Source organism: Vigna unguiculata, chromosome 1 (assembly GCF_004118075.2).
Source record: "Vigna unguiculata cultivar IT97K-499-35 chromosome 1, ASM411807v1, whole genome shotgun sequence".
In the NCBI taxonomy this organism is placed as follows: Eukaryota; Viridiplantae; Streptophyta; class Magnoliopsida; order Fabales; family Fabaceae; genus Vigna; species Vigna unguiculata.
Window position 1 is genome coordinate 41,524,501 of NC_040279.1, and position 230,485 is coordinate 41,754,985.

The 230,485-nt window shown below is 32.6% G+C and overlaps 36 protein-coding genes and 1 non-coding gene across 44 annotated transcripts; 19 read left to right on the forward strand and 18 right to left on the reverse strand.

The window, feature by feature from the left end:
- Positions 1-3,234: 3,234 nt before the first annotated feature.
- On the reverse strand, positions 3,235-3,961 carry LOC114174108 (chaperone protein DnaJ). Its single transcript, XM_028058868.1, has one exon. It carries the CDS (start codon positions 3,763-3,765, stop codon positions 3,472-3,474), a length of 294 nt encoding a protein of 97 aa, XP_027914669.1. The 5' UTR covers positions 3,766-3,961; the 3' UTR covers positions 3,235-3,471.
- A 2,248-nt stretch (positions 3,962-6,209) lies between these two features.
- Positions 6,210-6,290, forward strand: TRNAL-AAG. The gene has a single exon. It is a non-coding gene; the product is annotated as a tRNA-Leu (tRNA).
- A 664-nt stretch (positions 6,291-6,954) lies between these two features.
- LOC114176762 (alpha-ketoglutarate-dependent dioxygenase alkB) lies at positions 6,955-9,706 on the reverse strand. Of its 2 annotated transcripts, none has more exons than XM_028061915.1 (7): positions 9,557-9,706; positions 9,315-9,466; positions 8,842-9,188; positions 8,098-8,236; positions 7,745-7,811; positions 7,539-7,660; positions 6,955-7,231 (listed from the first exon to the last, which is right to left on the reverse strand). In XM_028061915.1, exons 1-7 carry the CDS (start codon positions 9,664-9,666, stop codon positions 7,092-7,094), a joined length of 1,077 nt encoding a protein of 358 aa, XP_027917716.1. In that variant the 5' UTR covers positions 9,667-9,706; the 3' UTR covers positions 6,955-7,091. The 2 variants fall into 2 exon arrangements, with proteins under 2 accessions (XP_027917716.1, XP_027917725.1); XM_028061924.1 differs by having other exon boundaries at positions 6,990-7,280.
- Positions 9,707-9,849: 143 nt separating this feature from the next.
- On the forward strand, positions 9,850-13,953 carry LOC114176203. The gene is made up of 5 exons (XM_028061163.1): positions 9,850-10,112; positions 10,216-10,319; positions 10,468-10,581; positions 13,408-13,491; positions 13,665-13,953. Exons 1-5 carry the CDS (start codon positions 9,908-9,910, stop codon positions 13,719-13,721), a joined length of 564 nt encoding a protein of 187 aa, XP_027916964.1. The 5' UTR covers positions 9,850-9,907; the 3' UTR covers positions 13,722-13,953.
- An 841-nt stretch (positions 13,954-14,794) lies between these two features.
- LOC114178608 (probable methyltransferase At1g27930) lies at positions 14,795-16,461 on the reverse strand. The gene has a single exon (XM_028064619.1). It carries the CDS (start codon positions 16,043-16,045, stop codon positions 15,197-15,199), a length of 849 nt encoding a protein of 282 aa, XP_027920420.1. The 5' UTR covers positions 16,046-16,461; the 3' UTR covers positions 14,795-15,196.
- A 5,432-nt stretch (positions 16,462-21,893) lies between these two features.
- On the forward strand, positions 21,894-23,749 carry LOC114175056 (non-specific lipid transfer protein GPI-anchored 1-like). Its single transcript, XM_028059818.1, has 2 exons — positions 21,894-22,318; positions 23,337-23,749. Exons 1-2 carry the CDS (start codon positions 21,979-21,981, stop codon positions 23,546-23,548), a joined length of 552 nt encoding a protein of 183 aa, XP_027915619.1. The 5' UTR covers positions 21,894-21,978; the 3' UTR covers positions 23,549-23,749.
- Positions 23,750-24,745: 996 nt separating this feature from the next.
- Positions 24,746-29,148, forward strand: LOC114188681 (ranBP2-type zinc finger protein At1g67325). The gene is made up of 10 exons (XM_028077278.1): positions 24,746-24,939; positions 25,245-25,290; positions 25,549-25,664; positions 26,006-26,279; positions 26,499-26,569; positions 26,997-27,042; positions 27,133-27,242; positions 27,371-27,395; positions 27,501-27,652; positions 27,906-29,148. The coding sequence occupies exons 1-10, from the start codon at positions 24,931-24,933 to the stop codon at positions 27,906-27,908; spliced, it is 852 nt and encodes a 283-aa protein (XP_027933079.1). The 5' UTR covers positions 24,746-24,930; the 3' UTR covers positions 27,909-29,148.
- An 831-nt stretch (positions 29,149-29,979) lies between these two features.
- Positions 29,980-32,992, reverse strand: LOC114195749 (squamosa promoter-binding-like protein 12). Its single transcript, XM_028086250.1, has 5 exons — positions 32,687-32,992; positions 31,840-32,534; positions 31,545-31,681; positions 30,680-30,895; positions 29,980-30,589 (listed from the first exon to the last, which is right to left on the reverse strand). The coding sequence occupies exons 2-5, from the start codon at positions 32,484-32,486 to the stop codon at positions 30,222-30,224; spliced, it is 1,368 nt and encodes a 455-aa protein (XP_027942051.1). The 5' UTR covers positions 32,487-32,534; positions 32,687-32,992; the 3' UTR covers positions 29,980-30,221.
- A 6,839-nt stretch (positions 32,993-39,831) lies between these two features.
- Positions 39,832-44,145, forward strand: LOC114163435 (F-box only protein 6). Its single transcript, XM_028047749.1, has 2 exons — positions 39,832-40,225; positions 42,625-44,145. The coding sequence occupies exons 1-2, from the start codon at positions 40,098-40,100 to the stop codon at positions 43,868-43,870; spliced, it is 1,374 nt and encodes a 457-aa protein (XP_027903550.1). The 5' UTR covers positions 39,832-40,097; the 3' UTR covers positions 43,871-44,145.
- Positions 44,146-44,822: 677 nt separating this feature from the next.
- Positions 44,823-46,168, forward strand: LOC114163453 (nuclear transport factor 2B-like). The gene is made up of 2 exons (XM_028047767.1): positions 44,823-45,239; positions 45,853-46,168. Exons 1-2 carry the CDS (start codon positions 44,943-44,945, stop codon positions 45,925-45,927), a joined length of 372 nt encoding a protein of 123 aa, XP_027903568.1. The 5' UTR covers positions 44,823-44,942; the 3' UTR covers positions 45,928-46,168.
- Positions 46,169-46,797: 629 nt separating this feature from the next.
- LOC114163442 lies at positions 46,798-47,788 on the reverse strand. 2 transcript variants are annotated; one of them, XM_028047756.1, is made up of 3 exons: positions 47,537-47,788; positions 47,213-47,359; positions 46,798-47,143 (listed from the first exon to the last, which is right to left on the reverse strand). In XM_028047756.1, exons 1-3 carry the CDS (start codon positions 47,687-47,689, stop codon positions 46,943-46,945), a joined length of 501 nt encoding a protein of 166 aa, XP_027903557.1. In that variant the 5' UTR covers positions 47,690-47,788; the 3' UTR covers positions 46,798-46,942. The 2 variants fall into 2 exon arrangements, with proteins under 2 accessions (XP_027903557.1, XP_027903553.1); XM_028047752.1 differs by having other exon boundaries at positions 46,798-47,359; positions 47,537-47,786.
- A 543-nt stretch (positions 47,789-48,331) lies between these two features.
- On the reverse strand, positions 48,332-58,423 carry LOC114174897 (calmodulin-binding transcription activator 4-like). 2 transcript variants are annotated; one of them, XM_028059663.1, is made up of 13 exons: positions 58,123-58,423; positions 57,437-57,568; positions 57,197-57,312; positions 56,491-56,579; positions 56,181-56,226; positions 54,001-54,316; positions 52,297-52,448; positions 52,013-52,103; positions 51,697-51,932; positions 50,655-51,334; positions 49,341-49,947; positions 48,833-49,129; positions 48,332-48,713 (listed from the first exon to the last, which is right to left on the reverse strand). In XM_028059663.1, exons 1-13 carry the CDS (start codon positions 58,130-58,132, stop codon positions 48,603-48,605), a joined length of 2,883 nt encoding a protein of 960 aa, XP_027915464.1. In that variant the 5' UTR covers positions 58,133-58,423; the 3' UTR covers positions 48,332-48,602. The 2 variants fall into 2 exon arrangements, with proteins under 2 accessions (XP_027915464.1, XP_027915532.1); XM_028059731.1 differs by having other exon boundaries at positions 51,697-51,917; positions 58,123-58,421.
- Positions 58,424-62,671: 4,248 nt separating this feature from the next.
- Positions 62,672-63,232, forward strand: LOC114165001. Its single transcript, XM_028049656.1, has one exon. It carries the CDS (start codon positions 62,710-62,712, stop codon positions 62,917-62,919), a length of 210 nt encoding a protein of 69 aa, XP_027905457.1. The 5' UTR covers positions 62,672-62,709; the 3' UTR covers positions 62,920-63,232.
- A 1,167-nt stretch (positions 63,233-64,399) lies between these two features.
- LOC114164490 lies at positions 64,400-65,160 on the forward strand. The gene has a single exon (XM_028049191.1). The coding sequence runs from the start codon at positions 64,813-64,815 to the stop codon at positions 65,020-65,022; it is 210 nt and encodes a 69-aa protein (XP_027904992.1). The 5' UTR covers positions 64,400-64,812; the 3' UTR covers positions 65,023-65,160.
- A 146-nt stretch (positions 65,161-65,306) lies between these two features.
- On the reverse strand, positions 65,307-67,556 carry LOC114164481. Its single transcript, XM_028049178.1, has 2 exons — positions 66,845-67,556; positions 65,307-65,679 (listed from the first exon to the last, which is right to left on the reverse strand). Exons 1-2 carry the CDS (start codon positions 67,218-67,220, stop codon positions 65,672-65,674), a joined length of 384 nt encoding a protein of 127 aa, XP_027904979.1. The 5' UTR covers positions 67,221-67,556; the 3' UTR covers positions 65,307-65,671.
- Positions 67,557-68,692: 1,136 nt separating this feature from the next.
- On the reverse strand, positions 68,693-72,578 carry LOC114190485 (MADS-box transcription factor 1-like). Of its 2 annotated transcripts, none has more exons than XM_028079503.1 (8): positions 72,118-72,578; positions 70,560-70,638; positions 69,923-69,990; positions 69,730-69,829; positions 69,562-69,603; positions 69,433-69,474; positions 69,200-69,333; positions 68,693-68,986 (listed from the first exon to the last, which is right to left on the reverse strand). In XM_028079503.1, the coding sequence occupies exons 1-8, from the start codon at positions 72,300-72,302 to the stop codon at positions 68,911-68,913; spliced, it is 726 nt and encodes a 241-aa protein (XP_027935304.1). In that variant the 5' UTR covers positions 72,303-72,578; the 3' UTR covers positions 68,693-68,910. The 2 variants fall into 2 exon arrangements, with proteins under 2 accessions (XP_027935304.1, XP_027935230.1); XM_028079429.1 differs by having other exon boundaries at positions 70,554-70,638; positions 72,118-72,577.
- Positions 72,579-85,033: 12,455 nt separating this feature from the next.
- On the forward strand, positions 85,034-87,083 carry LOC114178679 (amino acid transporter AVT1H). The gene is made up of 3 exons (XM_028064728.1): positions 85,034-85,374; positions 85,761-86,368; positions 86,446-87,083. The coding sequence occupies exons 1-3, from the start codon at positions 85,095-85,097 to the stop codon at positions 86,983-86,985; spliced, it is 1,428 nt and encodes a 475-aa protein (XP_027920529.1). The 5' UTR covers positions 85,034-85,094; the 3' UTR covers positions 86,986-87,083.
- Positions 87,084-88,192: 1,109 nt separating this feature from the next.
- On the reverse strand, positions 88,193-91,028 carry LOC114195875 (15-cis-zeta-carotene isomerase, chloroplastic). The gene is made up of 4 exons (XM_028086340.1): positions 90,549-91,028; positions 89,207-89,353; positions 88,855-89,064; positions 88,193-88,658 (listed from the first exon to the last, which is right to left on the reverse strand). The coding sequence occupies exons 1-4, from the start codon at positions 90,966-90,968 to the stop codon at positions 88,323-88,325; spliced, it is 1,113 nt and encodes a 370-aa protein (XP_027942141.1). The 5' UTR covers positions 90,969-91,028; the 3' UTR covers positions 88,193-88,322.
- Positions 91,029-91,932: 904 nt separating this feature from the next.
- LOC114178821 (rho GDP-dissociation inhibitor 1-like) lies at positions 91,933-93,488 on the forward strand. The gene is made up of 5 exons (XM_028064935.1): positions 91,933-92,382; positions 92,491-92,557; positions 92,641-92,859; positions 92,948-93,072; positions 93,189-93,488. The coding sequence occupies exons 1-5, from the start codon at positions 92,128-92,130 to the stop codon at positions 93,267-93,269; spliced, it is 747 nt and encodes a 248-aa protein (XP_027920736.1). The 5' UTR covers positions 91,933-92,127; the 3' UTR covers positions 93,270-93,488.
- Positions 93,489-95,877: 2,389 nt separating this feature from the next.
- LOC114162687 (MACPF domain-containing protein At1g14780-like) lies at positions 95,878-100,659 on the reverse strand. Of its 2 annotated transcripts, XM_028046651.1 has the most exons (9): positions 100,532-100,659; positions 100,310-100,403; positions 99,998-100,165; positions 97,893-98,131; positions 97,619-97,823; positions 97,459-97,536; positions 97,177-97,360; positions 96,888-97,054; positions 95,878-96,782 (listed from the first exon to the last, which is right to left on the reverse strand). In XM_028046651.1, the coding sequence occupies exons 4-9, from the start codon at positions 98,129-98,131 to the stop codon at positions 96,081-96,083; spliced, it is 1,575 nt and encodes a 524-aa protein (XP_027902452.1). In that variant the 5' UTR covers positions 99,998-100,165; positions 100,310-100,403; positions 100,532-100,659; the 3' UTR covers positions 95,878-96,080. The 2 variants fall into 2 exon arrangements, with proteins under 2 accessions (XP_027902452.1, XP_027902447.1); XM_028046646.1 differs by having other exon boundaries at positions 99,998-100,403.
- Positions 100,660-107,430: 6,771 nt separating this feature from the next.
- LOC114191566 (oil body-associated protein 1A-like) lies at positions 107,431-108,483 on the forward strand. Its single transcript, XM_028080813.1, has 3 exons — positions 107,431-107,625; positions 107,702-108,105; positions 108,178-108,483. Exons 1-3 carry the CDS (start codon positions 107,492-107,494, stop codon positions 108,363-108,365), a joined length of 726 nt encoding a protein of 241 aa, XP_027936614.1. The 5' UTR covers positions 107,431-107,491; the 3' UTR covers positions 108,366-108,483.
- A 348-nt stretch (positions 108,484-108,831) lies between these two features.
- LOC114191557 (30S ribosomal protein S1) lies at positions 108,832-116,484 on the reverse strand. Its single transcript, XM_028080800.1, has 10 exons — positions 116,130-116,484; positions 115,700-115,859; positions 115,078-115,139; positions 114,537-114,696; positions 114,327-114,447; positions 111,690-111,771; positions 111,278-111,381; positions 110,858-110,936; positions 110,703-110,753; positions 108,832-109,127 (listed from the first exon to the last, which is right to left on the reverse strand). The coding sequence occupies exons 1-10, from the start codon at positions 116,400-116,402 to the stop codon at positions 109,044-109,046; spliced, it is 1,176 nt and encodes a 391-aa protein (XP_027936601.1). The 5' UTR covers positions 116,403-116,484; the 3' UTR covers positions 108,832-109,043.
- An 804-nt stretch (positions 116,485-117,288) lies between these two features.
- LOC114187076 (probable pre-mRNA-splicing factor ATP-dependent RNA helicase DEAH5) lies at positions 117,289-120,481 on the reverse strand. Its single transcript, XM_028075203.1, has one exon. It carries the CDS (start codon positions 120,366-120,368, stop codon positions 117,606-117,608), a length of 2,763 nt encoding a protein of 920 aa, XP_027931004.1. The 5' UTR covers positions 120,369-120,481; the 3' UTR covers positions 117,289-117,605.
- Positions 120,482-121,862: 1,381 nt separating this feature from the next.
- LOC114194529 (15-cis-phytoene desaturase, chloroplastic/chromoplastic) lies at positions 121,863-127,994 on the reverse strand. The gene is made up of 14 exons (XM_028084818.1): positions 127,757-127,994; positions 127,267-127,629; positions 126,748-126,836; positions 126,563-126,620; positions 126,170-126,325; positions 125,458-125,606; positions 124,576-124,695; positions 124,156-124,369; positions 123,951-124,053; positions 123,438-123,485; positions 123,090-123,135; positions 122,579-122,766; positions 122,263-122,425; positions 121,863-122,136 (listed from the first exon to the last, which is right to left on the reverse strand). Exons 2-14 carry the CDS (start codon positions 127,589-127,591, stop codon positions 122,077-122,079), a joined length of 1,719 nt encoding a protein of 572 aa, XP_027940619.1. The 5' UTR covers positions 127,592-127,629; positions 127,757-127,994; the 3' UTR covers positions 121,863-122,076.
- A 1,385-nt stretch (positions 127,995-129,379) lies between these two features.
- Positions 129,380-139,473, reverse strand: LOC114174991 (DNA topoisomerase 3-beta). Of its 3 annotated transcripts, XM_028059740.1 has the most exons (15): positions 139,276-139,473; positions 139,117-139,173; positions 138,593-138,696; positions 138,005-138,098; positions 136,670-136,769; positions 135,406-135,637; positions 134,306-134,468; positions 134,094-134,213; positions 133,772-133,851; positions 133,391-133,669; positions 132,676-132,844; positions 132,288-132,416; positions 132,006-132,218; positions 131,308-131,487; positions 129,380-130,291 (listed from the first exon to the last, which is right to left on the reverse strand). In XM_028059740.1, the coding sequence occupies exons 1-15, from the start codon at positions 139,303-139,305 to the stop codon at positions 129,650-129,652; spliced, it is 2,592 nt and encodes an 863-aa protein (XP_027915541.1). In that variant the 5' UTR covers positions 139,306-139,473; the 3' UTR covers positions 129,380-129,649. The 3 variants fall into 3 exon arrangements, with proteins under 3 accessions (XP_027915541.1, XP_027915549.1, XP_027915557.1); XM_028059748.1 differs by lacking the exon at positions 139,276-139,473 and having other exon boundaries at positions 138,005-138,093; XM_028059756.1 differs by lacking the exons at positions 135,406-135,637; positions 136,670-136,769; positions 138,005-138,098; ... (1 more) ...; positions 139,117-139,173; positions 139,276-139,473 and adding an exon at positions 134,829-135,374.
- A 2,153-nt stretch (positions 139,474-141,626) lies between these two features.
- LOC114174981 (kinesin-like protein KIN-12B) lies at positions 141,627-148,406 on the reverse strand. The gene is made up of 16 exons (XM_028059726.1): positions 147,975-148,406; positions 147,742-147,879; positions 147,469-147,552; positions 147,247-147,363; positions 147,097-147,156; positions 146,955-147,008; positions 146,776-146,868; positions 146,224-146,319; positions 145,831-145,976; positions 145,305-145,454; positions 145,083-145,212; positions 143,986-145,011; positions 143,802-143,900; positions 143,564-143,716; positions 142,561-143,478; positions 141,627-142,140 (listed from the first exon to the last, which is right to left on the reverse strand). The coding sequence occupies exons 1-16, from the start codon at positions 148,266-148,268 to the stop codon at positions 141,838-141,840; spliced, it is 3,861 nt and encodes a 1,286-aa protein (XP_027915527.1). The 5' UTR covers positions 148,269-148,406; the 3' UTR covers positions 141,627-141,837.
- Positions 148,407-160,159: 11,753 nt separating this feature from the next.
- Positions 160,160-160,992, reverse strand: LOC114179150 (cysteine proteinase inhibitor 4). The gene has a single exon (XM_028065388.1). The coding sequence runs from the start codon at positions 160,895-160,897 to the stop codon at positions 160,505-160,507; it is 393 nt and encodes a 130-aa protein (XP_027921189.1). The 5' UTR covers positions 160,898-160,992; the 3' UTR covers positions 160,160-160,504.
- Positions 160,993-163,031: 2,039 nt separating this feature from the next.
- Positions 163,032-164,979, forward strand: LOC114176362. The gene has a single exon (XM_028061394.1). The coding sequence runs from the start codon at positions 163,525-163,527 to the stop codon at positions 164,716-164,718; it is 1,194 nt and encodes a 397-aa protein (XP_027917195.1). The 5' UTR covers positions 163,032-163,524; the 3' UTR covers positions 164,719-164,979.
- A 1,860-nt stretch (positions 164,980-166,839) lies between these two features.
- Positions 166,840-172,908, forward strand: LOC114183057 (protein transport protein SEC23-like). The gene is made up of 12 exons (XM_028069906.1): positions 166,840-167,714; positions 167,799-167,972; positions 168,553-168,714; positions 169,306-169,448; positions 169,609-169,684; positions 169,824-169,996; positions 170,105-170,186; positions 170,544-170,621; positions 171,184-171,345; positions 171,429-171,692; positions 171,922-172,026; positions 172,207-172,908. The coding sequence occupies exons 1-12, from the start codon at positions 166,974-166,976 to the stop codon at positions 172,351-172,353; spliced, it is 2,307 nt and encodes a 768-aa protein (XP_027925707.1). The 5' UTR covers positions 166,840-166,973; the 3' UTR covers positions 172,354-172,908.
- A 1,684-nt stretch (positions 172,909-174,592) lies between these two features.
- LOC114191292 (protein PRD1) lies at positions 174,593-181,577 on the forward strand. The gene is made up of 9 exons (XM_028080465.1): positions 174,593-175,071; positions 175,578-175,690; positions 175,796-175,971; positions 176,546-176,854; positions 177,172-178,135; positions 178,230-178,942; positions 179,613-180,066; positions 180,217-180,883; positions 181,219-181,577. Exons 1-9 carry the CDS (start codon positions 174,622-174,624, stop codon positions 181,438-181,440), a joined length of 4,068 nt encoding a protein of 1,355 aa, XP_027936266.1. The 5' UTR covers positions 174,593-174,621; the 3' UTR covers positions 181,441-181,577.
- Positions 181,578-182,024: 447 nt separating this feature from the next.
- LOC114187107 (pentatricopeptide repeat-containing protein At4g14190, chloroplastic) lies at positions 182,025-184,324 on the reverse strand. The gene is made up of 2 exons (XM_028075276.1): positions 183,858-184,324; positions 182,025-183,377 (listed from the first exon to the last, which is right to left on the reverse strand). The coding sequence occupies exons 1-2, from the start codon at positions 184,242-184,244 to the stop codon at positions 182,220-182,222; spliced, it is 1,545 nt and encodes a 514-aa protein (XP_027931077.1). The 5' UTR covers positions 184,245-184,324; the 3' UTR covers positions 182,025-182,219.
- Positions 184,325-184,440: 116 nt separating this feature from the next.
- Positions 184,441-186,263, forward strand: LOC114187190. The gene has a single exon (XM_028075396.1). The coding sequence runs from the start codon at positions 184,976-184,978 to the stop codon at positions 186,104-186,106; it is 1,131 nt and encodes a 376-aa protein (XP_027931197.1). The 5' UTR covers positions 184,441-184,975; the 3' UTR covers positions 186,107-186,263.
- A 13,807-nt stretch (positions 186,264-200,070) lies between these two features.
- Positions 200,071-201,571, forward strand: LOC114165162 (xyloglucan endotransglucosylase/hydrolase 2). The gene is made up of 3 exons (XM_028049826.1): positions 200,071-200,419; positions 200,734-200,927; positions 201,036-201,571. The coding sequence occupies exons 1-3, from the start codon at positions 200,132-200,134 to the stop codon at positions 201,400-201,402; spliced, it is 849 nt and encodes a 282-aa protein (XP_027905627.1). The 5' UTR covers positions 200,071-200,131; the 3' UTR covers positions 201,403-201,571.
- Positions 201,572-202,557: 986 nt separating this feature from the next.
- On the forward strand, positions 202,558-204,489 carry LOC114163427 (UDP-glycosyltransferase 75C1-like). Its single transcript, XM_028047763.1, has 2 exons — positions 202,558-203,857; positions 203,949-204,489. The coding sequence occupies exons 1-2, from the start codon at positions 202,835-202,837 to the stop codon at positions 204,339-204,341; spliced, it is 1,416 nt and encodes a 471-aa protein (XP_027903564.1). The 5' UTR covers positions 202,558-202,834; the 3' UTR covers positions 204,342-204,489.
- A 5,494-nt stretch (positions 204,490-209,983) lies between these two features.
- LOC114182104 (receptor-like kinase TMK4) lies at positions 209,984-213,537 on the forward strand. Its single transcript, XM_028068864.1, has 2 exons — positions 209,984-212,419; positions 212,741-213,537. The coding sequence occupies exons 1-2, from the start codon at positions 210,145-210,147 to the stop codon at positions 213,250-213,252; spliced, it is 2,787 nt and encodes a 928-aa protein (XP_027924665.1). The 5' UTR covers positions 209,984-210,144; the 3' UTR covers positions 213,253-213,537.
- A 4,231-nt stretch (positions 213,538-217,768) lies between these two features.
- Positions 217,769-220,666, forward strand: LOC114162548 (receptor-like kinase TMK4). Its single transcript, XM_028046474.1, has 2 exons — positions 217,769-220,074; positions 220,146-220,666. Exons 1-2 carry the CDS (start codon positions 217,881-217,883, stop codon positions 220,556-220,558), a joined length of 2,607 nt encoding a protein of 868 aa, XP_027902275.1. The 5' UTR covers positions 217,769-217,880; the 3' UTR covers positions 220,559-220,666.
- A 1,170-nt stretch (positions 220,667-221,836) lies between these two features.
- Positions 221,837-228,009, reverse strand: LOC114195635 (bifunctional aspartokinase/homoserine dehydrogenase 2, chloroplastic-like). The gene is made up of 18 exons (XM_028086208.1): positions 227,761-228,009; positions 227,466-227,518; positions 226,982-227,356; positions 226,808-226,896; positions 226,419-226,722; positions 226,257-226,309; positions 225,961-226,175; positions 225,790-225,877; positions 225,586-225,699; positions 225,348-225,446; positions 224,756-224,950; positions 224,535-224,620; positions 224,066-224,291; positions 223,387-223,532; positions 223,147-223,282; positions 222,751-222,834; positions 222,571-222,663; positions 221,837-222,404 (listed from the first exon to the last, which is right to left on the reverse strand). Exons 1-18 carry the CDS (start codon positions 227,895-227,897, stop codon positions 222,159-222,161), a joined length of 2,739 nt encoding a protein of 912 aa, XP_027942009.1. The 5' UTR covers positions 227,898-228,009; the 3' UTR covers positions 221,837-222,158.
- Positions 228,010-230,485: the final 2,476 nt, after the last annotated feature.

The following is a 230,485-nucleotide window of genomic DNA, read 5'->3' on the forward strand; positions in this document are numbered from 1 at the left end:
TTTCAAGTTATAAGAAGCAATTCGGGTAATCCGAAAAATGAAGAATATAGGGATTTGAGGGTTGAATGGGACAGAAGAGAAAGAGGGTGTGGGCCTTGTGTTTTATCTTTATCCACTTTATAATGTTGAAAATGGAAGCTATGATTTTGCCTCAGACATGAAGATAAGAATGAGATTGTGGCACATCTTTACCACATTCCCTACCATTCCAATATCATTCTCATGCCAACTATTTTCTTAATTTCTTCATTAAGAACAATACTTACAAAAACAAATATTTCAGACACTGGCTTAGATTTAATTCTACTTTTTACTTCTTCCTTGTCTTTACGTAATTTATCAATAAAGATGGGCCTTTTCTGCAATTGTAGGGTCTACTTCGTTTTTTTAGGTACCAAATGAGTGGGCCATATTGGGCTCTGCGATTTGGATTCAATAAAAATAAAGATGTGAAAAAGGTGAATCATTAGGAATTTTAGGTAACATGAAAAATTCAAGGAAAAAACGTTTATTCTCCATTTTGAATATTTTACATTTTTTTTACTCACATCACAACCAAAACTTCTTTTTTAATCTACACAAAATCCCTCACCAACTTGGGCTAATTCTTCCTACACTCCCATAGTTCCCCCTACATCTCCATTAGGTGTGAAAAATATCAAAAGTATCCTCCATATATTAACTTATTAAAAAATACATTTCGTATTTTGCAATTTAATTTTTTTATTTTGTACTTTAAATTGTACAATCTAATTTTTTTTTTTTTGGATTTTAAACTATACATTGTGGAAAGTCTCCAAATTACAGATCCAAATTACATTGTGGAAAGGATAAATTTTGATTGTTGTACCATGGTTATTTTGTGGGCTTATAAGTAGTAAGGCCCAATACTGTGTTTGCAGTGCATGAAACAATGTAATGTGTGGGCAGGATTCAAAATCGACCGAATATAAAATTTGAATAAAAGAAAACCATAAAATGCGCTAATTTTAACATTTCCCGTTTATTTGAAGAATTTATCTTTCTTTGTTGAAAAATATTATGCCAAATAATTAGTTTATCTATTTAACTTATGAGAATTTAAATCTATTTGTTTCTTCTTATTGCCTTATCCTTGAATTTCTGTAAAGAAGCTTATTTAAACAAAAACTATTAAATTGGGGCTGTATTCAATTTCTTAAAAAAAAAAATGAACGGAATCAACTTAGTTATATATGTGCTGATCAGTACTTTTGTTCATTGGAATAAAATGAAAAAAACAGAGAACAAGTCCAACTTATACCTCAAACAGAGAAAGTCAACGAGTGGAACAATTACTTCTCTAACACAAAAAGAATAAAACTGTTATATTTATGCTTAACCACACTAAATTTTAAAAATGAACCAAACTGTTATATTGCTTGAATTTTCAATCGTTGAAGTTTCAATTGGATTACAACCTGTAAGATTGTGAAATAGACTAAAATAATAAAGAAACTACCAATAGTTGGTTATTTTGAATAATTTAAGTAATTAAAAATAAATTTAGAGTCCATTGTAAATTACAGATCTTGATTCAATGAATTGTTTTTTTTTTCTTCATAATTTCTGAAATGGTTTGTTATTCATTGCTCCACATATAATAATATACTCGTTGTGCATCTCCACCTATCCTTCTGGCGGCACCGTTTTGCTGCAAATTCAGTCTACATAGACTCCACAATAATCAAATACTCATCGTGCGAAAATGAATAATTTAAGGAAAAAGAATATAAGTCAAGAAAAATAAAGAACAATGTGAACACCTTCATTGTTTTTAAGTATTGCATTATGCAAAAGCAGGCATTAGTAATATCATTAACAGAAGTCAACTGGGGAGAATATGGAGAAGAATGGTCCTGAAGAGGAATTAAAACACACATCAAACGTGCACGATCGACATGGTGAACACTGTTCACACGTTTTAATAATAAATACACACGTTGGGTAAATTCTAGGTCAAAGTGACTCGTGCCAAATTCATACGATGAACACATATTTTTATGTGGGGTTAGAGGGAGTGAAATTTGTGGTGTTTTGAAACCTCTTTTTAAAATATTTAGCATGGTGGCTCAACTAAGAAGGGTGGTTCTGCAGTGAGATTTGAAGGTCTTACCGGTGTGCAGCAGTTGAAGATGACCAAGACCAATTGCTTTGACCACGTGATTCTGTATTGTTATGTCAGCCACCATCATTTAATTGGACCAAATCAAAGCATCAGCAGATATCTCAGTTTAGCATAATGATCATGTTTCAAAACTTCTTTTTTCCCTTCATTTTCAATTCTTCCGGAAGAATATAGTCCAAACAGGAAACAGTACATGCTGTGATAAGTGGCATTGATTAACTATTTGTGAAATAAGATAGCACTAAGATATAACATAACATAATCATAGATCTTTTTCCTTTGACTGTTCCACCACTTATGGAGTGAGATTTAGCACCCCACCAGAAAACAAAAACAAACATTAAACTCTTGACCTGATTAATTAGTTGCTCCGTCCAAGCTTGGAAGCCAGCTAATATAACAAAGACGCACTAAGCAACTAAACAATTCAAAAACCCAATGTGTCTTCCATCTAATGTAATGACAGAGAAAGTACCCTAGTCTCATCACCAGAAACAAGCACAATGGTCAACAGCAACATGAAATAAAAATCAGAAATTCTCATCATCTTCTAACATCTCACTGATGAGTTCTTGAACTAACTTTTCTCCTAAGAGTTAACGACTAATCAAAGTCATGCACAATTCTTGTGATCGAATCTAGAAATAAAAAAAAAAATGGTGGTTTGGCATTGTTTAATTTAAAATCTACGACACAAAATGAATGGCAAACCCCTGAAACGGTCCAAGTTGATCGGGTCAAGCATAGTGATAGATAATTCCAAAGCCATTTTTGCGTCGAACGTATTCAAATTCACCCAATCAATTGTGCTCGTCAACAATCGTGAAGCAAACACTGCGAGTGACACCCAACAATTCAAATGCAATGATTCACGAAACCAGATTTTTTAAGTGAAAACAAAAACCCTAAAAGCTTATAAGGTTCTCAAAAGCCTTTACTTTAACCTGTAATAATAACAACAATAGTTCATCAGATCTCAAGATTCTTCGAAATTCATTCACATTACAAGCACGTGCTCAAATTCAACAAGATGGTGGAGAAGCAACATGATAATGAATACACAGCACAATTCTTGAATTCAGCAAGAGTTAGAGCAAAAACGAAGAGAAGAATCTGAGAATTACAGGGATACTAATAATCTGAGCTCTGTGTTGATTACAAGTGTCAACGTGCACTTTATATTACATGGTAGTTGTGAGCAAATAATAACAGTAATAGGTACACAACAATTGATTGAGATGAAATAAAATTGAAAAAGGTATACATATATATATAATATTATATTAAAATGTTATTATACTAACGCTAAAAGCAGAGGTGGGGGATTAAGAGGGGCGGCTGGGAGGGCGAATCGCGATTTTGGCCGGCAAGGGTCGACCGGTGCCGGAGCCGCCGCAACTGCTGCAGGCCATGCGACCCGACCCGGAACACGTGGAGCATCCGACGTCGCCGTCGGACCAACGCGAACAGAGGCATGTGACTCGACCGGTTCCGTTGCAGGTGGGGCAGCGAGTGAATGGGCCGGCCATGGGCTTCTGGTCCATGACCGACTTGACGATGACCGCTCCGGCGAGCACGCTCAGACCGGTGGCTAGTTGGCTGAGCACCACCGGACCCATGGGTTTTGGCGGAGAGATATGAAGAGAGAGAAATTGAAGAGAAAGATTTTGTGATGGGTGTGTGGAGTGAGGAATAAGGGGTGAAGAGAGAAAAAAAACGTAAATAAATAAAGAAAGTGGTTGTGGAATTGTACACGTTGACGACACTGGTTTTGGTGGCTGGAAGAAGCTTTGGTTTTTGGAGTGTAGTGAAGATGTTTTTCTCTTTCGTTTCGGTTTCTCTTCCCGAACCGCAACTCCCACACATGTTTTCAACTGTTTTTTCACAATAATACATAAATACCATTCTTAATTAATTACATTTTTCAGTTTATGTGTAATTTTAACCCCTGTTCAGGCTCTCTTTTTTTCGTTCATTACGTTGTTTTTTATTTTATTTTATCTCATTAATATTTTAACTTTAGTATTTTCAGTTTTTTTTTGTGGTTTATTAAGTTTTTTTTATTAGTATTTTAATTCTAGTATTGTAGAAGGTCAATACGGTTTACATTTTAGTATATAAATTATTAATTCGGGTTGATAGTGAAATTTAAATTGTAATTTAAAATGCCGGGCTAAAATGAAATTTCTGTTTGCTTTCGTTAATTCGATATATTTTATCTCTCTAGTTTAAATTACAATTTAAATTTAAATGATGTGAATAAGAGAAAAGAGGAGAAAGAAAGTGAGAAATAAAGTTTAAAATGTTGGCTAAAATGAAAATTATCTTCTTTGTTTTTCCTAATTTGAACAAATTTGTCTATCGAGTTTGAATCACAATTTAAATTTAAATGATGGGAAATAAAGGAAAGATAACGAGGAAAATAGAAAGTAAAAGTATTTAGTGACAAGAAAACCATGACATTAAAAAACAAAAATTTGATCTTGGTGTAACAAAAGAGTAATATTGAACTAAAAGTGAGAAAAATATTGGAGATAATTTATTGAGGCCAAATTTTTCGGAGTTTGAGAACCATCACCACCATCAGAGTGCACATCACTGTGAGTCTGTTGCTAATGTATGAATCTGGATAATTGAGTTTATACTCATTTATTTATCTGTGCATATGTATGTTGGTGTGCTTTACTTGTGAATATAATTGCTTTTGAACTTTAATGTTTAATCTTGTTTATATTATCTTATCCTTTTACTTGTTTTATGTATTTGTTTTGTGTTATCTCTTTTGCAATGAATACTTAATTGTGTGAGCAATAAGAAATACAGATAAAAATACTTCTATTATGATCAGTAGTGAGTCCACTGAATAAAATGACAAGATATATATACAGAATGTGTTTTGTTAAAGAGTCATAAAATTCTTAATTCTTCTTCAAATAATATACATATATATATATATATATATATAAATATTTACTTAGAGATGACTGTATAAATATTTATATATATATTTGTTTTTATTATTTACTTTGTATTATCAATATATAATATTGTGTTTAGTAATTTATGACTATTAAATAAATGTAACAATCATATTTTTATAGAATTACTGAAGATTTAAATTTTAGTATAATTGAAATAACTGGATAAAAACTCTTTTTAAATATAGCAAAATTAGTTGGCATGAGTGCGATCTATCATATACCGGTATTTTATTAAAAAGGTTCTAGAATATGCAAGTTTAATAATAATAAAAAAAGTTCTGTTTATAAACTGTTTATCTAGTATAAATTGTATGATAGTAATAATGGAGATTTTGTTATGAATACGTTAGAACATATTTATTTACTGAGTTAAATTATTGTAATTATTTGAAAATATCAATACCTTTAATTTTTAAGATTAAATCAATATTGTAAATTACGCTTTCAGTTGGTATTTGAATGAAGGAGGTCACTTGAAACCCTTGACTGAGATTTTTTCAACTAGGCATAATATTGAGATATTCAACAACACGGAAGAAGAAAAGAACAAAATAATGGATAAAATCTGGGACCATTTTCTTCGTGTCACAAAGGATAAATTATTAAATTCATGTTCAATTGTTTTATGCATTGCTTATCCAAAATTCTAATTAGCACAACACATATTCACCATGTGATAGAAGCTGACTCTTTTATTTATTTTTCTAATATTGTGACCAATGGTGGCTATTATTCTAGCTATTTATCACCAATTATTTTTCCAAAATATATAAAATATACAGTGATTTTTTAAGGCCATGGGTTTGATTTTAATTTCGGTATTCATTTGTTGTAAAAGGTAAAAACACTTTGCAGAAACTTATGATTTATCATGCATAAGTGGTAATTGGATTATTGGTGATATTTGGTAAACAAAATGTTTAAAATTTTAATAACAGTGATTTCACACTCCTGTTTTCCAATGCTAGTTAACATAAAAAGGGGAAGCCTCTAAGGAAAGTTGCTTCCATTAAAATTTACTTGACGGGACATAGAAACTAAAATACTTATATTATAACACAAATAAAATAATAAAACGAAAAGTTGAGATGGCCGAGTTGGTCTAAGGCGCCAGATTAAGGTTCTGGTCCGAAAGGGCGTGGGTTCAAATCCTACTCTCAACAAATTACGATTTTTTTATTATTCAAAATCAAAATTCTTTCTTTTTACACGTTTTTTTTTTTCTTTTCATTTTTTGGTTACGAATTACTATGTTTCCCTTTAGTTATTAAAGGGATTAATTAGTTATTGTACGCTCCCATTGTAGTATTCTTTAATTATGTTTACTTCAAAATTAATATTCCTAGCCATCTTTTGCGTTTGGTACATTTCAAATTCAATCCCAGCCTAATAGTTTCAATGATTAAAAATGGATTTAGGCATGCCAGACCTAACTCCAAGCAAACATGAGTATCCAGAACCAAAAAACGTGTATAGAAAACATAAAGTTTCTTAAGAAGCAATATAAAATATCTTTTACTTAAACGTGTACTTGCATGTTGAATTCTTTAAAATCACATTCAAAAGAAATTAATATACTTTTAAATAAAATTTCACATATTAATTTACGTTAAAAAAACTTATTGTAAATCCAATAAAGTAAAACAACTTCTGATAACTTCTGTGTTGAATAAAAAAAAATTATAATAGTCATCCTAAGATAGTAGGCTGAAGCATCAAGAATACCAAACACGTTAAAAAGTTAGTATTTATCATTTAAGTGTTACCTTAACACCCAAGTCCCTAGACTAAAAAATATGAGGAAATAAATAACTCAAGGGAAAGAACTTGAGCAAAGGATAAGACTCACTGGTCGTATAAAATTGAAACGAAGCAATAATCTCTTACATTATAACTAATAAATAATAATTTGTTTCATGAACTGATACAACAAATTTTCACTTTGAAAGAAAAGGAAAGACTACTCAAAAAACTTGTCTGATATTAATGTTGATTCTAGAAGTTTGGATGTATTTTAAGAAACAAAGATCATCTTCATGCGATAGCTGTGTCTCGAGATGCCCTATTTCAGCATTTTCTTCATCTGTGAAGATTCGAGGAACCCCTGCGACATTGATGAAACCAATTCCTAGTAGTTAGGAAAAATCTTGAAACTGCACAAGTCAGCATAATAACTTAATTATAAATTACACATGTTTATTGCCAGCGATAATCTTTATTCAAGAGAAACCAATCACTTAATTTCAAAATTTCGAATGATCATATGAACCACTTTGATTGAGTACGTGTTTTGTTTAACTTTAAATACACATTATGATGCACATTCAACATGGACGAGTCTCTCATAAACTCAATGTCAATTCAAACACACCCTTAATATTTCACCAACTAAGTTCATAGGAGATGGTTACCATGAAAGCATTCCCTTGCATCTCCAGCCATGAGAACCACATCGCCACTTCGAAGGAACATTGCCAGAGGAGTATCCTCTCTGGATTTTCCTCCCAAAAGAAATATAGCCTTGCAACCCAGACTAACCAAGGGGGACAGCAAACGAATTAGGATCCAAATACAAGTTAACAAAAAAACAGAACATCAAAAGAAAGTACAATAATACCTTAAACTAACTATAGGCTTGCTCCAATCTGCTTCCATGTCATCAAGGTGACCACCCAGCGTGTCCCCTGGAATAATTCCAAAAAAAAAATAAAAAATGAGAGGCTATATATAAAACAAATATGAAGCAGACAGTTCTAAAAAATTGTTAAAGATGTCTTTTTTTTTTCCTTCTCATGAACTGGAAAACATCTGGCTTATGCAAGAAAACGACGATTTCTCGCTGACCAATGGTGTGAAGGATATTTTTTGCTGGCAGTAGCCATAGTATCAGAGCAAACTAAAAGGTGTAGAAAAGGGCACGTGGAACTATTACACGTCTGAATTCATAATATATATGTCCTTGAAGCATACCTAAACCAAAGTAATTCACAATTGCAGCTTCAGGTCTGAATTCAACACCAGCAGGTAAAGCAGACTTGGCCAATTGTTTGGCAAGTTCACACAGTGGTTCAGGGATTTTGTTATGTGGGAGAGACATATCGTAATTCCGCTGCACACAAACGTAGTAATAAGTAAGTTCAATGAATATCAATAGGTATGCCTCTTCTAGGAAAGTGAAACTAAATTATAACTCAAAGATTTACTGGTGCACAAGTAGGCTATGCAACTATAATAACTTTAGCAAAAAAGGTTTAGTCTGAAATCTTTATAACAGGCTAGCAAAACTTAAGGTACATGTCAAACAACCTTATAATAACAATCTTTATAACAATTTTTATAAGCAACCTTATAAAAAAGGTTTAGTCTGAAATCTTTATAACAAGGTACACAGAAACTAATTGATTGAGACGAAACAAGTCCTCCAGTGATATTCAGGCACGGTGTGGAACATGTGGGCTAGTTCTTAAAGCAATTGTCCAATATCTCATTCACACAACTACAAAAATCGTTCATCTCAAGCTAAAAACAGATGTATGCAAAGCAGTAGATCATGTGTAAGCAATAACCAGCTGCAAGGTCTCCAAAGCAAGAAAAAAAAGTCTGATAACATACTTCGATAAGAACAAAATACACCCACAACTAAATTTTAATTATTTTGGAGAGAAGCAGTATTGATTCACTGAAAAATATTTAAAATGGTGAATCAAAACTTACTTTGGACCAATCAAACTGCAGGCCCAGGGTGCTCCATCGCAACTTCCGAAGCAACGCAGAAGCAGAAACGGATTTGCACTTTCGCAACGACGCTTCCTTTTGGGTAGCAAATTTCCATTCCTTACAATCTCCATTATCTATATCAGCACCAGTTTCTGATGAAGGAATTGGTGAGTTGTCTTCGACCAAAACTTTCCCTTCCTTAGCAGCACCAAAAACATCCTGAATTGGACCATAAATGGCATTGTGATTTGTTCTGTTAGGGGGCTGCGGAAAATCAGTCAAACTTTCCTTTATCAAACTACATTGTTTCTCTATGGTTAATGCCCCAGGAATAAAATAAAAGCCTGCAAATTAATCATCAGATAGTGTTGCTGAGTTCTTTAGTTACTCATAATACATGAACTAGCTAGCTACAAATGCACGGGTAAATCCGTTAAACGACGAATAATAATAAAAGAAAAAGAAAATACCTGGGCGATTTTGCAAAGAGAAAACCGGAGAGGTGAAGTTGTCGTGAAGAACGATAACACCGGGAGGAAGCGCACCGTTTCGAAGATAGCATTCTAGAATGGCTCTGAAGTCAAGAACCTCCGTTAAATCCACTGGTTTAGGTTGTTTTTTCCTGTTGAAAAGAAAAATGAATTGCAATTACAATTTGATGACATAAAACTGAAACAAACTACGATCAACGGAAAAAAAAAAAATTGAATACTTTTTGTTCTTGGAAGAGGCATTGTTGTCGTAGTAGAGCTTGTATTTCTTCTCTGCTCTTCTGAAAGCGGTTCGCTCAGAATCATCGCGGTTATTCTCGGACCCGTACATCGGAAGAGGGAAAACTCGTAAGAGGGGTAGGGTTTTTGATTTTTTTAACTCAAGAAAATAATTAAATTATTAAAAGGAAAAAGACAATAAGATCCTGGAATGAACACTTGTGGCAGGGGCATTAGTGAGAATTCACATTGGTCCTTATCGAAAAAAAATCTGTGTTTGCGAGGGTGATGGAGATGCTTATATGCACTACTACTACGAATTTATCGTATGTTACGGAAACTAGACAGAAAAAATGGCGTGCAGGAGCATGCTTCGTTCATCGATTATCGTGGAGCCGTTTCAATTCCAAAATCTTCATTTGAATTGTAACAGAGGCGTTAGGGCAGGTCCGTTTCGCCGGGGCAAAGGAGTAACCCTTCGTTGCTCTCACAGCGAGACGCCGTCGTTTCAGGACGATCAAGGTCCGCCTCAAGAGGCGGTGTTGAAGGCCATTTCCGGTAATTGATTCTCACCTGTGAACTTTTTAATTTAATGTATGCTTAATTTTAATTGAGAGATTGAAACTGAAAATGGTTAATTTATTTTGTTGCATTGCGACAGAGGTGTCTAAGGCGGAAGGGAGGGTTGGGCAAACTACCAATATGGTTATTGGAGGCACTGTGTCGGATGATTCTACCAATGAATGGCTCACTTTGGACCAGAAGGTACTATTTCATGAATTCGTTCATTCATAGTTCTCTTTGCTTAATGTTTGCTTTTAATTGTCTATTTTGTCTGCACGTTCTGGTACTTTTGATTTTTGTTATTCCCTTGGCATTGCAATACTTATGTGTTATAATGTGTGCTGCACAGGTGAATTCATACCCAACTGTTCGAGGATTCACTGCAATAGGAACGGGAGGTGAGGATTTTGTGCAAGCCATGGTTGTTGCCGTGGAATCCGTAATACAGCAGCCTATTCCTCAGGTGTGTATTCATGCCTCATACCTCATAACTATTGTAGAGCCTTTAATTGAAATTGGGAAATTCAACTTATTTATGTAAACCTGATGCATTGATTTATATAGTATGAACTGTGATCCAAATGACATTGTGTTAGATTTCTATACCTAAACTACCTTCCCCAGTGAACTTAGTTTGATTTCTTATTGTCGTGACCACTCCTTGGACCGTGACTGGCATATAAACTATGCTTTTCTTAACGTGACCAACCTTAGAATAATTCTATACCAAGACACAAATAGAAAGCAACCAAAGGGAGCTACTAAAATTTTGCCACTTATACGGCACAAATATAGCCCGTTCTAATTGTATTGGAAATTAGAACTGTAACATATACATATCTAATGTATATTTTTTCTTTTTACGATTTGTATGTTACTCTTATTACTTTATGGCTATTTTTGTGACTAGTTCTGCTTCAGGCCAACTTTGTTTGTCTAACATGGCTGTTTCTTGAACTTCATGTGATGATTGTTGATGATGAATGCCAGTTTTGTTTGTTAGGCTTGTAAAATGGCATTTCCAGTTGGGACTATACATTCTTGCCTTCTATTTCAATGTTGGATAAAAAAAAAACCTGCAAAATAAAAACGAGCTAATTGCAATGACTGTTACAAATTTTCATCGACACTATCTAATTCAGTATCACATTCCGTGCAAACAATCAGTATCTTCACATCCAACTTTGGAAGATCATTTCAGCTACAGCCTTTGTTTTTGCACAGGATTGCTGCCACGTTTATTCCAAGATCATATATGAATATATATAATTTATCTACAGAATAGTTCTTGGCCTGGGCTGTAAGCTTACAGAGCTGTCGCCAATAGTTATAACAATACCAAATTACTACCTATTGACCTTCGTAATAAATCATTTGTACATTTTAGTATTGAGGTAACAACCAAGAAGCTTGAGAATTGAGATACATCGAATGTAGAGATAAAAAATAAGCATTGAAAAGAATAAAGGGGCCTGCATTCTAAATGAGTGTGATCAGAGGGTTTCACACAGTGAAAAGACTCTCTTCTGGATGTTGCTCATTGGAAAGGAAAACACAATGAAAATAATTTTAAGCACGTGTTTTTGGAGTTTCTTTTATGAGGTGTATTACCGGTAAAACCTTTCAAGGATGTGTTCAGAGTTTCCGATGTAAGTTGTATTCTTCCTAAATCTTTCAAGCATGCTGCCAAGTTTTCCAATATGAGGTTTATTGCCCCAAAATTTATTGTGGGAGTTGCTCAAAGGAAAGGAGAATGTAGACTTTTAAGCATGTGCTCAACATACAAACACTCTATCAAACATTTAAAATATCTTTTTGAAGTTACTGAAGGGAAGGACAACACACACACACACACACACACACTTTGAAGCATGTGTTAGTAAATTGAGGAGGAGAAATATGAAGTAGATTTGCACCAATGGGTTGAGTTAACCACATAAGTGTACCTCACATCACATTCAATCTAAAACTCTGAGACATCAGGTTTGTAGGTATTCACTTGTATGTTGCTCAACTTATTCATTCTCACCCAATGTAAAACTAAATAAACAAGAATACTCACGTGTGTACCCAATATATGGAATTCATCCTATGTCTTCTCGGTTTCTCTCCTCTCAACATTGTACCAAAAACTTACCAACCTCCATGATTTGTTTTGTCACTAATCCTTTCAATAGCACCAAAAGATAGGGGCACAAACTAAATAGTCACCATTTGTGTAATAGTTCTGAAAAGTATCTCACTCCTCTTTCTTGCAGTGGAAGTGCCTACTCACACGATTTAAATCTAGATAGGGCACTAACTAAATAATCATCATCTATGTAATAGTATCGAAGAAAAGTATCTTGATCCTCCCGCTTACTTGTGTTAGTGGCCATTCTCACCCTCAAACTAAGTTTTGTTGATCTAAAGCATAAATCTAGACGTTAGCATCAGCCCATTGCTAGATGGATTTGCTTGTTATCTTTTGATGGATATATAATTTGCCCTTATTCACTCCTTAAATGAACAAATTTTACTAGCGGGGTATATATTTTGCCATCAGCTCTATTTGAATTTTCTTTTACTCAAGATGTTTGGGAATATAGAATAGGAAGACAAACGAGGAAATGCTTTTTTACCAGGTTTGTGCAAAATAACTACTATAGTAATGCAGTGCTCTTATGATCCTAAAAGGATTTAATAATTAAAATTGATAATTGTGCCCTGGTCAGTGACAGACAATTTGATTGCTCCTTAGTCTTATAGCAAGCCACTGACACTTTGAGCTTTGAGAAAAATAAAGTACTCCATCATAAGTAAAGACTTGCAAAATGGATTGTCTCCCGAGTTCATTGCAATTTAGAACATATTATTTCACCACATGTACGGTGCGTTCAGGTAAACGCGGCTTTATTTAACTTTTGTTCTATAACCTCTTATCAAATGGAAGTTTCTTCATGAGTTTGATTATGAATCTTATTGAAATAAATCTTAACAGGATGTGGTTTCTTAACCATCTATATGAACCTAAGTAAAATTTAAAATAAGTTAAAAAGAGCTAATAGGAGGGTCATACGCCACTTTCCCAAGCTCTAAATGTGATTTGTCCAAACGCTCTCACAATATATGGTTATTGATTTTTTTATGAAGTACTAATGTTTTACCTTACATGTGTGAAATTGCCTTCAAGGGATTGCTACAGGAAGATTTTGGAATATTTCATTTTTAACTCGATAATATAATACTTCTAGCTTTTTATTTGGTGGCTGATGTTCATATTTGAAGAACGTTAACTTTTCTGTTACAGGGACGTGTGAAGCAGAAGTTATCTGCAAGAGGCAAATATGTATCCGTAAATATTGGGCCTGTACAAGTTGTTTCTAGTGAACAGGTCTTTCTCTCTTGTTTACTTGTCTCTTTTCCTCTTGTTGAAGGAAACTTTTGTAGCCTTTTTTGCTAAAGATGAATTTATTCAAAAAAAAGAAGAAAACATGAAACCCCATTTGTCCTGCAAATGATTCTTGGTGAGTATATCTTAGTATGGAATTTTGTTGTATTTTTCAGGTCCAAGCTGTATATAATGCCATGAGAAGGGATGACAGAATGAAATATTTTTTGTAGTGTTAGATTTTGTATAGAATGCTGTGTTTCCTGGGGATGAATTTACACGTCTGCCTGAAGTGGTTGGGCGGATTTTGTTCTTTGATTAACCCATCATATCATTGCAATCATTATGCAAATTGGACCTCTGTTGTATCTTAGGAAGATGTAATGTAATTATTATGATTTATTACCCATAGTTATAATATTGTATACATTATATCATAGTAGATTGGTTCAGTTTAATTTCCTACGTTTTGATTTAGTGTACGACATAATTGGAAAAGGACAGTGAAACGTGCTATGAGATATCACTATGCTAAGATATAAACAATTGTTGAATTTCTGTTTTAGGTAATCTATCATTTCTGCTTTTGACACGAAATGAAAATCCATTGCAAACTGTAAATAAGAAGTGGATGGGAGCAACATCTGAGAGGCGTCTTATAACTTTCAATTAAAATGCTCTACCTTGCTCTTTTTCCACGATTGGCACCTTTAACCAGCAATTTTGTTTGCTTACTCTTTTTCTTCTTCCCATTTCTCTTTCAATTGCAACTTCTATTAGCATTACATCCTTTTCTTTTATTTACTTCCAATTATTGTTTCTTCAATGAGATACAAGCAAATGAATCGACAAAAGAATGTAAATGTTCTATGTCTGATTTTAAGTTTCTAGTTAGAATCTTCCAAAATTGAGTCTATTCACAAAAGAGTATTTCATGAGTTTTTAGTTTCTTTGATATTTTGTTACCAGATCTTTGATAGATAAGTTACATTTTCTTTTAATAGAATATCGAGCTAAGTACTGATACCTGTAACTTATAAACGATCAGTAATTCAATTATGAGACAGTTAAACTGCTCTAAAGAAGATTTCAGGTTTAAAAACCTAGTTGTGAATACCGAATCTTAATTGGATCGAGCCATGAGAGACTGAAACATGAATCATAATTGAATTCTATCTAGTGTGATGTCAAACAATAATAAAATCATTGATATATTTGATTCACTGAAATCTTTGATATTTTATTTTTCTAATAATCAATTTATTCCAAAAAATAAAAATGCATATCACTTTAAAACTTTGTCAAATATCACTTCTCATTCATAAATTCATAAAATACAAGAGATTCTCACATTAACTATAAAAGTCAACCAGAAGCTACAATTAATTAATACTAACAAGTTAAGTGCACGTAATATTTTCTCTTGAATAAGCCAAGCAAGCACGTTCCTTCACCATGCAATCACACGTTGCGCTGTCGGAAAAGTGGACATGAGAAAACAGTCCTATAAGCAGGTGAATCCTTTGGTCTGGATTTGGAATTACAAAAAGTAAAATTGGAAAGTAAAAGATAGTAACAATCAAAGAGAGAGTAAAATATAATGTAAGATCCGATACACAACACGATGCTGAATCATACTCTAACCAGAGAGAAAAGAAGAAGCAAAAAAGATGAAGATTTATGGGAATGGTTAGCAGTGAAGAAATTTCTAGCAGAAACGAGAAGCGAAAGTGTCGTTAGAAGGAGGCATCTTAAAGTGCCAAAGCCTTCCAGCACCATTCACCAAATTCTTCCGACACAGAAACTCTTCCGCGTAAAGCTTCTCCACCTTGCGATCCACGTCATGCAAGAACACGTGCGTCACACCGGGTTCCTTCCGGTTACGCGCCATTACAGCGGCGGAGAACACCGCCGACATCCGCCCCGGGGCCTCCGCGAAGTACCCCTTGGGCGCGTCGATCATGATCATGTCCCACTCCGTCTCGTAAACCTCGTCGGGGAGATTATCCAGCGCCAGCTTGCACGCTTTGTTGCCACGCAGGTACGCCGTCGTAGGATTGCACGTGGCTTCGGTGCGGTACGAGGTGAGCAGCGTATTGGCGTCGCGAAGCTGCGTACGGTAATGGACGGTATGAGCCCGCAGGCCTGGCGCGTCTTTCAAGATCGAGTGGACCCACTTCGGATCCTCCTCCAGGAACACCGTGGTGCCACCCGGGTTGAACGAGGCCCACATGAGGGAGTCGTGGCCCAGCCCGAAGACCAGGAAGTTGCATGGCCGGCCCAGTGACTTTATCACGTCAAGACTGACCTTGATCTCCGCCACCGATTGCTGCGGCACCACGCGCGAGGTCGCGTAGTGGAGAATGGCGCGCATCTGCATCGGTGCCGGGTCGTAACTGAATTCTTTTCGGGTTCGGATCCCGAGCGTGCCCGGACACAGGTAAGCAGTTTCCGAGGATCGGCCTGTGGTTGAGAGGAAAAGCCCGACGACAACGAGGCCCACCACGGCCAGGCCCACCAACCACCGTTTCCCCTGTAACGGATAACGGCTCTTCATTTTTGAACCCCTTTAATTTCTTCCCCTTTGGATTGCATGTATGTGATGATAGTATAATATGGTGTTGATTATGAGTGTGTGTGTTTTTGTTGTTGTTGTTGTGTTATGGAAGATGTAGCATGAAGGAGTGGAGATGCAGTGATTGGAAAGATGAAGTTTTGCTTTGTGTTTTAAGGAAAGGTGCTTTGATTTTGTCAAATGAGGAAAATTGGCAGCACAACCAATATAAGGTACCAATTGAAATTTAAAAGATTTTTTTTTTTTCATGATACGATTTCAACACATTTTGGGTTTAAAATTAGGACAAGAAGATACCAATTGTTACACTAGGAGTGTGGAATAACATTTGACACGTGGCACTTGGAATGTAATTAATACAAAACCCTATTTGGAATTCGGAAGCCTTATCCTTGTCCCAGTTTCATGTTTTTACATAATAGAAATAACGTTATTAGTTTTTCATGTTTTAGATGCATGTTTTTTAATTAATGAATAAAGTATATTAAGAATCAGATAAATTGTGTAGAACTGATAGTTAATAAATGTATATGATTCAAGTAGCAGTGTTGAATAATCTTATTTTGAGATACTGTGTTTTAGAAAGTTAGAGTAAGCATACATTATTACATGAAGGGCTTCTTTTAATATAGTTTCATATATTTTTATATGTGCTTCTCTTAACAATCAAGTAGTACAGAGAAGAGTTATCATTCATGCGTATTCACGCTTAACCAATTAATATCATTAGTTTCCAATTCCACTAACTTTTTTTATTTCAATATCATAAAATAATCACACTTCTATCGCAATTGTTCCGACGAAAAATTGAGTATCTTAAATTGAAGATAAAAGATACAAATAACTTTTTTTAACAAAAACATAAATAATATTAAATTCAAAATAGTTTCGTTATTATTTTCAACTTGTTCCCTTTTTCTAGTTCTACCTCTTTAACCTCATCTTCAAATTGTGGTCTTCGATCGTTATATATATGATCAGAGGTATAATTTTGAAATATTGGAATTAGTTGTTGCAAACACAACAAGTAGCCCTGCGAGTTCTTAAACTATTCTCATAGCATTTTCTGAAAACCTCTTGATCAATCTTCATGGTCTCCACCTTTCCTTCTGCAGTTGGAAATTTCATCTTGAAATTAACCATTGACAATCGCCCTTAACTTATTGAGAAGACCTTTCGAGCAACAAATTATACGAAGACAGAGCATTCACCACAATATACATAATAACAATAGCTTATGTTGCGTGTTCATCCGAAAGGGTCATTCTTAAGTCAACATACCTTCTAACCTCCACATGCTCTTCCGAAAACTCCATCAAAAGGTTGTAGCTGACCTCTTGGGATTTGAAGGCCCACAAATGTATCCCAACCACATGACATTTGTTGAACTTCCTTGGTCTATCAGAACACAATGAACATTTCTCTCCATCATAATCACTAAAAGGACTATGAGATCGTCCTCATGAGAAACAATCCAACATTGGTCCTCGTCCATGAAGACCACATTAGGTGTAGGTGTCATCCATTCCATTTTTCTTGCGGTTATAAAACTTTAAGCATTTTTTCTAGTCAACCTTCTTATTCCTCCACTGATGATGGTGTTAAAATCTCCTAGAATAGGAACCTCGTGATGATCATTTGTAGTCTTCCTAGGAGATCGATCTACATTTTCATTGACTTAATTGGTCTCCAAGTAATTTTGCAACATTCCCTTTTGTGCCAACCTCTCCAGCTGATTCATTAATGAATAACATTCCATTGTATCATGTTCGTGGGTTCAATGAAATTCACACTAGGACGTCGTATTTTTATCGGAAACCTTATGTGTCTAATGGAAAATGTAGGTGTTTGAATACTTCCTTATATTTCAAGACAATTGATCGGGGAACAGTAAAAAAAGGGCATTTAAGTCATTACCTTTTCTCTTCGTCACGCCTTTGAACAATATATGGGACATAACTCTAATCAACGTGTTTGCTCGGTAGGGTCATCTCTTCCCTTTAGCAGTTAGGTTCCTTGTTCTTATGATTTGATCCCAATCATCTTTCCTCATATCTCTTATGACGCATTATTCCTCAGTTTTTGTATGAATAGAAGTAGGATTACGTATCCCGACTAATGATATAACTAGCATTCGAATGAGGGACTCATTATAAGATTTTGCTCGTATATGAATAATATATTGCATAAAATAATTGAATTTTTTATTTTTATTCTTTTCATCTATACATGTATGCAATGATAACAATGATATTATGATTCTCATTTTTTTACTCTCATCCTTTAATTAACAATGATAACAATTGGCTTAGTGTGGACCATTAATTAATGTACCACTGTTTTTTTACTTTGAAGAAAATCAATGACCCACACTAAGTCTCGTCACGTAATAAAAAAGAGTAAAGGATGAGAGTCAAAAAATAAAAGTCATAGTATAATTTTTCTCATTTTTCTCATGTTCACACTGTTTTTCAATTTTCATTTAAATAATTTTTTAAAATTAAAGTAATTATTTTATTAATTTTATCTCTCTAAGTGACTTTTTTTTTTCAAATTTTATATATACTTTTCTTTGACCACTTTTTTAAAATTAATTATTTTTAATTATAAAATTACTTATAAAATAAATAAAATTATTTACAATTAAATTATAAAAAATATTTAAATTTAATTTTATAATAATAATAATAATAAATTTATTATCTTTTATTATTATAATAAACACATGTTTTTATTAATTTATAACAAAAAAATTAACAATAACAAAATTTACATTTCTTAAGAATATAAAACATGTTATATATATATATATATATATATATATATATATATTAAAGCAATAAGATATCGAACTAATTTTTAAATAAACATGTGATATTTGATTGAAAATATCTTTCCAACAATTTGATACCCAACGTAATAGTAATACCTAATGAATGTGTGACTTAACAACATAGGTGGCTAGTCTAAATGCCAATGAATAGAAAAAACAACTTTCAATAACTTATTTGAATTTTCTAATCAACAAAAAATACTTTTAGAAAGTGAAAAAATATAGAAAATGACAGAAATACTCTAATTAATAAAGTGAAAGAAAAAAAAATCTAAATTGCATGTTTTAATTTAATGCAAAATAAATACAATGAACACATATAAAGTAAATGTAAAACTTGTTTAGAAAAACATATAAATTGTTAATAAAAACTACAACTTATCATTCAAACTTACAGTTCTATAAATGAACTTAATGATATCATTTCCCCTCTTGGCTTGCCTTCCCAAAAAAAAAACTTATAGGTAAACACATTTATTAATTTTCGTTCACATATATTATATTGATATTTGAAAACCACTCTCATTGTCATGTTTAAATTAGTTTTCAATTATTGTTAATAAACAACAGATGATTAAACTAAATTCATCTTACCATATAAGTTTATTACAAAATAACATAACCACATCCGAGTACTTTTTTAAATATGAATAAATTATTTAAATTTTAAAATAATAAAATTAAAAAATATAAAATATATATAATTATAGATACAGATATTGATAAAATAAAATTTAATTATAAAAAAAAATATTATAACTAGTAACCATTGAAATAATGAAAGAGTAAATAATTCTTTTGTAATGAATAATTATTAAAATGATATAAGTAAAATACAGTTTTTTTATTATAATAATTATATAAATTTTAAAAATAATAATTAAGGGGATAAAATTGAAAACATAAAAGAGGACACCAAATAAGTATATAATTTTATATATAATTATAGATATACAATTATAAATTATAGATGCAAACTATATTTATAAATATGTCTATTTATTATTATTTTATGTATAAAATGCAAACTTAATTGAATTTCAAATTTTTTATACATTTGGACATTAATTTTTTTTAATTTATTAATTAATAAAAATAATTATATTCTTCAATTGTGTTTCAAACACTTAATTTTCCGATATTAGTCACAATTTAAATTATATAATAGGTTACTTATTACAAATCTAAAATATATTAAGTTTTAAACCTTTAATAGATTTTATTATTTTTAATTTTATTAATATTTTTTATTTATTTAGTACTCAAAATATTTAAATTTTTCAATGGAAGTTTTACAATTTATTTTATTCGTTTATTATCATTTTATTTGATCATCTCACTCACTTATTTTAACTAGTCAATAATTATAAAATTTTATAGTTAATATAAAATTATATTTTGTGTTGAATATAAAATGATAAATGACTCTTTATTGTTTGAATTGATCTCACTCACTTATTTTAACCAGTTAATAATTATAAAATTTTATAGTTAATATAAAATTATATTTGTGTTGAATATAGAATAATAAATAACTCTTTCTTATTTTAATTGAGAACATAATAACAACAAACTTTCATTATCACAACCTGGTAAGGATGTTGAAAGTCTCTTAATCATATAACTAATAACACAAAAAAAAAAAATAAAACATGAAGATTTTGTTATTTAATATGTTTCCAATTAAAAAAATAAATTATTATTTTTTAATATATTAGTACAAAAATTTGCATTTATTACTACTTAGAAATAGGTGAGTAACATGACAAAACAGAATAAGAGTCGCATTATCAATTAACATCAAATTAAAATGATTCCAATTTAATTAAAAAATATAAAAATTTTATTATTAAATAAATAAATAAAAATTAATAAAAACTCAATTAAGAACGTAATGATGTAAAAATTACGTACTTATAACCTAACTAAACATATTTATAATTATTGTAGTTAAAATTAAAATTTATTTCGTGTAATATCATAAATCTTACACGTGATTCACAATAGAATCATTAAAATCTTCAAAAAAGATCGCAAGATTGCGTGGATGATTGTTTTTTCTAGCTTATCTAAAATTCCATTCTTCATTCAAATAAATTTAAATAAAAAAATTAAATCTAATTAAAAATTAATATAATTAAAATTTAATTATATGTGTTGGAAAGGAAATCATCATCTAATTAAAATTTAATACAATTAAAGTTTACATTTTTTAAAACTACAACACTTATTTACTTTATAATAAACAAAAATTTTAATTAAAACAAAATTTAAACCTAATTAAAATTAAAATTTTCCTGTTGTTTTGTTTTTCTTAACTTTGGTAACAATCCAAATCCAATTTTTAGAAATGAGTTTCACTTTCCACCAATACCAATGGGTTGTGTGAACAGTCCAGAGAAGAAATACAATTCCAAATACAGATCCCACTCAAAACTTAAAAGGAAGAAGACGAAGTTCAACACCCAACAACCTTCGAACCATGTTGCATGGTTATGCCACGTGGAGAATTAAATTAGGAGGTGGAAACGAGAAGCAGTGGTTGAGGAACAACACTATTTATAGTATCTGTCTTCCCACAAACTCCTAAGTCATAATCCCAACCTGTGACCTCTTCTTAATTGCACTCCAACCACCACCAGCTTCCTTCATTTATTTATTATTTCCATACCATATTCATAACACTCCACATGTCTTAATATTTTTAACGGACTTAATTATCATATGAAAATAAGATATAATTAATAAAATGAAATTTAAATATCTATTTTCGAAATGTTTTTTTCCTTCACGCGTGTAAAATAGTAATTTGGGTGAAACGTGACACGAGACACTAAACAAATACTGCCGGTACCATGTTCGTAGTTAAATTGGAATAATGAATGGTAGTTGAATTGTGGCGTGTAAAAGAGATTAACGGCGTTAAGCTACCGTTCAATGTTACACTAGGGAGACTTAATTGGACACCACCACCACCTCACCTGTGTACATTAAATAGAGAGAAGACCAGCCATAGCACTTCGCTAAAACAACACAGACAGAGAAAACAGAGACAACATCGGAGACAGAGGTTTTCGTGACCATGAAGCGGCAGAGCAGAGTGTTTGCGGTGATGTTTGTGGTGGCGGTGGCATGGTGTGCGGTGGAAGGCGCCGATGAAATGGCGACCAAGTGCGGGAAGGTGATTCAGGATGTTATTCCGTGTATGGGTTTCGCTTCGGGGAAGGAAGCGAAACCGGCGGAGAAATGCTGCGACGCAACCTCGAGCATAAAGCAGAGCAACCCAGAGTGTTTGTGCTACATCATTCAACAGGTCCACAAGGGTAGTCCAGAGGTCAAACAAATGGGGATTCAAGAGGACAAGTTGCTTCAACTCCCTTCCCTCTGTAGCGTCAAGAACGCCAGCATCACCGACTGTCCCAGTAAGCACTTTCACTCTCTTCCAAAATCCTTTTTCACTCTCTCACGCCATTAAAAACTTCACCTTTCATCTGCATATGTGAAAGTTCGTGTTTTTTTTTTTTCCAAAATCCTAGGTTTAGGGGTGTCCTTCGCTGTTAAGGTTCTAACTAAACAATTGAAAGTCTCATGGATACTGGCTTATGTGTTACGTAAGATGCTTGTGTGTTTGTGTGTGAGAGTTACCTTATTGAGGGGAGGTTCTAACTTTAGGATCACAGATTCGTCGTTTAGGTGATTCTGAAGGATACCTTATATGAATCAAAATATTTTATTAGTTAGTGTGAGAACACCGTGAAGGTTAAGTTCTTACTTTGTTCTTATTTAATAGTAGCTTTTCTTATGTTTTATTTTGAACAGTGAAAACCCAGAACCTATGCTTTTCTTTCTTGCAAATCTTTTTCAACTACTATGTGAAACTTTTAGATTTTAATATATGTAAACATGCTTAGAAACTGTAATAAGAATGAGGCGACCCATCATCTAGATTGGTTAAGAGGGCATCACCATTACTTTCAACAAGATTGCGTATATTAACTACAATCTGATTCTTGTCGCTAATTAAATTGATATGTGACCAAAGAACAAACCCAAGAGCTCACAGTTTCAATTTTAACCATGTCTCCTTCATCATTTGGAAAAGTAACAGTCTATAATAAAAAACTCATAACTGTGGACACCATCGTAGGTGAAAAAATGAACTACTTTATAGGAGTATTTCTATCGCATACAAATTTATGCAAGTAAAACTACTATTCTTGTGTATGTTTTGATAAATACTAGCTAGCTGGTGCCTAGGGTTTTTTAAAGTGTTTGTTTGATGGGACAAAAATGGAAGATAGATGAACAGTTGTCGGTGTTTGATTGGTAATAAATTTGGTCACATGTCGTCAACCACTAATGCTGAATTTCTGTATAATCTATAGTTACTATATACTGATACTAATAATACTACATGGTATACGATTTTAATGTTGGCAGAGCTTCTGGGTCTAGCACCAAATTCCCCTGATGCTGCGATTTTCACGAACTCTTCGAAGGTAACTCCTGCAACATCGAACACACCAAGTACGACCCCACAAAGCCAAAACGCATCGCATGGAAGTATGGTTGTACCTAGTATTCCGATGCTGATAAGTTTGACCGTTGTTCTGGTTGCAATTTCACCGGTTTTTGTGAGCATTTATACATGATGATGGAGAACGTTGAACGTTGTGATGAATGAAGCGGGTGTAGTCAGTGAAAGTTGTCGTTTTGTTTGCTGTTTTTGGTTTCTGTAGGACTTTCAATTAATGAATTGGTTTGCCGTTTGCATATGTCGTTATGGGACCCCATGTAATGCTCCTCCTTTTTTTCTGCTTCTCACAGTTAATATTAATGGATTCTTGGTCGCAGTTCAGAGTCTTCAAATAAAGATAATGCTAAAAAAATACTACTACACCCAAAGTAGCAAAATAATTCAAAAATTTCCTTTTTTTTTAATTATGTACAAATAAAATATGTATGAATATCCCTAGTATGAACATTTAAGAAAAAAAAATATAATTTTCTGTCTATTACTGTCACTACTCTAGGAATTTCAACTGCCCATACATTTATCTATTTATTTCTATATTACAGGTTACAATATTTGAGAAAAAAAAGAATTCCGGCTCAACAATTTTTTAAGTGGACCTTCAACTAATTTTTAGTGGAAAAGCATAATTCAATGGAAATACATATTGCCAACATAGTAAAATTGGAACCATTAGATTTTTCGTTTCTTTCGCAAAGTAAATCCCTGTTATATATAATATTCGGTTGGTCAAACAGAGTGCAATGTTTTAACTTCTGAATTTTTATATTGTATTTCAGAAAATGCATAAATCCTTAAAATTACAAGTTTTAGGTAACTAGTGTTGATCAGGAACAATTACCCATTACAGAAGTTATATTCTGTGCACATGATTTCTACCTAACTTTAAATTCATACATAAGTGTTGTAGAGCAAAAACACAACTTTGGGATGAAAAATAGGATCTCGTGTTAACTGAAGTCGTGTGGCAGAAGAGCAACTTTCAAGTTTTTTTCGCATGGGCGCCACTTGAAGTTGTATGAACAGATAATGTCTTCCAATTTTTTTAAGAAAAAGGAAAGTCGTATGCGATGTGGAAAAATTTGTAAAAGCAAAATATGCGGTTGGAAATAAAAAAAGAAAAATAATATCTTATCACCCAAAGTACACCTACCTTACTATCCATTATAATGATATAATAATATTTATTAAAATTTTAAATTAAAAACATATACTAAATATTAAGTTATATATGTGATGGGTGATAACATATCACCACCCAATAAAAAGATTGGGTGGGAATAGCAGAACACTAGATATTGTGGTAGGATGGGCTTGTAAGCCCTTGGTTGGACCGTGTTTGGGCCTGAAAATATACTGTGCCAGTTTTTAAAAAGAAGTATATTAGATTAGTGTGATTTCGGGTTTGGTTTTTGCGTGTTTTTGTTTCCTCGAGTAGCTTCAACTATTTACCGCCCCGCCGGAGAAGGAGAAGAAGGATCTGTGTCGTGTTGTGTCGCCATGTCTCGGGTAATCAAACGCCGTCTCTCTCTTTCTCATTCCTTCACTTATGATAATTATCTCCGATTTCTTTCTCGTCTTCCTTAGCTACGGTTATTGAACCCTAACCCAATCGATCTCGGATCAATGTAGTCGATTTTTAGGGATTTCTCCATTGTTATCGATCTAATTTTGATTGCTCTCCTTTTTCCTCGTTGTTTTTGTCTTCGGGCGGATTTCTTTTTTTTTTCTTTAATTTGTTGTTACGGCACGGTTCTGTTTGCTTATGCATCGTCGCAGTGAATTCGAATCTTAGACTTTGTGTGGTTTCGCAGGTTGACAACAGAAATTCCTCAGCCGCCAAGCGTGCCAGGACTGATGGTGCGTCGTGCCTTTTCTGTTTTTCTTTTTAACTGTGATGTTTATGGATACTTCAACAGTGTTCCTTACACTGGAAGTTGAAATTATCGTGCGTGCGTATTATTTTACATTCTGCTATCAATTTATGCACCAGTAGCCGTTGTCGCAATGGCTAATTTCCACACCCTCCATTATGTTGTGCTGCTTTTTTATACTGCAATCTGATTGTGTGGTGATAAAACTGAGCTTGGGTGCATTTTGATTGGTTTTTGTTTGTAGGTAGCCGTAGGGAAGATGATTGGACTTGCCCCAGCTGTGGTAATGTCAATTTCTCTTTCAGGACAACTTGTAACATGCGTAATTGCACTCAACCAAGGCCAGCTGATCATAATTCGGTAAGATATTATATGTAACGTCACCGTGATATTTTTTGAAATGTATTTGAATCTCGCAAATGATTTAAGGTTAGTTTATTTTATGACAAATGTCATCGATAGCATTGTTGGTAGACTATTGGTTTTTTCTCTCTTTTTATGCTCTCGTTTTACTGGTATTTCTTATGGTCTTTTCTTTTGTATTCCTACTTTATTTAGTCTTTCGTTCCCAAATAAAGGAGAATGTGGAGGGTATAGTAATCAAATGTTCATGCATGCAGGCAAAGGACAGACATGTAGTTGTTTTTATTTTGTTTTCTTCTAGAGCTACTTTTTTAATCAAATTTTTTTATCTATCCCAGAAATCTGCTGCCAAGCCTCTACAAGCTCCACAGGGTTATTCATCTGCAGCTCCTTATTTAGGTTCTAATGCTCCATCTTCTATATATCTTAGTGTCCCACCATATGGGTCTTCTCTGTTCAATGGATCATCAGTTCCTCCCTATGATGTTCCATTTTCTGGAGGATCAGCATATCACTACAATTATGGTAGTCGCCTTTCTGCTGGAAGTCCTTATAGACCATTGCATTTATCTGGACCTGCACCCTACACCGGTGGGCCAGTGATGGGAAATGGTATGTTCTGTTTCTTGTTTTTTGTCATTGAAGGCGACGAAGTTTCTTCAATTGGATGGGCGTAATGAATAATCAATTGGAACTTCCTCATGTGTTGATAATGATTGAGTTAATGTTACATAAATCTTGCTTCTTTGATTCTGTTATGTTATTTCTCTCTCTCTTTTGCTTTTCTCCTTTTGGGTAATATTACCTTTTTGATTGGGTATTTTCTTGCAGGTGGGATCTATGGAATGCCCCAACTGTTGGATCGCTATGGCCTGGGTGTGCCTATTGGACCTGGGACAATGGTATGAGGCTGTAAGCTAAAAGATTAAAATCAATTCTATATAACTTCAAATGGCAGGAACAACGTTGTTTTATTACTGTCTGTCATCAACTGAATAATCTTATGTCAAGTTATGCATTTGTTTGTTCATTGTAAACAATATTAGTGAAAGCTAGATATTTGTTTTTTCTATTGTGTTACAATCCCAAGTCATTATGGTCTTAACGATCTGCATTTAGTTTTTCATGGTAACAGCTTAGGGATCATGCATACATGGTCAATCAATTGTATCTTACATTAAAACAAATTACTGTACGCTCATTGTTTTTCATCTTCAAAGCTGGATTTGATCCCTTGTCAGCTAATGAATGAAGCTATAATTTGTAAATTGTGTAATTTCATGGATTTTGTTGCAAAATTTGATGTAATATTCATTCTTTCCTGGGCAGGGTGCCAGACCTGGATTTTTTCATGATGATAAGTCTCAGAAAAAAGGTACGGGTTTGTTATTCATAGTCTTTGTCTATTTATGTTCAAATGGAAATTGATGTGGTATTATTGTTCCCATCCCCACTTCTCGAATAGATGCAACTCGTGACAATGACTGGACATGTCCAAAATGTGGCAATGTCAATTTCTCATTCAGAACTGTCTGCAACATGAGAAAGTGCAACACACCTAAACCCGGATCTCAGGTTTGCTGCCTTTGTTTCTGTTGTGGGCATATTTGTTGTGATTAACTTTTACATCCTGGAAAATTTGATGTTTAACATTTTTGTATAAATGATGATTAAAATTGTTGGATGTGATCGTTGGGCTGCAGGCCTCAAAGTCCGACAAAAATTCTAGTAAGTATCTTCTGTCATGACACATTTCTGTCATACTTGAATGATGTCATTATCTTATACAAGAGTAACATTTGTTAATTATGTTTCTTTGTGTTCGCCATTCAGAGCAAAAGATGCCTGAGGGAAGCTGGAAGTGTGAAAAATGTAACAACATAAACTATCCTTTCAGAACCAAGTGCAACAGACAGAATTGTGGTGCTGACAAGCCTGCTGAGTCTGATAAATCTCCTTCACCATCTGCTGATCAGAATGATCAGGTTTGTTGTCTAAAATGTTTTGATTTTGTTAACCTTCATTTGTTGTTGCAACAGTTGTTGGTTTTCCAAGAGCAGCTTTGTGACATGATGAGCATTTTCAAATTGCAATCTGTTGTGAAGTTTTCTTTTAAGTGGATTCTAAGGAAAAGCTTCAGTTTTGTTTCCTTTCATTTGAAACCTTTTTATTACACCTTTTCAGTTTCTTCCTATCTATCCGTTGCAATCTTTAATTTGCAATTATTTACTGTTCCAGTGAGTACTAGGACATGTTTGAGGGTTGAGAAGGTCCAGAGTTGTCATCAAGAATTGCTCAGTTTCGGTGTCTGACAGTCAGTCTTGTCGTCCTCTATGTTGCAGCAGTTGTCAAGTCACTCACCTTCTCAATATGTGTCAAGTTGTTGTATTAACTGAGATGGTATTTTGGTCTTTGTGGATTGTTATGATGCATGTGTCAGCCAACTTTCCTGGCACAAAGGTTATTGCAGTTTCCAGTTTTAAGTTTTTGGTTCATGAATGTCTGTGTTTAAGTATTACTCTAGATGCCTCAAGAATATGAAGATTCTGAGTTTTTAGATTTATTAGGTGGCATTTAGTTTTGGGTAGTAGATGAAAGTGTCTTCCTAACATACCACTTAGGATATGTGCATCAGTATTTGTTACAGAAGCCATTTTCTCTCATGCTATTGCTTGAGCTACATGGATGATTCATGTCGTGTCGTTGAATTAAAGTTGGCGGTAGATTATTTAGTTGTTTTTTTTAGTTTCATTTAGACAAGCTTTCCTAGCCCGATAATATTTTAGGGTTTTGGGTAATCTTTTATGTACCTTGAGTGCTAATCTTCGTGTTTCTGGTATCTCACTCTTACATTTTGTTTCGCTACTCTAATATTTGGTGGATGTCAAGTAGGTATCTGTTGTCCTTTATGAATCGTGTCAATTGGGCAATTTAGTAGTCCATCGGAATTATTCTCTGAAATCATAGTTCGCGAATTTGTGTAAAAGTTAGTATCTGAATTTATGACTAGCATCACGGTAGTCATTCTTTTAGCCCATAGCCAAGAAGGACTTGTTTGATAAAGGTTTTGTTAATATAGACTAGAATACATTAACAAAATTCAACGACCAGCTGATGATTTCAAGGATGGACTTAGATGTCTATAAATATTTAAGTATTCAGTGTAGTGCTGCTTCGTACGAATCGGACCATAAATCCATGCAGAGGATGGTTGGGAGAAGAGATGAAGTAACCTGATATTGTACTCCCAAGAAGCTTTCAATATGCTTTATTCTAGAAGCACGTCGGACTTTGACGAATGATTGGTAGGAAGTCTGCTAGTAGGGTGTTCTTCATTGCTGGGTCTCACTACGTTAGCTGCATTTTTGTATTTAAAAGTAACCTTGATTTGAGTTATTAGGATTAAATTTTACCCATAACTTAGAATGTCGTATAACTTTCGGCCTGCATGAGGCTCATTAAATCACAATCCATTTTACCTCCTTTTATCTAATTTAATTTTTGGTTCGTTCACATTTTTAGTTTGTTCAATTTGATTTTTATAAATAATAAAATGATCAATTAATCACTTTAATTTAAAAGTTGTAATGACTTCTTCAAGGTTTAATCAAGTTTTCGATTTTAATAATGCAATTGTATGGGTAATTCCTGTAAGTTTAGATCCTTTATAGTTTGTGCCATTTGGATGTAAAGTTGAGATTGAATCCTTGAAAGTTAAGGAATATGATTCAGATTAAATTGAACGAAATATCTAAATAATGGAAATTAACAGGTAATTAATTGTAATATTTTTATTCAATTTTAAACGATGATATTGAAGAAGCCTACACTATAAGTTGTTTTAAGAAATGCTGACGAGTTGCGTTAACAATGGAAATTGATATCAACTCGAAAAAAGAATCATACTGCACACCTTTGTAAGTAGAACGGATAAAACCTAAAAGAAATGAGATACTGTTATGTTATCTCCAGTAAGTTCAAGTTGGGGTGTTAAAAGTTTTCAATGGAATTTGCTAACGATATAAATGATTAAAAATGAATTGAGGGTTGCCATATTCCTTGTTCTGTCGATGGAAATTCGTAGAACTTCAAGTTTATTAACATGTGGTTGAAGCTTACAGACCTCGAAGCGTATTTTATTCCGACAGCTGCTCATAAATAGGTTCAGGTTTAATTGGTTTGAGACATTCTTATTTACATTCTACAGAAATACATGTATCTGAATTCATACTAGACTTAATTAAATGGATGCTCTTTCAATATGCAAATATCATTAGAATATGAAGATTCATGATTAGAAGTGGAAGTTAAATGAAAAAAAAAACATTTAAAGGTGATGGGCATGCACTGTAACGATAGTTCAAATTAGATGGGCGCAGTCTGGTACAATATGAAATGTATCGAGAGTTTTCAACAAAATTCAGAAAATGGAGTGAACGTGCACAACGAGCAATCAGTTCGTTTAATCTCCATTAAAAAATGGACGCAAAATAAGGAGAGAAAGCAGGCTGGGATGTTGAAGATGTAAGCATTTGAAGGAGAGCATTGCATTGATCATTCCAGATGGTTGCATGGAAAAGGCGAGTCATAGGGTGCACTCAACAGCTGAAAGTCTTGAAAGCGATTGTTGGCATCACAGTCTGAGAATGAGATACACATGCTCATGGTGGAAGGGGATGGTTGTTGTTGATGATCAGTGTGCCAATATTCTGAAGAGGAAGCAAGTGGTAAACGCTGTTGCTGGTGCGTCATCGAGTGTGTCATAGACTGATTAATGCCACTTGTTCGAGAGGAGCGTTCCAGGGATAAGAACTTAGTCTCATATGGACCCCATGAATTGCTTGACAGAAGAGAGAGAGCACGGTTAACATCTTGTGCACCATTCGGATCACACGAACTAATGGAATTGGGATCTTCTAAACCTGCAATAACAACAATTCTATCAACACTTAACAATAATAATCATCGTTTCACCCAACACTTCATATTAAGAGGTCAACAACAACAACAACCTGGAACAATAGTCTTAGCTGCTATACTTCTGGATGTTAGAAGGCCACTGTTATCATCAGAAAACATAGACACAATACTGGGTATCTTATCGAAGCCTTTTGCGGGCTTCGGAAGAAAATCTTTTGTCTGGGGGAGCTTGCTGCTGTGCATATCCTGCCAGACCATGTTTGTAGCACTTCTTGAAAATGCAAATGGGCTCATCATTTGCCTCCCATCTGCAAAGTATTCAAATGTAAATTGTGCTCTTGAGGTGACTGACACCACTCAATTATGAAAGGAACCAAACTAACGGGGTTTCTTGTTTACCTACCACATGCTTTGCTTCAATTAAGTGTGTGCCCTGTCTAGTTTCCTATCACTCGCCCACCGTACTGTGTTTATGCCTTTTACAAGTCATAGTTCATCATTTTTTTTACTATGGTTCTATTTATATTACTTTTTTATAAACACAAGAAAAAAAAAGATATTTAAAATGAATTCTCTTTATTTACAGCTCACAAGTTTCCAAGAGAAGTTGAAATAAACTCTAAGTACATAACAGAAACACTATAGGAAAACATGCAACTGTCGCTAGCTGGAATCAGTTGTGATCATACAAAAATGGGAATTTGTAAATCGCCGAAAAAGAAATTTCTGATAACATGGTTACGATAAAGGAAAAATGGGTCAGATTCTGCACACATTCACCAAATTTTGTTCCCCATATGTTCATATTTTTTACCACAAGTTTCATTCTCATAATTCTCCCAGAAACATTTCATGATATGTTCTACTATGCATCCATAATAATAAACTGCAAAACCAGACCAAAGAGCAAGGGAAAACCAGTGTATTTTCCAAGAGAAGGGAGTGTTTTTGTTATACCATAAGGCGACGAAGACAAAGCTGATGGATTTAACTGGACTGAGTCAGGCTGTGGTTTGCGACGCCTTGCATTATGATCTGAGAGACGTTTTCTGCAGCTTCTTTTTTTGTCATCAAACTCTGACAGAGCATGGAACCTTCAACAACATAATTCATGGGAAAAGCTTAAACCAATTTATCTGATATGACCGACAAAGACAGCCAAATCTTTATTTTAACTGATATGTGTCTGAAAAATGTTATTTTTACTCCATGTCATTTTCTTCAGAACAATCAGAATTTTACTGAGATTTACCTGCTACATTGCTGGCAAAACCGGCGCTCCAAACCAGCTACAAGCACCTTAGGGGATTTGGAATGAGCTTCACACACTCTGTGTTTGCGATGGTAATCTTTAGCAGAAGAAAGGTCAAGGCCACAACCTTCCACCTGGCAGCTTGGATGCTGCAAATTCTGACCACTGGTTTTATATTTCTTTCCTGAAGAAATTGGAACCTCAAAAGAGGGTTTCTTGGAATCACTTCCTGCGCATACATCCTCAAAGTACAACCTTTTTCCAAGCTTCAGAGTTAGCAGAGGTTCACCAGAGACCGGAGAAGGAACTGCTGATTGAGAAGTTTCAACTGGGCACAGTTCTTTCTTCCCAGTGGAATCATCCTGAGAACCTTCCAGAGTCAACACCGATGCCTTGCTATCCCCATTTGACAGTGAATTGTTGGAAGCTGATTTTGAGCTCCTTGGTGAAGAAGCATGTACTAGTTCAGACCCAGAACATGCACTCCCACCTGATGGATAAAACACCCCAACATTGATTTCTCGATCTGCTTCGTTGCTGCTACAATCAGTTGTTGGTAACCTCGGATTTTCTGTTGCTTTTGTATTGAAGAAGAATAAGTGCTCCCAGTCCCATTGTCCGAGAGATTTTGTATTCCACTCCATCATCACAAGTCCTTACAAATTCATATACAAATGCTCACTGTGATCTGCAAACTACAATTCAAATCAAAGGTAAGTGCTAACCGCTTTAGTTTCTTCAGAAGCAAAGAACAAGCATACAAGATCTTATGAAAGAAATTAAACTAGTACAAGAAAGAACAAAAACTAGAATAGTGTTTGGCAGAAGCAAAGGGCACAAAGAATACCTGAATAAATGTAGTGGACGCATGATCATATTAATAATACAATAATTGTGAACGGACCAATAATTCATAAAACCTAAGAACAGCTAATTCTTAAGGGTAGTAAACATAGAAATCATCAATCTTTCAAAGACAACATTAAAACTAAAATCACTTGTTCTAGCCCTATGTCGGATGGATTTCCAGCAAGACCAGATGCAGAAACAAACCAGAGATTTAAACAAGAATAGAAAATATCTTGGCAGCAAACAAAAAAGTACTTAGCAAATAGCAAGTTGTAATGGTAAGTAAGCAAGTATAACATTGAAAGTGTAAATCAGTTTAACCATACATTTTACCAAAGGCGAACTCCTAACCTGAGATGCTCCTGGGGGAATTATCTTATTCAGAATAACCAAAAGAAAGAAGCTAATTACACAAATCAAACAAATCCGTGGACTCCACAGTGTTCTGCAAATCCCGTCCATAACTTTACAGACAGATGAGTGGCTGTATTTTAGTGTTGCAAGACTTCTCAGACTGATATCAACCAGTCCCCACCATCAAAAATAAAAATAATAATAATAATAATAATAAAGGTGAGTTATTTATCTGTTTCCCTCTTTGAAATTTGTACTAACTTCCCACGCAGTCAATTTGTGGCACTGCATTATTTTTACCTCCAGAAATGTAACCTCCACAGTGAACATTGTGAAGGGCATTTGATGGTTTATTCATTCATGGCAATAACAAAAAACGGTAACAATCCCTATTGATGTGATATGCAAGGCAATGGATTGCACCTAGCGATGTGATGTGTTTAACCCTTTAACTCTTCCTACAAGTGTGTACTTACCACCAAAACTTCCCTTTCAACATGGGAAACCTTCAGATTCCAATAATTCACATTTATCACAGCAATGTCAGGAGTCGGTCATTGAATGAGACCCCACAACAGCAACAACCCAACAAATCATGACTTCTTGACTTATCAGAACATCCAACACTCTGGCCAACACATCACAGTTTAGGCCCTTGTTTTCGTTAACACAGAATTAAGGCCAACAACCTTGCCTCCAAATCATAAATGCAAGAACCTCCACTTTTAATCGTCCCCAAAAACATATGTTACCATGAACCAATCGATATAAACCCCATAAAAAGAATATATTTTTTTCCCTTAGCTCAAAATATCTGAGGAAAGTGGAGTAAAAAAGAATGTTATTCTGGATTTTCAATGTAATTGTTAACAGTATACATGATGGTTTTGATGCTGTAGTCTAAGCCCTTGTGGAGCCGATGTCAATTCATTAGGTTATATAGGAGGGGTCTCTTTTCTTGGGACTTAGCTAGTACATTAAAAAGCCTTGGTCCCCATTTCCCCTCAAAAAGCACAAGGTTTTTCTTCCTTTTCTTGTTTTTTGCATGAGCAATTTCATTAAGAAAAAAACACAGAGGCATCTATCTCAAGCTTTCAACAATCCCACTTTCCCAAGAAAATGATAAACCCACAAAAGTGTAAAGAGTAAGAGAGATGAAGAAACGGGAAACCCCCCAAAAAAAAGCATCTTTTTTTCATGGGCTAAGCCAAAAGTCCAGCCTCACATTGTGAAAGGTTTCAGAAAAAGGATGTTGCAATCTGACTCTACCACAAAAGGAAATCACAGTAAAAAGCAATAACAGCAGCACAACAGGAACAACAGTAGCAGTAGCAGCAGCAGCAGCACTCATAAACCTCACCCTAACATTAACACCACTAATTAATACCCATCACTAAAAAAAATTACCATAAAAAGAAAACCTCCATGTTGGTATCACTTTTGTTCCAAGTTCTCATCTTTAAACCACAAGAGTGGAAATGGGAAAAGCTGCAATACCCACTTGATCCGTGGTTCTTCCTCTACTCATAAGAAGATGAACCATAAATGGGCGTGGAATGAACAAGTTAGTGAACCACCAAAAGGGTTTCCTTACCTGTCAACACAGAGCTCGAGGTGTGTGTTTGTAAGCTAAATCAGGAAAAGCAGCAGATAACAAACTCAAAACCAGTGGTCTTTGTTTCCTTTTCTGACTCTTGTGCCGTTTTGCTTTTGCAAATCAAATTTAGGAGACTCGCCTAAACTAAACACAATAAGAGAGAATTTGGTGTGGTTAGTGAAATTGGTACAACAATAAAATAACCTCAAGAAAATGTGAGAAATTTGAAATTATCCAGCCTTTGGATTTTGATTTCAAACACACTCTAAGCATTCCATTAGTATTGATTACCGTTTATAGCGACATAAACACAAACAGCTGAACCTGAGCATAGCATGTACTCTTCTTCGTACAACACATCTCACAAAACACAACCAACAACCACAGTGTGTGTTCTTTTTGCACTGGACTAAACAATAATTTTTACTTTTATTATTACATTTATTATTTTATCTTTTACTGTATACAAAAACATTGGTATTATATATTCAAATGGTAGGATCATTTTCTGAAACAAATAGGTTAACTCGTTCTGCTCTATAGGGGACAGCTCAGACTCAGCATAAAAATGGACACATTTTTCATGAAAAAGAAAACCAATCAAACAAGTTGTCTGTATCTTCAATTTCTTAAAATTCACTGGAATTAACAAAAAAGTTATATTTCTTCTACCTTTTGGTCAAACAGAGTGCAATGTTTTTATTTCTTTCTTCTTCTGTTCCCTATTTGGCTTTGTGATATTTTAATGAAGGCTAAACTGAAAGAGAAGTAAGAATGAGACTATGTTGTTGAGCCCTATGTGCTGGTGCCTTGGTTGAAGAGAATTAGTATTATTAGTGTGAATTGGAATTGGAGTTACCTTGGTGCCACCACAAGTGGTCCATCACCATTCACTTTCACTGTACAAAAATATACTATTCAACAATGGACAAACCTCAACTTGTTATTTGGACACAAAATTTCTGGATAATGTGGCAAAATCATTCCTTTTCCAGTGATTTAGACTACTTAATTCCCTAATTATTGATATGATCATAAAATGTAAAGGAGGTTGTGATTATGTGCATTGGTTAGTTATGTTATTGATTACTATTCACTAAATTGATTGAAGGGATGGGGATTATTTGCAAATGATAAGGTTGTTATTAGTGGTGTATTTTTATTAATGTTTTGGAGGGGAAAATAATATATTTAAAGTAAGTATATTTTTAATGTTTAATATATATTTATACATAAAGTTATTAGAGTTTATTTAATAATTATAGTGTGGACTAATTTTTTCTTATTATATTGTCGTGGTTATGTACATGACTAAATAATATGAAAAAATTCCAACCTTTTTAATTACCAACAATCTAATCTTTTAATCTTTGACTTTGTTCTTGCAGAAAAAACTTTAAAAATTGTGAAATCATTTAAACATTTGTATTTGAAAGTATGTGCTCTTTTATTGTTAGAAAACATTTTACAACAAACTATATTACGTGAAATTTGATAATCAAAAGTATGAATTAACTGGATTTTGCATTTGATAGTTTATGTGTAATATATGTATACACACAAAAAAAAAAATTACCAAATGTATCGAATGCATTATTAATATAAAGCAAGAGGGTCACGTGACGTGAGCACGATTTGCCATGTCTCTAACTCTTGCGTTTCATTAATTGCATAATGTCATGCATTACAATAATAAAATAATAATAATAAATCTTTCTGGTATACATACATACCTTCACAACTCATATATATATATATATATATATATATATATATATTCTCATCAAGTTGAATTCTGCATGTATCTATGTTATCATTTTTAGGTAATATATGTTGTCACGAATTTTAATATCATACAAACTACGATGTTATTTTTTAATAACATTTATTCACTACCCTAAAGTAAATTATAGAATTAAGATAAGAGTGATATTCTTCTTGGTTTTAACAATTATCTAAAAATGATTTATTCAGATCCTCACATATGGTTATTGTTAAGATAACAAAAATAAACATATTTTTATTAAGTAAATCTGCTGATCTCAAAATATAATTTACTAGGAATTTTGTACAAAATTCGAAAAGCAGTTAAAGTTCTATCGACATGAGAAGTGAAAATTCAGATTACTGTTCAAACTTTTTAATATATATTTTCCATAAAAACTTAAATAATAGTAAAAATCAAGTAATTATATTTTATATTCTCAGAAAAATAGAAATAATAGAGATGAAGATGTTTTTAGCCAGAGTTTTCCTACATTTATTTACCATATTTTTATCTTGCATCCCTTGAATATGAATTTTTTTATTTTATCTATTAAAGATCGTGTTATTTGAAAGTTATTTTTGATTTTCGGATTACTGATTTAAAGTCATTTTTAAAAAATAAACCTTTTAACTGTATAATTTGAACTTTAAAATAAACTTCCAGTAGAAAAAAAAATAAAAAAAAATTATTCAAATTACACAATTAGAAAATAATTTTTGTTTTTCAAATTGTATAACTTTGTAAAATTCAAAATCATTTTTTGATTTTAAATTTCATAATATGAAAGTTTTTTTTTTATCTTAAATTATATAACTCAAAAAGTCATTTTTTTTTACCTTTGATTACATAATGCAAAAATCATTTTTAAATTTAAGGTTAATTAATAAAAAAAGACAAAACGAGATTCACAAGAATGCAGGAAAAAAAGTGTAGAGGTGCAAGTATATTTTTTAATGTGAATTTACACTTGGAGTATGGGCCATTCATCCCGATTAGTTTGGGCTCACTATTATGGGCTCACTTGGAGTACAATGGTAATGGGCTCACTATTTCCTCTGATCCAAATATTATGCTCCTATTTTTGTAATTAGGACTTGTAGTGCAGGCCTGTTTGGATTCAAAACATCATAATAAATAAGAAAATTAACCTTTAGCAAAATGAAATTTCTTCCTGCACCCCCCAATTTTCTTTCTGAACTTTTTCAAAATTTCCCCTTATCCTTTAATTCCTATATAAAAATGTTGGAAATTTGACAAATTTTGACCTGAATTTTTTAATGAAAGAAAAATTAGGGTTGTAAAATTTTAGATTTGAAGATAAATTAGTGTTGAAAAAAAAAAGAAGGTGAAATTGGTATATGTTTTGCACACGCACGGAGGGGAGGGGAAGAAGAAGAAGGATAAGATTAAAAAGAAAAGCAAAGCGAAAGACACACGTAAAAGAAGGGAATCCATGATGACGATAAGGATTAGAAAGAGAGAGTAATGATACTGCTACACTCTATTCGCACCAACCAACCATTAAAATTAACCAAACCTAAATCTCTTCCTTTCCCAAGGCAAAACCAAATCATTACTCACCGCAAAATATGCATCTTAGGTTTTCTCAAACCCAATTAATCATCATTCAAATTCAAACACTTTCTTCCCATTCTTTTTTTTCCTTCAATTGCAAATCATATTCCCAAATACCACTTTCCCCTTTTCTTCAACATTCATTCACTTTCCACCTTTCAGTTTGTTGGATATTCATGCACAATGCTTCAATTGCGGGTTATCTTCCACCTTCAAAAAAAAAATGCACCATTGTACAATGAATACACATTTTCTTTTAAATTCTTCAAAATTTCAATAACCCTATTACTTATAATTCTATCAATTCCTTATCGAGATTCATAATACATAAAGATGTTATGTGAGACATAATGATGTAGTAACTTTGAAATGACAGGTATACACCATCAGAGAGCACTCAAAACTGTGACCAGGAACCCACATTCTCATTCCTTGGTCATTATACTCTCTTTATAATCCAGATAATTATAAATAAGAAAATAATCCAAAAAAAAAAATCGAAGACTTAGATAACTGATCTCACAAAACTTGAACCAGAACAATTTATTTATTAAAGAAGAAAGTGAAAAACTTATTTAAAAAGGAAAAGAAAAGCGTGAGTATACATAATTACTACTTATTGCGTGACACTTATGACCATTGAATGGAAAATGGAATGATGTGCAATGTCGCTTTGGAGGGGTATTTTCGTCAACCCAAATAACTCATCATACAGAGAGAAAAAGACCGTGAGGACTATCCTGCGGCGTGCGTTGAAGAAGGGCCCACCAAACGCAATCTCGTCCGTTGATCTCCAAAGTGAAATTATGACGTTGCCGTGCTAAACACTAACCCATGGGGACACGGTGCTCGCTCGTGAGTCTTTTTTTTTTTTTTTTTCAGATTATTTTGTTTTTACAATAATTTTTCAGCTTATTTTTGTAAAGTCATAGTTTTAAACCATCCACGAAGCTAATTAATTCAATGCTAAGATTTTGGAATAGAGAATAATATCTTTAAAATTTGTTTGAATGTGAATTTTTCAGAAATTTGAGGGAAAGTGTGGAATGGAGGTTGAGAGATGCAAAAGAAATAAGGCACTACATTATCTAAATGGTGGATGACACATTCTTTATGCATGTTTGATGGATTGTCCCATGTAGGAAACACATGTTTAAAATCATGATCTATTTTGACTAGAAAATTCAATTTAAGTAAATTTATAAATTCATGTCTCCCAAATGCTATTAATTTCTGCATTATCATGTACTACTCCTACTCTGTTTAGAGAAACATGTCAAAGGTTGTTGTAAATGATTCAGTCCCATGTCTTGAGAAAAAAACTGGTTACAGATTAACATGTTAAAGTTGAGTGTTTGAGGAGATTAAGAAAAAGGTTAATTGGGTTTGTTGTTGTTATTTGAATCATTGACCAATCTGGATAAAAGTTGGTCGTGAGATTATGTTATGGTCCTGAAAGCAAGTACTAGCTAAAAGGTGGGTCTGGGGCCTAACAAAAAATTCACACAAATTGTTCCCACGAGAAGAGAAGTGTTTGGTGCAGCAATCGGTGCCTAACTTGGTTTTCAATAACTGCACCAGATCACACACCACGCCTCACCTCTGTAACAAGAAATTTCAATACTTAGTTTGTTGTTGAAAGCAAAGATTCAAAAGGGTTTTCTTAGACCTTATAAAATAAAATCAATGTTACATGTGTAAAGAAAAGATTTGATTTTTATAGACAAATACACATGGTTAATTTTAAATTAGTGGTTAATTTATTAATCAGAATAATATTTTTGTGGATAATCAAGAAAGGAACTTTGATTTCATGAAGATTTTTTCTTTCAATATCTTAGGTTTATTTAAATCATCATAAAATTAGTCTTGTTTGGCACTGTGACAGGAGGAGTTGTTATAAAAAAAAAAAGGAAAGAGAAAGAAAAGACGAGAGAAGATGATGATGTAGAAGCATAGGCATAATAATAACGCAGCATAAGAAACAGAGTGGAAAAAGGAAAAGAGTGGGTGAGAATAGGAATTAGGGAGGATAAGAGAGAGAAAGAGAAGAAAGTGTGTGTTTTGGGAGAAGGAGAAGAAGGAAGAGGAATCGGGCGAATCGTGTTTTGGGGCATGGAAGGGGTGGCCATGCTGAAGCAGCTAATTGGTCAGCTTCAGCAGCTATTGGACTCTTCCCATTCCCATTCTCTGATTCTTGAACCTTCACACCACACTCTCCTCTTCCAACAACAACACCCCAGGTCCCCCCTTTTTTCCCTCTCTTTAGATCTATTTCTTCATTCTTTCCCCAATTAGGTTTTAGGCCCTCTCCCCCCCCCCCTCTTTTTTTGGCCCAGCACCGTTTTTTTTTCTTCTTCATGTTTTATATAACTATTATATTTATGTTGATGTTGTTGTTGTTGATGTTGTTAATCTTTGAAGTGAATTAACCGGCTTGGTAGGTAGGTAAGTTAGGTCCTTTCTGCTCTGTAATGTGTGAGTGTCGGAATTAACCACTCTACTCCAATTTTTTTTTTTTTTTCTTCTCATTCCCATGCCTTCTCCAACACAATCGCATACCCTAAAAATGCACCAATTCCTATGCTCTGTAGCTTTTCTTCCTTGATCGTTTCTCTCTGTGTTTCTTTATTTTTTCTTTTTTTTTTGTTCTTGTTGCTGCTTAGTTCTTCTCTCGCATTGGATTTTAGCTCCGGCCTTCTCTTTGCTCACGCGCTTCTTCTGTGTTACTTTCTTTTTGTTTTTCTAAAACTCGTTTATTAAGTAAGTTCGATAGAATTTGATGTCCTTTGCAATTTCCCTTGTCTTCTTTTTTGTTGAAAATATCTTTTGTTCTTGGGGGTAGTTTCTGGGTTTGGAGCTGCATGAAAAGGAACAAAGGGTAAGAGCTGCATTTGGACGCCGATTACTTGTTTTAATGGTTCTCTCTTGCGCACACACTTATATGTAGTTAGTTCGAGAGATCTAGGAGACATGCAAGGAGGATGATACTTGTATACACCCTACTTATCTCGCCATTGATTTTTCTGTGTGATTCAGCAATAATTGACATGGAATAATTAAACTTTTGAATAAGCTAAAGGAGAGATTCTCTGTGAATTAGCTCATGCGTAAGTTATTCTTAGTTTGTGGGAGAAACTTATTTCTTTTTCTTTTGGGTATCTCAATAAGGTCTTAATGTACTGCATACCACACTTGGCTCTGTTAATCCTTGCAAAGATCACAGTCAGATTACTTGATTATTTGTTTTAACTATTGGATGTTTTATATTTGAACACCTATTGCTTCTGATGCCTTTCTTGACAGTCATTATGGGATAAACATCAATTTTTTGCTTTTTTTGTGTCATAGTATATCATCAAACAAAGGAGGGTTTTGTACCGCCAATTCTCACATCATCACATTCCTTGTGTGGACAAGTAGATATAATTGAATGGAATTTTCGGCTAACTTGTTACGAAAATTCGTCTGTTGGGTTCTAGTCCTTAAAAAAATTAAGAAAAGGATTAACAGAAAAAAGAAGAAGCAAAACTGTTGCTTAGATTTCCATTTAAAACATTTCTTTTTATTATAAACACACATAGTAGATGGACCAGTTTAGTTCCAATTTGTTGGTGTGACAAACTAAAGTCAAATACTTTACTAACTTTTGACCTGAGGATGCATATCACTCGAAAAAGGGATGTTGTAATGAAGAGATGACAATTGTTAGGATGATTACCTGTATTTTACAACTTTTCTATCAGTTTTACTAAACTCCTTTTGCAAATAGCACCTTGGAGGCATTGTGTTTAATAGATATTGATTTTATATAACGAAAATTAATATAGGATTCCTCAGAAGCACTGTCTGTTTACTCACCCAAACCCTAGATACTAGAGTAAAGATATCTGCTGCATTACACTTGTACACCACGTAATGATGAATTTGCATTTCTTTTATAGTTATGCATTTGAAAATGTCTGTTTTGGCACCTAGGGAACTTAGAATTTTGTTTTTAAGTGTAATGTGGCCAACCTCCTCTAATTGGATAAAACTATTGTTGTTGTTATTTAGGGCTTTGTTAGGACAAACTTCCCATCGAGCGCTTTTAGGGAAATAAAAAAAAGAAGCAAAATGAATAAAATTTCTTCCACAAATTTAAATCAATTTATGTATTCAGCTCCTGAAGAAGTCACAGATGAGAGAAGTTGTGAAAGTTGAAGTGCATAGGTTGATTTTAATTTTTAAGAGAAGTTTAATTCATTTTACTTTCATATTTTTTTCTCCTATAAAAATGCTTACGGAGAAGTTTGTTCAAGCAGGATTTAAGTGTAGTCCACTGTATCTACTGTGATGGTGTAAATTTATTATTGTTACCTAGACATTAAGATACCTATAGCTGTGCAGTTTTTCATGTGTGAACTGATACTTCTTTGAAATGCTCTTGATCCTTTAACTATACCGTTTCTTCGGTAGTTAAGTCTCATTTTTCTACCCGCTTATATAACTTTTCTAAGTGAGATTGTTACTCTGACAAATCACAAATTTCAATCATGTTTCCTCCTCCCCCTAATCTTATTTGTGTGTGCAATTGCATTTCAAATTTGACACTTCATGTCAGGAAGCATATGAAATATGAACTTGTTTGTATTTTTCACAGATGGACATCCTTTGATGTTGAAGATAGCTCTGTAGATGACTTTTGTGGCCTTGTAGTGACAGCAGGAAAGTCTGGCCGTTTCAGGATGTCAGAGCCTGTGAAGTCTCCACCTTCTAAGAAGTCTCGTAGAGATAGAAGCAGGGGCAAATCATCTGGACGATCCTGCTCAACTGAAGTTATGGATCAAGAAATTTGGAAAGATTTTCCGGAAGATTTATTTGAGGCTGTGATAGCACGACTCCCCATTGCTACATTTTTCCGCTTCCGCTCTGTCTGCCGGCAGTGGAATTCCATGCTTACTTCTCAAAGTTTTTCTCAGCATTGTACTCAAGTTACACAAGCAAATCCATGGTTTTACACCATTACCCATGAAAATGTGAACTCGGGAGCTATGTACGATCCTTCTTTGAAAAAATGGCACCACCCAACTATATCGACACCGCCCACAAAATTGATTGTTTTACCCGTGGCTTCTGCCGGTGGTTTAGTTTGCTTTCTTGACATTGGTCATCGTAACTTCTTTGTTTGCAACCCACTGACTCAATCCTTCAGGGAGTTGCCAGCTCGATCAGTTAAGGTCTGGTCTCGGGTTGCTGTAGGGATGACAATTAACGGAAACTCGGCTGGTTCAGGCTACAAGATCTTATGGGTTGGTTGTGATGGAGAATATGAAGTTTACGACTCAGTCAGAAATTCTTGGATTCGTCCTGGAAACATGCCTGCAGGTATGAAGCTGCCACTGTCGCTGAACTTTAGGTCTCAAGCTGTCTCTATCGATAGCATGCTTTACTTCATGCGATCAGACCCAGAAGGGATTGTTTCGTACGATATGGCAACTGGGGTTTGGAAACAATATATAATCCCAGCGCCGTTGCATCTGACTGATCACACTCTGGCCGAGTGTGATGGCCAGATCATGCTTGTGGGTTTGCTCACAAAGAATGCAGCTACTTGTGTATGCATATGGGAGCTGCAGAAAATGACACTCTTGTGGAAGGAGGTTGACAGAATGCCAAACATATGGTGCTTGGACTTTTATGGGAAGCACGTTAGAATGACTTGCCTGGGGAACAAAGGCTTGCTCATGTTGTCCCTGAGGTCGAAACAGATGAATAGATTGGTTACTTACAACATAGCAAGGAAAGAATGGCTGAAGGTTCCTGGGTGTGTGGTGCCGCGTGGGAGAAAACGACAGTGGATAGCTTGTGGTACTGCATTTCATCCATGCCTCACAGCGCTGGCATGATTTCGTTTGTATCTCTTAACAGCAATGGCCTGTCATTGCAATTTGCTGGCCTTTTTATGGTGTTGTACGTAATCCTAATGTTCATTGCTGGTTTAACAGAGTAGTTCAAAAATAATATGGGTTTGTGATTCATGTCTTTTCATACTCTCAGGCATGTGAACACTACTTTGGATGTGTTGGGAATGCCTCATCCTGGGGAACACCTTGCTAAAAGGTGATATAGAACTTAAGTTTCTTTTTGCTTTCAATAAGTGTATGGTTTTAATTTTTGGTTCTTTTTGTTTGTGTGCTATGGGGAGGAGTACCCATAATCTCCGACTAGGTTTTCATATTCACACTATCAATGCAATTACTAGCAATTTCGTTGCTAAATTCACAACTCTGCTAGGTTGTGAAGAACAGGTGAAACCAGATTCACACTCCTGGGTGTCACTCAGCCAAAAGGATGACCTACTATGAATCTCTGATGAAGCATGCTTCGACATTGCGAAACGTTCTTCTGGTGTCATTTGTTTACTCGATCATGAAACCTTGTTTTTGGAAAAAAAAAAAAAAATCCTTTCATGTTTGCATAATTTTGTGTATTTTAGTTTACACAGTGACTTTTCAATTAGTAGTCATAGACAGTCAAAGAACAGTTATTAAAAGCTATTTGACATTTCAGTCCGAAGAGCGTGTACTTTTTAACTAAAAAGAATAGAATGAACACAGGTTTTACTTAATATTTATATTATCATAATTCTTTTATTGATATATAACATCACAGAATGTACAACGTTAAATATTTAATAATGTTATATTTTAATTTATAAAGAAAAGAAAATGTCATTAAAAAAATGAAATTAGGACAATGATATAGGAATTTAAGTTTGGACTTGCGGGTCAGGAGTTGAACCCGGAAAGGAGTCCAGTCCAGTCCAGTGGAGTTAAATATTAAATACGAAAGAAAGAGTTTAGGATGGTATTATTGTGAGTGTTGTGTGTTAGTAGAAAAAATTAGGAAAGAGCGAGAGTGAGTGTGTGCGTGAGAGTGAAGCAGAAGAAGAAGAGAGAAGAACGAAGAGAGAAGGAAATGGATCCAGACGCATTGGCAAAGGCATTCGTGGAACATTACTATTCAACCTTCGATTCGAACCGCAACAATCTGGCGAATCTGTATCAGGAAGGTTCCATGCTTTCTTTCGAAGGCCAGAAGATCCAGGGCGCTCAGAACATCGTCGCCAAGCTCACTTCCCTTCCCTTCCACCAGTGCCAACACTCCATCACCACCGTCGATTGCCAGCCCTCCGGAGGTAACGGCGGCATGCTCGTCTTCGTCAGCGGCAACCTCCAGCTTGCCGGCGAACAGCATGCCCTCAAGTTCAGCCAGGTACGCAATGCTCCCCTCTCTTCTCTTACTTCTTCCACTAATCTATTTTTTAGGGTTTTCTAATCGATCTAATCTATTCTACTTTATTCCACAATCAACTAGGTTTTCATCGGATAATAAGTTTTTGTTTATATCTGTTTATTCATTGTCTATGCGTGATTGAAGTTCACTCGTTCTAGAAGCTTGGAGTATTGAGTCATATGACTCGATGTTCCTCAACACTTGATGATTGTAGGATGTTTTTGTTCACTCATCATGAATTGTTCCTTTTGAATTCCTCCGAGAAAAAAAATTATTTCAGGTGTGTCTGTCTCGTATAGTGAAACCCATGTGGAGTGGTGTCTATGTGGGCACATGTTTTCTGGTAATAGATGAAGGTGTTTGACATTATGTAAAGGAGGAAGAGAAGGATTTGAAATGATTACAATAATTATTGTTTGCTCAGATATAGAATGCGGTTATTTGCCATTTGCTGTAGAAGCATCGGTGTAACTTGACATCAAATCATCAATGATGTTATTTATTTTCTGCTTTGATTTGTCTGCTAATCGACTAATTACTGCGTTTATGTTATTAATTGATGACTAAACATGTTGATCTTTTTGTTATACAGATGTTCCATTTGATGCCTACACCGCAGGGAAGCTATTATGTGTTGAATGACATATTCCGGTTGAACTATGCATGAGATAACCCCAAGTATGTCGACGTGAAAGGCCATATTAGTTCTTGCCTACAGCTGTTTTGTTTCTGACATTTTCATTCGAGAATGAGTTATTTTTGGTTCGTGTTGAACGCATGATTGTGCTTCTCCTGTTTGGATTTTTTGGTTGTGATTGGACAAAACGCTTTCAAGGATAAATGGTTAAAATTGATGAAAATTGGAGGTTCTCAAATTTGATATATTTGCTTCGAACATTTCTTATAAAGTTTACCTCTAAAAGTCTGTTTGTGCATATGTCTTGTATTTTGTTATATGTTTGATTTTATCACCTAATTTAAATGTTTGTTTCCCTGCCATCGTGATGAGTTGTTTGCTATAGTTCAATTTTCATTCAAAGATGAATGAGGAGCCAATTCGTTTCGAACCATCGATCGAATCCTTCAACATTTTCCTTCACTACTACCTGACCTAAAAAAGAGGAGTAACGTAAATGTTGCAGGCGCAGGTGTTAGTGTTGTGTGTTAAATTTGGTGTCAGAAAGCATTGCTCAGTGGTTAATGTTTACCGTATTTGAGTAGACAGTGAAGACAAAACTCACGAGGAGTTTTGAAGCCATCGAGGTTTATCACGTTTTCAAAAATTTATGAATTTCGTAAGAGTCTTCTTTAACAAACTACTGCAGAAGCATTTTTAAAAGAAAATAAATAAAATTGAAATTAGTTTTTCATACTTAAAATTAGCGACTTAATTTATTTTTTAACTAATAATCAGCTAAGTGAGTTTGTCTCTCCCTATAGAAGGTCTTTTCTAGTATTGTGACCCCAGAGGTTCTTTCCCTGGCCCTTCCAACACAGAATAATAAACAACGCTAAGTAAAATAAAGATACAAACCCATTTTGACTTTGAAGGATTTTTTTTATTTTTTATTACCATGTGAAGAATCTGATCAAGATCTCGTCTAAATGTATGCATGGATATATTGTACTTGCAAATGGTACAAGAAGAGGGAATTTACATTAGAAGGGAATGAGAAGTTTGACTAGTTTCCGATATTATGAGACATATCTGGAATCACCATGGAGGGAAGGGATGATGAAGATTCAAGAAGTTCTTCTCTGTCATCAGCATCCTGGCCTTTCACGTCAGGGACTTTCACCATACCTTTGAGTATATTTCCGAAGGATCTAAAAGGGTGACTTAATCCATCTTTGAGTTGCAAAATAAGAGAGACTTCAGATACCTGCCAAACCACAGTGAGGACTATCATCACTGAAAGAAGGCAATGAGTTACAAAGTTCTGCTTCTTCACCTTCTTCAGCTCTTTCATTATCTCATCATTTTCACTTCCTCCACCCTCATCTTCTCCTTCTTTCGCCTCAATTACAGAACCCACCGTATCAGAAGATCTACTACCTTCATATTGCTCAGGTATCTCTTCTCCTTTCAAAATGTTCGACTGCCAAAAGATTCAGCATTTGAGTGTTACCAATCTCAATAATTTAAAATATTGAATACATACCATTAATATTAAGATAAAATTTCAAGCAAGATTGACAAACTATATGATTATCAATAAACACCATATCCAAGGATAAGATTTGAAACTAGTTTTGCATAGGCATGAGTTGCAAACCTGAGAAACAGAGAGAAGGTGGGAAAGAGCGTTTTGGTATTGAGCATCGTTGTTATGGTGAGATTCTTGGACTTTGTTGGTGTTGGTGTTGGTGTCGTGTATAAGCTTCTGAATTGCGTTGTCGATGAGCTGAAGCCTTCGATCTTGTTCCATGGTAACGGGAGACAAATAATTGTTGTGGGTTTGTGGGTTGTGAGTTATCTATCATCCACCGTCACTGCAAAGTGAATGTATTATTGAATTGAATGAAAAAGACAAGAGACGTGGCCTTATGGTTTTGTTTAACTTTTCATGCCAAACGTGTCTTGTCTACACTTAGCCTCACCACATAATAAGTGCGATTCTTCTGTTGTGTTGACTCTAGATTACACTACTTGGTTTAAAATTGTTCATTCTTAGTATTTGACGCTTTATGTATCTAAAAGTGGAACTAAAAGATTAGAGATTAAGTTTTATATAAATATAAATTTTACTCCATTTGATTTGATTTAATTTTTCTATTATTTCCTACAACATATTCTATTATGAATATGAAAACTGTAACGACAAATTATATATCTATTAGCTCTTCTTATGTAATGATTTAGGGAAGCATAGTTAAGTAAATTAGTGAAGTAAAAACATTTTTATTAGTATCTGCTACTAGTTACGTCTTGCATGCATTGAAAACTTTATTATTATCACCACTGGGTATCTATTTTTTTTTTTTTCATAATACATAAATCCGAAATGCGACTCGTGAAATTGATATACAATCCGAAATCCACGTCAAAAATGGAAAATTATACTAAATCATTTAAAATCAGAAATATAACACATTTGTTTATCTCGTTATGGTTTCTGTCTAGTTTTACTGATGAAAAGAAAAACAATAAATCATAAATTGAAACCCTTTACTACCCCAAATCAGTGAAGGCAACTTTGTACATGAAAAGAGTGCCCACCGCTTTTATCACACTATACAACCTATACTGTTTTACAAACTAAAACCTCAATCAAGCTTTTATACCTACACATCCAAGTACACAGAAAGCCAGAAATTTATCCCAAAGAGACATAAAACTTCCTAAGCACATAATTTTTGCCATAACAGATCCCAATCATCCTCTTCCATATTCAGAGGATCCTCTTCCGAAGTTGATGACGGTGCTTCATCACTTGTACTCTCACGTTTAGTCTGTAAAAGAATCAACAAGTCATGCATTGCACATAAAAAACATTGTTAAATGGTAGCTTAGCATGTTTAATTAAGTCCTAATAATTTTGAGAAGTGTTAGCATCCCACTAATTAATTACCTTGGCTTGACGATACAACGAAAGCAAGCGCCTGTATTGGTGGCGAGCATCGTCATGACGGACCATGGAAAGCACCCGCTTCAAAGCCGTCTCAATTGTTCCATTTACTTTCTCTTTTCGGAAGACGTTCAGAAAATCTTCATCATCACTTTCTCCTTCATTTGAATCCATTTCTTGGCGGACACTAGTTATACCAACGCGTTTTCTCCTCCATCGTAGCACAACCTTATTCAGGATTCCAACTGCCCATAATATTATCTTGTATTGCTTCCGAGCCTGGTAACCCCTCACAATGGCCTGCCCAAATAAATATAGAAAAGCCAAGGTTAATAGCAAGTTCTTGATGTATGCATGTACATGTCAGGTTACAGCTTTCATCCTCGCCAATTTATGAACAAATTTATTCACTTTATGAAGTATCTGTATTTCTACAGGGCCAATATCTACGTAAATGCAGAGTTCTTGGAATTAGAATGGTAAAACTGTAATAACAACTATTTACAGTTACCTGTATCTTAACTACTTTCTGGCGCAATGCTAAGAATTCTTTGCGACCTTTCCAACCTCGATATCTCTTCTGAATCGACAAGGCAGCTAAATTGTAATCACCCGAGCTCCGGGAATTAAGTTTTGACATGGCAGAAAGCACTGAAATGTTATCATCATTGCAACCTGCAGGATCAATACAGTATCCATCTAGACATGCCGCAGCAGCAGCAGCCATAGCTTCTTCTCTTTCTTTCCGTTTTCTAAAAGAATATGCACGAAAAGCATCTTGTATCCGTGCAGCTGCCTGAGATGCATTTCTGACAGCATCCAAGGAAGCTTTTAGTGAAACATCCTCCTCACCGGCCACAATATTTTCTTTAGAGACACTGCGGACAGTTAACTCGGCTTCGAGCTCAGAAGATCCTTCAGAAAGCTTACTCGCTGTCAAAGTCAGGGATGATAAGTGGCTCGTTAGCTGTACCTCAGAAAGATAACCTGCCAGTCCCTTATGGCCATGGGAGGCTGCAACAGATGCAGCAGTTTCACCGCTTGGATTTTGTGAACTTGGATCTGTCACCGCTCCAGCAGATGCACCAGAAGCTATAAGTGAAGCAACCATTTTTTCCCTATCATGGAATGAAATATTTGTGACACAATATCCAGAACACTTAGAATTGAACAGATAATTTACAAAAGCTTCTAAAATCAAGGGTTTAATATGATAATCGGTAAAAGGGTTTGCCCTATGATGGTTTGAATAGTGTAGAAGACCATTGGAGACCCAGGTTACCAGGTAAGATGAATTAATTATATGGAGGTCAGTCTGATCCATAGAGACAGGGAAAGAGAAAATAAAGCTCTAACAGATACCTTTTAAAAACACTGATCCAAAAGGACATTTCTGAAAAATCGGTTACTGGTCTAGCACAATTTGATAATTTAATTAATGTAGCTGATACTAGAAAGATAGTGTGGGAAAAGGCTTCTTTGTTGAAATAAAAAAAAAAATTAAACATTTTTGCTTTGATTAAGGCTTAGTATGCATGTTCAAGAATGATTGAAAAATCCTGTTACACGAGGTTATCACATCTTAAATGCAGTCATCAATTTCTAACGCGTCAGTTACAGGCTAGGTATTACACACAGGTTTTATTTCCCATGATCTCTTTCTTTGTATCTACATTCCCTTTTCCCAAGGATGAAGTACAGGTTTCTAAACAGATTTTATCAACTATATTTTATTTGAGGTTTTGAAAAAAAAAGTTGATAACACTACTGCATATTAATATAAACAAAACTGCATATTAATATCAACAAATCAGTTTTCTATTACCTCCCAAACTTTGCAGCCCAATGAAGGGCGGTCCATCCATTGATGTCACGGAAATTTATATTCACACCGCAACTGAGAATGGGGTTCAGGGCCCACTCAAAACCCAACCCAGAAACCATGTGTATAATTCCCTGCTCTTTCTTGGACAAAGAACAGTCTGTCCCTTCATCTCTTTCATGGGATCGGTTAGAGAGCCAGAGCTGCAGCTTATCCTTCAGCAGCTCTTCTAGAAGCCAGTTAACAGTATCAGATGATTTTCCAGTGCCAACTAGAAGAGTGTCAATCATATGGCTCCATGAATCATCACCATCTTTCTGTTCTGTTGAAAGGTTACTTCCAGATTCTGTGCTGTCATCCTTTTTAGATGAAGCAGAGTGGAGCATCTCCGCAAATCGAACAAGTAATAGCAGATCTTCCGGACTTCTACCATCTTCTGTTTCCAATGAATTACAGCGAGTGCAACTAGTAGTCCTATTTCGAAACTCAAACTCACTCACTTCACTGCAAGGCACCCTATTTCCGGAAGTAATGCACAACTTAACCTTTCCAAGAAGATTGGATGGAGCTTCACAACTGATTACGCCATCCTGAATAATCTCAGCAGGAACTTCAACATCATCAAACAAACAGGCCCAAGTAGAATCCGAGTGATGATAGAGAAACGATCCAATAATGATAACCTATACATATAACTTGAGAGTTTAGGATTCAAATGCAGACAACAACAATAGTATCTGTATCATATTATACGAAAAATAATAACAGTTCAACAGGAAAGATAGTAAAGACAAAGTATATGTCTCAAATGGTTAAGTATAGCTATCAAAATCTAAGAGTTTGTATGACAACTTCCTAATTATTAGATATATAATTACACGATGATACCAAAAATGCAGTGTATTGATTTAGAAGTCTTTAGGAATGTAGGTAAAGCTTAGTAAGCACCAAAAATCATAACGATCCATCATTCAATACATAACATTCACCAAGTCATATATCATCGCATGGGACATAATAAATATTGAAATTAAAAGACACGAACCTTTGTAGTTTCATTGGCATAGCAGTATTCTGGGGAGACTGCCCTAATTGTAAATTTCTGTTTCTGTTCAAAAGTCAAGCTTGAATCTACACCCAGGGGTTCTTGAATTTTTGTTTGGTCAAAAAAATTTTCACAGTAGTCAGAGGTAGTTACTGGATTTTCTACCCGAGAACATAGAGGAAATTTGACTCCAATGTCGCCTTGAGGAGGTGGAAAAACAGCTGGAGATAAGGGACCTCAAAGAGATGGAGGAAATTTCATTATATGAAAGAAAAAGGGAAATGACCAAGTAATTTTAGGTTGAAATGAGTCATACAGTTCTCAACATAATTACAGTTGGAGTTTGGCCACTGATTGTTTTCCATGTTGGCAATCATTTCCCTTCCTAAAGAAAATAATGACTCTTCCTGTTTTAAGAATAGAGATTTTATTTCTTTGTAAGTGGCAAACGAGAAATGAACGCAAATAAATATCATTTAAGTGACAGTTTCAAACGATACAATTGTTTCAAGAGATACAAAAATACATGTTATTTGGAAACTTCAGCAGACATCGATTATAAACTCTTAACATCGTGAAGTGTGTATTAGGAATACTTACATTTTCAAAAGCCTCATATCCATATTGATCTGGTAAATTGGTCACAGGTAAGGGCTTGCATGCTTCAAGCATCTCGGCCCAGTATATATCTTTTTCATTTCCATCAGGACAATCATTAGGGAAGTCATGATCACAGTATGTGTAACTGTTATCTGCAGAAAATACACTAAGTTCAGAAGATTTTGCTTTCCTCACTTTACAGTTTCTGTTTAATTATAATAAGGAGTACCAAAAAAAGAAAACTATATGGACTTTGTGAAATAAATTGAATCTGATCTAAAGCTGAATTTGAAAGTTTTGAAAAAGCACAATGTTTGAGTGGGGGAATAACTAATTAACAAAAATCTTTGTTGATTGTAATCAGACATGTATGTAGTGTCTCTTTTATGAGAGAAGACTAGATATATAGTTTATCCTTTAATTGTAGGTAACTTGATCTCAAGGAAAAGTAAAAAATACCATGTATTGAAACAGCATATCATATGTTATGACTGATACGACTTGCAAACTTTTATGGCTAAAGGGTTTGCTTGTGAGATAGGTCCTATGGAACTTGCTTGTGATAACCAATCAACTTTATACTTTTTCTCAAATTTGATCTTCATAAAAAGGACTAACAATTTGGAGAAACAAGATTGGTTTAGTGGGTTTAGAAGGGAGGGTGGGAGAGGTTATGGGTTCAACTTCCCCCATTAACAACAACTAAGAACTAACATTTGCCAATGAAAAAAAAAAAAACAAAAAGGACTAAATATATAGAGGTTGGTCGTCCTTTCATTACAGAGAATATCTTCTTTGACATCAACAAGACTAAATTTGTGTATTCTATTGAACAATTTGTAGACATATCTACTAAATCCTTGCAGGGTCCGGGGATAACTAACATTTGTGACAAGACATCTATGCTTATGCTTGAGGAGGGAGAGTTGATTGCAATCACATGTAGTTCATATTTTACATAAGATCAGATATGTAGTTTATCTTTGAGATAACGTCATTTTTTTTTTGTTTATACATGATGAGTACACGTGTTGTAACCCAACTTGGTGAATAATACAGATTCATAAAGGCTTGTACATATTTAGCAAATTTCAATAATCAATATCTTAAAATCAGAACACTTCTTTAATTTAATTTTTCAAGCACAAAAGAGGATAACAAGATTTACATAACATGCAATATATAGAGTTTATTTCGTTAAAGATTTGAAAAATGTTCAGCTTGGTTAACATAATATGAATATCCCTTTAATTCCTCCTAGAGTGATTTGAGATACAACAAACCTAATCGTGATGCCGTTGATTCAAACTTCTTTTATTTCTGGTTTCCTTATTCATAATAGTGGTCATACACTTTTTTAAGATTTTGAAACAACCAACATATAACAATTGAGGACTTTGGTTTCAGCCAATGAAAATATATGATAAAGAAGGGTAAGTTGGGCAACTTAAAAATAAGAATGTATGTTACATATTTAACCCAACAGTCACACGTTGAGACTGGAAGAAGCCACTGGAACATGTTGCACAGGTAGAAGACAAACATCTATTACTGGGCAAACCAAAACTCAATACAAGGTAAGAGCATAAAATAGGGATAATAACTCAAATCCTTCAGTTACTTCAAACATATATCGATTTTATCCACTTCCTCCAATAAAAGAAAAAACAGTAATTTTTAACGGCTCAAGTTTGTCTAAATTACCTTGTCTTCCATTATATCTAACAAAAAGATGCCCTTGATCATTTGGTCCAGACAAAGTAGACTTATCTTTATAAATCACCCTTTCATTGAAGCTGTCCTCATTTATATTCAGCTCTTCTTCCAATTGGCGCAAGGCTTGTGCTTCAGATGTAACTTCTAAAGACCCAGGACTAGGAAATTTTTGATTAGGTTCACATGAATCACCAAACATGGATGATGTCCCTGGGTTGTGATCTGTATACAAGCTTTGACTCTGACTAAAAACACGAGAGGAACTCGATGAAAATTGTGTGAAAGGTTCAGAATTGGATTTCCCCTGCAAAATGTGAGTGCAAACCTTAATGCCAAACTCAACCTTTTACTGATACAATTCCCAGGCGACGAACAAAATAAAAAAATAGAATAGATAATAGCAGATGTGAAAGGAAGTGTGAAACTGTTATCTCAAGAGTGAGATACAAGAGGAGAATTCCACTTGCAAGGAAAAAAATGGCTCTTTAAACTGAGGATATATCAGTTTCTGTTATGTTTCCACAGTGCCTCCCTTTCCATTACCGTTTCCCCTATTTGACTAACCTCCTAACTGCTTTTGTAACACCTTAAGTTGACCTTCTAGCCGTTTGTACAGTTTATTCCTCATGGAATACACCTTTGAAACCTTTTTTGATCCCAAAGATAGTGCTCTCTCATTGCTAACAGCATTACAATGAAACAATCTACTACTTCAAAATGCTGAACGTGACTAGATAATTGCAATTCAGAGAATCAACAAAAATGATGATTTAAATGAGATTTGAATATATCTCCATTTGAGGTCATACACAATCTGAAAATAAAGTACTTAGCTCCAGAAAGTAACAATACATTCAAAAAGGTGGATGTAAACAAACTTAAGCTAATTCATCACAATTTCAGCTCTCTGATGTACTTGTTTGGAGTTATAGATGAGCATAATTTGTTTTGGAAATACACATGTTTTGACGTGGACACCAAAGGCCAATGCCATGACGAAAAGGATCAAGACCGGGACTCAATTCAAAACTTAGGTGGATCCATGACTGGAGGAATGCTTAGAAAAGCCTAAGAGGCATTGCAGAATAAGGTGGTTCATCTATTGGAGGGCCAGCAAGGCTCAACACTTTGAAGAGACTTCACTAAAGCACTAGGGCAAATTAGTTTTGCTTGTGATATAGGGATTTTATTTTTCTTTTATGTACTTAAAAACAACACAAACCCTAAAACTAAATTTTTATTTAAATATTTTGGAATTCAGAAAATAAGATAGAAATGGCTTTTGACAAAGCAGTGAGAATATCTCTTTGCTAGGTTCTTCCATACAACTTGTTATCTTATTATGAATTCACTAATTTGTATGATCATCTTTAACTTATCAAACCTTGTTTTTGGCACGTTCCTTTTCCATTTCTACTTTGTTTTGTTTTCAATTCCCAATTTTCAATTGATTCCAATCCCTAACTGTTAATTTCCCAAATTTAGTTCAATTCTCATTGGAATCATATCATGTTTGTTTATTGTAGAGTTTTAAAACTGAAAAATGAGAGAGAGAGAGAGAGAGAGAATTAAACATATGGGAGAAATATAAACAACTCAAGGACTACCATGTAAATCATTTACAGAAAGTAAAGTATTAAAGCAATACAAAATGAAGTATTCATAAGATATACTACAAAGGGTTGAATTTCATAAGAAAAACAAATAAACTAAATTATTTAATTTAGGTTTCAAACCTGCACCGATAGGCCACCAGCCCACATCTTGACCAGGCCCAACGTGCCATCATCAAACCCTATTAGGCCAACGATTATGGATTGTAATGACTGAATTTATTTTTTCCTAAATGAGCTGCCCAATCTGTGTTATTAGGTGATTTAGGGGTATGCACCCAGGGTGTAGACAGGAATGAGAATGAATTGATGTTTCTTTGTCTATTTTCCCTCTCTGTTTTTTTGTCTCAGTAATGTATACCTAGCTAGCCGCCAGTCTCACTCTATCATGAACACCAAAAGGGAGGATGTGCTTAAAATAACATTTTAATTTTCATAAACAGGGTAGGAGTGTAGGACAATGAGATGTTTTGCACTAAAAGGATTCACACCTTTTCACACTCATAATAAGCCACAAGTACCATGTTTATCTGATATCATGTTCTGGATACTCACCTTACTTGTGTCTCTATAATGCACCAGAACAATATGCTCATATTCCCTGTCAAGAAACAATAGTATATGAGCAAATATGAACATGTACTGCTATAACATATTGGAATACAAATGGACCCATCTTAACAGTATTTACATCGCAATATACACTGAAGGTTAATTTATATCGCAATCAAGGTAATTTATTCGTGGTAATTAAGGTTGCTATTGTTATGAGCTTTGTGAGTACGTATTTGGATCTCAAAAGAAAAATCAAGTAGAAGTAGTCATAGTATGGTCTGCCTCAAACTAATAGTTAAAATTTACTCACAGCTCCAACATCCAATAGCTCCGTCTCTGAAAAGAACGGTTCTCTTCTCCATGTGCATAGTAGCAGTTTAGGATTTCTTCATTTCCAACCTAATCACGAAGATCAATCATTTGAGAATTTGAATACAAAGAATTCTATCACGAAAGAAATGTTGGCATGAAAACACCAGTATAGAAAAAATGATAGAATTATATTTAAAAGAGAAAAATGCTCAATATCAGAAAAACTGTTAAACATCAAATCGATTATATCTCAATGATATGACAGCTCATGTTCATAAAGATTAGGAGATAGATGATATATGAAATTTGCAATGAAGATCCTTTATTATTTTCAAATAATATTTTGTTCAACATGTGTGAGATATAATATTTCTTCCTCAACAATGTTAACAATTTATTATTCAATTTCCTCCAATAAATAAAAAGTTAAGTGATGAAGTATAGAAGAAGCTCTAATTACAATTGGTATGAAAAACTCAAGCTGTTGGTAAGATCGATACAATCATTATATAATTCATCTTCTATTCTTTTCTGTATAGTTCTTATCTAAGACTAAAAGGAAGGAGTTTGATCCAAATTGGAGCAATTTTATAAAACATAAAGCGTGCCAAAAGTGGGCAGATGGTAGTGGCTGACATGAGCTGCAGAAAGACAAATAAATGTCTCAGAATAGAAGGACAGCCTAGTACAAAATGTTCAAAGACCTTGAGCCGTTCATGTGCTTCTCCCACAGTTCTTCCGTCTCTTTTCTTCCTCCAGTTATGACCATCTTTGCGGAAGTAACGCGTGACTCTTCTATTAAACAGATACAGGGATCCGCCTGTTAAGAAAGCCAATTGGTAACATTTCCGATAGTCAGTAACACAATCAAATAACAAACAAGAGTCATAAAAAATGTCCTTCTTTTCTTTCACACATTTCAACGAACAGAAAACGGACGTTACCAGCTGGCTGATGAGGGGGCTGGTGGGTAAGCTCGCACATGTCGTGATTCCGTAAAATGTAAAGCACTTCGACAGGTTTGAGCCATCGCTTCTTAGCTTCTTGGAACAGATCATCGAGGTTGTACTCCAAACCTGCCATGATAATGTCACATTAGTCCACCAATTTAGAACTTATCTTTTTGTTCCCTCTTCCGGTGTCTCTACGTTTGCGGGTACATGGGAATCATGCAGAAATTTGGGGGCATTAATGGTGACCACAAAACTCTCTGATCGTAAACTAAGAAGTAAGAACTCATTATCCCCGTTTCTGTAACAGTATTATAGCAAAACAATTATTCCTCCATATGAGCCGGAAGGACAAAAATTGGGTCCATGAAGTAAAAGTTGTCATCTCAAGCGTACGCTATAGCGTACTGTACCAACCATAATTTTCCACCAAAAAAGGTGCAAAGCCAAAACTAGAAAAAAACTTAAACCGACAAGATAAAAAAATCAACCCAAGTCAAAAATTCTACACAAACAGGATACAATAAAAGCACGTGATGCGTTTTGCCATGAAGTTCAGTATCATCGTGAATCCAAACACACCATTGCTAAAATTCGATTAAGCAGCTCTAATCCATAGCAAAATTGAACAAGCAGAAGTAAGCAACGAGTAACGAAAAGCATGAAGAGAGAGGTTTTACCAGATGGCATAGTAATCAATCGCGCGAAGGAAAGAGGTTGAATTAGAATTGGCGAAATTGCATTTCCCACCACACGCTACGAAGTGATAAGCGACAAGTATAAGGGCATGTTTGGTTCAGCTTCTTCACAAGCACAAACACAGACCTAAGTAATGAACAAGTCGATGATATAGAATTAGAGTCCTCCAACACTCACTGGCCCTCTCACAGATAATATTGTGGTCGATGAAGGTTCGGTGACATTTCACTTTTAGCCAATTTTCCATCCCCAATTAATTTAGAGCATTAACAATCACCAATGACAACGTTCCTCTACTGTTAACTTTTTTGTTTTGTCGTTTTTATGTTATCTTTTGTTTAAGGAATTTGAAACAATTACCAATTCAAGGTAAACCAAGCTTGTAACAAAGAAGTATGTATGAACAAGAATATTTTAACCTATTTCATGTTTGAATTTGGAAGCTCGGAAAACAAGTAACATCAAATTTGATCGAGAAACGACGAAACAAGTAAATTGTAGATAAGAAATGCGTTGGTGTGGAAATTTCTTGGTTTGAAATGAACCAATTTCAGCAATAATAGTTAAGAATGAAGTTGAGATGTGAACAGGTGTAGATTTTGATGACTCGGGTGATATCGTGAACAACGTGAATCAGTGATAGCACAAGCACCTTTTGGAAGCACCTGCGACCTATCACTATCCACCACTTACTTTTTTTTTTGTATTTCACTTCTCCAAAATATCTCTGTTCCTCTCTGGTTTTATTAAAACAAATATTTTATAATTTTTATACAACTTTAATTTTTGTTTTTCTTATTTACTAATCCCCATTAAGTGTTACACATGCTTGTAAAACTTTAAAAAAATAGCAATCATAGAAGTTGTCTGGTAATATTTTTTCTAAAAGCTCTACTAAATTGATTTTTGAATTTTAGTTCATGAAAGTTGATTGAAATGTGGAATTTTATCTGTTCGAAACTTCGATATATTTTAGTTCCTAAATTTTAAAAATAAATAAATATAATTTTTTTAATTTAATTACGTAAATTTTTGTTGAGAGGTTGAATGCATTTCTCAATAAATATTGAACCGGAAATATATCAAACAGTGTAAAGAACTCCAATACTAACATGAAGAGCTTTCGACGCGTAAAAAATAATTAATGTAATTGGGTTAAAATAACTATATTCGTTCTTTAGGGACTAAAATATATTAAAATTTCAAACAAAAACAAATTTTAATTTTGAGTTAAAATTCGAGAACTAAAATCATAATTAACTCTCAATTTTATTATTATCAGACATAGTTATATTAGAAATCTTCTAGGTTGATCGCTTGATGTATATTTTCTTTGGTTTTGGAATTTTCCCCTTTTGTAAAAACTAATATTGGAGTTAATTACTCATTTTGTGGTGTTAAATTTTTCTGTTGGGATATTTTTCCCTTTCATTTTTTTTCTTTTTTCCAATTAAAGTAAGTTATATTTCAAATATGATAACTTTTGACTAATTATCATGTCTTTTTTCCTTTTTTAAGTTGCAAAGTGCAACCACTAAAATTACATCTCACTTTTCAAGCTTTATTCTTTTTCATTTGTGAATTTAGCATAATAAACACATTAAAAAAACTTTAAGATGGTTCAATAAACTTTTTTCTGTTTCATATTTCAAATTATATTATTTTTCAAATAGTCTTTCTTGAATATCTTCAATAACATTCACTTCTCAAACAGTTTGAAATTTCATGCCATTCCTTTGGAAAATGAGCATTTTAGTACTTTGAATATTTTTCTTATAAAATAAATTTTATATAATTACAGTTAAGTGATATAAATAATAAGACAAAGTAGGACATAAGAACATGGTGGTTGTAGAAGCATGTATATATATATATATATATATATATATATATATATATATATATATATATATATATATATATATATATATATATATATATATATATATATATATATATATATATATATATATATATATATATATATATATATATATATCATCGTCAATGATTTCCAAAAGGATGGGTAAGAAAAGCCAAAGAAGTGTTGGAAATTATTGAGATGTTGAAAGATACACACTTTGACGTACAATGTTATTCTGTGTCCTTTGTTGTGTTCTCTCACTCTCTTTATCTATTTGTCGGTATTTAGTGACATTGTTTCACAGAATCTTGCAATCCAAAATCAAAAACAATTTTGCAACTTCTTCATTCTCCCTTCAAATGTTTTCCTAATCAATTAAAAAGGTTGATTTTTTTAAATATTTATGGTGCTGTTCATTTCTTTTTCAATCAAATTTGGTTAACACACACAAATACTACATTAAATTAGGAATGACAAAAATACGTGTATTTGTAGATATATGCGAATAAAATTCGTGGCGGATAATTAATACCCGTGACTATCCGCCACGAATAGTTAGTACCCGCGGATAACAGGTAGTGGATATTTTAATACCCGCTTATAAACGGGTCGAGTGCGGGTATCATACTATCCATACCTGTACCCATTACCCGCAAAAAAATTAAAATTAAAATTTAATTTATATTTTATTAAGTTAAATTTAATTAAAATTGAAATTAGCAATATATTTTATTATGTAAAATTTAATTTAATTTATATTTTATTTGTATAATTTTATATTAAATAATTTATAAAATGTATATTTTTTAAATATTTGCGGGTATCGGATATCCACGGGTACTCGAGGGTTTTAAAAATATCCGCAAGTATTTTTTATGTGGATACCCAACGAGTAAACAGGCGGGTAGCGCGTAAATTTTTTTTGGCGGTCCGGATTGCATGTAGGCACTGTCCGTGCCCGACCCGACCCGTTGTCATCCCTGCATTAAATGCTTGTATAAGTTATTCATTTTTGTATAAAATACTACATTCCATAAATTATGTAACGTACTTTATTTTAATTGTTAAATACATTATTTTAGTAAATAAAATTTAATTTATCTATTACATGCGTAAAATAAAAGCATGTTGAGTATAAAACATTAAATAAATTGTTAACATATAACGAGTTTATTGCAAAATTTGAAGATTATCAATCTGATTACATTAAAATATGTTCTCATGTCCTACAATAATTTCAGATATTTGTTTATCTATAATTAAATTTCGAATAATTATTTTTAAAATTATAATTAATATTAAAAGCGAATTTATAAAATATAATTAAAAATTATTTATTTTCTTTCAAAATCTAAAAATTGAGTTTATTTCTAAGTGAACCTTCATTAATTCGTGTTTTTCAATTAGGATTACTACTTTGTTGCTGTTTTTATGTCTTTCAGCACCTTTGACACTCTTTTCTTCATCATATTTCTTTGACTTCTTCGTGTGTCTCTAAAGAGAAGTGTAAAAAATATTTGTTCTCGTAATTTCATTAGAAAGGCTCTGGAGTGATAATTTTTTTTTCTAAATTGTATAATATAAAAATTAATTTTTTTAATGCTGCATTTTAAATTACACAAGTAATAGATTTAAAATTTAGATATTGTATTATAGAATCACACAGTTCAAAATTATTTTTTTATAATATTATTCAATATTACGAATTATACAGTATAAAATGCATTTGTTAAATAACATTAAAGAAAAACAATTTTAGATTATATAATTTGAAACACAAAACACTGAAGAATAACAAACTTTTCATTCCATTCAATTTGAAGTATTCCCAACAAAATTGCATGAAAAAGATACTTTTACCATTTTTAGAAGTTACAGAGAAAAACCATGGAAGTAGAAAAAGAAAGAGCCCAATAAAAATGGATTGTGGGGTTGTTGGAGGTCCAGGAACAAGAAAAAGGCTATTTTGACGTCACTAAATTCTCATTAGCCCAATCTAATTTAATACCAACCTACTAATTTCATCAACTCAATATAACACTTAGCTAACTATTTTTTTTTCCTGGATAAATATCTTTCTTTCTATAAATACTTAATTAAAAAAGTCACTTTTTCAAATTGAGCATTCTATTTTGTAATATATAAATATATTTCTACAGTTTTAAAACATTCTGTTTTTCAAAAGAAAAATAATTTTAAAGTGATTTATTTAAATTTTTAATTATTAGAAGTGTTAATCTAAGTTTCATATTGTCTAAAAATAGAAAATAAAATATTATATAAAGATGAAAATTTATAAATTTATTATCTTAAAATTTTAGATTAAAAATGATATCAATATTTTATATAATCAGACTTGGATCTGATTCATACTGTATTTCTTTGGTCAGCTTCTCTCGATAAACTTAACAAGATATATATTATAAAATGTTGCAGAGAAGATTCTACGATGAACATAAGTAATTCCTTGCTTGAGCATGAAATAATCGGTGAAAGATGAAGCAGATAGTTACAATATCATCATCTGAAACAAGTTATCCTTAATCCAAATCTCATTCACAACCACCACGTGCATGCACAGTACTGGCACTCAAACCAAAGGAAACAACACACAAACATATATATATATATATATATATACACATATTTTCTGTCATGAAATTCATTGTGTGAACTGATATATATCAGAAGCTATATCAGAAGAATGTTGGACTGTGGAGCAGTGGTTGTGTCTGTGGTGCTGTACATTCTGCTAATGCCAGGGTTACTTTTTCAAGTACCTGGTCGTTCAAGATGCGTGGAGTTCGGAAATTTTCAAACCAGTGCTGCTTCCATACTCGTTCATTCTCTTCTCTACTTTGGTCTCATTTGTCTCTTCTTGTTCGCTGTTAAGGTCCACTTTTACATCGGCTAGTTACATCAACTTCTTCTTCTTCTTTGTTTTTTCATGCCTTTCTATCACTTCAACATTTACGTACGTGTGTGTCTGTGTCGTCTTTTTGCTGAGTTCCAACCTTAATTTCTACAAATGTTTCTAGTTTCTTTTGTTTCGATCATGTTTGGTTACTTTTTCAGAAAGCAATATTATTCACTCTCATCTCTGATACGTGTAACATCTCCACAGGATTTGAGAGTTAGTTAAATGTTATAATTTGATTAGTGAATTTGAGTCGATGCTTTGTTCAGCATGATTTTCTGTTAATATGGATTTGATTCTTTAATGTTCTATGAGAATGGAAGTAATTACTCTTACAGAGAATGTAAAAAGAATAAACATGTATCATTAGAGAAAAGTTATGAAAATATTGTTAATTTTTGTAAATTGTAATAACTACTTTAAAGATTGTATTTAAAATAATTATTCCAAGAAATACTGTTAAGAAACACTCCAATGCAATCTTTTACCTAAATGCAATTCTACTGGAAAATCGTTAATTTACGGCCACACTGTTTTATTTTGGCATTTTTAAATCCACAATTGATTTCTTTTTTTTATGAAAATTTGTCAACAAATTTGTGTCTGCGGTCAAATTTTATGAAATTTTTTAAAATTAAAAAATTATATCTATTTTTGTTGCGCACCTTTAAGTCATTTCAGTACAAAATTCTAATTTCGTTAATTTAATATGAATGATAATAATGATTTAAATAAGATAATTTATTAAAAGAAAAATTAAGATTAATATGCAATTAATAATCTGTTAGTATTATTATTATTATTTTTACTTTATAAATTTAAAATTTGAAATTAACCTTAAAGGTCTTTGCTTATATAACTTTAAAATTATCAGAAATTCTTTTAAAAATGATTTAATATTAACGGTACTTCTTTTTTCCTTCTTTTAGTAAACACGGTTAGACGGTGTATTAAATATTTATTTAATTATATTCACATATAATTGAAAATGATTTTTTTTTTCTGTAAATACTATATTTTTCTTTATTACTAAAAACAAAATATATCAAAATTTAATTTGTTTTATAATTTTGTTAAATTTATTTATTTTCTTCAACCAAACCCACTTCATTCTCTTAATTAGAGAATAGCTTAACGAGTACATCTTAAGTTTAATTGTTTATTTCAAAAACAACATAAAGATCAAGAATGAGATCTCTAATCTCATTTCCTATTTCAATCTTTTAATGTCAAACTTGAACATTATAAGCAAATAACACAAAATATGAATGTGAAATGGAAACATAAGGAAAACACAAGAAACGTCTCTGACATCACATGCACATTCATTCACAAAATTAATTACGTTTTCATTTGAGTAATACGTTTAGTTAAATACACAAATTTTATTCATACACGTCGTTTTCATTACGTCGTTTTTCAGATAATAAAATGTTTTACCAAATCCACTTTATTTTTTAATTTCTTAACCTGCACTAGCCAAATCACGAAAGTCATAATAATTTTTCCTTATAAAGCAAAAAAATTGAAGGGTAACGTGTTCATCTACTCAACACTGATCAATGAGGTTGTTTTGAACATGAACCACAAAAAATAATTGATTCCGTCTTATCTTGCTGCCAAGTCCCATTAATGAACCATAATCTGGATTTAGCATATGCCGCCACGTAATTAAACGCTTAATTACTTGCTTTAACTTTCATCAGTGACAGTGACGTGCTGCTAGGTGTCTCTCTTCAATTAATTCCTTGCTTCCATTGTCATTCACTTTGATCATGCTTCATCTTCAGTTTCCTATTTAATTTCCAGCACTTCCATTGTGGAATACACATTTTGGTGTGTGGTGAAGTAAGGTTGAAGCAAAGAATCAATTAGAAAAATTGATAGAAAATGAGTGATTGGGGTCCTGTGGTGATAGCAGTGGTGCTGTTTGTGTTGTTGAGTCCTGGTCTTCTGATTCAAATTCCTGGGAAGAGCAGAGTGGTGGAGTTTGGAAACATGCAAACCAGTGGAATTTCTATCTTGGTCCACACTATCATCTTCTTTGGTCTCATTACCATTTTTCTTATTGCCATTGGTGTGCATATCAACACTGGCTAAGCTCACTGCTTAATTGTTCTTTCTGTTTAAGGTCTGAATTTGTTATGTGGTGTTAATTGTTACTCATTTAACTGTGTTTTTCCCACCATTTCTCATGTCCTCATGGAATGTTAACTCTTCTTCTGTTATTCTGCTTGAGCATTAGTGTTTTTTTTTTCTTTCTAAAAAGTATATAGCAAGCACCTGAATCAAGAACTTTATCGTAGTTTTCGGATAATAATGGATAATGAATCAAGCAATTACGACATGTAAATCAATGATATCAGCTATATACAGCTTCAAGAGACATGAAACACAAGAACCATACGATTCAAAAGAAATTTTTTTGATCCAATGCAACCCCTGTTTCTCAGGAGTCAAATCATATTTCCATTCTCTTTCTGTTCTACTACTGAACAAATGGAAATTCAACAGCCTATGCTTGAGAAATTAGCAAGTTATGTGCCAAAATAAAACAAGGTAACAGTGATTCCATAATTCTTCAGAATTTACAAAGCTATTTCTTATGCACAGAGATATAAGCCACATCCATCAAATATCACGATTCCTGAAAAGGAGCAGCTTCGTAATCTTTAATAATGTATTGCTGAGGTAGCACAAAACCCTCCACCCTTCTCATTTTTCATTCTTCATTTGTCACTTCATGAAGCTACCACGCTGTATCCAACAATAAAAATTCATTAGTGAAGTGATTAGGCTCATCATGCAGATTAACAAAAAATTCAAAACAGTGGTCCAATATGATGGATCTAATTTAGTTAAAACAAGCCATTGTAGAAATTTGCAACAAAAACATGATAATCAAAACTACTACTCAAAAGAAGCATGTAGTAAAAAAGATGATCAAAGGCCATTGAAGCTACTCTGAACATCACAGCATACAGTGCAATCTTTTCGTAAGTTGAATAACAAATTAACAACGATTGGCCAATAAGAATATTGAAAAAGAAACTAGCTAGATGCAGTTAACTCTGTATATTCCAAGTAGAAATAATTTCAAAGATAACAGTTAGTGTTACATATCCTTTCCTTTTCGTGTTCATTACAGATCCCTGCCCAGAATTTTAAAGCTAATGAGAATAGCACAATTACTATGGTGGGGAAACCATGCACCAACCTAATGAAAACCGCATGATCAAACTTAATGATAGTATATTTTAATAAAGAATTTATGAAACATTAATTTTATCTGATAATTTAAAATTAATCATGCAAAAACTGTTTTTATCCAGTTTTATCCATGCCTAATCTCAAGTTCCTTCTCTGGACAGACCCAACTAACCAACCAAAAACCAAACCTTCAAAGATTCGTTCTCTGAACCAGACAAAAACAGGTCAAAAAGAGAACTTTGTTGTTGAACTTTCTTCAAAACACATCACTTTGCATCCTGATGATGACTATTTCTTCAAGGAAGTTTCAGACCATAAAGGGGAAAGTAAATTCCCCACGTATCCATCCCAATAAAGAAAAAATAAACCAAAATTCACAAATTCTGAAAATGATCAAACCCAAATGTACTGTTTACTCTGTTTTTCCGATTAAAATTGAAAAGTTTACTTCCAAAATACTATTGAAGATCAGTAAAATCTTAATGGAAACCAGAAACCTAACCGGAGAACAACTTAAACAATGCATCGTGATTTTGATCCCCAAACAACATTAATATTGAGATTTTAACTCTGTTTTCACTTTTTCATGAAAAATCTAAAAATTATACGCAATAGATCATAGTCCGAGTCATAAAATCTCTCACGTCACATGCCATCATTCATTCAACGGAAACAAAAATTAACATTTTTCATATAGTTTTCGTGATCTTACCGGGAAAGTCCTTACGCGGCGAGGGCGGCGCGGTGGCGTAACAGAGAATAGAGCGGCCGAAGACGGAGAGGCTGGAGACGATTCCGGCGACGTAGAAGAGCATCGCCAATCCCAGAACCCACGGCATCAACACGAACCCGATGAAGAACGTCACCGATCCACACAGCATGAGAGTCAGCGAGATTCCCAGCAGCAGCGACGCGAACCCGGCCGGCGATATCTGAGGCAGCGGCGATCGGCGAGACGGCACCGGCGGAACGCCGTGGGAGAAGGGCAACGGCGCAGGAGGCGATCGGATGAGGTTGAGAACGAGAGCGGAGAGGTCGTACAAGGCGCGAGATTGTTGGTCTTGGTGTCCTCCTCTTCTTCCTCTCATGATGGTGTCTTGTTTTTTGTTTTAGCTTATGTTTTTGTTGTTCCTGAAAATCCGCAGAAACAGAATAATAATAATAATATATATAAAGGACGCAATTGGATAACGTTGATGAAGTTTGGGTTGAGGAAAGAAATGGTTTTGGTTGTTGTGATCATAAGAAAGAAAAGATTATGTAATTACAATGAATGAAGAGAAAAGAGAAAAAGGGTTTGGATTGGTTGAAAAATAAAAAAAAGGGAAAAAAAGTGTTTTTGGGTGGGAATGCCAAGGAGGATAGAGAAGAGAGTAGTTTTATTGAAGAAACCTTCAAAAGTCACAATCTCATGTTTGTTCTTAATGAAAAGGTTTAATTACAATGTCTGCTTCATGCATGTTTATACACATAAATCCTACACTTCAACCCTATCCATAACCATATCCATATCCAACTGCAACAGACTCCTGTCTCTGTTTTTATACATAAAAAAGAGGAAAACAAACACAATAAATGGTACAAATATTACTTGGTTGAAAAAAATTCAGTATTCTTCCCTGCTTCATTATTTCACTGTTGTTTCTTCTTCAGTTTTTTAATTAAATTAGATACTCTTTTAAAATTATTATCTACCAACTAAATACGTTTATCGGAAGAAATATCTTAAAAATAACATTCCCAAAATGTTATTCCTATAAATACAATATTATTCTATCAAAAGCTATAAAACCGTATAAATATTTTTTCTTATGTCGGTACAGAATATATGTATTACTTATTGTCTTTAATTTCAATTTAAGAAATTAAAAAAAATATATTTTCCATATTATAGTTTTTTACCATTACGGTCTATTTTTAAAATACTAATATTTTATTGTCCAAAGAGAGACTCGTTCTTACGAAGAGTAAATAAAAAAGAAAAGAAAACATGTTGCAAGAGATTAAAGTTTAAAAATTTAATGAATAATATTTTATTACAATATAGTAAGCTTACTATTATTTACTTATATACGAAATTATTATTCTATAAATTTTGTTGCAGTCAAATTTGACGGATGAAAATTTCGACAATAAACATCAAATTAAAAATGAATATAAAAGTGTAATTTCGCGTATTTAAAGCAAAAAGAGAATTATTCTCATGGCAAGATTTCCGTGACGTAGTGGCTTATCTTGTTCGAATTTTAATTATATTTTCTGAAGAAAAAAAAAATGCTTGCGATGTCTAGGGTTGGTCCAGGCGTTAATTTCAATTTTTGTATTAAATAATCATTCATCTACCACAATAATTATCTTTATTGTTACCGAAAAGGTTTCATACTTAACTACATACTACACATTGTTATGTATAATTATATTGTTAACTTTTAAACAATTATTTTTAAAACTAAAAATATATTTTGTATAAATTCACCCCTTTTGTTTTGTTTTTAGAAATATAATTAAGTTTATTATAAGACATGAGAAGGTGAATTGTTTATAGTAGAAGTAATGAATGTGAATTGAAAGGGTGCAAACAATGGTTTTATTAATAATAAAGGGAAGAAAGGGTTATCCAAACAAGGAGGTAGCTAAATAGTTATGTGGTGTTTATGAAAGCTCACACACAAAATCACTGCTTATGTTGTTCCTACAAGGTAGAGTCCATTACATATACTATCACAGATTTCCAATTTTTCCTTTCAAATAAAATTTGATTTCACAGTTCAAACTCTTTCATGGTAACCATCCTCCCATGAAATTGTTCATGCTCTGGCCTCCAGTTATCACTGATACTGGATCAGGTCGATATCTGCGGTTAAACAAATTCAAATTATTATTAGAAATATGTATATATGTAGCTGCACCATTTCATCACTGCAACAGTGAGACAGTGAGACAGTGAGACACAACATTATATTTGTAGTTTCTAGTCTACATCAAATCCCAACAATACAATCTTTTTGTGTGCTAGTAACCACAAACAACTATGGCTATCAGAATTTAATGAAGAGGAAATTGATACCCCATTTGTAATGTTGGCTCACACTCCAATGGTTGAAAGAGAGCATCGCCTTGGTGCTGACCTGGATGACGGTCATACCCCATATCTTCACCACTGGGATTCAGTTGAAATTGATTTATTTGATACTCTTCCAACTGCGAAAAACAGCACAAGTCACTCAAAAACCTTCTGTGTAGTTCAGGACACTTTTATACATTCAAATTTATGAACTTGAGTGTTGAAATGTTTGTTACCCTTTGTCTGAGAGCTGTGTTTGCCTCACCTAGCAAGTGTTCCTTCACATGTGACATAACATTGAACTGGTTAGCAAGGGAAGAATGACAATTAAACATTGAAAAAAGAATTGAGAACTGTTCTCATACCTTGCGCTGACTATCAGAAAGCTGATCCAGCATGAATTGGGTCTGTAGAATGTCATGCAGTTACGAAAATAATACATATACGACGAAGATCATTCACTTACAATTTTAATTATGATATTCATATGCATCTTCTAAATCATTTTCAAAGTTGGAAGATTTAGTTAGTACCCTTGTTGATCTGATTTGCTTCAAAGACGAATCTAGCTGCCTTTCAAGTGATTCAAGCTCATTGCTGCTTAGAGGGCCAAGATCTTCTCCCATAAGGTTCCTAATGAGTGCAAGTTAGATATATGTTATTAACTTAATTCCTACTATTATACATATATATATGTAGCATGATACTACAATAGAGCATGTTTACCTTTGAAAACGTTGTAGAGCTTCATAGCGTGCTTTCAGCTTCAAATACTCTTGTTGACTGCTTAACTCCTATAGTAATGGAAGCAAAATCATAGCAGTTACCTAATTAAGGGAAGATATATACGAAGTCATACATAATGATTCATGAATCTATAGATCGGTTTGGGGGTACGTGGACAACTATGCCCTAATGGAGAAGGAAGTAAATGAAACCAATTAACCTGTTTGGAATAACGCGCACCACCATCATCATCAAAAACATGAAGGACCGATTCTTCCACACATGCTCAGAAAATTACTCAAAAAAATGCATACAAAAGTTCAATTACATCTTAGTGGTCATGATTATGTTGATGGAACTATACACTCACCTTTAACAGAACAAATTCGTGTAAAATATTAGCATAAGTGGAAAAAGTGTACCAATAGTGCATTTTTTAAACTGGTGTTTCCTGAAAACAACTGAAATGCAGATCAAATTCAGTTTTTCTTTCACATGATTGTTGCCTCTTCAAATGAAATTCTTTGGTAACTAGCTAGTGGATAAACCAAAACCACGACAACTTGGAAACATGGGAAGAATGTTTTATATGCAGAATTGCTGAATTAAATAGGGTGTATAGGATTATCACCAATACCAAGGCTTCCTTTGTTGACGCATTGGCCTCGGGCGCTCCATAGTTACATTTCTGATACCTCTCTAGTGTTTTCAGCATGCTGCACGTTCACATCAAATAGTTATTCAACATTCAGAAAATGATTATATTTCCACAACTACACAGAACATGTAGACACACTAAGTAGTACTTATGCATCACAAAAATGTGTATATAGCTCTTCTATTTGCATCTTCTTACATGGCATTTTCGATCTTCAAAGACCACTGTTGTTTTTGAGAGAAGAAAAAGAGGAAAAGGAAAAGCAGCTCTGGAAGAAGCAAATTTGTAATCTGGAAAGAAAATCTTGGTTTGTCTAACTAGCCATGCATAATATTGAAACAGGTATAACTGATTGAAAGTCATATCAAACAGTTTATGCTTATTATAATGGAGAAGGAGATAGGTCTGATTATCCACTATACCTGATGCCGTATGAGAATTAGTACCATTATAAAGCTTGATGAGTAAATAAATAAACAATATTAAAAAAAAACAGAATGCTTAGGCAAATAAAAAGAAGCTTCAAATGATACATGAGAAGGGAAGAAATGATGGAAACAAAGAAAAAATTGCAGAAATAAAATAAACCCTAGGTAGGCCCAAAGATGTAATTAGAGAGTGTCTGGCCTTGGTTAAAAGAAAATGAAAAAGTAGACATGATTTAGGTTTTTCGAGTGATTGTTAAAACACTGAAGGCAAAATTAGCATACACTAGCTAATATTTTATTATATAAATTATATAAATACTAAACAATACTTGACACAGAAAAAAGTAATTAATAATGTGCTTCTTTTCCGGAACACTTAATTGCATAGAAACATAAGCCTGAACAAAACCCGAAATTGCTTTCAGTAAAAGATTTTGAACCAGATCTACGAAGAACTTAAACAAATGAAGCAAAAAAATAAATTTGGGATCGCTGGGTTGAGAAGCGAAAGAGGGTAAGAAAGAGAAAGGTGGAGGCTTGAGGAAAACCAAAATTAAAGAAGAAGGAAGAGAGAAAAAAAAAAACACCAAAATTAATACAACAGTGATATCTCTTTGCGTTTCCAGTTGCAGATCTAACATCAACGAAGGCGCAGAAACACTGAAGATGCTAAAAACGCCGAGACATTCACAGAAACGGAAAAGCTCGAAACAGTGAAAGAAGAAAAAAAGCTTTTTGATATTGATGCTGTTTTGGTAAAAGTAGAATTGAGAAGGTGGGAAAGGGTAGCTGGTGTTCTTGAATCACTGAAAACAGCAAAAATCAAAGGAAGAGGGCTTGGAAATCTCGGAAGCAAAATTGATTTAAAAGCATGAGAAAAAATTGAAAGAAGAGAAAGGTGCAGAGAACAAGAAAAGCTAGGTCCTGCAGTTCCTTTTTCTGTGCTAGCACGTTTTATGCGGAAACATAGCACACACATATGTGTTATGAGACATAGGCACAAAGAGAGAGAGGTAGCAGTTTGCTTATGTTTACTTGTGTCCATTAATTCTAAGTTATTGTTAAGGGTTTTGGTGAACATATATATATAGATATAGATATAGAAGTACCTTGAAGTGCTGCAAAACTCGTACAACTTTCCTCTAGTGGAGAAGATGATGAGAGCAAGCTCGGCATCACAAAGAACGGAAAGCTCATAAGCTTTCTTCAAAAGCCCGTTCCTTCGTTTTGCAAAGGTCACTTGCCTGTTGATCTTGTTCTCAATTCTCTTCAACTCCACTCTTCCTCTTCCCATCTTTCTCTCTCTCTCTCTCTTTCACTCTCTCAACTTCTCTTTCTCACATCCACTCAACAAATTCTCAATATATAAATCTCTATCACATATATATATATATACTGAGAAATACGTGTATTATTGTATTGTTCAGCAAAAGCATGGTTATGAAGGGAAATGGGAACGGTAATGGATGCATGGTTATTGAAGAAAAAAAAAAAGTGTTTGTTGTTCTCTCTCTACCTGTCTTTTTCTCTTAGCTTAATTTGCTACATTCATCCCCTGTGGCCTGTGCTTTCATTGATGATAAGGAGCCATCCAAAGAAAGAAAAATGCTGAAATTCAGATTTATTGTGAGTATGGTAAGAGAGTAAATGCAGTTTTGTGGAACACGTAAAGTGGAGACTGCTGTGCCAGTTGATTCAAAAGTGGGATCGCATCGGACGGTGGTGAGAGAGTGTGGCAAAGCAGAAATGGGAGAAACCCTAAATAGGATCCGTGACCAGTGATCATGATTGGCCATTGCAACGAAGAGAAAGATGGGTATTGCATATCACAACAGTGCCACGTGTCGAACGATGAAGTGGGAAAGGGCTTGATTTTCTGCTGACTTTTTCGTGCTCAGGCAATCATGTGAACTAACCTTAAAGATCCTCAACCTCGTAGTTGTAGGGTAGTTCGTATGTTACATCATAAATTTACCCAACTACCCCTATTCCCCCATAGATCTACGCTTTTCTCGATTCAAATTAACGTCCTTCGTTTCATTAATCAACAAATTCAAACTGTAATTATATATCTTCTTATGGTTTCTACTATGTTTTTGAAGACTGAGGGATTTAATTAATATTTAATTAGTAATAAAAATAATTAAATAACGGAACTAAGAAGGTAATGGATTTTTTTTAGTCAAAAATTATTTCTAACAATTTTCAAGAAAACCCGTTGGATATTGTTAATTACTCTAAAAACGGTAGAGTATTATTATAAAAGGACAGTGTGCTAAGTTAAAAAGTAAAAAAGGAATCTTAGTAGAAAATCTCATTTTTTTAATTACTGCGTGTTAAATATGTTTAAGTCAAAGTTCTTTTAAAATGTGTGTGTTCTAAATATGTTTCCTTTTAACTGATATAAAAAATTGGGAATCTTTGATTCTAATTCATGATAATTCACAAACATTTATAATAATATAAATTGATAACTAAAAAAAATAAAAGATATTTTTGCGAAAGACATATAATAGGCATTATATATGTCTGATTAAAGTTCAAACCATCACAACATAAAAACTTTAATAGTATCGTATTTATTAAGGATTAAATACGTTGTTGGTCCTTAAACTTTGAATGAATCTCAAAATTAGTCTATTTTAAAATTTTAAATCAATTTAGTCTTTTATTTTTTGAATTATGTGGATTTAGTTCTTTTACTCAAATTTTGTTATATTTATTTAATGTTTCGTACGCATTTCAGGATTGTATTTAAGTTGTTTATACTGTTTGACACAATTTTGTTTTAATGTTAAGTTAAATACTATCATGAAACGCGTTTGAAATGTCAAAAAAATTTAACCAAATTTGATTAAAATGATTAAATTCACATATTTTGAAAGATGAATAACTAAATTAGTCCAAATTTTTGAAATGAAATAATTCCAAAATTTAATAAAAATTAAGGGACAAAAACATTATTATTAGTAAGCCTTTTTTTTTATTTAAGATAACTATTACTTGTGTTAAGTTTAGGTCAAAGTATTTGAAAGTGTGTCCGTGGTTATAAAGCTTTGAAATATGTTTTCGTTTTTTCTGATATAAAAAGTTGGGATTTATCTTATTCTAAATTTATGATAATTCACAAACCTAAACAAACATGTATAATAATATAAATTGATAATTAAAAAGTGAAAATAAAAGATATTCACAAACTTAAAAAAACATTTATAATAATATAAATTGATAACTAAAGAATGAAAATAAAAGATATATTGGCGGAAGACATTTGATGGGCATTAAATACGTATGATTAAATTTCAAACCATCACAAAATAAAAACTTCAACCGGTATCGTAATTATTTAACTGTAAGTTTTTTTTTTTTTTATTTGATGTGTTAAGTATGTTTAGGTTAAAGTTCTTTGAGAGTGTGTTCGTGGTTATAAAATTTTGAAATATGTTTCCTTTTTAATTGATATAAAAAATTGGGAATCCTCTATTTCTAAATTTATGATAATTCACAACTTAAACAAACATTTATAACAATGTAAATGATAACTAATAAAGGAAAAGTAAAGAATTTTTCGCGGAAGATATTTAATGGGCATGAAATATGTTTGATTAAAGTTCAAATCATCTCAAAATAAAAACTTCAAGAGGTAACATATTTATTTAAGATGGTAAGTCTTTTTGTTTATTTGTGATAATTATTACTATGTTTAGGTAAAAGTTCGTGGTTACAAAGCTTTTAAATATTTTTCCTTTTTACTGATATAAAAAATTAGTAATTCTCTGGTTCTAAATTTATGATAATTCACAAACTTAAACAAACATCTATAACAATATATAAAGAGAATTTCCTTTTTTGTGTCCATATTTTAAAATATCAATTTTACCCTTTAAAATATAATTATTTATTAAATTTTTAAAAATTGACTGTTATATTACAAATTTTTTATAAAATTGTCTATTTCTACTTAATCTTATTTTTTATCAACGGTTATTATCTTATCTTTTCTAATATATTTTACTTTATTTTTTGATAAATATAATTTTATTTTATATATTAACTTAATGTATTATAATATCATAACCTTTAAATGTAATTATACATATTTAAAAAATACCGTATACACAAGTACGATATTATCGTGCCTGTGTTTATGAATATAAATTGATAACTAAAAAAAGAAAAATAAAAGATATTTTTGTAGAAGACATTTAATGAACATTAAATATGTTTGATTAAAGTTCAAACCATCCCAAAATAAAAACTTCAGCAGATATCGTAATTATTTAACTCATTAGTAAGTCTTTTTGTTTATTTGAAATAACCATTATTGCGTGATAAGTATGTATAGGTCAAAATTCTTTGAGAATGTTTGTGTTTATAAAGCTTTGAATTATGTTTCATTTTTACTGATATAAAAAATTGGAAATCCTCTGATAATAAATTTACGATAATTCACAAAATTAAACTATCATTTATAATAATATAAATTGATAACTAAAAAAAGAAAAATAAAATATATTTTTGCGAAAGACATTTAATGAGCATTAAATATGTTTTAAATATGTTTGATTAAAGTTTAAACCATCCCAAAATAAAAACCTTAGCAGGTATCATATTTATTTAACTCAGTAAGTCTTTTAGTTTATTTGAGATAACCTCATATTTATTAGCTATTGTAAAAACTTGAGAAAAAGAAACTAGAAAATTATTTTGTTCTGAAATTTGTTGTTATGATTTAAAATTTAAAATCGTAGTGTGACAATAAGATAAAACAATGAGTGATTATTTATCGATAGCAGAGATAATGATATATTTTGGTGAATTTAGATTGTTTTGGGGTAATTTTATATTAGTTTTAGTAAATATTAGTGTTAGAGAATATCGATTAATGATTAACCATGGTCCAATCTGCTTGTATAGACTGGAAAACAAGCTTGATTGGAAAAGTTTTCAAATTAAAAATTTAATAACACAGTCACCATGTTACAAAACTAGTTTGGCACTGTGTTAGAATCATTTGAAAATGACAAAACAATGGCGTATTACGCAATTACCTTTTCGAGAATTTTTGTACAAAAATTTCTTAGTGAATAATCAACTCTTATTTCTGAAACCCAAGACAGAAGGTGTGAATAATCATCTTAACTTTCCATTGTTTTGATTGCTAATGACAAAACCTTAAATTCCACCATTTCCTGTCTTTGAAGGGAGGATAATTTATTAGAAGAAGTCTGAAAATGGTTATGGCGTTGTTTCACATTAGGTATCAACCAGACACCATGTTACCCTTGCAGTCAAAACATGTGGTTCTTGGATTATGGTTCTTGACACCTTGTTTTGCGGAAAAGTTTGGAAACCAGCATGATCCATGGTTCTAATACCTCATGACATGCCAAATTAGTCATTTGTGAGAAGGCTACAAGGGCCTGTGTGGTGTTTGTATAAATAAGGCAATTAAGATAATAACTCTATTTTTGTTAGAGAAAAGATAGGAACTCTAGAACAGATAACTTACCAAGGAAAGGAAAGAGAATGAAATAATAAAATTTAATATTGCACGAATTTGCACTTGAATGTACACAAATATCAAAATAAGAGTATATATGAACAAAATGTTATAATCGAGAACTATAACAGTCATTTAATAGTTTTTTAACACATCAACTAACAATTTTAATTTGAAGTAAGTAAAGTTTAGCCATTTTTGCTTTTGGACATTAATGATCACTCCTTTTAATCCTCTATCTTAGATGTGAGTGTGTGCTTCTTGGGTATCATCAACACATTGATGTAGAAGAATGGTAACTTTACAGTCATACTTCTTGTTTTCTCTATAAAGCATCTTCTTTGTGGCTTTCTCGCCTGATACTTGGAACTCATCTTCAACTATCTCTGCAACTTCTTGATACTTAAGAATTGCTTTCATTTGCACCCGCCATCTATTCCAATTCTTGCCATTGAGGGTGGGTAGATCAGTTGAGAACGCATTACCCACCAGGCTCATCAATCTTGTTGACTCTTGATACCAAATGTTGGAGAAAAGATAAAAACTCTAGAATAGACAATTTGACACGGAAAGATATTGAAATAACAAAACTTAATATTGCACGAATTTGCACTTGTATATACACCAATATCAAAATAAGGGTATATATGGACAAAATGTTATAACATAGAATTATAATAGTTACTTAATTTTTTAATACACCAACTAAGCCACTTTTGCTTTTGGACATTAATAATCATTCATCTTAATCTCTATCTTAAATGTGAGTGTGTGCTTCTTTACTACACATCGTTGTACAGGAAGAAGTGCATGATGAAGGCTATAACATATGAATATTTTTTGAAATGTAGAATAGTTTATAATGTAGAATCTTTTTTTTAAACAAATAAACACCAAAAAATTTATATCAATATTTTGAAATAAAATACTTTTTGAATAAAAATTGTTAATAATAATTATGAATATATTAGTTAATGAATATAATAGTAATTTATAATGCATTAATTGCTATAATTTATTGAAAGAAATAAATATTGAATAATTTAGATTTAAAATTTTTAAATAAATAAATTATGTTAGTATTTGATATGGAACATATAGATTATTTAAAAATAATTTAATTCATTGATTTAAATTCTCATTTAAGTACATTTCATCAAGAGCTTCTTTAAGATATTCTTTATCACCTGCATTTGTTTTACTTGACTCAAGAAGATTCTTCTCATGGTCCACAATTTCATAAAAAACACAACATGCATTGATTCTTCTACATTTAAGGTTCTTCTATTCAAAACTCTATAGGCTTTACTTGTCAATGAATATCTTAAGAAAATAGCTTCATCTGCTTTAGAGTCAAATTTACCCAAATTTTCTTTTTCTTTGTTTAAGACAAAACATTTGCATCCAAATATTTTTAAATGTAATATTGTTTTGAAAATGAAGGCAACAAATATGCACTACATTTATTAAACAATAGTAGAAAAGAAAAATTTAGAAGTTTATTCAATGCAATTGAAAAATGAAAGAAACAAAAAGGATATATAGGAGTAAAAAAATGTATAAAAATATTTAATAAAATTTAATAATATGAAAGAAGAACAAAAAAAATGAAATGTAGTCAAAAGTAGTAGTATTTTATATCAATATTTATTATGTACTATTTATAGTTATTAATAATTTTAATATGTTTGGCTTAGGTAAAATAAATAGATGTGAGGTGGGTACAATGAATGAAAGGTAATAATAAAAGATGTATAATTAAATAGAATAAAGATTACAATTCATTGAATACAATTAAAACTACAACATATACATTAGTGGTCGGAAGTGTATCCTCTAAAAATAACATTGTGGGTCCCATTCCGTAGTAACTCATATAGACTACTTTCGTCCAGTTAGGGTATATAAGAAAAAACTTATTCATGACATGTTTCAAATCAAAACAAATAATGATGTCGCATAAATGATAAAATAGTGGAAAAAAGTTCAAAGTATGAATTCGTCTATGACACGTCCAAACACTTGACAATACATTAAATTGTTCATCAAGACAAGATATACGTCCATCTCATATATATATATATATATATATATATATATATATATATATATATATATATATATATATATATGAAATAGGAAACATTTGATTCCTTAGTTATATACCTCAAATACGGATCATGGAATGTAGAATTTAAATATCCATTCTATTAGTTCTAGTCAAGTTAATTTTATTTTTAATTATGTCAATTAAGTGCTTGTAATCACTTTCATTAAAAATATATATTTTCTCTTTGATTATAGTTTATAAATTTCAATTCAAAAACACATATTTTTAGTTACAAAAAAATTAATTTATTCCAACTAATTATTTATTACGAAAATTTAAAAGCATAATTTTTAAGTTTATATTTGAAGTTAATAACTGCTATTTTATTTTACAATATAACTATACATTTTCCATTATTTATTTATGTCCAAACCAAAATACTTTATCTTACTTTTTATTGAAATATTCAATAAAAAAAATTGATTGATAGTATATAAAGTTTGCGGATTAACTATAATATTCGATAAACATAAAATAATATATTCATAATTATTATTAAAATTTATTCTTCAAAAGTTTTTTATTTCAAAGTATTGATATACATTTCTCGGTATTTATTTGTTTCCAAAAAATATTTCTACATTTTAAAATACTATAGTATAAATTTTTACAATATAAAAATAAAACTTCAAAATCAAATAATATTTTTCTCCTTTTATTCATCCCTTTAAAAAAAAAAAAAACCCAGTTCAGAAATGGACTTTTCGTTTTTTTTCTAAATGGAAGGACATTAAATATTAATTATTTAAAACTTCACACAATAAATCTTAACTACAAATCATCAATATCTACTTTATGAAATTTCAACAACAAAATAATAATCAAATTAATTTATTTGGCAATGTAATTATACATTTTTAATATTAATAAATTAACTTATTACAATTCTTATACATAATTCTTTTATTTCTTTATAAAAGAAATGAAAATTAAACAAATAAAAGAAAACTAACTTTTTACATTCTTTTCTCTATTTTAATAAAAAAACGAAATTAAAAAGAAAAAAAAAGTGAAAAACTAAATTAAAAAAAAAAAAATAGCATCTCGGAATTCGATTTCAGAAAACCGAATCCCGGAATGGTGTGAAAAATTCGTATGCTCCAGAGTCGAATTCTCAACTTGAAAAAAGAAAAGTGTGGTGTTCATGTAATTAAAAGCTACAGTGTTGTATCCGAGAAATATCAAAAGGAAACATCGGTAGTGAAAAAAAAAAAAAGAAGAAGAAAAAAAATGGAAAGTTTTGGGTGAATGCAGCATGGGCAAAGGTGCACATAGAGATGTGAGATGCTTTTCCATTTTAGGATGAACAACATCTGCATCAACAATTATAACACCTACTTCGCTTTCCTTTTTTCGCATTCCCATTTAAACATCTCACATCTCATTCCACACTCTAACATCAAGCACCTACGCTATGCTACTACACTCATCATCAATTATTAAATAATTAAATAATCAAATATTCAATGTGAGACAGTGATGCATGTGATTTCTTATTCCGTGAATCAACTCCACGTCACTCCCAAACCTTCTTATCTCCAATGTCTTTCTTATAACCAATCATTCTCATCCTTTCTCTCCAACTATGCAACAAAAACACACATTTCAGAATTTCCTAACTTCAATTTTTTTTTTTTTTAAATTTCTTCTAAACTTTTAATTTTATATATTCTTAGACGAATTACTTCTTCAAAACAAAAATCTTCTTCTTTTCATATATCGATATGGCTTTGATTTCGTAAAGCTTCTCCTTTCTTTGCAAATCCACCGTTTCAACTTTCCATATGTTGTTTTGTTTAATTTGCGTAGTCATATGTAGTGTGTCGGTGGGGTAGAGATCAAACCATCTTACAATGTTTTTTTTTTTTTTTTTCTTCTTGTGCTTTTTCATGGTATTGTTACAATATCTTGTTAGGTTTCTACCGAGTCTTTCTTCTCTTTTGTTCAATTCACACATCAACTATATAAATATTTGTGGATGATATTATAATAATAAAATGATACAATAAATTTAACAGACGATAGATTTTATTAAAATATATTTGAATGACTTTGATAATAAAATAAAATTGAGTAAGACTCAAATTTGGGTGTCCTTAATTACTTTCATGAATTAGTTGGGTGAATCATTTTGGAAATGGTCAATGCTTAAACATTCATGAAGAAAATAGCTAAATTGAAATTGTGAATAAATGAAAGAAAGAAGGAATGTCACTGACTTGTCTATTTAGGAGGCATGTGATGAACATATATAAATGAAAATGTTTGTCCACAAGCCCCCAAATGAAAAATATAGTATAATAATGTGTTGAGAATAGTTCAAATGTGAGTTAAAAGTTTCACATTGGATAAAAAATACAAAGTTATACATTATATAAGAATAAAGACCTATAATATTATTGTCTTAAGGTTTTAAAATTAAAATAATGTCAGATGCCTTATATACTATATAAGAATAAAGACTGTTGCCTTAAGATTTTACACGTATTATTTATTGATTATTTTATCTAATACGTATAAATACTAAAATTTTAGAATAAATTAATATTAATTTAGATGATGATATGCACATACATGACAATAACCAATAAAATATATTTTAGAAATATTTAGTAGTTAGATTTTTTATTTACATTATGAAGTACTTGTTTATAATATATTGGTTAAATATATTATGCTAGCTTTTTTTCTTACCAAACAAATTTATGATTTAACCCAAAATGCAAAATATTTGTTTTTAAAAAAATCGACTCAACGTAAATAATATTGGACATCGCGGAAATTACATCATTTATAAAAGTGACGAAAAATGCTCCGTTTTTAGCGTCTCACCAACATTATAATTAAAAATTATCACATTCTTTTTACTAAAAACCTCTTTAGTAAATAGTGAGTCATTAATTTATTACCTAAAATTATAATAATTGGATAAATTAATTTTAGAATTAAAAATAATCATTCAATCTGTAATGGAAATTATATATTGACAGTCAATTTAACTTTTGAAAATGTAACAAACGATCAAATTGTTGTCTGAAAAATAAATAAAAATGTATTCACACACGACTTCCAAGTTAACAACAATAAAAAAAATAAAAATATATTGTTTCAGTCTCATCTTTTGACTTCATCGTTTATATTTTTGATATGACTTCGTGAGTCATTAATTAATAAATCTTTATTGACTTTTATTTTGAAAGAATAATAAACCACACTGAATAACATAAAAAGTAAAATTTCATAGTATAAATTTTCATAAAAAGAATTAGAACAAAATGGAATCATTCATGTACCTATTCTGTCTTAAAAACAAATACAAAGAAGACGTTTTACTCCTATATGACTTCAATTTAAAAAGTAAAAATTAAATTCATAAAACTTTTATGGAATTCATAAGACTTTAAATTAATTAAACTCGTGATCGCTAAATTTGATTTTTTCACATCAAAGTCATGGCCACGATATTTTGGTATAATTTTAAATCTCAACTTGAAGTTGTGTTTGTGAATGGCAACTTTTTTTGTAACGAAATTATCCTCATGGATTCCAACCTATCCGTTATGATAAATATTTTTGAAAGTGCTCATTCTGATATTTTTGAAAAGAAATATTCACCAATTTGGTGACGTATAAGAAAAAAATCGTACAAATTGCTAATATAAAAGATCTGAGAGTATTTTCAACACAAAAATATCCTAAGACTTCATATTTATATATATATTTTCAAGTTTCTTAACTATTCTCAATGTGTAACTTTTAAGTAATATTTGAACTGTTGCTAAAATTAACGTGTTATATATGTTGGAAGATGCAGAAATGGGTATCTGTGACGTGAGATATTAGCAGCAGTGGTGCATTTTCCATTAACAAAATAAAATTCTTTCTCAACGGTTGTTCATGGAATATTTGCCCAACAAAAAAATAGTGGAAAGAATATGATATGATATATACGTCATTTGGAATAATTTGTGGTCTTGCCACCAACTTATGTTTAAATATTCCAGTTGAGATGCAGATCAACCTAACAATCTTTATATATCAATTCAAAAGTTTTTGTTTCAAATGCTCTCTCTCATTTCAACATGTTCTCATGGATGAGCACTCTCCATCGAGTAGTAGGAGCAGTGTTCATTCTATCGAATTAAAATAATGAAATATTGACAACTTTTTCTTATAATTTAATTAAATAATTTTAAAATATTAAAAAAATATAAAAAATATTTAAAATATATCATATTAGATTATAAAAAATTGTCAAAATTTAATTATTAAAAAATTATTTTCCATCAAATAATAAATAAAGAAAGAGAAACCGAATCAAAGTTTCTCCACGTAACCAACATGCATCTCTATGAAATTATAATATATCTTTTTTAAAATTTCTGCTTAGCCAGAAATTTGTTTTGAAGTCACTTATCATGAAAATAATATTTGATGGTGCTTTTTGTTTTCATATATCCCTGGAAAATTCGGAATTTATTCTTGAATAATAAGTCTCTTAAGGAATATATATAACATCCAGCACAATAGGGTGGTATAGGCACTAAAGGAGTTTATTCATTAATTTATTGTTTTGATAAGAAAGTTTGTGCTGATATTATAACTAAAAGCTATGTTTTAAAATTGATATATATTGTAATATGAAGTTTGTGTTGTGTATAGTGTTTGTGTGTCTGAAGAAGAGTAGGTTGAGTTGAGGATGTGATTCCTTCCAAATATTGCAATAGAATGATGGAATTTAATACCTTGTACCATCCAACCATCTTTATCCAAATTCTCCACCACCCTATAACACTTTTACTTTCCATCATATATCAAACTCTTTTTTATTACATGTAATGTCAATGTTTTTATTTTTCTCAAAAACTTTCCATTATCTTTTTCAAAAATATCAATATATGAACTTATAAAAGTAGAGATGTACTCGAAAGTTCGGTATGAAATTTATACGTCTTTTCTCTTATATATCTTCACTTGATTGAAAGGTAAATATATATATATATATATATATATATATATATATATATATATATATATATATATATAAAGACATTATGACATTTAAGTTAGTAAGTCATAAAATAAAATAAGTAGTGAATAATATTTAAAGGTCTAGAACTTCTTATATCTAATTAAGGTTTTTCATGTGGTATTAGTACAATAATTCTATTGATGTGTTTTGTTTTTTGGAAAAATACTTAAAATATGGAGGTATTGAATTTATAGATTTTTTTTATTATATGATATTTAATTTTATCATTTTATCTAATACAGAATTTAGACTTACACCTAGATTATTTTTATTGTTATGGTTGTTGGGTTATATTTTTTCACATATATATGGATTATGGTCATAGTCATTGAGAGATTGTGGTCAACATATATATGACATTAGTCTTATACATATAAGACATTTGACACCAGTATTACATCTAAACGTTAAGACAATAGTGTTATGGGTCTTTATTCTTATATAGTGTTTAATTTTGTCTTTTCTATCCAATGTGGAATTTTGACTCCCACTTGGACTATTCCCAACAATGGTTACATACCAATATTGTTATGGTTACGGTGTCTTTGTGCTAAAATGTTTTGTTATAACGGTTTAAGTCATTCACAAATGAACCAGTGGCTCTACTGATAGATTTTTTTCTGAGGAAGATTCACCGGTGAAAGATTACATATGTGACATGAACCTAAGAGATTTACACTACTTATAACCTAAAAACTACTTATTTAGGTTAACAATACCTAATATGGTGTTAATTCATAAGACCAATACGTGATAAAGGTAATATCGATTTATATGACTGATGTCAGTAGAGTTCATCCAACACACTAGTTTTCCATATTTGAGACTGAGCCGATATTATTTTGAAGGAAAATATCCATTTGTTAGGTCTTCTTACCTATTGCTGTATAATATCCAAAACATTCATTTTGATGTATTTGTAGTTTTCACAGAATTGAACACGATCCTTCTTGTTATATCAAATCATTCCTCTGTATTAGGCTACAGAGCATATATACAAAACGCACTGTTCCTTGAACATTGATGTGCCAAGACTTTAGTATATGAATCCAAATTAGCCAAAACAAGTTGGGTTTACATTGTTTTTTTTCTTTTTTCTTTTTAACCAAGCCAAAATATCCGATAAAATACAATCTAGACCGTTGTTTTGGGACCAAAATTTTGAGGAATCTCTGTTGAAATTTTATAATTTTTATAATTAAAACAAATGGCTGGCCAGTTACCACTATACACAGTAAATATATTATTCCTGGAACAAACTTTAAATTAAATTAGCGTTACGTTTTTCACTTTCATTCTCTGAGAATAAAATCCAACGTAGGCATCTCAACAATGGCTGATGCCATGCCATCTTAATGTAACTATAAATACAGTTCTGCATGGCATTTGGTTGCAGCAAGACAACTTAGAATTTTGATATATTCTAAGTTTTTGAATTAACATGTGGGGCAAGATGTTGAAATCCTTATGGAAAAGTTTTCAACATAAGTGTGTGGAGAGGCAAAAGAGTGAAGTTGATGAAAGTGTGTCAGTGCATGTGCATGGTGAAGACTTGGTCGTTTTGCCTGTGCAGTGTTGCAACTCTTGCATAGAAGAAACCAAACAATGCAATTGTGACCATATTCATGCCGCAGAAGACGCCAATCTCCACGCTCAGCGTCATGCTAACTCCAACAGTTCCTTTACTCATGCTGTCATCAACATGGTGGGGATGCTCGTAGGTAAAATTTTTCACACATCTATGATTGAGTTTTCAAGTTTTTAACAGACTTCATTTTCTTTAGCAAGTTTGTTTTGAAGGGTAACCATGATGCATGAAATTACTCTCTTGATTTACTTTTTTCCAACTTCACTAGGAGAATAATGCTTAGATCACCCAAACAAATATTCTCAAACACTTTTGGTAGTGCATCCAAGATTTGCATGCTGAAAATTGGACATAACAGAACAACCAACCAATCAAGAACAAGTTAATGTTTAATGACAAAATCACAATCAACACTGTAAACTTACCCATCAAGTAACTGTGTTGAATTCTTCGTAAAAGAACTCAATATTTGTGAGCAGAAAAGCAATAAGTCAGTGCAAAGTTTTGAATATCTTTCAGGTTTGGGGCAACTATCAACTCCATATGCTGTGGTAAGTGGAGGGTGGGTGTCTGCATTCTTGCTTGTAGGACTAGGTGTGATGTGTGCTTACAGTTCTCACATACTTGGAACATGCCTCAGAAAGAATCCAAAGTTAAGAAGCTTTATGGATATTGGGAAACATGCATTTGGATCAAAAGGAAGGTTGGTGGCTGCAACAATCATCTACATGGAAATCTTCATGTCCCTTGTTTCCTACACCATTTCATTACATGATAACTTGATCACAGTCTTTCTGGGGACAAATCTGAAGCACCACTTCCCCAGATTCTCTTCATCTCAGTTCCTAACTGCGGTGGCAGTCCTCATTGCCCTCCCTAGTTTATGGATCAGAGACCTCTCTTCCATATCTTTTCTTTCAACACTTGGTATTCTCATGTCTCTACTCATTTTTCTGTGTGTAGCAGCCACTGCAGTTTTAGGACATGTCTCAAACAATCATGCCATACCTGTCCTCCAACTCCATAACATTCCATCGGTATCTGGCCTTTATGTCTTCGGCTATGGAGGACACATTGTTTTCCCCGAATTATACACAGCCATGAAAGACCCTTCAAAGTTTACCAAGGTACCTAACCTACCCACATGAAAGTTTATATATTTATTTGCTTAAGCAGAACTGTAAGTTTTGTTTGAAAATTTCAGGTTTCTGTTGTGAGCTTCGCAGTGGTTACAGCAATTTACACGACACTGGGGTTCATGGGTGCGAGGATGTTTGGTAAGGATGTAAAGTCTCAAATAACTCTGAGCATGCCAGCAGAGAGCATTGTCACAAAGGTTGCTCTTTGGGCAACCGTGGTGGCACCAATGACCAAATACGCACTTGAATTCACACCTTTGGCAATTCAACTAGAACATGCACTTCCAAGTACCATGAGTGGGAGAACCAAGATGATTATTCGGGGTTGCGTTGGTTCATTTTCACTTTTGGTCATACTAACCCTTGCTCTGTCGGTTCCATATTTTGAACATGTACTAAGTCTCACCGGTTCCCTTGTTAGTGTTGCCGTTTGTTTGATTCTGCCATGTTCTTTCTACTTGAAGACATGTTGGGATCAGATATCAAACCCTGTCTTGCTCCTTAACCTCTTCCTCATCACATTTGGCTTTCTTCTTGCTCTCATGGGCACCATTTCCTCCTCAAAGTTGCTACTCAAAAGTTTTCAGTTGCATCACTCGAGTTAATTGGAGTGATTAGTATACATATATGTACTGATACATCAGTCTATGGTTGTGATTTCTTGCTTAATGAAAACAACTTCTTTGTCTGTTGCTATGGAAAATAACCTAATGATATTAATTGTGTGTTATAGTTAAAATTGCATAATAGTGGAACTACCTAATGAAAAAGGTATCCAAATTTAGGTCGACATAATTAATATATAAAAACTTTTGAAGATTATGAAAGTTACGCTCATAATACGAAAGGATTGTAAAAATTATAGGTAAAATGAATGTGTTTTAGTTATAACTTGAACTTAAGTTTTCTTTGATGTCTCAGTTTGTCTTTACCTTCTATTATAATAATCTCAAGAATCGAATTCATTGAACCATACTTATCACACTATTTTATCTTATTTGTAAAGCAAAATTCTCTCTACCAACCACCAAATGCTTTAAAGAAGTTAAATAAAAAATGTTAATAAATAAATAGAATATTAAAAACTTATAATAAATAAAAAAGTATGTGAAGTTTGGAAGAGTTCTGAAAAGAAGTGGATGTGATCCTGTGTTATTATGACATGCTTATAAAATGTCAGCGGATATTAATCTGTAATGATTGAAGTCATTCTAGTAACATGCTTCTCAACTTTTGTGCACTATGATATCAAATACTTTTAAAAATTAAAATTCACTATAGATAGAATATGATTTTAATGTGCTTTCCAAACAACAGAGTCAAAATAAAATAAAACAAAGGTTTTAATTTTGATTGGGTGTAAATGTTTTCTATTTCCAATTGGAATGGAATGAATGGAAACACGTTAAAGCAAAGTTGTCCTAGTTTAACGGCAGGTTTGAGTTTGTATTCTTAAAAATGCTTTTACACAAAAATAACATGAAATAAACTGAAGAAAATCTGCCAACTAACACGTTCGTTAAAACAATTATTAAAACACTGAGTGGTGGATGCGGCGTTATGATGTTCTGAGTCTCCTTCTCCCTTTGTTAAAAAAGCCAGTATGTGATTCTGCATAATATTTTATTGAGTACTAATTAATAATAATACTGAGTTCTCAGTCACACTTTTATTAATTCGGGATATTTTTCAATATGATTGATTGCACTTTGAGAACATTAAACATTTTTGGGGGGAAAATATTGAAGGAGCACTGTTAGCGAACATGTACATTTAGTTTTACAGGTGTTGTTTTGTTTTGGATGTGCAAGGTCATTATAAATTTTCAATGCGTTTCTCTTATATCCTTTTATTTTTCTTTCTTTCGATCTCTTCATCTGCGTCTATAGATAAACAGTATATTTTACATAAAAGGGACAGAATGTGTTGTGTTGGGTTGTGTCTACCAATGAAGGTTGAAACTAGCAGACTGCATAAGCGGGTGTGCAAAGTAAGCTCCTAAGGTAAGTGCAGTAATTGCCAAGTATGGCAGTCGAAGAAACTCCTTGTAGAAATCTTGAGGTAACTTTTGTCTGCCATCAAGAATTGCTGCAAAAGGGAAAACACTTGTTCGACTCTTGACTAGTTCAAAATCCTCCCCAAATTTTGTAGCCAGTCGTCTGTCTCCATTCCAGACACCAAACAGATGGTGAGCAATTAAGCCAAATGAAGCTGCAACAGCCACTGAATTTCCAATCCAAATCGTATGAGCAAGACACCAGATAACCTGCCCAACCATCTGAAAAGCAAATGAGGCAAGGGTTTACATTGTGCAACACAGAATTAAGAGAAGAGACGCATTACCAAAGAAAGAAGAAAGATTTGCATCACAAAAGGTTTATTTATTGGCTCAAATTATGAAGACCACAAAAAGCATGAACGTGACAGAATTTATCAGTGTCATACTACATCTAGTTACGGTATTAGAGGTATACCTGTGGATGCCTGGTTATTCTTATGATCCCAGTTTCCCATAGATGTAGTTTAGGCTTGTCAACAGCTGCAACCTCTAAAAGATTGAAAGTTGAAGGGTATAGGAAAAAGAAAGAAATGAAATTTGAAATCCACAGAAGTTGATGAAGCCCAGGAGCATCCTGGACCTGCCAGAGTTGAAGTCCATCATATCTGTGGTTAATAAAATACACCTGTATCATGACAGAAAACAAGCAAAGTAATTTAGTTTGAATCAACTTCAAGTTTTCTCTTGTTACAAAAATATGCTATAAATCTAAAGTAAATAAAAAGAGATGGACAACAGTTGCTAGGGGATACAGAGCAATAACTCACAATAGTACTGACAGCCAAGGGTAGCGATATCCCTGCAAAGAGTACACGGAAAGGTCTTTCTCCAATGAGTTTCTCGCCAGTGTTCCTGAAGCTAGCCAGGCCACTGTGGACACCAGCAAATATGAGAATTAGTATTAACAGTACCACCTGCAGAATACCATGAAAAGAGTTAGTAACCAACCAAGCACTGTTGCAGCCTTCAAATGTGTTATTTAAATGCAACAGATACTATTACATCTTTGAAGTGAGTTAATTGAATGATACAGACAACTAGACAACCCGTACAACTAAAAGAAAAACAAAGATCTGCATATGAATTGTGTTAAGAGGGTGCGTGGCTACAAAATAAGCACCTTCATAATGATCTCAAGCCATTATGTAAAAAACCAGATTTAGCTCTTTACGTTATACATGGTCATAGTTCCACGCACCTCTCAGTTCTGCAGGCTCCTAGAGAAAAGGTTGATGGTACTATGTTGTTTCCCTTTGGCCATGATTAGTCCAGTGATACTGTCAAGTTTGTACTGCAAACTATTTTCACATGTGGAATGTATAGATTATCGGGGAAGTTCATCCCCCTCCAACTGACACACTTTACTTTTACTTCTTTTTTCCCAGGCAAGTTTTCGTACTTTTCAACAAACACCTTTCCACTTTTTCTCAAGGATAAACAAAAATTACCAGTGGATGAAGAGTAAGAGCCAGACTGTATAAACTTAACAAACACTTGTAGGAGAACAAAATAAAATGAATTAAATTTCTGCCACAAGTTAAAATCAATATACCTAGACTTGGGAACAAGGTCAAAGAAGGAACTTCTGAAAAAACTTGAGGAGCACAACTTAATTATAAATTATAGGAAAGTTTGATTCATTTTCATCCTTGATTCATCTTAATTTCTTCTCCACAAAGTGCTTGTTAAGGAGTTTTATCCAAACTGGCTCAACGACAAGGGTAAATATCTTCCAAATTCAATCCAATTCCACGACAAGCTACTCATTTGAGGCATGTGTGCACTCCACTCTCAACAATTAAAAGAAAAAAAAAAAAATGGGACTTTGGACCTTGTTCAGACCCCTTTGAGAGCGGAAAGAACCGGTCTTATACATTAACATCACTTTTATAATTTGAAAATGAAAAGTCAACTCACCCTTCCTTTTCATTGATTCTAAACGCATCCATTCGCGCAAACATACCCAAATTTCAAAGAAAACAACAAATTATCCGTCTTTATTTCTAAACACACTAGCGACTAGTAAGTGAGCTACCTCCTTCGTAGGAACAGAACACAGAATACAAAATAGTGGAAATTGTTGGAAAAAAAAAATTGAAGGACTGTAACCTCATGAGAATCGGAAAGCGTTGAAACGGCGTCGATGAAAGCTTTGCCGTAGCCAGTTGAATTGTCAATCCATGCGACGTTGAGAACATAAAGAACCACTCCCAGAATGCCCGTGAAGTAAATCCACGAAGCTATTTTCTGTTCCCCCAATTCAAACACGGCGGAGTCCTCTCCAACGGGCTCTAACTCGGTCTCTTTCTCGCTCTCACTCTGTTTGATTGAAGTGCGGAGAACGAAGTGGCGACCATAAATCGGCGATTTTGAATGGGAACGAAGCAAATTGGAGAAGCATTGAGAGTTAAGGTTTAGGTTTGTTTTGGCGATTGAATTGGAAGAAGAGAGAGGAAAAAAAGATGGACGACGCTGGGCATAGTTGGAAAACAGAGAAACTGAGGTAGACACTACAACAGAGCTTGCCATGTTAGTTCCCTTCTTTCCCCTCTGTTGTCGGAACACCACTTTTATTTCACTCACAAAGATGAATACACACTCAATTTTAAGTATTTCGACTGTCAAATTAATTACTATTTAAGAAATGTGATATTAATGAATTATTTATGACTTAATTATGTTTTAAGGTTACGATGGACCATCTTTAACAAAAGTTCTAAAAATTGTGATATTAATGAATTATTTATGACTTAATTATTTAGAGATGAACTAATTATATTTTTTATTAAAATTTAAGAGATAAAAAAGATATCTAACTCGATTAAATTATTATAAAAATATGTTTTTCTTTAAATAAGGACTAATTGAGTAAAAAATTATATAAATTAAATTATTTTTTTCAAGAATTAAGTGAAAAAAGTATCTGAAAAACAATCTATTACATGAATTTTATGTGAGAGGTACTTCTATTGAAATTATAATAAAAAATAATTTTTTATTATTAAATTATGACAATTTTCTCTATAATTTTAAGGGTTATTTTTTGATTGGTTTCTATTTTTTTATCTCCATATACTAACATTACTTAAAAAATAATATTTCATGTTATAAGAGAAAATATTTTACACTTATAATTTATAGATTCGGATTGTGGTTGTAATTAAAGGTTGATGTTACACAGATGAGAACATGTAGGAAATTTAGGCTCAAATCCCTATGTGACCAAAATTTATAAAATTCCTCCCATCATAGCGACAGCAATGATTCTAGCAAGAGTATATAATTACAAGAACAACTTACCTCGGACAAAATAAATGTTGTCACGAAATGTAAATGATTGATTGATAAAAATGGATCAAGTTTCTATGAAACCTGATCTCCACCATCAGCGGTTTTTATCTCAACTGCTTTTGGTGACTACTATAACATTCCCGGACCCACATCGGCATGTGTCCCTTTAAATCATTCTGTCATTCATTCATTATATAAGTGTTAGGACCATGGTGATTCAGATACACTCACACACTCCATTTCAAATTCAGAATCCGTTACTCTCAATTCAATTACCCATTTCCAAGGGATACACAACCTCCTAGTTTAGCAACAAAAGTTCTAAAATTTGGCACTCCTTACCCAACACCAACCAACTCTCAAAAAGGGTTTCTTTTCGGTGTCTTCTACCTTGAAAATGTCTGCTGCTGTGTCTTCCACAACTTCTTCTCATTTTGTGGAAGAGCTCAAAAACAAACCAACCGACACCAACAACAACAAAAACAACGTTGGTGGCGAACCAGAGCAGCCTCCTTACAGTGACAGTGCCAACTCTGATGTTGCAGAAGAAACTGAGCCAGAGGAAGATGATGATGACTCCAAGTTGGAATCTGACAGAGAACTGGATATTGGTCCTCAAATCACCCTCAAGGAACAGCTTGAGAAAGATAAAGTGAGAGCGTCTTTTCTTTTTCCCTTTTGTTTTTGAATGTTTGTTTCTTCACACCCTTTGGTTTTGCAGCTGTCTTTTTGATGAAAGATTTTTCTTTTGTGTTCAAAGGATGACGAGAGTTTGAGAAAATGGAAGGAGCAGCTTCTGGGCAGTGTTGACATGTCTGTCGTTGGAGGTGGTGCTTCGTTTTTCTCTTTAACTCTTCAACTTCTCTCTCTCTCTTTCAAACTCTTACATTAATGTTTGGTTGGAATGCAGCAACTAAAGACCCTGATGTGAAGATTTTGAGCCTGACTATTACGAGCCCAGACAGGCCTGATCTCATCCTGCCAATTCCATTTACAAATGATCCTAAGAAAAGCCTCTTCATCCTTAAGGAAGGAAACAAATGCGCCATGAAATTCACCTTCTCTGTCTCCAACAACATCGTTTCTGGTCTCAAATACACAAATGTTATTTGGAAAACTGGCGTTAGAGGTCTGAGACAGTACTCCTACTGTTTATTTAACGTGATTTTCTTTTTTGATTGAATAATGTTGACAGTATTTTTCATTTCTTGTGACAGTGGCCAGCAGAAAAAAGATGTTGGGAACTTTTAGCCCCCAGAAGGAACCGTATACATATGCATTGGAAGAAGAAAGTACCCCTTGTGGCATGTTCGTCAGGGGAACCTATGCAGCAAGAACCAAGGTAACACATTCCACCAAATTTAGAAAGTTGATTTGTTCTTTTAACCTTTGAGTGGAATACTCTTGTGTACCAAATAGTATGTGTATGAACTCACTAACTAAATTTTCTTGGTTCAGTTTGTAGATGACGATCAAAAATGCTACTTGGATGTCAATTACTACTTCGAAATTCAGAAGAACTGGGCAAAAACTGAATGAGATTTGACCTTGAGCAACTTGGAAAATTATCTTTCCTTTTGGCCTTTTGTGTGTCTCTTTGGAACATATTGGAACTCAACTTGGTTTAGTTGTTAATCAAATCCAGTTAGCACGATTGTAAACGTGCGTGCCATATGCTTATGTTACTGCTTCCATCCTTTTCCTTTTTCTGATGCCAAGATGTCACAAATAAAATCACTCTTAATTTTTACTGTGGAACTTGCACTCACTGACTTAAGATTCCCACATAGAGTTAATTTATTGCAATGTCAACGAAGGTTCAAGAGATAAACAAAAGAAAAGAAAATTGAATTAGTATATCTTAATCTACATTGACTAAAGATAAAACTATTTCGCAATATAATAAGTTAGTACAAATTTCATCTTACAATTTGGTTTCATGTAATTGAGTTATGCTTAAAGTTCACTTCTTAACGATATCCTCGACTACTGAATTTGTTTTCTTATGCAAATGGCTTAAAGGTCCGTAAGTTCTTTTGGGGGCCAAAAGCTTTTCTCATCATATGAATGCCCACATACTTGCCTCAAGCATGCACTTTACTAACAAGAAAAATAAAGGAAAAAGCAGAACTACTAATGAAACTAAGATTGGGCCCCTAACCCGCCGATGATGATGGACCAAAATTTGAATGAGTGCACACTCTCCTTTATAACATTTTGTGAGTGATTGGAGATTGAACTAACTTTATAATCTCATACCAATTATGATTTACGTAATCAATAATTGCTTCTAGCATAGGCTTTGTTAACTTGTTACTGTTAGTTTGTTGTGTTGGCTGAATTGTTCTTTCAATTGTCATAAAATATCCTACTTCTTCTGTTTGTGTTGAATCAAATCGATGCCAACTCATTTTGAATCAGTACGTAATGATGGTGGTTACGAGTTAAAGAAATTCAGAATGCTATATTGCTAGCCATGATTGCACACATGGGGTGGGTCACCAGAAACCATTTCCTTGCAGTTTTACAACTCTAAGATTCCCTACTTCATTCTTATACATGTTCTCACTAAATTCCTCAGTACATTGCTTTGCCAGAAAAATTAATGTATCAAATTATTCATTAAGAATTAATAATGAATAAGTATGTTCAGGACCGAGTGTTGGATAGGATGTATCTGTATTATAATTACAAGAACATTCTATTCTGATGTTGAATACAGTTAAATGTATAATTTGACCATTATTAACCGAAGTGCAATACTAGCTATCTTATATTTTCTGACAAATCATGAACACTTTTAACTGTAACAAAAGAAAGTTGTAAAAGTATATACATACATTCAGAAGTAAGTAAAAAAGCATCTTCATTATATTTTTTGTTTCTTTGAAAAAGCAAGAATGAGAATAGCTTTTAACTAAATTTAAAATGCATACAATCTTATTATACCAACACTTTTAAAGAGCTTTTTCCAAAATGTAAAGATGCTACTCTGTAGTGTGCACTGTGCTATCATTACATGCATGCCCTGTAGTTGATGATGCCTTCAGCAGAAAAGAATTGTGTGGAACTGGAATGGTGTTAATTCACTGATAATCTTTTTGTGATTGTTGTGATAATGTGTTGTCGGGTATGGAATAATTTGAGCAAAGGTAAAGGACATTCTTTAACCTTACTTTCTTTCGAAGTAAAGTTGCTTAGTAATTACTGACATTAATCATTGCATGAATCACAAACACAAGCCATGCAGGAATGGCACTTGAATAATTTTCAACATTACTTAACTAACAAGTTAAAAGACTGGTTTTGGGTCCAAGTATATATGAAAAAGTACACATTAACTAACGAAATTGTAGAATTTTAAAGGAAACTTCGGTTAGATGACATAAACATCAAATAAAACACACAGACTTAAAATATTTCTAACTTTTCATATTGAGGAATGAAAAGTATTCAGTTACTGAAAACAAATGAACGTGTACGTTGTTCAAATTAATAATGATAACCATATATAAAATAGTCTTAAATAAATAAAAGTAAAATGTATACATCATGCAAAAGATTAATTGGTGTGTGAACTTACATGTAAACAAATTGAATTGAATTAAATTAAATAAATTTTATTTTCTATTTGAATTAAATGAATCACCAATAATCTATAAATTGAGTAGAATCGATGGTTGTATGGTTAGTAAAAAAAAGTTAGAGAATTGACTTTTCTTTGGGATAATCTGTAAGGAATTGTGATGAGTGGAGTTAATTGAATTTGACCGGCCTAAAAAAAAGCAGAAAAAGACATAAAACTGTGTGGTTTGGACTACATTTTTCTCAAATTTTCAACAGCACACTTCCCTATAAGCTTGTGATTGACAAAGTTGTTGTGTGTTTCCTCCACATCATCATTTATCTCCATTTTATTTCCTTAAAATAATGACTAAATAAGTGCCTGAATTTTCAAGAAGCGAAAATCGAATTTGAGTTTGACCACAAAACAAACCAAAGGTCATAGTAGTCAGGTCAATTATGGGTTCGTTCTAGTTGACCTAAACAAATTAAAATGAAAATTTTCTTCCGTGTATTCCTGCACATTAAATTTGGTTTTGTCCACCTAAAACTGTAAATTAAGACCCCAAACCAAGCCAAAGCATGTAGCCACAGTTTAATTTTGTATTGGCCAAAGTTAAACATCTCTCATTTTTGTATACTGCACTGTACAGAGTGATCAGAAAGCATATGCCTATGTACATGTGAGCTATATAAGTTCACAAAAAAATTAAGCAACAAATGAATCTACCAATGTTTCTCTACTCTCTATGCATCCATAAAAGAGAACTAACTTGGAATGAATAACTAGTAATCTAACAGTGCAAACTTGACCTGCAATCCAATCTTACCACCCTCATTGACAAGCTTAGCAGCTGTTACCAACCAATGTCCTGGAGCATGATGTGGCCCCCGCAGAACCTCGCTTGTATCCACGTATTTAAGCAGTTTTCCAGAACGAACAGGCACAGGTGGACCATTTGGATAAACACCAGAGTCAAGTGATGTTGGAGCCTGCTTCTGAGGAGAAGTAGTAGTGACACTTTGCTGTGTGAATGAAAATGTTGTGCTTAAATTTGTGAGGAAAGATGATTTTCTTGAAGCCTCAGGTGCACCACCCCAATCTGATTTCCTGATGCTGCAATTGGGTATGTGGGTATATCGGAGGCGCAAGTGAAGCACATTCTTTGGCCAATTCCCTTTGCTAATGAGCTGTGCACCGGTTACAATGTAAACACCACCACCACCACCTGATTCTTGCAACCAGTTAGGGTCATGTTTAACCACTGCAGTGCACACGTTTGCAAATCCCTTCCACCTTATTGGCTCCAGAAAGGTGTCACAGTATTCATTATCATCAGATCCTCGCCACAAAGATGCGCCTGAAGAGTGGATCATCATTGTCTTTGGGAGGCTTGAAAGATGGTGTACATGTATTGCAAGTCTATCACATTTTCTTCCTTCCAAGTACAGACGGAGGCCTACCACAGGCTTTTCTTCACTCACTACCTGATATTGTTTCGCATACAATAATAATACATACATAATTGATGTCAATTATAAGCACGAGTTTGGTCAAATAGGAGGAAGAAAGGGTTAGGCTAAGAGAAGTACCTGTGCAGAACTGACATGAAGCTTGGGAGACATGAAACCAAATTGCAGGGAAGGGGAAGTACTCTTTTTCCTTTGATGCCTCAGAGGTAGCTCATAAAACATTGGTGCCCATTGCCTTGGAATTTGAAACTCCAAAAAGCATTGTAAATCTTCGGGAGGGGGCTTATCTGTAAAGCACAAATGAATCATTAAATGTCGTGTTCCTTAAAGGTAAAAAAATCCTAGATGACTATGTGCATAAAAGTAGTACATTATAGAATTATTAGTGAATCTGAGAAGAAGAACGTACAGCGTAAGTACAAATTGATTGCATGACTAAGATAGCCACTTCCTGGAATTCCTGTGAGAAGTGAGGAAATAGGAACAAACTTGAAGAGGATAGCTTCAGGATTAGAAGCCACTGTCTGGAGCCAATTTGAGTGACCGTGCTTGAACACATCTCCTCCTCTTTTTGAACAGATGATAGTGAGGCCCTGTTCCAACATAAAATTAAGACATTAACAACTTACAAAATTTATCTCTTATTCAGTTTAAATTTCAAATGGCAAATATTTCTCTTTTTGTGACTTACATCCTTGCTTGAAGTTTCTGAAATGCTGGTGAACAGCGTTGTGTTTGATTGCATCACTTGATTGAAGACCTCAGGAACCTAACGAATAAGAGAGACTGCATCAACAGATAAGTAACAAATTTGTAAAAACTAAAGAAAATAAAGTGCTATGCATCATTACTTTTTGTTTGGCTTCTGCGGATGTGTTTGTCTGTTGTTGAGAAGGGCTTCTTAAATCTTGAAACAAAAAATCTCCTAGATTCTCTAAATGTCTTCTTAGATCACCAGGTGAAACCTTTGAAGAATGCTTTTGTTTGACACATATTACATCTTGACCTCCAACAGCCATACCTGTTATTATGTGTGTTCCATATGTTTGAATGAACCTGTCTTAACAAAATTGGTTAGCAACATTATCTTTCTATGGTGAATTGTTGTTGTGGCTTTGTGCTTACCTGGTTAATGAAGCTGGGTCCCACTGAGCTGGAACAGACTTTTTCACTTCCTCTTGCAGTATGAGGTGTGAAACAGTGAGGTGCAGATAGAACAGGGAAATGAAATAACCATCAAAAGCAAGATACTTGATGTTATGAGCATCATGATACCAATCACCACTCAGATCAAAAAGAGCATTGAAATAGCCAGAAGGAATTTTTCCCTGTATTGCCGATTTTTGATTTAGCAGCTCAGACATCTGCTAGTCAAAAAAGAGTCATGTAACAATGCTTAAATTGGTTATCTATAAAAATTGTAACAAATTGAATCAATTAATTCAAAGTGATATCTTACAAACTCAAGCAAGTTTTTTTCCTAATGTATGACAGTTGCGCCTATAAAGGAAAATAAAAGAATTTTAACTTCTAACATACTTTAGTCCTGTGTGGAACAAGTAAAAAGGAAGAAATAGTTTCATTGTTATTATTATAACTAAATAGGAGCCAAGGCATTCTCAAAATACCGGTCCTAAATATCATTCTTAGAAATATAGGTATAACTCAAACCGAACTACTATTTAAATGAGCTAAGTTTAATCTCTTACATGAATTTGTTCGGAATATTAATTTATAGTATATCAATATCTTTCTCAAAAAAATCCTAACGATAAGAGTCTACAAAAAAATTCCGTGATTTTGAGCTCCACCATACTATTGATTTTGCTGTACTAGAAGATAAAGTTATGAATGTCTTGTATTGTGTATGTGTATACATATCTCTGTATTTAATGTAGATTCAGGCCTTTTATTAATTACTTTACATTTTTCTTTTAAAATAATATTTTAATTGAGTTTAATTTATATACACGAGAGTGGTTTTTTGACAAGGACATCCAATTTGCAACTTGATTTATATCATTTATAAATATATAGAAATGAAATACCATAAACATTCTTTTATACATTCTATTTATTTGTATAACAATAACAATTATAATAATAACAATTATCATAATTTTTTTCTAATAATCTTAATTTTTATTTTGTTTGAATTGACTTTCCTACTCTAATTTTTCAATTATTGCATTTTCTAAATAACTAGCATCCTCTAACACATAACACAAATACTATTTCTTATTACTTAATGTTCATTATAACCCTTTTATTTTTATTTAATTTTTATAAGGTACAGAAAGATATCTCTTTTTACTAGAATAACTTGTTATTAAATATTATATATATATATATATATATATATATATATATATATATATATCAGTAGAATTTTGGAGACAAATTCTTTTTTCTGTTAGTGCCAAATGGGAAACAGATAATATATTGTAGTCACGGTAATGTTTAGTGGAGTTTTAAAAATGTTATCTTTGTTTACATCTTCAATAGATTAGAAATTAATGAACAAATTGACCAGTGGCTAGAATATTCTTGTAGACTACTCAACAATCCAGAAGATCCACGTTAAGGGGATGTTTTACCATTCAACCCATTCAACATATATATATATATATATATATATATATATATATATATATATATATATATAAATCAAGAGTATAGTATGCGTGTGTGAAAAAGTCACATGTGCATAGTCACTGGCACAGTTTCTGAGACATGGCACACATAGGAATTCAACCAGATAACTTTGGCAGAATTTCACAAATTGATTGAAATTCATGCAGTTACCAGAACATACCATTCAGGTAAAAGAAAAAAAAAAATCTCTGAATATGCGACAAAAAAAAATCAAATCTTGTAATTGTTTGCAGTTCCGAATTTGTAAGCAGAACATTCAAAAGCTTGTTTTATTATATGAAGAAGTAACGAGGGAGGGTGCATCAATCTCTGAATATGTTCATAGCATATTTTCATTAGGAAATCAGTGGCATAGATAACTAACATAAAGCCAATTTTCATTAATATTAACCTTTTCCACATCCCATGAACGATTTCTCCACTGAGCAATTTCATATTCTTATCTTATACAAGAGTTCTGAACCCCCCACAAATTAATCTGTAAATTTTTTCAAGAAATATATTTGAAAATGTGAACAAGAATTATGGAGAAAGAGAGAGAGAGAGAGAGAGAGAGAGAGAGGAAGGGAAGTAACCTGATTGAATTGAAGAACATCAGATTTGAAACGAAGACGATCCCCCTTGTCACAGCGAATATCCTGGGAAACATTGGGAATGGTAGCAGCAGTACCAGGAACAGTAATGTCCCTCTTGTTGTCTTCATCAACAACCACCAATCTTGCACTCCCTTTTCCCTTGGCAAACTTCAATCGGAAATCACTTGTGAAATCAATCCCTTTTCCCAGATACTCTATCGGATTCGGAAACACACTCTCCATGCCCATCAAACATGCATTCCCTAATTCTGAGGAAGATATCATATAATAATAGGAGTAAGGGATAAGTACCTAATAACCCTTAATTAATGGGTCGTCCTTCGCTACGTGACTGCTATATGGTAGTGGCGGTTTGACCTTGGACCACTCTGCTTTTTCTCCTTCTCTGCAACACATTGAAATAGCAACCAAACTCAATTAATAATTCAAAATTATCGCATCATAAATGTAAAATCCCTACTAATTCTATAAAAATACTAAAATTTATGCTTTAATCTAATCATATAACAATACCAGAGATTGGTGGTCAACGGAAGGAAGGTTCGAGGAAGGAGAGAGAGACTAAATTAGGTTTGAATTTGATCCAAAGAGAGCACACGCCACTACAGTTATCAGAAACAAACAACCCTTCTATTTTTGCATCAGACATAAAGTTGAATTATGGCATACTTAATTACTACTTTATTTTTTAATCATGGTCAAAGATTCATTCTCTTCTCAGGTCTCTCTACTCACAGATCGTGATACTGTATCATTACAATAACAAAGTGTGTTTTTTTATTTTTTTAATCAATGATACTGGATATGTGCAGAATTAATTCATAATATTAATTAATTAGATCTTCAGTTATAATTTTTAACATAGTTATTATCAAAATAATAATTTTTGTGTAAGTTAAAGACCGTTATTAATCATAATCTTTGATTGATATATAACAATATTCATAGCTCGTCTTTTTAAAATAAAAATAAATTGATTTAAAGTTCTTTACCATATAGTCACAGTCTAGTAAGTTTAATCAGAATTATAGTTTATTTTTAGAATCCTTTTAATTTTCTTAGACAATTATTTTGTTTTTTAAACCTCTTTATCATTCACTAGCGTAACACAAGCGCTATCGTGCATGTGTATATGCATTAATATTTATTAAAATAAAGTGAAATATATCAGAACAGATAAAAGAATAACTATTGATAAATAAAGAAGAAGAGAAGAAGCAGAGACATATGATTTTATAAAAAGTTTGTAAAAATAACGGTCAATTTTTAAAAATTTAATAAATTATTATATTTAAAGGGTAAAATCTGTATTTTGAAAAGTGGACACAAAAAAGAGAATCCCCTTTACATATTGTTATAAATTCTCATATGCAGCGGCAATGTTCTAACTCACATTATTAACAATGATTACTACATTTAAAACATCGTTCATTTTAGAATTTAGAATACTATCACAATTTTATTTTTAAAAAATAATTTATTAATTAATAAAAAATATATATTTAAAGTGTTCTTAACTGTACATGGTTATTGTTGTTAAAATATATTCAAAATATTATGTCTTTTAGTCGAAAAAGTAGAGATACTTCACCTCCTTTTAAAAAAGGAATAGTTTAATACAATTTGAATATTGTGTATAACACTTTCAAAGATTTAACATCAATTTTCAAACAAAATAAAATCATATCAACATATACCTTTGAACTCTAGTTTTATTAATAGTCTTTGAAAATCAAAACTGCAATTAAAAAGGTTTATTAAATGCATTGACTGAGTAAAAGCAGATAAAATTTAAGTATTAATCCGTATAATATAAAGTATATGTAAGCATTTTTTTAATTAAAATTAAAAAAAAAGTCCTTTAGTTTTAGTAATTAAAGAAACAATTAATTGCAAAGTGAGAACGGAATAAAAAAAGAAGGCAGAGTCAACTCTAATTGAGTCGTTGGTCTTCAGTCCTACGAGCCATGCTTTGAGATCTTCTCCCTTCTTCCATTATACGTCATATTCATCAATTTTACGATAACATTACATTATAATACAAATGATATATGAAGATTATGTAATAACTGTTCGGTTCAAATTCTGCTAAAATTTATTACAGAATATCACATGTACTTTTTTTACTGTGTCTAATTTTTTTCTTTTACATGGACATCTTATATTAAATTAAATAGAGATAACATATATTTATAATATACGAATAAATATAAATATCATCTTATAAATTGATTATGTGAATTAAATTAGAATTAAAGTTTATTTTTAAGTTAGGTTTGAAATCCACTTTTTAAAATGGTATCCGTTCAAAGTATATATTAATGAGATTTGTTGTTTCTTGAACTTATTAGTTATTATCAGATCCTTATCAAATTATTATGAATGTTTAGTATCATATTTAAGATTTATATGTCTTGAGGTGAGAGTGTGTGTTAAAAATTCTATATCAACTACAAATAAACAAATTTATGGTACATAAATGAATCGATTCTTGTTTTACAAGTTGGTTTTATACAATTAAGTTAAATTTAAAATTAACCTTGTAAGAATTCTCTATTCAATAATATTTATAATATTTATATTAATAGTTTGATTCTTAAATTGACATATTTTATTGATAGAAATTTCGATCCTTTAGAGTTATTCAATATTTTTTTAATGTTTGGAAAAATTACCATGTAATTTTTATTTTATTTTATAAACTATCGTTTAAGAGAAAATAATATTTCAAATATGTTTTCTTATTTAACAATAGAGACAGGTAGTCCCTATTTTCTTTTTAGATCAGTGACTTTAGTTAAACAATCCAAATTAAAACACTACATAATATTTACTATCATAAGATTTTTTTTTTTAAAAGATACTTATAATGGACTTCAACATATCATTTTGATCGGTGAAAAAGTAAATCACACATAATGGTCAAAGAAAACTGTTGACATTGATATGTTCACTATTAATATGTTAATTTAGAAATTTGAACTAAAATTATTAATTTTAAAATATTAAAAATTAAACAACAGGGCAGCATCAAGCAGTGAATGACGGAAAAGGAAAATGACACAAAAAAAATAAATAAGAAGACTTGATTTGTTTCTAGCTGGATGCAGAGTTGCTCATACAAAATACTTTTTGTGTTTTCATAGATAACGATCTTTGTAAAGAAAATTAGTAATTAATTAATCCTATTTGTGATGCTTAATTCATATCCATTCTTCTATGAGTGTGTTTCAGTGAGTATGAAAAAGAAATATGTGACACCTTCATTGTTATTCTATAAGAAAAATGATTTTTTGACTACTAAATTTTGAAAACTTTCTCTTATAATTTTAGGTGTCATCTTCTAAGTGATTTTTTATTTATTCTTTTTCTCATTTTTAATATTTCAAAACAACTTAAAAGATGACACTTCATGTTGTAAGAGAAAGTTATCAAAATTCAGTAGTCAAAATATCATTATAACAATACGAATCTATTGTCACAAAAAAAAAAATCTTATTAAAATATCTTGAGCTAATATTGACTAGACTGAAATTAGGTTAACTACTTTATTGGTAATTTCTTGTCTTCTTTATTGACTTAGCTCACATATAAACAAATAAAGGAAAGAATAGAAAATTAGAGAATGTAACTCAAGTAATTTATGTACTGTTTTTTTAATCCGTCATTTAAAATTATAAATACTATTAAAAATTAATTATTCTTCTTACGTGTATATATATTACATATATCTGTAATAATTTTTCTTTTTATTTTATGAGGATACACTTAAAAAATAACAATAAGTAGTATTATTTCTTTTACTAATAGCAGCTTCGTATTTAGTTTGGTGACATGGTGAGCAAAAACGAGTCATATACTCTTGAGCTTTGAATTTTGACTTATAAGTTGGATTTCGTACCCTTTAATAATACTTAATTTGACGATCAAAGTTTATTTATGAATAAGTTTGAACTTTTTTTCGTTGGAGTAGATAGATTTTCAAGTAAGAAAAGTTATTTTGAATAGTCTTTTGAAGTTGAAATTATAGTTTCAGGTGTTTGTTTAGTTATAAGGTTGTATATGTATAAATTTTGAATTAATATAACATTTTGGTTAAGGTTTTAATTGTCTCTTTAATTGGAATATAAACTCTACTTTGAAATAATCTGCAAGTGATTTAGTAGGATTAATTAATTTGATTATGATGATATAAATTTGAAAGTAATTAGTTGATGATGACTATTTTGAGCATTTCATAGTTCTAAGTGAGTATTTTAAATTGTAACAAAATGTAAAAGAATTGGAGTATCGAAGAATAACATGTTTTTTATAATTTTTTTTTATTTTCATTTTTTCTTTACTTATTTTTTTCCTTGTCTTTTTCTTTTGACTGCTCATTTTTTTATTCACTATTTCGTGTTGTTTTATAGTGTCTTGTGATTCGCTTATTTGGTCTTCAAAGACTTAACATGGAAACACGAAATTAAAGTAATTTTTTACTCATTATAAACAAAACAGAAATAAATTATATATATATATATATATATATATATATATATATATATATATATATATATATATATATATTGGTTGCGGGTTTAGTTCTTCCATAAGTATCACATCAAAATACTTAATTATTAAAATGTAACAATATAATTTAAGCAATAAAGAATTAAAAAAAATGTCAAATGAAAAAACAACCAAACTACTGTTTTAGTTTGAAGAAATATAAACACAACAAAATGGATAAACTTAGTTGAATTCAGGTTGAAAAGCTATGTGGCATTATCTCAGTGGCAAAGCACCATAGTTTTTTTTTTGTAAGTACAGTGGCACTCGGAAAAATATTACATCTAATTTATGCAATTGGAAATCAGGAAACTAAAATAAATTTTAGGTTAAAATACTCTCTTAGTCCTCGTTTTTGTCGCAAAATCTCAATTTGGTTCTCGTATTTTTATTAGTTTCAATTAGGTTTTCATTTCTGTAAATTAATATCAATTAGGTCTTTTCGTCAGTAGAGAACGAACTAACACTGTTAAGTAGGTGCCACGTGTCAGCTCCTCTTTTTTTGAATTTTTTGATTTTTTTTTAATTTTTTAATTTTTTTTTAAATTTGTTTAATTTCTTTTTTAAATTATTTATGTCACGTGTCAGGTTTGTAGTGTGCCACGTGTCAATCTAATATGGTGACACATGTCAAATTAGTGTATGAATCTCAATTTGGTTCTCATTTTTGTTAATTTGATTTGATTTTAGTTCCAAATTTTTTAAAAAAATTTTAATTTCATGTGCTCCAAATTTAGAACAAATTTAATTTTTTTATAAATATAATGATGATACTTTCATTACAAGTGATATTTCTATTAATAAATTTATATTTTAAATATTTGTATAATATTCAATATCAACAATATTTTAGAGTTGACTTAAAAATAACAATTTTATAAATTCAAATGTAAAATTTTAAAATAATTTTATAACAAATTAAAATAAATATATTTAAAATTTTAATATTAAATACAATTAATATTATTAAAATATTTAATAAAAATATCAATTTTAATAAAAATAATCATAACATTATATAAAAGTAAAATTTGGTTTAAATTTGGAGTGCGTGAAATTGAAAATTTTTAAAAAAATTTGGGACTCAAATCAAATCAAATTAACAAATATGAGGACCAAATTGAGATTCATACAATAATTTGACATGTGTCACCATATTAGATTGACACCTGGCACACTACACACGTGACACGTGGCATAAATATTTTTTTTTTAAATTAAAAATTTAAAAAAAATGTAAAAAAAATTTTAAAAAAATTCAAAAAAACGAGGAGCTGACACGTGGCACCTATTTCCGAGAAAAACCTAATTGATACTAATTTACAAAAATGATGACCAAATTGAAATTTTGCGATAAAAACGATGACTAACGAAGTATTTTAATCTAAATTTTACGATCATTATTTTGCGAGAGAGAAAAATTAAAATAAAAAACAATAAAGAATGATAAAGAAATAGCAATTTCAAAAGATAATTAATTTTAAATACATTTGGAATAATTCGTCATTTTGTTCGATTAAGAAATGTCAAGTAATAATTTTTTGTGCGTGATTTAATTATTCACGGGATCTTTTATAAATCATAATTTTCTGTAAATTCTTCGTACTATATCATTATTATGTTTGTTATACTTGAAATAAGTAAGATTTTAATAAATTTATGGATTAAATATCTTTTTTATGTTTTTAAATTTAGATAAAAAAATTAAAATATGCTAATATCTCTATTTTTAATGTATTTTAATTTTAAAATTAAATAGATATAATTTTTTTGTTTAATAACATTAATTTTGTTAGACATGGTTTTACATTTGAGTTTAAATATATTAAAATGTTATAAACAACTAAAACAATATTTTAAAACGTTTTTGAGATGTTAAAAATAATTAAACACAATTAAATTAAAAAATTATATTTATTTAATTTAAATTTAAAAATCAAACTATATTAAAATATTTTGAAAAAAAAATAATTTACGTCAAATTTAAAAATAAAGATGTATTTAACCATAAATTTATATTAGAACTTAATTTGTTTGGTACTATGATGCACCGATACTTTAACTTGAATCATGTATCCGTATCTGACACGTATTATGTCTGATACTTTAGGACACTTTATCGATACTTATCAATGGATTATATAATTTACAAAATCATAGTACATTACAAGTAAATCTTTGAATAGTGATCAATTTTAGTAACAAAAAATAATTAATCACTATATAGTGATTAAATTGACAACTAAAATAGTTCTAAAAAAATTATAATTGGTCTCTAAATTGATAATTAAAATAGTTTCAATTATAAATTGGTTTTTAAATTGGTCATAAAAATTAGCTGTCAAGTTTTGGCTATCAAAATAATTGGTCTCTAACATATTTATTGTTGGTTACTAAAATTGATCATTATTTAAGAATTTTTTTTAAATAATATTTTTATGATGACAATAATTTATATTTTTTATGTTAACAACTTTAATATATATGTTTTTAGTCTTGCTTCACATAAAAACAATTATATATTTATTATGTCTTTAAGAATTATTTTATATTTTTTATTTTATAAATATTATTATTTTAAAAATTTTTGATGTATCAGATTAGTTTCATATCAAATATCAAATACACTTATCGTATATGCGTTGGTAAGATAGTATAAAAGTCGAATAAGAAACGAACTTTAGTATAGAAGAGCCACGTGTGATGCCACTAAATTTGTGAAGGGTGCCACGTCAAGTTTGTGAACCACGCGTGAAGCTGCATGCTTCCAACGTTGTCACGGTGTTATTGTACCACTTCCTTCATCATCAATCTATCTATCTATCTATATATATATATATATATATATATATATATATATATATATATATATATATAACCATAACCATCTCAAACATTCAACTCATCAATCTCAGCCCAAAAATGTCGACCAACGACAACCACCCACAAGTTCTAGACGCCGAGCCAACTGAAACAGGAACCTACCTCCGTGACACTGCTACATCTGTTATCCAAAACTTCGACCCCATCAACAAAATCCACCAACATCTTTGCGCGTGAGCAAATCAATTTAATATACGTTTTCTTTTCTTTGATTAGTCTACCATGCATGACTGTTACAATGTAATGCAGGTTTCACTTTTACTCCGATGACATGACCCGACAAGTGGAGGCACACCACTTTTGCGCGCACAAGAACGAGGAGATGAGGCAGTGTCTCATCTACGACGGCCCCGAGAAGAAGGCGAGGCTTATAGGGCTTGAGTACATCATCTCTGAAAACCTATACTTAACACTGCCGGACGAGGAGAAGCGTCTCTGGCACTCTCACTTGTACGAGGTCAAGAGTGGTCTCCTCTACATGCCTAAGATTCCTGCTTCCATTCAGCGCCGAGACATGGAGACAGTCAGCAAGACTTACGGCAAAGTTTTCCATTTCTGGCAAGTTGACAAGGGTCACTCTCTCCCATTTGGGATACCTCAGCTCATGATGGCTTTCACTAGAGATGGCCAGATCTATGATCACCTAGTCAAAAGTATATATACATTTCCTTCATGTGTTTGTTGTTTACTTTGTAATTCTTGGTCTTCATGGCTTCTATTTGTAGGTTGTGCAGAGCGGATGGGGATAGACTATGATGAAGAAAGGAAAGGTAGGGAATATATGACAGGGCCAGAACATGGAATTCATCCATTGGCCAATGGAGGGGGTAAGGGACTTGAGACTCGCCTCAGGGAGGTCCACCTCAACGCCGATTCTGCTCCACCGTCAGCCACCAGGGTCTCTGTTGTCTGAACATCTTCTGCTTTACCTATATAGGGGACATCCTGTGTTTTCTGAACATCTTATGCTTAGATGTTTCGGAACTTTATATTATAAACATAATGTAATGTGTTTTAATGTCATATTATAATAAAAATGTTTTATCTTTATGTTTCCTCTGATGATTCTCTGTCGTCTATAACATGTATTCGATATGTTCTGATATTGATAATAGGTTTTTATCATAATGAGACATATTTGTCTCTGGGTGAGCCTTCAATTGTTCATATTTGTATATTCATAACGTTCTCTCTCCTTTACTCAGTCCACCAGCAGACTCTTGGAGAGATTGAAACATGAGTAAATATATAAGAAATCAACATTTCAACTCAACCTGTTTGTGATCTTTTTTTTAATATGTTATTCAAATTTTTCATTTTGATTCAATGGGAAACTTTCAACTTATATGCACTCTTTTTATTCCTATTTGAACTTATGATAAACAGAAATGTGTTCAAGCAAATTGTCGTCGAATGGAGTGTTTGTACAAGGACTATTTTATCAGTCAATTCTTGAACATTTTTCAAATACGTTGAGGAATGAGAGAATATATATCAGATTTATAAATACAATAACAGCGTGTCTTAAATTTGTGAGATGTAACTGTACAAAATAAGTGATTGTGTAAAGGAAGAGCTGAGTGAATAAGATTCAGGGGACACGCTCCAACACTCGTTGTAATGCCTTCTTGATACCTTCCTGATCGAGAGATGTAGTCAAGTGTATCTCCTGCACCTGCATCACATGAGAAAAGCATATGTCACATTTTGTATACATTATAAATATAGGTAATATATTCCAATTATGTCAGGAAAAATAAGTGAAGAAAGAGAAACAAAATATATTAGAATACTTTGAGCTAAATTTATTATAGGTTAACAACATTTCCTTAGAATGTTAACAATATTTACTTAAAAGCGTGAAAACAGATAATTAGGCTTAAATGATTGATTAAGTTTTAAATATCTCATTTTTAACTGAGTCTTTATTAAAAATATCTGTTGATTTTTCTGTTAATGGGACTGCCTAGTCATTATTTCTCTCTACTCTTTCAACTTGTTGGTCAACTCGTTTGAAGAGCAAAGAAGTGAGTTCATCAATAAGTTAGAGACAGGAAGACAAGAGTTGCAAAAAATCAAACAACAGAGTACTTACAGGAACTTAAAACAAATATTTTTAATAAAAAATATTATTCTATTTTTTTTGGTAAAATAGAATAATAGTTCCATTTTCTGCATTTCTTTTAAGAAAAATAAATTCATGAAAAAAATGGGATTATGGCATATGGTTGTTGCAACTTAGTTGTGAACACGAATCTTTGTTTTATTTTTGCATGTTAGATCAAACTCTTACCATCAAACTAAAAGATTGTAGTTAATAGTTAGGGTTTAAATCTTTCAGTTTAAAAGAGAATGGCAGTGCGAGCATGACCATTTGATTGTAAATTAACGCATCTGATATTTGCTATGGGACCATTGATATAACTTTCCACAGTTGTTCCACTGAAAATCAAATTCATGATCATCAAACTCATGATCATGACTCTAATGCTATGGGACCATTGATATAAGTTATAACCTTCCACAGTTGTTCCACTGAAAATCAAACTCACGATCATGACTCTAATGCTAGCCGTTACATCAAATTTTTACCACCAAACTAAAAATTATAAAAATTATAACTAATAGTCAAAATATAAATCTTTCTCGTAAATATTTCTACTTAAAAGTATAACAATTCAAACACCATAATTCAATTCGATTGTGACTTACTCACCTCATCACATGACAATTGATGCAACACTCAATGCTTGATTATAAGATCAATTAAAATCTTCCTAAATTGAACACTGGTTGTAAATTGATCAATAATAGTACCGTGAATTACTTCTCAGATTATCAATTGAGTCCCTCCAATATTATTAGAGAAGCTAATTCAATCATCTCGTACTAAAAGGCCAAAATTGTATTTTTCTTTGACATCTAAACACCTGTTTTGTAGCTTTGAGGTGCATTTCACTTGCATAATGCTCAACTAGAGACAAAAATTCTTACAAACTAAAATTGATTGGGTGACTTGCTCCTCAATTATAAGGTCAGAGAGACTATTATAGATTTATTTATTCATCAAACTAAAATAGAGATATAGTCACGTGCAATTCATAAAACAAATATTTAACATAAAGGTCCATATCATTAAGAAGCCTATTGCAAACTATGTGTTGCACATTCCTTTTACGCTGTTTCATTTTAAAAATTATGAGGTGGCAATTGAGATTGAAAGTGTCATGCATTAATGAAAGGAAAATACCTGTCTTCCAGCACGAGCAAGTAGAGTAAACCTTTGGTTCGTGGGAGGTGCCTAAGATTCAAAAATTGGAAGAAATGAAAATCATGACCAAAATAAACAATTAAATGAATTGGCACCTTCCATTATTTAAGAAAGAATTTTGAATGAAAACTCACATTAGAAAGCCACAGTTGCAAGTCTTGCGAGACCACTCGTTTTTCAAACCCTTGACGGCTGATTCTCACATCATATATACTGTGACAGAATGTCGTCACACCATAGAAAAGTCATAATGCATTCATTCTAATTCGTTTTTTGAAAAGTCATCTAATTGATACTTCCATTTAACTAAAAGCATTAACAAAATGAAGGGCACGAAATACACGATTTGGATACAAGGATGAATATCACAGTGTGCCAGTATTTTTCTAGTCAAAGTTGTACTTCACAGTGTGCCTGTATTTTCAAGAGCGTTTCTTTTTGTGGGACAAGACAAGGCATGGTATTGTTTCTAGATGAATTTCAATTACTGAGACTCTAACTCTGATTGCCAATATTTGAAGTAGTTAAAATTTTCAAATAGTTTGAAAACATACCCATCTTCCTGTTGTAGCTCTTCAAGGATTGTTTCAAGCCCTGGAAGAGGTTCAATACTATCATCCTCACCACCGTTTAGAGAATCAAGATCAGACGAACCATCCTGAAATATAGAAATTATTGATCAAAACATTTCCTTCCACCTGCATATGAATGTATATTTCATGATTATACATGTTAGATCTTATATTAAAACCAATTGTCTTCAAGCGAATGTTAGATTTCTCAACACCCCACTTCATTGTTGTTTGCCAAACCAGGCGAGCTTACAGTAATTATTCTAGAACTATAAACTCTGATATCGTGTCAAATATCTTAAAGCCAATTGGATTAAGCAAAGTTGCTCAACATATATATAGGCTGCATCCCAAGAATTAAGGAGACAAGGTGAGAGTTCCCTACACTACAAACCTGAGGTATTACTTTGTCCAGAGTTTCTAGAAGTGGATCTTCTTCTAGCTGTTTAATTGATAAGGTGATCCTTGATTTTACCCTGCAAGAAAGATAAGTCAAAAATGATTTCCATGATGAACACAGACGAAATGTATCAAAATAGAAAAATAACAATGTTTGATCTAAAATTCATTCATGTGGTTCACCAAGTATTTATAGTGTTAATTCATGACATGGTATACAAGCCTCTATAACTATGAGGTTCATAGTTAAATCCTTGTTGTACTCGTTGTTGTAGACAAAAGTTAATTTTAACACAAGGCAGTGTATTCTTTACATCTTTCATGCTTCAAGTCCTAAGAGCTCAATGCTAACGCATGAAGGGACATATTAGATATAAAACCACAAGTGCATTCATCCAATGGCTTAAATTGTTTACATAGTTTATTCACAACAAAGCAAATAGCTTCACTGTATTTAAATCCTATGATTTCGAAGCATGGATTTAGTCAACCAACAAGAATATCAATGAAATTTTGACACAATGGTTAATTTGGTTCCAAAATTTAAATAAATAAATACAAAGTTCTAAAGGTAGTTTTCTTCTTTTAAATTCATCATTTATTTTAAGTAAATTCGTGTACGTCATTATTAATACACAATTTAACAAGAGCAAAGTCTGGCATATCAAAGCCCAAGGTCTGGACTGTAACTACTACAAACACTATGCCTCGTACTCCCCAGGTTGCCATTGATGATCCAGAATGGAAACATGCTATGGAGCTTGAATACAACGCTCTCATCAAAAACAACACGTGGACCCTTGTTGATCCTCCCCCAGGAGTTCACATTATTAGTTGCAAGTGGATTTTTAAAAATAAATATAATTCAGATGGGTCTCTGCAACGACGAAAAGCCCGATTGGTAGCTCGTGGTTTCAATCAGATAGAAGGAATTGATTATTTCGATACGTTTAGTCCCGTGGTTAAACCTGTGACAATCAGGGTCGTTCTCTCGCTTGCCATATCTCATGCTTGGCCTGTTCATCAACTGGACGTAAACAACGCCTTCCTCAATGGTGAACTTAATGAAATTGTATATATGGATCAACCCTTTGGTTTTTCCTCCAATTCACATCAAGTTTGTCGCCTGCACAAAGCCATCTATGGGTTGAAACAGGCTCCTCGAGCCTGGTATCAAAAATTAAGCAACACTCTGGTGCAACTGGGTTTTAAACCCACTATATCTGACCCCTCTCTCTTCACTCTTACTAATTCCAAATTTGTTCTACATATATTAATTTACGTTGATGACATTCTCATTACAGGTTCCTCATCACAAGCTATTAAGAATCTCATCACTACTCTAAACAATTCATTCTCGCTCAAAGATCTGGGATGCCTTCACTACTTTCTTGGTATTGAGGCTCATTGGACACCTGATGGCTCATTACTTCTCAGTCAAACCAAATATATCCACCAACTTCTCCAAAAAGCCAACATGGTCAATGCAAATTCCCAACCTTCACCTATGGTCTCATCACCTAAACTCACCGCAGATGGCTCCACAGTTTTTCAAGATCCGACTCTCTTTCGGCAAGTTGTTGGTGCCCTCCAGTACTTGACGTTCACTCGCCCTGATATCACGTTTGCTGTTAATAAAGTCTCACAGTATATGCACAACCCTCAACTTCATCATTGGAAGGCTGTCAAGCGGATCCTTCGTTACGTTGCCGGCACTCACTCCCATGGTCTTCGTTTCACATCCTGCAAAAGCTTCTCTGTCCACGCTTTTGCTGATGCCGATTGGGGGTCAGACACTGATGACCACAAATCAACCACTGGGTTCTGTATATACTTAGGTTCTAATCTCATCACTTGGTCATCCAAGAAACAACACGTTGTCTCTCGCAGCAGCACAGAAGCTGAGTCACGAAGTATCGCCGCTGTCGCTACTGATGTTTCCTGGCTTTGTAACCTTCTTCGTGAACTCAATCTTCAACCAACCACTCCCACAATTTATTCTGACAACCTTGGTGTCGTTATGCTCACCGCCAACCCTGTTATGCACTCTAAAACCAAACACTTCGCTCTCGACGTCCACTATGTTCGCGATCTCATCCACAAACAACAGCGATGTATTTGTCATATACCTGCTCGTTATCAGGTCGCCGATGTTTTCACCAAAGCTCTATCCGGTTCCTCGTTTCTACCTTTTCGTGATAAACTTCGTGTGTCTGCTTTACAACCTCCACCCTAAGTTTAAGGAGGGCGTGTTAAGGATATATATATGTATGCATGGGCTTCTGTTATGCAGTCTGTTACGTCTGCACATTTCTGTTATCCATGTATTACTATATATAAACCTTTGTATCCTTCTCTTATGCAATAACATTCATTCTAACAGTTTCTCTTTCATGCTTTCTTCTTCCATCACTTTGCCTAAACCTTACAGTATGAAGAGACTATATGTCATTTTAATGGCAACATAAAAGAATTATAAATGTGAAAAATGAAAATTAATTTTAAGAGCTTATTTTTAGTTTACTAAAATTCAACAACTAACATAAAAATTGTCCTATAAACTTTCGAAGAACAAATTTAATAAGTCTGCTTAAAAATATCCTCTAAAAAGCATAACTATTGGGAATCTCACCCATCAATACCGACAACCTTGGCCCTCACTTGGTCACCTACTTTTAAGATATCTCTGACATCCTGAACTAGATCCCATGACACCTCTGAGATGTGTATTAGTCCAGTAAGGTGATAAAGACCTGCATCATTCTGTGATGTCACTAGTAACTTGTTCATGGTAAAGTGAAAAAAGAAAATTGTAAACATATGAGCTATGCACGGTAGTTACCGTCAGGGAACCGCAAATGAACAAAAGCACCATAATCCTCAACATAACCAACTTTTCCTTCAAAAATGTCCCCTACATTGATCTGTTTTGAAAATTTGGACCACGCACCTTCCTTTTCAGAGAATATCAATCTCTTGTTATCCTCATCCGCTAGAATTACCTAAAATTGGAAGAAACTGCAATTATAAATTTTAAACAGCCCATCATATAAACATAGCTAGTATGTTGAAAAAAATTGCTACTATAACCTAATTAAGGGTAGAGCAAAAGATTGTGATGCAAACTGATGCACGAAGCACTAAATAAATACTTCAATATGCAAACATCTAAGAATGTTATTTTTCAAGGTCCAAATAGTTCTTGAAAAGTTGAAATAGCTCAGTTCAGATGGCTGTTGTGCAGCAAATAAGTTGCAAGAGTTTTCTAGATTCAGGGGACAATAGTTTTTTTAGGCAGTAGCTTCAGGACTAAACATTGTATTACATTAGCAGAATAAAAAGTTGTAACATATAGTACTCATTATTTAAATTATAAAGTCTACCTTTGCCGATATGACGGAACCAACTAAGCCTCTTGCAATTTCTTGGATAGGTTTCTCTGGTTCTACACAAAAGAATCAATGCTACAATAAATCAGCAATTTCAACTCCACATGCTATTATCAATACGAAGCACCTAAAATATATCGAAACAGATGATTAAATGGCTTGCTTAGACAGGCAAACATGGCCAAACACTATACAACAAGCCATAGGAAACCACCAATTTTTTATCTGTATTATGGATTATGGGTACCAAAGGATGCTAAAAGGGAAGCCATGAACGTGAATGGCTCTAAGATATGATCATTAACTAGTGTTTGACAAACACGAAGATGCTGAAGGGAAAATGTAAGCAATTTTCAACACTATAACAAAACTTTTATGATATTACAGGAAACCTATTTTATTTACATAAACTGAAACTACAGTTTCTAAAGTGGCCATAAGATTGTTTCTTCAGTGGGAGGGGGAAGTTCTTCAGCATAAAAACAGAGAGAGGGAAAGCAAGATGAGAACGTTAACGACCAGCTTTTAACCCTTTAACTCGAACTAAGATTTAGGAAAAAGGGAAAGAAGAATAATGTAAGAAACATTGACGATGAACATATAGATGGATGGATACCTTTACAAGTATGCACTGGACTCAACTCGGGGAATGGGAGAAATCCCAGAATAGAATAAAACCGAACCCGCAGGCCTCCAGAATTATAGCCTTCAATCCTACCGTTATAAATGAGTCCACTATCTTTATATGCCTTTGCAGCCTTCCAATCTGATGATCTCTACTTCATTGCAGAAATCAAGTATCAGAACACAACATACAGTGATAGAAATTAGCATTAATCCAAAGCTTAACCATTTAAATAGAACATGCTGAGGCAATAATCGATTGGAGTTTATATTCCCTCTAAATAATAGCTTTTGGGTATAACAAGATTAAGAAAAGATGTTATGTTGCATTTATATCTATAATATGAAAGAAGTAATAAATTGGTTATATGATAAAACTAAAACTGAAAATTGCGCAAATGATATGAATAAGAATGACAGACCCGAGCAAGACGAGCGTCATCCTGTGGGTCTGGAGGAGTAGGGCGTTGAAGTAGTCCACTTTCAAGATTTTGGTCAATTTGGGTATTGCCAGAAGAAGAGATTAAGAGTTTATGAGTGTGGTAGTGATGGTGCTGCCATTGCCACGGTGTCTTCACAGTAAACTTGTGAGGGAAATTGAGGAAAGGAGAAAGGTGTGATTGAGATTGTGAAGCTGAGAGGAAGGAGATGGAAGTGTAGGAAGCGAACGTTGCAGTTGCAGAGAAAATGGGCATTATTGTTTGTTGTTTTTTTCTTTGACATAAACTCAAAGAAGTTCAGGTCTCACTGAACCTGAAAGAAAGAAGATTGAATTGGTAAATGGATGGATATAATATAAGGCACAGATAGATAGATTGGAACAACCAATGGATATGTTCCAAGTGTCGCTTCTTGCACCGCTAATCTCGTATGCTACCCCTCCTACCTCGTAAGTAGTAACTTGTGGTCGGAGGATAAACACGCAGAATTGTGTTTTCTTTTCTTTATGACTGCCATATTCTTTAAACATATTTTTTGTTATTAACTAAAATTTATGAAAAAACATAATATTTTATAAATCTTAACTAAGAGTGAAAGGGTATTAAAAAATATCTATTTCAGTATTTTCTTTCAATTAGTTTATACTATCTCATCTTTTATTAATTTATTTATTGATGGCTTAATTAATTTTTAAACTTTTATAAAAAAATATTTTAAATTAATTTACGACAACATTTCTAAGTTGACCAGAAATTAGAAAATATTAGGAAGAATCTCTTATAAAAATTTTAATTCTATTTATTGTGCAATCTTTACTTTTTACTTGAATGAAATCATACGATGTTATTTCTATTTTATCTTTTTTAATTCGAGTTAGCTGATTGCGAAATGATAGTACCAAAAACATTTATCCTATTTATTAAATTTTTCAGGCACTATCTTTATAGACATTATATACTTTCGGAAAAAAGCATGGCCTTGCTAATCGAGAAATAGATATATGTAACATTATTAAATTTTCAAAATATGCTTACTCATATAACGTTGAAGCTAAATATTTTTGTCTTCCTGGGATTTCCATGTCATGAGAAACCATGTAGACGAGATCTTTGCGAGGGAAGGCAAATTTTGTAAACCATCTGCAACAACACAGCCTGTGCCACTAGGATTCAGAACACAACTGTTATTATTTCAGTAACGATAACAACATTCTACAATCCATTTTTACTGAAGAAGCTGAAAGAAATTATCCACCTCAGAGGGAATTCAATCGAATTACATTTGGAATTTAGCATGGCATATATCGTATTTACAAGTCTCCATTTATATCATTCTGCCAGGAAAATTTCTAAGTTTAAAACTATATACAATTATATATTACAGTATTTTTATTTATCATCAATTATATATTACAGTATAAAAGACATTGCATCAAGAGGAAGCAGATAAATTACATCTCATGCACGGCGTTTACTCAAACGCCACTGTTCAGAGACACCATAAAGTGGTTGTATACGTTCCTGACGCTTTCGGTTGCTCATCTTTGTGGGATCTGCAGCTTTGAAAAATGTTGGAGCCAATTCAACTAACCATTTAGGGTCTATGGCAGTGACCTCACGCATATATTCCTTCGTTGTCATCACAAGCTCATGATAGATAACCCAGTCTGGCTGTCTGTGGAACAAAGCTGAGCTTGGATGGATATATACAGACTGGTTCTCAACCAGGGTTCTGTAACCTTCCTGAGGGTCCTTTCTAGCAGCACGGAAAAAGAATCCTGCAGTGATGGCCTTCGTCACTTTGGTGAAGTTATTTCCAGCACTCGCAACATCTAATTTGTACCTCTCCATGATAGTGAGAAGCTGTTTCCTGACATCCTGGACTCTTCTCAACGATCGAGATTGAACAAAGTTCTCAGAACACCACGGCCCTGAAAAGTTCTTAGCTTTCCAGGACTCATAAACAGCAAGTAGAGTAAGATGGTCTCCCTCTGGCTGGAAAAACTTTGCCCTCTTCTGATCTGCTTGGCCTTGCTTTTCCCTTGGCCTGTAAAAAATATTTCCGGTTTGGATCATGGCAATTATGGTCAAAATCTCATCACTGCACCCAAGATCCACACTGGCAAGTAGCATCTTGGACAACGGTGGATCCAAAGGAAATTCTGCCATCTTCCTCCCCAGTTTGGTTAACAGGCCCTCTTCATCCAATGCTCCGAGACTGTAAAGCTGCTCCATAGCAGAAACAAGCGCCTGAGGTGAAGGTGAATCCATAAAATCAAAGGACAATAGATCGGTTATCCCCATGGCTTTCATATTAAGAGTAGTTGTTGTAAGATTTATCCTTTGAATCTCCGGAACTGTAGTGGGAGGCATCTCATTCCTGTATGCACTCTCAGTATAGAGACGATAACACCTCCCAGGTCCGGTACGCCCTGCACGTCCTGCTCTTTGTTTGGCTGATGCTTGTGAAATTGGAGTTATCACCAAAGAGTCAAGACCTTGCTTCGGGTTATAAACATTCTGCTTGGCAAATCCAGGATCAATTACATAACATATCCCGTCAATAGTCAAAGAAGCCTCAGCAATGTTAGTGGCCACAACCACTTTCCTTTTCCCAGGTGGAGCAGGTTCAAATATCCTGTACTGCATTTCACTAGGAAGAGCACTATAAACCGGTAAAATGATGAGCTCTGGAACATTCTTACCTAATCCCTTCATTCTCTCAACAAGAGATTGGCAAGCAAAATCAATCTCTTCTTGACCAGTTAAGAAGAGAAGAATGTCTCCTTCAGGTTCTGTCAAGTGGATCTGCAGAACAGTGAGTAAAGATGCATCTAAGTAATCACTCTCAGGCTGTTTAGCATAAAGTATCTCCACAGGAAAAGTTCTACCAGGTATTGTAAAGATGTTACAGTTAAAGAAATACCCTGAAAACTTCTCGGCGTCCAGAGTAGCAGACGTGACGATCAATCTCAATTCAGGCCTACGCTTCAGGAGCAGCTTCAGCAGTCCAAAAAGAACATCAGTATAAACAGTTCTTTCATGGGCCTCATCAAGCATGATAACAGAATACCGTGACAGAGTCTCATCCATCAACATTTCCCTAAGAAGCATACCATCTGTCATGTACTTGATGAGAGTATCCGATCCAGTGCAATCCTCAAACCGAATGGCATAACCAACTTCCTCCCCCAATCGACAACCGAACTCTTCCGCAACCCGCTTTGCAACAGACACTGCAGCCGCTCTCCGTGGTTGAGTACATCCAATTTTCCCCTGTGTGGTGTATCCCGCTTCAGCAAGATACTGGGTAATCTGAGTAGTCTTCCCAGAACCAGTTTCTCCGATCACCACCAACACCTGATTATCATGCACAGCCTGAACCAATTCATTTTTCAATCTATAAATTGGCAAACTCTGCTTCTGCTCTGGAATAGAAAGCTTTGATTTTGGCCCAAAGGAAACGGTTTTTCCGCTGCTCCCCTTCCACTCCGGCATGTCCAATGCAGATAAACCAACACCCCTAAGCTCGTGAGCAAGGTGTCTTTCACCTTTGTCTGGCATAGGGTCTTCCCAAGCGCGATTGAGATCTTTTGGAATTGAATCAAACATTGAACTATGATGTTGTTCTCGCACTTCCCTTCGTTCTTTGGCAAGTGCAGACTGAAGCGCCGCGCTGCGGAGCAGAGAACCTTCTGGATTCTTGAAAATCTTGTGAGGAGACATGTCCATTGAGTGTTTGGTTTGCCCCTGCAAGAACGCGGGTGCATCATCATTCAACTCAATCTCAAAATCTTCATCATCATCATCTTCTTCTTGGCGTGGCAATCCATCTCCGTCTTCGTCCTTATCGGGAGAACTCAATTTTCCGGCGGCGGTGAACTGTTTTGCTTCCCCTTTTTCCGGAGAGGAGATTCTCTTGAGAGGTTTCAACGAAGAACTGCCACTGTCCTTTTCTTTGGCTTTGGACTCTGTCTTAGCGGGTTCAAGAACTGCGCGAACAAGGGTGAAAAACGTTCGGACAAGGTAATCAGGAAAATGGGCACCGTTGTCGTTGAGTACGGCGTTGAAGTGGTGAAGGTTGTCGGATGAACGAGCCAAGTGGATGATGAACTCGGCGAGGACCTTGTCGGCGGCGCCGGTGTGGGACTCCAACTCGGCGCAGACCTTAGAGAGGAGCGACAAGTATTGAAGCGTGCCGAATCCATCGTTCGCAGCCATCCTCAGAATTGAGATTGAGACGCGTAAGAGAAAGTGTGTGTGGTGTGAGATGAGAGCGTAGGCTCCAAGAAATTCACGATCGCAGAGGAACCGTTACCTCCACAATCTTGCGCTTTCTACACTATTTATACACAATTTGAATTGCAATAATTTAATTTTTTTTATGCTTCAGATTTCAAGAATACATATTCTTTTCTTTTAAAAATAATAAACAACACCTTTTAAAAAATAGAAATAGAACAACGCGTTTTTTATTAAATAAAAAACGCGTTTTTTAAGTAAAATGAGTTTTTTTTTTCTTTCTTGGACAACACGTTTTCATCTCATAATAAGCTAAATCTATGTTTGACTTGATCAACAAAAAAAGTTATATTATACTCTTAAACTCACTGCTCACCACAATTAAATTGTTAAAATGATGTTCAAATTAATTAGTCCCATATTTTTAACATTCAGATAGTTTGATAGATAAGTTACAGATACGGTAAGTACCAAGAATAAAAACATTTAGATAATTTGCTAGACAGCTTATATTTGATTAGATATACAGATATTAAAATGGGTTTCAACATGCGTATTTGAGTAAGGTTGGGTTGAGAAAATTTTCAATCTTTTCAAAAGTGGATTGAACTCAACCCGACTCACTTAACCCACCAACATATTTTTTTTTTAATAATTATTTACTACTCCTATTATATGTGTTCACAATTTCATTCTTTCAAATGCTAGAATGTTGGTCAATAATATTTGAATAGTTTGAATGTTTAATTAATTTGATTGTCAAGTTATATATGTTGATATTTTAATCTTTAATTATAATCTTTATAATAAATTATTCAAGCAATAGTCTTATAAACAATCTTTTCTAAACTAGTATGACAAAAATGTATAATTTTTTATTTATATTTTATTGAATAGCATGACAGTAAATGTGTAATACTAATCATGTTTTCTTAATTATATGGATACTTTCTTGGAAACAATTCATCATATATTAGTGGTGAGCATGATCAAGAGATTGGTTCTTGATTTTACTATGATTGTCATCTTATGGATTACTTAATTTTTTTTTTAAATATTGGAATACTAAAAAATAAATAAATAATTTTTTTTATGTGAATTGGTGAGACAACTCACTTAATCTACCAATCCGTGGTGGGTTGAACCGAATTATAAAATTTTTAGCTCACCATAAAATGAGCCGGATAGGATTCACTCATTTTAAACCCGTTTCGTGGTGTGAGCCAGATTGGCTCACTTTCACGTGTCTAATTAGATCTAATAATATCAAACTGTGATATAATGTGCTTGACAGTATACCTTTTATTATGATTACTTAAATTTAAAAGACGTAATATATTTTAATTTGTTATATAATATTTTATAAACATGTTTAGTATAATATTTTAAAGGCAAATCTTTTATGCATTATATATATAGTTATATTATTGCATTTATATAGTTTATATCAGTTTGCTTAGATATGTGGCCGTCTGGAAATAATTTGCTACTAAGTAAAAAATGTAAAGAAAAGAAAACTTGGATGTACAAGTTTGAATAATGACAAATTTCGTTCCAATACAATATTGACACATGCCATTTGTTCTTTGTAGATTATTCTTCCCTGGTTTCTTAGCTTGGACTGAAGTGATGCTACTCCTGTATTTATACCATAATTTATTTTCAATTCTTGTTTCTGTTGTTTCTATTAGACAACACTCGTTTCAGCCATTCTTTTCTGGCCTCGACCAGCAAGTACTTCACAATCCTGCAGAATTTGTTTAGCAACCCTCAGTGACACCAATGTGATGCATAACTCTAATCAAAGGAAAAACATTATTCAAAAACTTAAATGATAGATGTGATACACAGATATTTTTGTGATAGATTTTACCTGTACAATAGCTTGTGCACACAGCTTCCCTGAAAGAACAGCACCTTCCATTGAAGCTAAATATTTTTGTTTTGTGTAATCTCCAGCTAAGTAGAAACCTTCAATAGGAGATCTTTGTACCGGACGGCAAGGTTCACAATTTGGAACGGTTTTGTAAACCGACCTGAAACAATGTAACATGTTCCACTAGGATTCAGAACACATTGAATGTAATGGCTATAAATGTCTCTATTAGTTCAGTAACAACAAAAACGTTCCCAGTCCATGTTTACAAATGAAGAAAAAATAAATAATAAGGTTTGATCTTCAGTCAAACCTTGGTGTTTTAACAACATGGTACTTGAGAATCTTTGCTTTGCTTTGGTCGGCAGAAATTTCATCAGGAAAGAGTTTGGCAAGCTCAGACATCGTGGCTTCAATGATATCTTCATCACTACGTGAAATCCATTCTTCAGCTGGTGCAAAAACCAACTCTAACATAGACCGGTTTGGGTCATAATATTCCTGCATTACACCATGAAACAGAGTCACCCAACAACATTCCAACATCTAATGATAACCAGACCAACATGCAGAAGAAATTCAGCCTCAAACCTCAAAAAGTAATTACATAAATATCTGAAAACGGAAATAATTTGAGCTGCGAGGGTTTATTGTTCATCCGGAAAACACTATACTATCTCCAGTTCACAGCATAAGTGTCTTTACTTACATATTAATATTAATATACAAAAGGGCGTGCTAACCCAGACCCCATGCAGGATACATTTTGCATATGTTAGAGGAAATAACTCAGTTCAAATCAATGACATGAAAGAAGTGTTTACCTTGCAAGTTACAGACATGTCAGCATATACACTCAGAAGGGGACTTCTGCACGCAGAAAAGTACAAAATATACGAGATGTAAGGTGATGAAAATACTTTATTTATATTAAAGATACATTGTAAGAGTGTCAACATTTAGGGAGAAGATATCTTCTATACTATTTTCATGTTACGATATTCAGTTCGGCTTCTGATTATTATACCGAGACATATTAAACCGACCTAATTTCCCACTTTATTAAGCACAGAAGTTGGCTCGTAATATGCAGTTATGTATCAGCAAAACCGAGAGACATGAAATGAACAGCGTTTATAGACATTACTAGTATTTCAAAGTGTGAGGGAGACCTGCTAAAGAGAAGGTGATCATATGTGTTCTTCAGTTTTCTGTCAAACCTGCAGACAGGTTGCAATGCAGCATGTCACCACAACAGTGGAGCTTACGATATAAACATCACCACAAATACTACAAATTAATTTTGTCTTTGTTATCTAGAATTCTGAAAAAAAAATAACAAATTTAGGAAAATATATATTTAAAATGAAGTTTAAAAAGTATATTACTGAATAGAGACATTAGGTGAGACTTTCACCCACTTATATACTAATCACCTTACTATAGTACTAAAAACCAAGTAGACAACCATTCAATTGGAAGAATAATATTAATTATTTAATTATAAATTTCCAATTGTCATTGATTCAATTTAAGACAAATCACAAATTTGTATTCCAATCTTTTCAGTGAATTTTGAGTTTTAATATATTGACAGCAAAATGAAATAATGGTGGCTGTAATAGTTTGATTTAAAATTAAGATTTGCATGGACTTATTTTTCAACATCAAAAGTCATTACTTACCATATGTGAACATTTATGACGGGGACTCCAACTAATTTGTCCAATCTCTGGAAATATGGAATCCCTTTCCAGTTGTCAGGTAAAAGAAGCTTCAGAATATCCACTGTTTTCGAGAAAAAGAAATCCTCAAAAAATTGGGGATGGAGATTAAAAATACCAGAAAAAGAGTTGATTAATACAATGGGAAAATAAGAGAATAAAAAACCTGGAGTTGCAAACACGTAAGCATCCCCCTCGATCACCTTCCCATTACTTAGTAAGAAGCTCTTCACTGTTCCATCATCATTTAGCTCAATTTTTTTAATGCGTGAACTGAGATGAACTTCCCCACCCAATGACTGAATATGATCAACTACTGGCATACAAAGTCTTTCAGGGGGATTGCCATCCAAAAATGCCATCTTAGAACCATGTTTTTCCTATTGAAGATTTAATAATATAACAATTAGTTGAAAGAGAAAAAACTATATCATAAGTTCCACAAAAAATATTTGTGAAATGAAAGGCCATCTTAGACTTTATTACTAATCTGATTCTATTCAATTATTATAACAGGAAAAAAATGACCTTGCTCATCGCACAATAATGCTAGTAGAACAGTGTCTAGAATAGGAAATGATCACACCTGAAGGAATCGGTTTAAAGCAATCAATATACATTGCATTGAAAGTTCATCGGGATTGATGAAGTTTAGTGCCTTCGACATTGCTATGAACACCTCATCAGTTACTCGATCAGGAACACCCTATCAAAAGGTGAAAACATTTTGTTATACTCAAATTATTGCAAGACAGACCATGAGAAGGTTGCCCTCAGTACCGGTGAAATCAACCTATGGTGGTAGATGGAATCTATTTTAAAGCATTATCAAATAATACAATCTATTTATAACTATAGCTATAGATATCCTTTCTATGTTTCGTAGTAAAATAAATTACTACAACTGCCACCATTAAATTAAGAGGTATATAAAAAATAGACCAACTTTATGTAATACAAATCCTACCCTTGTCTCAATCACCTCACCAGCAGCATTTCTACTTTTGAGTTGGGAAATGACACCCACCTTAATCCTCATCTCTGACTCCAGCATAAGGATTGCAACAGATACACACTCATACAGAATTTCAATTATAAGCTCTAAGTATGAATCACTAATTGATTCATTCTAAGTGCTGTAATGAAAATATCTCAGTACATTATTTCATACTAATATAAATATCTTAGTTTGAGTTTCAAATCGATAACTATGTATAGCTTAAGACAGTAACATGAGATTCATCTGAGTTAACCAATCAAATTCTAATGATAAAAGGACCCATTATTGACGTCATCATTAAGTCACTTGAAAGTCTAGTCCTAAATCACCCCATTTCAGTGTAGTCAGAAGATGGTCAAGACTCCATCAACAGCAAACAAGACTTAACTCGCATTAGGTCATGACTTGGCATTTAGCAAAGTTACTTCAATCTATCAATCTACTGGTAAGCTTATACTACTGCTATACCTGTTTTATCATCCATTCTTTAACAGAAAGACCATCTTGAGCCTCAACATATGCCTGTCCACCAAGCATAGCTGGCAGAAGCCCAATTGCAAATTTGACTTTCTCTGGCCATGTCAGCATCTCGTTGTTCCTCAATATAGCCCAGATTCCTATTATCAGATTCATGACATGCAACTTATAAATACTGGTTAACACATTTAGCACGTAAGGTACAATGAAACAAAATACTGGTTAACATTTAACCATCAGTTGTTTATTTTTAGAACAGAAAATATGTTCATGTCCTGTAAACCAGACTGATGAAGAAAGAGATAGAAATAAGAGTATAAGAATATACAAACCAAGCTAAATTGCTAGTTCTCTGTTTGGCTTTGCAATTTTTAACTTACATAAAATGGAACCAAATTAACCCTTCTTGTTCCAATGATTATTGAATTCATTGACATATACTCAAAATCAAAATTTGACTAGTATATTGGGTTAAAGTCTCCAATGAAACTAAAAATCCGGGATTCTGGTTTTTGAAGCACTACCCATAGCAATAGACAGGACAGTTGCTAGACAGTATTACAAATTTGGTAGTAAACAACTGCAAATTCTGCATGATAGGCTTTTCAAAAGACAAAGACATTCAATGTACTTTTTATAGAGATATCCAACTTCAGTTAGGTATATATTAAAATGCACACCTATAATAAGTCTTACATCTTACCATTTAACGGGGATGGAAGGATTTCGGGAAAATCAAATCGACTAAACTCCCCGGGTTTACTTGGCATAGCAAAAATCATGGAATGCTCCTTCCATTGTAACCGATCATTAATGCCAAGTTCTCCAAATAAGTTCTGCACATTAGGGTAAGCCCCAACTGCAGGAAAGGGGAAAAGGTTATAAAGCAAAGATAACTACAAAACAAGGATTCTAATAATTAAAACGTGTTTATTGATCAAATAATATGATCATCCAACTTTTTACACTTCTTCGAATTCTCTTTTATCAAAGGGGAAAAAATTATAAATAAAATCATCATATTATTAACTTGAAAGCAGAAATATTAAAGAAAGAATTGAGGAAATGAATGCGTAGCAGAAATTGATGAACTTACAGAAGATGTGTAGACCTGTTTCATACCAGTCTCCATCCTCATCTTTCCATGCAGCAACCTTAGAAAATGAATAATAGTATAAACACAACAAATTTATTATCTAATTAAACAGCACGCTAAAATGATGAACAGAAGTCGTAAACAGTGACAATTTATTGACAAAGGGGGTTAATTAGCAAGAAAACCTTTCCACCTAGAACGTCTCTAGCTTCCAGCAATATAGGCTTATGCCCAGCATCAGCCAAATATTTTGCAGTCGATAAACCAGCCAATCCTGCACTAATTTGAAACATGCATCAGCCCACCAAAGACAGAGAGATCAAAGCTCAGGTCCAAGATTAGTTTACAAACAAGTTTATCTTTAAATATCAAACATGATATCCGGGTACCCCTTTAATTTGAAATTTCACGAAAAATTGAAGATGCTGTAATTCCATGACGTTTTTTACTTACAGAAACGGAGATGTGTGCGTATATCTATTTAATCACAAATGAAGGAATTCCTGATGCCTGTCCCAAGCAGGCTCCTAAGTTCTAACACATCAACATTAGAAGACAATGCATGAAATGAAAAGGGTATAACCGTCCTAATCTGAAAACACCTAGAACAACAAAAGCAAGAAAACCCACAAAATTTGGCAGCAAAAACACATTTTTCATGCATAAAACGAAACATACAAGCATAGGCATAGCTTGCTTATTACCTGCACCGGCAATAACGACCTTCAACGGTTGTAGTGGACGCGGAGAAGTACGAAAGGTGGAAGACAAGTAAGCAGCTTCGATGAAATTAACGGTGTTTTCAAGCTCCGGTCGTGGATAATCGGCGCAAACGACACGCAAAGGAGAGAAATGGTTCCTCTTAGAAGCACGAACTGAAGCGGGTCGCACACTAACGCCCATAGAGTCGCTACCACCAAACGACAACGCAATTCTGGCATCTGCATAACCCAGCTTGGGATTGGATATGTGTCTGGCGCCAAGCTGGCAATTCAAGTTGGCAGCAGATATATATCCAGAAGCAGCCATTGGAGCAAAGAACCCCAAATTGATGAACAAAACAACGCCTGAATTAAAAACATGCATGTTAATAATACTTATAGCGGAATTGAAGTGTATGAAACTGTACTATGAAAGTTGAGAAGGGGACAAAAATCAAAAAGTTGAAAAAGTGAAAGGAGAGAGATTGAGTACCAAAGGAAGCTTGCAGAAGAGAGAGAGAGAGAGAGAGAGAGAGAGTAGTGGAGAGAGCACAGGCGCAGCGCTTTGAAAGGGTGGGTGTTGTGTGGTGCGTTTTAAGAATGAATTTTGGTGTCGTGAGCTGAACCTGAATGGAAAGTGGGAAAAACTAGGACAAAATCCAGATCATAAATGACGATAATACCCGTTACGTCTCTTCTTATTTATGTCTTACTTTGGCCAACACAATACAAAAAATTCTGGTACATGTTCCTGGGTTAGATAAATCATAACGTGGGTGTTCGGTTCTGCAACCCGAGTTCAATAAAAAGATTCCTAGTCAACTTGATTCTTGTTTCATGCTTCGGAAAGTGTTAAAACCGTTTGGATTAGTTTCTTCCGTTTTTCAAATTTTCATATATTAAGTGTTTATAGTATAAAGAATGATGTAGGAATGAAAAAAAAGAAAAAATAAAATAATATATATATATATAAGTTCATTCATGTATAAATACTTAAAATAGTATTTATTAATACAAATATTTCTCATCAAAATGTATTTGACCGTTTTTTTTTATTTTTCACTTCTGCCCAATTGGATATGTTTTGAACAAAAAGAAAAGTAAAAAATATAATAAATATTGTATTAGTAGATGAGATGATGACGGAAACAAGGAGATACTATTATACTTTAAGAAGTGTTTAGGAAGGAGACAAAAAATAATAAATATGATAGGTAATATTAGTTACACTTAATTTTAAGTCTTAATTAGGATACTTCTGTTTCAAAATCAATAATTAAACATTCAAAATTAATTAATATCTCTTTTATGTACATTAAAATTAAGTTTAATTAAGTTTTAAGTACCTAATAAATGTAAGATTAAGTAAGTTTTAAGTATTTAATAAATGTAAATTTTCAACTGAGTTCATAATAAATTTTTATGGTTTATTAATTTTTTAAAAATTAAAAATTTTTCAATTGAGTATTTGATGTTAATTCTTCTGTTAATTAGGTGATTGTTAAAGAATTTTGGAACCTATTTCATAATAATGGCCTCGAAGTCTTGCCGTGATTATATCATTTGAACCTCAAAAACATTTGAAACTTCATCATGGTGTTCATGGTGGGAGAAAAAAGTTCCAATGAAAGTGTTATCCTTTGGAAATAGAAACATCAGATAGAAGCAATTCACAATAATAAAAGTAGTGTTTCGTGAATGCAGTTGGATTCAATAAGAAAAGGAGGTGGATAATAATTGGAATTTTTGTTATGATATTATAAAACTACTTTTGACAAAAACTAAATGTAACAAGATAATCACCACATTATCTGATTAACAAAAAAAATCTAACATGACTCCATTGAAAAGTTTTATATTTTTAGAACGCAATAGACAAAAAATTTATTGAATACTCAAGTTTTCAAAATTTATCAAACACTCAAAACTTAATTAAGTCTTAAAACTAAATATATATTATTAATTTGATTTTATTCTAATTACTCCGTTTGATAAAATAGTAGAGATAATATAAACTTATAATTTAACTATTAATAAAATTACATTTATACAAAATCCTAAAGATGTAAGAATAAATATAATCCACGACTAACCTAATATTTGTACACAGATATACTGGTTAGGGATTCCAGTCATTACATTTAATCATAAATTATCAAGATAAAAATACACGCATATCCCCAGACAAATGCATAGTTAATAGCGGGCATATTGTGTGCACTACCTCAAATTTTGTAACAAGCCTTCACTGAAAGTATTTGCCTACTACTATAAATATTTCAAGAACTCTACAAAAAAATACAAATCATTGCTTCAACAAAACCGTAACTGTAAAACACTAATAAACATTCTTGAAACAAAACTGTGTTGAACACCTGGGCATTACTTAAAAATCTCGGAAGCTCATTTTTGGATCCATCACTTTTCCACCCCCGCGTCCTCGGCCCCTTCCACCTTTTCTTGCTCCTCTACCTCTTCCTCTTGAGCTCATGTGCTTGAAACTTCTACCATGTTTCATTTCCACGAGGGAATGAAGCAACTCATCGCATAGAATGCAGCCTCGGTGTAAGGTTGCTCCGTCTTCCAGAGGAGTTGTTTTCTTGTTGAAGTCTACTTCTATGATTGAAGAGTCACATTCACCGCACCTCTCTTTAGTTGTGGAGATTCTGTGTGCGCCTTGTGCAAGAAAAACTAGGCAATTACACATATTACAACAAAGTTTCCATCTGGGAGCACTTATTGGGTCTAAGACAAGTGTTCCACTGCACTCTGGGCAAGCACATACACCCTGGGAAACCAGAGAATTTGGGCAAGTGGGATGAGGGCATAGGCTGCAGGGCATGCCAGATCCCTTGCCAATCTTGCCAGCATTACCAGTTTTAGCGGTATTGATGAGTGCTTCAATGCCTTCGAATGGGGGATTACTGTAGCAGTATGGACATAGTGGGAATGATTTAACATCTGGGCCAGGCGTGGAGCAAATTAAAAGTTCAAAATTGTCTAAAGGACAAGACAATTCTTTGTACAGCTGCAGAAAAAGTTGAAGAAATGTGAATGACTGGCAAAAAGACTAAATGAAACAGTAAATATCCAATGGGCAACACATACATTAGGAGAATAACAATTTTTTAATTAGTTAGTTTCTTGCAACTGCGTTCTGTTTTGCATTAAATTCTAGAACTGTATTCTGTATAGTTGTTTTTTTCTTTCAGCTAGTATCTTGTATAAGCTACTGACTCTGTATTTGTGAAATATATCAATCATTCTTGCAAAATATGATTACCACGGTTCCTTCTCAACTACTTTTAACTTCCCCAAGTATATTCACACTCAATCCGCTGGAGCAGTGTGTTTGACAAATATTACCCCAATCCCCTTCTTTGTTTTCTTTCTTATCTTTGTTCCACATCTCTGAGGGAGAGAAGCCCAAATAATAATAATGATTACAAGTTTAGACAAGTTAGGAAGGAACTGAATGGTGAAAAGGTACACTTAAAAGTCCTCTTGCTCGTGATCTAATAAACAGTGAAGCCACTGTGCATGATAGCATACATAATGTTCCGTAATAATCTTAAAAGGGTTGTTTATATAGTCATCCTCTAATTATATAGATATGGTAGTTGTTAAATCAATGTAACCAGTCCAAGTATGAAAGCTATAACACATTCTGAAAATGAAACGGAAACTCTCAATAGTTTTCTGACAGCAACGACATTTTATGCCTGCATATCAGAGGTCTGAAATTCATAGGATTTGTTATGATATTGTTTTGAAGGAAAAGGCATAAATGGTTGAAAGGAAGTCAGCCCCAATAACAAATTAGCTTAGGACAAGAAAATAGAAGGAAGAAAAGATAAATTGTAAACAGGGAAAGATAGGAAGACTTTACTCTTCCGAATAAGGATGGGGAGAAATGTTAAAAAGGCTACTTAATACAATCACACAAAATACTTTCGATAGAAACTAATTCACAATAATATTAATTTACCAAAAGTCAACAGTTTGTCAAGAGTCGATATTATTAGACAGGCTATATAATACTACCTTGATGGTTCCCTTCTGTGGGAGATAATAAACCTCCTCACATGTACCACAATACAATCGTGAAGGCTGAGTAGAAATGTACTTCATATATCTCAAGCATTTACCACATTTACTCAGAATACGCCCTGAATCAGTAAGCGTAGAAAACTGTGCTTCAAATAATGCATCCATATCTTCAATCTGAGCAAGATAGAAAGCAACAGAATTAGTAGAACAATGTAACCTACATCCATGTGCAACTTAGTAGAAATTGTCACGGGCACTCGTTATGGACAATATTTGAAAGGAAATAATATAGAAGACATGGAATATTTCTACTCACGGATACATATGGAATAAATCCAGTATGCATCAACTTACGGATGCATTCAAAGGAGAAGTCATATGTTATTAATAAAAGGTTTGACAAACAATGGTAAGCATAGATTGTAAAACCAAAGCAAAAGATGTAATGAACCCAAGGAAATACAGGATAAACTGTGAACAAATTACAAAGAAAAAAAAGAGTAAATTTTTACCCAAACAAGTTCAAAAGAACATGATCTTCAGGTTAAGGTTGGAGAAAGGAGAATCAAGCAGAAAACAAACTTAAATATAAACAAATAAAAATCTAATGTGTTGTGAGAATTGAAAAAACAACTGTATACAACCATATGATCACCAAGACAAAAAGAATCACTAAACCAAAATTAGCCCACCTTTTTGACAAAGTAACTAAACTTCTGCGTGAACTGTTGAATTACATGCTGTACCACATGTCGATGATCTACCTGACCCTTGGCAATAAGAGTAATTTGCTGCTCAATGAAGCTACGAATATCGGGCAGGCAGAGATCTGGATCTATAGTTTGATAACCTCTTACTAATGTAATGCCTAATGGGGTTGGGACAAGCTTTCTGCCTGCTTGTACCTGAAATTTGACTAGATGAATATCCACACAATGATGCTTCTATATAGGTTACATGTCTATATCAATTACCTGCACATAATTCCGCTCACATATGTTGTTAATATGTACGGGAATTGAAGCATCTGTTCCTATTCCATTCTTCTCCATCAGGGATATCAGCTCACTTTCAGTTAGGTAATCTGGAGCACTGGTACTCCCCTGTAGAACTTGTGGGGTTAGATATCCGTAACATATACAGAACTCTAATGCAAAATGACTTTCGACATTTTTCTTCTTCCCAGAAATGGATATATGATTCGACAATCTATTTGAATATAAAACTGAACAGTTCCTTTTGTGGCCTTACACCATCACCAAAAAAGACAAAACAAAAAAGACTAGAAATGGCTAGAAGTTTGGATTAAATCTAAAAGTACTGCCTACAGAATCTGAATGAGTCAGGAGGCACCACAGTTACCTCATAGAGCTCCAACTTTGATACTTCTATTTTCTGGCCTTTTACAAATGATGGAATATTTTTATCATTTAACGCCAACCAAGGCATTATAGAAGTAAATCCTTTGGTGACAACATGCTGCCCTGTACAATGAAAGGCCTCTCCGCCAATGGAAAACTCAACCTTTTTCCTGGAAGAATGACAATAATGTATGAAAAAAAAAATGTTTACCAAGTCCATTTTGCAAGGCCAGGTGAATGTTTGCAATGGTTTAGACAAAGATTAAGTTTAGAAGAAAGAAGCACACAAATTATGGCAATATATTCTGTAAAAATTATATTATTATGATTATGACAACAATATGGGGTAAGCCACATCCTGAATATTCTACCACGTACACTTTGATACAGTCGGAAAGAAGAAGTTGGAAGAGAGAAAATTCTAATAGGATGCATAGCCTATGTATTTATGAATTTATGAAGAGATATTACCCAGGTTTAGTACATTGTTATAGAATGTTTGACATTTGTACCCGTACTACCGTATTGCTAAAATTATCAAAATGTTTAATTATTCAAATAGACAACTAGGAGAGACCACAACAAACATAAATTAACAAAAATGCCTCCGATAAAACAATCCAAACAAAAGGCACAGGACAATTGTGAAAACATTTGAATGATGTCAAAACCATAAGGCGATGATCAAGAAATGTAGAAACAGTATAACTTTTTACCTTATATACTTGCAGTCCGGAGAAACTGTACCTATAAAGTGCTGACAAATATATTGGTACAGCTTCCAAGCATCATTGCCCAGCATATCTTCTGCTGCTGATCTCATTGGGGTAATGGGAGGATGGTCACCTACATCTGTTCCCAGACGAGGTTTTTGATAACCAGTGGTAAGTAGCCCGTGTACATAATTACCCCATGTTGGATTATTTGTTTGTGCGGAGAGGACACCACGAAAGTCAAACGAAGGAGGGTATGCTGTGCTTTCTGTGCGTGGATAGCTTGAGAAACATTGTGCAGAAACCAATCAAACATTAGTACATGCTACAAATTAAGACAATGTAACATTATTAATATAGAAGACCAGGAAATTGTGAGAAAACCTGATGAAACCTTGAGTATACAACCGTTCAGCTATTTGCATAGCCATCTGAGGTCCAAATCCTAGAGCACTTGAAGCAACCTGAAAAGAACATTGTATTCAAGTTATTTTGCATTAACTCAAGAAATAAACACTGAAATCAAAATGAAATATAGAAATAGTCTGATTTTTACAGCAGATTAGAGTACAAACATTAACAGAGTTCCATAGAATAAAGCATCATTACATAATAGTGGAATTTTGCATTTGATATATATAAAGAAAATTCAACTGAATCCATTATTTATAATTTAAAAGGTTATTTTCTCCATGTGATTCTTAACCTTTAGAAGGTTCACTGTGTTTAGACCAACAGGACGACTTTTGGTTTCCTGTTTTTCTGATATTTCAGTAACTTCCAAAAGTCCATCTTCAGAAACAAGCTTTTGAAACATCATAGCAACCTGAAATGGAATAAAAGTGTCTAAAGGATGTCCTTCATTTGTTGGTTTGAGACAAAGAAAGAACACAAATATAAAGGAATAGAATTGTTCACATTTATGTCAAACAATCTGCCACGATGCCATTCTAGCTGAATTTCATAGCCATTTTGAATTATGTAAGGGTGCAAACTCCAAAACTTTTCTGGCTTGAAAGTGTTTATTTGTAAATATCGCTGCACACAAAATCCTAAGGTTGGAGTCTGACAGGGTCCATAGCTGAAATAGGCAGCAATTACCGCAATCAATAACTTCATCAAAGTTTAAACAAATAATGTTAAGATGCAACTTGCAAGTAGACCTAGAGAAGATATTGCAGCTTGCATTACTAGGAGGCAGTGCATGTCAAGCCTTGGAACCTAAGCAGTCTCAGGTCCGGAATGCATAAAAGAACAAGAATAACAGCACAGAACAAAACAAAACACAGCAGACATAATGATAACATAGTCATTAATTTATTACAAAGGGATTATTGCCACTTGAATAAAAAATTGAAAAAGAATCAAACTAGTATATCACATCACATTACTAATAGTTCCAAAAGCTTCAGCTACAAGAAAATGAATTCATGATATATACCAAGCTGATCTTGAGATCAGCAGTATCATTGCAGGAAGAATAGGAAGTTGATCGGTCTCTTTCTTTTGGGATTTGCAGAAACAGAATGAGGCTTTAAGCATTGTGAACTTAAGACATTAGTAGCCTTGTGTGGTTTACTCAACTGTCTGACCTTTCTCCGGTAATAAACAAGCCAAAAACTAAGTAAACCCTCACTGCAATCAACATCAACCAGCTATTTTTTTATTTTTGACACAATTCTTGTGGCAAGGTTTAGTTCAACCACTATAATGCAAATCTCTATTCAGCTCTTGCTACTCTGGGATATGCACAAGTTACATATTCTGATTTCAAATAATTCTAAATAGCAAGATATGACTATAATTCTTCATCATCATCATCATCAACAACAACAACAGAGTCTTATCTCATTAGGTGAGGGAGATTCGCTGCATGGATTGCACAATATCATTTGATACAGTTAAAAATCAAAGCCAATCATTCTTTACAAATGAAATATAACAAATTAGAAATATGGCATAACAGAGCAAACACAATAAAAATAAATAAAAAATGAAATACAGAGCAGAAAACTAACGAGATAACCCTGGAATCCAGGTTCCCATATTTTCCCTGGAAATAACCCGTTTGAAATCGAGTGAACGCAACTCCAACTTTCAGATCTATCTCTTGCCTAGCATCTACAGCCATCGCCTCATCTTTATTTGGTCTGACAAGGTTGTCTAAGGCCTTCACAACATCTTTCTCAGTAACAGAAGAGAAGCGTGCACGGTAAGTGTCATTTGTTTTGAAACCAGTGCACTGTATAACTGCAACAACATTCAATATTTTATATGGTTCAAAATATGATTTGAAATTTTGGAGTTGATTAGTTCATTCCAAAAAATACTGAATGTGAAAGCATAATCTGCAAAAGACAAGATGCTCCATTATAAAACAAGGCAAGAAATGTTCACTGCAAATGGCAAAGGGAAATTTTGAAATGTAGGGAAGGCCAACCTCTGGCTTTGTAACCGATACACATAAAGCACCAAAAACAAAAATAGAAAACATCAAGTCTCCTTGATATAAATGATATGACCCATGGAAAGGAGGAGCAGTACAATAACAAGCAAGGTTGAAAGAAGAAAAAAACCCAATTGGATGATGGATTTTGTTACTGACCAGGATAAGCGTAAAAAATAGTGTCTTTTTCCTATGGTTTGTTATGCTTAACAAACTGTATTTAGCAAAGATTTTCCCTTCCAGAGCAGAATAATAATAACAAACTTCATATTGTCTTCTCTCTGTATGTTCTCTGCCCCCTCTAATTCCTGTTTCCCTGTTCCCTCTATTTTTCCTCTCTGTAGGTGTTTTTTTTTTATAACATATCAATGAACAACTTGAAATATTGCACAGAAGGACAATCTTAGCTGGCAATTTCTTCTTAGTACCTTAAGGAGAAAATAAAACAAAGAAAGGACAAAAAATTAGATGCAAATACTAAGCTGCCAGTATTAAACAAACCTAGAGAATAGTATTGACTAATAGTCTTTCTAAGGGACAGAGATTGGGCTGAAGAGTTATGTTCATCCTAAAACAAGGGTCTCTGGCAGGCAGCTTTATTTTACATTTTAATATTCAATTTATTATTTCTGCGTAAGCTACCTTAGACAACTACAAATCCATTTGTTCTAAGGGGCTAGGTTTTTTTTTTCAATAACCAAATAAAAACTCACATCAACTAACTTTGCATTGCAATAACATAGCATAGACTGGTTACAGTCATCAAAGTATCAAAAAATAAAGAAGAATAACAAGGGTAGTGACATATATGTTAAAATGAAAAATTATACAGTTACCCTCAAAACATATATTTTCTCCTTCACGATCACAATCTAACCATAATACCAAATAACGACATCCACGAGCTTCTTGACTTAAATGTCTACAAATATGCGCCTGAATAAAACAAACTGTGTTAGTAACTACAGGAAATCATCACAAATAAGTCAACTATAGATGACAAATTTCCATTTGGTATGACCCAATTTGTAATAAGTTTTGCAGGCATCAATGGAATTAACACTCTTCAAAATGTATAGAGTGCAATGAAGGCAAAAAAAACAGCTCAACTCATTTCAATACAATCAGGCCTTTACAACACCCTGTGAAAAGCATTTAAAACAGTATCAAGTCTCACACCACTGAAACAGAAACTGCTAGAATAAATATACAAGATAGCTTAAACGAAATTATAAAATGAATATTTATCACCCTTGATAAGAGTCATGATCAAGTGAAACTTTGAAATGATACCAGACCTTCTTTGATCAAGCAATCTACACCCAAGAGCTTGTTCTCATTTTCCTCATTGTTATAACTAAATTTAATTACAAAGTAAGAAATCACATTCAACACAACTGTGAAAAGTGCGTGCACTGCCCATTTTTGAAGGCCAGTATATTCACTTATAGGATACTTTGGAGTTAAAGCAACTCTTGGCTTCATGTTTTTCAAAGCTTCTACAACTTTGCTTCTAAAAGGAAGGTGTCTAAAAGTTTATGAACTGTGTTAACTTTTCTCCAGCAAGCTGAGGCACACAAAATGACCTTCCATACCTCTATCCCTTTCCAATGACTTATGAAAACCTATTAATGATACATGTTACAAATACGTAATTATTTGTGATAGAAATTTATATTTATTTGCCATTGGAAAAACAAAAAATCTCTTGTATGCCTACAACCTGTGGCACCTTTGTAGTATTCAAAACTTGAAGAACACAAAAACACATGAAAACTATAAAAAAATATAAGTTCCGGAACATTTCCCCCAAGTGAATTTCTAAGCACGTTTTGAAAACATTCGTAAAATCATCACCAACCTTTAGGAAATGTATATAGACAGATAGATCCCTCCAAAAATTTAATGTTATTGTCTGCTCTAATTACATACTAACTGTGAGCATACAAAGCATCATAAATTGGGTTTCAGTTTCAGTTAGGAAAACAAACACTAAGTAATCTATCTTGCTACCAATTACTCCAGATAATGTATAAATGATTTTATGAGAACACATAGAGGAGCCAGTGCAACAACAACTGAGTCTCTTCTACTGTGATTTGTGAAAAGGAAATAATACTGACAGAAAAGCAGGAAATAATACTGAAAAGGAAACATATGTAAAGGAATACCTTTGGGTTTGACTCATTCTTTATAACCTGAGCCTGAAAGAGATCTAACGGATCTGTGGCTGACCAATCTTGGTATTTAGCAGGAAAATCTACGCTAGATTATCAACAAAACATAGAAAACCCAGAGTGAATACTCAAAACACTCAGTATTTAAGACTTGTATATCGTGCAGTGAGACCAAATAGCATAGTTTGCATCATAGACTGTTCCAACCTTCAAAAAATTAGTAGAAAACAAGACACTTGCTACACTTTCAATGACAATGAGATTAAACCACAAACTAGATAGAGGTTCATGTCAAACAACTCCAGTGATTTTATCATATATTATGCACTGTCCTTTCCTTCCTTTAATCATATGGAAGTTGTGGAACAGCATCGTAATATAGAATTTCTTGCTTTGCATGCCACTCACCGAGTTTCTACAGTATTCATTAACTTTTAATCTAACACAACTTTCATTTCAAGGAGAGACATGACAAAGCCAGGGCAAATGCCTCATATAATATTTCAAAAGATATACAAAAAATTAAAAAATTAAAAAATTAAAATCTTCATAAGCGATCTCGAAAAAAGATAAGAAAAATACCTGAATACGTGCCCAATAACTGATGTTACTTTAAAATATGCAGGCGATCCAAGAAACTTTGCTTCAAATTCATGAACTTCCGTACTTCCCCTTCTCGTAAACATCTGCTTAAATAATGTGCTTCAAAATGTTTAATTTTTACGTACAGCTAATATTTATACTCAGTGCAAAAATTTTACACTGACAATCAGTCACATTCACATATCATCTCAAGTATGTGTGATTATTATAAAAGTTAACAAGTTTATCGTACTTGACAATATGTGATTAAATCAGAGTAAGAACTGTCACTGCGTTCTAATTGAATTATAAAAATAAGTAAACAAGTAAACCTATCATATATGGCAATATGTGATTGAATAAGAGAGTAAAAAACTACAGTGAATTCTAATTAAATAATAATAGTAATATGAGACTCGGTTGCATTTGCATTGAGGAAACATCTATATAGGTTTTGAATTGAGGAAACATTTATATAGGTTTTGAAGTAAGACAGTGTGTACGCGAGATGCAAAAACAAGTACCTGAGCGCGAGAGAGAACAGAAGCAATCGAGAGAGCGATGCTAGGCTTCTCTGCGACCTGAAAGGAAAATCACAAAACAAAAGGTCACAACAATAACAACAATAACAGCAAGAACACCACATGGAAACAATATCCATGAGAGGACTGAATTTATCTGACCATCAGAACTTTCGGAATGGGAGGCGCCATCGCTCTATTCAACTTCTCTCTGCTTCGGCTACGCGAAGAGAGAGTGAACAACAAAAAATAGTGTCGTGTTTTTCAAACGGGATTAGAAACCTGTGCCTGGCACGCTGTAAAATAATTTTAAATAATAGAATATTAATAAAACTAACTCAAAATAATTTCAAATATAAAATAATTTTAATTATACTGTATATTTTCAAAAATTTGATACAAATGTTACGATAAAATAAGTTAAAGGAAATACATAATACAGTACTATCTAAAATTTCAATATGAGAATATAGGTCTTTTACGTTTAGCGTATTATCTTTAGAACTTTTTACTTCATTTGTTAGGATCGTTTAAATTTCTTTCAAATAGATCTGAATATATTATTATAAATTTTTATTTTTATTATAGAACTTTTACATTTTAAGAAAATTGTAATTGCAATCAATTCTTCACAAACCCTAAACCCTAAATTTATTTACATATTCACATAGTTCTTATTATCATATTTTTCCTTTTTATATTATAAAACACCTTATTAAGTATTAAAAAACTTATATTAATTTGTAATTAGTCCTTAGTTTCATAGTTTATTTTTAGGACATACTTATTCCATCGGTATTTTATATAATTTTTTAAATGTTTATCATAATTGAATACAGATAGAGTAGATATTGAGATTAATCTTTCTTGTGTAGAAAATACACATAAGGATCGTATTTATAATAAAGAATATATGGACTAAGCCCGAAATACATATGAAGAATAATAACAATAAAAATAAAAAATAAGATATTAAAGATATCTTAACACTTCCCCTCAAGTTGGTGCATACAAATCGTATGTACTAAGCTTGTTACAAATATAACTAATTCTCATACCCCGTAAAGATTTAGTGAAAATATTTGCTAACTGATCACTTGAGTTAACAAACTCAGTCTTGATGTCTCCAGACATAATTTTTTCTCAACTAAAATAACAATCAATCTCAATGTGTTTAGTTCTCTCATGAAAGACAGAATTATAACTTATACGATGAGCAACTTGATTATCACATATAAATGTCATTTGATTAACGTCTCCAAACTGTAACTCTTTTAACTCTTTGAGCAACTGCTTAAGCCAAATAAGCTCACAAGTGGCTGAAGCCATGACTCTATATTCTGCTTCTGCACTAGATCTTGCTACAACATTTTGCTTCTTGCTTTTCCAAGAGATCAAGTTATCTCCAATAAAGACACAATATCCGGATGTAGACCTTCTATCTGAAGGAGATCCTGCCCAATCAGCATCTAAATAACAATCCTTTACCAGGAGATCCTTTAATATACTTCAGTATACGAATGACTGCATTCCAATGATCTTCGCGCACGGAGAATTAAGAAATTGGCTTACCACACTGACTGCGAAGAAAATGTCAGGATGAGTCACTATAAGATAATTCAATTCCCCAACTAATCTTCTATACTGTTCGGGATCTAACATAGGCTTCCCTTGATTTGGTAGAAGTTCAGTATTGGGATCTATAGGTGTGTCAACAGATTTTGAATTCATCAACCCAGTTTCTTCCAAAATATCCAGTGCATACTTTCGTTGAGAAATAACAATACCGTCTTTGTTGGACTGTGTCACCTCAATACCCAAGAAATATATGAGTTTTCTAATATCTTTGGTCTGAAAATGATCACAAAGATGTTGTTCTATAATTTTTATTTTTTATAAAAAAAATGTTTAATTCATTTTAAAACAGTATCTATAAAAATATATAAAGAGGATTCTCTCTTTTATATCCACATTTCAAAATCTCACTTTTACTCTTTAAAATATAATTATTTATTAAATTTTTGAATATTTAATGTTATTTTTAGAAGCTTTTTATAAAATCATCTATTTCTGTTTTTTTTTTCCTATTTATCAATCGTTATTCTCTTATATTTTATCATATAATTCACTTTATTTTTAATAAATATAATTTTATTTTATATATTAACTTAATAACATGCATATTTCAAAAATGTTTACACACATACAGACACGATAACACGTGTGTTTACACTAGTTTAAATAGTATGAATATATCAATTCCTATGTAAATGAAGATGAGAATAGAATAGTCAGACCAAAATTATGTATGGTGAAATCTTGTTTGAAAAATTAAAGAATTCCAAGTTAGTACAGACTATTAAAAGACATGCATACTACAAGGCAAAAAAAGGAAAATTATTTTATGTTTATTCAATTCTATTTTCCCTTTCCAACCTAAATTTAAGCTGAGACAAAAAGAAAATAGAAATATGTTAATGATAATAATTTCATAAATTGGGATTAAGAATAACAAAGAATGAAAATCTGCATCATCGACTTTGCAACCGACAATCGCTATCAGGTAAATGTTGTGCCAACTCAAAATAGTTTTGAGTAAGATATAAATGGGGAGAGAAACTCGTTTATGCTAACAAAAAGTAGGAACTAAAGAATACAACCATTTCTTTCAAATCATATATGAACAAATTAATACAAATGACACATTGTAATGTGATGATATATTTATATGTTACATCTATCGTAACCAGAGAACCATGATGGTTCTGCTAGTTTTGCAAGCTCGCCATACTCTGCATTATTATGAAATGGCTCAAACTGATCATTAAAACTGTTTGGTTCCTTTGAGTCGTCATAACTGGGCATGACGACATCGTCATCATAAGTTGGTCGTACCGATTCCTTCGGCAAACGTGCTTCTGCAAGGAGCTCATTAAGTGTGATGATCTCCTTCTCATGTTTCTTCTTCAACTTGTCAATTTGTTTGTAGGCCTTGGCGGCTTCCTGCTCTGCATCCATAGCCCGTTTCTGCAAATTATATGTTTAAAAAGTGAGGCTCAGTTAGTGAACCGAACTGATCCAGTGGTTTAAGAATTTCACCACTACTAGATAAAATATTGATTTTCAACTGCAGCAAGTAAAAGACTTCAATTTCAAAAGATAATCACAAGTTTCTGCAACTAAACATAATAAAAATGTTCTTATCCAATCCAAGTCTCACAACCATCGTTAGGAATAACGATCGTATTTCCGAGACATTGTCCGTTTTAGAACATAAATATTCATCACGGTTTTGTTCTTAAAAGATGTCTCATCAACAAATGGAGGAAAAGAAAAATATTTTAAACTGCGTTTGACATCAAATGTGAGACTTATTGAGTGTATCCGAATAAAAAGTCATCGAGTTGATAAAATCAAACATGGAGGTATATTTGACTTATTGCTAACCTGTGCAGCAGTGACAGTTTCTTCAGCCTCCTTAAGCCGCAAAAGCAGTTCACCAGCAGCTTGTACTGCTTCTGCAGTGTCCTTCAACTGGGACTGAAGCCCTTTATTTTCATCCCTCAAGATTCTTCGTTCTTTTTCTCTTTCCGCTTTTAAAGCTGAAATTTCAGCAGCAAGGGCATTTATGAACTTAGATTCTGCACCTCTTACTCCTGCTCTGGAAGCCGCTTTCTTGACATCCTCGATTCCATCTTGGATCTGTCTATGTCTTGCAAGCAAATGGATGTGTTTCTCTTCCAAATCTGCATATTGTTCTAAAAGTCTTGCATGCCCTTCTATAGCCATGTGCATGGCTTCCTGAAGCTCCTGAGTACACTGCCTCTCAGCATCTAATTCCCGCTTCCTCTTTTCAGATAGCAATCTGCAACTTTCAAGCTCACCTCTAAGTTCTTCAGAAAGACAAATCCACCTGCTTTCTGCCTCAGTCCATTTAATTCTTTCTTGTTCAAATTGTGCTTCAATATCATTATTGGATGATGCTAGAATTTCATTTGCTTCATTAGTATTCTTGGAGGATTCTAGACTTTCCTTTGCTTCAATATCGTTATTGGATGATGCTAGAACTTCATTTGTCTCCTCGCTCTCATCTGTCAACTCTGGAATGGCAGTGAGGGTTGCTGTCGTACTGGGATCAGAAGACAACGTCAATTGCAATAGCGGATATTGCTTCCTTGATGATGTGGATGAAGAGTCGATATAAAATTGAAGCTGGCTTCTCAAACTTTGTATCTCTTCCATCAGCACTTCTCTCTCCCCAAATTTATAGAAATTTTGATACTTTTCCAATTCATCTTGCACCTTTTTCAACTCTATCTTCATTTCCAAAACTTCTGGATGATTCTCGTACTTATCCTTTAACAACTGTTGATAGTAATCACACATTATGAGCATAAAACATAAGACCATATTGTTCATAGATGTGAACCACAAAAGAACATATTTCTACCTTGTGTTCATGGTTAAGAGCCACTAGTTCTTCTGCCATGAACTCTTCAGTGGGTAAAACACCATCCATGAGGCTCTCAAGACGAAGAATTTTATCTTCCCTTGTCTGTGCAATTATAGCATTGCACTCCCTCTCGTGCTTGTACTGTTCCACCTACAAGTACAAGGGAAGCATTCATTAATAACATCGTACACAAAACAACATGAGATGGTTGTAAATAAGAGAGAAAGAAATTTACCAGGCGATTAAGCTGCAATATCTCAGAAGTCTGCTTGGCACAAAACTCTTCAAGTGCCATTTCTCTCCTTATAGATTCTGCCAAAACCTTTTCTACTGCCTAAATAACAGAAGTAAAAGGAGTTATAACTGATATAATGAATTCAAGTTCTACAAAAGAAATGCAACTGAATTTTTACACCTACTTTGAGCACTTGTTTCTTTGGCCTATCAACAGACCCAGGGCATTCAAACGGTACTAACTGTAGGTTTGAGTTATTGTCACTCTCGTTGGCCTCAAGTTGTGCTCTGCTTTTACAATTACTACAGGTGAATGAAACAGAATTCTCTCCAACATTATCATCAAGAGAAGTCTGCAGGCCCACATCAACTTTGTCAACTGGAAAAATTAATCTAGATTCTCTTGGTCGTAAGGAAAACCTGTATGCTGACTGCCTCAAAGTTGAATTGCGTTGGTAACTATCAATAATTTCAAGACCATGGCGTATGCTTGCTGCTAAATTTTCTGTTTTACTAATGAAATTTGGAGCTGTCTGACTAGAACAGGCAGAATATGAGTTTTTCTTATTGCTAGTTCTAATTCCCAAATCTTTTTCAACATGAAGATCGCTTTCAGAAGGAGAGAACCCTGTTGATGTCCTCAGACTTTTTCTGCTGGTACTGATTCTAGGTGAAACACTAGGAGCTGGGGATTTAAGGTTTGGGGACAAATCACACTGAACTATGCTGAGGCTGGCAGGTGAGACACAATTCATTGCTGCACTAGGAGACTCACTGGGCAAATCTGGGGCTGAAAAACCGGTAAAACTTCCAACGTCAGATTCGCCCATTGGACAAGACAAACTGTTCTGTACCATTGCACATGATGGTTCTTCACTAAGACTTTTACTGCCAGGCCAACCAGGCATATTTTTCTCCTCACTAGGTTGAGCTAAAACCTGATCATCAGTGTTCATTCCATTGTCATTATCAGCTGCAGTATTACAATTACTCGGAATATTGGTATTGCAGGAAGCTTCGTCATGGTCCTCAACAACTTCTTCGTCAATTTCCATCTCCTCATCACCATCTTCATCAACACGGGATAATGGTTGTGGTCGATTGAGGCTGGATTGTAACAAATTCAAGCTTCGCCGGATCCAAGCTGCTGAATGACCTCCACTTGAGTCCATTGGGTTGTAGCCATTTTCTTTAATTCGATGGAGCTCATCCTGTCGATATCATACACTTCTAAGCTACTACAAAAGAAAAATGAAGAATGGAAAAACAGGTGACTATATACCCGAAGTTGCCGTATCACTTGTCGCAAGTGCTTCACATCTTCTTCCATAACTTCATTAACAACAGCCTTGTTCTTGATAGCTTTTGCACGTTGTGCAAATCTCAGTGTACTAAATGTTTCACTCCTACAACTGCAGGACCAAGCCATTTAAAAAATTTTGTAGTACAAAAGGATTTATAAGGTAAAACATTTCAAATGACCAATGCTTCACACACATACTACCTTTGCGCTGGTGAAATAGCACAAATCATTGCTAATTTTGCATTTCCTCCAAGAGACTCCTGCAACAGAAATGTCAGCCTCGAATCTCTATATGGTATATGCCGCTGCTTTCCCGTTTGAGAGACTTCCGCAAGAATATTTATCAAATTCCTGCAGTACAATTTAACCTCAGTAAAGTGCTAGCTTCTAATAAAGAAATCCATGATTCAAAAAACACTTACATCTCTGCCAAAATCTAGTTTTGCCATTTCTTTATTTTACGGGTCTAATTTACATAGTGTCCTAACATTAAGAAACTGTAACTTTCAGCACTTAACTGTCTTTGTTAACATTTATCCTAGCACCTGAATCTGGCACTTCAGGATACAATGATATTTGGCTTCGTTAAAGCCTCAACAAATCACATACAAGATTTTCTTCTTTCTCATGTTTCTGGCCTTGTATTCAAAGCTTTAATTCACCATTTGTAATTATCTTTAACACTTTTATTTGCTCTCAATATAATACACTCACAAGTAAACCATACCCAAGCTGTGAGAGTGATCTATTAATATTCCCAGCTTCTTTCAATCGCTCTCCTGCAGCACCGGTTGATTTTTGTCGTTCTGACCCAGCTAAATCAACAAGATTGATCCTACTTGATTTAAATCTGCTCACACCATCTGCTGCACTCTGCAAACATTAATTTACATTAAAATACTGAAATTTTTTGGCAAACAATTGTTGAGAAGAACAAAAATTCAGGATGAATAGATTTTTTAAGCTTTCAATTGCAACACCCTGGGTCTTCATATTAGCTTAATCAAACACTTTCAACTGTCTGCATTAACATAGGATCTATTCTTCTATCATATAACATCAGCAGTCCACTCATCATTACTAAAAGTGCACATTATGGACACATGAGATAGTGTATCACCTTGCATCGAGATTCAACTACACAAATTAAAACAGTGTGTGAGCGGGAACTCTCTGAATTTATACTGGTTGCACCGGTTCTCCTGTTTGATAATCCCTGCATTATGAAAGACAGATATCAGTAAAACACGTTATATGAAAGGGGATGTTGTGGTAATCTACAGCCATAAGATGTACATTGTATTAAATTTGTTTAATTGAAGCAAAACAATAATAAGCGTTTGAAGCATAGTTTCTACACAAATGTTCTTTAAGAGTCTTTACTCTTTCAGAAAACTTTACAAAAGTGAAACTAAAAGTTTATTATTTAATTTAAAATCATATCAATGCATGACATAAAATCTTTCCATTTTCTTCTGGCAACTTCACTGCTTTCCATTGAGCATCTCATGTTTTAAAGCATAAAAAAATAGCTGTTGTACACCACCAGGCTAAAACTAGTTACCGAGGTTAATGATATTGCCCCTTAAGACAATGCCCAAAACTGAGTCATAAAAGAAAGAGAACATATGGCTTAATACAACACCAGTGGTACGGTAAGTGTAACAAATACCTTTATTAAAAGCTGAGTTACATCCTTAACTGAAGACACAGGCTCCTCTGTAAGATTTTCAACATAGACACCAGATTTGACATCTTCTCGAATCTGGACAAAAAACAAAATATCAGTTCCAGCCCAAAATTGCTAAGCACGAGAAAAGCAATTAACACAAATGGTGTTTTAGAATTTACCTGTAGGTTTCTCTGACTAGGATCCAATAGATCCATGATTTGCTCATTGTATATCTGCAAAAACAAACTTTGTGTCAAATGGACTTACTGACAAGGTTAAACAGGTCTCCAACAGGGAAGAAGCAATTTAGAGTTAATCAACCTCAAGAAAAGAACAGTTGCACTGATAGTTGAGTTGCTTGTCAGAATGCTTAGCTTGCTCCTGTGCAAGAAATGAAACAGTTAGTAAACGTCACAAAAATGGTCCAAACACTTCAAATAATTTTAAAAGAAACCAAAATTGAATGCTTACTTCATTTATGCGTGCAAATAGTTGCTGAAAAACACGGGGTGCAAGTCCTTGCTGATCGTTTTCTTCCAACAAACAGTTAGCAGGACCCCACATCGTATAAGTCTTCCCACTCCCCGTCTAGCAAGTTCAAAAACACAACACCATCAGACTCAACAGCACAGGAGCAGCAACAACAGGGCAAAACTAAAAGTTAAATTAAAAGTCAACGGGAAGAAGAAAAACCTGTCCATAAGCAAAAACTGAACTATTGAAACCAGCCAAGCAATGCTCCACCAGTGGCACACCAACATGTTCGAAAATATCCAGCTGAAAAACAAGATCCCAAAGCGCATCAAACACCGAAATCAATAATTCTGAAGAAGATAAAGCCATGGTTTTAAATTACGGTTTCATCACAGTCCTTGTGGCCAAAAATCGCGTTAGGGAATATCTCTTTCAAACCAAGGATAAAAATAAAAGAATGGTACTGAGCATGACTAAAAATAGAAACCCTGCCTGAGTAGCCGCAGTGTCAGCAACGGAATCGAAGGTGAAGTTGTGGCCATTGATGGACAACGAGTCATTGGAAACCTTCTGAACAGTGGGATCCCCTTCGTCCTTGTCGGGACAGAGCGGCCTCATCCTCACGATAACCTGCAAAAAAGGCAAGAAGTGAGAAAGTGAAGTCAGATAGCAGATAGAAGACATTAGAAACTAAGAAGTCGAAAACAATAAGAGGCGAAACCAACCTTGACGCCGGAATCGGAGGATGCGGGGAGGGAATTGTCGGCTAGGGCATCGGCGGCCACGGCGAGCTTTCGCTTGAGAGGGTTGGATGAGGGAGGTCTCGGAGGCAAGGGGCTCTTGAACTTTCCGGGAGAAGGAACGGCGAGATTGGGATCGGAGGGAGGGTCATTCTCTTTGGAGTGTTTGTGCTTGCGAGAGGGGCGGGTTTTGGCGGAGCTAGGAGAGGGGGCTGGGGTGGCCGAAGAAGCGAGTTCTGCGTCCCTGAGAGGGTTTCTTGGGAGCATGAAGTGCTTCATTTTGGGGCAGAGGAGAAGAAGAACACAGAGAGCGAAGGAAATGGGGAAAGGTAAGAAGAAAGATGATGGGGTTTGGAAATAGCCGTTGGAGGGATTGGGATTTGAATTATTAGAGAGAAGAGTTGAGTTGACAGAGAAAGGAAGAACGAATAAAGAACGAGAGAGAAAGAGAATAGAGAGCGAAATTAACTTTTTGAATTTGTGTTGGATCTGGAGCGTCTCAGTGGATCCGGATACCGGGAAACACCAGGATCCGATCCAACGAACTCGAATCGGATCTGGACCCTTTATTATGTGTATCATTAAATTATTACTATATTACTAGATTATACTAGTACTTAACAAAGTTTTAAATTCAACAATATTAAATAAACTCACTAGCTACGGCATCTAAAAAACTAAACAATTGATATGATCATCACTTTAATATTAATGGAAGTGGATTTTACAAAATTCAATTATGCTCATAACAACAACATTGCTTCACTACTTTTAAGTTAAATTTTTATAATGTTAAAATTTTCATTACCAACTTAAATAACTCGACAATAACTAGAAAAAAATCTAGCTATAAATTAGTAATTAATAGTTTCAATTAAATGTTCATCTCAGTAATTTTTGGTGATTCACTAATCAAAGTTGCAAGTAAACCAAGTAATCATTGACTAACTGGGAAAGTAATAAATTTTTATCATTGAAGTACTTTCATAGTTTAAAGAAAAATACATTTATGCATAATTCTCTCCCTATACCAGCCTTGGTATAATTGATAGTGAAATCAACTATTTATATTTAGTCAAAGATAATATAAAAATAAATTTTTTATTTTAAAAATAATATTTAATATCTTTCTGGGTTTCATTATATGTAATAATTATTTAATGTTTTCACCATTTTTTAGTGATTATATTATTTATTAAAAGAAATCAATGCTATCACATTAAATTATTAATATTGCTAGAGGAGGATGAGTTGACACAATAATATAAACATTTTTTTATCTTATAAAAACATAAATGTATCGTTTTATTAGGTCTTCGTCATTTAAAAACGTTAATACTCATCTAAGTAATTACATTAACTCCTTTTAATAAATGTTGAAACCAATGGTCAAAATAATTAAAAAGAATATTACACAACCACTATAAATATTAAAACTAAAAAGAATTATTAAGCCTAAGAAATAATATTTCTAATTGAGCATAATTCTGAAGTGGTATAATGTCTCGAGAACACTACACATAAAAATACTTAATTAGGTACAATAATAACTATTTTAATACCTGATAATTTTTTAACAAATTTTGATTATTAAAATCGTTTATTAATTAAACATTTTTTTATAGTGAGTGATTTTAGTTTATAGTTATTTTAGGAAGGTTATGAAGTTTAAAAATAGTTAAGAACAATTTATAATGATTTATTTACTTACTACATGTATTTTGTTCTTGAATTTATCATGTGTTATACTTAAAAATATGGAATAAATACACATTTGGTACCCAAACTTTTTCGGAAAGTTCAATGTGGTAGTCGAACTTTAGGAATGTTTAATTTGGTACCCCAATTTTCTAAAGAGGTTAAATTTGGTCATCTCCATTAAGTTGGAGTTAACATCGTGTCCGTACAGGACACGTGTCAAGCAATGAATTTTATTTTTTTTCAAAAAATTAATTTTTTTTTTTCAAAAAATTAATTTTTTTTTTCAAAAAATTTAAAAAACTGCCACGTGTTAGTTTATCATCGTGGCACGTGGCAGCTTACAAGCATGACACGTGGCAATGTAATAGTTGTTTTCAATTTAGTACCCCAATTTAAATTTTTAGCTCAATTTAATACCCCAATTTTTTAAAATCATTCAATTTCGTCATCTTCCATTTGAGACCAAATTAGTAAATAAGCTTAATTACAACCTATATATACATGTTACAATAACTTTTTATAATATATATACATCAAATCATTTCACCTAAATACTTAAATTATTTTATTTTTTTCATTTTAACCTTTGTAATTTTTTATACATGAGATTTTTTACACTTGTGAAAAATAAAATAATTTAAATATTTAGGTGTAGTGATTTGATGTATAAATTCAAAACAATTATTTTAACATGTTTATATAAATTATAATTAAGCTTATTTACTAATTTGGTCTCAAATAGGAAATGACGAAATTGGATTATTTTAAAAAATTTGGGTACTAAATTGAACCAAAAATTTAAATTGGGGTACTAAATTGAAAACAACTATTACACTGCCACGTGTCATGCTTGTAAGCTGCCACGTGGCACGACGATAAACTGACACGTGGCAGTTTTTTAAATTTTTTGAAATTTTTTTTTTTTAATTTTTTGAAAAAAAATTAATTTTTTGAAAAAAAATTTAAAAAAAATAAAAATTTCATGGCTTGACACGTGTCCTGTACGGACACGGTGTTAACTCCAACTTAACGGAGAGGACCAAATTGAACCTCTCTAGAAAATTGGGGTACCAAATTGAACATTCCTAAAGTTCGGGTACTACATTGAACTTTCCGAAAAAGTTTGGGTACCAAATGTGTATTTATACCTAAAAATATTTTGTTATTGTTCTCACTTTGAGATCAATTATGAATACTTGATCTCATTATGTAATATTGTTATTGGCATGAAGCCATTTTAATTTAAATGTTTCATTTCTTATTTTTATTTCACCATTTTACTTTTAATGTTCATTTTAACTTTAACTTCATATGTTAATTTCTTCTTGTTAAATATTTATAAGAAATTATTATTATTTTTTAAATAGAACATTATTTGTCATGAACATTCATAAAAATTATTTATAAAATTATATATTTATATACAAACAATATATTATTTATATTATGTAATAAATCTCGATATATCATATATTATGTTTATAAATTTATTGTTATTGATTATGTGAAATGAAAGTTTATTTGGAGAAACTTAACTGTATTACTAACTTAAAAAAGAAATTTTTTATGCATAATATTTTAGGTTTTTTAACGTTCGATTTAGATAAGATTTAGAGAACACGTTATTGCAAAATACTACAAAATTTTATAAGTTACGATTATTTTTTATTAAACAACGTATTTCTGCACTGAAAATGATGTATTGGTTTCAAAATTCTTACTTGCACATAAAACATTTACTCTTTTTTTTTCAGTTGTTTATAAATTTATAAATAAAAAGGTGTCCGTTATATCGGAGAAATAAAAGTAATAAATTATTAATAATTAAATATTCATAACATTTTATATTTATCTATTTTCATTTTTATATCACAAAATAATACATGTGTACATAATATAAAATAATTAAACATAATATTAAAAAATCATATTATGTTGAATTTAAAAAATGAAAATTAAATTAAAAACACAAAACTTAAAAAGAAATGAATAAATATTAATTTGATGTAAATTGCATATAGAAATTTATCGTTAGTATTTATTGCTTTTCTTACAAAGAAAGATGATAATGATACTATATGTTGTTTTTTATAAACAAATATATATTAACGTTATTCATGAAGACGAATAACATTAATTATTTTTATACTTTTATCTTTTATTATATTAATTATTTTATATATTTTAATTAAATTAGTAGAGGATAAAATTAAATTAATTTATACGTAAAATTGAATAATAATTTATATATATATATATATATATATATATATATATATATATATATATATATATATTATAAAATTTGAAAATTACTATTATGATTTTACGATTTGCAACCTTTGACGAGGTTGATCATAATTTTGATTTTAACTATTTTGATTATAATAATTAGTAATTTTTTTTTTTAATTTTGTTCATTGGTTTATCATATTATTATTTATTAGGATAATGATTATTTGAGATATTTTTTACATTAAACTAGCGAACACACAGGCGATGTCGCGTCTGTGTATCCGCATTTTTTAATTTTTATAAAATTAATAATATTTATTTTTTAAAATATATATAATAAATTTTAAAATAGTTGTTAAATAAAATAACTGTTAAAAAAAGGTTTTTAGAATAACGATCAAAATAAAAAAGATTTAAAAAAATGATTAAAAATAAACTAATTATAAAATAAATAATTTTTAAAATATTAATTAAGGGTAAAATTGGAAAATGAAAAGTGGAAACAAAAAGAGGAATCACCTTTATATATTGTTATAGATTTTACATCTTGACGTGATTGTTATGCTGTGTTTAGATTCGTATGAATATTGTTCATGCAGATGGAAAGTAACTTAAAAAAAAACGTGTTTGGATATGTTTGTTTGTGCTGAGTTGAGAGTGTGGATTTGTAAATGAGTTGCAAAATTTGGCACTCTCTAAAATAAAGAGATGTGCAGGGAAAGTCAAATCATCATATTAAAATTACTTTATTGTCTATCTCTTTTAGCAATTTAATTTACTTATATTTAATTATATGGATATTGAAAACATTATATATATATATATATATATATATATATATATATATATATATATATATATATATATATATATATGTGTGTGCGTGTGTGTGTGCGTGTGTGTATGTGTGTGTAATTTTAATTTTAATTATTATAATAATTAGTATTATATAATAATAATAATATTATTATTATTATTTAAATAAATATATTTTGTAAATAAATTTAATTCTATAAAATAAAATATTTAAATAAATGTGGAGTTAAAATTAAATTGTTTATATTATAAATTATTTCAAGTTATAATTGAGACTAATAATAATGATCTTAAGTTATTAATTATAATATGAATAAATTATATTTTTGTAATATATTTTTATTTTTATTTGAATATCATTTCTTCTATTTACATCGAAGGGATAAGATCGTAAAATTTATTTTTTATAACAATATATAAAGAAGATTATCTCTTATCTCTTTTGTGTTCACATTTCAAATTTTCAATTTTAATCTTTAAAATATAATTATTTATTATTTTTTTAAAATTGATCGTTATTTTTACAAGTTTTTTATAAAATCGTCTATCTATGCTTCTTCTCTTTTATCAACTATATTTTCTGATGTATTCTATTTTATTATATATTAACTTATATCGTCATCTATTAATATAATATCATGCATCTATAATAATATGTAAAGAGATTCCCTCTTTTATGTTCACATTTTAAAATTCTAAGTGTACCCTTTAAAATATAATTATTTATTAAATTTTTTAAAATTGACCATTATTTTTTCAATTTTTTTATAAAATTGTTTATCTTTATTTGTTTTCTTTTTCCCTATTTATCAACAGTTAATCTCTCATCTTTTCTGATATATTTTACTTTATTTTTAATAAACATAGTTTTATTTTATATATTAACTTAATAACATACAATATCATCAGCTACTAATGTAATAGCACGCTAATATAATACCATGCATGTTTAAAAAATGCGTATATGCAGGCACTTGTGTTTATTATAAACTTTTATAAACTTTCCACTCGTATCTACTCAAATCACACAATCTTTCCTTTAGGCCATGTTCTTTTAAACAGATTTACTATTTGAAACAAATAGTAAGCGAGGATTTGAAGATTTGTTCACGTTTCTTTTAATTGATTTGTAGGTGATGGGAGGGGCAGAAATGCAAAATTGCTATTTTTTTTCCATATTTTCTCATGTAAAGAGATTAGCAAGTGAAAGTTACACTTTTACAAAAAAGATCATAATTTAAAAGATAAAAAATGTTTTCAAATTAAATATTAATTATGTCACAAAAAAATAAATAAAAAAAACTTTATTTTTTCACAATAATCATTAATATCTAAATATTTAATTTTTCTTTTAGTTATTGAAAATTGAAAATTGAAAATTAGTCCCTCAAATTAATATCTAAATATTTAATTTTGGTCCCTCAAATTTTAATGAAAATTGAAATTAGTCCCTCTTAAAAATTTAGTTATTTTAGCCAAATTTTGTTAAGTTTATTTGACATTTTAAACACGTTTTTCAGTAAACATGGAAGTGAGAATGAGTTAAACGATGTAATCAATTAAAATACTATCATAAAATGCGTTTAAAACGTTAAATAAATTAAAAAAAATCATTAAAAGGACTAAATACACGCATTTCCAAAGTTGTGGGACTAAATTAATCCAAAGTTTCAAAGATAGACTATTTACAATTACTGAAAGTTGAGGGACAAAAACATATTTAACTCTTAAAGTTATCACTGTGTAATACAATTTTTTTTCTTCTAAATCAAAGGATAACATGAATCATTTACTCCTCGAAGTCTTTCGAAAAAGTAAAGTCTAAATCTTCATACGAAGCTTTGGTTAATATGGAGAAGTTGCAGAACCAGATCATCATCTTTTGATTTGCAGTGAATGTTTAAATTTTCTTTTCCCTCCAACCTCCGCCAACGTAAGCATTTACAACAACAAAACGCTTTTCACAAACAGAAACATTGCAACTTCTCACACTATTTTTCTCCTAATGAATAATCTGTTATATATATATATATATATATATATAACAATATATAATGGAGATTTCTCTTTTGTATCCACTTTTCAAAATATCAATTTTACCTTTTAAATATAACAATTTATTAAAATTTTAAAAATTGACCATTACTTTTACTAATTTTTTATAAAATCAGATGTCTCTGCTTCTTTTATTCTTCTTTATTTATCAATAATTATTCTTTTATTTGTTCTGATATATTTCACTTTATTTTTAATAAATATAATTTTAATATATATATATACATATTAACTTAATAACATTATAATATTATCACCTACTAATATAATATCACGCATATTTAAAAAATACACAAAATATGTGTGTATACAAAAATTTCTTTTTAGTTTTGTATTTCACCTTGAGTCAAATGCGTCAAGCTCTTTAATTCAAACTTATCTATAAAAAATAATTTTAATTTTAATTTACAATTAATAATTTAACCAAAAATTTAATATATACTTAATTTCAATTAATAATATAATAAATTGTAATAATAATCTTAATTTAATTTAATAAAAAGTAGAAATTAAGATATTACTAATTTAAGCAAAAAATTAATAATTACTTAAGTAAGATTATGAACTAAGATATTTATAATTTAATAATCTTAGTTCAGTAATTATTTAAGCCCACACAACACACCACTGTCACCATTAATAATACTCTGGTGCGAAATAAAAATCTAACGATTCACTGCAAATCAAAAGATAATGATCATGTTCTCAAAAAACATCAAACCTTTCACTGCAGTTTTTTTATTCTTTTTTTTGGGAACACACAGTTCTTGTGTTCCTTCCAATGGGAAAATTCTCCTTTCCATATTATGATGTGTGTATAGAAAAGAAAGGGACTGGCTTACATGTGAATACTGCGTGTGGTATATTAGGGAAGATGCACCATGTAGAAATGAACATCAATGTTATCATTGCATAACAAATAAATTAAAAGTATTTTTCGAGACACGTTAAAATATTGTTTTTAAGGATTTATTCACGGTGTATACGCAAATTTTCAGATACAATAGGAATTTTTCAATTGATTTTTAAGGTACGAGAATATAAAATAATAAAAAAGAATTGAAGAAATAGAAAATAGAAAATAAGAGCTTGAAGAAGGTGTCTCAAGAAGAATCATAAGACACTTATTTATAAGTGGAAAAAGGGGTTGAGATAACAACACCGATCTTTATTATCTATAACAATATATAAAGGGATTCTCTTTTTTGTGTTTACTTTTCAAAATACCGATTTTACCCCTTTAAATATAATAATTTATTAAATTTTTAAAAATTAACCGTTACTTTTACAAATTTTTTATAAAATCAGATGTTTCTATTTCTTCTCTTCTTCTTGATTTATTAATGGTTAGTCTTTTATCTGTTCTGATATATTTCACTTTATTTTTAATAAATATAATTTTAATATATATATATATATATATTAACTTAATAACATTATAATATTATCACCTATTAATATAATATCACGCATATTTAAAAAATGTATGCACACAAGCGCGTTCGCGTCTGTGTTACGCTAGTAAAGGATAATGATATTTTAACCCACTTTTTTAATTCACTTTTAATTCATTACTTCAATTACCATTAGATCATATATTATAAATGCACAGATAAAAATGTTCCAAAAATGATGGTCCAATCAAAATTTTTGCCTCCAAGATCATACGGTTGCAATAGCAATTAAAACCTTAGTTTTTACAGTATTTGTATCATTCTATGACATCTACTTAATATTCATTGCTAATGAATTGTATTACCGAGAAACGCTTGTTTCTTGCATTTTCTCCTTTTAGATCTTTTTAAGAAAATAGTACTTTAGATATCACTTAAGTTGAAACTTTATTTAAAAAAAAATCACAGTAAAATTATTTCATGATTACTTTCAATATGATTATATGTGAATGTGATTGTTAATTGACCATTTTATAAAATACGTCAGAGATAGAGAGTCCCTTATCTTTTCTATAACAATTGCTTTTTCAAAAAATGTAAAATTTATTACAGGACTCATGGTTGAAAATATTTAATTAAGATCTTTTTATTTAAATTAATTTTTAAGAAATATTTTCATTTCTAAAAATATCTTTCAATTTTAAAAAATATTTATTATTATAAATTAGGAAATTAAGATTGGGGTATCATAATTATTTTATATTTTCTTACATTTTGGTTAATATATATATATATATAATAATAATAATAAAAATAATAAGTTTCTCTTGTAGTTATATCTATCATATCTCATATTTTCACATACCCTAAAAATTGTCAACATCCATAATATTTCATTTTGTTATTATATGATCTATGATATTTCATATTGTAATAAAACTTTTAAAATTTTGTAAGTTCGTATCAAATTCTCAGTATCAAACCACAAAAACTGCAAAATTGAGCGAATGTTTATTGTAGTACAATGATTATTTTGGTAAATATTATCTCCATTGATTCTTGTGTTTTTTTTTAGAATTAAGAAAAGTAATATTTTTTAACCTAAATACTTTATTTTTTATTTTTGTTTTCACATAAAAGTAAATATATATTTTAGAGGATCAGTTCTTTAAAAATATTTAAAAAGGTTGTTTTTTCTATAATAAAATTGAATGTAATAATATACTACGTCTATATTCATCAAATGCAATGTATTTAGTAGGTTCAATAAATGCAATTTACTTGTAATAAATGCATGACGTAATAACATCAAATTCGAAGTATAAGAGGGTTTGAACGTTATAAAATGACTTATTATTAATGAACAAAAGCGATGGATAAAATTAAAAATAATAATTAGTGTGATTAAGGTAGTTAATCGATATTATAATTATGATAACGAGAAATTTGTATAATCGTGAGATCGTAATAGTAAACTTCACTTATTATAATATATATATATATATATATATATATATATATATATAATTATTTAATTTTACTAAAAATAAAAATTAATTCAATTTTATCTTTTATATTTTAGACAAGAAATGAAAATAATTAAAATTAAATAACATATGAAAAATAAATGAAAAGAAATAATTTGTTAATCACATTAATATATATTTCTTTATACAAAAAATAATAAATATTAATATTATTATATTTCTTTCTAGGAGTAACCGTAAATATTAACGTTATAATTAATAAATACCATTATTAATTTTTTGGGTTTATACAAAAGTGAGATCGCAAATTGAAAAAATATAATCGTATTAAATTTTAATCGAGAAATGTTATGGTGTATTGTAACTAAATTTTAATTGTATTATTTTTTATTGAAAAATAAATTTTAATTATTTTAGTATTTAATTTAATCAGGTGAAAGATTACTGTGTGACTAACAACACTTCTAACTATGTAAAATTTTAATTATTCATAAAAAAATATGAATGTACAACAAAAATTTTAACATAAAAAAATGACAATGTACTTGATTTTACGATTTTATTCAATGATCTATTGTATTACAATTACGTGTGAAACCTGACTGATAAATACTATTTAAAATCGTAAGATATTATTATTTTGTAATTTAAATCGTGATTTTGACTACTTTAAATAATTAAAAAATATTTTCACTAATAAATGTCAAATACCATCGATAACAATTAAAAACAAATCATAAAACTTGTTATGAACTTGGCTTTAGTAAGTTAAAACTTGTGATTAACATGACTTTAGTAATAAAAAAATACTAAGATTTTTAAAACACTAAGAATTTTAATTGACTTAAGTAAGATATTTACTTTTAGCCGATCAAATACAATAATAATAATAATTTTTAGATTTAATTATATTTTGAGCTCTTAATTAATTTTAGAAATTTTTAATTAAATTCTTAACAAATCTTAGAAAATATTAGAAAATTAGTAATTAAATTCTTCTCGATCTTTTAAACATTTTCAATTGATTTTTGTAGTTTATGTTAACTTTATGATTTATTTTGATGCTCCTTAAATTTCCAAATATGTACTATACTGAATGTATTTAACAAAACATATTTTTACATTTAACTAAAAATGTAATTTTCAAATTAAAAAGTATATAAATTATAAAAAATAAAATATATAACTGTAAATTATGAAATAAAAATTCTAAATTTACACAATATCAAAATTAAAAGATTTACAATCGACAATTTTGTATTTTCATAGTTTTATAGTTTCATAATTTTATATAGTTTTATAGTTATATAATTTTATACTTTTTATTTTATAATTTCGTATTATGAAATTATATATATTTATAATTTTATTTTGTAATTTTATATTTTTTAAGTTTTTTATTTTATATGTTTTAATTTTATAATATTGTATTCCATAATTTTATATTTTCTGTAATTTGGTATTATTTTTTATTTTACAATTTATAATTTCATATATAATTATATATTTTTTATTTTGTATTATTTTATTTAAATTTTATAATTTTAATTAAATTTAAAAATATTTTTTATTAAATACAATAAATATTTTTTAAAAAAATTGTCACAATATCTTGTAAGAAGAATTATGTGACAATATTTAAGAACATGCAATAATTAAAAAATCTTAAAATTTAAAAAACTCAATAACCAACAAAAATTTATTAAAAATTTAAATAAAAGTTTTCAAATTTAAGACTCAAAATATGAATAAGTTTACTAATTTTTAAATATTTGTTTGGTAGAGAAAAGCACAAATACGCTAAAGTCAAGTCTGATGTTTTGAATTATAAATTTTCAGCTTCCTCAAATAACATGAAATACTAAAAATTTCTTAAATAACAATTATATTTCTTAATAATTTTAATCACACTTCTTTTAACAAATATATACATTGTTTGACACAATTTTAGGTGTCTCTTTATGACTCTCTTTCAAAAAGACACAGAGAAGATTTTTTTTTCTTTTATTGCATGAATTTATCTAAAAAATAATAACTATGTTTCTTAATAATTTTAATCACAGCTTTTCTTTACAAATATATATTGTTTGACATAACTTTAGGTGTCTGTTTATGACTTTCTATCGAAAAGAGATAGACACAATTTTTTTTCTTCTTTTATTGTATGAGTAAAATTTATCTAAAAATAATAATTGTATTTCTTAATAATTTTAATCACAGTTTTTCTTTACAAATATATACATTTATTCTAGGTGTCTGTGATCGAAAAGAGAATAGACACAATTTTTTTTATGAATATAAAATCTATCTTTACAAATATATACATAAAAGAGATAGACAGAACTTTTTGTATTTCTTAGTAATTTTAATTGACATAATTTTAGGTGTCTGTGCATAACTTTCTATCAAAAAGAGATAAACTTTCTATAGAAAAGAGATAGAAACGATTACAATTCTTTTTATTGCATGAATAACATCTATCTTAAATAAATAAATAAAACTTAAACTTGGTTCCAGTTAAATTCACTGCAGAAAATATCCAGAAGACTAATTTTAGGACACAAACTTACAATATATATAATTATATTAATACTCATGTTCTCTCTGGTACACATGGTATACATGTGTATATATAGATTTCAAATTGTAGTCCGAAATTCCCGTTCTCCCCACATCCACCATACAAAAAGTACATCTGTAGGAAAAAAATTATTACCAGAGAATGATAAACTCACTTGAAAATACAAAACACCGCCATGCCAAGAAATTAACCTCCATGCTTATTATTGTATAATTACGATTCTCTTCTCTCTCTCTATTATAATGTTCACTGGTTAGTGTTGACGGTGGATGCAGGTGCAAAGTGGAGGAGCTTCTTGGAACTAAGCCAGGGCTTCACCACTACGACCGAGGAGAACATTCTGTGAATCCCTCTATGAGTAGCCGAGATCTTCAAATAGTACTTCAACCCTGACACCACTTGTTGCTGCGCCTCCACCACTTCTGAAAAGGTTAACTTCTCTCTCTCGTTATCGCTGTCGTTCCCCCACAGCTTCAAACCGTTGTTGTACTCCTCCACCGAGAACCTCCCAAGCTCTTGCACTTCCCTGTTTCTCCTCACGTCGGGGATCTCCGTCTTCCCCCCAACCAATCGAGCACACGATGCAGAAGAGACAACCGAGAGCAAGATCACCAGGACCGTCAGAGTCATAGCCATCATCGATGTAATTAACCTTAATTGTTTTCTCTAACGTTTGTTGTTTGTTCAAGTTGGTCGAAGTAGAAAGTAGAATTCTGGGATGAAAGTGTGTAGAGTATGAGAGATGTATATATAGCGAGGTTGTGCATGTGTTTGGTTTGGACACGTAAGAGCAAAAAAAGAGAAAACCATTTCCAAAGGTTTTTGTGAGAGAATAATTGAGTTATCTATATCCCATTGGGTTCTGGTGCAAGGCATGGGACATGAGAGACAAAATATACATGTTGGTGATGCATGGCGTGGTCCTGCTCCATGCATAAGCGTAACATTCTGAATTTGGTGGTTTTCTCAGAGACTGACAGATAAGCCACCATGTTCTTGAGAGGCTGCCACGTTTGAGGATGCATGCATGGCAGCAGTGCTAGCTAGCTATGGTGTCACTGTGTCACTGTGATGATGCCTTTAAATTTCATTATTGCTTCAGTCGATTAGGATGGTGTCATTGAGTAATATCATACAATTTCTTTATTGTTTTATTTGATTAGAAAGAGGGTGAAGAGAGAAAAAAAGAAAAGAAAAAGTTAAAAATAATTATATTTTTCCATAAATATTCTTAGTCAAAAGCTTAATATTTTTCTTTTATTATTTGTTTTCGTGGTCTGCGGACTAAACCTGAATTTTGGAAATGTATAAATACATTCCAAAACAAGTTTTTGGAGCATATATAATATCTTTTAAAATGAGTTTTTTTTTGAAATATTCGTATATAAAATGTGTTTTGGAAACAGTATTCTGAAACATATGAAATACATTATGGAAATTTTTTTCGAAATGAGTTTTTTTTTTCACATTTTATTTCTTCTTCTCCTCCTGTAACAGTGTTTCTCTATTTTTTCTACTCCTACCGTAACAGTCTTTTTCTATTTTTCTTTTTCTACAATAAAAATGCCGGTAGTAACATCGACAATCATGATATGAATTTTGAAATTAGTTTATTTCAAAATTTTGTATTAATTTAGTTTTTTATTTTTTAAAATACATAAATTTAGTTATTTTAATCAAATTTGTTAAATTTATTTGATGTTTCATATGCATTTCAGGATTGTATGTGAGTTGTTTATACTGTTTGACACATCTTCGCTTTAATGTTAAGTCAATTACTATTATAAAAACGCGTTTGAAATGTCAAATAAACTTAACAAAATATGATTAAAATGACTAAATTTACATATTTTAAAAGATGAATAAATAAATTGGTTCAAAATTTCAAAATGCACTAATTCTAAAATTCACTGAAAGTTAAAGGATAAAAAACATATTTAACCCTTGTTATTATACGGTTCAGTTACTAATTATAGAGGTACAAAAAGCAATAACCAAAATCCATTTTGGTAGAAAATGATAAACCCATTATTTAATAACTTTTAACAAAATTTTGGAAATTAGAAAAATAAAATTAGTCTCTGGGTCTTTCTTCCTACACCTCCAAGCATTTTTTCTGCACCTCCAAAATTTCTTTAAATTCTCAAAATACCCTTTGACCATTTAAGGAAATTCACGGATATCACACCCCCAAAAATATTTTTGGATGTCGACTTTTGGAAGTCAAAATATATTACCGGAAGTCGACTTCTAAAAGTCAAAATATATCACCAAAAATCGATTTCCGAAAGTCAAAAATCATTATCGGAAGTCAACTTCCAGAAATAAAAAAACATCACCAGAAGTCAACTTCTGGAGGTAAAAAAATTAAGTCAATTTCAAATATTTTTAATTCTTTTTAAAATTTATATTTTATAACTTTTATTTTATTTTATTTTTTAAAGCACGTATTAAAAATTATAAAACATATAAATTTAAAAAAAAATTACTTTAAAATATAAAAAAAATAAGTTATAAAAATACTAAATAAAAAATTGAAAAATAAAATTAAAAAATAATTTAAATTAAAATAATAAATTGTTGGTGCATGTCCGCAACTTCTTTCCGTGACTTGGGCCTAACTTATGATGGAACATCTTAGTATGATATTGGGCTGGGCTAATACGTGTGTACGAACTGAAGCCTAGACACACCCGAATAACAATTGTTGGTGCATGTCCGCAACTTCTTTCCGCACCTCTTTATTACACCGATTCTTCTGGAAACAATTAAATGCATACATTTTCCAAAGCAACTCCGCGTGTTTAAGTATGCTGCACATTCTGTGTTCGTCTGTTTGGGTGCTATGGAATTGAGAATCTGAGAGTTAGGAGTGGAAACTCGGCGAATTCGGAGGTTTGTGCCTCAAAGGCTCCAAATTTTCTTCCTCCTCATCTTCCAACGTTTCAAACACGGTTTCCTTCTAGTAAATTTGCGCAAAACTTAAATTTGGGTAATGTCCATCACAGTTCACATTTGATTGAATTTGACGACTATTTCGCCGAGTAACTGTTTGATGAAATGCCCTAACCATGCATTCCTCACTGCACCCTCACCTTCGCTGCTCTCTCCCCTTTTGACCCCTTCCCTCCCCCACCCTCATTATTCTACTTCTCCTGCTCGACCGGTTGGGTGCTCCGATTCGCGGTTCTGAAAATGGTGTAAGAAAATGGTTTATCTACAATCTCCATTACTCTTTCTCGTTCAATGAAACTTGATTGGACTCGATGGTTACTTTTAAAAGCTATTTGATTTATAGAAGAGTAGATGGTCCTTTCAAAATCTCCAGATTTCGTAGCACTTGCTTTTTCTCACTAAAGGATACATGCTGGCATATATACGGTGGCTTGAGATATTATCATTCTGGTTCAGAATGGGGTAACAATCAGAGATTGAATCCAAACGACAAGCCAAATAGGGTGGGGCTTTTCTGGGACTTGGACAATAAACCACCCAATGCAATCCCACCTTTTGAAGTTGCCAATAAGCTGAGAATAGCTGCATCTTCCTTTGGGATTGTTCGTTACATGGTGGCTTATGCAAATAGCCACACTTTTAGTCATGTTCCTCAATCTGTACGGGAGAAAAGGAAAGAGAGGGAACTGTTCTATCGTTTAGAGAACAAGGGTGTGATCAAGCGAAATGAACCGTATCGTTGTCGGGTTTGTGGGAGAAAGTTTTATACTAATGACAAGCTTGTCAACCATTTCAAGCAACTGCATGAGCGTGAGCACGGGAAAAGGATGAACCAGATTGAGTCTGCCAGAGGGAACAGGAAGGTGAAGTTGGTGGCTAAGTATTCTATGAAAATGGAAAAGTATAAGAAGGCTGCAAGTGCTATTCTCACACCCAAAGTGGGGTATGGTTTGGCAGATGAGCTCAAACGGGCTGGGTTTTGGGTTCAAACTGTGTTGGATAAGCCGCAAGCTGCAGATCGAGCATTGCAAAGCCACATTGTGGATGTCATGGATCATAGGCGGGTTGAGTGTGTGGTTCTTGTGTCTGATGATTCTGATTTTGTTGATGTGATAAAGGAAGCAAGGCTGCGATGTCTGAAGACGGTTGTCGTTGGGGATATTGATGATGGTGTCTTGAAGAGGACTGCTGATACTGCCTTTTCCTGGGAGGAAATTCTGATGGGGAAGGCTAAAAAACAGGCTGTTTCGGTTGTGAAAAACTGGAAGGATCGTGATATTTTGAAGAGGTTAGAGTGGACATATAACCCAGATGCGGATAAAAATAAATTCGATATGGATGATATTATAGCGGAAACATCTGAAGATGATAATATTGAAGATACCTCTGATGAAGTTGATGATGTCTATAAGGATGACAGAGGTTCTTGGTGGGAATTAGATTCTGACAATGATGTCACAGAGGGACAGTTGGACAAATTATCCGATTTATCTGTTCATAAGTGAACACTTGACCTTCTACTTGACAGAGTTTGGTCATCGAATATGTGAAATAACACTATGTTGTAAGTTATGAATAGTTGTGGTAACTTTGAAAAGGAATGTAGTATCTACTTATTAGTTGTCTCGTTTTCTTGCTTCACAGTCTTTATCAGCTGGCATTGTTTGATTTGTTCTGCTTCCTTGTTATGGATGCCTAATTTGATATGTTTCTTTGGAAAAACAGCTATTTGCACTTAAAATCAGGAAAAAGGACTTTGTATTGTATGTAGTATTGAAATTTGTGGCCTGGTGCACCCATTTTTAAAGTATTAAATATGCGATATATTGTTTTTTCCTTTGTGTGTTCATCAATCACTTGTTAAGTTGTAATTGATTTCCTGTTGGCAAGCAGTTAGTAAGATAACTTCCATATAAATAACTACTTGTCTCAGCATTTATGAACCAAATGCACGAACCGGATTCAGCCTTATGGTAGTAATTACCTTGGAAGGACTTACAGTATTGTGGTCATTCTAGTTTGATTAGTTATTTTGACTTACAGCAAACCCCAATCAAGTCCTGTATTTCTGGGTAATCAGTTAAATCGAAAGAAAATTCTGTGGACAGCTGTGGAGGAAGAGCTGACAAGGGTCACTTTTCTTTTCGTCATCTGTTCTTCCAAGTAGTGTCACTTCATTCTTTGTAAGTAGGTAGGTGCATTATGTTTGAGTAAACATTTCTCAGACATATATTTAATTTTCTTCCATTTAAAACTATCCAACACTGTGTTCGAAAGTAAAAGAATGTGGATCCTTGGATGTGTTTCTTCTTTTTTCCACCTTGATGTCTAAGGTTTAACGGATCTTAAGGATATACCCACACACACGTTCACAACTGTTGTGATAATTGCTTGCTTCCTCTGTGAAGGAGGTAGTGCAGAAGTTTGGTTTCAGGAACACAATCATGAAGAAATGATAATGAGGATGCAATAATACTTTTGATTGTAAATACATTTGCATTTACATTTTGGATTGGTAACAAAGTTTTAGACTTTAGCTTCACATGGTTGTCATTATTGACTTTAGATCTCTTTAAATCTCTACATACGGCTGTTAACAAAGTCTAAACTTTTAATTTCTGAAAATTGTAATATTTTGATCACTAATCTTGATACTTGTTCAGTAATCTACTCTTCAATTATATTATGTTTTTATAATTTTTAATAATAATAAAATTTAAATTAAATTCTTTAAGAAATTGTTTTTTTTTGTCAATGTTTTTGAATTATCAATTTGAACATTTACTCTCACATACTAGTTTAAAAAATAATTAATACATTCATTATGTTAATTGCATACTTGGATGTAAGGAAAAGAAGTCGCAATGTGGAGGGGTATTGACAGTTACCTGCCCTCGATAAAAGTTACAAGTGAAAAAAAATAAAAAATAAAGTCATTCAATATGGCTGAGGACGTTTTTGAACTTTTATTGCCAAAACAGTCTCATTGTCACCTACCCAAACATATAATTGCATTTTACATTTTCTGAATATAAATATGTGATATTTCCAAAAGTTTTTTTTTTTTCTGTTTATATCAATTCTGGTATTTTTTGAAAAATGATATTCAGTGAGATAGTTTATAAACATTTTAGATCCAGATCCTAACTTATTAACTATTTAAAAATTAATATATTTACCAGCCTTGAAATAAATATGTTAAAAAAAAACACGTGACGTTAACTTAATTCATATAACGACAAAAGATAAAAAATTTCCGAAAAGGTAGTTTATGCATTTAATTTATATGTTACTAATGAAACCCATGTATAACATAAAAAGTATTATTACAAAAAGAATTTGTAAAAAATAATAGTAAAAATAAATCATTTTTATAATTTTATTGTAAGTAAGTTTTAATTATTATATATAAATAATTTAAAAGAACGATAACTATTTTTTTTATAGATATTTATATAGACATATGTTATGTAAAAACATGTAAATAAAAAGATAAAGATTGTCAAAGAAAGTATATTTATACATAAAAAGTAAAATTTAAACTGAAGAAACCCTGAAAGGTAAAAAATAAAAAATGGATGTGTTAAGTTTAATAAGAAGAAGAATAGAGTAATAAAGGAGTTGAATGGTGGCGGAATTGGGATTGTTATTGTAATTAGAATTGAAAATTGAAGGAGAGAGGAAGGGTGAGAGAGTTGTTGTTGTTGTTGTTTCCCAGGGAAATAGAATTGCCGGTGCCGCCGCGGGTGAGTGATCGAGGATGTCGGAGATGGCGAGCCCAGATCCCGAGGGAGTTGACGGAGTGCGCATGACGTGGAACGTGTGGCCCCGCACCAAGGTGGAATCGAGCAAGTGCGTCATCCCTCTGGCAGCCACCGTCGCCCTCATCCGCCCCCACCCTGACATCCCCCGCCTCCAGTACGCCCCTCTCCGCTGCAAGACCTGCTCCTCCGCCCTCAACCCCTTCGCGCGCGTCGACTTCACTGCCAAGATCTGGATCTGCCCCTTCTGCTACCAGCGCAACCACTTTCCCCCTCATTACCACGCCATCTCTGAAACCAACTTCCCCGGCGAACTCTACCCGCACTACACCACCGTCGAGTACATCCTCCCCCTCTCCAATTCCCTCAACCCATCCCCCGTTTTCCTCTTCCTCCTCGACACCTGTCTCATCGAAGAGGAGATCCAGTTCCTCAAATCAGCGCTTCGTCGCGCCATTGGCCTTCTTCCCGATAACGCACTCGTCGGATTCGTCTCCTTCGGCACGCAGGTCCAGGTTCATGAATTGGGCTTCTCAGACATGTCCAAGGTTTATGTATTCCGCGGCTCCAAGGAGATTCCCGCCGATCAGGTTCTCGATCAGCTAGGCCTCTCTACTGCCGGGAGAAGACCTCACAAGGCCCCCGTTGGTATCGCCGGACCCGGTGCCGGGGGATTACCCGGTTCCGGCATCACACGCTTCTTGCTGCCTGCTTCTGAGTGTGAATATACTCTCAATGCGGTATTTGTTTATGGATTTTACCGTCTCGTGGTTTCAATGCTGTAGATGGTTTACAGATTCGTTATTTGTGCCTTTTTATTGCAGCTGTTGGATGAATTACAGACGGATCAGTGGCCCGTTCCGCCTGGGCGCCGCCCTGCGCGCTGCACGGGGGTTGCTTTGAGTGTTGCTGCGGGTTTGCTGAGTGCTTGTACTCCTGGGACTGGCGCTAGAATCATAGCTTTGGTTGGGGGGCCGTGCACGGAAGGACCTGGGGCGGTAAATTGCTGTTCTGTTCTTTGTTGTGTAATTGGATGACATTTTCTCTGTTAGGGTAGTCAAATTTGAGTTGGTGTTGGGGAGGTATTCTGCTTTTATCAAATTTTATGTTAGGAGTATGTGACCGTAGGAAGGGTGCGGTTTTGCTGTGATGCTATGTGACTTGGCAGCGGTTAAGTGTCACGGGGGGGTGCTTGTCTTTGGGAGACACTGCTCTTAAAATTGGCTTATGGTGTGCAAAATTTTGATATTTGTGTTTTGTCACTTGCTAGAAGCAAAGTATATTGAAAGATGTTGAAAAATATAGTTATAGTTGTTTTAAAGGTGGTAAGGAATTAGGTATCCTGCTGTTACTGTTTATTAGGATATTCCTAAGATTTTATTTCTTCAGTCAAGTGTCATTGGGATTTTGGACAAAGACAAAATGGGGGCAATTCTTGTTTCTCTGTCTTAGTTTAGAGCTGAAAGGACTAAAGATTTTATGGGAAACTTTGAATACGCAGAAGGAACCTTGTTCATGCTATGCTTGCTTTTGTGTATATTGACTGGTGATTTAGATTTCTTTTTCTTTCCTATGCAGATTGTTTCAAAAGATCTGTCTGACCCAGTGCGCTCTCATAAAGATCTTGATAAAGATGCAGCACCATACTTCAAGAAAGCAGTCAAGTTTTATGAGGGTCTCGCTAAACAGCTGGTTAGCCAGGGTCACGTGTTAGACATTTTTGCATCAGCACTTGATCAGGTTTGTGCCAGCATACTAATATTCTCATACCTTAAGAATTCTTTCACTTGCAGTGCTGCTGATAGATTTCACAAAGTGAGACTTTGAAGAACGTAGTGAGTTTTGATAATCAAGTGCCTTTTTCCTTAATTTAATTTCATCAAATGCCTTACATCTTATTTTACATTGACGGACTAAGTAGATTCATGTGGTTATGTACAATTTTTTACAGGCTTATTTGATTACATATTCCTAATTAAATTCGTTTCCCTGTTACTGGCAACACTTGGCTACATTGGCTACATGACCTGTGAAGCTATATTTCAATGTGGTTAATTAATGTTTCACTTCCATTCATCTGGGTGATTGTATGATGGCATCATGGTTTTCATTTATTTTTCTGCTTAAGAGAAAATCTGGTTATATTTTTATTTTTATTTTATTTTGATTTTTGTGATTGACTTTATTATGGGTATGCAAGAAAGTTCTTGTTTATATTGTGCAGTGGGTATGCATGAAGTTGAGTTTGTAATTTTGTCAGAATGTTACATTGAAAAACAATTTGGATCTAATTCTATGCTGTGCTGAATTGTGAATGGTTTAAATAAAAAGGTTGGAGTTGCAGAAATTAAAGTTGCAGTTGAACGAACTGGTGGTCTTGTTGTCCTGGCTGAAAGTTTTGGTCATTCGGTCTTCAAGGACTCTTTTAAACGAGTTTTTGAAGATGGGGAACAATCTCTTGGTCTTTGTTTCAAGTGAGAATTCCTTTATTTTAAATGTTATACTGACATTTTTCTTTTTATGAATGTGTTTTCATTTTTCTCTTTAGATATTTTCCCTTGTCTCATTTTCTTCAGACACTTTTTCTTTATCAGTTATCAGATGTGCTCACTGCCAGCTTTATTTATGTTTCAGTGGAACCCTGGAGATAAATTGCTCTAAGGAAATCAAAATTCAGGGAGTGATCGGGCCTTGCACTTCCTTGGAAAAGGTTGGATATTCTTTTTGTTTGAAACTGTGTTGCTTCTTAACTCTGGAATTGGAGTTGGTAGTTGGTCAACCAAAGCAACAGAACTAAGACTGAATAAATGTGGTTTTTCTGAATTTTGATGGTTATAATCGTACTGCAGAAAGGTCCTTCTGTTGCTGATACTGTTATAGGTGAGGGAAACACAACAGCATGGAAGATGTGTGGCCTTGACAAGAGCACATGTTTGACTGTGATGTTTGATCTTTCATCAAGTGAGCGGACAAACACCCCAGGTGCTGTCAACCCACAATTGTACCTACAGTTTCTTACAAGGTTATGTCACATAACTTTTACTAATATGATCTCACCCGTGTACTATTTTTATTTAATTGCACTTATGCACTAGAAATTTGAGTATTAATGTTCATGTTCTTATTGCAGCTACCAGGACCCAAGTGGTCAATCAGTGCTTCGTGTCACGACAGTAACTAGAAGATGGGTAGATAGTACTGTTAGCTCCGAGGTAGTTTCAGCCTTTGTTTTTATATCTTTAGTGGATGCCTGCCTGTTGTCATTGTCAAAGTAACATTTGGAGCGCCTATAATTATCATGATATTAAGAAAGCTTTAAAGTTTTTCCCTTTGCTCTTGTTTCTTGCTGTCAATTGTCGAGTCCAACTCTCATGTCATATGCTGATACCTATCCAAATTTATTTACATTTATGGGTGTTCATTGTGTATATCTATGTAATAGACTGAATTGAATTAGTTTAGTTCCTACATATGCATTATTTTCCGTGTAGAACAGTTATTTATTAGCAATGAAATTGTTAGATTGATAAAGACATGGTTTTTAATTACTTCTATCATTTTCTCTTCAGGAATTGGTTCAAGGATTTGACCAAGAAACTGCAGCAGTTGTAATGGCTAGATTTGCTTCTCTAAAAATGGAGAGTGAGGTATGTCACAAGTTGTGTTATTACTCGTTTCTTTGGTATTCCTAAAAGAATCTAAGACCATAAATATTTTTTTGTGAAGCTTTAGTAAATTATATAATATCTTCATTCGAATTTGTGATTGCTGTTTTGATGAAAGGTGTAAGTGTATAAATAAATGTTTCATTCACAACTTGCTGCAAATAACCATTTTATCAAATTTCAAATCCTCGGTTGTTCGGCATGTAATGGTTGCTATTAGTAAATAACTTATCTTGTATTAGTAATTATTTATTAGTTCTGCATTAGAAACAATATTATGGTAATTCATGGAAAATAACTGATGAAAGTTATGTATTAAGATATATCTTATGATAGTTTAGGAAACTAGGTTGTAATTTGCAGTTTGTGGACAAAATATACTGTTTCTGGGACAGCAACTGTGTTGCTGTATTGAGTGTGGTTTTTCAAAATTAAATTTTATTAGTTTTTGAGTTGGTATTCTATCATTATCTGTGGCAAAATTTCTTTAGTTAAACTTCCTATAAATAAATCCCTTGCTAACCATTCATTTTTGTTTGATCAGGAAACATTTGATGCTACACGGTGGTTGGATCGGTTTCTCATTCGCCTCTGTTCTAAGTTTGGTGACTATCGCAAGGACGATCCATCATCATTTACATTAAACCCATCATTTTCACTTTTCCCTCAGTTTATGTTCAATCTGCGACGCTCACAGTTTGTACAGGTAGCTTTTGTTGTAATTTTCTTCCTCTCCTGCTTTTCAAACTTTATTTAACTTCTTGGGTGCTGATATGTGTGTGTTGGCAGGTCTTTAACAACAGTCCAGACGAGACTGCATATTTCCGCATGTTGTTAAACAGGGAAAATATTAGTAATGCTGCTGTTATGATTCAGCCATCACTGATAGCATATTCATTTAATTCACTCCCTGCACCAGCATTGTTAGATGTGGCTTCCATTGCTGCAGATCGGATTTTGTTGCTAGATTCATATTTTAGTGTGGTTATTTTTCATGGGATGACAATAGCTCAATGGCGCAACTTGGGATACCAGAACCAGCCAGAACACCAGGTTTGTACTTTTTCACATCCTGCCAAAGAAATCATTGTTTCCTGCAAATTATGATCTCAAATTGATCTTAAGATTTTATAATATATTTTTTTAGTGCTGACCAAAAAAATAATAATACATTTTTCTAGTTATGGTTTCTTCAGATATTTTTTAAAGTTATTTTATTCAGGGCCATTTTTCTAATTACTACTTTTTCTTCTTTTGCTGATAACTTTAATATATGGCACAGGCATTTGCACAACTATTACGTGCTCCACATGATGATTCCCAAATGATAATTAGAGAACGGTTCCCAGTTCCTAGATTGGTAGTGTGTGACCAACACGGTTCCCAGGTCAGTATAGTTTATCAAGACCAGTTTGAGTGTTATATGTCTTCATTAACTGTTACATTTACTTTTCCTCCCCTTCCACCACATAACATGTTAACAGATTTTTTGTTCGTTTCATTGATTCACCAAACTTAGATTTGTAGTCGTTTTGAAACTTACTGTGTTCTTATTGATGTTTAACAGGCTAGATTTTTATTAGCAAAACTGAATCCCTCAGCAACGTATAATAATGCACACGAGATGTCTGCTGGTTCAGATGTAATCTTTACTGATGATGTGAGCCTTCAAGTTTTCTTTGAGCATCTGCAAAGGTTGGCTGTCCAATCTTGAGGACTGATAATTGTAGAGATTGAGATTTTATGGGTTCTGTCTGGACTTTGGTTTGGGGAATTCACCAATCATTTGTGTGTCCTGCGTTGTGCTGTTGCATTCAATACTTTTCCTTTCTTTCCTTTGTTCTTAACAAGGAGAAGGTCGGAGCCTACATGAATTGAAGAATAAGGAAGACCTGAAACATGATTCTTTAAGGTTCTGGTCGATTTTTCTTTTGTGGAGAAAATAAAGGGTTGGAAAGTATGTTAAGTTGGGGTATTGTGCGGGAAGAAAAGATAGAAAATGGAGTTAGGAGACCATCTATGCGACAGCAGCTTAGCAAATGAGGGATATATTTTTGACTCAGTTTTTTCTGTTTGTTTTGACCCAGATCTGAATTTTTGGGTTCCTCAGCTGGATTAATTTATATAGTTCTTTTACTTTTATATGTTCCCCAGGTAGCAAAGTAACGAAAGTCATTTTTCTCATATTGAGTTTGATATCATTCTCTTGATACTGTTTTGTACTGTATATTGTGAAGTAAGCTTATAGGACCCATCTCGTTGAAATTGATACTTTGGGTGCCCTGCCCTCTGTTCTCTTACCTCCAATCCTGCATGAAGAGGGACATGCTTAAATATGTTTTTCTTTGTCTTCATATAAAGTTTCACAAAATTTTCTAGAGTAATTTAGATCTTATAAATTTTTTAAAATCTAAAAAAAGATGTTATAATAGCGAGTTGTGACATGAATGTCGTGTTAATGATTATACTTTGATGGTTTTGTACGTGACATTTACGATTTAGATGCATGTCTCAGAAATAGTAAGTAGCGGTAGAATTATTTTCTGAACTTTTAAAATTTATGAAGTCCAAAATTACTGCGAAAAGATTGGACGATTTAAATACAGAAAGTGAAAGCATTTTTTACTTGAAGCGATAACAGGAGTTCTCTAAAGAGACATTTCTCAAAGCTTTTGTACGTTCAAGAAAGTGATACGAAGAAAAATGAGAAAATAAAATAGATTAACTGTAGTGATTTGTAGGTATGTTTATTTCTGAATTGCAAAACTGGCCTAAATTGAAAATTAATTCAATCAAAAGCTACAATATTGTAACTTTTCTATTTGGGTTTTGTGCTGTTGTTTATGTTTACGTGACATTTATTATTTTAAACTTCCAATTTATTTTTATAAATAATTTGAAATAAGGAATTCAAAATATTTTATAACAATGTTATTTGAGTAGAAAGTTTAAAATAAATTTAAATTATCAAAAAAATATTAGATAAATTTAATTACTTAAACTGTAGAATTTTAAATTTTATGTGAGAACTTTATTTCTTTTATAATACTTTTCGTAATTGTGTATCTTTTATTCCTATTTTTGATTGCAACCTTATTAGTTTGTGATAGATATTATTATGTAAAATGATTTTTTTTAGAATATCTCATAGTATTAATATTAATTGTCTAAAGATTAGTCTAAATTATAGTTTGTCAATTATAATGACTACCTAAAATTAACATGAGTAAAATAAATAAAAATCAAGTATATTACGAATGGAATTACAAATATAAATTGAATAAATAATATCGAATTATTCTTCTCATTAAGACTTGTGACGATAACGTTATACTTAAGTAGAAATAGTATCGAATAGGTATAATATTATGTACATTTATTTTATTTTCTCTATTTATGATCTTCACGAGTAATAAAGTAACAAATTTTGCTCCAGTAAAAATAGGTGTATTTACTATTGTTATTTGCTTGAAAAAAACATTAATTGAAATATAAAACAACTAAATTCATAAGAAATAAATAAAAGATTATTAAAAATACAAATGAAGTAATAAAATCCAAACTCTGAACCTTACAGCAGCAAGCCTACGCAACATTTTGCAAAAGGACAATTTTTCCTGCATCGCCATAATTTTGGCCCTGCGTTTCATAGATATGAAAAATTTTGTTTCGATATTCGAAGCTAAAAATACTTTCAAATTAGAAAGCCATTTTTTTTTATAAATACTGAAATCATTCCGAATTGGACAAATAGAAAAGGGTAAAATGAAAATTTTCTCATTCGTAGGATGCGAGAACGAAATATGAAGGTGTAGAAAGAATTTACCTTTCAAAGTTGGGCCCTTCACAGGCCCAATTGTGGCACGCAGCTCAACAGAAAGAGCTTAACTAACTACCATTTCAATTTAAAAATCAGCTTGGCGCCAAACAAGCGAAAGCATTAGCAGCAGCGTTCTGGTGATTGGTGACTACAGAGAAGAGAATGTACTGGTGCAGCGATTCACGCAATGTGGACGTTGTTGACGCTGAAGACGAGGGATTTTCAGTTTCATGTTCTCAGGGCCATCGATCTTCGTTGAACCTCCGAACTCACGACGGCGCTTCCGTCTGCCTCGTCTGCTTCTCCAACCTCCTCTCCAATCCTCTCTCTCCAACCGTCCATGTCTCCTATGCTCTCTCCCAGCTCTCTCGATCCCTCTCACTGCCTCACTTCCTTCAACCGCTTCTCACATTCCATCCTCACTTTCTTCTTTCGCCTCTCGTCGCCGCCCTCTCCTCCTTCCACGACGAACCGATCGCTGCACAGCTCACGCATCTCATCCTCGCCCTCTCTGCGTCCGCCGATCCTTCCGTTTCCCGCGAATTCGTCTCTAGGGTTTCCGATCGCATCACTTCCGGTGCTTTCGGTTGGTCTTCCCCTCAGCTGCACTTGGTGATTTCCATTTCCCTTCCACATTATTACTTTCCCTTCCGCATGTTTACTAGGTCAACTTATCTGCTGAGATTCACATTGCTACATAACTTTGCACAATAGCACGTGGATCTGTACAGAGTCGAGATGTACCATAAAATTAAAATGTTACTATAAGATGAAGAGTTTAATTCTTTATACACTAGCACCATCATTATTTTTTACTGTCAATTAACTGTTTGAATAAATTTAGCTTTCTTCGTTGGCTAAAATTAATTTATCTAATCAACTATTTCATAAATTGAAGTGTTTAAGTTTATTTTAACTTTATTAAAAAAAATAATTCATTTTTAAAATGTATTTATACTTACAGACTAATTTATCCAAACATAACTTAAGAATCACCCTAGATATGATTACCTTTAAGGTTATCATTACAGAAGTTAATAATCTTAGTATGCATAATGTGCTAGTCTTTATATTCTAATTAAATTTTATGGATTGTTTCTACTGTTCTGAATGGACAGCTTCACTGCCTTGGGGCTCTTCTGAATTGTGAGAGGGGTGATGATCTCCATAAACACATAAAGGACATAGGTAACCTCATTTCTGTTCTTGTTACGGGCCTTCAGTTGCCGAGGTACTGTTCACACATATTATGTATTGGATGCTATATTGTGGACTTTCTGTACCATTGAATTTAAAATTTATTTCATGTGGTAAGTCCTTTGCTCGCTCGGTGCAGTGAGGAGATTCGAGGGGAGGTCCTCTTTGTCCTTTATAAACTATCTGTTCTTGAAAGTACATCAGCAGAGGGAGATGGAAGTGATATGTTGATTCCCTTTTGTCCACAGATGTTGTACCTGTTGGTCGATGTGCTCATGAAGACTCAAAATGACGATGTTCGCTTGAATTGTATTGGTCCGTTATCAAGTTTATTTTTGTTCCTTGAAAAGAAAACTTGAAACTTCGTTTTGGTTGTCTTGTTTGTTTTAGCTTTTGCCTTTCGTGAAGCTTATTTTGGACGGGTAGACTAGAGATTGACATTAGGACGTTATCTCAAAAGGATTTTGTTATTTTTCTCATGGATACTCAACTACAGAACTTCTCAGTAATAGATACAAACAAAGGTGATATAGAACCCTAGACTTTTTTATGGTACAATTACATGTTGACAATATGGAGACGAAAAACACTGACATGCATTGCATCACATCTGATGACCATTTGTATCATGAATTTCAATGGAAAGGTTGATTACCTGCTCGTATCTTTCTCTCCAAGAGTTTGCATCCTTATCCTACATCATTCGAATCACCAAAGTTGCTGGCGTAATGAACGAGTGGTTAATGTTGACAGTTCCAAGTCTGGTTAAAAGTCAGTATGGCCATAGTTCACAGTATAGATATCATTAACTCTTAGATTCTGTAGTTTACAACATAATTTTCATTCTTGTTTCTTTTATGAATGACAGTTTACATTTTTTTTTAAATAGCACTTTTGACTATGCTGGCTCGAAGAAATTTGCTCAGGGAAGAATGTGCATATGATACTTATAACATCTCTTCCAATGAAAGAGTTGACGCTAAAGAAACTGAAGATGGCACCAAGGGCACAACTCTAGTAAATCTGTTTGCTGAAGCCATCAAAGGCCCATTACTTTCGTCAGACAGTCAAGTTCAAATCGGCACTCTAGATTTACTCTTTCACTATTTGTCTTCAGTCAAAACTTCAGACTATCAGATTCGAGTCTTGGTGGAAGAAAATATTGCAGATTATTTATTTGAAATATTAAGATTGTCTGGTGAGAACCTAGTACTGAACTTGCCAAACAAGTCCTTGTCTCGCCTACATGAAAGCAATATTGATTTTGCTGTGTTGAATGCTGTCCATACTTTATAGCCTCGTTCATTGCCATATAAAACGAAACATTTGCCTTATTTTAGATTCATTTCTGATTGAATGGAATTCAAAGTTGGTTATCTGGTTCTAGTTGGTTTTATTAATCTAATTTAGTTTACCTCGACTTTTTCTATTATGTGCTTGTGAATGCGGAACTTAATTTTGACCTTACTGTTATACCTTGGTAGGTAGCTTACTTATTATTCTTTTAATGAACAGAGTACAAGGATCCAGCAGTCAAGATGTGCCTTCAGGTATTGGACCTTTTATCAACTGCTGAGGAAACTTTTAAACTAAGACTCGTTGTTGGAATTTCAACTCTTATCCCAGCATTACATTATGTGGCGGATATTCCTTTTCACCCTGTCCAGTGTGCCACACTGAAGCTCATTTATGAATGCATTTCGGAGTGCCCTGGATCTGTATCAATTTCTCAAATACAGGAACTGATTCTTGTTTTGATAAGAATGCTTGGGAAGCATTCTGATGGAGAAATGGGTATGATTCCCGAGACCTTTATAATGGTCTGCTCCGTCTTTGTGGCTCTTATAAGATATCCATCTTGTACTGGAGCTCTAGATCTGTCAAAATCAATCGGGGAAGCAACAAGACATGCCATTTTAGCTTGTCTCTCTGTCTCTGAAAGGAATGCCAACCAAATTTTGCAATGCTTGTACCTCCTTAAAGAGGCATATGCATACAGTCACGATGGAAACTCCAGTAACTCTAGTAAGCTGGAACTTCAAAGCAGTATTCTAGATACATGCAGTGCCTATTTACTGCCTTGGCTTGTAATGGGCATCAATGAAATGGAAGAGGACATTGCCCTGGGATTGCTGGAAACTTTTCATTCGATACTGCTTCTGCAGTCTAGTATTAATGCCACGGAATTTGCAGAGACTTTGATTTCAGTCGGTTGGTTCAGTTTTTCATATGAATGCCTGGGTTTGTTTACAGGAGATAGGATGAAAAATAGAATATATTTGTTGCTAAGTTCACTCATGGATTCTCTACTAGGGAATGATTCTGGACAACCAATTAGAGAGGCTATTCTACACCTGTCTCACGATCCTATCGATTTACTCTTTTTGCTTGGGCAAAGGAGTACTAACAGTTTGGATTTGCCTTCTTGTCAATCTGCTATTTTTCTGATTTTGTACACCAGTTCGTTATATGATGAAAGGTACTTACATTGCCAAAATTCGTACTCCTATTCCCCTGATTAGCAGGTCACCGACAACTATTTTCTCTAACAGTCTTCTGACTTTAATTACCAGACTTGCAGATGAGAAGTTGATTTTAGCTTCTCTTGAACAATATATTCTTCTCAATAGGAGTGATTTTCATCATCGGACCACCGATAATATGACCGTGACACGACTGGTGAATCTTTACAGTTTGTTAAGGGGTCTTGACAATACGAACTACCCAATTCACTACAGTCGAGAAGCGGAGGAGATAATATTCCAGCTCATAAACAACGGTGAATGGGACTTACTTTCAGCCAGAATTCACACAGTATCATTGAAGTGGTTGTTTCAGCAAGATAACATAATCAACTCATTAAGCCATCAGATTTTGAAATTCTGCAGAAGCTATAACATAGAAGAGACTGACATAATTATTGGAAACAATAATCAAAATGTAAATGTACAGACACTAGCAGAGTTAGTATCAACTGAAGATAACTACGGAGCTAGAATTTTTGTGTGCCTATTAGCACAGCTCTTGGAGGAAGAAAGCCATGAGTGTGACGTAGTATGTGTTCTTAATGTCGTGGCAACTATGGTTCATGCCTACCCAACTGCTTGTGAGCAATTATCTTTGCATGGAATAGCGACAACAATCAGGAGTTGGTTTTATTTGAATAATTCTTTGCCCACAACAACTTACATGTCCATCTTGATTTTGGTTTTTAACACTTTGAGTTCAGTGCATCCTCAAACACTGTCTGCTGATCAAAGTTGGGTTGCGGTAACCATGAAGGTGTGAGTAGCTGAATAAATTCAATCATTATCATGATTAGAAAATAGAAATTCCAATTTTAGGTCCTATATTCCTCTTAGAGTGACCTACTGACCTCTATTTTTTATCTGTTTAGAGCTATTTTTTGTTCTCATTTTCCTATTAGTTGTCTAGTGACCTCTGTTTTTTTATTTGGTTAGAGTAAAATTGTTGTCCTGTTAATTTACTTTAGCTTTCGACTTAGTCCCTGAATTTTCTAACGTTCCACCTTACTCCTGTTCAGAAGTGTTAGCAGTGTCGTTTGATTCAATTTTTGTTTAAAATATCATTGGAATCAAACATTAAATTTGTGTGATTTGATTTTAATGTAATACCAAATTCGAACCCATTCATACATAATATTTGTTTGTAATGATGACAGGGCACATTATTGAGTTTCGTTAACACGTTTGTCATTTAGCCCAATTTTCAAATTTGAATATGCCAGAGGACGTTAGTTACAAGATTTTAGGCTTTTAGCAGAGCCGTACTCTGTACGGTTATACATAACTGATGTGAGGAACGAGGAATACAATGTCCATGCATGAAAAATCATCTATAGTACATTATAATGGATAACAAGCCTCAAACAATTATTTGGAGATGTGTTACAATTATTATTACGAAATATTAGAAAAATATAGGTACATTCTAAGTACAAGGACCAAATGAAGTAGATTACAGCAGAGCCATTGTTACAGATGAGGTTGAAAAATACTGTGATCTGACATTACAAAAGTTTTATAACCCCCCAACTATCCCTAAACATTCTAGAAAACACAATGATTTAGTTAATGATTGTTCTCACACCACGTTACCACTTCTGCAGATGATGGAGTATTCAATTCCATCCGAAAAGGTTGATATCTTAAATGACGAAAGTCTCTTCGTTATTGGCATTCTTTCCTTTATTATGCATCTTTCCACCAAGAAAACACTTGAAGAGACTTCAAAGGCCATTCTATTTAATACTTCCATAATCTCTTTGGTCAACACGGTAATTTGTGCTGCTTCTTCGAAGGGACATGCTTTGGTAGACCACGACGAGGGAACAAGAACCGGAGAAACTTTAATATTTTTGCTTTTGCTTCATTACTTCGCCGTTAAAAGGTAAGGCGGTTGACATCAGTAATAGAAAGAAAAAAAATTTGTTACCTCTTTACTTTCTGGCCAATTGATTGTAGCATATTAACGTCAGAAAATTATATTTTACACCCCTTAATGGTCTTTTCCAAATATTTCCTAAATCTTCGATTCTAGCTTGCATGCTATCCTACCAGGGTTTGTGGATTGGCAAAGCTTCCTTGTTTCAATGAAACCATCGGAGCCACTCGCCTTCATTGGCATCCGTTGCCATGACTTGTGCAGACTCCTGCATTTTGGTTCTCCTGCAATCAAGATAGCTGCTTCTTATACTCTGTTGGAGTTATTTAACAGAATATCAGATCAAATAAACAATAATCATGAAGAGCTGAGATGTAATGTTGGGTACTTGATGTCCATAAGGAGTATATTGGAAGGGCTGGTCTTCTATAATGATCTGAGAGTCGCTACAAATTGTTGCCTCTGCCTGTCAATGATTCTGGGATGGGAAAATCTGACAAACAAAACCAAACTCTTAGAAGGGAGTAGCTGGTGTAGACTGATTATTGAGGAGATGACAGTATCTTTTGCAGCTCCTGCTTTAGCATCGCAGTCATTCATGAACACACAAAGTCCTCAAGTATTTATAGCTATAGCTGTGCTGAAACTGTGTAAAATCCCTCAGTGGATGAGATCTGTGTTTGATAGTTCAAGTATATCTGGCATACTGGATAATCTTACTGCAAGTAACTTGAGTTCGGAGATTTTGGTTTTATTTCGAGAACTACTGAAATCTAACTTCTTAAGTACAGAACAAATTGCAACTATAAATCAAATGCTCCAGGTAACTTCTTCCTTGTCCTCTATTAGGTTTCCATAGTTACTTTATGTTTATCCGTGTTTGCACTACACACCATTTTTTTCCTAGTATTTTGTAAAGCAAATTCAATTCTTTTATGCGTATCTATTTTATAAGGTGATTCAGCAAAAGAATAATGTGAAAATATTTTTTTTTACACTCATTGGAATGTGTATACCTTCGTAGGGAAGAGAAGAGAGATTGGAAGGGAACAGATAAAAAAATAAAGTGTAAAATGGGTATAGAAGTTAGAATGTGAAAAACTTATGGTCATTTAAGTTGTATATACTCCTTAGTTATGCCTTATCTAATATTTACAGGAATGCAGAAAGCGCATTTACACTAACAATGCTCAAGAGGATCTCCCAAATGAGGCGATAAAGAAGGACCTCACCGCATCGTATGATACGGGAGACATTTGTGAGTTTCTCATTGATTTAATGACATCAGAGGCATACATAGATACGGGCAGTAGAAAGCTCTTAGAAGAAATAGAGATGTTTTACAGTTCCTTGTCTGTAGATGATGGTGATTGTAGGTAGCTTTGGTTTTTGATCTAATCCATGGGACACTTGAATTTGGCAACTAACAAAAAGGACATGTCTAGAATTCGTTGACGAACTAAAAGAATGTTTCTGTGAGCCTAGACAATTAATTTCTAAATAAAATTGATTTTGAAATAGTATAAATTACATTTAGGTATTTTATTCTAAAACAAGTTAGTAATAAATCTTAATATATTTTTTATCAATACAAAACTAATCAAAATTAATTCAAAACTTAAAACCAATTATTTAACATGAACCAAAACATATGAATATATAACTAAAATAATGTTGATAATGTTTCATATGATTCTGGATTATCTAAAGTGAAACCAGACAATCTATGTAGGTATGACAATGGGGAGAATCAGATTTATGCGCAATTGATAATAATGTACGCCTATAATTGAAGTCTAAATGCCACCCAGCCATTGAACACCCGAAAGATATCGCACCAAACAGGTTGAATTTTCATATATTTCGAATGTTATGCATTTTATATTTTATATTATTACTAAATGAAAGACATTTTGAAATAGCCTTAAAATAAAAATAATTAATAACTTATAATTATACGACAATTAAGAATAATGTCCCCACTCAGGGCAATCGTTTTAAAAATGCAATCGTTTTACGCATTACATTAAATTAAAAAAAAGTAGCATTTTAATATATTTCAACATCCCAATTCAACAAGGGAAAGTGAGAAATCACTATTTTTTACATTTTCTTTACTTTCATAAAAGCAAAGATGGAATAACCAAACTGCCTTGATTTCATACAGTCATGCTACCAGTATGTTTGCTTCTTGGCAATAAAGCAATGAGATCATTGTAAGTCCATTTTTTCCTTTCTTTGTCCTCAGGGTGAAGAGAAGAGTACACTTCTTCACAGCTTTTAAGAAAATGACCTTTCCCAAATGCAGTAATGACCAGAGAATCTGTTTTCAATTCAACTACTCTGTCCAAAAGGCCCATTCTTCTCCATGATTCTAAAGCTCCTCTGCCATCAAAACCAATTCTACTGGCATCCATTACAATTCCAACAGTGACAATATCAGGCCGCACCCGGTAGATTGGCAGTTGAGACAGTAAAATTCTCAAATGCCTGAAATCTTTCATCTTCACATAAGCCAGCATGATAATATTTGCAACACCAACACTCCAATTCATCTTGGAATCTAGCATTTCTTTAACTGCTATATCCATTCCCTTTTTACTCAAAAGACATGCATAAGAAAGGAGTCGGAGACACCAGACAAGATCACTCTCACCAAATGCTGAACATAAATCTAGTCCCAGGTCTTCTAGTCGAGAAAACATGTAGTTCTTGATATAAACTTCAGCCATTTTTCTAATCACATCATCCTCTACACATGTTTTTGAATTCAAGACTTTCCTGTAAACTTTTTCCATCTTTTCAACAATCCCAAATGTGGTGTAAGCCTTTAGCATTGCAACAAAGGTAGAAGATTGCAATATCATTCTCTTTGAAAGCATTCTCTGGTATAGCTTTTCCATTCTCTGGAGTAGCCCACCTCGAGCATACTCCTGGATAAGTATATTATAAGTGATATGATCAGGAGAACATCCATTCAACTCCATTTTTTTCACACACTCACCCATCTCATCATACATTTGAAATTTCCCATACCCTCCAATCAAACCATCATAGGTTTCAGAATCTGGCTCTAAGCCATATTCTTTCATCTCATCAAAAAACCGTAAAGCATCACTGAACTTACCAGCTCTGGATAATCCATGAATTATTGGATTGTAAGTGTCCAAACAAGGCTTCATACCTTGAACCTTCATCTCTTGCAATACAGATAACGCCTCTTCCATCATTTCATCTTCGCATAACAAGCCTATTATCTTGTTGTAGTTGAACTCACTAATCCGCGATTTCTCAATGTTCTTCCACATATCAAACACCTATTAATGCAACGTGCTAAGAAAGTAAGGATTCAATTCACAAAGGAAGAAATGACACTAAAAGAAGTGTCATAAAACAGGATCGATTGGAATAAACCATAAATTTGGTCCTGAAGTGTTACTCTCTCTTTCTAGGTAATTCCCAAAGTACCAAAGCTATACAAGTAAGTATCAAAGTATTCGATACCTATCAGTTTTTTCCTATGTTAGCATATTTTACTTCCGTTCAGGGACCGATGAAGGGTTTTCCAATAGATGGAAGACGACTAAGCATAATTCCTAAAACTTGGGGATTACTTACCTAGTTTTTTTCCTTTACTTTAAAACCCATTAAGAAAAAGGCTGTTACTTTACAATGAAATTGATGGTTTATTTAGAATAGAAGCAACAATAACTTCTACGCCCGGAGCAATTTAGTCCCTTTTAGGCAAAGTTATCAACTTTGTCACAAAAATTAAACATTGGCATAAGGGTCCCTACCTGAAGGATTTCGGCGAACCTTGAGGCATGTTTAAGGAACCTGACAGCAGCCCAAAAATGGTCTTTGGACCAATCTCCGTCTTGGGCGAGTATGTGGATTGGGTTGGAATCCTCCCTCTCAAGCTTTACAAGTAGGGCTCTGAGGCTGTCATGGTGATGGTAAGTCTCAACCAGAAGCGTTCTGTGCTTTGTGTCTGAAACTGTGTCAGCGAAAGGTAATCCGTGGAAAGAGGCGTGGCAAATTTGAGTGGTGAGGGATGGGAATGTGGCAAAGGGTTTTGGGAAGACGCTGCTGCTGCTGCTACATTTCTTGCTCCCTCTGCAATTGGAATTCAACTTCAACAACAACACACACTGATTCTGACTGTGAGTTACGGCATTCACCATTTTTCTTTCTTCATTTCAATTTTCAACCCTCATTTCTCCTTTTTTCTATATCAAGAACTAAACCCTTTCATCCCACCCCTAATTTAAAACATTAAAAATATTAATATTTTGAAATATAAAATATTATTCAAGAATAATGAAATTACATATTTAAACAAAAATAAATGTCTTCCTACTCAAAAAACGAGTCGTCGCGATTAAAATAAGAAAAAAATATACTGAAAGTAAAAGTGGTAACAAAAGTTTATCGGAAGAAATCAATTATTCTCGATCAGCTACGCCGTTGCCGGGAGAAAACCTCACAAGGCTTCCACTGGTGTAGCCGGCGCCGGTGCAGGGGGATTACGCAGTTCCGGCATTTTCTTCCTCCTCATCTTCCAACGCTTCCAACACAGTTTCCTTCTAGTAAATGTGCACAAAACTTAAATTTGGGTAATGTCTATCACAGTTCACATTTGATTGAATTTGAAGACTCTCCTCGTTCACACACCACGTTGATTCTTTTTCCGCTCCTATTTCGCTGAGTAACTGTTCGACGAAATGCCGCAACCACGCACTTCCTCACTCCACCGTCACATTCGCTGCTCTCTCCCCTTTTGACCCTTTCCCTCCCCCACCCTCATTCTACTTCTCCTGCTCGACCGGTTGGGTGCTCCGATTCGCGGTTCTGAAAATGGTTTATCTACAATAACCATTACTCTTTCTCGTTCAATGAAACTTGATCGGTCTCGATGGCTACTTTTAAAAGCTATTTGATTTGTAGAAGAGCAGATAATCCTTTCAAAATCTCCAGATTTCGTAGCACTTGCTTTTTTTCACTAGAAGCTACATGCTGGCATATATACGGTGGCTTGAGATATTATCATTCTGGGTCAGAATGGGGTAAAAATCAGAGATTGAATCCAAACCAGAAGCCAAACAGGGTGGGGCTTTTCTGGGACTTGGACAATAAACCACCCAATGCAATTCCACCTTTTGAAGTTGCCAATAAGCTGAGAGTAGCTGCATCTTCCTTTGGGATTGTTCGTTACATGGTGGCTTATGCAAATAGCCACACTTTTAGTCATGTTCCTCAATCTGTACGGGAGAAAAGGAAAGAGAAGGAACTGTTGTATCGTTTAGAGAACAAGGGTGTCATCAAGCCAAATGAACCTTATCGTTGTCGGGTTTGTGGGAGAAAGTTTTATACTAATGACAAGCTTGTCAACCATTTCAAGCAACTGCATGAGCGTGAGCACGGGAAAAGGATGAATCAGATTGAGTCTGCTAGAGGGAGCAGGAAGGTGAAGTTGGTGGCTAAGTATTCTATGAAAATGGAAAAGTATAAGAAGGCTGCAAGTGCTATTCTCACACCCAAAGTGGGGTATGGTTTGGCAGATGAGCTCAAACGGGCTGGGTTTTGGGTTCAAACTGTGTTGGATAAGCCGCAAGCTGCAGATCGAGCATTGCAAAGCCACATTGTGGATGTCATGGATCATAGGCGGGTTGAGTGTGTGGTTCTTGTGTCTGATGATTCTGATTTTGTTGATGTGATAAAGGAAGCAAGGCTGCGATGTCTGAAGACGGTTGTCGTTGGGGACATTGATGATGGTGTCTTGAAGAGAACTGCTGATACTGCCTTTTCTTGGGAGGAAATTCTGATGGGGAAGGCTAAAAAACAGGCCGTTTCGGTTGTGAAAAACTGGAAGGATCGTGATATTTTGAAGAGGTTGGAGTGGACATATAACCCAGATGCAGATAAAAAGAAATTGGATGTGGATAATTTCATTGCTGAAACATCTGAAGATGATAATATTGAGGATACCTCAGATGAAGTTGATGAACATAAGAGAAAGATGGAAGTAAAGCGGAGTCTAATGTAGTTGAACACTACAGATTCTTGCTGCTTTTCAAATTAACACATATTCATAGTATAAAAATACTTACAAGATGCATGAAGATAGCTAGTGATTGTGCTAAGTAGATCATGCAAAACCCAAATAGCTGCTAAGTACACACTCATTCTGACTGAGTCACAGCATTCACCATTTTTCTTTCTTCATTTCAATTTTCAACCCTCCTTCCTCCTTTTTTTCTATATCAAGAACTATACCCGATCCCACGTCTAATTTAAAACATTAAAAGTATTAATGTTTTGAAATATAAAATATTATCAAAGAATAATTTCATTATATATTTAAACAAAAATAAATGTCTTCCTACTCAAAAACGAGTCATCGCGATTAAAATAACGAAAAAAATATTATGAAAGTAAAAGTGATAACAAAAGGTTATTGGGGAGAATTAAATTATTTTTTTCGCATTTATAACAGGATTAACATATAAAAATCATAAAAAAAAAGTTATGTTTTATCTCTAGTAATTTATCATTTTATTAATTTATTTATCATAAAATGCCAAGCTCTTAATTTCTTTTTTGTTAAAACTATATAAAAGAATGATGTGTTAAAATAAAATAAAATAAGTGATAAATTCTATTAATTTATTTTACTTGCCAATGATTTTAAGTTTATTATTCACAAATAAAGCTTGTAATTTATTTAACAACTTATTAAAAATTGTTACGTAACTTATTCTTTTAACAACTTGTTAAAAATTGTCATTTGTTTATCGTTGGTCTATCAAATAAACTGATAACCAAGTCTATCCCTTTCCTACTATCGTAGTTTCTGTATATTCCGTTCTTTTAAAATGAACAAAATGGGTGAAATAGCAGTACTTGAAGTATAACCCCATTTTCCTTGAAATGTAAGATAGTAAAAAATCAGTAGCATGACATCAAATGTATACTTAGTCACTAAATTTGTTCAAAATGGAACATAAGATTGACATGTAAAGTAATAAGCAAAGGTCCTCAAAACATACAACCACAGAAATCCACAAAACTAAAGAACAAATGATAAATTGCAAACAGTATATCGATGTCAAAATTCAGAGTGAAAGTGGAGACCAACACAGCTACCGACCTCCACAAAAGCAACAACATAGACATGTTGCCCAATTGAATCCTATTCCCTCTTTGTCATTTTCTGAGTTGGCATCAGTAGCAGAATTTCCACCTTCTACTGTCACACCTTCATTTGCAGATGACTCAGACTCACTCCTGCTAGAGGCATCTCCCATCGGTATCACATTGTGTATAGGCGAGTGCAGTATGATACCGCCACTGTCTGACATCTCAGCAAATATTTCTATAACATCTACTCCCCCTGATTAAATTGCATGGATATAATTGTTAGCATGCATTTGTGTTGCTGATAAAACAAAAAATAAAAATGGGTGCATGTCTGTATTCTGCTATAAAACAATGAATGTGTATACCATTAGAATCCAGGCTTCCTTCCAAACTTGCCCAACTGATATTTCCAGATGAAGGAGGTAGCACATCAGTACTTGCAGACAAATTCTCAGCAGAAGCAGTAATGTCACATTCTTGGTTTGCACTGGAAATTCTACTCATTCCATTGTCTTCTTCAGCATCTGATACTGCACTTTTATCTGCGCACTCATTCTTGTCCAAGCTCATTCCACCAGTTGTTTCAGTTCTAGGTAAACCAATCTGTTGTGAACTTTCACCAGCATCATCAGATAGCCATTTTTTGGAAAAGCGATCCATATAATTCCAATCAACCATAAAACTCAAACCATACATAAATCCTCCAGTTTGATCTGATAGTTCATGACTTACATTCATTAACGTGTCAGAAGAACTTTCTGTGCTCTCTTCACCCACAATCTCCCAGCTTTCTGTCCTCTCCATGGTACTATCCGGAACAGGTTCATCTGGAGGGAGGACCTCTCTTTCTTCATTCAATTGAGTTTGGTTGGTGAGAGCAGAACTGTCCTCGTCATCTGAATCAGAATCTTTCAACTCATCTTGCTTTGGCTCCAACGAATCAGATGAGGGTATGTTTACAGAACTCTCTGATGTTCCTCCCTCGTGATCTTTGAAATTTTCACCTTCGTTTTTGGGAAGTGCCACATCATCAGCTGCGAAACATGTTAATTTTACAATTAACTGGTTTACATATTCAGCTATGAAACTTTTTACCAGAATAGGATAGAACAGAAGAGAACAAATCTTAAGCAGCAAAAATAAAACATAAACACATACCAGTGGATTTAAAGAATGATCCGAAACTGATTTTTTTTTTTTTTAATTTCTCTACCGTATAATGCACACTTGTTTCTCAATAGGAGCATTCTTGACAATTACAAATAAAAGTTCTGGAGTATAGCAGAAGAAGAAATTCAGTCTCTGAAAAAGTGATTTAATTTAATTTTCTTTGCGCCTTACCATTTAGATCAATTCTTGAAATTTTATATTACCTATTTCCACATCAGCAGCCGCATCTTGCAAAGGTTCCATGCTTCCTGAACTTGGTGCACTGTCTGAAAAGCTTGAATTTGCATCTTGAAACAACCCATCGCCTGAACTAGTTAAATTTTCTTGTGCTCCAAGATTTTCTTGGTCCACGTTGTCACTGTCGAAGGGGTTTGAACCTGAAACAACACAACCCGTAAAAGGTGGCAGATTAGAAAACCTATGTTTTTGTAAGGCACTAATAACTTCAAGACCCCAATAAACACTGAAATGGAAAACATTCTCACTCTTTGAACCATACTATAACGTAATCTTTAAAAAGTACAAGTCTTGTTACCTTGTGAGTGGGGATCATTATCAGAAAGGTGTCCATTATCTGAAGGGTTGGAACCTTCAACGGCTCCATGATCATCATTGTGACCTGGTTTCAAGAAAATACCATAAAATTTTCTCCTTAGTTTAGAAAGAAACACAAAGAAAGAGAGAGACTTTTCAACCAAAGAAACAAGAAAGTCCCGAACCCAACAAAACCCATTAAAAGAATGAGTATACATGCATAGAAAGGAAGGGATACTCGTTTAAACGTTAAAGAAAAAGCACCTGGAGTGCGTGTGGGAGTTCCTCTCTGAGCTTGGATAATCCTATCCATTAGGAAGACGACGATCCAGACACAACGAAGAAGAAAAATATTAAGAACAAATAACAGATATACCATTTTTTTACAGAAACAAGTAACCAATATATAAAGACTATGAAAAACGTAATCACCATTCCTCATTCCACTCAACACTTATACTGTTCTCTTCTCGCAACTGTCACACCACACCTCTAACGACTTTTCTGCTGTTAGTACTTTTACGGTTGCAAAATAAAATAGAAGGAAAATTGCATTATTATGACACCTTACTTTTTTTCTTACTATCATTTTACTCTTTATTAATAAAATTTTATATTTAATAAATAAAAATATTTTTTTTAAATAAAATAATAATATTTATGAGTGCAGGAAGTATAATAAAAAACCAGTGTCAATTAGACACATCAATAAATGCAATAAATACTTAACTTACAAATGAGACATTCAAGTTAATTAGATAAATTTTGGTTACAAATATAATTACTTATAGGTTATATGGCCTTATTAGTAAGGTCAAAATCAAAAATAGAGTTAAAACATCTCTGATGGCACCATCTTATAAATCTATACAAATGTGTTAGGCACATCAAATTCTTTGCTTTCATATACTCATATATAGAGATGTTAAAATATGTTAGGTCTGTCGGGTCGGTCTGCCAGTCCGCCGAAAAAATGGCGGGCCGAGTTAAAATATTCAGCTCGCCAACCCGTTGTAATCCGGCCCGCCTAGCCCATTAGTTTAGCAGGCCAGCTCGCCCTGACCCATCAACTCTTTTTTATATATTTTTTTATATTTAAAATTAACAATAATTAAAAAATAATACATTTTTTTTAATATTATATAAATAAATTTATATATATATATATAATAGATTTATAAAAAAAAATTATAAAAAGTTAAAAAGAGTAAAAATTAAAAAAAATTAAAAAAAAATTAAAAATTAAAAAATAGGCCAGCACCCTAAGACAGAACGAGTTATAATATTCAGCACGTTTATTGGTGGCGGGCAGCCTGGCTTGACCCGTTTTACCACCCCCTACTCATATGTCGAGTAGGAGTGAAATAATAGATAATATAATAATATTTAACTTGGTTTTAAACTGTGATTTGAATCAATTATGATTGAGATTCTAAACTGTAAATTGATATGAATCACAATAAATTCTAAGAAAAAAATATCCAAATGAATTGAAAATTTTTCAATTTCAATCAGTTATCAAATTTTTAATCAACAGTTATTATATATTGAAGAGTGCAATAATAAAAAAATGACTTTAATTATTGACAGTTGTACCAGAGATTATGAGTTTTGAAATAGATGAATTAGAAGTGTGACTCTCATCATTGATACATAAGAAGTCACAATTTGATACTCTTCACGTGAGGCAAATTGGATAAGCCTAATTGATGAGTATTAGAAGTAACTAATAATAAGCTATATATTATTAACATTGAGATAATTTACTTTTAATTTAATTTAGTTTCTAATATTATCAATGCTTTAAAACTTTACTTTTCATTTAAAAATATTATGTTGTTATTTCAAATTGCATACACAATAACTTGAAAGATCAAGTAATTATGCTTGAATTTTGTTCAATTTATTTTAAAAAATAAGCAAATGGTTTTACGTAAGAGTATAAAAAGCCGTAATTATTTAAGGCTAAGAAGCAATTAGACAAGACCAACAATGTGTCTGTTAATTTTACAGTGAAATTAAGAAAATATTTATTTATCTATTTCTTTCTTAAACTATTTTTTATTATATTAGCTCAATCATAATGAAATACAGGTTTGAAAGTTGGAAAAAGAGTCAGCAGACAGAAAAGAATTTTACCCAAATATTTCATTTCTTGCTATCCTAATTTTACTTTCAAGTTTTTTCATCTTACTTTTTATTTTATCCTTGTCTATCATACCATTACATTATATGTATCAGATTCTTTCTATTTTTTATTTTACTTTTATCTTCTTCTTTCTACCACTTCTATCAGATGTATACAAAAAATGAAGTGTACCTTTACTTTTGTGGAAGAGAATTAACAGACATAATTTAATAGCTACAAAAAGGAGCAAAATTGTGCTAGACGCAATGATCATCAATACCCAAAGAAAGCAAAATGGAAAACGATACATAATAACATATGAACACAAAAATCAGTTTCAATACAGTATTTATAGTACAAATATTCGTATACCATTACAGTAGAATGAGAGTATAAAAGTAGAAAAAAAATGCAAATGAACATATTTTAATATTGTGATAAATTATAGTCAACGCGATTAAAAATAAGGAAAAAAATATACACAGAAAGTAAAAGTGAGGATAACAAAAGTTTATTGGAAGAAATAAAGTATTTTTCGCAGGATTAAAATAACAAAAATCATAAAAAAATATGTTTTATCTCTAGTAATTTATCATTTTATTAACGTATTCTTTATGACTAAAATGCCAAGCTCTTAATTTCTTTTTTGTTAAAACTATATAAAAGAATGAGGTGTTAAAACAAAATAAGTGATAAATTCTATTAATTTAATTTGCTTACCAATGATTTTAAGTTTATTTTTCACAAATAAAGCTTATTGCTATTCTTCTTAGTCACGTAACTTATATTCTTTTAACAACTTTTTAAAAATTGTCATTTTCTTTATCGTTGAACTATTAAAGAAAGTGATAAGCAAGTCCACCTTTTTGCAGTATTGTAATTTCTGTCTATTTTTGGTTCTTTTAAACTGAAAAAAGAGGGTGAAATAGCAGTATTTGACGTATTATAATCCCATTTTCCTTGAAATGTAAGATAGTAATAAGAAATCAGTAGCATGACATCAAAACTGTATACTTAGTTGCTAAATTTCTTGAAAATGGAACAGAAGATTGACATGTGTAACGTAATAACCAAAGATCCTCAAAATATTCAAGCACAGAAAGCCAGAAAAGAGTGACTAAAGAACAACTGATAAATTGCAAACAGAATATCAATGCCAAAATTCAGAGTGAAGGTGGAGACCAAAACAGCTACCGATCTCCACAAAAGCAACAACGTAGACATGATGCCCAATTGAATCCTCCACTCTCTCTGTCATTTTCTGAGTTAGCAACAGTACGAGAATTTCCAACTTCTACTGTCACACCTTCATTTGCAGATGACTGATCAGACTCATTCCTGCTAGACCCATCTTCCATCGGAATCAAACTTTCTGAAAAGTTTGAATTTGCATCTTCAAACAACCCATCGCCTGTTAAATTTTCTGGGGCTCCAACAATTTCTTGGTCCTCGTTGTCAGTGTCGAAGGGGTTTGAACCTGAAACAACCCAACCCGTAGAACCATTCTCAGTCTTTGAACCATACTATAACGTAATCTTTAAAAAGTACAAGTCTTGTTACCTTCTGAGTGGGGATCACTGTCAGAAAGGAGTTCATTATCTGAAGGGTTGGAACCCTTAACGGCTCCACAGCTGCTGTCGTCACATGCATGAACTCCATCATCATCATCGTTGTGACCTGGTTTCAAGAAACCACCATAAAATTTTCTCCTTAGTTTAGAAAGAAACACAAAGAAACACAAGAAAGAGACTTTTCAACCAAAGAAACAACAGAACCCATTAAAAGAAAGGAAGAGATTGTCGTTGAAACGTTAAAGAAAAAGCACCTGGAGAGCTTGTGGGAGTTCCTCTTTCATCTTGGTTATCCATATCCACTAGGAAGACGATGAGCCAAAGAAGAAGAGAAAAAATAACAAATAACAGATATAGCATTTTTTTCTTTTACAGAAACAAGTAACCAATATATAAAGACTATGAAAAACGTAATCACCGTTCCTCGTTCCACTGAACTCTTATCTCTTCTCTTCTCGCAACTGTCATAACGACTTTTATGCTTTTTGTACTTTTACAGTTGCAAAATCCTGATGACGACTGCCTCTATAATATGGAGTAAATAAAATAGTATCACTCTACTATGTTAATGTTGCTTTAAATTTTTTAAATATATTTATAAAAGAAAAGAAAAATTATAATCCGTTCTTTATTTTTTTTATGTAATTTAGCATGAATTATTAATTTAAGAAAAACATATTTATTGATATAATTATAATTAATGTGAATACATTAATTAATAACTCATATTAAATCATGTAAAAATGATAAAATTATAATATTATTATCCATAAAATAATAGTTGTTACCGTTGGAACTCACTTAATATTCAAAGTCTCACAATTTTTAGTCCCTCCTGTTCATTCATATGGAAAATATTGTTTTACACAATTTATACAAGTTTGACGACTTATTTTTTTATTAAAAAAGCTTATTTTTTGTATTTATTAAGATAGAAAGAAAATTATATAAGATGTGTGTAAAGATTTGTTCCAGTATCAAAATAATAATACCCTTCAAGTATTTATAATTTGTTACTTGTAACTTAAGAGGGGGAGCAGATACTCTAATAGTGTAACACAACTAACTTCAAAGGGGTGATATGCTGATTTCACTAAAGGCATAAAAAACATTAATATTACAATATGAAATAATATATAATATTTCATTGAGACATGGAATTAGATCTCATTTGAATTCATTTTCAATTTTTAAAATTCTAAGATTTTCCTTCAAACACAAAAACTTGTGTATATTGTTCACAACAATCTAGTTTTAAATTTCTCTATTTTACGTTTAAGGCTACTGTACACATCCATCAACATCTTACTAATTTTTTAAAAATGGAGAACTTACTAATTTTCATATTTCATTTCTTTGCAAGTATTTTATCTCCTCGTTCATAACATTCTTCCATATAAAGTTAGATAAAGTTTCTACGCACTACTAAGAATAGATACAATAAATAATTGACTTATAAATATGACATTTGAGTTAATTAGACAAGTTTTTGTTACAAATATAACTAGAGATGGCAAAACGGGATTGGTCCAAAAGACTAGTTCGTCAGCCTGTGTTAAAAGAGATATTTTAGATTGAAGATTTTAATCCGTCAGTACATTCTAGCCCCTTCCGTCCACTCCGTCAATTTGATGGGTCAAAATACGGGCCAATCTTTAACCCGTTTTAAAAAACTAAAATAAAATAAAAGTAATTAAAAAGATTAATTTTTTATATTATATATTTTAAATGTATAAATATATAATAGTATTGTAGTTTAAATCATTAACACCTACAAATTAAATTTCAATTATTAGTTATAATTCAATAGTTTAATATGTAAATTTAATAATTATTTTAATTTATCTAATTAAAAATATTAACTAAGAAATTAAAAGTTTAAAAAATAAATATGCCTTTAATAAGAATTTATATGTATATATAAACAAATTTTAAAAATTAAAAAAATTAAAAAAAAAGTGGACGCACAGTCCGACCCATTAACCTGTCCTATACGGGACGAGTTGTGATTATTGACACATTTCTATTTAACGGACTAGTCTAACCCGACCCGTTTTTGACGAGCCACATACAGGTTGGGCCAAAACAGGCTAGACTAACCCATTTTACCACTCCTAAATATAATTACTCATAAGGTATACGATTTTGCTAATAAGATCAACATGATAAATAGACTTAAAGGATACCTTTAATGACACAATCATGTAAAATTGTTTTTATTGTGTTAGATTCTTGAAGAGCTTTAATTTGAACTCATTATCAACTTGTTGTGAAAGAAAAGTTTGAATGTCATGATAATTCCCTACTTGAATTCCATACCAAAAGGAAAAATACATTAAGGTTTCACGAAAAACTGCATTTATAAAAGTAAACATTTGTTTGGATTGTAAAAGGGCGAGAGGAGAGAGTTTAGTTCTTCGATGCTTACTACTATATTTTAAGAGATTGAAGAAGTGTTTTATTCTCACGAGACCTAGACGGTGTTTGGTTTTATTCTCAATTATTTTTGCAAAAAGTTTCCAAGTAGTCCTCCAACTTCATTTTTCATTTTTAGACTTCATCAATACTTTAGTCAATGACCCAAAAAGGAAAAAAAAAAAAACTTCTGATTGAAATTAAAGAAAAATGAGTTGTGTGACTCTTTGTAGCCTCACAAATATCGCAATACAAATTTAAAATTTCAAGTCGATCCAATACATTTGAAAATAATTTTTTAACGTAACTAAAGAATTCTCGTTTTTTAATTTTTACTCTACATTTTTACGAAATATTAACTTTTTATGATAAAAATATAAATTTATTATAATTATATTTATAAAAATAATTAAAAAATTACTTTTATAATTTTATTATAAGGAATTTATATTTATTTTGTAAAAAAAATATTACATAAAGCTATTTTAGTTTTAAAACGTAATTGAATAAAAAAAACAGTTATTTGAAAAAAATATAAAAAGAAAACAAACAAGGATAAAATTGGCAATGTATTTATTTTAATTTAATAAATTGTTATTTAGAGGATAAAATAGAAAATAATATGTGTACAATAAAAGGTTTTTAGATAGTTATTTTAGTTTGAAAAGTAATTAAGTTTTTTTAAAAAAAAACAATTAAATTTAAAAGAAATATATTTATATTTAGAAAAAACAGACATTTATAGAATAAAATTTCTAACGTAATTATTTTAATTTAAAAAAGTCATTTTTAAAAATAAAATAAAAACAAAAATGTGTATACCAAAAAATCTCTTTATATAATAATATAGAATCATAAAGCATCGTATATATAAATATGGAAAACTAAACAGCATTAAAAGAAAATGTGTCCATATATGTTATGGAATAATTAGTTGATAAAATTTTACATCAAATGTGAATTAGCAAACATTATTTAATATTCACATAATTATGAATGTTATTTATATGTATATAAATATTAAATAAATAATTGAAGAATAAGTTATGATCAATAAAAGCATAATATTGCCAGGCTGGAATTGTATTTTCGGTAAATAATCTTAAATTTTAATTCATATTGCATAAAAAAGACAAAAAAAAAAAAATTCAACCTGCAGTTGGTATTTTGATTCATTTAATTTTTTTATACCAAAATAAATAATAAGGCAATCTAGCTAAATAATCATACAATAACAACACGTGGGATTCTCGTAAATAATCAAAGTAATTCAATAATTAGCTTTTACTGGTTTTATAAACCTAAAAGCATAATCGTAAATGGAGTTATTTTAGGTTTTTGGATAGTTTGATCTAATATAAGATAAATTCCTCTAAAATCACATTGAAAATGCTTGAAATAATTTGCGTGGCTTACACATGTAATAATTTTGTTTGAAACATTCATAATATATTAATATGTTACTAAGTAGTTAATATAAAGTATATTTACAAATTACAAAGTCATTATTGTTAACCATTGTAAAAATCTAAGAAAAGGAAATGTTAATAATAATGATGATTAGTATTTTTTTTCTCTTAAAATTAGGAACACTATTCTTTTATCAGTCATATAGATGTACTCTTATATTTATAGTCTCCAATCAAAATCTAACCTCGTAGTAGAAATTATTTTTCCATATGGATAAGGAAAAGAATATTCCTATTTAAAAATTGATTTTAATATTATTCTCATTTTCTCTTTATTGATTTGAAGAGTTGGATAATGTTGGCACGGACCCACTGGAACTGTGACCTATACGTTGCCGCGCTTACTTGCGGCGTGGGTTTGAGTTAGGTTTTGGGTGCACACTCTGCCTGTGCTACCTATTCATTATTCATCAATCCTAATCATTCAAAATTATTGATTCATCTGTATCCTTCCCATATTCTCCAACCAAACCCTATTTTTTATTTTATAAAAGATCAAATTATTTAATGTCTCAAAAACAAATTTAATACTCTACCAATCTCATCTTATTTATCCTCATTTTATAAAATACATATATAAATTAGTTAAATTTATGGAGACCTAAAAATATTTAAAAAATTATTGTTTTTTAGCTGAAGAAGAGACAAAGGCCACCGATAACACCCATCACACGGTTCTTGAAAAAGACTGAATATGTAGTTGTGTCCACCGCAAGTTCACGATTTCACAATATCAATAATTTGTTAAAAATATATACATTTTAAAATAATAAATTCGTCCTTTTTATTAAATTCTATACTTTTCCCTCCCCTCTTCTTTATTTAATCAAACAAATAAAAATTATTATTTTATTTTATTCTGTTCAAATCCATTAATCTAAAAAATATAAAATTTTACATGAAACTTATTCATAATTCTATCATTTATATTTTTCCCTTTCTTATATCATCCTATATATACAACAAAGTCTGTGTTTAAGGTACAGAGAGGAGGAGTGAAAGACGAAAACTCAAAAACCCCCAAGATTTTTTTTTTCCATATACATCAAATCTGTATGAAACACATTACTTGAAAAATTCACAATGAGATTAAGAGAATATTTGAAAAATATCATTCTTGCCATTTAAGTTAGACAAAAAAAGTTGTTTATAATTTCAACTGTTCGGTTAATAGTTGGAAGTTGTTAAAATGATGTTTAAAAAATAGTTGTTTTATGATTTAAAGATTGGATCAAATATGGTTTCATATAGAAAGTATACATTTTTTTTTGTTTTAGTACAATTAAGAAAAAATATTTTATTTTTATATTTACACTATTAATTTTTAATTGTTTGAGCCGTAAAATACGTTTAAGTGATATATGTATTAAAATTTTACAGCTGATACGTGACATATTTTATTTCTAAAAGATTATGCTATTGAAACACATATCATATATAATTATTTTTTATTTATAAGAATAGTTTTATATGGAGAAAGAAAGTAGAGGTTGGTGACTTCACGGTTTCAACAGGAAACAATTTAAAAAAATATTATAAAACTTTCTGAACAAGTCTTTCAATTAATAAGAGTAGAGGGGCGCCAATTAAATAATATATCAGGTTTGTTTTATATTGTAAGCCATTAAAAAAATTGAATTGGAAAGCTTGTATTTTTGTGGTATTACGAGTTAAGTATTATTTTAAATAAAAAGATTAATGACGCTGCTAGATTAACATAGTTTCCGTGAGCTCAAATTCTCTAATGCAACAACAATTATTGGTAAAGTTAGAAGAATTAAAAATACGTGAAAAAAAATGGTAGAACAGAAATAAACTTAGTACTCTACATGATTATTTTCGAATGATGAAAACACAAGACTACTACCCTACACGACATCAATGACATACTAGGTATATAATGTATTGTTTTATATGCTAATTTGAAACGTGTCATTCTTCTTCAATCATACCACTGTGCTTACAAATTAAATTGTACTATTATCAATTTCATGCATTATTATCACCATCACATGCTATAATTAAGTGATTCAGAAAAAAGGGTCTCATCACTGTAAAGTATTTTCATTGTATCTGCATTATTATCTGCATATTCATCATTATCAGCAAATTTTAGTTGCATCCAGCAATATCACTAACTACTAATTATACACTATCATCTCATTCTATAATCAATTCTTCCATCAAAAATCTCAACCCACCCAAAACCCCAATGCTTCAATAATACAATGAAGAGAGACCGATTCTCATTCCTCAAACCCCAAAGTTTCTTTATTAAAAAGGAAAGCAAAACATTATTGCCGAAAGCATCAATTATATGTAACAACATTGTACTCGCATTCTTGTTTTCTTACTAAAATAAAAACAACAAACAAATTAAGAAACACGCATGCTGGAAAAAAGGAAGAGGTAATTCAATTTCCCAACAACCCTGTGTACATTATAATCTTTTCCATTATGTTCAAACTGCTACATTGTATAGGAATTAAAATACATTTAAGTAAGGTAGCATCATTTTAGAGGTTATTTCGCAGGAAAAGGTTCAAGATTCTGTCTATTGCCAGCTGGATTCCCATAAATATAGCTACACATTAACCCATCCTACACTGTTTCAATTCAAATTATTCATAGCTCTATTTTTAATACAAAATATCTAAACCAATGCCAAATATGTGTTTCTTTCTCTTTGTCATCACAATAATTTGCCCTGTGATCATTACCACAATCTCTGACACTGTACGGCAATGAATAGTGTTCCGAATGTTATCCAACCTTGTGTGATCTTATCCAATGTTTAGATGAGTTATCTGAAAAATGTATCGCTATCAGGCGCAGCTTAATCATAGTCACGTACTACAAAAACTTCACATTAATTAATTAAAAAACAATATTACCAAGATAAATACGTTCATATAGAGTCATTTTTTCTTTTCTTGGTTTTCTTTATTTGACATTGAAAGTTGTTGTGAGTAGTGAATATTGCAACGGGACAAAATTGAAACCCAAAGCTGAAGCTATGTGTGTGGGTGCAAGAGTACGAGTACCAGCTAAGGGATAACCACGCCATAACACCATTGTAGGTCTCGTGAAGTTCTGAATACTGTCAGAAACCTTTAAATTCATTAAACTTTCAATGGAAGGGTGTGTGTGTGAGACAGAAGCATTTCTCCTGCCACGTGGCATCATCTCAGACGATTCACAATGCATTATTACAAGACCCATGGAGAAGTAAAATACTACTTTTTGCTCTTATATTCGCCTTTGATTCCTTCCGTGATAGCACATCCAGTTGGCATCCACCGCCTCAATTTTCTCATAATTTCGTTTTACTTTCCTAATCATGATTTGCCTCTTCACTGAACTCATAACATAACATAACTCAAAAACACGAATCCTAACGTAATTAATAATCTAAACTTTCAAACAAAAGCTTCCAGCTTTCAAAGCTTGCAAAGCTGGCTCCAGTAATCAATTCTCACGCGTCCCATCATCCATTCCCACCATACGCAACACAATCCATATTCCAACTCCTGTTTCCCTCACCTGTCCCTTCTTTATCACATATATATATACGCATCTCCTTCTAACTCATTCCTTCACATCAAAACACAAAACACAAAACAAAAACCCTTCCTTTCTCCAACATGGCTTCTACTTCTTCTACTGGTACTAAGTTTTATGCCCTTCTTCTGGTGGTGGTGGTGGCCACCTCCATGGTGGCTAAATGTGGTGCTAACTTCAACCAAGACTTTGATCTCACATGGGGTGACCACCGTGCTAAGATATTCGGCGGTGGCCAGCTTCTATCTCTTTCCCTCGACAAAGTCTCTGGCTCTGGCTTCCAATCCAAGAAAGAGTACTTATTTGGGAGGATCGATATGCAGCTTAAACTCGTCGCCGGAAACTCCGCCGGAACTGTCACTGCTTACTACGTATGTTCTATTACATTCCTTTCTTCTCCCCCTGCGCTATACATATTCTTCTTTCTTTTTCAAAACCAACTTTAACATCACTTCTTCCCGCAACTCCGCACTTTTAAATAACACCATTATTACCTCTGCTTCCACATTTTTGGCATCAACCTTTCAAACGCAAGTTACGCAACCAGAACATTTTACTTTTCACCTCAACTGTTACTTTATTTTATTTTTCAGTTCATGATGTTTTTTTTTTTTTTTACATGAGTTAAGGATAAACAAGCACAGAACAGAACCTCATTCCATAACGGTTGTATTTTGTGATGCAGTTGTCATCTCAGGGACCAACTCACGACGAGATTGATTTTGAATTCTTGGGAAACGTGAGCGGCGACCCCTACATTCTCCACACAAACGTGTTCACCCAAGGCAAGGGAAACAGGGAGCAACAGTTCTACCTCTGGTTCGACCCCACCAGAAACTTCCACACTTACTCCATCATCTGGAAGCCCCAACACATTATGTGAGTAAAAACAAAATATTTATGTTTTCTTGGTGTGTCTTTTTTTCCCTTCGGTAACCGGCATGGAAGAAAACGAAAACGAAACCGACTCATTTATCTGTTGTGCAGCTTCTTGGTGGATAACATTCCCATAAGGGTGTTCAAGAATGCCGAGGTTGCCGGTGTTCCTTTCCCGAAGAACCAACCCATGAGAATCTATTCTAGCCTGTGGAATGCCGATGACTGGGCAACTAGAGGTGGCTTGGTGAAAACTGATTGGTCGAAGGCACCATTTACGGCGTACTACCGCAATTTCAAAGCCACGGAGTTCTCGGTGTCTTCCAATTCATTCTCTGATGCTGCATTGCAGAGCACGGAGCTCGACGCTTATGGCAGAAGAAGACTTAGATGGGTTCAAAAGTACTTCATGATCTATAACTACTGCAACGATCTTAAGCGATTCCCACAAGGCCTTCCTGCTGAGTGCAAGCGCTGAGAAACAAACCAGTCTTTGATTTTCTTTGTAAAATATGTTATATTATTACGTGTCGCTCTTTTGATTCTTTAATTTTGTGTCTTCCTCCCTATTTTTGCCTTTTTCTCTGAGTTCATGCTTTATATATGATATTCATATTCGAAATAAATGAAATTCGTTTTAGTACCTACCACTTTCTTATATCAAAGGTGTCTGAATATTGGGTGATTCAAATTTCCACCGTCAGAACCCATTTTGTCGCCACTCCTAACTCTGAGGAATGTGCAATTTTCTTACCCTAACAAATGAGTTCGTCAGAGTAATACATAATCATACATATAAAAAAGTTGGGTTAAGTATGATTTTTTTAACCGAAGTTAGGTTTAAAATTGGAATTTTTTTCCGGTCGAAAGTTCCTAAACTTTAAACTTTAAAATAACGAATGTAGTCTTTTTAATTTGTTAACTTATTTTTAAGGTTTTGAACTTATAAATGTATTCAAAATTTAAAATAGAATTAATAAAATTGAATTAGAAAAATTATATTCATTTATTATTAAATTTTATCAGTTTTGGATTTGGATTGACTAAAAATATATTTAATCCTATATTTAATCTTGACAAATTTTATTTCACATCCTTTGTAAACTTGTGTACTTAATGTAACCATATATTTTTTTTCCTTAACTATATAAGTGAGTATTTATAGGTTTTATTAATGTCTAACATATAATAAACAAAACCCGTTAACTATATTTAGTTTTTTCTTTTGTTTTTTTTATAATATGTAAATAATTTGTGTTGAAATTATATAGACATGGTAAATATTTTAAGGAATAAGTAAGTAATCACTGTGACTCATTATTAATGTATTACTATTTTTTAATTTAGTGTGAATCATTATGAATGTATTATTATTTTTTCTTTTTGAAAAAAGTAAATGATTCAAATTAAACGAATTTTTCATCCCTTTAATTTTACATGTCTTTTTTTTCATTTCAAATCTTTCTTATCTTCGTAGCGATTGCGTTTCTTGTTATTACCAGTTTTGCTCAGTATCATTGTACAGTGAGATCTCACGTGTTTCAATATTGAACAGATGATTTTCTTTTTTGACATTTTAAATTGTATGTCTTTTCTTATCGAGGCTAAAATGCATAGAAAGGAAAAACAAGAGAACATTTTTTTTTTTATACCATATTTACCACACCATGAGAGAACTCGACCTCGTGAACGGACATGAGACATAGACAAGACTAACATTTCCAGCAGCCCTACCCTTTTCGTCACCGCAAACGTCACCCCTCACTCTTCTGGTTTCCTCCAATCTATATAACAAACAAATAAATTCAAACAATCCACCATGTTACTTCTCTCACTACTTTCTCACTCGCATAAGTAACATTTTCCTGGTAAGGAATATCGATTCCTCATTTTCACGCGCCACCGTTATCATGGTGCAACAACACTTCCTCCTCGTAACCTACCCCATCCAAGGCCACATAAACCCCTCCCTCCAGTATGCCAAGCGACTCGCTGCCATTGGCGTCCACGTCACTTTCGCCACCAGCGTCTACCTCCACCGTCGCATGCTCAACAAACCCACCGTCCCCGGCCTCTCCTTCGTCACCTTCTCCGACGGCTACGACGACGGTTACAAAACCACCGACGACACCCACGTGGGCTCCTACATGGCCGAGCTCAAGCGCCGCGGCTCTGAGTTTTTGGGAAACATCATAACCTCCACTAAAAAGGAAGGCAAACCTTTCACCTGCGTCACCTACACCCTCATGCTTCCCTGGGTCGCAAAGCTGGCGCGTGAGTTTCGTATCCCGGGGGTGCTCCTGTGGATTCAAGCTGCCACGGTTTTGGATATCTACTACCACTACTTTCACGAATACAGGGAGTACATTAACATGGTCCACACATCAGAGAACCCCATCATCGAGTTGCCGGGTTTGCCCTTTCCGCTCGCAACACGTGACATTCCCTCTTTCCTCTTACCCTCCAATATCTACTCTTTCGCTATTCCTTCACTCGAAGAACATTTTAAACTTTTCGACGAAGAAACCAACCCTAGAGTTCTTGTGAACACCTTTCAGGACTTGGAACCCGAGGCCTTGAAAGCCATTGATAAGCTAACCATGATTTCAATCGGGCCGTTGGTTCCCTCCGCCTTCTTGGACGGTAAAGACCCGACTGATACTTCCTTTGGCGGTGACATCTTCCACGGGTCAAACGATTACGTTGAGTGGCTGGACTCAAAGCCGGCGTTGTCTGTGGTTTATGTTTCGTTTGGCACCCTTGCTGTGTTGGGTCAGAGGCAGATGGAGGAGGTAGCACGTGCGTTGCTGGATTCCGGGTATCCCTTCTTGTGGGTCATAAGAGAACCCAATGGAAAACAAGAAAAGTTACAAGAACTGAGCTGCAGAAAGGAGTTGGAGCAGAGGGGGAAGATTGTGACTTGGTGTTCTCAGGTAAAAAAGTATTATTAGATTGTATTTTTGTGTTTATGATAAAAAGAAATAACATATATAAAGAGTGGTAGTTTGGAACTATGATTTTCAGTTGGAGGTTCTGTCGCATGGTTCGTTGGGTTGTTTTCTGACACACTTTGGATGGAATTCGACAATGGAAAGCTTGAGTTCGGGGGTTCCTATGGTGGGTTTTCCACAGTGGACAGACCAAGGGACAAACGCAAAGCTGGTGGAAGATGTATGGAAGACGGGGGTGAGAGTGGATGGTAAAGCGAATGCGGAGGGGATAGTGGAGGGCGTGGAGATTAGGAAGTGTTTGGAAGTGGTGATGGGGAGTGGAGGAAAAGGAGAGGAGCTGAGAAGGAATGCTGAGAAGTGGAAACGTTTGGCCAAAGAAGCCGTGAAGGAAGGAGGCTCTTCGGATAGGAACATGAGGACTTTTCTGGATTATGTTGCAAGATTGGGACAGGATTGTCTGATCTGATGTAACACACTTGTTGGGTTATTGTGAGGGGTAAAGAAATAGGGTTCCGTTAGATACTACGTATCTTATGGTTCGTGTCAGCCATGAAGCACAGTGTTCCACTGTAAACCTTCTTCAATTGGATAGTCAAAAACAAAAGTTCCACAAACCGTGAGTAAAGTCAAGTGCATGCTAGATATAAACTTTTCAAAAACGTAACGTCCCATTATAACTTAACATTATTGTTTTAACATTTAGTTAAATATTTTTATATTCTCTTCGTTTTGGGGGATGATTAGAATGAGTTATTTTCCGAAAATTAAAATTAAATAATCTTAATTTAAGATGAAAAATAAAATTCAAATAAAAGTCAAACTAATAATTTAGAGAAACAAGTAAAAAATTGGTCCTACGGAGTAACTAAATTTAAATTGATTAATTTAATATTTAATAAGATATGAGCAAGAATTGTAAGTGTGTTTGGATAAACAATAATATGTATATTGTCATAAAAAAGAAGGAAGGTAATGTATAAACATAAACAAATCCAAATTAAGAAAACATTAAAAAAAGTAAAGAAATAATTTTCATTTACATATCTCAATTTTCACACTCCTTTCCAATATATAATTTTTTTTCACTTTACTAATTATTTTATTCTGAATTATTCTATATTTATAATAAAAATATTATTTTATTAGTATTGAATATATGTTGAATAGAAAATGGAGTGTTTGTTTATCATTGTCCAAAAATAAATAAATGACGAAAAGTTTAATTCAAAGAAACTCGAATTTTATCGAATCTTTATTCCACCCCATAAATTATCTGCTCAACATTGTTGAAACCTCAATATACATTTATATTTAATTTAAATCTCCATGTAGTTTGTAAAAATCTCATCTCAAATTTGATTAACCATAGAGGTATGAAAATGGATAACCGGTTGATTCAGATAACATGACAAATTATTTATATGTTGACTAAAAAAATAATATAATATGATCCAAATACAAAATCTAACTTAATAAAAAAATACTGTGTGACCATTTTTTTTGCAGGTAGGTAACCTGGCTCACAAGTTCAAACCTAGTGAGTCGCGTTTTAAGTAAGTCAGGTCAAAAATCACCCGTATTTAAATTTGTAAAAAAATTTCAACCCAACCCGTTCCGAATCCAATCAGATTGGTTCACGAATTCTAACTTATTTTAACAGCTCTAATTAACCATATCAACGATACGAGGATAATATTTTCCGTTTTAAAACTGTCAAAACTTCTATAAATTTCTCCCAATATTAAAATTTCGATTATCCTTTTTGAATAATATAAGTTGGAAGTTAACATATAATTTTTGGATTGCATAATTTTAAATTGCTTGAATTATACAATTCAAAAACTTTTCAGATGCAATTTAAAGGTTAAAAATAATTTTTAAATTGAACCATTTGAAAATATATTTAAAAAAAACATAGTTTTGAATTGTATAAATTAAAATTTATTTTTGACTTATAAATTATATAATTTGAAAGTTATTTTCAAATTTTGAAACTAATCTCTAAATTATATAAACTGTAAAAAACTAAAATAGATTTTTCTTTTTATATGGAAGTGTAGGAAAAACTTCATGGAGGTGCAGGAAGAAACTGCATGTCTTGAATTGTCTCGTGCCAAATGTACCTTTCAAAAGAAAAGTGGGCCAAGAAATGCAGACTGTTAAAATGTTAAAAAGTCCAATATCTGAAGTTGTGTGTTTCATCCTATACTTTCTGAGAAAAAAGCCCGAGATTTTCAACATACAGTACTATCTTCGATGAAATTTAGTACTGAATAAATGGAACAATATTCAATAAAAGCGACTAGAGATGGCAAATAAACCCGTTTCCGTGGGTATTGCCCGAACCCGTCCCCGTTTTGACGGGGAATCCCCGCATTGACTGGGTATGGGTATGGGTATGGGGAATCCCCGACTTTTTCAGTTGGGTATGGGGATGGGTATGGGGATGTACATATACCCGCCATAATACCCGTCCCCGCCATATCTCCATTCTCGTTTAAATTATTAAAATATTCACAATTAACCAAGTAACCCCTATATATATATATATATATATATATATATATATATATATATATATATATATATATATATATATATTTTATTTTTTTTTCTTTTAATTATTTCATTTGTCATGAAACTCATTCTCATCTCCAATATATTTTTTATCTTATCATAACATTTATGTAATTATGTTAAAATGATGTATGTTAATTAAAAAAAAATTATGCCTCACATTTGAATATTTATATTATTTTTTAATATTTTTATTTATTATAAATTTTTCTTTCACATGAGAATGTTTATACTCTCAATTTAAGATAATATAAAAAAAATTCTTTACTTATTATTATTATTAATTTTTGTTTAATTTGAAGAACTCTTTTGTTTCATTAAAATAATTTTCGTTATTTTTCAACCATTAATTATATGTTAATATTTGAAAAGTTTTCTTAATTCTCTAAGATATTTTTCGTCTTATCATACCTTAGTTATACATTTGATTTCCTTTGTGTGATTTTTTTCGATAGTCTCTCAAATTATTTCTAAAACACACATTTGTTAGTTTTTTAATATTTTTATTTATTTTTTTTATTTTCATCATGTAGAATAATATTTCGATATATTCTATCTAATTATTTTTTATTTTATAACTCATTATTAATCATAATGTAATTTTTTCACTTTAAATTCTGTTTGAAGTGGTTAAAATTTTTTATATATATATATATATATAATGATATTTAGGAATAATATATGATAATTCACTACAAGAAAAACATGAAATGGTGACTGATTTAGTCAGTAACCCATATCAGTCACTATTTTTCGTCATTGGTGGTAGTAGTTGATTTATTGTCTAAATCAATGACTAAATTAGTGACCGATTCAATGATCGAATCTGTACTTGATTTAGTGACCAATTTAATTACTAATTTATATGTAATTTAATGACAAATTTTTTGGTCACTAATGATATTTCTATTTAATTTTAACCACTTCAAACATAATTTAATAATTAATTCTGTAAGGTATTTTTTATTTTATCATACCTTAATTATACATTTGATTTCCTTTGTGCGATTTCTTTCGATAGTCTCTCAAATTATTTCTAAAACACACATTTGTTAGTCTTTTAATATTTTTATTTATTGTTTATTTTCATCATGTAGAATAATATTTCGATATATTCTATCTAATTATTTGTTATTTTATAACTCACTATTAATCATACTGTAATTTTTTCCACTTTAATTGTATAAATAACTTTTATTTACTACAATATAAAAATTTAATGTAATTGCTATGAATATTTTTTTGTCACTATCCAACATATATTGAAGTTCAAAAGATACAAAATCTATGTCAAAATTTTATTATTATGTTTATTATTTGTTCTTTGTGTCATTTTGATCAAGTGATGTATTATAACTTTTATTAGTGTATAAAAAAGAGATTCATTATAATTTAAAAAATTGAAGTAAACAAACATTTAAAATATATTTTAATTTGAATATTTGTTTTCCTTTTATTATTATGTTTATTATTTATTCTTTGTGTCATTTTGATCAAGTGATATATTATAACTTTTATTAGTGTATAAAAAAGATATTCATTAGAATTTAAAAAATTGAAGTAAACAAACATTTAAAATATATTTTAATTTAAATATTTGTTTTCCTTTTATATTTTTTTGAAATATTTTTTAATTTTATCAACTAAGTTCATCAATGTTGTAGTTTGCAAATTTAACAAATGTTTTGGTTCACATGAAATTTTATTTGGTATTCTAATATAAAATGTAAACAATTATAATTTATTTTAAGGTATTTGGCATCGAAGAAAATCTTCCTAATATTGAATATTTCATAATATTATGTTTTCTTTACCGTAATTTTTTTTTTTTATAAAAATTAATATTGAAGTAGTTAGAACACGGGTACGGGTATGGGTACGAGATTATACCCGTTACCCGGTGGGGATGGGGATGGGAAAAAAGTTTGATACCCGTTGGGTTTGGGTATGGGAATGGAGATGAATTTTTTATGCGGGGATGGTATGGGATAGCGAAACCCATCCCCGCCCCGCCCCGTTGCCATCCCTAAAAGCGACATTGTCTATTCTTTTTGTCTTGATTAGTAATTATAAAAAAAGAATTTGAATGAACTAAAAAGAAAACATAAACTTGTTTCATTAAATTTATCAGAACATATTAAAATTATAAATATTAGCAAAATCATTCATTTACGATAAACCTATTTTATACTTACTTTATAAAAGTTTTTTTTTATATTTTTTTAAATCAATTTGAATGTAAAAAGCACACATTATATGAATACAATTTTTGCCTATGATGTTGGGAAAAGAAAAAATTGATAATAAAATTTTAAACGTAAAACAAAAAAATATAAATGCGAAGATAAAGAAAGAAAGCATGTTTAGAAGTTTCCAACATGAGAGACACGTTGTTGCAAACATGGAGTCCAAGAATCTCCAACAGAAGCCCAACGTTTTTGCCACCTGTTCTAAATAGCATCATAACCGTTATTTAAAATAATGTATATCTAACGGCTCAAAAGCATTTCCCCACGGGATGATATGTTGCACTTGCCCACACACTTTACTGAAAAACAATTAGTATGATAGAAAATTGCAGAAATTAAAAATTTGTTCGTAATTAAGATGGGAGATAATGGGGTGGATGGGGAAGCTTCCGTGGAAAGTGAAAAGGAGAATGATAAAAAGTTAAGACAGTATCAAAAGTAATTGAAAAAGGATAAAGAAGACAGTGTTTGGTATATTATTATTGTGATTGCTTTTATTAAATTAATTAATTATTCTTGCCCTGCCGCTTCGAATCCGCCAATTACTAATGTACTAAAAAGGGATAAATAATTCAGATATTAGTTATTAACAAAATTAATTTTTTATAAGACATATAACCGTATACTGTTTTTAAAAGACAGAGTAACATTATACAACATACGATTATACATACCTTGGTTTTGTTTGAAATCTCAGCTTGAGAGAGTCAATGGGAAGACAAACAATGTACGCCAAATCTAGTAAGCAACAGTTGGCATTAACGGGACCACACTACTGATTTGACTCAACCACGTATTCCTTTTCTTTCCCACATCTTTATTATATCAAATTATCTCTTACATCTTCTCACTTTAATTTATCAATAACAATTTTAAATTATAATTAATTTCTAATATTAATTTATGCTAATTAAATTTTTATTTTTTATTTTTTTTCTCGTGCACCATTGTCATTTTTTTAATGTTATTTATTGCATAATTCAGCGTTTCTTCTGTCTTTTGGTATTGATTCTCCATCTACTACTCTGGATGTGGGCCTTCTCTCTCACTGTCATGGGCCCATGCTCTTTTTTTCTTCTGATTATGAAAACAACAATTAACAAAAAGGGCACTTCGGTCATACTAAACTTTCTAATTTATTTGCCCTAAATTTGCGATAATACAACTTATTTTGTATTATTTTACCTGATCCCCGTATAAATACTCATGTAGAAAATACACAGATTTATTTATTTGTAAAATTCTGTCATTATTCGGCGTTAAGTATTGATTTGAAAAAAGAGTGGGCATAACCATAACTACTGGCACATGAGGTTGGCGCAGTTTTCATCTTTTCGTCTCTGCTCTGCTTCCATTCTCTTCTTGCTCTGTACGATTACTTGTGATTATCAAAAGCGACCAAACACATCACACAATTAGTCTTCTCCTTTCTCCCAAATCTGAATGGCCACCTCCAGATTAAAACGGAAAACCCTACATTCTCTCTGTCGCCTCTTTCTTCTCCTTTTGTGTCTCTCCTGCACCGCCATTGCCGACGATGGCGCGTTCATGTCCAAGCTGGCCAAAGCCTTGAGTCCCACACCGTCGGGGTGGTCGGGGAGCAGCTTCTGTGACTGGAAGAACGTGAGGTGCACCACCAACCGCGTCACATCAATCAACATCGCTTCGCAGTCGCTCACCGGAACGCTACCTCCGGATCTCAACTCCCTCTCCCAACTCACCTCGCTCTCTCTCCAGGGCAACGCGCTCGCCGGCGCGTTGCCTTCCCTCGCCAACCTCTCCATGCTGCAAACCGTGTTCCTCGGGGGCAACAACTTCACCTCCATTCCCAACGGTTGCTTCCAGGGTCTCACTAGCTTACAGAGCCTTAGCATGGCAGACAGCGTCAATCTCGCTCCATGGACGATTCCCGCCGAGTTGACTCAGTCCACAAACCTCGTCAAACTCGATCTCGGAAACACAAACCTCATTGGTACCTTGCCTGATGTGTTTGACTCCCTTTTGAGTTTGCAGGAGCTTCGTCTCTCTTACAACAACCTCACTGGGGGTTTGCCAAAGACCTTCGCGGGATCTGGGATTCAGTATCTGTGGCTCAACAATCAGAAAGACGGGTTCGGGTTTTCTGGTACTATTGAGGTGCTTGCTTCCATGACCCATTTGTCTCAGGTGTGGTTTCAGAAGAACCTTTTCACGGGTGCCATTCCGGATTTGTCAAATTGCACCACTTTGTTTGATCTGCAGCTGAGAGACAATCAGTTAACCGGTGTGGTTCCACCTTCTCTCATATCCCTTTCTAGTTTGCAGAACGTCTCTTTAGACAACAATATGCTTCAGGGTCCTTTTCCTTCGTTTGGTAAAGGTGTGAAGGTCACTCTCGAAGGGGTGAATAGTTTTTGTAGGAAAGACTCTGGACCCTGCGATTCTCGCGTCACCACTTTGCTTGATATTGCCAAAGATTTCGGCTATCCCGTTCAGTTGGCGCGTTCCTGGATCGGGAATGATCCTTGTAACGATTGGAGTTTCGTTGTGTGTGCTGCGGGGAAGATTGTTACTGTGAATTTAGCGAAGCAGAATTTGACGGGAACGATTTCACCGGCATTTGCCAATTTAACTGATTTGAGAAACCTGTATCTCAATGACAATCATTTGGGGGGATCAATACCGGGAGGCTTGACTAACTTGGCTCAGCTTGAGGTTCTGGATGTTACTAATAACAATCTATCTGGTGATGTTCCAAAGTTCCCAACCAAGGTTAAGTTCAGTACTACAGGTAATCCTCTGCTTGGGCATTCTGGAGGTGGTGGTGGCAGTGGAACTACTCCGTCAAGCGGTTCTGGTAATGCACCAAGTGGGAGTCCAAATGCAGGGTCAGGCGGTTCTGCACTCTCTCCTGCTTGGATCGGAGGTATTGTTGTTATTGCTGTGTTTTTTGTTGCGGTGGTCGTATTTGTCTTTTGCAAGTGTCATGCTAAAAACCGCCACGGGAAGTTTGGTAGGGTTAATAATCCTGAAAATGGGAAAGGAGAGGTTAAGATTGATATGATGAGCGTTACCAATTCCAATGGATATGGTGGCGTCCCGAGCGAGTTGCAAAGCCAGGGTAGTGAGCGTAGTGATATTCATGTTTTTGAGGGTGGGAATGCTACTATTTCAATTCAGGTTCTTCGGCAGGTAACGGATAATTTCAGTGAGAAAAACATTTTAGGTAGGGGAGGCTTTGGGGTTGTTTATAAAGGGGAATTGCATGATGGAAGTCAAATTGCCGTGAAGAGAATGGAATCTGTTGCAACGGGGAGCAAGGGATTGAATGAGTTCCAAGCAGAGATAGCAGTTCTCAGTAAAGTCAGACACAGGCATTTGGTTGCTCTTTTAGGATATTGCATAAACGGGAACGAAAGACTTTTGGTGTACGAGTATATGCCTCAAGGTACGCTAACACAACACCTGTTTGAATGGCGTGAAAATGGATGTGCTCCGTTGACTTGGAAACAAAGGGTAGCAATAGCTTTGGATGTAGCTCGGGGAGTGGAATACTTGCACAGCTTAGCTCAGCAAAGCTTCATTCATAGGGACTTGAAACCCTCAAACATATTATTGGGTGATGACATGAGAGCCAAGGTTGCAGATTTTGGTTTGGTAAAGAATGCACCAGATGGGAAATATTCTGTCGAGACAAGGTTGGCCGGAACATTTGGATATCTGGCACCTGAATATGCAGGTATTAGACTTTTTTATTTGTCTTTTTTTCTGATTATAGCTGTCTATATGGGACTACAATTCATTATATTTTTAGCAACTGTGATATTTTTCTCATAATGATTGTCAGTTGTTTGCATTTTTTTCTTGTGTATCTTTAGAAGCACGTCCTAGGATTTTCTTCGTCTCCTCCAATGCCTTGGAATTTGAAGAATATTTGTTTTGTAGAATTGCATAGTCTTAGCTAAGCCAGATTATTGTTGTCTCATACACAATTGGTTGCTTTAGCTTTGTGCTAAGCTATTCCTTTACTTGTGATTAATGTGATATTGTTTCTTGGCAGCTACCGGAAGAGTGACTACCAAAGTAGATGTGTATGCATTTGGAGTAGTGTTAATGGAACTGATCACAGGTAGAAGGGCATTGGACGATACTGTGCCTGATGAAAGGTCTCACCTGGTTTCGTGGTTCCGTAGGGTATTGATTAACAAGGAGAACATCCCCAAGGCAATTGATCAAACTCTAGATCCCGATGAGGAAACCATGGAGAGCATATATAAAGTGGCTGAATTGGCAGGTCACTGCACTGCTCGTGAACCATACCAAAGGCCAGATATGGGTCATGCAGTGAATGTTTTAGTTCCTCTGGTAGAACAATGGAAGCCAACAAGCCACGAAGAAGAGGAAGGTTATGGCATTGACATTCACATGAGCCTTCCTCAAGCTCTGCAAAGATGGCAAGCTAACGAAGGCACTTCCACAATGTTTGACATGTCCATCTCACAAACTCAGTCAAGCATTCCTGCAAAACCTTCAGGGTTTGCTGACTCTTTTGATTCGATGGATTGCCGATGACAAAAATGATAATCAAATCGCTTCTCAGGTGAGAGGACCGGATGAGAACGATGCTAAGCTGTTTTGATCTCGCAACATCACCGAATTGTATCACAATTTCTTTATTTTTTAAATGTTAATTTTTCTAATGTTCCTGCATTCTCCTTCTGCACGAGTTTGATGTTATTTATGAATTTTTTTTTTAAAGCTAACAGATTGGTTGGTTTAGTCGATGGATGATGGGAATTATTATAGAAATGTTAATTGTATGATATATTTTTCTGAATGGGAAGAAAATTGATTGCATTTGGTTGTTTGGTAGCCAAGTGGGTGTGTCCCATGCTTTTTGACCCAGCGATTGTAAGTTCTAATGTTTCACTTTCATTGGCAAACCAAAGCCGCTTAAATGAACAGCAATGAAGCAGGTTGGGATTGGAAACAGAGAACAGGTATAGCATGAAGAATTCAAAGTTAATTAATTATGTAGCATCTGCATAAAGAGGTCCCTTGAGCATCTTTTAATTCCTTTTGGTTGTCATATTTTATTCTGCTATCATTTTCAGCTTAAAAATGAAAGCAAAAGAAATTAGAAACTGTGTAACTACCAAAATTTCGTGTTGATTGTGGCATCTGACCTTAATTTGAGTTGAGGAGCTTACACGTGTTGATTGTGGCATCTGACCTTAATTTGAGTTGAGGAGCTTACACGTTTGCGCATATTACGGTATTTGAAGACGGAGTGGTAAGAAGATTGGTGAGAAAGCACATGTGGTGAGGTCCATCATCACATGCCATGATTTGACAATCTGGATTCTACACCTCATCATACCTCATACCAATGTCTCTGCCCAAAATTATGCTGCATACGTGTCCCACACTGACACCAGTTAGATAAACAGCTATTGATTTTTCATTATTTTATACTCAACAGAGAACAATTTTTTCTCCAAATAATACCTTTTAACTTCATTTTTTCAAGTGAATTCAGCAGCAAATTAATTCCTCAATGTATCTGTTTATTTGGTTTCAGGAGGGTAGAATTTTCAGTTTTGATTTGCAGTTTAAATTTTGTTGTACAAAAACGTACCTTTTTAGTAAACTTATGTACATAAAGTTGGTTGTTATTCTTCGTTATGTCCATACTTAGTATAATAAATTACATTTGATGTAAAATTTTATTGTTTAAAATATTAAATATACTTTTATTCCGTCAAATAATGATGTTTGAGGTGAAAACTTATTTATTTTTAAATATTCAATATACTTTTAATCCATAAATTAAAATTAATTATATTATTACAAAACTAACAACTAAACTTTGGATCCATATTTTATTATTACAAAACTACTATAGCAAAAACTATATTTTTATCACATATTTTATTGGAAAAAAAGTTTTACATTGCTTTTCTAAAAAGTCAGCAATATATTTATTGTTTTCACTCATTCAATTTAAGTGATTTTTTTTCTATCATATTTATTTATATTTATCAATCCAAAGGATATGTATTTTTATTATTCTATATTGATGCTCCACTATACAGAACAAAGATTTGTGATGAGTCTCTTAATTTTTTTTCAACATTCAAAAAATTATTTATCATCATACACATAAGAATCAAAATCATAACTTTATTAACTTCATTTATAATTTTTTACACCACTAATAATAATTATATTTTTTTAAAACAATTATAGTAGTATTTTTATGCAAAATTCTAAAATTCAATTTATATATATATTTTTATTTTCAACAAACATAAAATACAAAATTTAATTTTAAATATTGTAAAACCAAATTTTTTTCCCTCTATCAAATCAATTAAAAGTTAGTCTCCACATTTGTAATTAATTATTTTAATTACTTTTTCCTAAAATTAAATAAAAAAAATTCATGTTTTTTTTTGTCTTCTTTTTCAATTTTTTCTCCCTTTAGCCACATAAAAAAACTCAAAAATCCATCTAGAATTTGGACACCCGCATATCAATTCAATTTTGAAGTTTTTCTTTTTCTGAAGCTGCAAATTCGGCGACTTTTTTAGAAAAATAAATCAGTTTACTAATTAATTAGATGAGATTGTCATTGTCAGTTTACTAATTATTTAACTTATCTCTATTTATTTTTAACTTGTATAATTTGTAAAGTTTTAAATTTTTTAAAAATAAATTTTTAATAATTTGATTAAAAACATTTAAATATCTTTTAAAAAAATTTTGATATTTTAAAACTTAATATTTTAAATTTTATTATTACATTTTATTATAAAATTCGATTAAAAATATTTATAAAAATTATTAAAATTTTGATATTTTAAAACTTAATATTTTAGATTTTATTATAAAATTTACAATAATAAAATTTGATTAAAAATATTTTAAATAAAATTTTATAAAAATTTTGATATTTTAAATTTTATTGTTTCATTTTATTATAACATTTAAAATAATAAAATTTTATTTAAAATATTTTTAATCAAATTATTAAAAAATTATTTTAAAAAAATATATAAAAATTTAGAAATTATTATAAAGTTAAAAAAACATAAGAGAAATCAAATCGTTAGTCAAATCTGCGATGTAATTAATTAGTAAACTGATCCATCTTTATAATAAATAAATCAAAACGATCCAATTCTATGAAAAATTAGTCAAATCTTTAGTAAACTGACCTACCATATAATTAATTAGTAAACTGACCCATTTTTGTAGTAAACGACTCAAAGCCACCCATTTTTATAAAAGAACCAAGCAAATTCAGTTACTGAGAGATATAAAGTATATATTAAATTAGTAATTATATTCAACTCAAACAGTATACAAATATAAAAAATAATTTATATTTTTAGTTACTTATATAATTTTAATTTTTCAATTTAAGCATTATTTCAATTTAAATTATTTAACAATTAAACTAAAAAATAAATTTTATTAAAACAGATAATAAAATTCTAAAGTAATGTTATATTTAGTAACCAAATCACTAATTCGTATAAAGTTTAAAAGACTAATTTTATGTTTGAATTTCTTTGTCAAAACCGTAAATGTAAGCAAAAAATATTTTTCTGCTAGCTCCAATTGAATAAACATAATATTCAAATATAAGTACTAATTTAATCTTCTTTAATAATACTATACTCAAAATGCATTTTATCTAACGAATCTTTTATTTTTAAGAATGACCTATTATTTGTTATCTAAAATTGTAAGTAACGATAATTTAAAACAACTTTTTTTTTGAATTATGGTAATATAACTAAATCACTTCAAGTAACTAATATAAATTAAGATTTTTATATTCAAGTCGAGAAAGTATGTTTAAAATAAGGTGTGAAAAAATATCAAATTTTCTTTTCTTTTCATTTTCATTATTACAAATACATCGAGAATAACTTCAGTAGGATTTCCAAGAAAACTTCTAAACTCACCAAAACTAAAGTAAATATTTAGTAAAAAAAAAAACGAATAACTATTATATAATTTTCCCGTCAGAAAGTTCATTTAACAACTTTTTGTTATATATATATTCTCCGTAATAACTTCATTCTGCGTATCTGCATTTGTCTCCAAACCTTATTGAAATATTTTTATTCAAATAAAGAATCATCATCATTATATTACATATTTGTGTCTATTTTTGCAACTTTTTTTTATCACCATTTTGTTAAGTTCAAATAATATGTTAAAAAAGAGAGGTATATAAGTAATTTTTAATCTTGACATCCAGAAAATGTGAAATATTTTAACATTCAAGAATAAGTAATCCAATACAATGATATTTTTAATTTCTTAATCACTGAAAATAAAGATATAAAAGTTAACATCTTAGCCATTAATATTTTTATTTAATTAATCCTACGGTGACTTGCTTCTCAGTTATGTTACATCGACACAAATTTAATTTAAAATATACCTAACTAAAAGTCAATCTAAAAATATTTTGAACTTTAAATTGTTTCAAAATCAAATCCTAAGAAAGTAACACATCTTTTCATTTTCATAATTTTTTTGAAAGATGTACATTTTGATTTCTGAAAAAAATTCATCATTTTGGTGTTTTTCCCCTATACAACGTTGTATATATAAATATTCAAGTAAGATGATAAAAAAAATTAATCAAGAGTGAAATGAGTGAGAGTTTTATTTTAAAATTTATAACAGATTAACTCTGAAAAGTATATTGTGTAAGTGTATGCAAAATAGTAAATCACTGACTCTAAATTCTAATTCGTCTAAACGATTACTGTGAAACCGGTCTACTTTTTTTAATAAAAAAATAATTTTTTGACTGCTTTTTCTTAAAATCTTAAATATTATCTTTTATGTGATTTTTATTTTTTTATTTTATCATTTTTAATATTTTAAAATCATTTAAAAAATCACCGTCAGAAAAATTGTCAAATTTAGTAATATGATTCTACTTTTTAATAATGTTTAAGATGTGGTTCCAAACTCATTCAACACGCACCAACGATTGATTGAGAAAAGGAAACAGAAGATAAGACAATATTAATGAATGAGTGTTTGTTTGCAGATAAAAATTTTTGTTTACAGGTATCCCACAGTTATCATCTTCTATATTCCCATCATCTTATTCTTCTTCTTCTTCTCTCAAGTACTTATCTCACACTACGTAAAACCATACTGCATCCATGTTCTCAATCACAGCACACCCTGTTAACTCCAAAACTCTACATTCCGTCTCTCAACTCTTATTGTATTTCACTCTCCTGTGCACGTACACCGCCATTGCCGACGATGGCGCGTTCATGTCCAAGCTGGCCAAAGCCTTGAGTCCCACACCGTCGGGGTGGTCGGGGAGCAGCTTCTGTGACTGGAAGAACGTGAGGTGCACCACCAACCGCGTCACATCAATCAACATCGCTTCGCAGTCGCTCACCGGAACGCTACCTCCGGATCTCAACTCCCTCTCCCAACTCACCTCGCTCTCTCTCCAGGGCAACGCGCTCGCCGGCGCGTTGCCTTCCCTCGCCAACCTCTCCATGCTGCAAACCGTGTTCCTCGGGGGCAACAACTTCACCTCCATTCCCAACGGTTGCTTCCAGGGTCTCACTAGCTTACAGAGCCTTAGCATGGCAGACAGCGTCAATCTCGCTCCATGGACGATTCCCGCCGAGTTGACTCAGTCCACAAACCTCGTCAAACTCGATCTCGGAAACACAAACCTCATTGGTACCTTGCCTGATGTGTTTGACTCCCTTTTGAGTTTGCAGGAGCTTCGTCTCTCTTTCAACAATCTCACTGGTGGTTTGCCAAAGACCTTCGCGGGATCTGGGATTCAGTATCTGTGGCTCCACAATCAGAAAGACGGGTTCGGGTTTTCTGGTACTATTGAGGTGCTTGCTTCCATGACCCATTTGTCTCAGGTGTGGTTTCAGAAGAACCTTTTCACGGGTGCCATTCCGGATTTGTCAAATTGCACCACTTTGTTTGATCTGCATCTGAGAGACAATCAGTTAACCGGTGTGGTTCCACCTTCTCTCATATCCCTTTCTAGTTTGCAGAACGTCTCTTTAGACAACAATATGCTTCAGGGTCCTTTTCCTTCGTTTGGTAAAGGTGTGAAGGTCACTCTCGAAGGGGTGAATAGTTTTTGTAGGAAAGACTCTGGACCCTGCGATTCTCGCGTCACCACTTTGCTTGATATTGCCAAAGATTTCGGCTATCCCGTTCAGTTGGCGCGTTCCTGGATCGGGGATGATCCTTGTAACGATTGGAGTTTCGTTGTGTGTGCTGCGGGGAAGATTGTTACTGTGCATTTAGCGAAGCAGAATTTGACGGGAACGATTTCACCTGCATTTGCCAATTTAACTGATTTGAGAAACCTGTATCTCAATGACAATCATTTAGGGGGATCAATACCGGGAGGCTTGACTAACTTGGCTCAGCTTGAGGTTCTGGATGTGACTAATAACAATCTATCTGGTGATGTTCCAAAGTTCCCAACCAAGGTTAAGTTCAGTACTACAGGTAATCCTCTCCTTGGGCATTCTGGAGGTGGTGGTGGCAGTGGAACTACTCCATCAAGCGGTTCTGGTGATGCACCAAGTGGAAGTCCAAATGCAATTTCAAGTGATTTTTCACTCTCTCCTGCTTGGATCGCAGGTATTGTGGTTATTGCTGTATTTTTTGTGGCGCTGGTTGTGCTTGTCTTTTTCGTGGGCCATACCAAAAACTGGTACGGGAGATTGGGAAAGGTTAAGAATCTAGAAAAGGAAAAGAAAGTTGTTCCGAGAATTGAGGATGAATTTGTTACCATGTCAATTCAATTTCTTCGACAAGTAACGAAAAATTTCAGTGAAGAAAACATTTTGGGTAGAGGGGGATTTGGAGTGGTTTACAGAGGGGAATTGGAGGATGGAAATAAAATTGCTGTGAAGAGGATGAAATGTGGTTCTTGTAAAGGAACGAAGGAGTTGGAAGCAGAAATTGTAGTTCTGAGAAAAGTGAGACATAGGCACTTGGTGGCTTTTTTAGGACATTGCATTGAGAACGACGAAAGAGTTTTGGTGTATGAGTATATGCCTCAAGGGACATTATCTCAACATCTGTTCTCTTGGCGTGAAAATGACAGTACTACTTTGAGTTGGAAACAAAGGGTAACAATAGCTTTGGACGTAGCACGAGGAGTGGAATATTTACATCGTTTAGCTCAGCAAAGCTTCATACACAGAGACTTAAAACCCTCAAACATATTATTGGGAGATGATATGAGAGCCAAGGTTGCAGATTTTGGTTTGGTTAAAATGATTGCTCCAGGTGGAAAGGATTCTGTGTGGACACAAGTGGCGGGAACACTTGGATATCTGGAACCTGAATATGCAGGTATATAAAGCTTTTGAATAAACATGTTTGTCTTCATTTGGTTTTATTAATTAATGTGATGTTGTTGGCAGCTACCGGAAGAGTAACGAGAAAAGTGGACGTCTATGCATTTGGAGTAGTTTTGATGGAACTAATCAGCGGTAGAAAGGCATTGGACAATAGTTTGGACGAAGAGATGTGGCATTTGGTTCCTTGGTTTCGTAGGATTGTAAATAATATGGAAAACATCTTACAAGTAACTGATGAAAGTTTGAACCTCGACGATGAAACAATGGAAAGTATATGTAAAGTGGCTGAGCTAGCATGTCATTGCACTGCTCCTGAACCCCATAAAAGGCCTGATATGGGACATGGAGTGAATGTCTTGGTTCCTCTGGTGGAACAATGGAATCCCATCTCCACTCATCAACAAGAAGAAGGTTGTGATGTAATATATGAAGAAAATTATGATATGTCTATCTCGGAAATCTTCTCAGGCCGATGAGATGTCTTTAATTTTATATATGTCAATGGATTTATGTACTTGTCGGAAATCCTCTCAAACCGTTGAGATGTCTTTAATTTTATATATGTTAATGGATTTATTTAATTATATCGTGTACTAAAAAATTTTATATTTTTTAAAAATTTTCTTTATAAATTTATTATAAATTTAATTTTAAAAATTTTAATCAATAAGTAATTCTTTCATAAACAATTATTCTCTATAAAATAATAAATTTCGCAAGTATTTTTGCAAATATTTTTTATAAAATTTCTTGTAAGCAAAATATTTTATAAAAAAATTGAGCGTAAATTCTTACAAACTATCATTTATAACAAAATTTGTTAGTATTATTTTTAAAAAAAAAATTCTTAATAGGTGTATAATATTCTCACAAATACGGTGTTGACCAGTTTTAAATTTGATGATGAAGACTATTCATGTGATGTTTGTAGTTGTAAGAAGTTTTGCGATTCTTAATCAATTTTTCTTCTTTTGTTTGGATGTGCATGTTAGAGTACGCGTAGAAAGACTCTTGTCCCGCCAAAATTCAGTGCCGCTGATGGTGGTTGACGCCGACCCTAAGCCCCATCCTACGTCACTTAATTATATTCTCCAACTAATCATGACCAATCAGCTTTAGACATTTTCTAAATATATAATAATAAAATAGAATCACATCTTTGTTGCGTGTTAAACGGCAGAAGCGTGTTCCAATGGAGGATATTTTGGACCATGAAAATAAAACTAAAAATAAAGGTGTTTGCTTAGAAACAAACAGGGTGTTATTAACAAAGCCTTGTAGTGATTAAGTCACTCGTACCCAATTATGCTTTGGGCCCAACTGGTACATGGGCTTTCTACTCACCGTCTAACCATTTGCACTGGTTGCTATATTGTTTTTTGGCACTTGTTGTGCTTTACACGTTTTTTCTTCTCAATGAATTGAAATAATATATATATATATATATATATATATATATATATATATATATATATATATATATATAATGTCAAAATGTTTATCACACCAAACATTATAGACAAAAATTATCTGCATATTTGACCGCAAATAAATAATGTCATAAATTAAAATCATTGTAGATAGACATTGATGCGAACTATAAAATTTTTTTTGTCATAAAAATTTGTAATAAATCATCTTCATTATATATTTCCATCTTTACTCAAGTAATCACTACCATAAACCGAAAAACTGTAATGAAAAATAAGAATAGAATAAAACACATGAGAAATTATTTTGATTCAACTACAATATTAACAAATTCTAACCTATACTTATAATAAGTTCACTATGAAACAAGTTATTTTTTCTCAGAGAGAAATACATAAAAACTTTGGAGATTACATTTAAATATCTCACTTCCACAGAATTTAACACCGCCTCACATTTAAAATTTAACGGCCACCAGCATCCACACTTTTAACATAAGGTGTAATTTACAATCAGCATCTAATAATGCTTGCTTACATTAAAATCCTAGTTATTTATTGTAGCAGTTTTGTTTATTTTCATATATCACACACCCTGAAAGGCTGAAAACTGCAATAGAAGAGGCAAAGGAGAGACATGTGAGATCTATGATGGAGCACCAAGATATGAGGCAAGTCTTAAGATGTCACTGAATATTCCGGCAGCAGTGACTTGGGCACCAGCTCCAGGTCCACGAACAATGAGTGGCTGGCTTTTGTACCTTCTTGTTGTGAATGCAATCATGTTATCTGATCCTGATACTTGTGCAAATGGATCATCCTTCTTGTATCTTCTCAGTTCTACTACTCCTTTCCTATTTCTCACGTCCACCACTCCCACGTATCTCAACACCTTCAAACAACATCAAAAACTGCTATTACGGAAGCCTCTAATTTCTCTTAAAGTTAATGTAATTTACACTTTGTTTAAATAATGTTGAATAGATCATGTGGGTGAAGCAATTAATGCAGCTGTTTTTTTCCTAATCAAGATTCCAGAATATTATCTAGTCACTCACTTCTCCAGCACTCTCTGCATCTTTTAATTTCTCTGCTAATTCCTGATCAAACTTTGGCAACTGCTGCATGAACTCTTGAGCTGATGCACTACCCTGCAAGTCCTCAAAATATTCATATGAAGTGTTATAATAGTACACAATAAAAACAGAACTGTATAATTAATAGAAATTGGTTCTTACTCTCAATGGTTCTGGCACGAGATTTTCAACGGGAATATCAGAAAGCTCTAGCTTCAAACCTGATTCCCTTGCAAGAATTATAACCTGTAAAACCACAGGAAATTTCAAATCAAATAATAATAACAAACAAATTAAAGAGGAGTGTTTATTAGTATCTCAAAATTTACTGCAAATTTGAACTTGAAATAAAATGCATGATAACTTTACATACGAAATATGAAATCCAGCTTCTGCATAATCTTGAGACATTTTTAATTTGAAGAAATGAAACTAAAAAGCATCTCTATGGAAAGTCGTGAGATATCAACCTCAAGAAGCCATTTTATACTTCATAGAGGTGACAAGAAAATGTTGCAGCCTAAATCCCTTGGATATGTTAAATACTGTACATTGTACCTTTCTGGCAACATCAGTTCCTGAGAGGTCATCCCTTGGATCAGGCTCAGTATAGCCTGCATCCCTTGCTTCAGCTACTACCTCACTAAAAAGCCGGCCATCTTTGAAGTTGTTAAAGATGTAACTCAAAGTCCCACTGAAAAACCAAAGCAGTACCTTAGGTTGAAAGCATAAGATCAAAGGAATAAAGCGTAAAAACATTAGTGAGTACCACAGATAGAAAATAGTTTCACAACGAACCTGAAGATACCTTCAATTTGCAATATTCTGTCACCTGTCTCGAGAAGGCCCCGTAAAGTGCTGATAATTGGAAGACCAGCCCCAACAGTAGCTTCATAGAAGTAATGTGTGTATGATTGTCTCTGAAGAGCTCTTAACCTCAAATACTGGTCATGGATGCAAAGAAGGTGAGAAGCCACAAAGGCAGTAACTTAACTATGAAGCAAAGAGTAAAAGAATAATAGTATAGTAATTGAAGATCATAGAAAGGGAGGACTTTAAGAAATACAATTTTTCTGTATGAATGGGAAGCGACAAAAACTTCAATGTTGTTATTCAATTAAAAGGGTAAGATCCCCAACCCAGTTCCCACTGCATCTTGCAGAACTTTTATGGAAAAATTGAAAGAAAGAAAGAAACAAGAGTTGATTTTAGCTTAACTTAATATGTCCTACCTTCTTAGTATTCACAGAAACATTTATCAAAATATCTTAAATAAATTGGCATGGGGATTTCCAGTTTGTAGCAGAGTGTCACAAGTACCCAGAATTTACAGGGACAACACATAGGTTGTATAACAAAACAATTGAATTAAAAATGGCGTTTAAGTGTCTTAACAAGGGAATAATGAACATGTTACGATACAAAAAAAACGGTACATGTTATGAAAAGGACAATAAGCTGGATGATTTCATTTTACCTCATCAAGTGGTCCTGAATTTGCCTTCTTGTTGGGAGTGATGACATGCATTCCTTTGCACAGCCAATCTTCGTAATTGCTAGCAATGGCGGAGTCAGCTGTGCAGTCCACTAACACAGTGTTTGGTATAAAATGATTTCCATGCACATTTTGTACAAACTTTTCCAAATTAGCCACTTCCCCTTTTTCTTCTCGAAGTTCTCTCCATTTGTCTAAGTTGATGCCACTGAAATCATAAATCATAGTTCATCTTGAATTAGGGATGCGGTGGCTCATGCTTCTATTATGCTGTTCTTTAGTATTGGAACTGAAGGCTCATAAGCTTCAGGGTTAAATCATTATCCTGACCTAATACTTTTGGGACAGAGTTTTTAATTTTTCTCTTTGGGATCGATTATTGTTTATAAGATCTCAAATATTATGTTAACTATTTGATGTTCAAATAATAAAACTGAATAATTTGACTTACTTATCATCATCAAGGAGCATCAACTTAGAACCCATGATCCCCATCACACGCAAATCAATGTTAAGTTCCTCTTTAAGAACTGCAGCCTGCGCAAATAAATGTTAAATTCGGGATAAACCTCAAGAAACTTTCAACAAATAATAAATTGATTCTGAAATGAGAATATTTATAGTTACTATTTTTTACCTGCATTTCTTAAAAATTATCTACAAAAACCTTACCTGGTCGCTTAGCTGGTCAAGCAGTGTGCTTCCAATTAATCCAGGCCCAATAATGCCCATTGCTATGGTGGTTCTCGACAGATAAAATCTGGAATGAACGGCCCGTAAAGCCTTTACAGAATCCTCCCGCTTTACAACTACGGTGATGTTATACTCAGAACAACCTTGTGCTATAGCACGTACATTTATGTTGGCCTGTGTTCAATTTCAAAGAACATGTTTGACGTTAATTCAATGTAACATGGATGTATCTCAATTTCTTATCTCTTTTTTCATATATTCTTGGTTTATATTTTCTGAATAGATTGCATAATTTTATACTTATTAGTTCCCAGGAAAGAGAGATTTGACTAGTGAATAGTTGGATTAATTTTTCTACATTATTTTCATGACAGAATGCAGAAGTAACTTTAACTAATCAATTTGATTATACAAAATTATTTCATAAGAAGTGTAGCATTAATGGTATTAGTTTGAACACCTATCAAAGTTATTATTAAGCAAAGAAATACTTACTGAAATAATCTGCAAATAAATTATAACAGCACAACAATAACTTTGGCAATACTAACATGAACCATAATTTCCTTACCTTTGCCAATGCTTCGAAAAGGGTGGCACTAACTCCAGGAGTACTTGCCATTTTCTGGCCTACAGCTGCCAAAATACTACAATTTGGAAGGATGGCAACCTGAGAGACGAGTACATTGTTTAGACAAAGTTTAATTTAATGAACTTGAATCGAGATATGAAGTCACTACTGAACACAGGAATCGTGATTGCAATCAAATTGAAATTATTCGTCTTTGCATCAGAATTAAATTTGGCACCTGAGAAAGACGACCAACATTCAAAGCTCCATGAAATAAAGACTGCAAAACCTCAGCAACAGCTTTTACTTCTTTCTCAGGAACAGCAAAGCACACAGAATGCTCACTACTAGCCTACAAAGTTGATTACCATAGAAAATTCATATGTATATATGTAGCTATGAAAAACTAAGGGGAAAAACAGCAAAAAGATGGTGAGTGCACCTGTGAAATCATAATAACATTCGCTCCAACCTCTTTTACTGCAGAAAAAATAGCGCTAGCAGTTCCTGGAACACCAGCCATTCCGGTTCTGCAAAAGGAAACAACGAGAAAAACATTATAGTATACAACTTAGAAGCGTCTACCATAAAATGGCTGCAATTCATGACTCACCCCTCGACGTTTACGAGTGCCACGTTGTCTATGGTTGCAAAGCCTTTGACATAATTTTTTAATATCAGCCTATCTTCATCACCAATAATAGAAGGATGGCAGATCATTGTTCCAGTAGAAGAAAGGTTGAAAATATTCCTTATGATGATGGGTATGCCATATCGAATAACTGGGGTTATTGTGCGTGGATGTAAGACATTGGCACCAAAATAAGACTGCTCAACATGGTGTTTGAAAGTTAGTCTCCTGAATTTTATAAACACATTAGCTTTAACACTTTCGAGAGTACAACTTACCATTTCCCATGCTTCTTGATAAGACAATGTCTTCAAAATCACAGCTTCGCCAACTGCAGAACATGTCTACACTAAATTAACCTCACACTGAGGCTGTCAAATGTAAGACACAACAAAACAAAATTATGATCACCGTGTGAATAGTGAAGGAGCAGAACGAACCTTTTCTGGGATCTGCACTATACACGCCGTCTACATCTGTCCAAATTGTGACCTGGCGAGCCTTAAAGAGGGCACCCATAATAGCTGCCGAAAAGTCACTTCCATCTCTCTTGAGAGTAGTAGGAATATTCTGAGGTGTGCTTGCAATAAATCCCGTGGCAACGATCACATCAGAAGGATTTAGAGAGTACCACTTCTCAAGTCTTCGTTCAGATTCCATGTAATCCGGATCAACATGATCAGAACGAGTAGGTTTTACAATAAGAACTTCCCTCGCATCCATCCATTTGCAGTCAATCCCTTGCTACAGAATAAGAGGGAAGCATCTTCCATCATCAGCACATTCAGATTAAAAGAAAATGCATACATGTCTCAATAGAACAGCGTACTTTCTTAATTACTAAAGACAATAGCTGTGCAGACCATAACTCTCCGTGTCCCACAACAAATTCAGTAAATGATTCTGTGGCATGACCAGCTGCAAGATATGAAGTATGTTGTTACATGACTTTTTAGTTCAAAGGGAAGTAAAAGGGCAGAAACAGATAGAGAATAGGGGTTACCAATGTATATGGCCTGAAGCATTGCTTTTAGGTCAGTGATGTCTTGACGCAACTGCGATAAAAAAGCAGCAAGATCTTCTCCAGCAATTAGGTCATGTGCAGTTGTGCTGTGCTTCTCTAAAACAACATCGAGGGCAGAAACATAAGACTCGTCACGGGATTGAGCCTTGTCGATAAGACCATACATCATATCTGTCACTTTTGACATAGCAGAGACCACAACGAATTTCCTCTCAGAATCATCATTAATAATTATGTCCGCAACATTCTTTATTCTCGATGAGTTTCCCACACAGGTTCCACCAAACTTGTGAACAGACCAAGTTTCTCCTTTCGGGAGCCGTTTTTCCTCTACCGCTACATCCACGGAAACATCTGCCAGAAAAACACACTCGCTTCACTATTATCATTTCTATATCTTCTTTCTGCACAATTACAAGAAAGCAGTCCTATGTGCATATAAATAATTAGATAAAGAATGAACCTGTAACTGAAGCACATATCCTGGCGCTTGGTGACTCTCTCCCACATGGTAAACTTATTAACACCAAGAAAAAGAAAATCTGTCAATGGACAACGGCTAATTGAATAGCAAAGGAAAATGAACATCATTTGTGTTTTACATTCACCTAAATAACCTTTGGACAAACATATGATGATTTCAACGCTGTTTATGCTTGCAACACTACTATAACAGAATGAAAATGTAGGAAAGTGCATTACAGGCAACACTATTTTCAGAAAAAAAACGAAATGAGAGTATTTGTTGGTGAACATACCGAAGGGAATGTGAGCAGTGACATGGAAAGCGGCGAACAAAATGTGAAGTGTGTGGGAATGAAAGGGAAGTACAGTTGAAGTTGAAGTTGAAGGATTGAAATATGACAGAAGCAAGTGACACCATTGGCAATGCCATGAGCGTGCACAAGAGAAAGGACAGTGTGACCAAGTTTGTCGACTATGAAGTCTATTTATCAACAACATTCACTTTCTCCCATGTTGTTTTAACCCCATTTTTTAACTTTTATCTCGCCGATATTGTACATCACATCACATGTAAAATCGATTACTTTATCTCTGTATTTTGCATTTGTTTTGTACAACCCGCACCACTGGGTTGAAAACTTTACAATTTTTTGATTACTTAATTAATTGTGTGGCAGTGTAGGTATGTGAGCCCTTGGAGTGTGGTTAGGGACAACAGCATAGGGTAATGAGTCCCTACCCAGTTCTCAATTATTTCAGTGAATGGTTCCATTGAATTGGTGATTGTGGGAATTGTTGTGTTCGACCCTAAATTCATGTGCCGTACTGAAAATGATAACCCCAGCGACATTAGCCACTCATACCACCTATCCCAGAAATACTGCTATGACTTTTTATTTCAACACATTTTTTTGTGATTCATTGATGTAAGGGTGACATCGTACAGATACTTTAAGAGGTATGGTTATTTCTTATTGGTCCATGTTTATTTGCTTGCAAATTCTTCAAATACTCTTTTTCGGAATTTTGAACTGACAATATTAAGTTTGGAAAAGATAATGAAGCCAAAGAAGGATGTGCATCATCAATATCTGTATCATAGTGTATCAAATATATGTATATTTTTATCAAGAAAAATTTGGCAAAGTCGACAAACTTCTTAAAATAGATTAACTTTTTTATTTTTTAACTAAAATAAACTAATAAAATAGTATTTTATTTTTACCCAAATTGATAATTTGTCGAAAAGTTTGTAAAGAAATAGTTTTAAACCTATCATTTTCCTTTTATCGAATATGTATGTTTCACGTTTGGAATAACCTAATCGTCTTTTTTGTCCTTTTGAGGTTATTTCGCACAATTTCTAAGTAGGTAGATTGTCAACTCTGAACCCGAGCAATTATTGAATTAAAAAAATTATATTTATTTATTTTTAAAGTTTTAAAACAAAATATATTAAAATTTAGAATAATAATGAATTTTAATTTCACCAAAAAGTAAAAATGTATTTAATCTAATAATTAATAATAAGATAGTAAATAGATAAATTAAATGAAGTGTCTTGGTGATACATGAGAGAGTACATGATTCATGAATCATTCGTGATGAATGCAAACACGTAGTAAAAGTATTGAAACATGTTTTTAAACTATTGATTTTTGGAGGAGAATTGTTAAGTTTTTGCATGTTGTTTTTATACCAAATTTATATTAATAAGTATAAAATAGTTTAAATGGTAAACCTTCTATTAAAACAATAATTATATATACATTTAAAATATTTAAGAGAAGTATACGTACTTATATTTTATATTGCGTTATAATAAATTACAGTAATCATTTTAAATAAAAAACATGCTTGGACAAAACAACTACGAAAAACATTGCCGTAATAAATTTTAATTATATTATAAATAGAACAACATACTTTTCAACAGAAAGTAGCTTGCGATTGTTGAAAAAAAAAATCAATTAGTTTGAATAAAATAAAAGAGGAAATTAGTTACAAAAATTAATAAAACGCTCACTTGATAACCAGGAAGAAAATAAGTTTTAACAGCACTCGAACATATTTAGCTAACATAACTGTTGTAAAATATCATACTGGAAATAGACTGTACCAAAGTCGCAATTAAATATGATACTTGAACTTACACTTATAAGTAAAAGAGTTACGACCTTAATTATGAGTTAAAATTTTTATTTATTTATAAATATTATATCCAATAATTTTTGTCCAGTAATATTTGTATAAAAAATAATTGAAATGAGAGGATTTAGGTTTTTAGGAAGATAACAATTTTATAAGAAATGGAGAATGGAATTATTTTAACTTTTATATATAATCCTTTTAACTGAATAATTATAACTCTTTTTTATCAACTTTAAATTGTATCTTCTAATACTCATCCAAACATGTCTTTGTCGTAGTTGCATGTATATATATGTATTGATTCCAAAGTTCAAAATTAGTTATTGTTTTTAGTTTTTAAAGGTAAAAAGTCAAATAATTAAATAAATACTAAAAATATTAGTAATATATGTTTTATACACAAATATAGTGATTATGTATGAAAGTAATGTTATATACGTCTTTAGAAATATTTACCCATTTAATTTATTTTTCTTTAAGCGTGATAAAGAAAACTGTGAGAATTACCAATACCAAAATTTCAAACTTTGCAAAATATCATTTGTGGTGGATAGAGTTGATTTTCAAAAAATGGCTAAAATATTAATGTATTTTATTTATTATTCTTTAAACTTAAAAATGAATTGATGCAAAAGACATTATAAATTACTTCTTATAAACAAAAATAACAAACCAACTTCAATATTGTTTTTTATAGAAAAAAGGCGAAGGAATAACTTGTATGTTTCAATTACCTGTAAGTAACAGTAGTTTTACCAAATATATTCTATCCATAAAAGTTAAAACAAAGTGCAAATTAGGGTTGGAAGAAATAGAATTTTTGAGAATTTTTATTTTTAAAAATTAAAAATACCATATGGAAAAAAA

Coding starts and splice junctions, on each gene's coding strand:
- LOC114178821 (XM_028064935.1), top strand. CDS start 92,128: ATGTCTGCTGCTGTGTCTTCCACAACTTCTTCTCATTTTGTGGAAGAG. Junction 92,558..92,640: donor TGACATGTCTGTCGTTGGAG/GTGGTGCTTCGT, acceptor GTTGGAATGCAG/CAACTAAAGACCCTGATGTG. Junction 92,860..92,947: donor TTGGAAAACTGGCGTTAGAG/GTCTGAGACAGT, acceptor TTCTTGTGACAG/TGGCCAGCAGAAAAAAGATG.
- LOC114187107 (XM_028075276.1), bottom strand. CDS start 184,244: ATGGTGAATGCCGTAACTCACAGTCAGAATCAGTGTGTGTTGTTGTTG. Junction 183,378..183,857: donor GGTTCGCCGAAATCCTTCAG/GTAGGGACCCTT, acceptor TTGCATTAATAG/GTGTTTGATATGTGGAAGAA.
- LOC114163435 (XM_028047749.1), top strand. CDS start 40,098: ATGGAAGGGGTGGCCATGCTGAAGCAGCTAATTGGTCAGCTTCAGCAG. Junction 40,226..42,624: donor TTCCAACAACAACACCCCAG/GTCCCCCCTTTT, acceptor TATTTTTCACAG/ATGGACATCCTTTGATGTTG.
- LOC114194529 (XM_028084818.1), bottom strand. CDS start 127,591: ATGGCTGCTTCTGGATATATATCTGCTGCCAACTTGAATTGCCAGCTT. Junction 126,837..127,266: donor GGTCGTTATTGCCGGTGCAG/GTAATAAGCAAG, acceptor AAATTAGTGCAG/GATTGGCTGGTTTATCGACT. Junction 126,621..126,747: donor GAGACGTTCTAGGTGGAAAG/GTTTTCTTGCTA, acceptor TCATTTTCTAAG/GTTGCTGCATGGAAAGATGA.
- LOC114163453 (XM_028047767.1), top strand. CDS start 44,943: ATGGATCCAGACGCATTGGCAAAGGCATTCGTGGAACATTACTATTCA. Junction 45,240..45,852: donor ATGCCCTCAAGTTCAGCCAG/GTACGCAATGCT, acceptor TTTGTTATACAG/ATGTTCCATTTGATGCCTAC.
- LOC114164481 (XM_028049178.1), bottom strand. CDS start 67,220: ATGAGAGGAAGAAGAGGAGGACACCAAGACCAACAATCTCGCGCCTTG.
- LOC114195875 (XM_028086340.1), bottom strand. CDS start 90,968: ATGGCAAGCTCTGTTGTAGTGTCTACCTCAGTTTCTCTGTTTTCCAAC. Junction 89,065..89,206: donor CCTTGGCTGTCAGTACTATT/GTGAGTTATTGC, acceptor GTCATGATACAG/GTGTATTTTATTAACCACAG. Junction 88,659..88,854: donor GAATAACCAGGCATCCACAG/GTATACCTCTAA, acceptor TTTGCTTTTCAG/ATGGTTGGGCAGGTTATCTG.
- LOC114162548 (XM_028046474.1), top strand. CDS start 217,881: ATGTTCTCAATCACAGCACACCCTGTTAACTCCAAAACTCTACATTCC. Junction 220,075..220,145: donor TCTGGAACCTGAATATGCAG/GTATATAAAGCT, acceptor TGTTGTTGGCAG/CTACCGGAAGAGTAACGAGA.
- LOC114187076 (XM_028075203.1), bottom strand. CDS start 120,368: ATGGCTGCGAACGATGGATTCGGCACGCTTCAATACTTGTCGCTCCTC.
- LOC114195635 (XM_028086208.1), bottom strand. CDS start 227,897: ATGGCATTGCCAATGGTGTCACTTGCTTCTGTCATATTTCAATCCTTC. Junction 227,519..227,760: donor CACTGCTCACATTCCCTTCG/GTATGTTCACCA, acceptor GGTGTTAATAAG/TTTACCATGTGGGAGAGAGT. Junction 225,878..225,960: donor GCACTCGTAAACGTCGAGGG/GTGAGTCATGAA, acceptor TTCCTTTTGCAG/AACCGGAATGGCTGGTGTTC.
- LOC114191557 (XM_028080800.1), bottom strand. CDS start 116,402: ATGCCCATTTTCTCTGCAACTGCAACGTTCGCTTCCTACACTTCCATC. Junction 115,860..116,129: donor ATGACGCTCGTCTTGCTCGG/GTCTGTCATTCT, acceptor GCAATGAAGTAG/AGATCATCAGATTGGAAGGC. Junction 110,754..110,857: donor TGCAACTGTGGCTTTCTAAT/GTGAGTTTTCAT, acceptor TTTGAATCTTAG/GCACCTCCCACGAACCAAAG.
- LOC114165001 (XM_028049656.1), top strand. CDS start 62,710: ATGTTGGACTGTGGAGCAGTGGTTGTGTCTGTGGTGCTGTACATTCTG.
- LOC114179150 (XM_028065388.1), bottom strand. CDS start 160,897: ATGATGGCTATGACTCTGACGGTCCTGGTGATCTTGCTCTCGGTTGTC.
- LOC114191566 (XM_028080813.1), top strand. CDS start 107,492: ATGTCGACCAACGACAACCACCCACAAGTTCTAGACGCCGAGCCAACT. Junction 107,626..107,701: donor ATCCACCAACATCTTTGCGC/GTGAGCAAATCA, acceptor AATGTAATGCAG/GTTTCACTTTTACTCCGATG. Junction 108,106..108,177: donor CTATGATCACCTAGTCAAAA/GTATATATACAT, acceptor TTCTATTTGTAG/GTTGTGCAGAGCGGATGGGG.
- LOC114178608 (XM_028064619.1), bottom strand. CDS start 16,045: ATGAAGAGCCGTTATCCGTTACAGGGGAAACGGTGGTTGGTGGGCCTG.
- LOC114163427 (XM_028047763.1), top strand. CDS start 202,835: ATGGTGCAACAACACTTCCTCCTCGTAACCTACCCCATCCAAGGCCAC. Junction 203,858..203,948: donor TTGTGACTTGGTGTTCTCAG/GTAAAAAAGTAT, acceptor TATGATTTTCAG/TTGGAGGTTCTGTCGCATGG.
- LOC114187190 (XM_028075396.1), top strand. CDS start 184,976: ATGGCTACTTTTAAAAGCTATTTGATTTGTAGAAGAGCAGATAATCCT.
- LOC114178679 (XM_028064728.1), top strand. CDS start 85,095: ATGTGGGGCAAGATGTTGAAATCCTTATGGAAAAGTTTTCAACATAAG. Junction 85,375..85,760: donor CATGGTGGGGATGCTCGTAG/GTAAAATTTTTC, acceptor AATATCTTTCAG/GTTTGGGGCAACTATCAACT. Junction 86,369..86,445: donor ACCCTTCAAAGTTTACCAAG/GTACCTAACCTA, acceptor TGAAAATTTCAG/GTTTCTGTTGTGAGCTTCGC.
- LOC114183057 (XM_028069906.1), top strand. CDS start 166,974: ATGTCGGAGATGGCGAGCCCAGATCCCGAGGGAGTTGACGGAGTGCGC. Junction 167,973..168,552: donor GCACGGAAGGACCTGGGGCG/GTAAATTGCTGT, acceptor TTTCCTATGCAG/ATTGTTTCAAAAGATCTGTC. Junction 171,693..171,921: donor AGAACCAGCCAGAACACCAG/GTTTGTACTTTT, acceptor TATATGGCACAG/GCATTTGCACAACTATTACG.
- LOC114176362 (XM_028061394.1), top strand. CDS start 163,525: ATGGTTACTTTTAAAAGCTATTTGATTTATAGAAGAGTAGATGGTCCT.
- LOC114174981 (XM_028059726.1), bottom strand. CDS start 148,268: ATGAAGCACTTCATGCTCCCAAGAAACCCTCTCAGGGACGCAGAACTC. Junction 147,553..147,741: donor CTGACACTGCGGCTACTCAG/GCAGGGTTTCTA, acceptor CTTGTTTTTCAG/CTGGATATTTTCGAACATGT. Junction 143,901..143,985: donor CAAAGAAACAAGTGCTCAAA/GTAGGTGTAAAA, acceptor TCTGTTATTTAG/GCAGTAGAAAAGGTTTTGGC.
- LOC114195749 (XM_028086250.1), bottom strand. CDS start 32,486: ATGATGGAGTGGAATACAAAATCTCTCGGACAATGGGACTGGGAGCAC. Junction 31,682..31,839: donor TTTTGCCAGCAATGTAGCAG/GTAAATCTCAGT, acceptor ATGTTGTTGAAG/GTTCCATGCTCTGTCAGAGT. Junction 30,590..30,679: donor AGCTAAGACTATTGTTCCAG/GTTGTTGTTGTT, acceptor TTGTTATTGCAG/GTTTAGAAGATCCCAATTCC.
- LOC114176203 (XM_028061163.1), top strand. CDS start 9,908: ATGGCGTGCAGGAGCATGCTTCGTTCATCGATTATCGTGGAGCCGTTT. Junction 10,320..10,467: donor GGCTCACTTTGGACCAGAAG/GTACTATTTCAT, acceptor TGTGCTGCACAG/GTGAATTCATACCCAACTGT. Junction 13,492..13,664: donor AAGTTGTTTCTAGTGAACAG/GTCTTTCTCTCT, acceptor TGTATTTTTCAG/GTCCAAGCTGTATATAATGC.
- LOC114164490 (XM_028049191.1), top strand. CDS start 64,813: ATGAGTGATTGGGGTCCTGTGGTGATAGCAGTGGTGCTGTTTGTGTTG.
- LOC114182104 (XM_028068864.1), top strand. CDS start 210,145: ATGGCCACCTCCAGATTAAAACGGAAAACCCTACATTCTCTCTGTCGC. Junction 212,420..212,740: donor TCTGGCACCTGAATATGCAG/GTATTAGACTTT, acceptor GTTTCTTGGCAG/CTACCGGAAGAGTGACTACC.
- LOC114174991 (XM_028059740.1), bottom strand. CDS start 139,305: ATGGCGCCTCCCATTCCGAAAGTTCTGATG. Junction 138,697..139,116: donor CTGTTCTCTCTCGCGCTCAG/GTACTTGTTTTT, acceptor TTATTTAAGCAG/ATGTTTACGAGAAGGGGAAG. Junction 132,417..132,675: donor CAAAGTTGGAGCTCTATGAG/GTAACTGTGGTG, acceptor CAAGTTCTACAG/GGGAGTACCAGTGCTCCAGA.
- LOC114174108 (XM_028058868.1), bottom strand. CDS start 3,765: ATGGGTCCGGTGGTGCTCAGCCAACTAGCCACCGGTCTGAGCGTGCTC.
- LOC114175056 (XM_028059818.1), top strand. CDS start 21,979: ATGAAGCGGCAGAGCAGAGTGTTTGCGGTGATGTTTGTGGTGGCGGTG. Junction 22,319..23,336: donor CAGCATCACCGACTGTCCCA/GTAAGCACTTTC, acceptor TAATGTTGGCAG/AGCTTCTGGGTCTAGCACCA.
- LOC114188681 (XM_028077278.1), top strand. Junction 26,570..26,996: donor CTATTGGACCTGGGACAATG/GTATGAGGCTGT, acceptor TTTCCTGGGCAG/GGTGCCAGACCTGGATTTTT. Junction 27,043..27,132: donor TGATAAGTCTCAGAAAAAAG/GTACGGGTTTGT, acceptor CTTCTCGAATAG/ATGCAACTCGTGACAATGAC.
- LOC114174897 (XM_028059663.1), bottom strand. Junction 52,449..54,000: donor TAGATATAATGGAAGACAAG/GTAATTTAGACA, acceptor TATTTTCTGCAG/ATAACAGTTACACATACTGT. Junction 49,948..50,654: donor TGGGCTGCAAAGTTTGGGAG/GTAATAGAAAAC, acceptor ATTCCATGATAG/GGAAAAAATGGTTGCTTCAC.
- LOC114165162 (XM_028049826.1), top strand. CDS start 200,132: ATGGCTTCTACTTCTTCTACTGGTACTAAGTTTTATGCCCTTCTTCTG. Junction 200,420..200,733: donor GAACTGTCACTGCTTACTAC/GTATGTTCTATT, acceptor TTTGTGATGCAG/TTGTCATCTCAGGGACCAAC. Junction 200,928..201,035: donor TGGAAGCCCCAACACATTAT/GTGAGTAAAAAC, acceptor TCTGTTGTGCAG/CTTCTTGGTGGATAACATTC.
- LOC114191292 (XM_028080465.1), top strand. CDS start 174,622: ATGTACTGGTGCAGCGATTCACGCAATGTGGACGTTGTTGACGCTGAA. Junction 176,855..177,171: donor TGAAATATTAAGATTGTCTG/GTGAGAACCTAG, acceptor TTTAATGAACAG/AGTACAAGGATCCAGCAGTC. Junction 178,136..178,229: donor AGTTCGTTATATGATGAAAG/GTACTTACATTG, acceptor TTTAATTACCAG/ACTTGCAGATGAGAAGTTGA.
- LOC114190485 (XM_028079429.1), bottom strand. CDS start 72,302: ATGGGAAGAGGAAGAGTGGAGTTGAAGAGAATTGAGAACAAGATCAAC. Junction 69,991..70,553: donor CAAAGGAAGCCTTGGTATTG/GTGATAATCCTA, acceptor CCATTACTATAG/GAGTTAAGCAGTCAACAAGA. Junction 69,830..69,922: donor GCTCTACAACGTTTTCAAAG/GTAAACATGCTC, acceptor TGCACTCATTAG/GAACCTTATGGGAGAAGATC.
- LOC114176762 (XM_028061915.1), bottom strand. CDS start 9,666: ATGTACGGGTCCGAGAATAACCGCGATGATTCTGAGCGAACCGCTTTC. Junction 9,467..9,556: donor GCCTCTTCCAAGAACAAAAA/GTATTCAATTTT, acceptor TCTTTTCAACAG/GAAAAAACAACCTAAACCAG. Junction 9,189..9,314: donor CTCTTTGCAAAATCGCCCAG/GTATTTTCTTTT, acceptor ATTAATTTGCAG/GCTTTTATTTTATTCCTGGG.
- LOC114162687 (XM_028046646.1), bottom strand. CDS start 100,282: ATGATATCTTCCTCAGAATTAGGGAATGCATGTTTGATGGGCATGGAG. Junction 97,824..97,892: donor GACCCAGCTTCATTAACCAG/GTAAGCACAAAG, acceptor TTGTTAAGACAG/GTTCATTCAAACATATGGAA. Junction 97,055..97,176: donor AATCAATTTGTACTTACGCT/GTACGTTCTTCT, acceptor TGTGCTTTACAG/ATAAGCCCCCTCCCGAAGAT.
- LOC114163442 (XM_028047752.1), bottom strand. CDS start 47,689: ATGGAACAAGATCGAAGGCTTCAGCTCATCGACAACGCAATTCAGAAG. Junction 47,360..47,536: donor ACCTTCTCTCTGTTTCTCAG/GTTTGCAACTCA, acceptor ATCTTTTGGCAG/TCGAACATTTTGAAAGGAGA.